We start from the raw sequence: 288,358 nt of genomic DNA on the forward strand, positions 1-288,358 counted from the left end.
ATGTGAAACTATATATACTATCGCGACGCGAAGACAAAACTCGATTAGCATAAATGGTATCCGTCATGAGTTACAGTTTGTTCATCCTGCTCATGTCATCCTTATCTTTAAAGCAAATTTGTTTGCCACCTCGTACGCTGTGTTTGGTCAGCTGTCCTTGACTTCATTTTCGCTCTTACATCCGCTTGCCGACAGATGGCAGTAGCGAAGATATAGAAATTTCGTGTTGAGCAATTCACAAGTTCTTTACAAAGATGTAACGAGGTAGAAATAATAGCAGAAATAATATTTCAAGAAAATGAGCTGCAAGGTAACCATGAAGGATTCCACTATAAGAAGTATTGCTCTGGAGGTTAGGAATGGTGCCTCAAAGAGTAAGGATTGCGTTTGTTTTTGTTTTGTTTAATTTCTTTTCTTTTTTTTAAAATCTGAATTCATTTTCCAAATTTTGTAATATTTTTAAAATTAATTTTTTTTTCGAGGCCACAGAAAATAAATTAAATAAAAAATTATTCGGAAAATACTTTAGTGAATATATATTTTTTCATTATTTAAATATTTTCTGTTCCCATGACAGAGCCTTGTTATAAAACTTCTTGTCTTTTTACCAACAATTGCTCAATGTTTATTCAATAGTTATTAGTATAATCAAAAAAATTAAATTTCACTTATTTGAGTACAAATTTTTAATAATTAAACAACAAAAAGAGTTGTAACTAATTTTGAAAAATGTATTTAATTTCTCCGTTTATGACTTAAGTTGCTAATTTTAAAAATATGCATAATCTAGTTTCTTAAAAAGCATCATTTTATGCTTATAAATGACGAATTTATTGATGATATTTAATTAAAATTTCCGGACGGATATTTAATTAAAAAACGGAATCCTTTAAGACGTATTGAAATTTGTTGATTTGATGATTAATTTTTATATGAAGAGCAGAAGGATCAAGTTGCACCAATTATTCTAATTTCAATAAATTCTAAAAGTAATTAATGAATGCTCTGTATTGAAACTCTCTTCACTTCACAGCATTCTAAAAATATCTACATATAAATCTTGCTAGCTGCGATTACATTGGGAAATTGTATTTTTGGAATTTTAATTTTTTGCAGACGATCATTTTTTAGTCCTTTTGCAGACGATTCTTTAATTTTTAAATGTTCTTATATCAGTTTTTAAAAATGCTTTTAATACTACATTATAATGTAAAAAAATTTAGGAAGTCAAAAAAACTGATAAAAAAATATACCTTTCATAAATATTTGTGGCTAGAGATATTGTAGCTTTATATATTTTTGTAAGTATTATTGTTGTGTATTTCGTATTTATATATTGAATAGTAAATGAAATTTAGCGTATAAATTTTTCTTGAAAACTATGTATTTCTTCAAGTATTGTAGCATTATTTCTAAAAAATTATTTGTAATTGAGAATTTCCATTCATATGAACGAAGAACTATGAAATTTATCTGTAAAAACCATATAATTTTCCAACTATTTAGTTATAAAATGAAATTTGAATTTCAATCTGCAATACACAACGCCGGTTTGCGACGTATACGGATCTGCATCATTGCACTACTGCTTGACCGATTTGCACATGTAATCGATTTGATTTCAAAAGCCTACATTGTGTATAAGGTCGTTTAGTAACGGATGGAATCTGGACCTGATCTTTACCTGAAAAAAAAATTAAGAGTTTTTAACGGGAAAGCGGATGTTGTTTCTATTCCTAGAACAAAAGCTGAAATTTTTACCTCGAATATATTATTACATGAAAATCGGAATGCACATTGCTTTACTTACGCTATCATTTTAAAGATATTAAGCCAATGATTACTGCCCTCCTTCAGAGAAGCTCTCGGAAAAAGATTTTCTGAAATGTTTCGTGTATTTAAGCATTTCATTTTAAAATAATTCATCTGAAAATTCATCATAAAAATCTGTGCTTCCACTAATTTTATTTGTAAATGAATTAAATACATGAAATAATTTCAATTTAGCTACACGTTAAAAATAATTATTTCTTAATCATTCGAGCTCTGGTTTCACTTGAATTTAACTAAAGCTATAAGGGCTATTATTTTCCCACAAAGCCAACACGCTGAGTCGGCAAATTCCTGTATAAAATTAAACACTTTCTCATGTTTTCTTTTTTCTGTTTTCTGCTTGCTTTCTAAATTCTCTGCATTGCGCTTGTCGTAGCTTTTAAAATGAAATCCTGTTAATTAATAAAAAATGGGAACTGTTTCATTAAATCATAAAAAATAAAAATTGTTAAAGAACTCTACGCCTTTTCTTCAAATTATTTCTTTTACAAAAACAAAATAATCTTAGAAGAAACAAGCATGGAATTCTTTACAAAATATTTTACATACATTTAATGCAAAAGTTGTTGTATATATATCATAAAATTAAGTAAATTATTTTTTTGAGCCACTGGCACAATAATGAATTCCAATTAGGAGGTAACTGAGTTCTGATCATCATCTTCTTCCTCTTAAATTAAATATTTTACACAAAATAAAACGCGTTCACCGTACGATCTTACCAACTGTAGGCGATTATTTTCTAGAAAGAGGTGCTTGTGTGTTGAAATCCGCCACAGTTAAAAAAAATATGGTGAATTGTATCTATTAAATCAAATCCTTTCCTTGAAAAGATTAAATCCACAGTGGAAAAACAAAAATGGCTTTACATTTACGGCTTTTGGTTACATTTTGGCTTTGGTTTGTCGAAATTGTTGGCTTTAAATCTGAAATCTGTTTTACTTCCTTAGAGTTTTGAAAACCCTTCCAAAGTTCGTGAAACACATTTTTGGAAAATATTTGTGACAAAGATAACTCGAACTATATGGATGAAATTTGGAATGTGATCTGTACACCAAATTTGTAAATTTATATCAAATTTTGAACTAAATCTATTCAGTGAAAGTCCCATTTCTGCAATTCAAAGGTAAGTTAACTATAACTGCGAACAAACAGAGCTAGATGGACAAAATGCGATACGCATATTTAGCATTAGACTTATTCTTAATAAGTCTAATGTTTAACTTGCCAAACTTTAAGCCAAATTCAATTAGGTCTTCAATGTCTGTCATTCTGTAATTTCAGAAACCTGTAAAGGACATCACTCAACGACGCAATGTCTTAAATATATCAAATGTGGTATGTGATTTTGTGATTGCAATTGTAGCATTGTGTCAAATGTTGCTTTCGATTGGTTGGGTAAAAACGCGTTTAAAACACAAATTCATCTTTATTAGAGAGTATAAGTTTTGTGGGGACCGCTGGTTTCCCCTTAGGCTGCGCGTACTACCATAAATTTCACGTTTTAGCTTCAAAAGTGCGCTAATAGTAGTTAGACACTTTAAAACGCTGCGCGCCTGCTGGCTTTTATGAAATTTTACATGAATAGCCTCACCAAGAATTATATTCCTCTCCCTTTTAAAAAAATTTATAAATTATTTCATTCTAGTAATTGCTAATTTACTTAGTAACAAATGGAAAATATATATTTTACAAAATAAGATATTGAATTAATCATATTGTTAATGAATAGTAAATGCCGTTAATAAATATATTAACCATGCTATTAGTTAATTAAAAATATTTCTTAATTGTTGCGTTTAACATTTTCAGCTACTTTTATTTAAAAAAAAAAAAAAAAAAAAAAGGGGGCAGCGTGTCTCATCTTTTTGTCTCATGGTCATTTTTGTCTTGATATCAATCACACTGAAACAGAATTATCTTCCTAATTCATAAATTTTCAAAGCGCGATAAAATATAAATTAACGCTAATGAAATAATGAAAACGCTTTGAGATTTAGAACAACAATGTAATCTATTGTTAAAAAGTAAACAAGAAAAAAATATTTTTTAAAAAAGTTCAAAATAACTTGAAAAATTTGCGCAGGCCAGTAGATCAAATAAGTATCATTAAAAATAATTATTATTTTACTTTAATTTTTTAAATTTTAATATGAGGTAAAAATCATTTTTATACTAAAATATTTTTGAACATTATAATGGATAAATGTCAGAATTTCTCTCACTGCTAATTGATTAAAATTATAAATAAATTATTTAAAAAATTGCTCTGAGGTTTACATTCCCTTCCTCCTAAGTGCAAGTTTGATAAAGTCAAACGTTAAGGCTTGTATAGAGCAAATGTCATCATCTTTATTATTAGAAATGATAGTTCTTCTTCTTTTTTTTATTATTAAAAGTGATAGGTCTTTTTCTTTTTTTTATTATTAGAAGTGATAGTTATTTTCCTTTTTTTCAGAATTAGTATTAACAGGGAGAACATCGAAGCGAAGCTTCTATGAACATTTCGCATTGATGAGTTTCATTTCTGACGTGCTAACATTTAATCAAACTTAAATAACTTATTCAACTCTTAAGAATGAAATGAAAAATGATTCTTAAAGCTCGAAGTAACAAAATGCATATTAAAAAGCGCCGAGTCCTGGATCAAAAAATAAAGAAGTATCAACAATAATGAAATGTCAAGTTAATGTAATCATGGTCTTAGCTACAGGAAATGGAAGAATACGAAAATCACGTGATATGTTGACACCTCTATCATCTGACGCGTGATTTAGGTGCAATTATACAGTTAACAAAAAAATTAAATGCGTGCTCCATGCAAAACAGCTGCACCTCAAGATAAACGCTTCATTATGTTATCTGTTATTTTCATTTCCATTCCCCTAGATAGTATCTCAGAGTATCGAGTTTCGTTTGCAGAATAAAGAAAAAATATTATGAAAGCATCACTGCGAAAAACAAATAGATTTCTTTATTCTTTTTCTATCAAAAAAATTCCCAATTTGTTGTCCAAAAATGATTGATTTTTTCTGACTCAATAATGTTGGATTATTTGTAAATTCCATTATGTGATATATATGAAGAAAAAACCGTTCTACAGGCCAGACCGTTGGATTTCTAGCTACAAAACGTTTCCAGATTTACTTCTTAGATAGTAAATGTTCTTTAAAAACAGAGTTTTCAAAATTTTGATTAAATTTTAACATAAAAAATCAAAATATTGGATTAGAAGGTTTTTGCTCAACAATTTCATATTGAAACATATTATTGCACAAAAAATATCTTTATATTTCTTTACAATTCGAAAAACCAGTATGTTGAGCAATGATTTTAATTTTTAAAATTATTTAATAATTCTTTTTATTTTTTTGAGTCAGTACTTATTATTTTAGTTATCTAATCACGTGTGCGTTAACCCATATTATAAAATAATCTTTTTTATGTTCACAGTATCGTTATTGTTTAATCAAAAGGAAATTTTAAAAATAGAGTTAAAATAGACGAAAAAAAAAACCTTAGCACTAGCATGCTACTACGAGTATATTTCTGATTAGAGTTTCAGAATTCTTTAATACGTTTTGATGCTAAAAAGATGTTATTTTAATTTCAATCAATGGCTTCAACTTGCAAAGTAGAAATTGCCCCGTCTTTAAGCCAGCAGCTCATCGGAATTGCCTGCCAAGCAAACGTTTCTGAATTTAAGGAAACGTGCTGTTATGGATAGTTGCAATATTAAACACAATAAAACCCATACTGTACTAATCTAATCTGTGGAGTGCAAAATATTGAGTATGTATTTCAGATCTCGTTACTATTGATTGGTTAGATCCAAAACTAGATGTTGATCACATTCCAAATTCCATTCATCCAGCTTGAGTTATCGTATCGGAAACACAAGAATAGACAATTCGAATTAATATTTGATGCGCTCCTACTATAAAGTCTTAATCCAAAATTTATCTATCCATTCTGGGGTGTTCATGTTATATTCTGTTCACGTCCCTGTCACATTTTGTCCAAAATGTGATAGTTATTTGTTAGTATAAAGAATGCTATTTTCTTCGGTCGTTTCGGTTTTGTATTCTCATGAGCACTGTTCGAAGAGAACATTGCACTCATGGAGATGTAATGTCTCTTCGTGTGAGGGAAATTCTCGTATACTCTCTAATAAAGGCGAATTTATGTTTAAGAGAGTTTTTTTCCCAAGCGATTCAAATCAAATTTTGGCAGAGAACTACAATTGCAATCACTAAATTACATCTTAAATTTGATATATTTAAAGTCATTGCATTTTTGAATTAATGTACTTCGGAAAGTATACACCGGTAGACGTTCAACACCTCATTGGATTTAGCTCAAAATTTGTTAGGTGTTTACACTGTAGATATTTAACATGTGCACTTAATTTTATCTATTTATCTCTCTTTATTTTGTAATTATGGTGATAACTTATATTCAAACAACCGGACTGTCAGACTTTCTCTGAATGGACTTTGCTGAAAATTTAATAAATATCTGCAAACTTCGGTTTAAAGAACGTATACTAAATTTTATTCACTTAGCTCAAAGTGTTTTTGAGTTATCTTTGTCACAACAGACCGACGGACAGAATTTTTTAAATTGTGTTTTTCGATTTCAGAGAGGCCTAAAACGCAGAGATTCGTCAAAATCTCGAATTGAAATATTTGGACAATGATAATGTTTTCTTTATATTTCTATACAATTCGATTTGATTGGGTGGAGTTCAGTGGCACACAAACCATTCTTGATTGTGCTGCGCCAAACGTATGGTATGAATTAAAATTTTGTTTTATAAACTTGTAGATAAAATTTTGTCAATTTTCATGACTTGTCAACATTTTTGGTATACGGTAAAAAGCTTTAAGGAAACTTTAAAATGGAATAAGCGTAATTTAATCAGATCAAATAGTAGAAACCAATAAGTTTTAAGAAAGTAAAAGGATGTGGGTTGATTAACATTGTGAAGAATGTCTTTTAAAATGATACAGGAAGACTGAAAGAAACGGATGCGTTGTGAAATAAATTGTAGGCAATCAATTAGAATATTTTGAAATGACATTGGGCACTTGTATATGAGAAAATAAAAAAGAAGCAAAAAACTTATTTCTTAATTTTCCTTAATAAAAGTCCCTCGGGGGGGGGGGCTCAAAATGAGGATGAGATGCTTCCGGCATGGTGGTTGGATCTCGAAACTCTGGAGAGTACGCAAATAGGTGGTGGATCTGACTCCTCCCATCGATGACGGGGAGGGTTGTACCGTGGCCGGTGATGGCTTTTAGGACTCAACCACAGTTCACGCCAGTGTTGCTGTTGCGGCGGTCCGGTCATTGAGCCTTATGGTTTAAATCTGTGTGCTTTCGTGGCGGATCGGAGAGTCAGTTGGTTGACTTTTCTTTATCAAATGTATTCCGTCATATTTAATAAAACTGCATCTCAAACAGGAATTATAAGAAAGGGGTTAATTTTTTTATACTAGTACTTTAATAGATAAAATCTTCACCTCAGTGCTTAGCTCTCGGGATGTATTAGATATTTAAAATTATCTGATGGTAAGTAGCCTCATCTCCTAATTGACAATACGCCAAAATTTAAGTTGGTACATGAAAAGTTAGAGCTTGTTTCTGCCAATTTCAGTTTACATATTCTGTGAATCATTAGTGTTATCGACATTATTCTTTTTGCTGTTGTTTTTAAACATCTTCCCAGCTATGCCTAAACACTTGGAAACAATAAAATCTTTTAGGATTATTTTAGTTAGTATATTTAGAGGAATACGGTTCTAGGCACCGTATTCCTCTGCATTTGGGTGGACAGACAAACTTCCGGAAAAGGAATTTCATTCAACCTTTTATAGAAATCTACAAACTTGGTTGCAGAGATCGCATATCAAATTTCATCCATCTTAATGAAAGTGTTTTTGAGTTGTCTCGTTCACAAGTAGACAGAACGACAGACAAAATTCCGAAAGTGTGATTTTCGGACTTAATGAAGTCTGATGCAAGGATATTAGCCAAAATTTGAAAATTTACAGTTACAACTCTTTTTCTTTGCATATGAGGAAACAATTACGGATATTCGAAGCGCAACAATATGATACTAGGTCCGCTGCTTTATACAACATATAGGGATAATATTGAGCAATCCTTGTAACGAAAATAATAAATGCAAAGGAGGTATGCAAAATAATTTATGCTAGAGAAGCATAATATCAGTGATTGACACTTTTATGACCGATACGGAAAAGTCACAACCTTTCAAAGATACCTAAGATTCTCTTTCCCAAGTCGATATGTGTCAACAAAATCCCCATTGGAATCTCGTAATAAAACCACTAAAGGAAAAAATTCTGTGACTTTGCTCTTGTATTGCGATGTGAACAGACGTCTTTTTATCATCGCTTCTTCCTTTTCAAATTAAACGTCCCGGGATTAAATAATCGAAGTTAAAATTTCAAAAATTTCTTATTTTCGGCCACGCATCTGCAAAATTACATTACATACATATAAACGCAGTATAATGTTTGAGAAGGTGTTCTGAAAAATTTAAGCCTTCCAATGGCGAATACATTACAAGCATTCTAAGCCATCACATACACGTGCAGTTACTTCAATTGCTCTTGCTAGGATATTCTTATAAATAGTTACGAAAGCCTCATACATTTTGAGAAATCCCCTCTAGTAGACCAGATGATGAATCTACCCCGTCCATCCAACATCTCCTAAAGTCAAGTGTACTTTAGAAGGTATTGGTCCATCACGTCTTCCTCGGAACAAATATTTCCTAGAAAAAAATGCGTCTGTTTAGAAATCTCTTTTGGTACAAATGGTAGTAAAGCATTTTAGTGTGTCTGGCCTGTTCTTTAAGCTTGTTGGAAAATATTTGAATCAACCTTTGTAGGGTCCCTCTTCGAACTAAAACTGTCTTAATCATTTTAATGAAGCTTCGATGATGAAAATAACTAATTACTTAATCAGTGAGATTGTTAAGAACTAAGCTTTTCTGTATTATTTCGAAACATGCACTATTGCTTTAGTATGGTGCTAATAAAGACTAAGTACTCTAAAAATATCTCAACAAGTTCTTGCAATAAAAAAGTAGATATTCTTGAGATCAATAAAAATTGCACAGCATTGTGGTAGCACGTATTGGAAAAATTGGAACTATTTACGAAGTTTTTTTCTTTTTTCCTTTTAATCGGACGTTGCAAAAATTAGCAATGAAAAACAACCCTTTCAAGGGTGCCATTCATTCAGCAGCGTAAAAGCCGGAAGAGAGTTGTCCGTTTATTAAGAATTAATCATTCATTAATAATAAGTGCTGACCATTGATTAAATGCCTGTTCATCGATATGAGTGGAGGTTGTATATAAATCAGATTTGACACTTATTTGCTTCTTATGACTTAGAAGTTCTTTCTTTTTAATACCGCCTAATTTTTTAACATCTGTGAGAATTTTAGCTGAATTCGTGTGTCTTTGATATATTTTTTTTCAGTATCTACTATAACTGTTATTTCAACAGAAATTGCTCTGTCTTAAAATTAAAAAAAGAAATTATGAGGGCCTTGATTTTTCCTTTTTAAATTTTAAAAGTTTTTAAATTTTATTTTATTTGTAGCAGGTTTTTTATTATAATTCAAATCAAGCAGTGCTCGTTATGATTTTTTTTTTATTTTCTCTTGTACGATGTGCACAAAGGACAAATATTGTCATCATCCACTCCAAGTTTTGACGACTCACCTAGTTTCAGATCTCCCTGAATACGAAGAACGCATTTTTGGCCTTATGTTTTTCTGTCTGTGAACACGATATTTCAAAAACACTTTGGGCTAGATGAATGAAATTTGCTACATGGAGTTTAGATCTGTATCAAATTCTGAACGAAACCCACTCAGAGGAAGTTAGTCTATGTAGTTTTCCGGGTACACGTGAATATTATTACAAAACTTAAAAAGTTAGATTGGTAAAAGTTAGTTCACAGGTTAAGTTCTAAAAGAGCGTTAGTACATGGGTTAAGCGTCTGTAGATTCTTTCCAGTTTTAAACTATACCCATTAAAGAGTTAAATGTCTATCGTTCTGTACTTTTAAAAGGATCTTGTGACGTCACTAGTGGTATCGTATTAAATGCTGCTTTCAGTCGGTTGGGAAAAAGACATCCAAAAAAAAAAAAAAAAAAAAAAAACAGATTCACAGGACAGATTTAGTAAAAAAATATAGTTGAAAAGTAATTGAAGATAGTTATTACGATTATTAATTATTAGTTATTAGTATATATGGAAATTTATTTTAATGTAAAAATTAAGTGTTATAGAATTTCAAAAAAAAAAAAAGATTGAACATAATTTTTCCCCATACCATACATTTCAAATAAATGTGCTAAAGCGTGTTTATCTGTTTGATGTGATAGGGTTGCCATGCCACTGGGAGAACCTGGAAAACCGGAAAAACACAGAAAATATAAAGATCAATAGAAAAAAAAAAAACGAAAAATGCAAAAATATTTAAAAAGTTTTTAAAAAATTGCAAAAATACATGGAATTTTAAATTTCTTGGTATATGCGTCCCCCCCATCTAAACAAATGCCGATCTTTAAAGTTTATTAGAACAAAAGATCGTAGTTCTAGTTCCCAAAAACGAAATAATGCCATTCAAAATTGTGTAATGCGGAAACTCGTCCCTTTTCTACTCTCTCCCCCCCTTTTTTTTCTGTGTAGATCAGTTCAATTTTGATTTGCTGGACTGTTGTTCTTTTTACACGAACTTCTCGAATTGCAGCTAATGAGTATGCGCGAGACTTCAATAACTGCGTGAAAGAATAGAATATATTTCTCTGGTGGGAACATTCAGTCTGCGAAGCAGCGAGGTGGTGTTTAGTCTACCATATTTGAGTTTATTGAGTGGTTTATTTATTACTTGAGAAACTGTGAGCTTATTCAAAGTAGATTAGAGAATTTTTTTTAAACAATGGGCTGCTCAAAATCCGTATTTAAAACGAATTGGATGGATAAAAACAATCGAAACTGATTTTGCTGAATGGGTTAGAGGAGTTCCGCAAAATCCATAACAATCTAATAAATAATATTGTGCCGGTTCAAAAGAATCATCACTGATGTTGAATTTAGTATCTAAAAGAAATACAGGAAAAGATAACATGTTAAATCTGAAAATGCCAACTTTAATGTTCAAAAATAAAACGGATTTCAAATTTTTAATCAAAGAATAATAATTTAAAGTTGAATTTTTATGGTTAAACCTTGTTGCTTCACATTCGTCTCGCAATGCATTCAATGATATATCGGTCGGAAATATTTTCACGTATGTTCATTGAAAGTGAAATAACTAAAAAAATGTACGTTAGTCTATGTCTTACCTTAATTGTCGTTAATGTACGTTAAATGCCGTACCTTATTTGTTAAGTATTAGCTTCCTGAAACTGACGGTTGAAAAATCTGCAGAAGTTGTAGGAATCGCGCAAATACGTGATTGGCAAAAATGAATAAATAAAAAGAGTAATTTGCTTTGTAATGCTTTTTTGTTAAGTAATCATTAAATGACTTGTATGATGATAACAAAAATGTTTCATGTTTTATTTAATCCGAGTCCTTCCTGACTTACAGTAAAAGAGCATAAGAGGCAATATATATTCCCCCCTAAATATATAAATTTTCTCTTGCTAACTTTTAGATAATAAATAAAGATTTTTTTTTTGTGTGTGTGTGTGTGTGTGTATGTAAATATAAACCTTGTTTTAATATGCTATTATTTCAAATAATGTTAATTATTTGAAATAATAATTAACATCCCTTGCTTTTCCGCTCCTTAAAATCCTATTACATTATAATTAGCACATGATAGTTATTCACGTATTTCCTCGTATCTTGAATATATGTTCAAGGAAAACAGAGGGAATTTTTTTTTCAGTTCTTAGTTTTAACACTGTTTGATATTTACCAAATTACTATCACTTGGCACTCAAGAAGGTTGGAAACAATTCCGATGAAATAATCAACATGATTAATTAGCTAATTTTTGCACGCCTTTTTAATACTCTTGCAACCGGAGAATAGGAAATAAAAATAGTTTCCGCTGATTTTACTTTAAAGTTGCAAAGTATACCTGCCAATAGGTAGAGTAGCATAAATTTTGTCATCCTTATCAGGTTAGCTATAAAGAAGGATAATGCCTAAAAAAGAAGAATACAACACACACACACACACACACACACACACACACACACACACACACACACACACACACACACACACACACACACACACACATATATATATATATATATATATATATATATATATATATATATATATATATATATATATATATACACACACACACTAAAAAAGACAAGCATAATGTAGAAAAATATACTACATACAAGAAATTTAAAACACAATTACTGAAAAAGTAATCTGAAAATGTGACTTAGAAACTACCTATCTATTAGAATGAATATAAAAATCTTGTTTCTAACTTTTGTTGCATCGGTTTAAATTGATTGGGCTGTCGCAATGAAGCCTTTACATATCAGTTTTCCAAGCAGATATCTTATGCATTATTTCTGTTGATAACATTCATTTTTCTCACTCAGTGCAAAGCTTACAGCGGTGAATCAGGAGATAGGAATTTTACTAAGTTTTAAGATAATATATTTTTAGATTAAAACGCGAAAGAGTAAAGTTACGAAAGAACCATAAAATACGAAACTAACGTAAGTATTGAGATGTCATGGATTCGTATCTCTTTCATGCTTTCTTAACTTTCTCGTATACAATGTACAGAGCAAGTATTATAATTGTCAAAGAAATCAAACTCTAGATTTTGACTCATTTCCATGATTTAGACCACCCTGAGTTCGAAAAACACATTTTTGGAAAATGTCTATCTGCTTGTGATAATGACAACTTTGAGCTAAATGGACAAAATTTGATATGCGGTTTTTACACCAAATTTATAAATTTCCATCAAATTTTGAGCAAAATCCACTTAGAAGTCTATCTGCCCGGCTGTTCGAATGTAATCTAACTGGAAAAAGAAGAGAACTAGATGGATAAAATTCGACACTCAGATTTGGCATCTATAGTGTAAACAACTGTCACATTTTGAGTGAAATCCAATATGGGATCGACGGTGTATAACAAATGATAACGGTTATGCACAAGTGATAACTCAAAAAACGCAATGATTTAAATATATGAAATTTGATTTGTGATTTCTGTTATTACAATTATAGTTTTGAATGAAATTTTTGTTTCATTCGGCTGGGAAAAATTCGTTGAAAATGTGAATTCAGTTTTCCTATACTATGAAACCCCCGGGGGGCACCTCGAAATGAGGATGAGAGGCTTCCGGCATGGTGGTTGGATCTCGCCACCCTAGAGGGTACACGATAAGGTGGGCGATCTGACTCCTCCCATCGATGACGGGACGTACTTCCTTCGGGAAGGGTTGTACCGTGGTCGGTGATGACCCTTAGGACTCAACCACAGTTCCCGCCAGTATTGCTGTTGCGGCGGTCCGGTCATTCAGTTTTATGGTTAAAATCCGTGTGTCTTCGTGTCAGGTCGGAGAGTCAGATGGCTGACTGACTTTCCGATACTATTAACTACAGACCAAAAATTAATCGCCCCCTTCCAAAAAAAAAAAAAAAAAAAAAACCACGCCAAGGATTATACGATAGATTCTGTAAAATTGCTAAAATCACGCCAAATGTAATATTGCTTAACTATTATATGCTTCTGCCACGCGCGGCCATCTCTGTTTTACCCAAGATTCATAATTTTTTGAGGTAGAAAACATCTTTATTAGAAAGATTCTGGTTCCTTCCCCTTTAGAAAATACTGTATTTTTTATGGATAATTCCATGTTGTCTTTTCAAGGGTCACAAGCTAAATCTGACATGATTGACTACTGGAGTTGAGAAATATAATATTGAAAAAGACTGTATTATGATATCAAATAATGAATACAAAGAACTATTTTAAAAATAGTCGCATCAATAGATAGGTTTTGGTGATTTGCGTTCCTCTTCGCTACTTACAGAACGAGAAGATTAACGCGAAAAATGACCTCCAAATAAGTCATTTTTTTCCTTTCTTGTGAAGTTGAATGCACAAGTTTTTGAGAAAGTATTCTTTTAGTCTGAATTGCCGGAGTTTCGAGGCTGGAGGGTTCCAAGTTTGGAACCCGATTCCTCCGATAAACAGAAGTGGGTCTGGTGATCATTAAATGAAACGGAGCACACCTTCCTTCCATTCATTGGCAGATTTAGGTATTTTTCGGTTCAAGATAGCTCAAATAACGTTGCCCTCTTTTAATAAACTCATCGATTTAGTTTCATATTTCAACACACATTTTTAACATTAATGGTTTCATTTTTATTTTATTAACTTGGTGAAAATACATTTGTTTTTATTTATCCATAATGACTCCAGATACCTCGACATCCACGTTTGTGCACAGTATTATTGAAGTAGATTTCCGAAGTTTATAAATATTTTAATTTAAAAAAAAGTGGATATAGGGAAACATATAGGAAACTGAACTTTTGCACTTAATAAAATGTTAATATTTTAGAATTCATAGTATTAATATGCATTTTATAAACCTATTTATTTGATAACAAAGAAAATCAAATCTTTTCATTGACCTGCTAGCGGCCTCTAGCCTGCTGCCTAGTCAGAAATCCACCACTGCTCCCGCTGTTTTAATGCGGAATTATGGACAGAGGAGGAATTTTTCAAGCAGCTTTATAAATAGTTGTTAATTTGTTTCAAAACATCTTCTAGCTTTGTCAAGATTCCATGATTTTGTTTGTAAGCAAAAATAACTATGAAAAAAATTTGTAGTATTTCTTAAAAAAATTTTCAATGACATTTCAAAATTTATTAATTATTATTCATTAATTTCCAATTTTCCTTACATTTATCTTGATATTGCATAACATATCGTTTCCCTCCAGTAGTCTAGCAGATGCCATATTAGCGAATTACTAAATTAACGAGATCGCTGAGCTAGTAAAAAATAATTTAAAAACGCAGTTTAGCATTTAAACATGTTTATTGTATAAAATGTGCAATATTATGTATAAAATGGTAATATATATAATGGATATTACAAAATATAAATCAAAATTTGCACTCTGGAAATATTATTGTTTATAGAGAGGCCATTACAATATTTTTTAATATAATCTTGTACTAACATATTCAAATACAAATTTAATGATTCAAGAAGTGAAATATATTTTTGAAATTAAATTAAGAAAGAAAATTTATACGAATATTTGATATGAATAAGAAGCAAAATTCTTCAACATAGTTTTAAACGCCAAACGAATACTAAAGAAGGGGGAAAAAAATAGTAAGATATTTCTTCTCTGCGCCAGATATTTCTTCATTCTAAATTGACACACGACTGCATATCTCTTTAGAGCATCCCATATTTTAATTAAACAAGCATTCCATCATTCGCAATATCTTAGCAGTGCATAAGTTTATTTATCTGCGGAAATATCTTAAGTGTTTATACTTTTCGAATGAAGCAAAACATAAAGAACTTTTGTCATTTATTTGCTTTTTGCCAATTGCCATTTTATTTTACAAATGTACCGATTCCGCTTCTTCGAAAAAGGAACATTACAGAGTAATGATGCATGAAATAAGTTTCTTTTCTACGAGATATTATGCTGCTAGTCGAGGAATTGCGCAAACTAGAAATTTCATGGCCACTCGTCGTTGTTTTAATTTTATGAATATTTATTACTTGTTTCATATAATTGCACTGTGAAAATAAAACAAGAAAACTGTGCTTTTTCAACTGGATTTTGATATAAAATCACTAATTTATTCAAGATAAATAGTCAGTCCCAACCTGTGAGGAAAGTCGATATATCAGCTGCATAAGAAATATGATGTAGGAAATAGTGTTAAGTTAACCTTGAATTAACCTTCAAGAATCTTCTCGAATCTTTAATACAAAATTTTTAGAAACTGAATTTGAAACTTTGAAATCAAATAATTTCTTTAGAGATAATTGGAAAGTCACTTACCGAATAGGAAAAATAAACAAAAATTGAAAAATAATTATTGTTATAAAAAAATGAATGTTTGTTTTCGCAAAATTATTAATGATCGTATTAGAATTGTGTTAATGATTAAATATTCCAATTTTCATTCTTTTTTATGTATGAAATCAGTAAAATTTTTAAATATGGATCGAAATGAAGCAGAGAAGAAGCATTATTTACTGAAACATGTCAATATATAATAAATGATTGATTTTTACATGAATTTTTCTATTTTAAAATTAACTTGATCTTTGACATTCCTGTGCTGTTCATTTTTCTTTTCGTTGTCGCTCGCAGAAAGTAACGAACTAGACAAGAAAAATTTGGTAGGTGATCTTTACTTTCAAATTTGCATAAAATTTTCAGTCAAATCCATCAGTGAGTTGACTGTCCATCTGTCAGCAAGTAAACACGATCATTCCAAAATACACTGAACTAAATGGATGATATTTATAATCATGAGATGATTCTGCTACCAAAATCGAAGATCTATATAAATTTTGAATCAAATCCACCTGTAAATTGACTGTTTTTTTCAAAATGTCTGCTTGTATTTACGCGAATACTAATAAAACTTAATAAGCTATCTAAATGAAATTTGATATACAGCCGGGTTTAGCGACCTGAAATCTTATGATAGCAGAAATTACTTTTTAGAAATAACGTGAAACCTTCATATCGATGCCATGACTTTGCGCTTATATGATTCGGGAAACATTCAAATAATGTAATTCAATTCAGAATGCACGCAGAAAATCATAAAAAGGTCAAAGGAATGTTCAAGTTTTTTTTTTTTTTAATTAAACGCCTGCCTGAATGTATATAAATTATTTAAAATAAGAAAAACATAATTTATTCTCAAGATTTACAATAAAGGTTTGATTTTTTACCCTTTTATGATAAATGTTTTAAGTTTTAAATTTATTTACATTTTCTATATTAAATAGTTGCGTAGTATTACTTAAAAAAATTATTTTTAAACGAATCTGCTTTGATAGTATTAACTTAGGGTTGTATGACAGATGCGTACAACCATTTGCGTACAGCTCATAAAAAAGCCAATAAATCACGCGTAGCTCTTTGAAAAAAGGGGGTAGGGAGTAATTAGTCTAGGTTTGCTAAAACATATGTTATCTGTTGGCAAGAGTATTTGGCGAGAAAATGTATTGGTATTTCAACTAAATTTTGATGCTTAAACACAGGGAAAAAACTTTTGTCTCTATGTGTATATGCTGGCTCTGTACACACCTTGCCGTCTGCCTATCAAATTTGGCAAATATATATTTTGGAGGGTAGGAAAGAGATTTTTTGAATTTTTAATTAGAATTTTAATTTATCAAAAAATAAGAGAATTATTTGATAACTTTCTAAAAATTTACAGTAAAAAATAGTTTTTACGTCCAAATCATATAAATTCTCTGCATTATTCATTCAAAATCAAAGTATGCTAAATATAGTTCTCATGAAATGAAAATCAATAAACTTTAAAAAAATCTGAAATAGAAATTCCATTCTAAAAAAAAAAAAAAATACACCTGAACTTAACTATTACCATCACAAACGATTCCCATTGTTTTAAAATAAGCGGATCATTTAAATGTGCATTTCAGCTAATTAATAGCACATAAATCAATAAGAGAATTTAACAGTGATAAATTTACTACTATTTAAAATTAAATCTGTTCAAAGCTTTTGAATTTCTGGAACTCAAATAAATAATTCAAATACACATGAAATAAATAATTTAAGAAGCCTGATATAATAAAAATACATCTTATCTTATATTTAAAAATCTAGTATTCTCTTTTATGTGAAAACTTTATCTTTTCGTACGTAAATATAAACGGAAGATCTTGACTATAAAGCATACATGCTATCTAAGATCTGTATTCTTTTTACAGAATAAAATTAAGCAAAGACTGATAAACCAATAAAATTAATGAATTTTTTAAAAATTATTTTAAGATAATTTACGTAAGACATAATATTTTTTGTATTAATATTTTTAAATGCACTGAATTGCATTTTTTTCTTCCAAATATACGTGTGTTAAATTTAGTATCTCTACGTCCAATGGTCGATATTTTAAATAGAATGATAGACGCATATATATACATTCACTTTCATTCTTGGAAGAAAATCTTATTTTGTTAATTAAAACTTTTAGATTAAAGTCTGAATATTCCACACTTTAATTTTTGAATAATTTTAAACGAAAAATTTGGAGATATCTGTGAAATTTAAAATACATGCTTCCGTGTTAAAAGCCAATCCCCCCCCATCCTTTGTGTGTGTGTGCGTATGTTATTAGGTAATTTTTTATTTAAGTTCCTAAAACAGTCCTTATTTTATTTTATGAATTAAAAATAAAACTCAGGATATTTTAATGGAACATTACAAATGGAAATGGAATAATAATACGTAAGAAAGCATTTTTCACAATTTTTAAACTTATCCCGCATTTACTATTTATTTGATTTTTATAATATTGCAGTGTATTGAATACTATGATCTAAGAAATCATTTAAATTATTTTTTTGTACATAGTAGCATTAAAGAATTAATGCTCTGTGAAATATTCCTTCAAATCCAATACAAACTCACCAAATTTTTAGCCTATATTGAGAAAAAAAATTATAACTGTTACATAAGCATTATAATGCAGTTTTTTTTTATTTAGTAATATACTAATAGGAAATTATTCATTTTATTTTAATTACAAGATTGCAAGTTTCTATAATGGAATACTGAAGATTTAATCAAAGTTTCATGTATTATGAATGAAAGTAAATTACAGAAATAGAAGTGAATGTTCACTTATATAGTTATGAAGAAATAAAACATCTCTTTAAAAACTTCTTTAATGTTACAGCAAGAGTTTCTTCTGCAATGCAGTAAAAGAAGTCTGACTTTATTTTTTTAAATAAAGAAACTAATGTTCTAAATTCATTTGCTCTTAAAATCTTATATGGATCTCGACTGGACTTCTGAAAACTATGGGCTCATTGTGAGATAACCAGACTTTTTCCACAGCAAAATATCTGCAAATTGTGCATTGTTTTCAAGAAAAAAAATCGCTTAAGAACGTCCGAATCAATGGTAAAATCGAAAGATGCCCTTGAAGCCATTTCTATTAAATATAATTAAATTCCCAAGAGATTTGAATCTACTATGCAGGAGCTGTTATGTCAACAGTCCAAAAAAATTATTTAAATAATTCTAATCTGGGGGGGGGGAGGGGACAAGATTTTTAAATAGGTAAAGTTGGCAATTGTCAAGGAACCCCTCAGCTCTTGATAATTTTTAATAGTTGTAGAAAGGTAAATAGTTTTATACTTTCATTTAATGACAGTGGGCCGTGCAGTCAAATTTATTCAAGTTATAATCAAAATTATAAATTAATTTTGAGACTTTACTCTAGTAATATTTCTAATTACCATTTACTCGTTATGCTATTTTATAATTCTAAAAAATTTGAAGCTTTACAGTTTAAAGAAATATATTCCCTCCTTTTACAATATTGTTTAGAGTGTTATAGAAAGTTTTCTTTTGTTTTCGATATTTTGCTTAAAATTAATTTTACGTCTTGTCAGTGCACTTTTTTTATTTGTACAATATTGAAATGGACTTTTTAGAAAGGGACTTGCAACTTCAGTTTTCAAAATTTACTACTTAAAATTGGTAAATAAAAATTAAATTAAAATCAATAAAAAATTTGGAGGGAAAAGGGGGCTTTGAGATTTGCATTATCTCAGAGTCCCAGGGAGGTTTAAAACGGCCATGAATTCTTTTGAAATTAGAAATAATTACATTGTTTAAAATATGGAAAAAAACGCATAGCTAATCAGTAAACATTTCAATAAAGGGGTAGATGTATATTGTTGAAGAGTATTTTACCAGAACTTCATTCAACACTATTTTTAATGACTTTTTTTACATATAAGAACGATCTTTAATGAAATTAAAGTTTCTGAAGAACATATACTACATATATTAATGTAAAAATCCTTTTTCTTAATTTTGTTTTATAATTAACAGTAGATTTCGATTATAGTTTAATGAATAGTGCAACTAGAAGAAAATTAAATTTGAATTCAGCTAATATTTCCTACAAATTTTCGCAGGTACAAATGATCAGTTAGCAAAATATTAATATACTTCTGATTTAGTAAGCTGCTTATTTTACGCACCTTATACTTAAAATATTTCATACATAAAGTGCAAAGTCGTATAATGAACAAATAATTTATCTTTATCAGAGTACAGATTTTTGAAAAAGATGTAACAACATTTAAATTAAATCTACGATGATAAACAGAAAAGTTTAAATTTGAATGGCGTTCTACTCTGGAAACTGATTTTTTAAAAACAAATACAAATCCCTCCTTACAAATCCTTCCAATTCCACTAACCTCATTTAATTGTACTTTAAATTTAAGAAATAATTTTTAATTGCCTATATTTAAATAACGAACTTATTGAATTAAATAAACGAATCAAGAATAAATAAATAAAAAATTAATGAAACGCAAACTCTTTCGTTTAATGCAAAACGTTATATTTATGTAAAGTAATGCATTTATATCTGAAATCTAGAAAAAATGATTATTATTTCGAAGTGGATACACTATTTATATGAGCAGAAATATCTTTCCCCAATGTTTTTATCTTACATTTTTAAATATATACATTGAAAAAGCAAGTAGAAATTACTCCTATAGTATTAAAACGCATGAAATTATATTAATGAACGTATCGTTAAGTATTCGAAATTGTGTCAAACATCAGGCTAACTCTCGCCAAATATGACACTTTTAGCTAACGTTTAAGATGTTGTAACCTCTTCTAGAACTGAACCTTCTCAGTAACTCAACCGCATTGTAAACGAGACAACTGATTGACAGTTTTATGATTCGTACGCAAATGGTTGTACGCATCTGTCCCACTACCTTAACTTAGTGATAATTAAAAGTGTTTATTCAGATTTGGATTATATGTCTTCTTATTTATACATCGCAATTTATTACTTTCTTGAAAAACGTACAAAAGGTGCTTTGCAATTATTTGATTTTCTTAACTGCTGAATAACCTTGAGTTTCTTTATAAACCTGTTTCAACCCGTGCACCTGAGTGAATAAGATATTTTAAAACTATAATAAATATTTTGCATTTTGGCAGTGTGTGTTTTTGTTAAAATAGAAATCACGCATTTATGTTTAATCCCAACTTGGTGTCCACTCTTAATATTGCAGCAGACTTATTATATACAATATTCTGCTTACTAACTTTTTTTTCTTTCGCCCAATCCAAATGCTGTACGGGCAGATTTTTTAAATCTTTATTTACAGGTTATTATTTATATTGTATGGCTAAACTATTAGAAGTTCATTGACCTAGCGACGCTTATCTATTATATCTCTAATAACTCTATTGATAATTTTACGCTCTTGTTATATTGCATCTCGACATGCGTGATGATAGATTTATTGCTGAAAAGAATAGGGTGGTCTAAATAAACCACGAATATTATCATGCAGTGGGGGGGGGAGGAGGAGGCAATTGCTGTTTTTCAACGAAATTCTTCATCTGAAGAAAGTATTTTGGATTTCAATGTTGAAAATAATTATCTGTGCTCTTTGTTTCGTTTTAAACCGTGTCGTATAAATAATTTCGTAAACTTAGAAAAATATTTTTTACATTTTTATTTTTGTTCGCATTATTGTGAAATTCATAGTCTGCATTATTCATACCAACGATTTCACAAAATATCCATTCATATTTTTATGATATCTACAAGATAATGTACTGCTTTTGGAATATTGAACATCATGGATATATATTGGAGCATCTTGTACGAATAGAATCTAGAAAAATCTTCCTTTTGAAAAAACACCTTTACATGAACAACATATTTTATAACCCTGTGCGTCATCGGTCGGTAACAAATCTCTAATAAAATGGAGTGACAAAGCTTATTTTTGCATGCGATTTATCAGATATCTCAGTACTCTGAGGAGTCATTATTGCTTATCTTTTGACTGTGTTTTGCGCCTTGACAATATCTGGAAGTATTTTTGGTTGTAATAACTGATATGTGCTTTTTTTTATAGCCAATCAAAAAAAATTTCGAAAATATTATCGAAGGTAAATTTTGATGATGCAAAAAAGAAAAAAAAATTGCATCATGCAAGTATTTTATCAGCCGTAAATGTAATAATAAAAAATATGTATATAATTTGGAAATAAATCTATGAGTACATATTGAAAATTTTATAGCTTTACAATGTCATTCAGTGTGAAAATCGATGGGATGGAATTTGTAAATGAAACGAAATAGTTTTCTCTTATGCATTGGACACTCGTATAACGCTCTCCCGATACCGTAAATTCGTGCAATGCGACAGAAAAATGGCGATTAGTTCTCATACATCGCAATAAAAAGTGATACATTATGCATCACGCTAAATTAACATTCTTGCTCTTCGCTAAGAGGTGGTAATAGAAAGATAGGCCGGGATAGCCTGGTTGGTAGGACGTTCGATTCTCATCCCTTGAGTTGCGAGTTCGAAACCCGCCGGCCGAAGACTCCCCGTGTATATGGTGGTTGGTGCACATATATGTCTGTGATGGCCACAAAGTCATCCAAGTTAGAAGGAATACCACTGAGGGTACTGAATCTGAAGTAATCGTTTTCTGATTCAGTACTAAATTACGATCTATAAATGAAATGTATGAAGTCCGTTCTGTAAAACGGGCTATGACGCACCAATAGATAAGACGTACTTTTGTTCCTAGATGGCGCTACTTAAACAAGCGACACTAAAACTCGGCTTAAAATCGCTGATTTCGTCAGCGGGCTTGTCTATGACAAGTGCCATAAGCAACAACAATGTAGAAAGATGAAAAGTTTTTACACCTCATTCCTTGAATAATCTGAATCCGTCTTTTTTGTTAGTTATAAATATCTCCTCTCATTTTTCCTCTCACTCGTTTTTTGATAAAAGAAACGCCTATTGACGCATGCTCAAAAACGCAGACGATCTCCGAATCCGAGAATGAGCAGTATACATGCAGTAATTCAGTGTGAAATTATAGATAAACTGAATATCGCATGGAGTTTATAGACTAAATGAAATAGTTTATAGTCCCATGCAGTGCGTTCTCTTATAACGCGCTCCCATATACCATAAATCCGTGAAACTCGAACGAAAAATTACGATTAGTTCTCATACTTCGCAATAAAAAGCGCTGCATTATGCATTAAATTGAATTAACATTCTTGCTTCTTTTTTCGTTAGTTTATTTAGTAAACGAATATGCGCGTTTAGCGGTTGTATGCACACGAACAGTGAAGTTGGCTGTTTAAAAAAAATAACATCTCATAGCAATAGGCGGCGCAGTTACAATTTAAGAATATTTTTGAGTTTACATAGATTCATCTGATGTATGTTCCGTATTGCGCTATTTACTTCCACGTGGAATGTATCTCCTTTTTGTATGAAGTTCTTTGTGCTTCCTGTTTTATTTAATTAGACAGATTTGATTTTGCTTATCGAGCAATAAATTAAAATTAAAAACGAAACGGTTTAAGCATATTTGCACTGGTTAACAATCTATGTTATTTTTGTTGTGTGTATAAATACGACTCCGTCTTTTTTTTAAAGTGAAAAAAAAAGATGTTATAAAAATTAAAGATCGATTTATTTAAAATAGTTTTTTCAGAAACTCCGATAGTGAACCAGTTATCAAGCCAATTTTTGATATTGCATGGATGTTTGAACATTTCTCTTGAAACAGCATTCTTATTGAAGCGAAACAAATAATAGTCTGAAGGAGCAACATCCAGTGAATACGTCAAGTTGAGCAACAAATCCCAATGAAATTTTTTTCAAGCTTGTTTCATTGATTGTCGATATGTGAGTGAACTTTATCATTTTGAAAAACAATCTTGTCATGTCTTTCATCATATTCTGGATGTTTCATTCCAATTGATCAACTGTTATTTGTATAGTTCACCATTGACGGTTTGATCGAATTACAACAGTCTTGTTACTTGTTTGCTCTTTGTTATTTGTGTTTAAAGCATCATTTTTATATTGCCGAAACCACTCTTTGTGAGTTCTATTCGATGGAATGTTTTTAATGTTCTAAAGTAACTGATGTGTTCCTACTATAGTTTTGAAATAATGTAACATAACTTCCCTTAAATGTCTTTTGTTTGACATAAAATTCTATCTATTTTTTGAGGAAAGAAAAAAGTATTTTTTTAAATATTAATCAAAAGATACAGACTAATTTTTAAAGGTTGTTGTCAAAGCCTTCAAATATAACTTGTTGATTTGTTTGAAAACAAGTAGTACTATTAAGGCTATCTATTAAAAATGGACGGAATCATATTTTTACACCCAATATTAAAAACAATATGCAAAAAAAATTAATTAATGCAATTTAATTAATCACTTTGGGATAATATGTACTTTTGTACTCAAAATGTACGAGAAATATATTTACCCAAGCAATAATTGTTGTCTTGTTTGGGCGACTCACTTGATGAGGAATTCAGTAAAAGTCAGCATTTCTTTTTAAATATATTAATGTTAAGAATTCAGTTAACCCCGTGGTCTTCCTGCGCGGAGCTAGCTGCCAATGATGTAAATATCACGTGGTCTCCCTGTTGATGTTAGTATTTTTTTTTTCCCCCCAGGAGAAGGGAACTTGACTCCTGTACTAGGGGGAGTGTGATCTCGGCTCTCTCTCTCTCCCGAGAAATTTTATGTTTAATTCTCTAAGCCTACTACACTATGGCGTAATCCTGTGCCTTTTGTTGTTGACGTTTCTAATAAACCCCATAAAAGGTAACCTGTGTCTTCAAGCAATTTCACCCAGACCACAATCTTCACTATCGAATAAATTATTGTGTAAGCAATAACTTACAATTAATACAGCTTTTGAATGCTGTTAAATTATAAAATAAACTAATATTTAGGAATACTGAACAGATTTTTGAGGGAAAAATGCCCATGAACTTTACTAAAATTTGTTTTTTAATGAAATTATTATATCTGGCTTTTCATTAGAAGCATTCCTCAATGAATCGCGGTTATCATTAAAATTCCGAAATTGACATAATAAAAGAATTCGTGTTATTCATATATTAGTGTGTTCTTTAGTTTACTTATTTAAATGTACGAGAATGATTTTTTTTTCGATTAACGTAATATCACCATAAAGATCAAATATCTCTCTCTTTTCGAGAAGCTTGATGACTGTTTTTATTTTCATTGCGCAGAGATGCAGTGTTTAGCTAGGTATAAATCGGATTGCATATTTTAATATCAATATACAAAGGACAACTTCAAAACGGGTAATGAAGAAACTTCGAAAGGATTCTAATTGTATTTAAATCTTCAATAAACACTATTAGAATAAAAACTAAATAATGGGGAACTAATTAATTAGCTTGTTTTTGGTTTAATTGCTTACGTTATAAATCAGTTTCCTCGAATCTTAACGCCAAATCCTGAAATATCTGTAAACCAATCAAGAATTCTCCAAAGTTAGCTTTTAAGGCAGCCAGCAGCATGAAAATGTGATGAATCAGAAAAGTTTGAAGCCTGAAGAATCGTTTCATTTGATATTCGGCTTCTTCTGGTAATTCGCAATGATAATCCCAGTCTTCGCAAACTAGCAACAATGTTTTGTTAAAATTTTTCATATCGTTATTCTTGCCTTGTTTTCGCACTGGAATAAAGTAAAGATCCTTAAGCATTGTTGATGCCCCTAAGTTTTATTTCTTTTCGGCATTTTCTCATGTACTTACAACCCAGCTAATTTATTTCTCTTGCTGAGCGTCTGGGGGGCTATCTTTAAAAATACAAATCTGAATTCTTTGAAAGAGCAAAAATAGTTTTCGAAAACTGTTCGATTATTTTTTGCTTGTTTTTCGAATATAATTCATATTTACGTTCATGTAAAACCATTCTTTTCCTTATTTGTTGTTCACAATCAAACTTCGCTTCAAGAGCTCTCCGCATAACGAACAAAACGGAAGATAAAAATAGTGGCTTGCTTATCCAGTAGTGTTTCGCAAATTGTGTAACGAGAAGACACCATTACATCACTTGCTGGATTAATCTGTGTCAGTATGTGTTCAGCGCTTGTTTGAAGAAAACCCTTATGTCTACATGTAAGAAGTTTAGCCAGATGGCATTGTCGAACGTAACTTTGAGGCTTTTGAGCAAGTACTTGTGATGCCTTAATCGATGATATTTTGTGTCTGGCTAAGATTATGTGACTAGAGGTGGATAATCTTAGAATCGATGAGCTAAGGGAAGAACATAGCCAGAACTACCGATGAGCTAATAGAATTGCACTGTGTCACAGCAAAATGTTGCGGAAGAGATGTGGTCAGGAGAAGAAGAAATAACAGACACAACAGTGCAGTGACCTACCAGTGGATGTGCTGAAAGCATGGGAAATTATTATATTACCATCATAAGGCAGGGGTTATGCGCGCTACCGATTCTTTTATCATAAATCCTGTGTCTCATTTTCACCAAATTTTGAAGCTTAGCCAAAAAAAAAAAAAATGTTTTTAAATAACTGTCAATAAAAGAAGCACATGAATTATAAAAAATTAATTAACATTATTAAAAATTTGAAGATTTTTTGGGGAGGGTATGCAGCGTATTACCCTATTTTACAGATTCTTATGGAAAGAAACTGTTTTCTTTAATGAGTGTTTCTCATTACGAATAAGATTCGAGGACAGATTATTCTCGTTAAGCGAGGAACCACTGCACTTTATTCGAAAATTTAAGCATAAAGATGCTGAAGGAAATGATGTATAAAAGACTATCCGATTTATTTGCTGAGGGCAATCTTTGGCTTGGTACGCTAAGATATCTTCTGTGTGGGAATATCTCGGTTCTGGCTTTACCTTATATGTTAAACATTTCCTGCTTTTCTTAATATCCGAATTTTCTTTCTTTCTTTTTTTTTTCTTTCATACTGACTTTTATATTTCTTAAGCTTTGGAACGAATTAAAATCTGAAGTGGTCATAAACATCATTTGGCGGTTCTTATCTTGCACTTGAAGAAAAAAAAAAGGTTTTGATTTGGAAGTGGTAATATGCCTTTGAAAAGTTGTCATCGTCCAAACGTGGGTAGAAACTAGTTGAAGCGAGTGGCTTCATAAAAGGGTATCAACACCCTTTGGTCAGATAAGGCTCATTTCCGATTTCACAAATGCTTGTTAAGAATTGCTTTAATAAATACTTATTTACGATAAAAGACTTTTTTTTTTTTTTTTGCTATTTTTAATGATGTCTTACAGATAATGATGAAACAGCGATGTTATCATTTGGGGGTCATGTGCCTCAGATTTTAAGGTTATCTTTCAGGTTTATGTTGGCCAATGCCAGTTAAATTTTTTTAATTATGTTTGTGTGAAAAGAATCCTTAAACAAACGATTTTTTAAATAAATCAGTGCAAATAGAACAATATCGTTTTCAAAAACTATCTTCAAAACAATATGAACCTTTGTGAGAATATTTTATTTTGATAAAAATAAAAATATTTTAATTTCAAAAAATATTAAATACTAGATAATAACAGTCGCATTCATTGCTGCCACAGCAGAAATAATTTTGAAAATATCGTTTGAAATTCGAAATAGTTGTCATGTTTAATTAAGAATGATAGAAAGAATGATATTTATTTTCTTGTCAATAGTGATGTTCATTGAAATTGAATGATATATAAAGAAGTACAAATAATATTCATTCTATTTTTTTACTTTATTATTCAAGCGCTTTAGGGTAGACAATATTTTTTTCTTTTTTCCTTCTTCAACAAAAACAAATAAATTTTTTGGCTGTCCGATTCGTAAGAATCCAGCATACAACCAGCCATGTGAAAAAAAAAAAAAAAAATGGATTTTCTAGGTTCAATCTTCACATTTGAAGTGATTGACCTTGCGCCTTGTTGAAAGTCATCGAGAATGCAAGTCAAATGGGGAACTGCAGTCGTTTGAAATCAAAAGGCATTTCGATGATAATAATAGTAATGCGTGGAATGAGCACATCTTCACTCGACTTTCCGTTAAGAATAGTTGCTTCTTGCCGCATGTTGGTCTTTTGATTCTGATGCGCGTGAAGAGGCATGATGTAAACGTTGTCTTTCGATTCTTGCTGTATGTTAATCTTGAGATTCTGAAGTACCTGAATTTGCAATTTGTAAACTATCTGCATTATTACTCGCTTGTTGAATTATTCCTCGCTTGTTTAAGAAGCTCGAATTGGCTTTTTTTTACATGCTGCACTGGTAAATCTATTAAGTGACGAAAGTTTCAGGATATATTTTTTGTCGAAGCAATCAACACGATATACGACAGTATAACAAAAATATCGTTCGTCGATTCACTGAATAAATAGAAAAATTACTGTTTGCACTGGGAAATTTCCATTTTATATAACTTAACTTGATCGGCATCGATATAATAATTCTGTGTTATATGTGTAAGATAAACTCTGAATAATATGTGCGGTTTGCAACAGATGAAATATTGTGCACGCTGAACGACAACATCTTGTGTCGATGACTATTCATTAATGAAAAGAAAAAATTAGCGCTTGCACTAAATATTTTTCGATTTCATTTCACTCACATTGATTGGCATCAATGATAGTAATTTTATTTTGATTGTTATATGTGCGATTCACTCCGAACGAGATATTCCGTTTACTGCTTGTCTTTGGTCAGTTGTCAAATTTAAAATATAACTTTCGCGCATATGCAGCGCTTGACGAAGAAACAAAAAATCATTTTTATATATTAGATATGACAACTAATAGATATGATAACTTTTATATATTACTATGCCTATAACTTTCGCAGAAGTGCAAGCGATAAGTTGACCAAGATTCATCGCAATCGGTTGAACTGTACGGCAGCGCATAAGGTACGAACAAACGAAAATTTATTTTTATAGTATATTAGATTGTAATATATTGTTTATTTCCTGTTATTATGAACTTGCAGATGATTTGATTATTTAAATCATTATTGTTTGAGATTGTTTAAATTCGCTTTCTTACACGCAGAAATATCGATCTAATGCTTATGTAATATCTATGCCTAAAAAATTTATATTTCTTACTTTTCATTATGTGGAAAATTCTTGCTCTTTTGAATATCAATCCATTTAACTTGAAGTGGAATTTTAATATGTTTCAGAAAAAGTGGAAAACATAAAAAAGTACACTTCATAATGAAAAGTAGTTGTATTTTTAGTAATTTCTATTTAAAAGTATGCTGAAAATGATTAATTTGATGCAGTGGACTGAAAATTGCCAAAAATGCAAGATTGCGTTGAAATCTAAAGTAATCAATCTCAACCGCTTTCTGTTTTTTAATATAATTTGAAGATATTTCTATGGTATCTTATTTTATCTCGCTGTTAAAATTGTCTGTAGTTTTTTTCTTCATTAATTTGAAGTTTAAATGGGTTTTAGTATTTTATGGTAAGAGTGAGAATATAGCCTTATAACTGATATGCTGGTGGACAAAAACACGCTATGTAAATGAATCGCTTTCATTTTTTATAAAATTCTCTGAGAATAGAGGCAGGAAAGGATTCTCTCAGCCAGATTTCGTTTCTATACATGAACTAAAGTTCATTTTCCTTATCCCTGTCAAAATCAAATGACCGACAGCGAAACTTAGAGTTTCTGTTAGTTTCTATGTCGAATAAGAAAATGGAAATAATACAGCACGTAAGACAACGTGTAGCTAGTTGCTAAATTAATCAAATAGTTATGATTTCCTACAAATATGAAATCATGTTACTTGACTCCAATAAAGAGGTTCATCCACAAAATTAAAAAAAAAAAAAAAAAAAAAACAGAAACAAGACCACTAAAATAATAAAATTTAAATATCTATTACAATTTGAATTTTAAACTTATTGTAATTGTCATGCATATCAATTTACATATAAGAGCATTCAGAATTCATTCTTTTAGAAAATTTTACATCCTTTCAAAGAATTAAACAAACGTAATTAAGTACTTAAGCAATTTTTAAAGCACCGTTGACATTAGATAACCTTGTCCTAGAAAAGTAAGGAAAACCACTCTAGAGTGAAAAACGTATTCTAGAACATCCTAAATAAAAAGAAAATTGTAATGTAAAAAAAAAAAAAAAAAATTAAGTGGTGCAGGGGGAGGGGGGAGTACTTTGAGATGGCATTGTGCACACTTTTCTTCTCAGCTTGGAATTCTAAAATGATTCCATTGCACTCGGAGATAATTCCATCTTGGCTGATAAGATTTTTACTTTCTGGAGTGTTAAGTTTGTTGAGAATGAATTTGAAGTATTCTCGAAAAAAGTGTGTTTGTTTATTAATGATAAAAAGTTCTCCGTCGGATACGATGCAAAGAAATGCTTTCGTCCTATCTTTTTTCGGTACAAGTTCGATTCAACGTCGCAATTTCACAGTAAATGTTGCTTCTTAACTGAATACATATCTCGGATGATATTTTAAACAACTGATAATTTTAGTTTTGAAGGTAGGAAAAGATTCATACAGAAATCAACGAGAGTGATCACCTTAAAAAATGTTCGCATATTTTGGGATAATAATGGTATTATCCCAAAGAAAACCCTACATGCACTGGCGTACAATAGTCACAAAATATTAACTTTTGCGGATAATTTGCATTTTTACTAAATCTATCTTTTGATTCTTGGCGAGTTTTTTGGTGATTAATCCCTCCCGTGCGGATAATAGTACCTGAAAATCGAATTTGTGTTTTTGGCCCGTTTTTTCCTTACCAATCAAAAGAAAAACTTCGACTCAGAACGACATTTGTAATCACAAAATCACATACCAATTTTTTTGTATTTGTATAATTTGTAGTCAGTGCAATCACTTTTAGTTATCGCGTATACGTGTTTCCGAAAATACTGTTCCACAGGCGATCAACCCCTTCTTGAATTTGTCTGAAAATTTTATAAGTGAATACTCTATAGATATTAAATCTTTGTACCGAATTTTATCTTTGTAACTCTCTTCATTTTGTAGTTATCGCATTAATTTACATTCGAACAACCCATGGCAGACAGAAATGATTTATAAGTGAATCTACATATAATTTTTGTAAAATATCACTTTTAATAGAAATAGTTGCAAGATTTGTCAATCTCTTCTGATTCATATTAATACAAGCAGGTATTTTTGAAATATTTTCAGTTTTAAAAATGATCTTTCTGTTGTATCTAAGCAAACTGGAATTGCTAATAGAAAGCCCAAGGCAACATAAAATTAAAGAAAGGAGTGAATGAAAATATTGACAACGATATATCTTAGAATTTCAATTGACGATGCTACAATGTCTCTCAAATTTTGCAAAAACTGTATTTCATGCATAAGTTTATATTATTTATATCGATTTGATTTTTATCTGTTAATGCGTCTTCCAGTTTTTGACAAAAATTGATTTGGTCTTATTCAGCCTGTTAACTGAAATCGGAAACATTCCACAAAAATTTAAGAACATCTGAATGAGAAGATAGAAGATCAAACTTTTCACTTAAAGACGATTTCGCAATATATAACATTAAAAAAAATTACCTGAAAGTTAATTTGTTCATTCTTTATAGACTGGCCTTCGCTTTTGAAAAAAATATTTTAAAGCATTAAAATACATTAAAAGATGGGTACAAAAGTGTCGCAGCATGGCACGTTTTGTACTTATGGTATAGTGAGGTGAATCTAGTACACATTTCGGACCACTTTTCTCAAATTTGCGATTCTAAATTTTCATAATTTTCATGTAAAGATAACATGTTAAATACCATTTATATACCTTATTACTATTTTAAGTTATTGTTACATGCCGACATACCAAATTACTATCCATTCTCTGATGAATTTATCCGAAATCCATCAAAGAATCCATCTGTTCGTGGCTTCTGATCTACAAATTAGATAGCAAAAGCACATGCTAAAGTTCATCCATCTATGTTGTTGCATTTTTGTGTTGCCTTGTTCTCATGACTTGAACAAATAGATCGATAGACACTATCAATAGGCGAATTTCATGCCAAATTTGACTGACATCTAGAGTTTTGGTGCAAGGAATTCATGCCAAATTCCGTGCGTCTAACTACAAGTATTTGTTTTGGGTTAACACAAGATTTACCAAAATCTGAAGAGCTATGATCTTGTGATGAAAGCTTATAAGCCAGTTAACAGCTACGCTACATGGGCAATTGCTTTTGTATTGTGGTCATGTTACTCGGCTGCCAACCACAAAGTCCCAGGTTCTATCCTCGCTCATAACAATACGCTACAATGGTGACTCGGACATGATTTGAATCCTGCCAATTCACTACAATCTGACGGCAGGCATGAATGTATATCAGAGGGAGGAGTCTCCGTAAAATTTTTACACAAACTTTCTAATTATCTCAGAAAACGTTGACGTGAAATAGTTACGAAACATTAACCTTTGGCGTGAATTTAGCATTTTTACAAGATATGTCGTGTGATCCTTGGTGAAATGTTTGCCAATTAATCGCCTGATGTGTGATTAATAGTATCCAGAAACTGAATTTTTATTTTAGCGTGTTTTTCGAAGCGATCAAAGCAAAAACTTGGCACGAATTACACTTGTAGTGAAAAAATATCATATCAAATTTGATATATTTAAGTCATTGCGTTTTTGAACTATCGCACTTAAATATTTCTGAAAGTACAAACCGATTCACTTCATGTTCGATTCAGCTAAAAATTTTGTTGGAGTCTGCACAACAAATGTTAAAACACTGCACCGAATTTTATCCATCTAGCTCTTTTCATTTTGTAATTATATCGTGTTAACTTATATTCGAATAGACGGACTTCCTCTGATTGGATTTTGCTGAAAATGGATAGAGATTTACAAATTTGGTGTAAAATTGGTGTACTGAATTTCATCAGTCTAATTAAAAGTGTTTTTTATATTTGTCACAGACAGACAAACGGTCAGACATTTTTCATAAATGTTCTTTGTTTTTCCAACTCAGAAAAGTCTGAAACATGAAGAATCGTCAAATTTTCGAGTTCGAATTTTTTGATGACTATAAAACTTTCTGTATACTTCGTATACGAGAAAATAAAGACAAACAGCATTTACGTATGAACACTCGCAGATATTAACAAATATTTACAATATTTCGAAATAATATTAAACTCTATTCTTTGTTTTATCGTATGAAATGCGACTGATATACAGATGAGGAGAAATTTCTGATATGAAAACTAATCCTGTTATGAAGGCTTTATTGATATGAAGGCTGATAACGTTAAAAAATATTCATTGTTTATTTTCGGTTTTTATAGATTTCTTTTTTACTTACTTTTGTAATGATTTGTTTTAGCGGATTAATTTAGAAATAAAATTAATTGGTAGTTAAATAGTGTAGTTTTGGTTTAAGAAATGGACTATGTTTATAATTATTAGCTGACTTACTAGAGATTAACTATTTTTACTGCAGATTTTTTTTTTTTTGTTCACTTTTGGCAACATTGAAAATGTTCTACTTTTGAAGATCTTTGTTTGATTTCATCTTTATAGTTTCTTGTAATAACTTCTAATTGTCAATAGATATGTAATGCCCGATATTGTCATTTTATTGTATCGAATCATTATTAACTTTTCACCAACTTTTAAAAGGCAGGAACAAAATAAAGCGTTTCCGTAAATCTGCTTGCAACTCTCAGTTTCCATATAATTCTGTGTAAACGATTTAAAAAAAAAAAAAAAAGTCCAGGAATGGCTTGTGGGTAAGGATTGTATAACTGCAGCTTCTCGAACTTTATTCAGTGTGACTTTAATCAATCATTTATATTTTATTTTGTGAATAACATTTTAAATCTTTAATAATTTAATGCAAAGACTTTATAGACGAAATACAGGAATAGAAAATATCAAAGTTACTTTAAGGTAAGACAAGAGAGAAGGCTTAGTTTTTACACTGGAATTTTCCTGCGGAATCTCGCTTTTCTTCTATTGATGCATACACGTTTGGAATGCATATAAACATTACTAAAAAAAAAAAAGAAAGAAAGAAAGAAACAGGGTAATACGTGGTAAACATTGTAAGTATGTTATATAAATAATAAAGAAAAAAATGGTGAAATAATATATAATAAATATTTTAACTGATTAAAAAAATATTACGGACAAATTTGAAAACACACACACAAACACACTTTTTTTTCCATTCAAAATAATTTTTTCGACACTTTTTACTTATACAAATTAAAAAGTCTAAAAGGAACTGCATTCGAAATTTCAGCAAATTCAGTATTATTCTGTGCGATCTTATTTATGAAAATAATCTGATCTAAAATAAAATGTGGTATGTAAATGTCCGAAAGTACATTTACATTGAAAAGTGAAAGTTCATAGATAGATACATACTATACATTAATAACTTTTGTTCTCTATTCAAAGCATATAAAGGAAAAATATTGTAATTGCCAAAATGTTTTGCTAGAGATTTTGAAATATTTCGATCAGCGTTTCTGTAGTTCCTCTAGCTTCCCCCTCCCCGCCCCCCCCCGTAAAAAAAAAAGAAAGACAGAAAGCAATTTGTTTCTCCATGTTTTTGATATGAAAATGTACTTGAAAAAGGCATCATTTTGAGAAGTAAAATGTCTTCATACCAAAATCGTAAATTTGTATCAAAGTTTGGTCAAAATCTATCTAAGAGAACGATCTCTACCTATCCTTCCATGTAAATTTTTATGCGATTCAATGATCAGATAATTAAATAAAATATCCAAGAATAAGTTATTATAATAAATCATGTTATCTATATCCCTCCCTGCACATTTTTTTTTTTTTTTTTTTTACATTTTATGAAAGCTTTGATTATTTAGCCATAACATTTTAAATTCTGAAAAACGAAGACAAATAATGCAGCAAAAAACTAATATTATGATATTTTAAAATTCCTTTAATTCTATATGAGCACTATAATTCAGAAGTCTAACCTGTTAGAAGAATAAAATTCTGTACAAGTTCCAAAATTGTGACACATCTGAGACGAAATCCATCAAAGAGAATTCTATTTATTTGTCTGCCTGTGTGGGTGTAATTTGATGACCATTCGAACGTTAAAGGAAAGGTTATTGATTATTTTGCTCGAAATAAAATCAGAGAGTTTATTTCAGATTAAGAATTTTTTTTTTATTATTATTAATGCTAATAAAATAATACTACTTATACTTTGCAGGACAGAGTTGTATAATACCAATAAAAATTTTTTATTCTTACCCAGTCACTTCGTATTTCACTATTTTGTACGATATTTTGAATATCGTAAAATATCTTGATTATATTGTTAGGTATTTTGTTCTATTTTAATTGACAATTTTCAATGATTTTTGTTTTTTTTAAAGCTCAATCGTAATTGCTGAAATCCTCATCAACAAGTATATAAAACTTAAAAGAAATCATGGAAAAATTTATTTTTAAAAATCCTAATTGATATTGATAAAAAAAAATTAAGATATTTCTTAAATGTTTTATTTAAATAATTTTTGATAAATCAACAGAGTAGTAATATTTTTTTATCAACTAATCATTAATTAAAATTGCTTAAAACTTAATTAAAAGTACTAAAAACGAAATTAATTTTAAAAAAGGGCATAATTTAAGTACTAGTTATATTACGCAGTTTAAAACTTCAAATGACAGTAATCCATTGTTGATTTAACATAAATCATAGCTGATCTTAAAAAAAAAAAAAAAACCCACTAAGATGGGGATGTCAGAACTTTTTACTTCCTTTCCTATCATTTCTATTTCATTTTTCATGCCAGAATTTCCTACTTCTATTTCCGAGGGGAAAATGTTCTGAAAAAAATTTAAAACAATAAGCACAAAGAAACTGTGCCCTGAAAGCAACGCATAGCTCAAGCATAGTAACTCAAAAGCGTCTCGTTCGAGACAAAAATTTTCTGAAAAAGTAAAAAACATCTATGTGCATGCGCAAAATGGCTCCTCCTACATGAAAATGATTGGCAGCTAATCTCACAATACTATGTTTATAAACAACAGCTGGAAAGAAATGACAGTGGCACAACTGTTACAGACAAGTCATAATAGTTTATCTTCCTCGTGTCATGAGGGGCGGGTTATTTTTCTATTAGTACTCTTATTGATAATTTCTGTAAAAATATGTATGAATGTCGCACGATCCTTTAAAGTATATCGTTGCATGTCAGAATACTAGAGACTGATAGCTTTAATATTTTCCTTCCTTTTCTTGGTTTGGAATTAAATGTAAGAACTTTCAAGTTTTATTTTTTATGAAGAGTACTTTTTATCAAATTCTTATCTACTTTACGTAATCAATGAAGATAAAAAAAAATTGTGTTTGCACAAATTTTAACAATAACTACAGAATGCAACGGCGAATTACTGATGTAAAATACTTCACGAATGACTAAGGTTAATATTGTCAGACATAATACTATTAATGTTATTAACCGATTGGGTGATATTTATACGATGTCAAGATCCTGGAATTCTTGTGAGTAAACTTATGAAACATACTGTATACATATAATATTTTCTGGAATTCCAATGGAAAATAAAAAGATTTTTTATACCGAACAGGTTGTAGAAAGAAAAAAAAGCGTTTTTTTTTTTTTTTTTTGTATTGAAATGAATTATTTCCTTATTTACATTTTAAAATTCTAATAAAAAAATAAACACTTTTCTAATCTGAATTATTGTATGAGGAAGATAATTTTTTTTTAATTGTTGCATTGCAATTACTTTTTTTCCTCTGTTGTATTTAAAATTCTTAGTAGTATAAAATTATTTGGGAGAGCATTTTAAATAATACATGGAACTTTCATGTACTAAATCTTTAATGCATTATTATGTTAAATCTTTAGTATTATCTGGTATGATAAATTTTTTGATATACTATCACTTTTTATAGGCAAGTATTATCAAATGTGGGTGATTTGTTTTTTGTTTTATTTATAGCTTTCTATTTTTTTAATACTTATTGTATTCTTTTATCATTTTATTGTCTATCTGCTCACTCTATTATATGTAAATTTTTTTATTAAAAGTATAAAATTATTTGTAACATTTTTTTTCTATGGGAATGCTTTTATTTCTCTAATTTATATAATACAGAAAGATCAAGATTTCTTTTTAATTAATGGTATGAAGTTTAATATATATATTTTATATTAAAAACATTTTTAAATGTGTATTAAAAATATGAATGATTACAGTCTTTAATATTTTTTGAAAAATTGAATTAATGAAATTCTGATTTTAAAAGGTTAATTATAATAAAAGTCTTTAAAGTTTAAAGTATTGCCCTTGACTTATTTATTGACTTAATAAGTCATAAAAAGATTTAAAAAACTATATTGTGTCAGTTATTTTTTAAATAAGTTTATTTTTAAATATCTTAAAATAACAAACTATGGTATTGGGACAGATATGATTGGGTTATACTTGGGGCAAGTGTATGACTTGATTGTACTAAATAGTGGAATTGTTCATTGCCCTTCTCTTTATTAAAAACATTAATGTATTAACTTTCAAAAATTAAGCTGTGGCTTTCAACTTTGCAAGCATATGGATAAATTAAAAAAAGCTGATAGTATAATGTGTATTTTGCATTGATTTTAAAAATGTAAGTCTTTTTTAACTGTTTGGCAAAAAATAAATAAATAAAAATCTAAAGTTCTATCTACATGAAAAACTCTTTCTTTCCCCACAATTTCAACTATATTTCTAAATAGGATAACAAGACAGATCAACAACACATTCATTAATAATAAGAAAAAAATCAAATACATAATTTTATATTGATTAATAGTAAATTTGAATAAAGTTATTTTTTATTACTTTCATGAAAATTCTGTAAAAAACATGCTACTGTTTACATAATGCAACATGTGGTTGGAATTTACAGTTTACTTGATTCAAAACATTTTATTAAAATTTACTTAATAATTCCTTCAAATAAGAATTGTGTTAATTTATCATGAATGGTTTTTATTAATTTAAGCTCATGCACATTTATAGCTGTGATTATAAAAAATTTTCCTGAAAGAAAAATTTATTGAATAAATTAATTTTTTCTTTTCAAAGCAAGGAAAAAAAAAATATTTAGGTAATTTACTATCAACGCAATGACATTAATATTATGAATGAACACTAGTTTAATATGAGCCTCATCTTGCAAAATAATTTGAAAAAAGTAATGGATTTAGTTGCAATGTTAAATTATGTGACTTCCAAATATTAATATTGATATTCTTACTTGCTAAATAATTTATCAAATTGCATATCATTATTTAGTTGTATTAATGCTACTAATTAGTTGTCTTGTTATGAAATTATTTATTTTTATGTTTCAACAATCTTCTAAATTATTTATACTCTTTTTTTTTTTTTTTTTTTTTTCTTTTTTCACATGAATATGTTTTCACTTATAATAATGTATCTGAGAAATGTTTCCATTGTATAGATCAACATGTTTTTCATTAATTTCTCCAATCTTCTTAAGGTATTTTTGAAATCACCTTAGCAAAGTTTTGTGGTAGCCTAACAGAACTATTATTTTGATCATTTGGAGGAGTAGGATGTTGTATGATGAACCTGAGACATCATTATTGATAAATGGTACACTTGTCAGATATATGTATAAATATCAGCTTTATTTTAATAATTCTTAAACTCATTTAACTTGTCGTATCTTGTTCATTTAGATTAAATTGAAATAAATATTTTTCTTTTATCTTGTTCATATGGTTTTGTTTTGAATATTTCTCAAGTCAACTTTAAAATTAATAAAATAAATAAATTTATTTTTCAAACCTCTGCTATTATCTTCAATTTAATGATACTACTTTGCATACTTTCCAATATTTCTGCAGTTTATATATTTTTATAATTGCTTATAAAACTTTTTCTCTTGCAAGTGCAATAGACTGAAGAAATATTTTTTTTTATTTGTGAAGTAAAATATATTATTAAATAAAAAACAAGAAGCATCAAATATTAAATATTACTTGGATCAGTAAACATTTTGTAGTATGCCTCTTCTTTTTTTTTTATCATATTTATTACATTCCTTTTATCTATTTAACTGTATCCTTTTTTTAAATGTATGCCTTGTATCATATTAAAATACTAATGCAATATTTTTAATACAAGTAAAAATTTGAAAGAATTTTTGGAATCATGAGGCTATTTAGAATATCCTGGTTTAAGGTTCAAATAAAACAACTATATTTTCCAATCTTCATCTCAGTATTTTAAATTGAAGCAATAAGTGAAGAACAAGGCTATGTGGTCACTGAACATAATGTTTCCATTGATACTAATGTTGGCAAAGACCTGCCATGAACCTATTCCTACCCTACCTGTCTATTCCTACCCTAAGGAATTCAATTTTATCAAAAAAAAAAAAAAAATGACAATGTGGAATTGCCATTATTCAAGAATATGTGATGACCTTATTCAGTTTATTATGAAATGAAGGAAGGAAAATTCTTCAACAATAAATTTTATGCCATTAAATCTAATAAATTTTTTGAGAAAATTATTATGAATTGTTTATTAGTGAGTAGGAATGGTAAATATGGGCAAAATATCTCTTTAATTACAATTTCTGGACTGAAGATCTGCTATAAATGTGGATGTGAGAAACATTAAAGTCTATTTTTGCATGGTCTGGACATTGGAAGAATATAATGCAGTTATGGGTATTGTTTTTGCCATTTGATTGCAGTTGAAAATTATTTTGTCCATCCATGCAACACTCATATTGCTTTGAAATTGTAGATTAATTTTAGAAAAACCTAGAATTCATGGGCAGGAAATAATAAATATTAAGTGATCCTTGTGCAACTTTTTGGAAGGAACAAAACTGTATTTATTTACATAAAACAACTGTATTACTTTATGAAACAATTATAAGTATCATCTGCTTTTACTGAATATTATTGATGGATAGCTTGTCTATATATGATTAATCTTACTTACAGAACCTCAAACTCACTGAGAAATTTTGCTACTCATCGTATCAACTGAAACAATATTAAAGATCTTGTTGGAAATATTGCATTTTAGAAATTAAAAATTGATCAGTGCATATTTTATTATTAGTAGTATGATGATTAAAATGCATCATACTACTAAAAGGAATTAAACAATTTTATTCTTACAAAAATAGTTTAATTATATTGAATTGAATAATAAAAAAAAAAATATTTTTTTTTTCTTTAGGTGACAGTAAAGATGCAAGTGAAACAAAACCTTTGCAGAGTTCTGTATCATCTTATACTCGAGCGGTAGGCTGGTGCTCCAGAAAATGTACATTAGATCTTTTAAAAAGAAGAGTACCTATCGTAGAGTGGTTGCCAAAATACAGTATAGAAGATCTGAAAGGTGATTTGATTGCTGGAATGACAGTTGCACTTACTGTCATTCCTCAAGGCTTAGCACTAGCATCATTAGCTAATTTACCACCACAGGTATTATATTTTTTTACAGCTTTTTGATTGACTTACTAATATGAACTTTTGGAAAAAAGAGTTTAAATATGTATTTGCATTTATTCTTTGTAATTCTATCAGTTATAATTAATATAATTATTAAGAGAATATTAATTATTTTTACAATATAATGTATACATCAATGCATATTTTGTGTTAGTAAGAAAAGTTATAAAAATATAATGATAATTTTAATGCATAATAAATAAATATCTTTAAAACTGTTAACATAATATTATAAATATGATCCAATCCAAAGATTTTAATTCTTGTTAGCATAAAAATTATATAATTGATGTATATGACAATTTCTTCTCTAAGGACTAATTCATTAGTCACAGCACCCAAATATTTAAATGCATGTAAAAGTATTAAATGATTGACCTTCAGTCTCTTAGAAATATTAAATGATACTTTAAATAAATTAACAATTAATAATTGCCATTCCTCTTTCAAATTAAGCATTGAACTGCCCATTCAAATTGTTTATACCATTTTCCCTACATTTATTGTATAACTAACAAAAGATTTAGTAATTAATCAATTTTTCTTAAGCTTCTTATTTTGCTAAAATGCAGCATCTTTAATGAATATATGTTCTTGTAAATTTAATGTTATCTCTTACTATAATAAAAATTTAGAATTCTTGAATTAATATTTCTATATTGAAACTATGTTGAAGAAGAAAAAAATTCTTCAATTCCTGTATTTCAATTTTTGTATATTTTTTCAAGACATGATATTAAAATTTTACTATAACACTTATCACTGGAGAAGGTAGTCTTGCAACTTTTCATATGTAGTCTCAATTTTCATATGGAAAAAGTCTAAACGAACCATATATGTGTCTTCTAAAAATTTCCTTCTTTTTTTTCTCTGTATCAGTTATTTCTTGTTTTTATATATATTCCAAATATGAATGAATCATATGTATTTTCAATCAAAATGGTACTTTAAAGCCAAATAAGGTGAATGAAATGAAAACAGAAAAAAAAAATTGTTAATGTTTCTCTATAACTATTACTTCATATTTTAAACATGTAGCAATAGTTTCCAGAAATTCTCCTCACTTCATATAAGAAATTTTTTTTTTCTGAAGCAATGTTTTTTAACCAATTTTGTTGTAAAAAAAAAGTTTTTTGCACAAAATAGATAAAAGTTAATTAAATATTCTTGTTACTACATTTGAATTAACACATAAAGAGCACAGTGTGGCAGCCATTTATTGACACTGATAACTCTTATTTACTGAAACAAATATCAATTGTGTGTAAAGTGAATCATGTATGTTTTCAGATACAAAATGAAGGAAAAAAATTTCAAATCCAAATCATCAATAAATTTGTAAAATAGAAATAATCAAGTATTGTTTATAGAATCAAATCTTCCTTCTGATCAACTTTTCTTTCTAATTTTTTTTTTCTTTCAAATATTAATATGCTAGAATATTATAAAATGATTAACTATGTGATATATACATTGTATATATGTATAATATTATTTTAGTATGGCTTGTATACTGCCTTTATGGGCTGTTTCATGTATACAATTTTTGGAAGCTGTAAAGATCTGACAATTGGACCAACTGCCATTATGTCTCTCATGACTGCAGAACATTCTGCATCTGGTGGAGTGGTATACGTTATTTTGCTCACATTCCTTTCTGGCTGTATTCAATTGTTAATGGGTGTTCTTAATTTAGGTAAGAATTTTGTAGCTTGTAATTTTGAATATTATATTTATCTTTTGTTCAATGAGGATGGTTCAATAAATAACCAATCAAAGGCTAAAAGACACTGAAGTATCATCCCTATTAATAAAAAAAAAATATAGTATAATCTGTCTCACTATTCTAAAAGCTTTACATTATTATGATTTTATCACAGCAGTGTTGTAGAGCAATTTGGATTAATGGTAGTTTAATTTTAAAGAACTGTGGAAAGATCAGATTGTGACAATAGAAAGATACTAGCCCAGGAATATCTTTTCTGAAATGAAACAATCTCCCTATTACATCATCCAAATGAGTTATATGCTTCTATAAAGTTTGAAATTGCGAGAAAGATCAAAATATGGAAGAAAGAAAAAGACAAAATGGCTATAGACAATTCAGATAAATAAGTTTGGAAAATTTCCATTGGAAGTTTTGCCTATAATGCCCAAGAACACATTAGAATTTAAATGTATGTGCTCAATCATCTCCCCTTATAATCTAAACCTTTTCCCAAATAATTTCATCTTATTTGGCAAAACAAAGAAAACTTCATGAAAATAATTCTTGTTGGATATTGACAGCTATTCTGGCTAAATATTAATTTATAAAAAAAATCCTTCAATTTTTTTACAAATAATACTGGCTGCATGATGTTTTATTGGAATAAATGTCGTAATAACTACAGTAAATGCTTTGGAGCTCCAATAAATAGTTCCCTTTTCCATTTTCATTATTTCTTGAATGGGCACTATAATTTTACTAAATATAATGCATGCTATACAAATTAGTTTTAATATCATAGTTCTTCAATAGTTTCTATTTATTTAATTAGTAGAGATTTAATATAAAAATTAATAATTTATATTTAGAATAAAACTTTTTTCAACTGTCTAAAAATTTTGATTTGAATGTAGTTATCTGTAATGTGCTAATTTATTCCGAACCTGGTGTATTTTTATAAACTCTTTTTCCAAATATTTCTTATTATGATCTTTTACTTATTTATTTTTCTGTTTTAGTGAGTTGTTTACGATAGAACAGTCCTAGAAAGGATGATTTTTTTTAAACAGTACATTTAAATATTTAATTTGAAATTGGATTGATTGTATTCTGATTAAAACATCTGGAAAAATTCTGTGCAATAAAAATCTGACATAATTTCAAATAATTAAAGATACATACAAATTTTCAAACAATTTTAAATAATTTTTAAGTTTCTTACCTACTTTTCAGAAGTGGAATGAAGTTTTAGTTTTAGTTTGTTTATATTTTTCTTTGCCAACAATTGAAATACTATTTTCAACAGCAAGACATATGCATATTGATAGCTTAATCTCTCTATATTAGATTAGTACCTGAAGTAGGCTTATTAAGTAAAAGAATTTCTTAGAAAACTGTTATTATTGTATTGCCTCTTGATATTATTCTTTTATTATTCTATTGCCTACTGATATGAGCTACAGAATGATTTGCCAACATATGGTATATCAGTTTTATGTATTCTATCAAAATACATATCTAAACCAATAAAATTAATTTCTGAATAATATATTTATTCTAGCACAAGTAAAGATTATCTGGAAATTCTTTAAAATAATCATTAATATCCAGTACATCCTGGTTACCTGATGTAAAAGCTGTATATATATATATTCTTTTTCAAATAAGTATATTTGGCAGTTTGTTTCAAGATCAGATTCTCAAAAATGTCAACAGGTTTCCTTATGTTTTCCATGTAAGAACGCATTTTCTGGGAAATCAAAGTCATTCATAATTTGATTATTTTCAGATAATTGCAAAGCCTCTTTTATAGGAGTAGTTTTGACAATATATTGAATACATATTGAAATTTTATGTTCATAACTTGGTCATAGAAGGCCACTAAGTTTATCTCCCTACATTTTCTATATCCTTTCCCTACCTTTTTCAATTTCTCATTCATTTATGGAATAATTTCATTATAAAAAGAAATTTAAATTTTTGATATAATTTTTCCATGTGTGCATATATGAAATGGAGACTATGACATTTAAATTTTATAAATTTCTGTGAAGGTGCACATTTAAATATTTTTTTTTCTACTTTTATCATTGTTTGAGTGCAATTCTTAATTTCTTTCAGGTTTCCTAGTCACATTCATATCATCATCAGTTGTGAGTGGATTTACATCTGCAGCAGCTATCACAATAGCTACTACACAAATTTCAGTATGTTAGTCTTTATTTTGATGAACTTATATTACTTATTTAATATATAAAACTTCAAAAAAATTATTGTAGATATTTATAAATCGCTAATTACAGTGTTTATGTGTGTTATACTAAATGTAATAAACTGGTGATTGTGTATAATTACTGCTGATTTTTCATAATTATTAATAAGATTAGTGGTGATAATGAATAATCACCAGTAATTATAATCTGGTATACTGATTAATCACTAGATTAATCAGATTTACCATTACATATTATTGAAAATATGCTGCAGTTTCTAATAAATTATCATCTATTGAACATTTAAAATATTCCTTTTATTTTAATTGGTAATTCTTACAATGACTAATTGACAGCATTTTCCGTTTTCAATGGAATCAAAATTACACTGCAAGCTATTTTTCTTATTCTCCTCTCTTTTATTCTTATTATATTTTGAAATGTATATGTTATTGTTTGCAAAATGAATATGTTGAACTACTGTTTTTTGTTTACAATAATATGCTGGTTTTTTATGAAAATGCATTTTAGTATTTTAGTTTGATTTCTTTGTTTTCAAACTAAGTCTCTTTACAAACTTATATTATTGGAGTGCCTGTGTATGTATGAAAAAATTCTTTAATGTTTTAAATTTGTTTTAGGGTATTTTTGGCATGAGTTCTAAATCTGATGGATTCATTGATGATGTTTATCATTTTTTTTCTGGAATAAGTCAAGGAAATATAAGGTAATCAAATTTCATTTATTTAACTTCATATATGTATTTTTACTGATAGTGGAAATTTCTGTCTATAACTTGTAGTTGTCTTTGAATTTTTTTCTTAAAATAAATATTTCAATTTATGTTTATTGCTATTGAAAAAATGGTGACACTATCTAATTATACACATTATATTGTATTGCTTAGATTTATTTATTTGTGAATGCATGTTTTGGAAGGAAAAAATCCTGTTATTTAATAGCAAATAAATAAATAAATAAAAATGATAGACACTCAGGAATGATTAAGAGATGGTTTAATGTTTTATAAAAGCTTTTTTAAATGGTTATTGAAATATATGATTTTTTATATACAACCATAATAAAGTTGACAGATTTATTAAACCTTTTCTTTGAAGTATCAAAATTAATACAATTATTTATTTTATATCATTATTGGATATGTTTCTCATTGTGAATAATGCTAATAGATATTTAATATCTACCAATCCCATATATTAAATGAATTTATTGTGTAAAAGAGATATATGGTAGTAATTATCATTGTATGTAAATGATTTGTTATATACATGTTTGAATTATTGATTTTCATTGTATTCAAGTGTATAATAAAATCTAATCAATTACTTTTAAGATATTATGATGTCATATAAAAAATATGCTCACTTTTGAAATTTATAAAAAATATTTATTGATAAAATTACTGTTTGTGTTTTGATTTTAATTTTATTGTTACCAAGTTAGATGTGGGAGGAACATTGATATATTTTATTTATTTCAATTTTTCAGCTTTGTTGCATATATATGAATTAATATATTTGTTTTTAAATTTATTTTAGATATTGGGATATGACAATGGGATTTTGCAGCATAGCTTTTCTTTTTATGTTAAAAGTGAGTATATAAAAATGCACAAAGAAAGAAAGACTTTTGAAAATGAACTGGGTGTTTTTTAAGTACTTATTGATATTTTCATTTATACAATTGTTATATTTTCTGTTGAATTCTTTATAAAGATAAGTGTATTAAATTAAATATAAATTACATAAGTAAATATGTCAATCATAAATATCTAAAAACTTATTTTAAGTTATTTTTTATTTATTTCTAAAGTAAACTATTTTATTTTCAAATCAGTTGTTTAACTTAAATAAAGTATTTCTATCATTTTCATCTTCATTATATATATTCTTCATTTTCTGAAATTCCTGGAAATAATGAATTATACTCTTGCTTAGAGACTTGAATATATTTTGTAGTATTGTACCTCTTTGAAACTTTCTTGCTGTGGTTCAAAAGCTCAAAGGATACTAGAAATTCTGCTGAAAACAATGAGCATTGGTAAATATATTTAAAAAATTTGACATTTTTTATGGGAATTTTTTTCATATTCTTTTTTTTTTCCCTCTGTTTACTTTTTCTTTTGTTTTCTTTTTTTACTCTTATCATTTGTTTTCTAATTAAAAAGTCTTTGCCTCATTATTTTCCTTATTTATTTTTGTATTTTAAAATGGTATTTTCTGTTGAAATAGGGCTTTCCTTTATATAATTCTGTCATTCAGATACTTATTTTCCTCTCTTTATTTTTTCTGTGCATTTTCAAAACAAAAACTATGAAAAACTAACTATACAGCAATTTTATTTTTGCAATTTAAGCAGTATTTAAAACCTATTTCAATATATTTTTACCTTACTGTTATTGTCAAATAAAAGTTGAAAGGGAATATTCCAATTTGTTTAAAAATTAAATTTATTATTATTACTATCATTAATTAGACCAAAATAGGGTAACAAGATAACCATGTTGCATGTTATCTGATTATCCAGAGATAGATGAACAACTGTCATTAGACAAGCAAAGAGCACAATTTCAAATACACAGGAAGATTATCATATATAAAGTAAAATATATTAAATTATGATTATATATTTCTTCTTATTATTGAATGTGCTTGTATAATAATTTCTAATTAATTTGAGATAAATTAACAACTGCATTCTAAAAATAAAATTTCTAATCACTCAAACTCCAGCTTCACTGTAGCTCTTATTTTCAGGCTATATTTTGCCTGCAGAACCAAAATACTGTGTATGCAAATTCTGTATAAATATCAATTTACTCTCTCTGTCTTCCTGTTCAGTATACTATACTATGCTCACCGTGACTTGAACAAAGAAATTTTAAGAAAAGATAAAAATATTACTGTTCTCTTGAATATTACAAAAATTATAAAGAATAACAAATGTTAATGAACTTAAAAATGTTTCATAAAAGCATGCTTTATATACATATAAGTATAATAAATTTATATATGAAATGTTTTTCTATAAAATATACAGAACTTTGATTAATTGTTAAATTTATTTTATCATCTTTTTTAGTAAATGATACATTTTTTACATATATTACGTAATTAATTTATTTCACTAGTTCAGTTGTCTTTTTATTTTGATTATGCAAATGATTTGTAAATTGTCATTAAACATTACCTGAAAAATAAATTATTGTATAATTTTACTGTTGTAAATTTTTAATGGATAAATAAATTAGCAGAAAAAAAACATTCAGGAACTTTTATTTATTAGAATTCATATCATGTATGCATTTTTAATTCAAATGTTGAACTTTAATTAGCTATTAAATGTTTAATCAGTATTTGTTACTTAATGCTAACAAAATTGTTATAAATTTATTAAAAATTTGTTATCAGTATGAATTATTTGATTAGTCTATTACAAATAGGTGAATCAATCAGTTATATCAAAATCTGGTTGTAATTTTATAATGAATGTTAATGGCAGTAATCACTCGATCACACAATAGTCTGCATCTTGCCTTTTAAGAATATTGTCATTATGCAAATGAATTGGAAGCTTTATTGCTACGAGCTCACCTTCTCATAAAATTAACTAGAGTTGTAGGTTGATTGTTTAAAGAACTGGTGAAATTTTCCTCATTTGCATCTTATCTTGTTTAGTTGCTATATTTCAATATTTATTTCTCTAACATTACTGCTAAATCACTGCTGTGATTTTATTCATTGCTAATTCAGCTATCTGAAGTGAAAATATGTAGGTATTGGTATCTGTTATGCAACAAGAATTCATCACTTTGTAAGACATTGTCATACACTAAATCTAGGGGTTTTTTAAGAAAAATCAAAACATAGGCTGTATTGATATTATTTCTTGTGACAGTTTGTTATTGAGCTTAAATTAGCTTAAAAATTAATTAGCTTAATTAAGCTTAGTTTATTAGCTTAAAAATAAAAGAATTTGAATTTAATATATAATAAATTTTGGGAAATGCAGAATAATTATTTTCAACTTCTAAATGGGCAAAATATAAATTTACCTTATTTGTTGTGATCTTTTTAAAAAGGCATTTCCATAATTATTTTTTTATTTGCAATACATATCTAAAACTCTATCTTGTGAATGGCTTTTATAGTTCTTTCTTAAATTTATTAGTTAATTTTTTATTGCGTTTTTTAAAAAAATTATGATGAAGCAAATAAATTTTTGGACATGTTAAATTTTTATGTGAATGCTTTTGCTTATACTATTGTTTCTTTAGCTAGGAATGCTCTACTTGTACTGTCATGTGCTGGTGTTGCTGCAATTCTTATATCATACAACATTGATAAGCTGACTCTTACTCATGAAGTCAAGGCTGGATTGCCACCATTTGAATTCCCAACATTTTCACTTCATTATTTTAATAATATCACAAATGAAACTATTGATAAAAGTTTTATTGACATTGTTCAGGTATTACCTTTTCTTTGATACAAAATTTCATTTTTTACTTTCAGCTCAGTTTAAAATAAAAACTTTTGCATTTTTATATTCTAATGTAATTTTGAAAATTGGCCCTGATGCAAAGTTTGCATTTTTGTTATTGTGCAGATCAGCCTGATTCAGTCTTTTAGAATGGAATTAATTTAATATAGGTATCTCATACAACTGATGAAAATAACATTTTATTTGATTTGCCCCACCTTTTTAAAATAGCATAATACTTATTTTTTATAAGAACTACCACAATAATGAGTCTATGTTGTTATTTATAAATTTGATGTTGTGACAAATTCTTAACTTCAGCGAATAAAGTATTTGAATTCAAAAAGAAAAAATCATCATTCTTATTCATTAATTTTCATTTTATAATTGTCTATAAATGTTCATTATTTTTTATAGCATGAAATATTGCAAAAAAAGGGCTTTGCTTATTTTTTTTCTTTCTGAAACTAATATAATTCTTATCTTGTTCATTGGCATTATATATATAGTTATTAAATGTTTATTTGTTTAAATATTTATTTATTTTTATACAAATATCCTTATCCATAATAGCTCACTACTTTTACTATAATTAATTTAATTTTAAAAAATATCATTTTCTTTTTAGGATATGGGTACAGGACTTATCATTATTCCTTTGTTGTGCTTATTGGAGGCAATAGCTATTGCAAAATCTTTCTGTGAGTTTATTTTACTACATATTTTGAAAATAAATTGAATTTGCACTCTTTTCTTTATTTTCTATTTCATTGAACTCTCAACTCATTACCTAAATTTAAATTTTATCTATTTTTTAAATAATTTATCTTTATTTCTTTTAAATTGGCTTGCAATATGTCTACTCTCATGTTAATGTGTTAGATTAAAAACAAGATATAATATAATGTAATTCAATGTAATAATTTTGCAAAATTAATTGTTTGTAATACCATTAAAATAAAATTATTTTAATGATATTACAGAATAAAATTAATTTTATTTTTAAATTTACATTTTAAATTTAATTAAATTAAAATAAAATTATTTTACTGTGAAGTGAAAAAAGTAAATCATCCTGTTTTAAAACTTTTGAGGAAACTTTTAATAATAATTACTATTTAATCTTAGAAAGCTCATGCCAATTTTTTTATGTAAATGAAAAAAAGTAAAGATTTAATAAAATGTTTCTCAAATAAAAATGATAAAATTTATTAAAATAGAACTTAAAATAATCTCTTTTTGTCTAGTTTGAAGACAGAGATGAGTTTCCGAGAGTTCAGTTCAATTTTATGAATATGGATTACACACTCCTCAAACAGAGATTTGTGGAAAAAGATTTGTATGCTTTGCCACAATGATTATTTCTATAAACGAAACAAATCAACATAGTTACAGGAAACTCAAATTAATTACAATACAAATTTTTAATGCTAATTGTAAATAGTTAAAAAACATTTTTTTTTTCATAATTTACATTTTTTTGGTGAAAAATAAGGGATTCTGCTTTAATATTCTGGTTAATTAATGTCTTTACTTCAGTAATTATTGAACATTATTTAAAAGTGTATTCATTATTTTATTTTATGAATAAAGTATCATCATTCGATAAAATTTCTGCAATTTTCATGAATTAAATTATTTTATTATATTTGAATTTTAAATAATTATTTGCTATTATTATTTTCAGAAATTATATATGAATAAAATAATGCTAAAGGTATTAACTAGCCATGAACATCGTCTATCAAAAATTAAGAATTAATGGTGGTATTATTAAAAATCTAATTTTGTTTGGAAATGGTTTCATTCCAAAATAAGCTGGCATTTTCTTTAATATTATTTTTATCTGAAATAATTCTATATATGACATTGTTAGTATAAAATAAAAATTCAAGTTACTAATTTTGATTTATTGGATAGCTTTTCATTTAAAAGTTGTCTAAGAGATATTTTTGGAAGATCTTGGTAATTTTGTGTGAGTACTATCTAAAATAATATACAAATGCAGAAATGTCTTGATTGCTAAATCAAATTGATTGCTAGAATAATTCATTAAAAAAATCAATTCAATTCAATAACAATCTTGTTAATTTTCATTATGTGAAATAATAAGAGAGTAATAAGGAGAGCAAGTCACTCAAATTGATTATTCTGTAAATTCAGTAGAATTATTTGTATGCTTGAATGTCTTTTAAAAAGATTAAACTATTCAGAAGAAAAAAATTAAACCGTATGTATTAAAAAAATCTCCTTAAACTTATACTGTTTTAATATTTTTCTTTGTCATTTTAAACAATGTATTTTCTGCCTTTTTATATGTTTTATAAAATGTTATTTTTTTTTTTCTTAGCAAAGGGTAAGAAGATAGATGCTACACAAGAAATGATTGCGTTTGGTAAGTTTACATTTACTAATATTTATTGGGTAAAATTCATGTTTTGTTACCTTAATTAATACAAATATAAATTTTATAGGTTTTTGTAACATCATGGGATCATTTGTTTCTTCATATCCTGCAACTGGTAGCTTTTCTAGGTAAGGAATTGTTTTATTGTTGTTGACAATTGTAAATAAAATTTTATATATAGAAGAAAATTTTTTATAGAGAAGATTAATAAGAATAATTTATGAGATTCTTAGAATACATCATTTTTAATGCTGATATTTTAATTTTTATTGTGATGATTAAAAGAACTATAAAAGTAAGTATCATGATGTATTATCTTATTAAATCTAGCAATTTACTTACTAAAAGCATCCTCAATAACAACAGTATTAATATTTATAACATCCTCCTAAAATATTATTAAAATTTATAGCTAAGTACTTTATTTTTCTTTTATGAATTGACTCAAATTTCATTAATCACATGTTGATGCATTTAAATATTTGACTTGTATAACCAGAAATAGTTTTTAGATAAGATATTTGTTTCTTCATTTTTCATTCTGAAGATTTGTTTATTGAATTGAATGGTTGAGTTTTATGAAATAAGAGGCATATGTTGAAATTTACAAAAAAAAGTTCTAGTGCAAATATAGCAGTTGTGTGAAAAATTTGTAAAATAAGCTTCAAAAAGTTCTCAGATACTGCATTGCCATAATCAAATTTCATAAAAAATAATATAATAATAATTCATTGAACTGCAAAGTTTTTAAAACAAAGCTTCGTAAGCATAAAGAAAAAGTTGCCTTCTAAAATAGAACACTATTTTGTTGTTGATTCATACAGTTTTAATCTAAATATTGTTTTTAAAGTATTACGTGAACTTTTTTCTTTCCTTTAGAGTACAACCTATGAAATATTTTGTTTTTATTCATTTTCAATTATTTAGTATTAATTTGATAGACAGCACATTCTATTTAAATAACTGCTGTTTATCAATTTTGTGATTAACTCAGAATAGAATATATGTTCACTCTAATAATTTATTTTCAGAATAGCTAATCTTCAGTATTTTTTAATATTTAATTTTTAGATATCACTCTTCTTATATTAAATATTTTCTTTTAATTTTACAGATTTAAGTATCAGTTGAAGTAGGCTAGAAATTAATCTAATTTATTTTTGTCAAAACTTAAATATGATTTAAAATAAAATCATTTATAAACTTTTATTGTATAGCAATATAGGAAAAACCTTCTATTGCATTTTTGCAGAACTGCCATAAATTATAGCAGTGGTGTTCGTACTACAGCTGGTGGTGTAGTTACAGGTATTTTTCTTTTTCATATAAAAATATTTGGCCCCTCTAAAATTTGTTTGAAGCTTTTGATAAATATGCATTTTATTTATAGGTAGTCTTGTGCTGTTAGCCTTAGGATTCATGTCTCCATATTTTAGATTCATCCCCAAAGCTTCATTGTCTGCTCTTATATTCATCTCTGTGCTCAATATGGTACATTATGAAGATGTTATCATTATGTGGAGGACAAATAGTAAGTTTTCTTATGCTCTTTGTACGCTATCAGTGATATTTCATAATGTCTTTGATATGGTTACGGGAAAAAGATTAAAAAGTGTAATTTAATTTTTCTCTTCAACCGCTGATTTGTTATCTGATTTTGCCTAAAGGTTTAAATAATAATAAATTATTTTTTTTAAATACTGAGCCTAAAGGTAATAAATATTTATTATTTCATTGCAAATAAGAAACTGGTTTTCAGATTTATAATATTTCTTTGCGTTTGGGATTATTTTGATTTTTCTAAAAAAAGAATAAATGATTGAATGTATTTTGGGGAAAAAAAATTTCTTTGTAAAATATATGTCTGTACAGTTATATGAATTTAATTCATTTAAAGTTATATCATCATTAAAAAAGAAATAAGAATTTATTTTGGATATATATCTTTGTTTTCAAAATATATGTGTCGCAATGTGTTAAAAAATATGCAATTATTATAAATGTAATTACTGAAAATACTGTACCTATTCTCAGCAATTAATACTGATTACTTAAAAAATTTATTAAATTATTATTAGTAATTGCACTTTATTTCAAAATTTATTTTTATCTCAGTTTAGTTTTATGATCTCTCATTTACATTTTATACTTATTACTTTTTTCACATAAGCTTGTGTGTAGCAACTTCCTCTTTTATAGTTTGATTGATACAGTATTATATATCTTGAAAAATTGTTGTTTATATCAATTTTTTATTTCTCTTTAAAATTATACAAAACTTTAAAAAATTCTTTTGCTTATTAGTTATTTGTCAAAATTTTGTTCAATGTTTCTTCCCAAACATTTTTATAGCTCTTGTCTTATTAGATGCAATGCATATATGTAGATTTACATTTTCTGCATTTATTAATAATATTTTGTGCTTTTTATTTACATATTTTCAAAAGCTGTTTTAGCTTCCCATACACGTTCTTTCTGTTTCATTAATTTTTGTCTATTGAATTTGAAACTGCACACAAATATATAAAAACTGGCATCTATGTTAGCAGCTATTGCTTAAATTTGATCAAAATTCTGTCATATGGTATAATCATTTCATTTATAACCATTTGCATTATTTTTAATCACAATTGTGATGCACCTTTTTTTGCTTGTTTTTTCTTTCTTTTTTTTTTATACACACATAGTAAGTGCCTAACATAAATACATATACACATAAATTAATTATTGGTTTTTTTTTCTTCTTGTCTCTTCCCAAAACAGAGCTGGACCTTTTACCATTTGGTGCTACCTTCATTTTATCATTCATTTTAGGATTAGAGGTATTTCAATTTATTTCTTTACGCAAAGAATTAAAAAAAAATCCATTATTTTATATTAGAAATGAAATCTTCCTTCATTCTACTTAAATTTTAATCTTGATAGCTAAGATGTTAGGATTCCATTATATTTAGTGCTGTTTTAAATTACAATTATCCTGATTAAGAGAATAAAATCTAGATTTCTAATTAATGGAAATAATTTTTTAATAAGGATAGAAGATATATAGTAAGTTATAAAACTCTTTGTAATGTACTGGCAAAAAAGTAATGTGTATTATTCAAACATAATACACATTATTCAAATATAAAATATAAACGCAAAAATTATTTACATATTATTTGTTAAATATCAAATATTGATAAAAAATTTTAATTTTAACAAATGAAATTGTTCTTATATTATCATCTCTCTGTGGTTAAGTTATTAGGCCGTTCATATAAAACTCTCTTAGAATTTCTTTTAGACTGATACAATATTACATAATTGGTTAAATTACATTATATAAATGGTCAAAAAATAAGTATATTTTACAATAACAAATATATTAATTTCTATTTTACAATAACAAATATATTAATTATTATTGTAGTAAAAGATTATTGTAAAAATGCATATATATTTTTAAAAATTTCAAACATGTTTATTATTTTTTTCAAATTGTAAATGAATAATTTACACCATTTGTATAGTATCAAAAAGCATTTTTTTTATTGTCTTTACTTTAGTCTGATGAATCCTCCCATTTATTATTGTAAAAATGCATATATATTTTTAAAAATTTCAAACATGTTTATTATTTTTTTCAAATTGTAAATGAATAATTTACACCATTTGTATAGTATCAAAAAGCATTTTTTTTATTGTCTTTACTTTAGTCTGATGAATCCTCCCATTTATTATTGTCTGTTATATTCAATACTAATTCTTTTAAAAAAATGTAAATATGTATTTAATTCTTATTATTTTCTTTTTAGTATGGTATTATGATTGGCATTGCAATTTCATTAGGATTGCTTTTATTGCAAGCATCCAAACCAAAGTTCCTCATTGAAGAACGACAGGTAAAGATTTGAATATAAAATTGTATTAATGAATTTTTATCTTAAAGATTGACTGATTCATTTTAAATTGCATTTTCAGAAAAATATTTGATAAATCAATATGTTTTCTGGGTAAAATTTTTTTGATAGGAATGTAAATACTTTTCAGGAAATATCATTAATCAAATGTCTTTTATATTATTATTTAAATTAATTTTCATAGTAGTAAAGTTGTTGTTATTATTAAAACTTTTACTATTAAGGTGACAATTTCCCAATTGAATATAAAATATTTTTTTTATGTTCAGTGTAGTTCTTAGTAATAATCAAATATTCTGTTTTGATCACTACCATTTATAATTTAATGAAAAATCATAAATTTAAAATATGATTTGGATTTCATAAGGTAGATTTTGTTTAGGTATTTATGGGATTTGAGTGTAAGTTGCTCTGATTTCTATATTGTAAGTATTGTTGATGAATCCATATTGATTAAATTACTATGATATTAAATATTGTTGCTTATCTTTTATCTATTGTTTTCCACAAATCATTGAACTTTGATGAAGAGTTAAGTAATAAAATGATCCAACCTTTTAACAATAAATGACAGAGGTAAGTTTTAAGAATAATCAAGTGAGGTCAGTCATATTAAAATGACAATCTTTATCAGTCATATTAAAATGACTGATAAAGATTGATTAAATCACCCTGCCTGGAAGTATATTGAACAGCAGGAGGAAACTTCAAGCATGGCTTAATGTTTTTAATTAATTATTTTAGTTCTTAGTTTAGTGTTCAGTGAGTTCATTTTAATGCTTATATATTTTTTTTATTTAAAAAAAGTCTAGAATATTATTTGTTATTATATAAATTTCTTTATGTTGTGAAATACAATGCATGAAGAGAGATATTATTTAATACAAATTTATATATAAAAAAAACTTTTTTTTAATCTGTTACCTTGCACCCATATCCTCCATAAGTATCACATACAAATGCCTTTTTTTTTATTTTGAATACTTTTATAGTTTATTATTATTTTGATGTTTCAGTTGCTGTCTTCTTTACATTCCTAAAAATTTCTTTATGCATTTTTTCATAAATATTGAATGTTGTTTCTAAAATGCTTAAATTTATTTTTATTCTGAAGATAATATTTTAAACTAGAGGAAATATTTACCTTTTAATTTAGATAGGTAAACTGCCATTAAATATTCTAATAATATTTTTTTTACAGTTTTTTTTTTTTTTCACTTTGAAAAATTCAGTACCTATTACACTGAACTGTCAAAAAGTTTTATAAATATGAACAAATATCAAGGCAGAAAAAACTTTTAATAAAAATTTATTCTTCCTATTTGCAGTTCATTATTTCTTTGTTGTTGAAGTTTAAAATTTTTCAGATTTTTAATTTCATTGAAAATGTGTACTTCTTTATATTTAATATTGATAATGTATCTCATTTAGACATATCTTGGTTGTCGTTATTTGTATGTAAAGCCTGACAGGACAGTTTTATTTCCATCAGCTGAAAAATTGCAAACAAGAATATTAAAATCTGTACCAGGTAATTTTTTTTACTTTTTAAAAATTTATGTAATTTTTTTGTATTTTTATGAAAATTCAGAGAATCTTAGAAAAATAAATCCTATAAATGTAAATTAGATGGTTTCTAATAATTTGATTGGCTGAATACTTTTGATAAATCAACTTCTATATTTTTAAAGTACACCTTCATAGATTTAACAAAATTTTGACTCATCCGGAGTATTTACTTTGTTTTTATGGCAGTGGTATTTGTCTAAGAAATCTATCAAAATCATCCACAAAAAATAAGTAAAAGAAATCAAAAAGTAAATTGCTATAAGAAAATGCTTGTGCTATCTGTTATTATATAATATTTTTCTATGTAATTATATAAAGAAATTGCTGGAAAAAAAATTGTTTTACTCAGTTGAAGATGCTGATATCTTAATTAGAAATATAGCTGTCACAATTGGATAATTATTATTTTATCTTTTCAAATAGATCAATCTGATAAGAGTGTTTGCTGTGTTTTAATTGATGGAGAACATGCTACAACTGCTGATTATACTATGTCTCTGGTAAATATGGATACTTTTCATATATAGATGTCTCATATTCCAAATGAAAGAAATGCATGAACTTTTCTTTTATTTTCAGAATATGAAAAGTTTGACAAATAGTTTGAAAAATGAAAATGTTAAAGTGATCTTTGTCCATCTAAAGGTAAATTTTGAATTTGAATAATTTAAAACATTTTTATTTCTTTAACTTTCAGATAATTTTTTGTCTCTGTGTTAACCTCTATATATGTTGAAAAAAGAACTAAACAATTTTATTTCAGAGTTTCAGTATACATTGATGTTGTCTTACACATATCTGCTTTAAAAATTTCTTAAATTGTTATTTGATGTGAAGAAACACGTGGAAGTTCTTTAAAATCCAATTTTAATTTAATTTAATTAAAATGCATTCAAATAATAATTTGTTAATTAACAATTACCGGTTTCTTCCGAATAAAAAAGCTAAAGGCAGGGGTGAAAAAAAAACTGTGAATATTTTTAATTTATATAGTTTTTGAAGGGATTTGCTAATACAGCATTTTGGTTTCAATGGATGTTTAATTCAGCATGAGAAAATGGGACACCACGCTGCTCAGAAGTTAAAGTCAGTAAAGTTATTTAACTATCAAATAGACATTAGTAGTCAAATAAATCTGTGTTTTAATTCTTTTGATATGTTTGAAATATGAATTACTTTGCTTTTGTTGATTAAATGTATAAAAATAAATGAAAAAAAAAAACTAGTAATGATTACAGTAGGCAGCTGATAGCTATAAAACAACTTTCATAAAATTTAAAAAAAAAAAAAAATCTGTTGTTCACAAAGTTAGCTTACATTAAAAAGAAATACTTATTTTATTTTTATAAGAATCAGAATGATTCAATCAGTAAAATCACTCATTGAAATTAAATTCCTCATTTAGACCCATTTGCATTATATTTATGAATTGCTCTTTAGACATTCTTGTCATTTATGTGCTCTTTTATGGAATCAATAAATAATATATTTTCATTTTAATAGCCTGATGTACAGAATTCTCTCAAAGGCAGTGGTCTAGCTGATTTTATGAGCTTTCTGACAAAAGAAGAAGCTGAAAATTATATTGATGGTAATAGAATTTGAAAACTTTTATTTTAGCAAAAGTTTAATTTAACTCTGTGAACCTGGTAGATGTAGGAATTCCAGTGCCACAAATCCTGAGCCGTTTTTTGTAGAAGAAAACAGAACGGAATCGTCTCTTCTTTCAGAGAAATTACAAATGGGGGGGGCACCTTCTGAGTTGAAGCATCTGTAATTGAAATGCATAGTCAGTTTTTTGCCCCCTGTGGTTTGAGAGAAGTTTGCTTTGTTTGTTGTTGCTGAATTTACACTCAGGAGTGTTTTGGTTATTTGAGTTCTTTTTTTTTATTTGCATCTTATTGTTGCTATAGAATTTAAATTAAATTTTAAAAATAATATTAGGATAAACTAATTAAACATAAGTCATTATTATCTTTGAATCACTTTTTGATATTTTTTTCAAAAGTGCATTTTCTTATTTATTAAGCATGAAAATATTTGACGATAAAAATTAAATTGGTGTTCGTTTTTTTAGAATTAGTGTCTTCTTTTTATTTTAAATCTTTATATAAAGAATGTGAAAATTATCATGAAATCTTCAATGAATGGGAAACTATTTTAGAAGCAAAAAACTTGAAAATGCAGGCTTGTTTTTAATTATTAAAGTAAAATTGGGCATGCTTTTATTTGCTTATTGAAACTTATCAATATTTTTATAAACTTTGTAGATATAGTTCTATTTTTAATAACGCATTTGCGGCTCGGAAAACTAAAGAACCAATGAAAAGGTTTTAAAAATGTATCATTAAAATTTAAAATATCTCTAATTTTCAAATATCAACAATAATACAGAATGCAATTTGCAAAAATATCTTCCTTTCTGCATTGTTTATTTAATCCCCTAAAAACTAATTCAGTAAAGATGATTGTGAAGACTATCTTAACACAATTCTTTTTTTTTTTTTTACTTCAATATATATATATATATAAATTCTAATTTCAATTTAATTAATTTCCAAGATTTTATCTTAATTTAGCCCATCGGAACTTCATTCTAAAATATCCTCTTATTTCGTGATCCAATTCCACTTTCGGTTTAATTAATCCCTTTGTAAAAATAATGCGCCATCAGTACTACATATCAAATGAGTGATACTTTTGCCCTAAACAGAGGTCAAAACATGGCCGGAAATCCTATGTTATATAAGGCTAGTGATAATTTGTTTCGCCCATTTTTGCTTCTTTCTGACTTCTGATTTTGTGGTGCTCTGCGTCTTGTAAAAAATCGTGCCTGCCACTCGGAATAGAATAAAACGAAATTAAAAATACCAAGTCTCTTCACTGCTTCGAACCTGCATTCTACTTAAACCAAAATATATTACATATTATTTAGTCGGCAGGATTCGAAATTCTTTGCATATATAATTTTTGAAACAGAGTTATGCCTGAAGACAGAAAAGATACTTTGAATTTTTAACTTCGTTTTATTTTCATCTCGAGGGGCATGATTTTTTGTACAAGCTGAAGTGATGAGCACATCACAGTACGACACAACACGAAATGAGGAAAAGCATATGAAAATTTATCCTGTGAATATATACTCCGAGATCTTAATAGGGATTACTTAACATGTCAACCATAGGCAAGGGAATCATAGGGATCTTTTAGAAGAATTTGTCTAGGTCAGCAATTTTATATCCCCTCACTTGGAGCGTAGGAACCGCTGATGAAAGCAGTTTTACAAAGCTTTCTGTTGCATTAAGTAAATTAGAAAAGTGGAATTTTGATCAGGAAATAATAGAATATTTTAGAATGAAGTTAATATGTGCTGAATTGAGCTAAAAATTAGGAAATTAATTACGTTTAAATTAGATTTTAAAATATCTTTACATATATATATAATATTGATCTTAATATTAGCAGTTAAGGTACATAATTAGGGGAAGATATAATAAATTTTATCCCAAACAGCAAGATTCTTGAATTTGTATAAAATTAGCAAGTTTTTCACAAATTATATAATAAGATTATCTATATTTTTTCACGCAGTTGTAGATATTTCTCAATCAGTTCATAATTTTTCAATTATGTTCACAGAATCTTAAAAATTGAAACTGTATTCATTAAATGTTATTTTATTTCTAAATTTTATACAGCAATTGATTTTATTTAGCAATCATCATATTTTTCTAAAATGTACTAGTTTTTAAAAGTTGAGAAAAGAAAAAGTAATTGTTGAAACTTTTTATTTAATATCTAATTAGTGGGGTTTTTTTTGTTTGTTTTTTGGTATAACAATAAATTTAGAAAATTCGATGTGTAAGTAAATAACGTATCAGAAAAGAAAACACAAGCAAAAAGATTTTTAAAAAAATGATAAATTTGAATAATCAGTCTTAATAAAAATAGAGGAAGGAAATAGATTTTTTTTAATTGATAAAAATATTTAAAATTTTAATATCTTAAAAAAAACTGAAGAACTTATGGCAATCGTAATAAAATACTGGGGAAAAAAAAACCAATAATTGAATTCAGGTTTTCTTTACGGATAAATAATGTTTCATCCCCTTAGTTACTATCTGATGTACCCTTTTCCTTTGCATGCATAGCATGACTTGAAAAACTGCTCATCAATCACTTTCAGGGGTAGTAGAACCCCTCATAGTGAAAACGTCCCAAAGAGCCCGAGTCCTGTCGAACAGGGCAATCTCAGGCTCATGAGGTTAAAATAATGTGGGTTTTAAAAAAATATTTTTTAATTGTGCCCTTTGTTTCTGTAACAATTAATTGTTCAAAGTTTGACTTGTTCATGGTGTGAATTTATATATTTATTTCAGAAATTTGTGTATATTCTATTGATTTCTATTTCAGCTATATCAGTATGCCAGAACTCATCAGTTTCTTATTGCATTGCTTTTCCAAGACATAGTCTGAGGAGTGATGATGTAAGCCTGCATGATTCATGATAAAAAGAAATGTATATCTATATATATATTTAATAATTTATTTGATACTTCTGTTGCTGGCACTCCAAGTTGAAGTATTTGCTCTGTGAAATGCTGGAGTACTGCTTAATTGCATGCAATTTTTGTTAGGAGGTATAACATTTTGTTGCAAACTGAACTGTATATATGTTGATAAAAGTGCAGATGCACTAAATGTTACAGAAGAAATATATATATTTAGTTTTTATTATTCAAGACATTTTATGACACTGTTGATTTTTCACATCAAGTTTATCTAAATACACAAGTTTTGAAATGAAACAATTTTGTAGAAATAATAAGTTATTTTAATTACAGTCTGTTGGAATATTTTTGTAATAAATATTTTTATTCATATTGTTTTTATAAATGTGTTTTCTCTATTTATTTTTGATAGATTTTTAGTCATAATGAATCAATATATGCATTCCTATTATTATAATATATATATGAAGAATTAAAGATAGAAAAAAATTAATTGTAGTACAATGGAATCTTTAATTACTAAGCAGTGATGTTATATTAAAAGAAACTGTGTTTATGCAACATTGTTAATTTAAAAACTCAAAAATATATGAGTATGTGAAATTAAATATTTTAAATATGATTTATAGAAATAGTTTCAGATGATTTAATTAATAACACATTTAAAATAAAATATTACTCATTTTATCATTGGAATTTTGTAATTAAATTTAAAACATTCATGATTATCTATTTCATTTTCTGCTTCATGACTTTTACGAATCTCTTAATGAAGTCAGATACTCAGCATATAGTCTGGTATAATGGGTTTTTAGAAATGTCACTAGTTCTGGCTATTGTTTTACAGAGAAAGTGAATTAACTATTTTATTGTAAGCAAATATAATTCCTATAAATAAGTTAAAATTTAAATTTTGGTATGCCAACACTGTATTCAAATTTTTCGTAAAGCAACTTTCCTACAAATAATTAATAAATAACAATTTTCAAATTAATGTTTGTTCAATGATATATTTAATATGTGGTTTTCCTATTGCGATGTCTGGTGAAAATTAAAAAATGCATGGGTAAAAAAAAAAGCATTTCTTAAAACTAAGGAACAATGTTGAATGTAATAAGAACTAAGGTTCAGCTGTAATAGCATATGAGAAAAGAAAGAATTAAAACCTGATACTAAAATGACTTATGTATTATTTTTCTAAAATCAAATAATAACATGAAATTTTAATGTCTAATTTAATAGCAAAGACACTTTATTTGAATATCATTCTTTAATCCTACAGTAGAAAAAAATTATGAAAAAAAAAAAAAAAAAAAAAAAATCAACTTTTTAAATGCTTTTTTATATATGTTGATTTCAAGATTGTATGAAATTAAATTCGAGTTAGAAAATCATCCTTGCATTTTCAATTTCTCATTTAATATTGTAGAAATAAAATGCTTTATTTAATAGCAGATCTCGGATGATATATTCTAAGCCTCAAATTTATTTGAAGTATATTTTATTTTGCTACTTATCTAATTTTGCAATTTTAATTCTTATATTGATTAAACAAACTCAGAAAAATGAAATATTATTCTCTTGTAAAAGAAGTGTGTTTGGTCAATATATACAAAATTATTTATTTAAAAATCGAAAATTTTAAAGTGTAAATTTCAGTGAATAAACTGAAGTCAAAATCCAGGTCTTAGGCTTACAATTTCTTAAAATACGGGTAGTATATTTCTGAAAAGAAAAAGGAATGTGGACTTTGACAATTTTTTTTTTTAGCTGTTTACTGTAGGTATGTCTCTGCAAGTAATTAAAAATTTCTTCTCCATTCTGGACAAATTTTGTGAAATATTTTAATCATCTAATATATAACTTTGTTCTGTTATATTTATTATCACATGTATAATGGGGAAAATGAGAATAATTAATCGAGATGGACATTTAACAAAAAATGCAAAACGATTTAAAAATGGTGAAAGCACTTTCTTGTTTTTCAAACAAAATTCCATTTTTAAGGGACCTTTACAATTTTTCTTATTCATAATATAAAGACTAATGTTGGAAAAGACATATTTTGTAGTTTATATTGAAGAATTATTCACTTAATACCAAGAGAAGTCTAAAGATAGTGTTGCTTATTTTTTGAAATTGCTTACTGGATTTCAAATAATAAAATTTTTATCTTCAGTAGTTAAAATATGACATATGCATAGATGAACTTTAACAAAATTTTTTGTCAAATTTACAAAAACGTTTTTGTAATTTTACAGCATTTCATTATGTATACATGAATAGTAAAAGTAAAGCATGTAATGAAATGAATAACTACACAAGCAAGAAATAAAATTTATTTAGCTAACTTCAACTTTTAAAAACAACAATGATCTATTTTCTAAAATAATTCATTAGGAAAATAAATAATAATAATTTAATTTCACTCAATAAAATCCATATTTAACAAATATTATACCCGTGAAAAAATATGTGAAAGGTAAACTGTCATACCTTGGATATAATATGGGTTGAATCGCTAAACCACGTATCTCTATGTATGCTGCTATTTGCAGCAAACAGTTATCTCAAAGAAATATTCAATAGTTTTCCATAGGATATTGTTTTTGTTTAATATTTTGGTACTGTTTCTGAGTATATCTCTAAAAAAATAAATTTCTATAAAATGGCAAAATTTTTGAAAAATTATATTTATTTACAGACTTTAAGAATTGTTTAAGGATTTCTTCAATATTCCAGTTTGAGTATAATTTTGGTAGTAAAGTTGCATGTTGTTCGTCTATTCAAACATTACCTATAAAGTTTATTAACTGTAAACACAGATCACAAACACATTCTATACTATGCATCCTACAGCCATGGTGCAGTATGTTAATTACTCTTGTTTTTTTCAAGTTATAATACCACACAGAGTAAGATGGGGGAGTTGACAAAAGTGGAAATATTTATCTGAAAACTATTTTAAAAAGTGCAATTAAAGCTGTGTGCAGAAAGATAAAAGAAAAATTCGAGTCACACAAAACAATTTAATGTTAAATTTGCAACATTAGTTTGGCATTTCTTAGCTTTTTAGTAATCTGGGAAAGTGAAATTAAAATAGGATCTGTATGATATTAGAAAAGTATTTTTAGTAATAGAAGAGGTCTATTGAGAATGTATATAAACAAGGTAGCAAAAATGACTATGAATTGCAAAACGTGAATTTGATATCTGGCTTGCAAAGACCAAAGATAAAATGTAACTTATTTAATTGAATGAAGGAAAAACAATTGGAAAAGAATGATTGAGACTATTTATGTCAAGGCATATTGTAAAATTATTTACTAGAAAGATAGAGAAGATGGTCAAAAGCTTTCAATTCTGTCGAAGTTCATACTTTTTTGACAATCTGAAATATGTACAATGAAATAAGTTTCTCTTCCTCCTCATCACATTTGTTTTTATGATTAACAATTGCATGTTTCAGGAGTTTTATGAATAAATTAGCATGCAATTATATATTTTTCTTTTAATTAATCACTCTAAATACATTTCAATACTGCAAATTTAAAAATCGATAAATTTTTTTAAAAGGAATATTTTTTTTTCTTTCTAAATGTGGGAGAAAAAATAACACGGCTTAACACAAATATGGGGATATCTTTATCATGTCAAATATTAAAGGTTGACATTTTAAGATACGAGAAATATTTTCCAATATCGTGTAAAAATATTCATTATATTCAGAATTTTAAAGTCAGCCATCTTGACATAATAAAACAAAAATCATAAGTTTATTTAATGGTTGGCATTTTCTTGCAATCTTCTTGAGAGTCAAATGATAATAATTTGGTAAATATCAAACAGGGTTAAAATGAAAAAAAAATTCTCTGTGTTTTCCTTGTACATATATTCAAGATACGAGGAAATGCATGAATGACAATCATGCACTAGTTATAATGTAATATGATTTTAAGGAGCGGAAAAGCAAGGAATGTTAATTATTATTACAAATAATTAACATTATTTGAAATAATAGCATATTAAAACAAGGTTTATATTTACACTCCCAAACTATTTTTACTCCCCAAAACTATTACACACACAAAATTCTCTTTATTTATTATTTAGATTTTAGCAAGACAAAATTCACATAATTAAAGGTGGTATATTACCTCTCGGAATATTTTTTGGATGTATGAGAAAAAAATAACTTAGAAGACATTATTGAAATATATTACTGAATTTGGCTAATCTATTTGATTCAGATGATCACATATCTGATGAAAACTACTGCTTAACATTACCTTTATAAAGATAGTTGGAGATGTTTTGGTGATAACACTTCAGTTTTGAAGAAAAATCCAAAGCAAGTCATCACAGGACTAATTATGATGTAGGAGTTTTTGTTTCACTTCTGAGAAAACATCTTTTCAGATTATTTTTCGAGGGGAGGAGGTGCAATCTTCTTTATAGAAAACTAAAGATTAATTAAACACACAAACGGATAAAAATTACTTAACTAAAATATCCAAATAATAAATCTGCAGATAGATTAATCATTTTTAATAAGATAAATGATCAACTAAAGCAGTCAAATGTAATTCATGTGACCTACTCCCCAAAACTATTATACTAAAATAATTCACTAATCCTTTCATATCGACCAAGAACTAAATGATATATAAATATATATCAATAATTTTCAATGAATAATTATTTTATTTAAGTATTTGTATTCATATGGGATTTAAGTAAAAAAGAATCATTAGAATTTCAAATATTATTTTCCATATTCATGAAATCATTTCATTTTTATTTATTCAGTGGCAATATAGATTAAAACCTATGGTAACAATAATGTTAAAAATTCATGAAGTTGCATATAAAAATTATGTTTTTTGAAATGATAAAATAGTTTATAATAAAAATTTAAAATCTAGAATTTGATGAAGTACTAAAAGATCTTCCACAAATAAAAAAAAATGGTATCATTTTCTTGTCACTGACTTACTTTTTTGCTTCATCAAGCCTTATTCATTTATCGATTCTTGAGATGGAACAACCTGCATTATTATAACCCATTCTAAAGCTCTGTGTTTCTCTAAAACAAAGTAGATATATATTTATCTTCTCTATTACGAAAAGCCACTTTTCATATGATAAGTACCAAAAACTTCAGAAAAGAGTAAATGTACAAAACTGATGGCACCTTTTAAATATTAAGAGAGTTACATAAGGTCATTGGATAAAATTTGTTAAAATAATACAGCTACAGTAAAAGCTTTCATATACAATCTCATAAGCAAGACCCCTTCCTTAGCCTTTTGAAGCGCAGAAAATTATTCTATTCATCAAGTTGCTATGTTATTAATATTATTTCCTATTCTATAAAAGCTTGAAAGAAGAGAGAGAATTCTGAAGCCATTTCTTAATAAGTTTTATAAGTAAGGAAAGTAATTTTTCTGAAAAAATGATAATGATGTTGCAATATTACAATTGTTCATAAAGCAACAAATGCTGAATAGAGCATAATTATGTTTTGTGGAGAGTGTTTGATTAATTTCCAATAGCAATTTAAAATACAAAACAGACCAACAACTTCATTGTTTGAAGACACATAATTTGAACAGAAGGTAAAGCACAACATAAGGATTTTTTAATATAATCTGAATAAATGAGACATCTTGTATATAGCTTTGAAAAAATGAATTACAGTTTAACAGTTAAATCTCACTGAATTATAATTTTCTTAAAACACAGGAAGATAAATAATGATACAACTACCTTAAAATATGAATGCAGAAATTTTTAATATCTGGGAGTGAGACATAAATAATATTCTTACAGTTATTCAGAAGGATACTAATATACTCAAATCTCTCTTAAGGAGGATAGAATTAAATATTTAATAAATGGTGATAGAAAAACAATAATATAGAAGGAATTTTTGATTAATTCTTTTTATTAATTTACACAAATTACTCATAATATGAAGAAGGGTCTTTAAGTTCACTGAATATTGTATAAAAGATGATGCATTCTTCTATAATTTCTTAGCTAATTTAATCAACCTTAAAATAAAATTCATTAACTAAGAAATTTTAGCAAATTAATTTATTTAGAAGTCAAGACCAAATTCAATTTCAGAAATAAACAAAAATATTTGAATTATAGAGTTTATATGATATAAACTTACTCTGAATTCATTTTAGAATACTGTATTCAATTAATCTAATAGACTCTTTTCACGGCTAAAAGCTAATGCTTTAACTTTAAATATTTATTGCCAACAAACCAATTTTTAGAAAGCTAAAAAAATGAAACTATATTAACATTTTTGACAGAATTATATTTGATTTTATTCATTTGAAATGTTCAAATCAATTTCAGGAAAACCAAAATTAGGTCTGAATTTTTCCTTTAAGTACACTACATTTTCTTTTGTAGTTAACAAAAAGGGGAAAAAAAAAAGCAAACATCGGTTAATTAAACAGCAAAATGTTAAAATACTAGCACGTAAAATGTATTTAAGTCTCTAAAATATATTTTTCTATGGCAATAAATTAGGTGTTAATTAAAAACTATGTTAATCCATAATATTGTCACTAGTTCCAGAATTACCATTTAAAAATATGATCTATATGAATCTTATCAGAGTAATGATACATTAAATATGTGTCTATAACCTCATGAGCACTTTTAAAAATAGAATATTATAAAATCAATAATTCTCTGAAGTACCATTGAGTTTAAGCTTTGAACTATAATCTGTTTATAAAGTAAAACCAAAAATAGCCCAAGCTATTCTCTACCCAGTTATATTTGGTCCATAATTTTACCTAAACAATTATTTATTTAATTATATTCTTTTGCATAGCATAAAGCTAATATATGACTGTTACCATATACATTATAAACATATACATGCATTGAAAATTAAGAATTATAAGGCATGTGAGTTGCAAAATTCAACAGCAACAAATTATTATAAAAACAAAAAATATATATTCTATATTTTAAACACACATACACACACACATATAAATATATAGATTGAATACAAATAATGTGTTATAACTAGCATACATTTGCATGACAGCACCAATGCTTTGACTACAGTTTCAATAGCACATGATTAATTAAATTACAACATTTTTTTAAAATACTTATGACAAAATATAGCAGCAAAGCTTCAAGACCATTAAGAGCGTAGATTTCATTTAAGTTTCTATTATACTCTATAATTAAAGACAAGGTTTGTCAATGACTTAAACATTGTGATATATTTGACAATGGAAACAGAATTACCATCTAATGTATAATTTTAACTATCTATTTAGAGATATTAATTAAAAAAATAAATAACTTCATAGGTATTTAAGAATTTAAATTTTCCTCATTTAACTAAAATTATGAAAATGAAAGTACACTGGAAGAACCTGTAATAAAATTTCTTAAAAAAAATACTAATCTAATAAATCTTTATACCAAAACATACTGGTTGAAGATGCATAACAATAAGAACATGTAGATTTAGAAATACACAGGATGTAGATTTTACACAATAAACACCCTGCCTACATTGAAAACTATTCATTAAAACAATTTTTCAGATTTTTTTTTTAAAAAATAAAAGTATATACATTCAAAGAAAGTGGAGAGTTACTTTACCTTGTTAAAAATTCTTCTAAAACCTAATGGTATAAACACATACACAAAAAAAATATTTTAAATCACCTAATAGTTTCACTGATATTTTTACAAGCCAAACTCATAATCTAATTAATGTATATTTGCATAATAAACTAAATATTCACAAATGAGATATTAAAAGATTTCGATCTTTTGGCTGCATATCACAAAGCACAATCTTTTCAAAGCCCATGTGTCAGAGCATTAATTTATTCAACCAAAATAACAGGTCATTTAGTAGGTAAACTATTACAATCTTTATAAAATAATCAACTCATTCAATTTTCAAATGACAAGATTATCTGATTTAATAAATATTGTTAGGGATGTCAGTAAGGATCTGTGAGAGTTAAAGATAAGAATGTATATTGCAAACAAATGTTTACATTTGCTCAGCTGCAACATTAAATTATGGTTTAAATAATCTCTGTTTTCATAAAGTTATAAAAATATATTCTTCCTATCAGCAGCATGATAGAAAACTCCACTATATATTTGAATAATGAATCATATTTTTCTTATAAAGATTCCTTGAAAAAAGAATCTTATCATTGTTATTTCAGGTATTTCAAAGATATACCTGTAATCAAATAGTATTTTATTTACATAAATATTATTGCTTTATCAATCAAAATTAGTAATCAAGAGTTAATCAAACAAATCTCAAATTAATTATTAACATGGATGAAGTAAAATTAACCTAATTTTCATATGAAATACCTAATTAATCTTTTACCTAATTCTATAAATACATAAAAAAAAAAGTTAAAGTAAATATTTTTAAAATAATCATGATTCTGTTAAATAGTTAAATTCCAAAAAAAAAAAAAAAAAAAAAAAAAAAAAATACATAACTAAATATTTTCTGAGTATAAATAGTAAATAAAAATTGTAACAAACTATATTCAAATTCAATATTCTATCTACTTAATACATACATACATACATAAGCCCCTATAAAATCAGACAACATCAATGTAAACTATTTTATAGTAATATCAGCAATATAATGCACTCATATTATGAATATGTAGAAGACTCTCAGTAATATGACAGATATCAGATCAGAGAATTATCTGATAAAAAAAAGAAGTTTAAAATATACAATTTAATAACTAATTCTGTCTTTACTATGCAATATATAAACTGCATCAAATCATGTAACATTTAAAATCAATTCTGAAATATAATATGGAATCTTAAAGCTTATATCATACCAAAATACTGAAACCTAAAGGCAGTAATTTGTTTTCTTTTCAACATTTCCCATTGGTCCTTTGAAAATAAAATACTATAAAAAGGGTTAGAGTAAGTAATAGCAGATTACTGAGAATCTATTATGACACTCATAAAAACTTTCCATGTAGAGATCAGCAATTAAAATGCTACAAAGCCAGTAGCTGATCTGTACATTAGTTTATTTATATTTTTAATATTCTTTTTATCAACTACATATGATATTTAATAAAAATATCTCCAAACTTAAAAAGTGAATAAAAATTAAGTACTGACCATAAAGACAGTAAAGCTACTCAGATTTTTCAACCTTTGTAATCATTTGCTCTGAAACTTCCCACAACTTTTTTGCTAAATTTTCCTCTTCAGCTACTTTAGCAAAGGCTTCTTTCTCGCAATTTCTATAATACAGACCACTTTCAGATTCAACTTCTTCTGATATGGCACAGTGCAAAATTGTTTGGGCACCTTGATAAGGAGTTCGGATGAACAGCCATGCAATAGGAGCCAAAGCAACAATCTTCCACCAGCTTACAGAAACATGTCTCCCCAAGTTGGTCCAAACCATACCTGGACTGACAGCATAAACGTTGACACCGGTTCCTTCTAGGCGCTTTGATAATTCACGACAGAAAAGCACATTTGCTAGTTTACTGTTCTTATAGGCCATACCTTTGTTGTAATGTTCTTTAGAATTCAGGGTGTTAAAATCTATAATCCCTTTTTTATATAAAGCCGAAGAAACTACAACAATTCGTGAAGGAGCAGACTGTTTCAATTTTTCAAGTAAAAGTTTTGTCAAAAGAAAATGTCCTAAATGATTAACTCCAAACTGCATCTCATAGCCTTCTTTTGTTGTCATGTAAGGGCATTGAAAAACACCAGCATTGTTTATAAGGACATCTAATCGTTCTTCACTTCGAGAAAATTCATTGGCAAACTTTCTGATGGATTCAAAAGAAGCTAAATCCAATTCCATAACCTTAAGGATACCACTTCGGGATTTAGATCGTATATCAATAAGAGCTTTTTGACCTTTTTCTTGATCTCTACAAGCAAGAATAATACGAGCTCCTCTCTTAGCCAATTCAAGAGCAGTAGCTTTTCCAAGACCAGAATTTGCACCCGTGATTATAAAAGTCTTATTTTTAACAGATCTCTTACTTTTACATTTTCCCCAAGTATATTCTCGATATTTTCTTATTATAAACACTCCAATAATAAGAGCAGTGGATGTCCCTAAAATCTTCAGCAACATTATTCAGATTATATCCTTTCAGAAAGCGAAGTCAAAAGTCAAAATTATCTCTTCAGATCAGTTTTGTTTATATTGATTGTGATTTATTATTTATGGTATTATGGAACTAACACACCACTCGAATTATGCAATAGAAGAGAAATAGTCATATTAGATTTTATTACACAATTTATAAAATGAAATAGAATTTTTTAATTTATTCTTTTCTTATTTATGGGTGACTCAATTCAATCTTTCAGATTGGTAAAGTATTTCAACAATTTTCCTGTCATGCTATTATAAACTGTAGCCGCAATAAGTGTGGAAACAACAACAAATCTTGTAGATTTTGCATGTTACAACTAATTCATGTTCTCTTCAGTTTACAGATGTGTTTTATCCCAGCTTAAATATGAGTACTCCGATATCTAAGGAAGAAATAAATTTCATTAGACTATTAACACGATGCGAAAATTTCGTACCTAAACGGGAGCCAAATGAATGGCGATTGGAACAAGTATTCATATTTTTATTTATCCTTGTTTATATTTCCGCTCGCTTCAATAAGCAACTGACTAAATTTTGATAATTATATTTCAGTATGTTAAAAATATTGAAGAAAGACTTGCAGAACTGAAGAAAATGAATACTTGGTAAGTAAATTTAAAATTCAAATACTTAATTCAATACTTTTAATATTTGTTGGATTTTATGTTTAAAATTCATATTTGGAAATGATTTTTTTTTTGTAAATTACCGAATATTCATTTTTTTGAGTAGTATATATTTTCTAGAACTGTACCTTTTTACGGGTACCGCCAAGTTTGGCGCCAAATTTTAAAGCTAAAGTTGCCAATATGGCAACCCCTATACGCTTTTAATGTATGGAAACCCTGTGAAGAGAGTGGGGTGATGTCGGTGATGTAATTATCAACTAATCAGGTATGAATTGACTTTGAATATCAACCAATTAGGTATAAGTGCAGCTTTTCGCAGGGAATTTCTAATTTCTACTGCTCCCCAAGTCTTGTAGCGTATTTTTTTCTTACTTTCTTCGATCTCTCTTGTGGTGGTAGCTTTTCGTGGGGAATTTTAAGATTTTCTCTACAAAAAGTGACGATTGTATTTTTTCGGATTTCTTCTGCTCCCCAAGTCTTGTAACGTATTTTTTTTCTTACTTTCTTCGATTTTTCTTGTGGTGTAAAATGGCTGGTATGAATGTGACAAATGAGGAATCCCTTAAATTGAGGTTTTTTTTCGATTTAGAACGTTTGGGAGCGAAAGCGTGTGTTGAATGGTGCATGAAAATGGGTTTAATTGCTGATGGACAGAAGTGTGGTGAATGCGGGCAGGATATGGTATTAACAGAAAGGAAAGATCGGGGGGATGGGGTTAATTGGGTTTGTAGAAGGGAAGGACATTATTGTAAATTAAGTATTCGGGCTAATTCATTGTTTGAAAATTCTCGGATGGATATGTCGAAGGTTTTATTGGCGACGGCCATGTGGGTGAAGGGTTGTACTCACTCATTTATAATGGAAGAGGCCGATATCGCCAGGCAAACCGCGACAGACTGGATGAGTTTTTGTAGGGAGTTATGTGTTTGCATGCTTGTGAATGAAAGTGTTGCACTTGGGGGGCCGGGTAAAATTGTTGAGATTGATGAATCAAAATTTGGGAAACGAAAATATAATAAGGGATAGAGGGTTCAGGGTGCATGGGTTTTTGGAGGTGTTGAAAGGAATTCGAACAAATGTTTTATGGCTGTGGTACCGGATCGAACAACCGAAACTTTGATTTCGGTGCTGAAAGAATGGGTTCTTCCTGGTTCCACAGTAATGTCTGACTGCTGGAAGGCGTACGATTGTCTTTCATCCGAGGCATTTGTGCACCTGACAGTTAATCATAGTCTCACATTCAAGGACCCGGATACAGGTGCCCACACGAATTCAATCGAGGGGACTTGGGGAGCATGTAAGCGATCTTTAAAAGGAACAAGAAAAGTTAAAGACGGTATGGACGGCTATTTAGCAGAATACATTTGGAGGCGGTGTCACCGCTCCGGGGATAAATCGATCACCCGGCAGTTTTTCGAATCCATCATAAAAGTGTACCCGCCTGACAAAGAAATCGAAAAAGAGTAGTAGCTGCCATACCGACGAAATTCACATCGTTAAATCGGGTGAGTTAAAAAAAATGTATTGTTATTTTTGTGCATTTTTTTAAATTTAACATTGTTTAAATTGTGCCCTTTTTAATTCCAGTTTTTGTTCCTTTTGTATACTTCATGCCAAATTTTTCTCCTGCCATAGCCCCATGGACGCTGTAATCTTCAGAAAAAAATCTCTTGAAAATAGTAATAATATTGAGAATTACAATTCTGAAGATTACATCGTCCGCGGGGCTTGGCGTGAAAAATTTGACAGGAAATCGCCAAATGGTACTCGTCTCTAGAACTGTACCTTTTTTTTTACCGAGTATATATATATATATATACAGTAGCTCAAACAATTAAGAGTACACTTTTCTTTTACTTGATAAATTCGACCTTCAATTTAAATAATTCATTACCGAAGAATGTAAACATGTTTTTATTTTTACACATAATAAATGTTTTAATTTAAAGTAAAATTAAAGAGCAATCAACGAAAAATTTCAGAAGCTTTTTAAATATACATATGCAGATTTTTACCTCAAAAAATTGAGAATACACGAATGAAATTTTTGTAATATCTTGCATAAAAAGAAATTGTCAATATTTAATTGCATGTCTTTTGGCTTTTATAACAGTCTCTAAATGTCGTAGTACCGATTTGGCCAATTTTTGGTGGTATCTGAAGGTATTTTATCCCATTCTTCTTGCAACACTTGTTTTAAATGGATTTTGTTTCTAATTTTATGTTTTTGGACTTCTATTTCGAGTATGGCCCATAGATTTTTAATGGCAGTGATGTCGGGGGACTGTGGTGGTGTATGTAACTGCTGTTTATAATGAAAAAGATACCATATTTTGACATTAGGTAGAGCATGTTTGTGATCGGTGCCCAGACTGAAAATGAAATTTCCATCTAAATCTAAATTTTTAGCATTTTCCTTTAGATTATGTTTTAGAAGCAAGTAATCCATATGCTGCAGAAATATCTTAAATCATAGAAGTTCTGAAACTGTGCAAAATGTAATTAGACAAGCTGGATACAAAAGTCAAGTTGTTAGAAAGAAGCTGTTCATCAGTTTGCAAAATTGGAAAAAGCTATTGGAGTTTTCAAAAACACATCAGTTGAAGATCAATTACTTTAGAAAGAAAGTTATATTTAGCGATGAAAAAATTCAAAATTTTTGCCAGTAACATCAGTTGCACTCTATGGAGAAAACCCAATGCTGCTTTGGATCCAAAAAATTTATGCCCTGCAGTTCAATATGGTGGTGACTCCGTCATGATTTGGGGTTGTATGACTTCATCCGGGGAAGGAGATACAGTTTTCATAGATAGCATTATGAACCATCTGATTTACTTAAATATACTTTGCAGCAATCAAAAAGAAGGTACTAAAAATTTGGGTTTAGATGGAAATTTCAAATTCCAGTATGACAATGACACCAAACACACTGCATGCAACGTCAAAATGTGGTATCTTTTTCATTGTAAGCAGCATTTACACATACCACTGCAGTCCCCCAACATCACTGCCACTGAAAATCTATGGGCCACACTCGAAACAGCAGTCTAAAAACACAAAATTAGAAACAAAACCTATTTAAAATAAGTGTTACAAGAAGAATGGGGTAAAATAGCTTTAGATACTACCAACAGTTGGGTGAATTGGCACCACGATGTTTAGAGGCCATTATTAAAAGCCAAAGGACATGCAACTAACTATTGACACTTTCATTACAAAAATTTCATTGGTGTATTCTCAATTTTTTTTTAGGCAAAAATCTGCATATGTTTATTTAAAATGCTTCTGAAACTTTTCAATTTAGAAGTTTTTCGTTGATTGTTTTTTATTTTTACTTTAAATTGAACTATTTGTTATGCGTAAGAATAAAAACATGTTTGCACTTCTTGGTAATGTGTTATTTAATGAAAGTCGGATTTATTAAGTAAAAGTAAAATGTACTCTCAATTGTTTGAGCCACTGTATATATATTGTAAATTACAGAGTTTATACATTTGGAATGGTGATGAATGAATTGCTAAAAATTTTTTTTAACTATAACTGTATTTTTCATCCTTTTGATAGTTAAACAATCCAAGAACATAATTTTTACTTTTTTGTGAAAATAAATATAAAATAAAACCTGGATAACAGCCATCGTCACTTTATCCCTCATTGTTAATGTTCCAAGTTCAAAATTAAACCTCAAAAAAGATTATAATAATGAGTCTAAAGTTAAAACTTTTTTAAACAGAAGATTTGTACATCAGATGAATTTTGGAACATGTTTTCATAGAGAAAATAACTTCTAATAGGAGTCGCAGAATGTGCTTTTAAACCACAACCACTTCTAACAACCTCAGAACATTAGTGTTTTTTTGGATATAAGAAGTGATAACCTAACCTAAAAGTTTTTTTAAAGGAATTTTTTTTTTTACTTCAAAAAATTTATTTTTATTATTTTTTTTCCCTTAAAATGTATACAAACCACCTTTTTATAGATAGGCATAATGTATTCTGATATGTCTTTTAATTTGAGTTTATCTGGAAAATTTGATCTCTCTCTCTCTCTCTCTCTCTCTCTGTCTCTGTCTGTCTGTCTGTCTGTCTGTTTATTGCTCTAAAAAGTAAATATATATAATTGTTTTAAGTCAAAATCTCCCATTTAATTAATTTGTATCTTCTTACTACTCTGCAGGTATTTTTTAGAATCAAAATTAAATACGCAGAATGATTCACCGTCTTGAGCGGTGAGTGCAAAGGGTTAATTTAATGTCAGACATACTAGTAGTCTAAAGAGTAAATCATCTGAAAAGTATTTTGCCAATAATTCTGAAGCATTGAAAACGAAGCCATGATATTTCTGTGTTCTTGAAGTAGTCAGTTCTTGATCAAAGCAACTTCAACATATTTTTCTTGGATTGAGTAGTGAAGTCTATCTTACTTACATTTATTGGTTGTAATATTTTTAATTTTTGAAGTTTTATTTACAGTATAGTTTTAGTTTAGTTTTCAAAAGTATTATCATTTTAAGTTAAAATTTTTAAAATATGAATTAATAAGTATTGCCAGCAAATTACAAGTTCATATAATCTTATTGTTTTAGTCATATTCTTTCTATATGCTATATTCTTTCTTCATGTAAGCATTCATATTAATTTTCATGGAAACCACTATGTATTATGCAACTGGAGATAAATGATTAATGGAAATCAAATTCCAAATTTGAATATTTCAATAATGAACTCATTATCATCCAAAAATCATATTTTGCTAAGTAATTTACAACAATAATCAGTCATATAATTAATTTAAATTCTGTACTTTTAGGAATTGTTCTTTATATTCTGACAAAAAAATATTTTGTGTATTACCAAATAGTATATTATACACTGTATCATAAAAAAAGAGTTTGAAAAATACTGTAAAATGACACCTCTCCCAGTTTAATTAAGAGTGCTCGTAGCACAATTAAAAAAATATCTATTCATAGTTTTTAGGTGAGATTTGAAAACTTGACATAAACCGAAATTCAAAAATTGGTTGATACACATAAATGAAATTTGTATTTTTCCGAATGTACATAAATAGTAGAATTGTTCAAAATTTCATGAAAATCTAAAATGAAGTTAATTTTGTTTTAAAATTATATTGATTTCATTTGGAATATTGTATAGTAATTTCTTCTTTCCATTTGGCTAATGGATATTTTAAATGTATTTGCAACCATCTCTCTTTTACATTTCTAGTCTTGCTCTATCAAGAAAATGCTTTTATAATATTCCTGACAATTGTTTTAATTCCTTACCCTGACTGATATGCTTCTAAATTGCCTTTAATTATTGTTTTCAGAATATTATCACTTAGATAGAAGATCTATTCAGTACGTTAACATGGGTTATTTTTGTTTCTAGATTAAATCTGATATCAAATTTATATTCCTAAATCAGGTTGTCCTATCTTTTGAAATTTATTTGTAATAAGATATATCTATATTGGCCATTAAAACTTGTCATAATCTATCTGAAGTTCCAATAATGTCCATTAATTTCAATTTGCTTAAATAATAATTTGCTTTTGTAGCTATTCACTCTTTACAGACATAGTATACTAAATAAAAATTTACCATCGTTGTTTTCTTGTGGCGACGTTTTTGAAATTTCTTCCAAATTAGCATTTGTGCGCACTTTAGTTTTAACATCAGACGTGTATAATACTAAAGTAGGATGAATTATCAGATTTCATTTAAGTTTGCTGAACAATTTCTGCTATGCCTTATTCCATTTTCTTTTTTCTGCATAAGCCTTGTTAATGATTCCTCTTTCAGAAATTGCATTTTATGAATTTTAATAATTTGTATACTACAGCTCCTAGCATTTACATATATTACAAATCTTGATTTTTTATGAGTTTATTTTATCCTTTTAAATTATGAAATTAAAATGTTTTCAAATTTCCCTGCTTATTTTATTTAAAGTATCTGTAAAATTGATTACAAGTTCTTGGTTGATGCTGTGTTTAACTGATATGAGTAAATTTTTAGCTTTAACATGTATGCAAACTATTAGTAATTTGTTGCCTCTCTTTCAAATAATATGTCTCTTCATTAATTACATGCTTGATTTTTTTTTACTTCTCTATTCTATTCATCTCCTCTTGTGTGAAAGGTAAATTGATTTTAAATGAGGAAAAAAATAGTAACTCTACATTGAGTAATTAATGGAGATTATAGACCATACCTTCTAATTCCAACAAAAGAGAGGAAATTACTATCCCATTTCTTTAACAATATCAAAAAAGAACTTGGAAAAAAAACTATCTTCCTAGTTTTTCCTACCAGTTTATAACTTTAAGATTTAAATTCAGTAGACATTTTCCTTGTATTAAAGCTCTAATATCATTATTTTACATAATATATTTAGTTTAAGTTTATAATATTAGTTTTTTTTTCTCTGGTATTTTATAAAGCATTATTAATTAGGGCTTTTTTTTTTACCTTTTCTGGAGAAAAAAAAATCATTAGCAGTATAATGGTTTCAATTTTTTTTTTTTTTTCAGTCAATCAAGTCAAGATACTTTGACTGAATACACAAGAAGAGTTGAATTTCTTAGAGGAGTTTTAGAAGCTGAAAAATTAGTAAGATACATTTTTCGATATTTATTTTATATAGAAAAAGAACTGGTTATTGATATAGTTTTCCTCATTCTTTTGCAACTAATATTTTTTGGAAATATAGATAAAGTAGCAGATTTTATAAGAAGGTTAAATTATTTTAATGATAGTAAAACAATGAAATTTAAGTAAAATGTTTTATAGGTGCATTTTTTTCTGTATTGCATTAATTTATAGAATAAGAAATATCATTAGAAATTTAGTTGATAAATCTAGTAAAATTTATAATAGCTGATAAATTTGTTTATATATTCATATCTGTTAAAAGTATTTATTATTTTTATTATTATTATGCCAAACTACTGATTTCTAACTTAAATATGTATTTTATATATGCTTATCTATTAGCATTGCTATGAAGGATGTAGGTAATTGAATAAAAGATTACCAGACTGAGTTACAAAAGTGCATTAAACTACAAAGAGAAAGTTGGATTTGAAAAATATTTACTGAGCATTTTTAGTCTTAAATTTTCTAATTTTTGATTGCTTGAATTTTATTTAACACATTTAAAGAAACCTTAACAATATTAAGATTTGTTTTCATTAAATAGATTGAACTAATAACTATTGTGCAATTAAGTAACCAAATTAATGAGGATTAAACAAAATTTCTTCTGCATTTAGAAATAACATCTTAGCATATTTTGGTATCAATTTGTCATAAAAAAAAATTTAAACAATGTTTTTCAAATATAAATTTTTATTTTATATTCACAATCTAAGTTTTGGTATCTTTTTCATATTGAAAAGAATGCTTAGTATTGTTAATATTTTATATTTTATTTCTTTTTTCAAAAGTAGTGCATTAAATATTTTTTATTTCAGCCAACAGTAACTGAAAAGGCCATGGCAAACCAGTTATTAGCTCCTGGATCATTTACTACTCCCAGTAATAAAATTCATCAACAAACTAAAGCTCAATATTTAAAAGAAATGAGAGAGGAATTATTAGGAAAGAGTGATGATAGTGGTAATCTTTATTCTGAATTCGCTTAATATTTGAACTTGTGTCAGGGTGTGTCAGAATATTTCAAATCTGATTTCAAAATATTATAATTGTTGATCACAAGTAAATAATATTCATATAATTGGAAAGATGAGATTGTCTTGTTGCTACTAGAAATCTTCCAAGCATGTTTGGAAGATATAGTGAGGTTTCTTTGTTGTCTAGATGACTCATCACCACCACCATTGTACAGTTTTCAAAAATGCCAGTTTGTAATTATTGTGTGATGTGATTTTTATCCAAGCTTATGATACTTTATCTATGCTTCTGTGTTTATAGCATTATAACAATCCTGTAAAATGATTGACAATTAGGGGATTAAATCATTTACCTTTCTTCTGTACAGATATTGATAAATTGGCACTCATCCTGTATCAAAAAGCTATAAGGATTTTACTACCTCTTATTAAATAGGTCTGTCTTTAGATTGCATACTGATCATTTTGCTTCTCTATTCTATTTAACACCATATGTGATGGTTAGAATGATTACTAATGTGAGGAAGTATGAATATTAACTCCAAGTCCCCCACCCCAACAAAATTTCCCTAGTAATTTTTTTTAATTATTATTATTTCATCCTGCCTTGTAATTTAAAAATTAAAAGTCACGATTTCTTGTTTCTTTGTCATTGGATCAATACACAAGTTAAATCAGCATCACATACCGAATCTGATTATTTGTAACTTTTTTTTATTGTTAAGATTGTGTTTGTGTAACACCTGAGCGTTTTACAACTTTATCTGCATTTCTGTGTTATTTTAAGTAGAATTTTGAAATCAGATTTTTAAAAAATTCTTATGTACCCTGTTCATTAAGCATGTAAAATAAGTTTTACTGACAGATTATAAACTTATATTTTTGCTTGTTTTTCATATTTACTAATGTGGGATTATGTTTCATTAACTTTAATTATTAGCTTTGAAATTATTTTTCCTATTGTGTTATTTAATTGAGTTCTGCATTCTTTGAGGGTATCAACTTATTAGCAACATCCTCAATAATTAAAAAAAAAAAGAAAAGAAAAGAACTAGAAGCAAGCTATTACTTTCTGAAAAAAAGTATTTTTTATATCTGGTTTACTTTTGATAGCTGAAGATATTCGGGGACATTCAGTTTGATCTCGTCATGATAAAAGGGGAACTTTAAAGTTAAATATATGCAATATTTCATTTTTTTAAAAAAATTTATTTTTACAAAATGGAAGCAAACTAATTTTTTTTCCAGATAATTTTTTTTTTTTTTTAATTAAGTTTATGTACTTGTCTTAAACTGTTTGTTACAAAGGAAAATATTATGACTAGTTTTGTAGACATTGGAAACTATTCAATTTAATCTTATTCTTTTGAAGTCTTAAGTATTTTAAATTTAGATATCTAATTTTTCTATACTTCAAATTATATCTCCATTGAAAATATATGCTTGAATGCAGTCCTCAGATAATCGCAACTTTCTTACTATTCGTAATGTCAAACAAAAGAAATGGCCTTGTCATATTTTTTTATTCCACAATATTTACTTTAATGTTTCTTCTGTTTAGAAATTCTTTCGGAAAAGTTTGAGATTAGATACATGTATTGCATATGTAATGGTTGCTACTGAATATAGCTATCTGAAGTATATTTATATACTTAAGATTATCATAATCAAATAATTAATTTTATATTGTAAAATTATTTGAAAATTTATGTGTTGGGCAGAATTCCATTGAAAAAGTCTCATTTTTATATATATTTAGATTGTCGCTACAATATTTATTTTATATGCAATTTAATACTTGATTTATTGCATACTCTTATAACATAGTTTCATTGTTTTTATATTGTTTACTTCTCTTGATTCTATTTATAAGCAACCTTATATTATAGCATGATTGATAACTATTTAGTATATTTGATTCATACTATATTTGGTAATAAATTTTATAATTTTGCAGGTAACTACTGATTTGATTTTTCATGAATATGTCATAAATTTGTGTTTTCTCTTTCATCAATTAGGGTTAACTATGCAATTTGAATATTTGAAAGTTAAAAGCAATAATATTTCAAAAGAATTAATGCCAAATTTTTAATATTGCTGTAAGCAGGATGAGTCAGAGTTAATAGGATTATTTAAGGGTAGGTTAAACATATTATAACTTTTTTTGTATATCTAAGAATGTGTAAATACAATGTGTGTGTTAAAGCACTGACATAAGATACTACTATAGTACATATACTGTATACATAGCTACTGTAAATATTAATGAATAATTCTGTAAATAAATGATTTGGTTCCTTCTCATGTGAATTTTGCTATATGTTTCATATATCATTGATGCTCTTATATTCTTTTACGCATATTGTTTTTACTCTGAAGACTTAAAAATTCATGTCATTTATTCTGAATTTCACCTCTTAAAGAATACTTAAAAATAAAATTTTAATAAAGAAAAAAGTTTTTACATTTTACTGAATGAAACAAATCATTGAAAGACAGATACAGACTTATGTAGTGGTATACATTTGAGATTTCATTTTTCCAAATTATCAAAATTCTTTAAAATAGTTGAATAAATGAATAAAATTACTTTTTGTAACTAGACTATATAAAGTGATTTTTTTTTTATTTGATGATAGGAAATGTGATTGCAAGTTCCAATTATCTTTTTATTGCAGGATTTGATGGAATGCGATTAAGAAAGACAAGTAGCAGTGTACCTCAAGATGATTTTGATGCTGTCATGCAGTATCATAATTCAATGCAAGAAAAAGTGGCCCAAGAAATGATGTCACTTGTTCAGAACTTGAAGCAGAATAGTTTGTTAGCTGGGCATATCATTAAAAAAGATACTGAGGTATATTTTCATTTTATTCCTATTTTTATGATTAACTATCAGATTTCAAATATCTAAAAACATTTTATAATAGAAATATGTACTTAATGTGGACAAATAACAAATGTTTCTGAAAGGAAATATATGTGATTAGATTGCACACTGATAATTCCAATGATTATGACTTTTTCTTTCGGCAGCAATGAAAATAAAAATGGCAGAATGTAGATATATTCAGAAATTTTTGAATAGAAAATGAAGCACTAGTGATTTTCATGAGGATGATAAAGAAGTTTTGAAACTTTTAGCAAATAGTATTAAATTATAGGGGAAGCATGGATAGTAGAAGATATTTAAGGTTTCTAGGGATTTACGATAGATAATGGCCCATTAAAGATGTTTAATGTGCAGTTCTTGCATATCAGTCTGTAGTGTATGTGCAGTCTTGCATATAGTTGATGTAACTGTTTTGTTTCATTCTTTTGTATTTTGTCAACATATGAGTTATTGTTTTATAAATTTTGTTGATCCATGTACTGCTGTACATTTATGAAAATATTATCATTTAGCCTATATTTTTTTTAGATTAAGCCATGAAAATGTCATTGCTCTAACCAACTAGAATCCTCTTTGTTTTTCTTCTAGGTGTTTGTCAGTTAGTATAAGCCACACCAATATTAGATGATATAATCCATATCAGCATTTCCACATACCTTAAAAAGGACCTAGATGTAAAATTTATTTTAGGGACCCTTAAAAGGTCATTTTCTATTTTATTCTAAGACCTTAATTTTTTCCTCACTTGAACTCCCTGCACGAAAATTTATACAAGTGATAACTGATTTATCTATGGTGTAAAACCGAAAATTCTGAGGCGAATTGTGATTTTATTAAAGTTTACAACAATTGCTGAATATGCAGAAAGTATTGAATCAGTTTAGTTTCTGCAACAATCCTTGCATGGGCATCAGTAATTTATTTAAGGAAATAGGAAATTTGATGTCCTAATTGGTCCATCTGAAAAAGAAGCAAAGGAAATATATGTATGAAGACATAATTAATAAGAAATGAAAACAAGAAAAGTAAGGAAGAGGTTAAAGGAGGGAAGGGGAAATCCAAAAAACAAAGGGAAAAAAAGGAAGTGAAGATTTTATAATCGGATGCATATTCTGAAACAGAAAAATTAGTTTTCCGTAGCAGTAGAGATGTATGTAGCAATTCTAATGAAGAATGGGTGCAGTGTTTAATTTGCAAAATGTGGGATAGGACACATTCTGTGATTTGTTTATGTTAAATTGCAATTTTGATGTCCGATTTTTAAGTTTGTTATTTAAATTTTATCTTTATTGTATTATAAGCCACTTGATATTACTTATATCACTATGCTGATTACAACAGTTACCGAATATCTTATGTACTTTAATTAATAGAATAATGGCAAGATGAAAATAATTTTAAATATTGCTTTTAATTTTACTTTTTGCTTTATATCCATTACTGCTTCTCTTATGTCCAGCGCATGTAACTGCTGACTAGTTTTGAAAAAACTTTTCTAATGCTAAAACAAGATTGTTAGATGTTTTTCTTGGTACATGCATTATAAATAGATAATTACACCGTAAAAAATGCAACTGTAATCAAAATAGATACATTTAAAAATATAAATATTTATGAAAAAAATGTTACAACTAACTTCTTGCTCCCTTAATCTGCAGGAAGAGAAGTGTTAACTTGCAACAGTGGTGCCCCCCCCCCCTTGAAAATCTTCTTGTATACTTTCTCATAAATGTGCATAATATTATTGGCTACATTCCTTTGGCAAAAAATAACTATTGAAGAATCCTGTTACCGTACAATCATTGACACTTTATCTTTAGGATGAAGTTACTACAAAAGCACCAAACAATAAACATGTATTTTGAACTCCTTTTTCCCAAGTGATGAAAATCAAAATTTGGTTATATGAAAAACTACAATTAATAATCACAAAATCACATTCCAAATCTCATGCATAGTTATTGTATTTACTTATCTTTAGAATGTTTTCAAAATTTAGTAGAAATCTATAAATTTGGTGCTAAGACTGTATATCAAATTTCGTCTGTCAAACTCATTTATTTTTTTTAATAATGTTTTTAGACGGATTGACATAATTACAAAAATATGTTTTTCGGACTTGGTGAGCTCTCAAACATGGAGATTTGTCCAAATTCCGAAATCAAATTTTTTTTGATAATTAGAATACTTTTCTCTGTGCATTCTTCATATGCAAGAATGTAATAAAAACTGTTGATCATTTATAAGTAAGAATATAAGTTTTATAAATATTTTCATTAAATAGCTCATAATATATAATGCTTATCTGATTTATATACATATTCATTATTTTTTGAAAGTCTGTTCAATTTTCTCATGTCATTTATTTGTGGCCAATAATTTAAATAATATTTCTATTTCTAAAGTGAGTGTAATCTCTTTAAAATTTTCTCATATACTCTCTAATAAAGGCCATAGACCCTCTGGCATAAAATTGTTGACCATGAGGAAAACTGCAAATACCGTAAATTTGGTTTAAAAAAAGTTATGAAATATAGTTCTTTGGCTTGAATCTAATATTTTAACTAATTCTATTGCACAGATATGTATTTTAGACACTATTTTTCTTATTGATTGAAATCAAAATTTTACTTGGAACTACAGTTGTAGTCAAAAGTTCACATACTGAATTTCATTGATTTACATCATTGCATTTATACCTTCTGCAAGTACAAAGCTTCAGTCGGTCACCCTCTCGATAGATTTTATTCCCAATTTGATAGGAATCTACCCTTTGGAAGTTAAATCTGTTATTTTAAACAACATTTTATGCATTTCACTTCATTTTGTAGTTTTCACATTCACGTTTATTTGGGCAGCTAAACAGATAACTTTCTTTGAATAGATTTCATTCAAAATGTGAGGGAAATATCTGAATTTGGTTTATACAAAATTTCATCTGTCTATTCCAGAACATTCTTATCATCTTCACGATCTGATAAACATAATGCCAAAAATACCTTTTTTGTATTTGGGGAAATCTGAAACTCGTCAAAATCTCTACGAATTTCCTTGATAATTACAATGTTTTCTTTATATATAAGAAGGTGAAAAGGGTTTGTTAATGGTGATTTCATCTGGTGTAATGCAACTTTATAATTTTTTTTCTATGCAGGCAGAAAAACTTCTTTTAGTATCATTCTTGTCAATGGTCTTGTAATGGTTAATTTACGAACAGATTAATTGTGCTTGCTGATAAACCGATACTTTTCAGTAATACTGAATGGAAACATTCTTTATTAACTGACTATTGTTTGAAATATATGGCATTGTTAGTAGTTCAGAAACTGGATAGAAATCAATTCTTAAACAAAAAGTATATTTTACATTTAAAGTAAAATTTCTCGTATTAATTTTTTTTTTTTTTTTTTTTTTTTTTTTTTTTTTAAGGCTCTTCAAAAATCAACTTCTTTGGCTGATGATCGACATTCGCAGCTTAAAACTGAAAGTGAGAAACTAGAAACTTTTGTGAAAAAATCTTGTAATTGGGGTGTATGGATAATGATTTTGATTGTATGTTTTACATTTATGTGGATGATTGTATTTATTCGTTTATTCCCTAAGCGGTGATATTTTGATAATGTATTTAGTCAAAAATTTTCATGTGTATATATGATTAAAGATATATATATTTTATGTGAATTCAGTGAATAATTATGCTTACTTCTTTATTTCTCATGCTCTTGTATTTTAAAATTATCTTTAAAATAAAAATTTCTATATAAAACTCAGGGCTGGCCATTTGGGGGGTGCGGTGAGTGCTATGGACCTTGGCCCCGCGACTAATGGGTGCCCCCACAGTGATTAAGAATTAAAATATTGTTCTGAATACTAATAGCGTTTACACATAATGAAAGTATATAAGTTTGTAACAAATCAATTTAATATAAGTAAGGAAACGGCACAACTCAAATTACTATTTCAAAGAATTAGAGATGTGATTCTATTTTTAGTGTGTAATAATCTTCCACTTTAAGGAACTCATGAAATAATAGGTAAATCTAATAATGGAGATTTTTTAAGTTTAATCGAATTATTAAGTAAATACGATCCTGTGCTATTGGATCATATAAACAAAACAATAAATTCTACAAATAGAATTGTGCATCATTTGGCACATAGGTCACAAGAACAAATTATTTCTGCGTTAGGAAATGGAAGTCCTTAACAAAATTCAACACGATATAAAAGTAGCCATGTGCTATTGTATCGAAATGGATTGTGCTCCTGATATTTCCAGTAAGGAACAAACTTCAATCGTTATTAGATATGAAAATTTTGAAGAGAAAAGGCTAACTATAAATGAGTCATTTATAGGGTTTATTGAAGTAACAGATCTGACTGGCGAAGGAAAAGCAAAAACTCTATTGGAAAGATTAAACGAACTTGATTTAGATATGAATTGTAGAGGGCAAGCATATGACAGCTGTTGCAAAATGAAAGGGAAATATAAAGGTGTACAGTCTAGAATACTTTATCTAAACCTGCTTGCAATTTATGTGCCTTGCCTATCACACTCCTTTAATTTATTAATTTGTGATGCCGCTTCCAGCAATATATATTGTAATTATTATTATTATTATTATTTGATATTTCAACTTTTATATTGCTTATTTTCTGCAGCTACAAAAATATGGGAAATTTTACAAAAACATTTAAATATTACTCTTAAAACAGTATATGACACTCGTTGCGAAGCCAAAATAGATTAAACAATTTCAAGCAAAAACAATTGTTCTTGATTGATTTAATTTAATTTGCTCTATAAAATTAAAACTGAAATCCAAAATTTAACACAGTTTTAGACGAAACAAAAGAGATAGCCCAGATTTGAATATTTCAGAACATTTTCTTAAAAAACGAATTCTAAAAAGATTATTCTGAAATAGATGAAGTTAGAGAAAACCTGGTAGAGAATAGATGTTATTTTTACGTACTTATTTTTTACTTTACTTTATTTTACGTTATTAGTTATGTACAGATAGAAAATAGATTTAAATTTATCTCAAATAAATAAATGATGGGGGGAAAAAAACACGCTTAAATGCACTTGCTATGCTAAGCATCGAAAAAGAAATTGCAATTTTTATTAATTTTCCCGTTGTAATTAATAACAAAAACAAAATAACGCATTAATAATATGTGTGTGTATTTTTTATTTTTTTTTACTTCACAAATAATTAGGGCCCCAAGTGGCTTCTTGCACCCGGGCCCCTTCATAGAGAAGGCCGGCTCTGATAAAACTATATAATAATTTACATTTCTCTTATATTAATTTTTGATTCATTTGAGCATTATATAGTTAGCGCGGTTCCGAAGTGAATGGTTGTATATTGATTGAAAAGTTGCTTCTCCGACATAAGATGCAATGATAATATTAAACAATTGACGGAAATTCAAAAACTGGAAAAATCAATGCTTAAACAAAAAGCATATTTTGAAAAAATGATGAATTTCTACATTCATTTGCATCAAAAATTCCCTTTGTTGTTGCAGTGTCTCCATATCCAGCTCTAGCCGGATGAAATCAATGAAACCATTCACCTGCACCAATATCGAGATTCTGTAAAACTCATATTTAGGGATTTCAAGCATCCAAAAATGCGTAATGGGGGTTTCTAGATCAGACAAGCAAGCAAGATAGCCTGCATAACCACAGTCAAAAATGGTTTCTCAATTGTCCTTTGACGAAGCAAAAGAGAAAAATCAGGACAAGTTTTATTTAAGAGCGGGAGATCTGTTAGGATTTATTGTGCAACTATACCAGAAATGTTCTAACTAAACATTCCACATCTACTTGTCAAACTCTTGCTAACAAAATGGAGATCTTTAATTACTGAGTAATGGGCAAGGGATCTCAATATCCTGTTTTCCAAATTATCGGTAATATCATGTTTTTAATGCATTTATATTGTGACGTCTCTTAAGAGCAAATAATAGTCAGCAACCTTTTAGTGTAATAAGTAATTAATTGCACATATCACACGCCCATTGTCTTACCACGTCACTCCATCACAGCTTCTATCGTTCTGGTCTTTTTTTTGAGTTAATAGATAGAGGGCGCTAGTCAGTACAATATAATTAGTCAACCAATTTTGGATAGCCATAAGAAATTACTTCGACTAGCCTAAAGCCATACAGATAAATCTGAATGATTAGTATAAACAGGAACTCAGGTTGAGTCCTAAAAATCATCCCCAACCAGGGTACAACCTCTCCAGTAGGAGGCACGTCCCATCATCGGTAAGGTTAGCTGACTCCACACCATTTCTGTAACCAATCATTATACTGGAAGTTTCTCATCCCACATCTGAAATACCCCCCTAAATTAAGCTTGAATAAAAATATTTCATTTTGTGATGTCTCGCAAAATTTAAGGAAATGGAGGACTAATGAAAATTCAAATAGTACAAACATTTTTAAAGTACAAAAATTATCAAAATCTCCACAGTACTTTTAACTGGAGGAGTCTGTCGCATTTCTCGTCACAGAAAATGTGTAAAATAATGTTTATAAAGGTTCTTTGAAAGAAAAAAAAAATTGTGCAGGCGAAAACCGTTGAAAGAACTAGAGGCCACGCAACGAGCTTTAATGTGAAATAAAAACTGACGAATTTGTACAGATAGTTAGGGAAAATTATATTTTAAATGTGTATCATTAGATCCACAAAAAGTGTAAACTATAACATTTATAAAAATAGTTTTTAGATATAACATATAAAAAAATTACAAAAAAAAAATCTACTTTAACCACACATGTTTTAAATATATATAGAGAGATTTTAGATTTGGCGCAAATACGAAGAGAAACGCTCTTGTAGGCCATTTAGCAATAAAAAGATGAATTTAATCTTTCTTTAGTTATAGAGGGAAATGTTTTATAAATAAAGTAGTTGGAATCTTCGAGAAAGATTTTTTATAAAAATGATCCTAGGGTGATGGTCTATTAATGGAGTTAATTCAGCTTTATGCTAGTTAATTCCAAAGTTTGGCTTTCTAGGTTTTTATTGACTGGTGAAATAAAAAGTACATATAATGTATACCATAAGTTTAATGGAATACAAATCATTGCTTCAATAGCAACATACAAAGCAGCGACTTCAGAAGGGAAACATTTACTTCAAAGGCTTCTTGTTAATATGATACTGCATGTAACTTTTAATGCTGTCATACATGCAGTTGTGATTTTGTATTTGAATACATCCCAAAGAAAATGAACTGAAATCTCAAAAGTAAATATAAGCCTAGAATACAAGGGAGAATATCCACTATGCGATTAGAGCATAAATTCATGTTATTTATGACTGGGAAAGCAAAGCAAAAATTCAATAGTAAATAATATTTCCTTTTATATGAAAACAACAAAATAAATGCATTATGGAGAAAAGCTAATGATCACTACTTATAATTGAAAAACGAAATACAACAACCTACTTAATGATTACTCTTTCATTCTTTTTCAAAAACATAACTGATATCTAATTAAAAAAATATATATTACAATTAATTGAGGAACCATATTTGCCGGCTGCACACAGCTAAATATGAAACATGGTACTCTAATAAATTAAAACAAGTAAAAGCTCACTGATATTTGAAAGGAAAGTGAAAACAGAGTCAGATTATATCAAAAAAGGTAAAAAAAAATACCATAAGGGAAAGGAACAGTCGACAATGCACTATCGAAATTAAACATTTTCAGACTCTGTGCAATTGTAGTGTAAGATTCCATTCTGTGAGATTAGAAATGAATGGGAACTGTTTTATGCAAAATTTGTAAATATTACTTATTGAATCCATTTTAGTCAATAGTAATATCTTTTGTTTATAGATTCTAATTTTCACTGCAAAACAAATGAAAAAGAATAGTAAAAAATGAATACTGATCTCGATTTGAAAATGTGCATTTTTGTTTAAGCCTTTCGACTAAATCATCCACTCAAAAGAGGATGTTATGAGTGAGATGATGAAAGATATGTACTCAAGATTAGCAACTTATAATAGCAGGGTAGTCAGCATTTCTACGTTTTTAAAGAAATTTCCCTGATATTTTTTGAATGTTTCTAATATCTTCAGAACGATCTCGCTTTATTTTATTCTCTTCAATTAATGCACAATATGTTCTTAACTTTATTTGAAAAATTATTTTACTCTTTTAAGTAAAATCAATGTAAAGTAAAATGCATAGAAAAAAAAAGACAAAATTTTCAGAAAAAAAGACAGAATTTCCGCTTAATTGAAGTTTATCTGAATTTCAATATATAAAACCCTTCCTTCTTTTTTCAAATTACATGTCCATCTAGACTGACTTTTAGCCAACAAGTCTTATCTCAAAACTATTTCTCAGATTTACTCACGAAAAATGCAGTACAAAAATAGAAAGCATTTGTGGAATGCTTATGAATGAAATGATTTGTTACCTTCCAATGGGATCTCCCCTATCCATATTGTTTACCAACATACCAATCAAAATTGAACAATAATTTTACTCGCAGGAAAAAAAAAAGTCATTTACAAATACATCAAAATAAGAAAAATTCTTCAATAAAATCAAAATTGCATTGACTTTAACCAACAAAAAAACCTTGCACCCGGAAAACAGATAAAAAACGTGGGAAATTGGCCCATATCAATTTTTTCGTATTGCATAAAAAAAAAAAAAAAAATGTTTTAGAGGTATAAATTTCAAAAAATATAATATGAATGAATTTTGTAAATTTTTGCAACAAACAGTTTCATATTTATTAAACTGTATAAGAAAAATGCTGCCCATCTCTTTAATAAACTTTTTTTGAAAAAATTACAAGAGGCATGTATACTTATAACATATTGAATAAATTAATTTCTCGTGTTTAGCATTATTTTTAAATTACAGAGGAGTTTGTTGAATGTATGGCGAATTTAAATGAACATTAGCAATACTGTCCAGTTCTTATCTCGTCCATAACATCCATTCATATGAAGAATTTAATAATTCGTCTTCATAATGTTTAAAAATAAACAAAACAAAACAAAATTTTACGAAAATAATAGTAATAACGTCCGATACTTCATAATTTAACAATAAGATCTCTGAGCAGACAGAAAAATAATTATTGTAAAATACTTATTTAATTAAAATAAACTATTTTGGTGTTATAATAATGGATCAATATTTTACAACCAGTTTTGAATATCAATGCCCAAAATTCGCACTTTCATAACAGGAGGAGGGGATTAGCTCTCTCTCTATATTTTTTTAAACAAAAGATACCCATTAAATCTTAGAATCATATCAGTAACAGAAGCAGGGCTTCAGTTAAGCTGTCGTTTCACATATTACGCAAAACCATTTTCGTTAATTATGTCAATAACTTGTTCTGGGAAAAAGAAAGTAACAAAAACTTGCGGCGAAAATATTATATATTTATATATACATATGCAATAAATTAGATATGATGGTTAATCTTTCTCTTCCCTAGTCTGTCAGTAAAAGTTTGATTTTCCTTAGTTGCTTCTAATTATGAAAAAATACCAGTGAATTATCATGTTCGATAAAAATTACCAATTTACAAAATTTTTTCCAGTTTTATAATAAATTTTCCTGACTTTTCTCGACTTCCCGGAATTCCCTGATGATTCCCAATTTTCCAGATCGGCTGGCCACCATGATCAGATCTAATAGTTTCACTAGAAATTCTACAATAGAACTAATGTGAATGCAAGATAAAAATATAGAGGTTTTATGTTTAACATTTTCTAGAATTAAACATATTCTAATACACATTATGCATTAAAAATGAATCCATAATTTTTTTTAAAAAATGTCAATAGTAAAAACATTTTCTAATTATGGAAAACAAAAATCGGCATTTAAAAGAGGCCATCAAAATATGTCGTTCAAAAGCACTTCAATAAACTCATTGCCAAACTAATTTTGAATTACTTTTATTTTGTGTAACACATAACTGAGCATCCAAAAACAAAACTATTGTTGGTGCAGTAACAGAGTTAGTGAACAATTTACTTTTACTCACTATGCAATTCACATCTATTTAACATGCACCCACAGAAGACAAAGGAATATCCATAACAACAGTTAACACAGATTGCAAACAAAGCAGAAATTTGGTGGAAAAAAAAAAAAAAGAATAACATCGTCCATAATCTGAATTGATGCATTTTGATTCATAAAATTTTGATAATCTTTCACATAAAATTTCAACATAAAAAAACCCTGAGTATTAACAACATTAATTTTGATTTTTAAATTTTAAATTAATATTAATATTTATATATATATCATAAGATTCCAAAGCAGTCAGTTTTTACAGCACAGACATAGATCAATATAGAACAATTTTCTAATACATGTGCATTGAGACCACTTAACAAGAATACATTTCACATAACAAGTGTGCAATTTTTTTTAAAACTTTATTTCACATGTAGTGGAGTATTTTTCTTTCACAATCAAACATCAACAGTTTAAGAGATAGATATATGATATATATATATGGCACTCAGCATAATAAACAATACATCACATGACAACTATACAAGCTAAAAACAAGAAAAACTGATTCACATTGCAGAAATTTCAAAACTTAACTGACACAACAATATATACCATTCACTTTTTAAGGATACATCAGGAACTAGGACTAAAAATATTTTTTGTTTATACTTAATGAAGATATGAGAGAAATGCATGACACTATTTCCCTTCGATTTTTGATGCTTTTGCATCAAATAAAATTATTCAACTTTATAATCTCTCCATTTGATATATCATTTGAAATAAAATCACTCTGTTTTAATATCAATAAACACTAATAATATACAAACATTGGTACTTATATAAAACTTTCTGATGAATTAAAATTATGATTTATACAGTGGTGAATTAACTAGAATATTGTAACCTTTGAAAGTAAACACAAAAAGTCATCAATGGCACAAGCAAGTAACAAAATACTTTATGACTTTATAAAACTACAGTTTCTTTGAGCAAACAGTCCATTTAAGTTCACAATACATTCTACTTTATTGGCCTAAATATGAACACATACACATATTTTACACACTTAATATAACATATGCAGTCAGCAAACAATAAATAAACAAATGGAAGGGGAAGTCAAAGCTGGTTGTTTATTTATTTATTTTTTACTTGATTTTAGTTCATTTGTAAGCCATTTGAACAGTGTATCACACAGCAAAAATATACCTAACATTTATAATACCTGCATACCACTGAAACAATTGTTTACAGATAGTTCCTGTAAACAGATCTCATGATTAACCAAACTTTATAATAAAATATGGATAGCATGTTAATTGCTTATGCTCTACACTGACTTAATAAAGCAGGAAAGCACTTTTACATATCATTTTAGCTTCATATTGATGAAACTATGATCATATCGACACATAGATAATATACCAGCAAAGCCATAATTTTAAATCAAATTACATGGCTCTTGACAGATTTTTGTAGATGATCCTGCTTAGAAATATTTCATCATGCAAAATTCACAGAAAATATTTAGTCAAGATCCATAACTTTTTATACTCCATAAAACATTAAAAAGTTTAATCTGGTAAAAGTACTCTTCACTGCTCTTATACACATTATATATATATATTTCAGCATGCAATTATACACTAAGTACATCATTTTATTGGTGGTAAATATCAACACGCAACCACCAAGTAGTAATCAAACATGTAAGTACTACCGTATCAACGGTTCCTTCTGTGCAAAGTAGTCTAAAGAAAATATATTTCTTTTTATGTGCCCAAGTAGTGTAAAAAACAGTCTCTGGCTAATCCTGCTTCACTAACTATTGTTTGGAAACAATACCATCTAAGGCATGGGTGTAAAAATGAATGCAAAATGCACTGCCATGAAACATGTAAACAATTGAGATCATATACAAGATTCTGTATCAATGTTTTTACAACTAAATTAATAGTTAAATGTGAGAAGAAAAACATAATTCAGTATTAAAATAATAATCAAGGAAAATTAGCTATTTTTTCATTAATTATATTTTTAGTAGGTTTGGAGCCAGTGAAGCTGAAGCAATATTTTAATGCTAACATCAAAAAATCATATTTTTACAAAATTATTACAATCAATGTATTGGCAATACTACTGCACATTATACAAAAGAAGTAAAACCAATATTAAAGAGTTATAGAAGTCTCTTTAAGCTTATGATATGTTATAAAAATTTTTTTTAAAAAAACATTTCAATATATATTAGACAGAGAAAAAAAACTATAAACACTTAATCAAGGATAAAGTTAATTGCTCAAATCTTCTCTGCAATAATAATTTTAATGCATATTTCAATTAATATTTTCATATTTATACTGGAAAGTTATGAAATCTAATAAAACTCATTTTATGAATTATAAAAACAGGGAATCAAAATACTTTCACTTTAATGGAATTTTCTCTCTTTTACAAAATCTTTTGTAGCATAAATACTTAGAAAATAGATTTGTATTTCTAATAAAAATAGTTTTTTTTTAGCTTTTAATTAAATGCTAAACTGCTCACCACTATTCCTAGAGTATTCACAGTGCTTAACAACTAGAAACTTTTATTAGAAAAGTTTAATTTTTCCATCAAATTTAAATCACATATTCTGTCTTTATAACTTATATAAGATAGAAAAAAATATATATATATATAAAGAACAATATTTCATTTACAAAGGAATGAAAAGAAAAATCCTTGTCAAAACTTTTATAAACATTTTTTCTTCAATAAAATCAATTACTCAAAAGATATTTAAAAAACATAAGAACAACCATCTGTATACTTTTCAAAACCAATTAATTCATTCCTTGAAATTGTCGAAAAAGGTAAACATTTAATATTTTCTTAATTAGATAGTTTTCAGTTTTAAAAAATTAGATAAAATTTGAATAATTACATAAACTGGAATTTTCGAAAAATTGCTACAGAATTAAGATACTTATCTTTTCATAACTGAAACTTCCCGCACATTCTCAATGTTCATAGATTATTAGTTTTAAAATTTTTCATTCAATTTTGCCACAAAAATGTGAAAACTTATATTGAAGCATATATTTAATAATCAAAAATTCCCAATAAAAATTTTAAAATATATAAAAAGTTCAGAATGGCAAATTATTTTCATAAAAGATATTCATTATTTAAAAAAGGAAATATTTTGAATTTTTTTTTTTTATTTCATAGCATTGAAATTAGATTAAAACAAGTGAATTATAAAAGGCCCAGCATAAAATATACAATTAAAAAGGAATTTTTTAAAAAAAGATGCAAAAAGATTACTCATTTTGATATAGTTTGATTTTAATTTCAAGAATGAACTAAAAGCAAATTTCTTTTAAAATAGAATCTTTAAAAGCTAATTCAAAATAATAAATTACAATTTACAAATGGTCATATATATAACAAAGGAAATTTGCAAACAAACATAAGTTCTTTGGGCTATTACAAATAAGTAATTTATAACATGTCTAACTGCATTAACTTTCCCTCCATATAACTAGCAGTAAAGTTATTCATAAAATATATTCTCATACTTTAAAGGAAAGATAATGTATATCATATTTAGTATACAATACAACAACAATTCCATAATGTTTATTATTATATTCTTAACATTATAACACCCATGCCAAAATGTTTTATATCTCCTTTTCTCTCAATCTATTTGGTGCTTTTATGGGCAGTCATAAAAAAGTCATGCCTCTTTAAGAATTAGGTGAATCACAGCAAGTCTTTTCTTCACATAGAAATGTGCTGTTAAACAAAAATGTATTTTCTGTTTCTAGAAGTACTGCAGCATTAGTATAAAAAAACTTAAAATAGAAAAACAATTAAATTTTTCATACAAAAAATTCAGTAGTATTCTATTATATTGTGGAATATATTAAATATGAATTACAACTTTATTTTTAAAAAATGGTTGTGTAACTATTTTTTTAAATAAAAAATAATAAAAAAATACCATAAAAATTAGCATAATTTAAATAGCATAAAAATAAGTCTTATTTTGACAATTTTCAATGAATTAGGAACTATATTAAACAATAGCATTCATTATGTAAATATATCATTTTCTCCAATATAAATCTAGATTACAAATTACAGAATTTTTCTCAATTGTTTCCTGTGATTTTATTCCCATTTTATTCGAAACAGAATTATATTCTTTGTAGGACAACAGATATTTTTTTATTATTATAGATAAACAATGGAAACCAGGTTAAGACAATATTAAGAAATAAATAATCTTTCTAATTGGAGCAAAAGTTTCAAAAATCAACAAATGCTATTTTGTTGCAATGGTACCTTTACTTTGGCTTCTTGACTAGTCAAAATGCAAAACAAAAGCAAATGAGAATAATTCATCAATGTCATCATCTGCATTTCTGATATGCAGATATTATTTGTGAAATATTTTGTAGAATTACTATCTTTACTTATTGAAAGAATCAACAAAAAGATAAGCACAAGAAAAACAATGAATAGTAATTTTTGACAGACTAAAAAAATGAGAATAAAATCAATATGTAGTAAGATTTGAATTCTGATTGTATTTACAAATGTTTAATATCAAATACATGCATCAAGTTATTGCTCCAAGTAGTTAATAATATAATTATTAAAAATACTATATTAATAATTATATATTAACTAAGATATTAATTATATAATTACCAACTTTGAAAATTGTCAAAATTAAAGCATAGTAGAAATCACAATTAATTAAATATACATAAAAAAAATCTTTAAAATAGAACACAGAACTAATTTCCATACAATTATGAAATAAAATTAGATTACAAAAACTGAGCCTACAAATAATAAAAAATAAAATTTAAAGTACTCCTAAATGAAGAAGACTTGTTATTTCAGGATGTAAGATATTTATAACTACATCCACAAAAAAAAAAAAAAAAAGTACATATATTTTTTAAAAATATATCTAATCACTAGATCAAACTAATCATTCATCGTTTGGAAGCTCAAACTGGAAAATAATTGAAGTTTAGCAGCATGATTGTCTATTTATCTTTCTTAAAAACCTTTCATTAAACAATAATTACAATTAACTTTGGAAGCAAAAAGATACAGCACTTCAAGAAACAGAAAAATAACCAATATTTGCCACAGTTTTTGGTCACACAATTTTACTCGCCCGTTTTATGTACACTCATATAACTAGACAAAAACTTACAGCCAGCACAAATTCAACAAATTTTCTGAATGCTATGTTCCCCAGCTATCGGTGCTGAGTTTCTGTCTCTTGGAGATGCTTCCCTCATAGTCCAGAGTAGGTGGGTCTGGGGAGGGGGATGCAGATTGAGTGAGAACATTACAAGGGGAAATGTTTCCATGCATAGGTGTTCTGCGTCCTGGAGATGGGCAAGGTTCACTTTTGATACGCATCGAGAGAGGAGACAGCTGGGAGTTGTTGGAGCTGAGAGTAAGATGAGGCATAGGACTTCCACCCATGTGAAGTGAATTTGAACTGAAAAAATAATAAATAAATAAAACATCAGACTACTATTCAGCAATTTTGTTTCAGTGTAGCTAAATAATAATAATAAAAAAAAAAAAATTTGAATTCACACCACCATTCAGATTTTCACTGAAAAATTCAGTTATGAATTGTTTTCTGATTGTTATACTAGAATTTTAACAAGTAACATACATTAAAATGTTCATGAGAACATTTATGGAACTATTTCAGAATGTGTAGATTAATTTTACTTTAAATAAATAAGCAATTTATAAGTACTTTTTAAGAAAAAATAAGAACTAACCATAAAAATCGCCTCACAAATAATTTTTTCCTACTTATTGCAATGATAGCTTTTTTGGGGTGGGTGGGGTGGGGGTGGTATCTGTTTATACAAAAATAGGCAATATTTTGAATGAGCTGAATGCTTCTGAAATTCTTAATTTGTATACACAGAATATTTTGGTCCGCCAATTGAACCCAAAATTGTAACAGAGCTACAATTTTAGAAACAAGATTGCTTATCAAATTTCATTAACTTAAGTTGTTGCATTTACCGATGGATTCTGCCAGACTGCTTTATGTGGTCATACACTATATGTTATGAAACATGATATTTTTCATTCAAATTTCTATCTTTAATATTTTTATTAATGCTGTATCTTCTTCTAACAAATGCTTGTTCATAAGAAAGAATAAAAATAACTACAATCTCATTTTCGTGATATTATTGTAATCGAATAAAGATGATTTGACCAAGAAATCTATAAACTCCATAAGAATAGCATGTTTTTATCTTTTCTGATGATGGTAACTACACATAATTTTTTTTTTCACATGTACTTGTTCTCTACCAAAATTACTTACCTATTCAAATTTTTTGGAGATTTATTCATTATGTATTCCAATGTTGTTGTTTTTAATAAGTAATGACACTCACGCTTGGAAAGGATATATCAAACAAATAAATGTAAGATTCTTATTTTCAGAGGTCCAGTACAGTAGACTCCCGATTATCCGCGGGCGGTTTATCTGCGCATGTCGCACTAAGTTTTTTTTTTTTTTTTTTTGCTTCCAAGCAAAGAGAAAATGCTTCCAAAGCAAGAAGCAAACACAAATGACTGATTTCTTCAAAAAGGTGCAGTTTTACAGTTATGCTTTTGTAATTACATAATACATTACAGTATTAAAACAGTACATATGTATTCATTTTTCTGTGTATCCTTGACGCCTCTCATAAGTCCAAAGCACTTTTCTGTTTTCATTAACAAAATGCATTTTAGGTTAGTTTTGAGTGATATACTAAAATATTAAGCGTTAGTGAAACATTTCCTGCTGTTTATTTTACGTTTTATTGTACATAAAACGATTTTTCAAAGTTGGAATGACTGTTTTCTCTTTTGCTATACCCGTTTTTAGCTTTATTCGGATTATCCGCGGCGGCCGCGCCACCCGATTCCGCGGATAATCGGGAGTGTACTGTATAGTAAAAATCTGCGAATATGCTAGAAAACTTTCGGTTAGCTAACTGAAACCAAAATTATACAGAGAGTTACAATTTTAGAAATAAGATCGCTAATTAGATTTCATTTATCTAAGTTGTTGCATTTTTTTATGAAAACTGTAAAAAATGCTTGTAGAATCAGAACATATGAAATTAAGAAATCAGTATTCTGCTGACACTACTAAACCGATTAATCTTAACAATCCATTTATATAGGTTTTTAAAAAAAATCCTAATGAAAACTATTGCAAGACAATTTATAAAATGTTAATAAGTTTAAAAACAGCTAGAATGATTTTTGGATATTTTAGATTTTTTTTTATCTATATTATCTTAATTTACCTACATACAGTTTGAAAACAATACATTTGCTTTTCATTACTTTAGCTCTTTTATAGATTTAATTATCCTTTGATAACATATGTTTACTAATTAAGAACTAAATTATGCAACTTTTAAATAATGTTAGCAAAACTTGTGCTGTGCCAGGGCAAATGGCTAAAAAGAGCACTGACTGAAGCTACAGACAATTAAGAAATGCCCTGATACTAGTTTTAAAAGCATAATCACAAATGGAGTTCAATTATTTTTTAAAAAATAAATTGAATTAGTTAGTAAAATTAAATTAAAAAATTAATGGAATCGGTATAACAAAAAGGTTATTTTTTAAATTTTTAAATGGTGTGAAAGCAATATTTGCGAGATAATTTTGGAAGTTGAAGTAGAAAATATAGAAGATCACTCAATTCTATTTTGCCCCTTTTAGGCAAGGTTTAGTAATTTTTTAATGGTGTAGACCGTTAATTCTTTTAGATGTGAATTCATTACAAACCATCAAGGGATATGAAACTCTACAAGGTTAGTGTGCACATGTGTGCGCACACGCACGCACACAAACACAGACAGAGAGAGAGATTACGTACCTGTTCATATGTGTAGAACCTGACCAGTTGTGAGTAAAACCTGATGAAGCGAAGCTGCTATTAAGACCTAATTCAGGACTTAAATGGAAGTCACCTATAAAGATTGTCAAAAATTTAAAAACAAATGAAATGTATGAAAAAATTATAAGTTGAATTATAACAAAATTCAGAATTAAGATAAAGATAATTTAAAATTATTTATTTCCAAGTTTTTTTGCTAACCCATTACTTTATAAAAAGCTGAACAAAATTGGAAATGTAGTGATAAATGGTGAAATTTAAATACCATGATCATAATTAAGAAATTATTTAAAAAAAAAAAGAATTAAAAAAACACCTTTCATATATATGAACTACAATTAACTATTATAGGAAAAGGCTTATGGCAATTAAGAATAAATATCTTACTTGAATTAAAAGAAGACAGATTGGACGGATAACTGGACACATTATTAGGTGTAGAAACAGAAACCATAGGTGCAGGTCCAAGAGAAGTCCGACAATTCTAAAAAAATATACCAAGATTTAAAAGAAAAATTTTAAAATCACAAGTAAGGGCAAGAATTATTTTTGTTTTCTATTCTTACTTTAACTACAGATAATTAAAATTTATTTATTATCCTTTTGGATGAATTATCACTGAATTAAAATATAAATTATAATAATAGTACTGAGAAGTCATACTGTGTCATTTTATAAAAAGCTAAGTAATTCAATATTAAAAAAAGATAAAAATAAGCAATAAATGTATTTCTTTTAGCTATTGCTCATACATTTGAAACACCAGATATGCATAATTTTGTGAAAGTACATCCATTAACTGAAATACTACTACTCACCATAGGTGGTGGGGAATGAGGAGCATTTGGTATGATGACATGGAAATTTGACCGTGATGGTGATGGATGTCTACTATGTCTACCATCAATACTTCCATCTGGTGAAACACTGCCAGGAAGAGAACATGGTGAACTACCCCTTTGGTACCCATTGCTTCCTCGGCTAACATCCAATAAATTGCCTGTTAAAAAATAAAATAAATGCAATTAAACAAAAACAAGTATTAAATAAGCTCACAACACATAAATACCTCTATATAGAACTAGCACAATGACAATATATGAAATTTAAAAATAATAAGTTATCAAATAAAAAAATCACATATTTTTGAATCATTAATTAATATTTTTTTTCTAAATTGGAAGTGTTTTTATAGTAATTTTGTTAATACAGATAATAATTTAAAATTACAGGTACAACTAGAGTACAATACTTTTATTAATATATAGCAAAAAGTTACACATTCATATTATTCCACCGTGATATGGGATGGATATGGTTGCGATTCATTTATTAATTTACTGAAACATTCCACTATTTAGAAATATAATAAAAATAGTTAGCAATGAAATAGAGTTTAATGGGAAGGTGGTAATTGAGTTAAATTAAACTAAGTTTTTTATTTCTTTTAGTTTGAATCTTTGCAAATATTTCTACAGAATGTTTACATATCTTTTAAAAAACCTACTTTTATTCACTGTTTTATAAGTAACATTTTCAATGATTTCTTGAATATTGACAATTCTTCAGCTAAAGTTATTTAATAAGTAAACCTTTAATATGAAAATTTTTAACATTTAATTTAATTTTAAAAGAGTTACAGAGAAAATTTCTACTATAAAAAACATCATAGAGAAGACTAAAATTAGTTTTATTTCTATAAAATTCATATAACCTAAAACCAATTAACATACAATACGAAATTAATAATTTTCATTTACTACTTAAATATATAAGTATTATTTGTATCACTAGTGAAATACAGAATTTTTAATATTCTGAAAACTGAAGCAATTTTGCATCACTTAATGTCAAACATAAATTATTTCAACATGAAGCTCTATAAACAATGAAATGAATGAACTTCAAGCAGCTGATTAAGTTACAATCAATAAATCAATAATTCTCACTACACACATATCTATACTTGAAACAATTTTTTTTATATTGCTGTAACAAATATATATATTTCCTTCTTACCACAAGAGGTGGGTTGTGGGCTCACAGATGAAGGACCATGGTCAAGAACATTTGGTTCAGGTGTATAGCTCACAGTTACTGGCAAAGGTGAAGGTGGTAGCTCCGAAGCAATGGATGATCCTTGTGGACACTATAAAGAAATTGCCAATTCTTAGATGATTTACTCCACAAAATTAGAAGGAAAAAGAAATTAAATAAACATTTAAAAATTTATTTGTTGCATTCCTGAAAGTGAAACTCTCTTATTTTCCTTCAACAAGTTGAGGAAAAATTTTTAAACAGGTACAAAGGTAAATTTACCATCACTGAATTGTTCAAAATGACTCACACATAATGCTAAAAACAATCAAGCTAAGCTTACAGGCTACAAAAATACTTTTCACAGGTTGGCAGCCCAATTAATATAAAAAATTTATATCAAAAGTTGCCCCTGCCCTTATACATACTAATTTTTAGGATTATATTAAATATTTATATACATATATACACACACACATACACACCAATAGAATTTCTAAACTATTAGCAATAGATACATAATTCCACTAGAAAAAATAGTTTAAATAGCAAAAAGAGATATATATTTTATGCCATTTGAGTAAGAAAATGCATTTCTGAAAGCTGTGAATTTTAAATTTCTATATGGTATTCAAATCTTATTAATAACATTTAATAATAATAATAAACTGAGTACACCCTAAGACACAATAAATAAACCCCATTGTTTTATGACACAAATTGCACAAAATGGGAATTATATAAACATTTTATTTTAAGGAATAATTTTTAAGTGAAATATGTTTGGATGAGATTAAAAATGTTATTGTAATTTCTTTATGGATTTATATATTCAAAAGAAAAGTGTTAAATTAATATTCAACCAGAACATAAATAAGAAAAAAAATTATAAATCAGCTTGCTTAATAAAAACATGGAGAAACGAAATAATTTCAACGAAATATAGAAATATTTAAAAACGTGATTATAACCAACAATTCTACAGACTTGAAATTTATGTCACTTTACTAATAATCTTTAAAAGTTACTTACATTCAAGCTAATTTTAAGTTCTGTTATTAATTCTTGGCCTAAATATACATAATAGTAGCAAAAGTGCAAACACATATATGCCTTTTTAATTAAAAAATAATAATTCTATTGAAAATTTAAGTATTTCCATATAAAGAAAAAATAAAAAAGAATAACATATAGCTACAAGTAGTTAAAATTTTGTATCATTAAAGAAGGATTTCCATTTCCATTTACCCTTGAAATAGTTTATGATCCATTATGACATATTTTGATTGATTGACAAGGATTTTGGAATTTTAGTTGCAAAAGCTGTCATCCCTGCAGACTAAAAATATTGCTAGTATTTATAATAAATATTCTCATTCTTTTTCTTTTTATTCCTTTAAGAATAGTGAATTTCCTTTAATCTCCTTATTAATATCAAATGTTTTACAATATCAAACATTTTTTTTTTTTTTTTTTTTTTTTTTTTTTTGCTATGTTGAGTAGAAAAAGTAATCATAGCCATACAAAAATACAAACTGAAGAAAAGATGATAAAAAAAATAATTAAATACTAAAAATATGCAGGCAGATAAGACATAATTTTAAATGGAAAAATGAGTTAGATAGGCATATAATTCTTCACGTAAAGTATTCGAAAATTAAATTAATTTATAAATGCCAAGTGTAGCAGTTTCATTACTCTATCGTATCTTTTAATAATAGATAGCGATACCTGATTATGTACACATCCCATAGTGTATTTCAATTGTAAATAAGGAGATGTTCTGTTAAGGTGTGCACGAATGAATGTCTTGTCTTCGTGTTTTGTGTGAAATATGATCATTAAAGAATTCCTGAAAATACAGGTCCTGTTACTTCCACTGTACAGATCATAATGATCCTCATTTCACCACACAAGTTAAATTATAAATGCGTAATTTCAATTTGTAATTTATCACCTTAACCTAGAGAGAAAAGTCCTAAACACATGCAAAATAAATGCTGCAATACAAGGAATGCTATCGAAATAAATCAATCCATGTATTAATTCATTTTACAATTCACATAAATATTATTCCTTGATGAACAATTAATATGTTGATCATCTTCCTTCATATTTTATTTTCATCTTTATTGGAACTGTATTGCAAATAAGATTAAAACTTTTGTAAACATTAATTAATGCTGAAAAGTGTGAATTAAATGCTTAAATTATGATATGGAGATATTAAAGGTTTATTCAATTTCATTCAGTGAAGCAGAAAAGTCTTAGTTTTCAATGTGTTAGTCAAATTTAGAAATATTCTTTTACAAAATAGTTTATGAATTTGTCTTTCAGCGAGAAATTTAAAATAATGGAACAAAGGTATCAAATAAAGGGGGGGGGGGGCTCATTTGTCATCAATTATTATTGTCTTTTTAAGCTTTTTTAGTTGATGTTAGTCTAAAACAGTGATGCCAAACTATGGCCTATATACTAGACAGTTCTAATTTAAGAGATTCTCTCTTGATATCAATGGAAATTTAAAAATATAGAAATTTTATGGATATTACAAATGCTTATTTATGGCAAAATATGTTGAAAATACTTTTGAGACTAGAGAGTTTTATAAATTGTATTGATCCATCTATTGAAATTCGTCTAACTCTGGTCTAAAGCAGTTATTTTTCTCAAATTTTATAACTGACTGTCTCCAGTAATAACTCAAGAGAAAGAAAAATATTTCATGCATGGTAATTTTTAGTATGCAAATTTAATGTTAGTTTTTGCCTGCTAGCCTCATCTGAAAGATTAAAGAATTTTTGAAAAATAAATGAGTAAATCTAGTTCCTTGATATCGGCAAAGAATGAAAAGTGAATATGACATATGATTATCAGAACTTAACCAGTCAGATTTGTTTAAAGCAGCATCAATGTTCTCCCCTCAATATTCTCATACACTTAGACAATCTAGTCTTTTCTTCTTTTACTCTTCTCTGCATCCTCTGAATATAGAGAGGGGGAGGAGAGTAGTGATGGAGGCAACTTTTGATGTTACAGCAACATGGGAATATCCCATGTGTAAGGAAGCAGTATGCCACATTTTATACTTCTTAATATAATGAAGCATACAATGTGCATAATATATTAGAATACAGTTTGAACACCTTCCTTCATTGGATTTGAATTTCATAGATTTCATACCAAATTTTAACTCTCTAAATCATTGTGTTTTTGAGTTACTGCATTCACATATATTAATTTACAAATCAATACATAGTCCCCTCCTAGGCAGATTAGGTTCTACATTTAATACACATTTATGAGGATAAATACAGTTCCCTCATTCATAACATAAATTACATCCATATGGCTCTTTCATTTTTGCCAGAGCATGTTCATATACATATCTATAAATGAATTTCCTTTTACCTTATTTCTTTCCAAATTTTGAGGAGAATGAAAAAAAAAAAAAAAAAAAAAAAAGTGGTATGTAACTAAGACAAAATATTAAATTTCACTATTCTAACTGAATACGTTTTTGAGTTATTGTATTCACAAACAGAAATAATAATTTCAAAAATGCCTTTTTCAGACTCAGGGTAGCCTGAAAAGTGGAAATTCATTGAAATCTTGAGTTGAATTTTGTAATGGTTATAATATTTTTTTGTACCTTTCATAGCTAAAAAAGAAGAAGAAAAAATGTAGTTCTTTTAAGCCTTCATTAACAGCAATAATAGCTTAAGCTATAGAGAATTGAACACAATGATTAATCCAAAATTCAGAGTCATAGTATTAAAAATTAATTTTTTTTTTAATCTCATAAAGAAAGATAAATTTATATCCTTGTTCAAATTACTATTTTCATTTGTATGATCATTAGATTGTAATAGATTTAACATATTAATTATAAGGATATAATAAATTTCCTTACTAATACTTACAATGAGGTATTTTAGAGAATTAATCTAATAAACTTAAAAATATATTTATCTCCCTTTAATAATTGTACATATTTACATACTCAACAAACATTCAAGCATTTTTATATTTACATACCCTAGAGTTTCCATTAACTTGAGTGTTTCTTTGCATCATCATTTCAAATTCTTCATTGATTTTTTGAAATTTAGGATCAGATCTACTGGAAATGGAATACTGTTCCATATCTGGTTCAGGGCTATCACAGCTATTGGAAGAGCCTTTGCTCTCTTTTTTATTTAAAACCTTAAAATATATTTAAAAAAATATTTTTTAAAAAGAAAAGTTTCAACAACAAATAAATGGAAACAGAAAGAAAAAAAAAAAAAAAAAACCATTCTTAGATTACCTAAGTTATAAACTAAAGAATATTATATATACTAATGGAGTACTTAAAGGTAGCAGAATATAACTATCATAAATATGAAAATAATATAATAAAACAACATATCACAATATGATTTTACCCAAAATATATATAATAAAAATTTTATTAGAAAACTCATCAACTAGATGAAAATTCATAGTATTGAAACACACACACACACACACAAAACAATCAATGCAAGTTTATAATCACTACAAAAAAATATTTACAAAAATAATGAATAACATTATTATAAACATTTTCAAGATAAATATTTATGAATATATAATATTTATATTTAGCCTATTTCAAAAAGTATTTGAATATACCTATTGAAATTTAGACTTATCAATAAGACAGTTTATCAACATATAGGTTCGCAGAAGAATTCAATATTGTTTTAATTATAATTGTATAACACCAAATGTATAAATTTAATTTCATAAAAAAAAATTATGTTTGTTTTCATTTCAAGATAAAAAAATTTTTTCCCCTTTTAAATTATGATACATATAATGAATTAATTCCAAGAAAAAAAATTCATCACAGAGAATTTTAGCCTTATATTTAAAATTAAATAATAATGATAATCTAATTTGTTGATTATTTTTACCTAAATTAATAGAAATAAACTGCAAACGAAAGATTCTAACATGTTATTTAAAATTTTTTGAAAGCAAAATACTTATATATTAATAGAAAAGTAAAGGCAATGTCTTTATAAAATGATATATAATTAATTTTGAAAATTTTTATGTAGCATTAGAAAATTAACCAGTTACAATCTTCTCTTTACTCATTATATTTTTCCGTCATTTTCTTCAGTAACAAATTTCAATAGCAAATTCACAATAATTAGGTAACAAATTCAAATTAGATTCAGTAACAAATTCTTTAAATACACATTCATTCATTAAATATATAACTCAATTTGCATACCTTTTAGCAAAAGGAATGCAAAATTTATGGACTATTATTTTGCTAGTATCTATGCCATCTTTTCTTTAAAAAAAAAAAAAAAAAAACTCTTCTAAATAAGCAATAATTTAGACATAAAATGCATAGAATTATTCATTAGAAGCATTAAAAATTTCATTTAAATAAATCCTTACACATTCTACATAAAGAAAAATAACAAATTATTTAATTATGTTATTATTATAAAAATAATAATTTGTATGAATGCAAACAAGTAATGTCATTATAAATTATATAAAATATCTTAAATTTAAATAATAATAATAAAATGGAATAAAGAAGTCATAGATTCAGCAACAGAACTGAACTTCTATAATTTTGTTCATCACTTAAATGTCTATTTTTTATAAAATTATTAGTTTTATAATCTTTTTTTTTTTTTAATGAAATACCCCTGGCATACCATTTAAGAAATATCACATGCATACAGTACTATCAATTGACAAAGTTTGTTTGCTTATAAGCTTTTATATTTGAAAAACCTTTTAGGTTAAACTCCTGTGCCTGTTTCGATAAATTTTTTTAAGAGGCTGAAAAGATTAAAACCTCCTATCATGATTTGGGCCTAAAAGGCAAACTTCAAGCAAGAGAGGTTATGATTACAATTACTTTTTCTGTGAATACATATAGTGGTTTAATGAAAAGGTTTCGGATCATGACAAACCATATTAGCTTTTCAAAGCTAAAGAAACTGAATACATAATCAAAATACAAAAAATAAAAAATTAGATTATTATTGTCACAATGAAGGTGAAATTATATTTAATTGTCTAATTATGCTACTGATATCATATTTTCATTTAGATAACAAATTAATAACTGCAAAAAATGTAATAAATGCATAAGAAACTTGTGATACAAGAAAAACAAAGCTAAAGACCAACAATTAAAAAAAAATTTTGCCTGCAAATATTACATACTTATGTAATGACTCAACATTGCTATAAAACAATGACATATGCTTATGTGAATTACTTTACATTATTATTATTGTAGTGGGGGGGGGGGGAGAAATAGAATGCAAGGGAGGGAATCAAGGAAATATGTTTAACTATATAATTTACTAAAATATCACAATAAGGTATTTCAGATTACTACATAGAAAAAAATTCTTCCCTAAGATATTTTCCTACATCACTTTGGTAGTACAAGGACACCAAAATTATGTTAATTATCATAGCTTTAAAACCTTAATTAATTCATAAATTTTTTATTACATTTAATTATAAGAAAATGATAGGCAATAGAAAGTAGAATAATAAAAATTTAAATGTAGAGAAAGTGTAAAATGAGTTGTTTTACGCCTGTTATATATATTTTTTGCTAATAATTTAATAATTCTTTTTAAAAAGATCAGGACTAACACTGAATTTTCTGGTAATTTATAAATTATGATAATCTATGTCAGCTTCCAAAATAGTGCAACACTTACCTCAACTATGTCACAGTTAGTTCTACTTTCATGAGGTTCATTATATTCTGTATACTTCAAAAGTACTTTGTCCATATCAGTACTTGCATACTGAAATAATTTATTTGTGCTATTAAATATGATAAGTGCTATTTCACAGTCACACAAGACACTAAGTTCATATGCCTTTTTCATCAATCCAAATTTCCTTTTTGTAAATGTAACCTGAAAAGAGAAAATATAATCAAGTAATTAATTTTCAATTAAATAAATTTAATAATACTGTATGTTTTATCATTACTTAAGTTATTCTTGTTGTAAAATGGCACTATGTTATGAGTTAATATTGAAATCACCAAAGTATGCTTAATCATGTAAGAATATGCTAAACTTACACAGTAAAGTTAATATAAAATCGCATGCCCTATGGCATAAGGTTGCCCTATTTAATATATATTTTAATTGTAAACAAATTAATAGAAAAATGCAATACATAAAAAATTAGAATGGTTCTACTTTTGTTAGAACATAATGAACGCATGTGCACACACACATGTGCGGATTTGATTAACATTACATCAAACTTATGAAAATATATAATAAACAACATGTTTAAATATTACTAAAAATTATGTTATTTAAATAAAAAGAAAATATCTGATTGTAAGCAAAGGTCATTTTTTTAATTCAAGACTAAAATTGATTAAATTATAGTTTGCTGCAAAATCCTAATTTTAGACAATTAAAAAATTTTGTAAGAATCACGAAAATTAGTTTTTAAAATATACATTTGTTTTTCATTCAATTACATAAATAATAAAAACATATTTGATGAATGTTTTCTACTTGTATGTAACAGCTATAATTTTGATTATCAAAAACTTATTTTTATTTTATAAGTATAGCAAAGAAAATTAAGAATATAAATATGCTTGGTAAAGCAAATGAAAAATTAAAAAGAAATAAAATACCTGTCTATTTCTTTCATCAGTGATTCTAGATATCTGTATCTTCTTTCTCCCCATGGCAACAGGTTTTATTAACTGTGTATTACAAAAGCCTTCCAGTTCAAGTATCACAATAAAATTGAATAAATCAAGGTCTGTTGCCTTTTAAATTTCAGGGCAACTAACCATTGATGTTAAAACCTAAAAAAAAACATAAAAATTATTAAATGCATAATGTTTTTTACCAAACTAATGAATTGTTGCAGTGATTTACAAAATTAAAACAATCAATAACTTTTATTATATTAGGCAGAATGCAAATATTCACAAATAGACAAAAATCAGATTAAACAACAACACTGAGCCAAAATGTTGATAAAAATTTAACCCTCTCATAGAGTTGTGAATATTTCATATTCCAACACCAGTATTTGCAATCATATAATATAGTACAATATATGCATATTGAGAAGTGTTGGTACCTTATTATATTAAGAACATAAGAAAAATAAACCATTCAGAGCTTTATTTTTTAAATAATGTACTTTCAAATTTAACAAATTAAAAAATTATATAGACCTCACTTCTGGCAAGCAAAAGATATCAACCAATCATGTTAATTTAGCATAATTTTTTTTATCAAAAAATTTACATAACATTTAAAAACTGTTCAGGCGTATTTCAAAAGGTGTAAGATGTCCTGTGCTAAGTCAAAATGCATATCTGCAAATAAATTAATACATTTTATATAATATTACCTTATATATATAGTAAGATAAATCTTCTTTTAAATAAAACTAAAACGGTCATGGAAAAAATAACAAAAAAATTACTACTCCAAAAACACACAGCATAATCATAATATATCTAAATGACTAGATGTTTTATGTGTAGATGACATTAACATATAATTCAGATAGCTTCCAGTTTTCTAATCCCCCTCTCCTCCAAATATCAGAAAAATGTTCGATTCAATTTAATATGCATCCTTCTTTCAAATCAGCAAAGTTGTGAATAATTTTACTTTTAAGTAACTGCTGCACTTTTTAATTATTCTACTAGAATTTTTACCATAACAAAAAGTCAAAAGACTATTATTTATGATAAAAATAATTATGTTGAATTATCAAACATTTAAAGATTACTTCATAAGAAAAAAATTAATATAAGCCGGTTCATAAATGAAATGAATTACATTAAACAAAATTATAAAATTTGTTCCAAAATATTCTTATCATATTTTAAAGAACAATGAAGAAATAAATTATATTTTCTGACAGAATTTCCATCACAAGTAATATTATAATATATAATCTACAAAGGGAAAATCAGAGAATATTAATGTTTTTATGCAATTTGTTTTATAATGAGAAAATATTTTAAAAAATAGTTAAAAATTCAAAATACATTCATAAAAAAAAGACTGTCCAAAACAATTCTAAAAACAATAAGTGAAAAGTATTAAAAAAACACTCTCCCTTTATTTAGTGATAAATAAAAGTATGTATCATATGTTTTCTATCACAACAGTATCAATTAACAACGAATATAAATCAATTAATTGAATTCCAAATAATTTCCCGTCCCAATAAAACTAAAAAAAGAAAGAACCACTTTTTTTTATTAAAATACATATAATATTAAACAAAAAAGTTATTTTGACATATAAGCCATGGAAGTAATCTTGATTATATATCAACACCGTATGGTGGTATTCGGAAGCATATTATGAGAGCGCTTTGATCACTCTTTACCACCAAATTCCTATTGCTCAATACAGTAGGAGACGAAATGAACATCTCAATCCGACATCGTTCAGAGCAGTATGTTTTTCCATAATCAGGTGAATCGTACCAAGACGGAAAATCAGAAAGTATTACCGGCACGCGGGAAGTGATAGGGAAATGTAAAAAAAGAGAAAAAACTAATAATAATAAAGGGACATGTGAAAACTCATAACCCAAAATAGTAACATACCTTACATCCCTTCAGCGTCTAAGGATCTAGAAGATCCTCCATCGGGCATGTGCTTCAGAGGGTTACCTTTCTCTTCGGTTGGCGGCAGGGAAGACTGCCAACATCACGCCAACAAACTACATTACAGGGAGAATGCACCTAGACAATTTTATGTTGTTTTTTCGCAGGTTTGTGATTTGAAGGACATTCTTTTGCATTCGGGATACGCAGTTAATACTGACTTTGCTTTTCCTCCCGGATGTTTCAAAAAAAAAAAAAAAAAAAAACCAAAACTTACAGATACACATATTAGTATTAACAAGTACGGAGGATTTATTTCACCTTTTCTCTCAATGCAATTGATTATTTCTAAAAATATTTGGTCAAATTAATTTTACTTGTTTTTTTTATATAGAAATAATTTCTAATGCGTGAATCGTTACTCCTACATAAATAAGTCAAATAAAATTCTAATTATACAAAAAAAAAAAAAAAAAAAAAAAAAAAATGTTGGACTTCAAAATTTTTATTTTATAATGATTAATTGCTAGTTTAATTCAAAAATGACTTGTCAACCAACATACCTTTACTTTATTTTATATATCGCACGGAATTCTTAAACAAAAACAAATATTTGTATAAGAGATCGATGGAAATTTGAATTAAAAATGACAAATTGAATTCGAATTAATACTCCAATTCTTGCTCCAAGCTAATCGAGAAATGAGAATTGCTTGGACAGCAACGCATGCACAAGATGATAATTACGTTAGCCGTTAGCGAATCATGAAATAATAAATTGGTTGAAAGAATGTCCATATATATAAATATGTTCAATTTCAAAATGATCGTTTTAAAGAATAATATTAGTTACTGATTCTTTGCTCAACATTCTGAATAAAAAAAATAAGTAAAGGAAGAAAAGCAAAAAGAGGGGAAGGATAGAAATGGAAGAATAACGAAGGCGATTTGAAATAACGGTCAATGAATTTTAGTAACATCCGGAATGAAGTATTTTAACAACCAGAAAGCCCAGATTTTATAAAATTCATTGACTACGGAAGAAAAAATCATAAAATTGTTAAATTACACGAAACAAAAGCAAGAAAGCGATGACGATTGAAGAAGAGAAGGACAAGGGTGGGTGCGGGCTAAAATTTCGTTTCGGAATGAGATTTAGTATGATTTTAGGATGCTTATTCATAAAATTATTAATAACTAGCAAATTCCAAGGAAATAAGTCATTGCCATGATTTATACACCAGCAAGTTGTCATTGTAGTCTTGCGCCGATCAGCGCTGTCGTTTAATATTGGTTTCGCATCCGAGGGGAAAGGGCTCGATCCTTGAAGCACATTTAAATTTTTTCTAAAATTATCTATATAAAGAAAACACTATCATACGTGGCACAGAAACTGCTCTTATTGCTCATCACACAATGGAAACAGTGAAATGTAAACAAATGATTATACGAACATTTCAGACTGCTTCACTAAAAGTTTCTATAACTACACTTTATTCAACGCTAAATAGAACTAATTAATAGAATTTCAAATTATTAGCAATGACCTGAAGAGAGTTCATCGCGTCCTCCCAAAACAGTTAAAGAAAATAAAATGTCAAAGAAATAAAGCTCAAACGCAAATTGGATCGTCGCCAGATGAATAATCGCACTGACTTAACTATGGATGTTGACGACCAGATCTCGCAAAAATTGTCTTCACATCATCCTTTTCTTTATTTTTATTGATTTTTTTAATGTAACACACTATTAGCAATAGCATTTTTAATATTATATATAATTTCAAACTCATCTATCAAAAACATTCAATTTCATGCTTGTGCCAATGTTACAATTAAGATTTTTTTTAAAAATCTGCTTTGGACATCAACTCTGTAACAGGAGTTTCATTTCCATTTTTATTTCGAAGTACACAATCTTTCATTTTCCATCCATAGTCATTTGCAGTAGATTGAATTCCAATTAAATTTGTGGTTTTTAATCATATCGAATAACAAGGCGGAATTTTACTGTTTGTAAATTGTTAACTCAAATTAATTAAATTTGAAAAAAAAAAACGCATCCATATTTATAATTATCTTTCTGTTTAAAAATTAAATTATAATTCAAGTACTAGGAAAATATTTATTTTCGCATAAAAATTAGCAATATGTTAATTATATACTCAATATAATTGTTCATTCATATTAGTAAATCGTTCATTAAATTTAAATAATTTTGAAAAAAAAAAAAAACCCAACAAAGATAGAATCCTCACGGATACGAAGCCAATTTCTACGCTGATGGGCTGCTCAACAACGGTGAGAATTTATTAATATATAAATCAATTCAAAAATTTGACGACTGTTTAGCGGAATTGGCTACTCTAAATATTTTCAAAGAAAATACTATTATACTAAATGTCATCCTAAACTCCTTTTTCTAACCCGTGTGCCCTCCCATTTTAAAAACTGCATAGTAAATCAAAGCAAGCACGTATTTTGATGCAGTTCTCAAGGAAAAATAACAATGTTATTTTCATCAAAAATTGCATTAACCAAACATAAACATTTTTTGAGACCACCGCAAATCATTTTTAAATTTCTCAAGCTTTTATCATGTTTCAGTTTTAAAGAAACCCAGCCCCAACTTATCTCTATTTTTCTCGTAACATTTTTCTTGTAAATTGTAAAGTGGAGAGGAAAATAATCAGGTTCGATTTAAGAATAAAACTGAATATCATTCTTCTGCGATTTGATTTGACTGCGATCAAAAGAAAAAGATTTAAAATGTATATCAATCACTTTCCTAAAACAAATACGTAAAAAAATCTTATTTAATGTACACACACTTATCTTAATAAAAAATTACATATTTTTGGAGGGGATGCTAGCATTTCTAAATTTCCAAAGCTATTTGTTAATGTTAAGTACCGTATTTATTAACTTTTTCGATAAAAAGCACTTACATTTTTATAAGAAAGAATACAAATTTACCACTTTGTATTTATGCCTTTCCTGATTATTTTTCATTTTAAAACATCCTCCTTCAAGTGACGCAATAACAAGGCATTTTCTTAATATTACAAACAAAATAACCAAATAGTTTCTGATTGAAATGAAATATTAATTATATCACCGAAAGCAACTCAACATAATGCACTTACAAATAAAAGGTTATAATATAGACAATCAAACTCTTATTAGCGGACATTACTCGTTGTTTTAAAATTAACTGGTTTTTATTTTAACAGAAAAAAATAATACATACCAATAAAATAGAAATGTGAAATGATACACAACATCAACATAAACAACGTATGCATATAAAGCGGATGTTATCTTACAGTCACAAAAATGCCAAATTGCGAGTTTATTACTCAGAAGCAAGAGAAATACTGCAGCAAGCCTGCAATTCAGTTTCAGATAAACATTTCGAAATGAGCTAAGCTGCATTAAATAATTGTGTAAGCTATTACAGAACTAATAATTTAGAAAAACGCCGATAATTTAGAAAAAAAAAAAGTTTCAAATAAAATCGAAGGACAATTGAATTATTAAAAAGAAAAAATTAAGTAATGCTATTCATTAAAAATAATTGTGATTTTTTCCGTTAAATATTAATTACTGAGTACATAGAGAAAAATCATGCAAATAAAAAATGAACGAAATTCAAGCTTAAATCACGGCCAGATTTGCCAATAATTGCCCACATTATGAAATATTTACTATCAAAATAATATAATGAGTATTTGCAGTGAATGAATTCAACTACTGTCATATTTATCAAAAGGAAGAAGAATTCTTATATTTCTTCTGTGCATGCCATATTAACTTAATTGGAGTAAAAATTTCTATTTGAACAGAGAGAAATAAAAATACGCCAAGGGAATTTTAAAAATATTTGAAAACAGAAAAGTAATGACTAAAAATCATTCTTTTTTTTAAAAATTCCATTGCCATTCTGATATGAAAAAAATACGCTGAATAATAATTGTTAAAAAAATAAATAATTAAAATACAATTGCATAAAAAATAGGGAAGTCAAAATGAATTCATAACATCAAAAGGTATAAAAATAAGTTTTTATATTTACAAAATAACAATGCTAAATATGTTGATATATGATGCAAAATTATTTCAAATAGAGAAAAAAAAAATCCTTACAGAAAATATAATATATTTTTATAGAAATGTTCATTGTTTTATTGCAACTAAATATACTGTTGTCCTTCAGACCTATTCTTATCGAATAATATGCTTGCTAAAGTTGATTTTAAATGAGAAAAAGACGAGAAATGCAAAGAAAAATTAATAAATTAAATTTAAATCGATACTTCCATCCAACTTAACATATACTGTCAAATATAGTTGTCCCTTTAATTTCACTTACAGTTTGATGAGTCAGGAAAAGTTAAATAAATCAGAGAAAATAGACAATAAACAGGTTTTTACGATAACTCATAAATTAAAACACATTCACAACATACAGATTTCTCTCACTCCCTTTTTTTTTCTCCCCTTATTCCGCGCTTATCAAATTCATCGGGACCTCTTGCGAGTCGTCAATTCTTTCAGAATTCTCACATGATTATATAACCAAGTTTATGAAATGAAAGCAATTACATTCTCTAATCCTACGGTTCTGATTCTTATTCAGTCTGAACTGTGAAACTGCATTTGTCTTTTCTTTCTTCCCTTTTATCATTTATATGTTAAAGTTACTGTAAAGTCGGAGCAAAGGTCACCAGCACCCAAGGAATAATTTTCACTACATCACATTTGGTTTTAAAGTGATATAAATGCTTTTATAAAAACATCTGATTTTAATAATGCGATTTCTTGTTTCTATGGCATCCTCTAAAGCCAGCCACTCCATTTTCACACTACTAAGTTGCAGGAATTTGGATTTCAGATCGATACTTTTAGTGGAATGAAAAATAAATAAATCAGGAAAGGAAATTTAATTTATTTTTAATTCATTAATATTAATTAATATTATAAATTAAATGATAATATTAATTAATATTATCATTTAATTTCATTTAATTTTATTCTGGGTATTCACAAAAGAACGATTAATTACACACACACACACACACACACACACACACACACACACACACTATATATATATATATATATATATCTTTTATTGCACATAGCAAAATTTCTCTAAATAGGTACATATAAGTAAGTAATGATAAGAAAAGTGAATTTACCGTTTTGTGAGGGAGTATCAATACGTAACATACATGATTCTGAAACAACAACAATAAATAAATATGATAATATGAGACGGAAATAAACGCATTGGCAGTTTACTAATTTTGTAATTTTCGACCTAACCGTTGTTAATATTGAGACATTTGTCTCATCACTGAATCAGTTTGAAAATACAGATCTCATAGAACTCCGTCACTGCGAATAGAGCCGTTGTCGCACGGTCCGTTTGGGGTCATCACTATTTTCAAGCTTATGACTGCCGATAAACTTTCTAATGCGTCCAAAATGATAAAGGTTTCTCGACAATCTGAATAGGCTAGAGCGTCTGAAGGCGCCAAGCTCGGACTGTATGGTGAGTGCTTCAAAACTTACAAATCGAATCTTTGCAGTTTCGCACGATCGGGGGAAAACTGTTTCCGTCACCTGCTCAAAAACATAACATAACGCCATGTTATGTTTTTCATGTTTATGTTCCTGTGCCTATAACACTGAGTTATCTGACCAGTACGATGAGCACAAGATGAAAGGGGGGAAAAAAGGAAAAAAAAAAAAAATGAAAGAAAATATAGAATAATAGTAGTTCGTCTGGGTCCTGTGTTTTGATTTCCTTCGTGAGAACTGCACTTTTGAATGAATAATTTAATTGATTCTGACTAGTGGCATTTTGGTCTCGGTTATTGTGTAGTCTTGAAAAGGTCTTGGTATTTATGAATATGATTTACTACGGAGTGGAACTTGCCGCGTGAAAGGTATTCGATGCAACTCTCCTGTATCATTCATTCTTCCTCGAGACTTGTTTCTGGCTTTCTCATGTGCCATGAGAGAGTCAGTAAGCATTCGGTGGCATAGTGAATTGGGGATTCTATTTCCTACAGCTACAGTAAGGAGAGTTGGTCAGAGGGAATCTGTGTAGGTGCGTCGGGAATGGGTCGTGTCCAGTGAAGAAAAGGGCATCCAAGTTCGTGCTGAAAAACAGCAAGAACTTGGAACCCTCTGGCTTTCATCTGTTTGGACTAATGAAGAGATTCCTCGATGGTCAAAAGCTTGCTTCTGTGGACAACCTCAAACAGGCCGCTCGACAACGGTTCTTCTTGCAGTCGTTTTATGAGATCTCTATTTTCAAACTGATTCAACGCTGGAATACATGCATCAACATGAAAGGCAGTTATGCCGAAAATTCGTACTTTCATTTCCGTTTCACACTCTCACTCACTGCATTTTTCATTATTACGTTCAAAACTACATAAGCTATTTATTGATAAACTCTAGTATAAAGCAGTGATTACCTAATTCCATTTTTTTAAACAAAAGTGACAATTATTATTGACAAATATCTTTGTTTAATTATATGTTTTCAAAAATGAAAATAACTTTTTAGGAAATGGATTCACTGTTTTAATACTTTTCATCAAGAGGTTGAAAGAGATTCAAACCTCCTTTCAAGATTCACGCCAACGCAGCGAAAATCTAAACTTCGAGCAAGAAAGAGTATGTTTACAATTACTTTTTCAGTGACCACATACAGCTTTTTGAGGAAATTGTCTGAGATCATGACAAACCACAATGGTTTTCCCAATCTAAAGGAAAAACAGTTTTTAATCGATGACTTATTCGAAATTCTTCCATGCATTAGTTTTGAAAGACAAGAAGCATTATCAAAAAAGAATCTCTAAATTCGTGCACAGTGACCACAAAATCTTATTTTAACAGTATATAATGAGGCGATTCCTTTTAGACATTATGTTATTTCATGAAAGGTCTATGTATTTAATATCAGTATAAAATGTAACGTGCATATTTTTATAATCTTACATTTTGATGCACAACAAATGTTATTGTTAGTAATAGTTAAAAAGAATTTGTTCAATATAGATATTATAAATGTTTTTGACATTTCTATTATTGGATATTTGACATTTTCTATTAAGGAGTTATTTCCACATTTCGATATTCTCGAGACGTCGGTAATAGTATTTCTTATTTTTGTGACACTTTAAAGCATCTAAACTTACGATCTACTAAAATTAATTGTAACTTCATACAAGACAAAATAATTAAAATTAAAATTTCTGGCAAAAGTTGATCCTTTTCCGCAAAAAAATATCCAAGAGCATTGAAGGTTTTCTTTAAGTTGTATCTAAACCTGATTCGCCATTAGCTGAAACATCAAACGGAAAGTTTTGTTCTATGAGCAGGGAAATCAAATTCAGCACATTTTTTTTATTGTTGTTATTGAGAGAGAAAAATACAGATTTTTATTCTTTTTGCATTTTATTGTGTTTTTGGATTTCCCTGAGAGAGAGAGAGAGCGAGAGCGAGAATGAAATAATAGAAACAACAATACGAACAGGTTGAGTTTCAGTTTGGCAAAGAAATATTTTATTATAAAATACGCTTAAAATATTTAAAAGAAATTTAATTACAAATAGAAAAAAAATTATATACCAAAAAATTAGGTTATCATTGAAAATACAATTTTTTGAATTTTAAGATGCTGTAAAAATTATTTTTATACTATAATAATTTTGGAAATTGCGGAAAAATGCCAACACTTTGTTTAATTTCTTTTAAAAAAAGTGTTTGAAGGTGCACATTTCCACCCTGAATAGCATTTCTGCTATTTTGATGGCTCAAGGTCAAACAGTCCGGCATGTAGAGCATCAGCGCACACACATGAACATACACCTTTATTATATGTAAAAATCACAGTATATATTATCCCTATCATTATTTATAAATAAACATGAAAATGATAAAATACATTATTTTACAAGTACATACACAAAGTAACGTATTTCATTCACTGCTAAATGTAAATCAGTTTTTATCCATGCTTTACCAGCAACTCTACAAATGCTTTACGGTTGCGAAAAATTTCGTTATATAATAGACAGGAATACAAGGTTACAGACATGGAACACAAACCGCAGTGCATCCTTCGTTTATTCTACGCATCTTTAATTTTCATCTAAAAGCTATTTTCATTCTAAATTTTTCATGAAATAAAAGCTATTATCACATATTTTTCTGCTTCAGATATGAATAGTAATAATTATAGGAATAATACATATGCATATAATTATGAAAAAAAAAATATTTCATAGGATAGTTTAAATATCTAGTTTAATAATCAAAAATTTTTATTAGAACTTTTTTTGATTAAAAACAACAAAATGTATTCAATTAAAGTAGCATTTATCAATCAATTATAGCAAATGGAGTAATAAAAGTCAGAAAAAAAAGTTACAGATCATAACGATACAGCCAAATGTAATTTATCAAAACTAACATAATTGCACTTAATAGTTCGATAATAGATATATGCTCAAATTTTGCATTCGTTCGAGAAAATTTAAAATTCTTTTTTAAAAGATAAGAACATTGCTTTAATGTGCTTAAACAGAATTATTTGACAATTCACGATTGTTCAGATAAATGAAGTGAAGCGAAAAAAAAAAGAACGCAAATATTTATTAAAAAAATTTACTTGTAATCTCTTGTCTTCTTTGTAAGCATAAAATTTTTAAAAAAATAAAAAATGAATTTCATTTAAAATGTTATGCGTTTTTTTTTAACAAAATATTTTTGCTTATCAAAAGAAATTCTTACAAAACTTTATTTTCCAAGAAATTTATTCATTTCGACATTCAAGTCAATCGAAATTTATTGTTTCAAAATTTTATTTAATTCACTTCAGTCGTACTCTCGCACGTACAGGAATAAACGTAAGATATATTTTGAATTCAAAAAATTAGTATTAAATGCTTTATCTAATAATGTTTTGATGCTTGAATTTTTTTATTCCATTTATAATTATATACAATGTTATAATAATTAAAATTATGACAGATTAATTTTATGAAATTTGAGATTTTTTGTAAGAAATATTGAGCACATAAATAAACATTAATAAATTCAAACAAGCACAAACGGTCCTTTTCTTGTCACAAAATATAGAATTCATTGTGCAATAATTATAAAGAAAAACAAATTGGTCAGCCCTTTTATAAAGTTAAACAGTGATAACCCTACAAAGTATTTATTTGGGAATAAAATTCCCATTTTTCACTAATTTTTTAAATTCTGTAAGTGACATTATATAAGCCGATAAATAAATGTTCTAACTGGTAACTATCCTTCACATTCAAAAGTAAAGACTATTAATAAATATTGTGGCAATGAAAGGTATTTATTATTATTCTTAATATTTACTTCTTTGATTCTTTGATGTTTTTTGTGGCTGAAGAAATTCTTTTTATACGTTTTAACATTGCAACAACGTTGAAAAAGATGTTTCCTTCAAGATATGTATGAATTGCCACATCAAATGCTGTCAACATTTTGGAATTAGTAAATACACTCCTAAATGCACCGGTTTAGAAGCGATAATGAGAACTTAATGTAACGGGAAAACAACTCGTAGGAATGAGTTGAAATTTTCCATGTCGTCATAAAATGACCTTGTCCTCCGATTTGTACCCAAATTGAAATGCATTTAAAAATTTCAAATTATAATTTTGTATTTTTTTCTAACAAAAATTACTTTTTAATGGTGAATACATATGCAATATGCATAGAATATCTTATATTTTCATAATAAAAGGAATTCAGATAAAATTATTATTTTTTGCAAAATATGAATAAAAGTTCGAAATTTTCAATTAGAATACCAAAATTTTGTCAGCTCATAATTTCCAAACGAACCGACCTAAATTAATGAAATTTGTTTCCCGGCAAGAACTTTTGATGTAATTTTGAAATTTCGATTTAAAAATATGTATTGCTATTTAAATATGTATTGAAATTTTGAAATTTGTTCTTTTACAATATATAGACGGCCATTTTTTTTCCACAAATCTTTAAGAATACGCTGATTTCTTTCGAATGATACTTTTTTTATGATTACACGATGAACGATAACAGAATAAAACTGGGTGGATTTTTTTTTTTTTTAAATCTGCGAATGTATATTAATTTCTTTTCATTCTCTGTTATAAGCAACTTTTCTTAAAAGTAAAGGTAATATTTTAAATTTTCTTTCAAAAAAAAATCTTTTCATACATTTCTACTAAGTTCCAGCATTATAAAAGTTGAAACAACAAAAATCCGTATAAACTCGATATGATGTTCTCACACCACCAAATTGACTGCTCAGTTCTTTTGTTTCTGCTGGAAACAATGCAAACAACTAGTTTACAATGCGCCCGGCTGATATATGATTTGGCCTTCAAAACAAGTTTATGGGTATTAATTCTTCGCAGTCACCTTTTAACACACAAGTGTTAAATTGGATTGACGACATATCCGGCACATAAAGTTCATTCGAATCCTAGCATTTTATTAGAATATTTACTTAGGCAGTACTCGTGCAAATGCAGTAAATTATAAAATCAGCGACAGCGTGTTTATGTTTTAATTGACATAAGAAGAAAACTCATAAAATCCTTGACGATCAAGGTTAACATTTAATACAATGTTTTACTTAATAACGCCTTAAGCAATAAATACATCTTAATTTTCTTTCATTTCAAGATAATTACACATCCAGTCAGCTTGCATTACAATTTAAGATTTTTCTCCCCTTATCATTTCATCTTAAAAAATGGGGATAGTTAACACTTCATTTTAAAAGAAAATTAAAACACAGCAATTCTTAAATAAATGTTAGCGTATAATGCGATCGCAAAGAGAATTCTTTTATGTATGCATTTAAATGAAGGGTCCTAAGAAAACAAAGCATATATAATATAATTTTTAATGACAAATATTTTTTTTAAATAGAAGACAGATCGACACTATAAAAATTAAGACAACATTGAAAGGATCACTAATTTAGTATCCATTCCACCATCACTCTACAATAAATGACATACAAGTTCAACACTACGATTCCTTTATTTAGTAAACTGAAGTGACCAAATGTCAAGAATCAGCAAGAACAATTCTAGTTTTTGATTCTGTGTTCTGATTTGAAAAGATAATTACACTAACTCGTTTTCAGCTCAAATAGTTATAAAATGTATGTTATAATAATAATTCGTATATATTTTTAATAATGAATCCTTCTCTGTTTTTATTATATTGAGAACGAGACAGTTCTTTTCCTACTATATTAAGAATAGATAGTTATTCTTGTATTATATTAAGAATTTATTTAGGTGAATCAAGACAGCCCAATATCGTAATTTTTTCCCAACAAGCAGTTTCTGTTCTGATGTTTAGTACGCTAAATAATAAATTTAAAAAAAAACCTTTTAGATATCACAAGTATAATCAATAATGTTTCCCAAGTCTAAATCAATCTTTTCATAAAAAATATACAACAAAATACTTCCACTTAATAGATCAAATAGAATTTCTGTAGAGACAATTTTTTTTAACAATTAACATTGAAAAACAAACAGAAAACACAATATAAATTATATAAAGCTAATTCATGCCAAATCGTTGCACTTTATAACGTTTGTTCATACGGATATACGAAACTGGTTCATTACTAAAAAGTGAGGTAGAAAATATATTCGGCGATATCTACCTATCTTTAGAGATAGGTAGAAATGAAGGTAGGGGTGAAAAGTTTATAAAAGATGAACGTAACTGGAAATTGTTTTCTGTAGCAGTTTAATTGGAAATTTTTCATTTTTAAATGCTATTTAGATTATTCCAGTGCTTATAAGTAAATATAATTCACAATATTTTCAATAAATATTAATATATTTTGGTAACAACGCTTTCTTACAGTTTGCAGTTTATAAAGATTATGAAAAATTCAATGTTTTTATGTTATACAATATCAATAATAAAAAGCAGTACTTTTTGTGAATAATATAATTATATTACACACATAAAAATTTGAAAATGCTAATATGATTTCAAAATAAGATTATTATTTAAAAAAAACTCCAACAATAGCATTTTCAGATATGATGCAGGCTTGGAAAGGGATGGGGTGGGGGGAGGCTACCGTAGTTCATATAATAACGAATTGGACGACACATAAATATCGGGAAGTAACATAACAATGATTAACAATAAAATGAGAATAAATTTCTTCAAAAAGTGCTTGAGGCATTAAAAATATAGTAGAATCATTACATAAAGAGAGAATTAATCTACTTCACAAATGATAAAAATCGATTCCGAAAACGCTGAAATCCGCGTTTCCGCGGAAATGTGTCATGTCTGCATTTTCTTTGAATGACCCACCGACCATGACAATAAGATAAGATATATGTTTTAATTCTTGATCACCTCAGGCAATAGTACTGAGGAAATTTGAACCTTCACATAAAATGCATAAGGTAAGAATTTTCCATATTAATTTTTATTCAAGTTCTACCATTTTAGTATTTTCTTTCTAAAAACATCTTCATGACTTTTACTTTTTCTGTGTTATAATAAATACATTTAAAACAATCGGGAAAATTTTAAAAAAACTAGATCCTCACCCAAAATTAACCACTGGTCTCATTTAATCTCTCTCGCTCACTTTATTTATTATTATTATTATTATTATTGTTATATGATTAGATATGTCCCCCCCATGGTCGCCTGCCTTCCTCCTTTTTACATTTTCAAGAAAATAAAAATTTTACTTCACTACATATTCTCTCGGGGGGGGGGTGACAAAGATCTCCAACCCCAACTGTTTTACCGATTTCGAAATTTTTTATTTCATTTGATATTTTATGATTCCCTAGACGCTTTTCTCTTTCGTTGTCTTTAAGTTTTGAGAGATAATGCTAAAATAAAAGTTTGGCGAAAGCCTCTAGAAAGCAGGAAAAAATTTCGGGAATTTGCAGGTATAGCTTACTAATTAGGAAGCTATATACTTATTTTCAAGTTTAATTTAAAATAATACTTTCTTTGGCTATTTATAAGATGTAGTTAATCTTAGTTGACATGTCTAGATTAATACTATTAATATAGTTGGCACACAGCAGATTGCAAGAAGATGGCTAATAAAGATATATTATTAATTTACATTATTATTTTTAAAATAATAATGCGAACAACTGATTAAAGAAATACAAAGCTCTTATATTTCCAAAGAATCGAAGTTTAAATTATTTTCTTATCATATCAGGTTTACAAGCCAATATTGGTGCACATTTGTATAAAATCTAAGTAATTGAATAATTCAGACAAATAATTTATGCTTTGTCAGCTAAGAAAAATGGGATTTAAAAAAAGGAAAATGTGATGTTGAATGAATGCAATATATAATTTTATAAACTTATCCCGTTCCTGTTTCATATTCTTATTTAACTTAAAAATATAATAAGTTAATTCACTCAAAAAGTCATAAATGCTGAAGGCACACGTGAGGCGCGAAACGTACATGTAGCAAAATTCAAAGCGTAACCTTCAATCTCGTTTTTACGACCTGAATAAATGAAAAGCCAGTCTATCGGAAAGGGAAGGCATAAAATTCCAACGACTCATCATCTTCTCATGCAAATAGCGAGAAAGCGAATTATTTATGTGCCGATTCCGAACACTTTCGATTTGAGCAGAATTTTCACTTCCTTCATGTTTCGTAGTAATCATTGACACCAGTCATACTACCGGTGACGAAGAGTCATTCTGATGCGATCACTTCCGAAATCGAACGTTCCAAATGAAATAATCAGAAAACCGAAAAAGTAATCTCATAGCACATAAACCTTCTTCTTCGTACGATTCCTCTTTTCCATCCAACTTGAAGCAGATAAGGAATTAACTTTTGTTTCTCCATGGAAGAAAGCATGCATAATTAATATTCCTGTGCTTTCCAGTCTGCATTTTAGCAAGACTGGTCAGTTAAAGGTCAGCCATAAACAATACAGGTAAAGACTGACCACTTATTCTAATGCTGGGCACGTTTTTGAAGTCTGGAAAAGCGTAAAAAAAAAAAAGCGAAATGCTTCTATTGTTCTAAAAACTACCGATTTTGCGCTCTTATTTTGTCGGTCACAGGGTTTTCTAGAGTATCGACCGGAATTAAATATTTAAAAGCCAGAACTCGCATACCAGGCGAGCCACGCGAGAATGGAATTAGTATACATGGCCACATTTTAATGATATCAAAATATATTATTATAACTTAAAAAAATGTTCTTAGCTTATCCAGTTATGAGTTATCGTGTTATAGAAAAATGAATAGCATAAAGAAAAATGGCCCTTTCATTCTCAGCTCATTCTTTTGTGACTGACAGAAAACTTAGGCATCATTCAACACAATTTCCAATCCATCACATATTTTACAGCAAGCACATTCTCACAAATCTAAATATGTACATGTAAGACAATCATTTCTGAACCGGGAAAAAAAAAGTCAAGAATTTCAAATTATTTTGATTTTATTTCCATTTTGCAATCTCTTTAATAAAGATATTTTTTAACATTATAATATTCCATCCCTATTAATAATAACGATAAATATGTATATTACCGTGTGTGTTGGCGCTTTGCAGGACAGACTATTTAACTTGGAACTACCTAATTTAGAACAGATATACTTGGAAGATGATAGACGGCAACATGACTTTTATTTGAAATTTTTGTTTAATTTTAATGAATTAAAAATTAAATGTCATTCTATCATTTTCCCGCAATAATTCTTGAAAATATTATCGTACAAATGTGGTTTTTATATAAATTAAAATTAAAAACAATGCCTTTTTAATGATACTAACTTAATGAAGCAAACTAATTTCTGAACATTCGTAATGCTATCAAAAAACATTTTTATACAATTTTTAATAATATAGTTCGTCGTTGAACTGAGAAGTTTTCATTACTCCATCCAATACTTAAAAGTGTTTTCTGATACTTAAAAAGTTTACATCAGAAAGCAAATGGCGAAATCATAATATTGCGAAAATTCGAAGATACGTCATCCCGAGAGCTAAGTTTTTAATGACACCATGATGGCATGGGGGCTTTACTCTATTAGGATGGTTTCCCATATACAATGAATAGAATACAAGTAAGATAATAAAAGTGTTCGCAGAAGAAGGGCGGATCATGAACATTAAATTACACATCAGACATTTCATTGGATCCAACTGGTCGCAAAAGAGGCTATTCCGAAAATATGAATTTCAAGATTCAGAAGTGAGCCAAGTTAGAACAAGAGGGGCCTGGGGTTCTATCAAGAATAGTGAAAAATGTGGGAATACATAATTGAGTTTAATGTGCCGATTTTAAATTTCAAAGGCATTCCCATAGATTATAAAGAAAAAAAAATCAAACGAATGTTTTTAATGAACCAAAACAAGTAAAGAAATCGAAGTGAATTAATTTAAAACTGAACGGATGCATAGGAATAGGGTTAAAGTGCAATTCTGTGGCATTTTTTTTTACATTACATACATTGCCTTTACATCCACTACAGTTCAAATATTTTACCATAATAAAGTCCACTCTATTTTAGTCAATTTATTCTTTTCTTTTTTATTGGTTACAAAGATATTAAAACGGATTGATATTTGTTATTTTGACATCTTCCAACTGCTACTCAATAGCGTAGTTTATCGTTAGCTCCATTGCGACACGTTTCTGCCATGTATACCCGATAAATTATTTCTTTCTTGTCCATGAAAGTGAACAAGAGTGAACCCGACTTCTATAATTTATTTAAATTCATCAATATATATTAAGTTACCACGCATCTTGAAAACATTTTCATTTTTTTTATTATTCACCAAGTTTCTAATGCCCTCAAAACAGCTCGCACTTTTTCTTTGGCTACACCAACTTTTCATTCCATATACAATGGTACATACAGTCACCAGAGCCCTGCAGTGAAATTGTATAACAGTATTTTTATATTGACAATACAGAAGTAAGTGGTCGCTGGATTAACTAATTATTAACGAGAACGTGATAGATTTGGATCCATTACTATCCCCAGATAATATACATATTTTGCAAAGGATATTGTTTCGCTATTTAGCTTGGAACGCGTGTTACATCTTTAAGAAATTTAAACACAGAATATTTATTTTTATCTACACTGAATTTTAAATTAAATTTATCTGTCCACTCCTCTATTCTTCGTAGGATACCTTTCATTAACTCTACAAAATGAAAAGATATATTAGCCCTCATTAAAATCACACAATCATTTGCGTAGGTTTATAGTACTATATCCTTTCTTATTAATTGGAGTTTTCAGAACTTTGTTCAGCAGCAGCCTATTTGATTAGCAGCAATACTGAAATTGCACTCGATCCCAATATCACACAGAGTGATCTTCCAATAATAATGATCTGTTTTCTAAAAAACTGTTAAATTAAATCAAATTTTGCCAGGAATTTTAAGCACAATTTATTTGATTTAATATTGACATACCTAACGATATCAAGCACATAAAAATGAAAACAAAATAAAAGACAGCGAGAAAAAAAAAAAAAAAAATGCAATCGATACATACATTTGCTCTCATCTGGGGATGAAATGAATGTGGACTGCAAAAGGAATCTGTTTTATATTTTATTTGCACACTTACTACAGTCTTTTGATTAATTTTCACAACATTCCTTGTAATATGGCTTTTTCCGCATTCGATTGGCATGCATTTTTTAAAAAAAATCCCCCCCCTCTACATACTAGACAATTTTTTTCTTTTTTCGGTTTACTTTTGGTTTTTCACTTTTTATTTTTATATGTTTACTTATATTTTGTCTCTTGTTTTCACAATATATATGTTATGCTAACTAATATTTTTGTTTAAATATAATTTCCTATTCATTCGAGCTCTGACTTCACTGCCACTTTTACTTCTGAACTGAGCGGATTATTAATTTTGCAGCGGTATCAAAAAGACGGTCAACAAATTCTTTTCTAAAATGACATAAAATTCAAATAAGTTCTCATGGTTTCTCCTGTTCGGCAACTCGGTTCTTGCCATGGCTAGGACAAAGACATCTTGCACAAAGTATATGATTTATAAAAAGTGTTAAAGGGCCCAACGACTGTTTCTTCCTAACACGTTCTACAAAAGAGCCGCCATGATTATCATTTCTGTGACGAAAGCACTTTTCAGCTACGTCCGCCAATCTTTTTCAATATGCTTTGATTTCTTCGTCTTTAACTGCATAAAATCAATTCGATGTTTTAATACGGTAAATCGTATCTATTTAGTCAAATCTAGTACAACCTCGCCTCATCTCACCTTTCCTGCCCTCCAGACGGTTCTACAAATAAAATGTCTAAAATGTGTCTACAAATAAGTTATTTCCCTCAACGTGTATTTGGTTTTAGATGTTTTCTATTTTGTGTGTGTGTATGTATGTATACCTATTTTTTAGACGATAGATGTTGATGTTGGTTGTGTCCAGATTTGATCATTAAAAAAAAATCTAAATATACTCATTTTTGTAAGCAATAATATCTCATTGTACTACTATTCTTCCTAAAGATAAAATGTTTCACAAATACCATGTTCGCCAATTTAACATTTTGTTTCACATTGGCATGTTGCCATACATCATTTAAAAATCATTTTTTTTATCAAAGGATAATCATTTTTACGTGACATTCTCCAAAAATATTGAGAAAAAAAATATAAGAATCATGCCTAATATATAATTAAAATTTCAAAATTATGCCGATTATGCCCTGTAAAATAACAGCAAACACTTACATATACGCACGCCTGCAGTAGCGTAACGAATAAGATAGACCGTATGATATTTTTTGGTATTTTTTTTAGCATGGTATTTGGGTAGACTGGTATTATTTTTCATTTAAAACTTTTAAAAAAAATTGGTAAACACATTAATGCTTAATATCTATGCCTCCCCTTTCTTCTGTTACACATATTTTACCGTACTTTTAATATTTATAGAGACTAAAAAGATTATCAATAGAACATGAGAATTGTTTTGCAATATTTAGTAGTTTGAAGAGTTGTAAAATAACTCTCGAGATAAGATTTCGAAATAATAAAACAAACAAAAAAAAAAGTATTAGCAATTTTAATAACACAACTGAAAAATATAATGAGCATAATGAATCATCAGTCGGTAATTGTTTTCTCACATGATAAGATAATATGAAATGCTATGTCCTATGTCTTAATTTTGAAATGAAGTAAGATTTCTTCAAGCAATTAAAATAAATCAACAAATCATCTCTTTCTTTTATATTGATTTCCTGATTCGAAACAGCAAAAAATAACAATTATGAGAAAGGAGTTTGTTGATCAGAATCGCGATTAAGAAATATCAAAGAATTATTAATAAAAAACTTTTAGCTAGGAGTGTGGCAAAATAAACAATGGTTCTAAAGACGCATTACTGCCGAATTCAAACAAAGCTTCCCAATATGTTTCTTTACGATTTCCCTCTATTTAATACTTGCAGCACATTTACGCATCAAGCATAGGCTTGGGCCCTGAATCACCAGTTCGTTACAAAAGCTTGGCGATCCAGCTCTTAAATTATTCAGAGATCAAAACATTTCGACTGGGAATCTGGACCTAATCATGAAATATATTTCCTGTCATGCAATGACTTCTGCTTACTTTGAGTTAGAACTTTTAGAATCGATTCGAATTGGTGCTTTTTATAGTCTCGGCAAAGAGAAAGTGTGAATTCACGGTTAAAAAGTTAATTGTGCAAAAACTAATATACGAATTATAATTTAAAAAAAATTAAAACGATAATATCGAAAAAAAATCTTATACGTTCATAGCAGTAATAAATATAATTGGTTTCAAAAGAAAATATTTATTTTTGATGTTCATTTTTTGCTTCCGACTTGCAATTGATAAATCGAATTACAACCTACAGACAGAAACAATAATAGAGAAGATAGGTGGCATATCAAAACGCTGAGTTAAATAGTACTTGATAATGATTCTATGATGTTTAAATGCAACCGGCGTACTTGAACAATTTTCAGTTTCCAAAACCAGACATAGGTTAAACTTTATACTTAAAATGGAAGTTTATTTAATTTCATGAAACTCTATTTTTATAATCCTAAGACGCATACCATTCAGGAGGCACATTATCATTCATAGTTTTGGAAATGTTTACAATCAAAACGTTGGAAGTGTTGCATAGAAAAACGCACTAATACTCATTATAATTATTACATTTTATTTCGTTTTGATTTGACGATGCTTATGTGTTTATGCTTATATACGATTGGTATATTTCATATAAATTAGCAAAGTATGTGTGTGTGTGTGTGTGTGTTTTCAATTTAAAGAAAGGGGGAATTGCGAAAGTCAAAATTCAATAATCTTATTTCAGGAATAAAAAAAAAGACTTTTTTAAAATCATCGTCAATCCCTGTAAAACTCTTTTTCCCGCACGCTTCAATATGAGCGGGAGCTGCCATTCACAAGGAGGTCAAGGCCACGAGTCGTTGCGATGGCCATCCTTCGGACAAACGATTATGAAGACAGGAGGGAAGGGAAGAGAGAAACAGACGAGACGGGAGCTCGGAGCATGGTTTAATCTCATTCCCTTTCCTCGTAAATGAAATCTTCGCCAGCATGAAAATTTTGTTCTTTATTACGACACGCTGGAGGTATGGAGTGAAGGATTCGCGCCAAAACAGATTGAAAGGAAGGTGTTTTCTCGGTCTCTGAACTGATAGCATTAAGAAGAAAATGATGCTCCAGTTATGATCAAGACAACCTATGTGATGGAACTGGGCCAAAAGGTGTAGTGAGAGCAACAAGGAAAAATGACGTTAAGAGGGAAATTTAAATTGTCGATAAGGTTTATAATAAACTGTTTCAAGTGCCCCCCCACACACTTTTCTCCCATCATGAAGTACATCGTCTCAAACTTTACGGAGTGAATCACGGCATTCATTTCAAATATTTGTAAAATATTTATTATCTTAAAAAATTTTTTTCTTCAATATGAGGAAATGATTAACACAACATAACTGACATTGATTTACAAAGCTGCAGAGAGAACATATACAAAGGGTATTAATATTCATCATACACAAACAAAAGAGTGACTTTTACCATCCTTTTTTTTTTTTCTCATGATGTTTCTTAAATTAACAAATACAACATTTTATGCTTTCAACAAAAAGAAGAAAGGGGGAAAAAAGCTTTTGCTTCTTCTCACTCAAAAGTCAGGATCACGATAAAGAGAAAAAGAAATATAAAAATTTTAGAGACATTTACGTTTCACAGAAAACAAAACAAAGTAATTTACTTTAAAAAATAAAATCTTAACAGCAAAAATCTATAAATGCCTTTATTTCAGAATCATAACAGTAAATATAACAGAGCTCTCAGAGTGAGCGGCTATTTAAAAAAAAAACAATTCAAGAAATGGTATAAATGAAAATGAGGAAACATCCATCCATCTCACGGTTGATCATTCATCCATTTTTGAATTATATTTATACGTTGTTGCCATTATGTTGAAGACATAACGCACGGGATAACAAATGCTTTATCTCTGATAACAATAAATGCGAATATGTCAGCAGGATGACTGATTCTACTTCAATCCTTATTTTTTTAATTTCTCATATATAAAAAAAAAGCGCATTGCAAATGTTAGAAAAATTCAAACGCATGATTCTGATGAATCTTCAAAAGTGCTTTAAACTAGAAGGATGAAATTTGGTGTAAGGTCTTTACATCAAATTTTGAAGGAAGAGTGTCTATCTGACTGTACGAGAACATGAGCATATAATAACTACAAAATGTAAAGAGCTATTTAGATAAAATATGGTACACAGATTTAGCATCGAAATGTCGATCCGTATTGAATTTTGAACCAAATCCGTCGTGGGGTTGACCGTATGTCGATCTATATTTAAACATTCCTTTACTAAAATATTAGTTCCGAATCAAATTTTGGTTTGATTCAGTAGAAAAGAGGCGACTAAAAAACAGATTCACTTACGAATTTACGAAGCACAAAACGTTCGTGTGTGGGACAAAAGAGGGGGGGGGGACAATAGAGGTATTTACGGTCTTGCCTAAAGCCCACAATTTTATGCAGGTATGAGTGAGTGGGCGGATGAACAGCTTTATTAGAGTATGCATGAATGAGCTATCATGTTGTTAGATTAACTCAATTTTCACCTTTTATGACTTACATCATTACAATTCAAATTTTGGGTGAGTTCTCATACCCGCATTTTGGCAACATGAACTGCACTAATAGAAATGGTATTGTTGTTCTAGAATAGGAGGCTTCTATGCCTATCCGTAATTGACATTCTAAAATAATTTGCTAGAGGAACCACTGTGACTACACTAAGCAAAAAGATGTAGGCTCTTCACACACGAATTTACTCAACTTCCTAGTTAGACGGTACATCCTGTTTGGGACATTTACATTCCAATATTTTAATTCCAATCATAATTTAAGGGATATTTGAGATATTTAAGCGTTTCTAAGTGATTCTTTGCATTTTAGAATATTGAATATCTTTCACTTAATTGCAGATTTAAAAATATAATTTCTCGAATTTGATACACGAATCAAATTTATTATTGTATACGAACGGGTTCATTGAAACTAAACACATGCACTATTTTCAGCAAACAGGTCATTAGCAAAAGGAGCCTAATACGAAATCAAAATAATAAAGTATAATCAATTATTCAATTAGAAGCGAATTTAATATTGAAGGGATAATTATGCATCACTATACCTAAAACTGTTAAATCAGTCTGAAGATGTATACATGCCAAAGTAAAAGAAAATCCCGTCATATTTATAAGTACGATAACGAGCTGGTATTATTTGGAGTAAATAACCAAAAACAAATGAGACTGAAATATGTACCTTGTTTTAACATAACAGGACCATAAAACTACACAAGGGTAAAACAGATATTAGACTATCTGAAAAGGTATTGCTCATAATAAGGAAGAAGTTAAAAGACAAACTGGTAGATCTAATTGTATGTTTAAAGTTAACTTAAAAAACAATTAATACTCAAAAATAATATACTAAATTACTGAATAAATACTTCTCAAAACAAAAGGTAATAATAGCCAATTTATGTCATTTCGGAAGACAATTCATTCAGTTATCAATGTCCTATAAATAAAAATATTAATGTAATAAAAATATTTTAGACTAGATTCGCTAATGACTAAGAAATCAATAATAGCCTTTTGTAATATGATATATCTTTAAGATTCAAAAGATTAAATCTACCTCAAGTTGAATCTATTTCTTTAACTAGTTGTTTGAAAACTAAGCAGAATAATAGTTTCACAATGAAATAAACTTCGTAAATAATTTTATATCGATCTCTATTATCTAAGCAGGTGTTGATAGTCGGGCTGAAAAATTTATCCACAGATGCATATTACCACGATAGGGACATGCATCCTTCGTGAGTTCATGATTCAAAAAATACTGACACTCAACCAGTGATAACACGAAAACTATGCATTTACCACTTTTATCCCAGACAAACATGCACAACAAATAGTAGCTACCTTAGACAAGGCGGAAAAATGAAAATTATCATTCTTACGGATAAACGCTACAGAATTTTGTTTTCTAAAATCTACTCGTTAATGGAGAAACCTCGCCAATAGTGGCAGTGTTCCAGCGCGATGATGAAAGAATGATGGCGCGTCCATCAACCAATGAGCGGGCCGCGTTAAACCGCAAATGTAGCGGCAGAAGCAAAGATGATTGCGTCACAGTGAACGAAGACCTCACGTCCGTCAGATCTAATATCAACGCAGGAAGGCGAAAAAGACGTTTCCCTGTAGCTAGCTAGCTACCCGGCTTCACCGCTGGGAAGCATGCACATGCGCTCTGTACGTTGCCCATTTTCCACGTGACCGATAGACTTGTCACGCGAGAGAAGGATCTTACGAAAAGATATCTGAACGCACTATTTCTCTGCTGGCACTGTGGAGACATCAGGACCTTGAGTAACGCCGTTTGACATTGAAAAACTCCTCGAGTGAGGCTAAGATATCGAAACAGGTGACAGGATTCTCCCATTTTCAAGAGGTATCATCAATGGCATGACACGAGCCTGCATTCTTACCTCCCACTCAATGGCCACCTGCGTCTTGCATTGGAGCTAGAGAGGGAGGGGGGGGTGCGGATTAATAGTTTTTTCTTTTTAATGTGGTTTACACTAATAACGATAATAAATCTAACATTTGAAGTAATAAAATATTCGGGGTTCATATTTTACAAATATAAATGAATAATAATTTTTTAAAATACAATCCACATAAAACTTACTTTGTTTTGATTAAATATTTAATTTTCTGAAAATCAAATTTCCTAAAAAACAACTTTTTTTTTCTTTTTGTTAATAACCAGAAATAAAAAAAATAAAAAACTTTGTTGATAAAGTGACTTACCTCTAAACTTATGTAGAAATTAATAATTTAAAATAATCCTAACTTAAAAATTATATTTTGATACAATTGTGTTCACACATATACACATTTCCTCGTATTATCTTCTCCGTTCAAATAATTTATATAACAAAGAAAACCGATGGAATAAGTCACAAATAAAATTAAAATAATGGTAATAAATCGGAAAAATTATAAAAATATTAATCATACGATTCACTGTCGAATCATTTCATTTATTCGTATGTACTTTTAAAACATTAAGATAAAAATTTAACTACTATATATCTAAAGCATAGGGTCCAGTTCGAAAAGCAACAATTAAAACTTTTCTAATACTGGCAGTTTACATCACTCATTTGCAATGAATATGATGTATAAACTAGTTTAGAGCTATTACTGATTTGCGCAAGACAAAACAATTTAACTTTTATAACAATTTTTTTTTCAAATTATTGTCTTTATGAACTGAACTTTGGATTATTATTCGAATTTCACGTTCTAGAACAATATTAATAATAATAACAAACCTAGAAATGGAAGTTAGGCTTCAATGTTCAAAAAAATTCTGCCATATCATATATATTTCTTTGAGTCAACACTAGAAATGTTTGTCATCCGGATTATGTTTTTTGTTTTAGTTTAATCCCTTCCTTATATTTGAGAATCATAGAATATTTATCTTTCAAAATAATATTAATCATATTTACGCAAGATGCTAACAAAATAAGAGAAATCAGACTTTAGAAAAAAATGTTCCTTTTATCTATGCAACCTTCAAGTAGTACGTTAACATCCCCCCCCCCGGAAAACAACCAGATAAAATAGTGAAAATCCTAGCCAATTAAATTCCCGCTCTTTAACTCCCCCCCCCCCTGCAAAGGGGAAAAAAAGAAGGTAGCAGCATTCATGATAGTAAATGTAAATCAAGAACAATGAGGACATTTCTAAAAAAGAACCCATATAATCAAATCATACTCTTCTAAGATTAACACTGTCGAGAGATAAAAGATTCTTAAAATAGAATCACTATTGCAATTTTAGTTTAAGAGGTACAGCATTTATCTCGTAACAGGAGCTATTCTCATACTCAAATCATTTCCGCAAGGGAAGTCAAAACTGTCACTTTCCCTGTCGAGGTAAAATTTTGGAAATGCAGTGTCTTACAAGAAAAAAATAGCAATTAACAAGTAATTAAATGTAAAACTAATAAAATGAAAAGATACTTTTGAAAAATATGTAAAATATTTGGAATAAACGTATGTTACATTCAAAATATTAAATCGCAAATTTAATGATAGCAATAATTAAATAAAAGAAAAATTCAACATTCTATTCATTTCATCCATCCATTCATATTAGAATCAATGGTTTTTCACGAAAATGAATATGAAAATAACTTTTATTTCATCTTTTAAACAGTTGCCGCAGGGCCGTTTTAAACAACCTAACAATTCTTATTAGTATATAAAAAAAATCTGAATTCTTTTTTTTAATCTTTAAATTTACTAAACACTGCCTGCGAATGGATGAAAGAAGAAGTAAAAATTTTATAGTTCTCGTATACGTATTTACAGTTCAAGAGTTTTCAGAAGTCACCTTCTTAAATAATAATACTGAATTAAACTTGTACTCTAGAGCACAGCAACATGAAATTGGCCAAGGAAGAAAAAATATAGAGTCTAAGTTGATACAGGGAATTTAAAGAGATTATCGTTCAGCTTTATTAAGGGTTACCGCGACAATAAAATGAACTGACTGAATATATTGACATCACTAATATTGAACGAAAGTTTACGTAGATTAATCATCAACTGATACTAAAATTCTGAATTACTATCGAAAAATACAATTCCAACACTTTAGCATACCAGGAAGAGAGCGAAAAAAATATCGATAACAAAATTCTATTTCTGCAAGACAAAATCAGTCAAATTATAATTATAAATATAATGCAGAAAAAAAACGCCTAATAGGACAAGATGTGCGATTCGTTAAATTATCGTGCATTATCTATTAAAAAAAGAATACAGTTTAAAAGGTAACATACTGAAATAACATTATTAACAATCATTTTATAGTAACGGACACTTACATATAAATGCAAAAATGACATTCCATCGAATAAATAAATAAAAAAACTTTTTTAATTTAACCCTTTTTAATTTAATACTAAAATAAATGTTCGGACTGAAATCCTTTAAGGGAAATAATAATAATAAATATTCAAAGAGGGTATTCCAGAACAAAGTGAAAAATACCAATTCTGTCAGTACTGCCCTAAGTAACGCACGAATTAAAAGTCAGCGCCCAACTAAAATCCACTCCTTTTAGTGTTGAAGTGAAGGCACATCGAATGCCGTTTTACAACCTCTTTCAGACCAGTTTGGATTTCAAAATACATTGTTAAGCCCTTGGGGAGATGAGGATTTCTCTTCGATACCTGCCAAAAGAAGGGCATGGGATGGATTAAGAAGTGAATCTTCTTACTAGAATGTGCTAAAAAAGAAAAGGAAGGGATGTATCACATATTGTTCTCATTTCAATTCGATTTTGGACATCAACCCTAAACTAGAAACAAAAACTGAAAATAATTTTTGATCATTCTTTTTACTTTCACCAATGAACAATACAATTAGAATGTTACATCAGATCCGGTATTTATAAATTTGTATAACTACCTTGAAGCAATCTTATTTTTCTGCCCTCATTGGTGCGTACATCGATACATATAAAAATACGACTAGTAGTTTAAAAGAAATTTAATTCACCACTGATCCAATATTTGCTGCTTTACACTTAATAAGAATTTAATCATAACTGATATTTAAAATATAATAATAAATCGTGGAAAAGAAAAATAACCGACAAATCAATTTTCCCCACTATTTATGACAAAATAAAAATAATACCCAACATCTGAAACAGCGACGAAACGTTTATATATTCACGTTACTTTAAACATTACAACAGTACTAAGGAAAGACAACATGATTTTCAAAAGAAATCGAGCGTTCGTGGAACATTCATCGTAAACCTGAAATTAATAACGGACAAAAAAATATTGATAATAAGATCATTCATAAACATTTTATTTCTACATTCATTACTATATTAATAACCCGTGCATTGACTACAAAAATGAAACAAAAACATTTTACTAAGCGACCCTCCTTCTTGCTAAAAGCAGGCACATTTTTAGAAAAGAATAGCATGAATACCTATGCAAATATTTCCCTTATGCGGCTCTCCAAAATTGCATTCTTTAGCAACATGATTTGAAATATGCTTCTAGCAATACGTCATTTCACTTTCCAATGAATGAGTGCGATTCGGTTTGAGGCTTCTTTCCGTTGAATTAAGAAGAAATAGTCTTGCTGTAAAAATGTTACGAAAGAAAATGATTCAACATACAAAGGAAACAATCGAGGAAAATTTTGATAGGCGCTCAATAGGAAGCGAAAATAAACTATTTCGAGATATTTGTAACATCATTGCGTTTTCAGAGAGATACTCCGAGCCTGAATACAGTCTTCATGAGATCATTCAGTATGAGGCTGACATGAGCTCATTTTTTAGAGAATTCGCTGAAAAAACAAATAACTAAAAATAAACTAATTAATTATTTATATAATTGGAAGCATTTTGTTTGTCGTAAAATTCAGTCATTATAATTCGTCTTATACTATAATAATTCTACGCAGCTTCATTTGACACAGTCCAGTATGTCTTTATAACAGCTTCATTTCATTTATTAAGATGAAAGCATCAAAAGGAGAGCAAGTCACATTTTTTGTTAATCCATAAAATTGCCTTTTTTAATGATAATTATGTTAAGACGGTATTCACAAATTCTTTTTAAAATATAAATAATTTGCTTGTAGAATTATTTTTATACATTTCAAACTAATATTTACGTTTTCATTTTTTGACTCGCATTTTCTGTTTCTGCTAGTTTCACTTGGTTATTGAATTTACCTTCCAAATACTTGCAAAACAAAATGAAAAGAAACCAATGCCTAGAAATCTTGTTTTTTATCGACTTTAATAAACTCAATTCAATTAAATTCAACTAAATATATATGCTTCATAACAATTACCATGTTAGTAAGCACACTCTCGAGCAAGGGATAGGGCTTCCTAGTGCCAATTTATTCATCTTAAATGAAAATGGTATTTAAAAATCATTTATAAGATAAGTCATAATAAGTTACTGCAAAATAAGTTTAAATACTGTTGAGAGTGTGAGATGAATTAATTTAACGAATAAGAATTATCAAATTCCTTCTTTAAAAGTGCATCCATTAAAACATGCGAACATGTCTCGTTTAAACATCTGATATGTGACATTATTAGGTGATGCATACTAATTGCTACGCATAGATCATTTAAGCCTTTCACAATAAGCACGTATGAAACGTTTATTTTGAAAACCTTTATTTTCCTTGTTAAGTTACATTTAAAATCTGCGTTAATCATTACATATCAATAGCATTCAACTATCTAATATATTTTCATAATATGTGAAACAAATACCTAGTACAATGCTTAATAAATAATAAACGCAGAATAAATCTTAAAAAATGAATATTGAAATTATACTTTTAAAAAATCAAAATTATGCTCTTTGAAAAATAAGTGAGCTGCACATATTCTGGAAAAGCTGTTTTGATTTGCTGATATAGAAAATATAATTGGATAATTTGAAATTATTTCGAGATTGCAACACAAATTACTATTTTCTTGCTCCACTTTCGCCAAGATTCCCAATAATTTAGGTTTAAAACGCAAAACAAATCTTTTGATTCAGACATATTAAATCGTATCGAAAATTAAGTAAACCATTTGTATCCGATAAAATTATAGAATATTGCTAAACATTATTCCAAAAGTCAAAGAATATCAAATCATTCAAAAATCCCCTAATTAAGTAGAAAAATAAATAATTTTCACATTTAACTCAATTTCATCCCCCATACCCCCAGTATTAAAAAAGATATAAAAAATGGATAACAAATACAAATAGATTTTTAGGATTTATTAAAAAATTTATTTTTCGACAGTCCAGCTTGTCGACAAAAGTTTTTGTTCTGAGAGAGCAATTATTCATGTGTTAAAATTCAGTGTGTACAAACAAAATGAAAGTAAGAGTTTAAAAAAATTCTTAATTTAAATGTTGTAAATAAAGACAAAAATAGACAAGAAAAATACAGAGTTTTGAAGGTATTATGTTCCGTAAAGCTTCAGGGCTGAAAATAAATAACAAGTGCATCTCTAACATTTGTAAGTACTTGTATATATTTGCGCATCTGCAGTAGCTCGGTTCACAGTGAACAATATTTATAGGGTGCTTGATACAAAGAAAGGAGAATTACACGCACACATAAAAATATCATACTTACTCCTGCTTGTCTAGTATAAGATATACCGGCACAAAATCATCAGCGATTCCCCACATAAAAACACCTGTCAGGTGAATCGATACCGTATCGATACAACTTCAACATTATACTCGCAAATGACTTACAGATGTAAAAAATGTACATTATTACATAACACTGCTGAATCCGATTTGTAGTAGTTGCGGTTGATGCTTTTTTTTACACGTATAACGCGTTGAAATAAATGTAACCATTTGTAAGTAATGTTGAATGCCTTCTACACCTAAAGGTCACACGCTTGAAGTTCCGCAGGAAAAAAAATGCATTATTCATAATCGAAAAGACATTATATAAATAAATGTAAAAATAAACTAATTAACAAAATGAATATTAAATGACATCATTAAAAGATACTCTTTTATGTGCACATTTATTAACCTTAAGTTGATGTTTTCCACTTTTAATCTCCAATTTAACTTAGACTCGGTTATCTTTTTCTTTGCCCCAGAATGGTGAGAAAATGTCATCCCCTTGGAATTAAATTTTAATGAAATTTCAAAAACTTTATATCATATTTATGATTAAAAAAATTTTTTTTTAATATGGATCAAATTTATGTTTTATTTTTTGGCTACATGACTCACACTTATCGTCTTTTACTATACCCACAAATTCTTTTTGAATATTTAAATTAGAAAACAAAAGAAAACCAATCTTTAAAATTTTATAATCAACTAAATTTGGGGGGGGGGACATCGTATGGATTTTTAGCACGGGAACACATAATGAAATTCCTTTTACTTTATGATAAACTGAGCTTAATGCCAGTTCAATAATTTTACATTCATTCAAAATAATATTGGATAAAAAAAAGGATCAATTTTAATTGACACGCATTTGGCTCGTTCGAAAGAAAGACTATTTACATTTTTAATTCCAACTGAAATAACTTTTCACAGATATTCCAGGTGTCGCTATGAAATATTGCGGGAGCGAATAAAAGGAAATTGTTTAATGTCATTTTCATTTTCTTTCATCATTTTTTCAATCGTCATGTTTAAACGACGATATTTTCTTAAATAATATTTGTGCTATACAAATGCAAAACGATAAACTATATCTAAAGAAGTGATCACCAACATTAAAAAAATAATAATAATAATTCATCAACGTTTCTAGAACAGTGTTAAAAAATCTGATAGGAAAATGTGGAAACTTTGATTTAAATCAAGAGGTTTTTTTTTTTTTTTTTTTTACTTGCTTTTTGTTTTAGATTGTACTGTTGTGTAACATTTGAAAGTTATCATTTTGAAAACATCTACCATTAAATTCCTTTTCCATGTTCTTTTCAATAATTAAAAAAAAAAAAAAAAATCGTAGTCCGTAAAAAATACAGCATGATTGAAAAATTATTTTTGTCTGAAGTTTCAGATTAATTAAAATTCATCTGTAGCTCAATTCAATGAAACATCACATCAATGTCACATGACAACAAATTTTTATGAACTACCAATCAAAAACATAGTATAATTTTTGAAATTGATAAAAACTCGTATTCGCGCAGACATATTTCCATTTTTCTTACAAAATGAAAAATATCAATAAGAGATACAATCTACACTCTTGATCCAACAGTAACTGCGTTAATCTTAATAGCGTTGGTAATCACAAGCAAGTGTAAAAAAATTTCGGATTAGTATTCAGAAAGAAAATATTGTTTAGTGGATATAATTAATTTTATAGCTATCCAGAAACATACTATTAAAAATGTGAACAATACAAATAAAGAAGATATACAAGTAAAACCATATGGAACACTGTAAAAAAAATTCCATTACATAAATGGACAGCATAATTTGATCATACATTAGATGTATTTCTGATGACATTTTTCAAGGTAATCGGCAAGTCTGTTTTTGACAGTTTGTCTGATATCTTCATTTAATCGGAATTCCTTTTCATTTCACATTCATAAACCAATAATACGATTTGAAACAAAATACCATCTTACTAAACGCATTAGAATAATTAAATTATTTTTGATTTCTCAATTATTATTATTGTAAATAACTGTTAATTTAGGACATACAAGTTAAAATTTACACAAGAACAGCCATTCTAATATTGTTTAAATGTTTATATGCTAAGGATCAATTGTTTCGAAATTTTAATTATTTCAAAAAGTAGAAAATTATTTCAAAGTCAATTTCAAGCAAAAAATTTGGTAAATTTTTTTCATTAAATATTATGACAAAATAATAATTTTCAAATTGAAAAAGTATGTTTATAATTACAAGAAGACAATTTAATTAGCCTCCAGTCTTTTTTAAATATAATTTTAACAAATTTTTAAAAATATTTTTATGCATAATTTGTAATACCTTTCACTCTTGCTAAGGAAATCATACTGTTTACATGATTTAAATAAAAATTTAATTGAGAGTTCTTTTCCATTCTTGAAACCTCAAAAATGAATTCTCTTATAATATATTTTAATAATGTTGGGTAATATCACATAGAATTTTTTTATCACTTTTGTATGAAATCTCTAGACAAAGCAATCTAAAAATTCACGTATGTTGTGAAATATATCCGGTACCCGAATGATTATCGTTCTTTAAATATATTTTAATCCAAGTTTTAATCCATTTCTTTCATATTATTGGACATAATATGAAAGAAAAATGTAAAATTATCAGTTCTCAAATACAGAAACACTCGCATTTCTGTGCAAGATGCATTCATTTCGCCAAAATAGGGGTGAGATGAAAGATAATACGTCTGACGAGACGAAAATCAAAGTAAAGGCTTAATTAAAAAAAATTGATATATTTAATTGCGTATCATTCCTTTTCGGAAATAAATCGCTCTACAGTGCCACTTTCGGGATCCTACAATAAAGAATAGATGGCGTGGACAGTTATGTCATATGACGTGATTCCAAAACGAATGTTTATGCGCAAAATGAACAGAGTAAAAACAAGGCAATTAAAATAATAGACTTTAAATGTTCATTACAGTTTCAAGTTTCAAAATATTTTGGCAAATGGTCAATGAATATCAAATTAAAAATAAAACACTCAAATGAGAATACATACATTCGATATTTCCGATGAACAAATTACTTATCATAGGCAGCTACTTTAATATACGCCAAGCAACAATAATAACAAACCATTACAATTATTAAACCAGAAAGCACTACATAAGGAATATTTTTAAATTCAACAAATAGAACAAGACACTGAATAATTATATCATCACATTAAAGATTTAATTCGTTTTTATATGAATTGTCCCCCTAACTCCAAATAATGCGAAAATCAACAACATATAAAGTCAATTTATATTTCTTAAATACCAGCCAATTAATCGAATAAAAAAAATGTTGCTGAAATATATTTACATATCAACAAGAAATTCCAGAAATGATAGAATATAATAGAAATCTATTGTATTTCTATATTTTTACATAATAAAAAAGAGTAAAAAGAAATTTGATATGATTTGACTCCGATTTACAAAATAATAGAGAAAAAAAATAGCAAGTTATTATGAAAGCAGAAAAAAAAGTGGATTATAAAAGCAAAAGCTTCATATTTTTTGAATTGGCACTTATTCCTAGATCACATTTCAATAGTACAATATCTTGGTCACTAAGCCAATACAGAATGCACATGATTACCTACCTCGGAATTTTCGTTCTGCAGATGCGTTGTGTTGAAAATCACGAGATCTAGTTATGCAAATAAGATCCGGAAATTACAAGCTCATGATAAAAATTACAGATAAAAATAAAATCATTAATACAACAAACGGATTACTATTTTTATCTTTCTTAAATTCCAAACAAGGGTAAAACAATTATTACGAAGAAAGAAAAAAAATAATATAAATTTATATTTTAATTTGTCAATTAATAAATGATAATCACGAGAATCTCTCATTAAAAAAATGTAAGATTTCATTGGATGTGTCTTAAATAATTTAACAGGATATTCTTATAAATGAAAGAAAACCATCTGTAACTTTATACAAACCCACATGAAAATAAATAAACAAAAAATATCCGCAACTAATGTGGGTTAGGTTCATAATTCTTAATTCTTGTATACTACTCTAGCATTTAAACAATACTTCATGCAAACTTAAAATCTGGCGAAATTTTAGAGTCAACCTTTACTGCTATAAATGTTAAGTATGTAAGCTTTGAAGATTATATTTGCAACTTAAATACTACGGAATACAACACGATTGCTTGACTAGACGCTGAATGAATATTTAGTACACCAGTCAAGGAACTTTTCTAACATTCATAATTTATAAGTGGAATAAGTATTTGTTACATCTAAAGCGTGAAGTCTGACTAAGTCAAGTCTTAACAGCCCAGTGTCTGGGTCGAGCAGGGCTCAGTAGGAATACATTCAAATTTTATTTCAAAAGAATTGATCAATATTATTTTAGACTACAGCCTTCTTGCAAGCTTTACCTTTGTGACTTGAAAAAAAATCTTTCTTAATTTATGGACGTAATAATATATAAATTTTACAATATTTACCGAAACCCTATATGACCTAAGTAGGAACACAACAATTTATAAAAAAAAATTAATCAGTTTTTGAAAAATTTTAATAAAATATCTGGAGTAAGTATGGCATTATTAATTCTTCTTGAATGCAGAGGAATCAGACGGAAAGATGTGATATAAGTTCAAGCATACTAGTCCAACTTGGGATCAGGAACCATAGTTTAAAAAAGTATTATTTCAGTCAATACAAGCCTCAAAGCAATGCTATTACTAATACCATCTAACAAAATGTTAAATATACATTACGCCACTTAAAAACGTTTCAAAAAACATCATTCTTGGAGTTATAGGTTTAGAGAGATGGAATTAGTCTTAAACCTATAACCCTAAGTCTATAACTCAAAGGATGAAGTTCAAGACAAGAACAAAGAAACATTAAAAGTAAAAAAAAAAAAAAAAAAAAAACATTTAATCTTTGCAAAAAGTTTTAAAATATTTATGTTGCGGTCAGTTTCTCAATGACTGAATACTATTCAATAAGACTGCAAACATGTGATTTTCATAAAAACTGAAACACTGTAAGCAAAATAATATTTTCCAAATGTTCTAAAAATTGCAGTTTATTTTAAAGTAATCTTTTATCACCGGGTCGAATTCATCTATAATCCACTAGCGCATATAATCCAAACCTAGCAGAACATCGATGAAATGGAATAGGTTGTGAAACGCACCACTTACACAAATAATCAATGCAAAAGAGAACGATCTCGTCGACAAGAGAGAACACACACAAGTCCTTGAGTCCAACAATCCTTTCTGTAATCGTATCATGAATGACTCTTTCCTAATCACTTTCAACTTTCAGATAAAAGCCTCCTTGATAAACACAACGAAAGAGATGTAATATCAGATCGCACTCAATCATTAACGGGTGAAAGAAGACAGAAGGGGAAAAAAAAAAAAAAAAAAAATTGCTACTGTGAAAGGAATCGAACAAAAAGTGTAGAAAGAACCATGGTTTGTTTAAAGTAAAGATGCCCTCACTATACGACCAAGTGGCAGTGTAAACTGTGAAGACCTAATTCGTTATTTATTTATTTTATAATTGGACAAAGATTTTTATTTATATACATAACAGATCTTTGGGGATTGTCATCCTGAACACACTTAAAAAAAAGGCACTCCCAGAATATTTATTAATAATATTTAAAAATGTCAGCGCTATATAGGCCGTCAAAAAAATGTTACGACTCTTTAACACACTCGAGGAGGAATATTTTCTTCGTAAAAAAAAAAAAAAAAAAATTGGCGAAAATAAACCAAAACAATTCATGCATAAACAGTTTTGGTAACAAGCACATGAAATTGCTTTGAATGAAAAATGTTTAGATGAACCTGTACGAACAACGCATTTACATCTGCCTTCAAAATGTAAATACTTTGATTATGTACACAGAACAGTGATAGTACTGTTAACCTAGTCAGAGTTGATAACATGCATGCGTGATTCTGCAATGGGAAGCTAACTAATGGAAATGATATAATAAAATAATTTCTAAGCTCATTCAGCTGTGATTCTTAAGCAGAATATTTTTCACTGTCTTCAAACTAGACTTCCTTAGGAAAATGCGAATAAAGTATGCACAGGGTGTCCCTGAATTCATCGGTCAAACTTAAGGGTAGGTAAAATATATATAAAGAAGCATTTTTGTGTGTGTGTGTGTGTGTAGCAATATGTGATCGCAAATCAGAAGTTTCGGCGGAATAAGTGAATGTTCCAACGCAGAAAAATGTTTGCGGCATTCCAATGGATTCAGATGACGGCTTCCTTGCAAAACTTACAATTACTTCTGCAATTGTTCATGAAAGATTAGGCATCTTCTAAAAAGTACGTCAATCATTTGCTAAGATACCAGATGTATATCGATGTTGATAGTGGTACATTAATGCACTTATTGTAATATTATGTAAGTAAAGAGCTTTCTTTTCATTTTTGATCTTCCGACCAAAACTTTGCATTTCCGATTTCACACTGATGTACAAAAAAAATTTATACGTTTTTTATCTACCTTTAAAGTTTATCCCAAGAATTCAAAGATACCCAGTATATTAAACTGATGAGGGCATCTTTTGGATTCATTCAGTCTTAACAATCACCTGTACTGAAACATTCAGCTGCACGGTTTGCAAGAATTGCTTCTAAAGACTGTTATTAATAAGCACCAAATATAAAATCTTCTTCCATTTTAAAATTATTTCACATTTAATAATTATCACTTATGGAAAAAAAATTTCGTATTAAAAGATATTTAGCGTTTGCTGAACATCTAAACATAGAGTTGAGAGCCTGAATGTGTCACCTGTAACGGCATTTTCATTAGGTTAATCAACACAGATTATCTCTAGAAATAAAGATTATGAGCCCTTTATCACTGAATCACGAAATGCATTATGTAACCCGCACCTCGCCGTAATCATTATCATCCACCTGACGGTGAGCTATCATTCCAACACGATATGGCACATCACTCACATTCGGATGTGTTCCTTGTGCTTTTCGATGTTCAGCTACAGCTGAACATAAAATATATATCTACTTTTATCAGAAAGAAGAATATTCTAGTCACTGCATATCAATCATTTATTTAATATGAGTCGCATTTGGCGACTAGCTTGTTCGCCCAGATAATTAACTTTCTGAGCTGGTAAATATTAATGTGGAATGCATATTTTTAAAATTTCAACTAGTTATTTAATAAGACAGAAAAAAAAAAAAAAAAACGTGAATTTAAAGGAACGAGTCAAAACAAACTATAATGCATGTAAATTAAAATATGAAATAAAAGCAGAAATGAAAATCTTACTTCGGAATGAATGTCCAAAAAGGGTATTTTTTTTAAAGCTTGTTTTCAACATTGGCAAAAACACACGACTGAATATTTTGATGAATGAATTTGAATTTCATAATACTAAAAATTGTTACAAATAGAGTAAGTATTACATTTAAAGAGTTCGTTAAAAATAAAGAAAACATTAGTACAAAAATAAAATGGATGTCATTAAAAAGTTAGTTTAAGTGACACAAAAAACCTTTTCCATTAAATAAGTCATAGCGATTACCCATCTGGAAATGGTGAAACCTATTTTCATCCCCTTTTACACTTTAACATTTAACTCTTGATTTCTTTTACATCTTCTCTCCTCTGTGTGAAAGAGGTTTTGGTGACCATTCATACATTCTAGTTTCATTCATTAGCGAAGCTGCAGTTGAATTTATAAAATACAACAAAAAGTAATGAAAACTAATTTTAAAAATGTAACTTCCTATGTAACTTCCATTATATATTTAATATTTTAAATTTCCACTAAAATATATGCTTTATATATTTCCACAATATGCATATATCAACCACAAAGTAAAAATATGGATGCATATATGTAAAATATGTGGCATAAAATGCTATATAAATATGAGATTAAACCAGATTCTACATACTGAAACTTTAATGATCTCTTTCGTCAGCTGAAGATCCGAAATAAAATGTAATACTTTATTTCTACAAATAATACTTTTTTTAAGAAAGAGTCTAATTTTGAGAGAGTTAAAAACATGAACAGTGCTGAAATGCTGTATTTAATTAAAACCCGCATTCAAGTCATTTCGGCCCCTTGATTTATAATGCAACCTTTTCGCTGCAAGAACTAAAAACACCATTATCAGTGGAATTAGGAAAATATTGCCCGACAACGCAACCCCAAAACAGTCAATCGTATCAACGCCGAGGAGTTAGATAAGTTTTTGAAGGACACGACAAAAAATGCGTCAATTTTCAAAACAATTTCACGACCACAAACAAAGCTCATATAGTAGCATAACTAAAGAGAAACAACGAAAGAAATTGCTTTCTATCAAAGCATTTCTTGGGGGCACAAATAAATAAATAAATATAAATAAAAAAATACTAAAATAAAAACTTTGTTGATGATATGATCTAAAATATTGAATGGAAGCTAAATTTGTTCACTTCCAAGTACAAAATTACTATTGCTGGCACTAACCAGCTGAAGATGAGATAGCTCTTTTCTATCTAATAGTTAATGTATAGTAAAAGGAGTCGAGTCATCAAATAGGATCAAAAATCTGAGACAGAGTTACAACCTTAATATTGCATTCAATTTAATTAGTTGGCTTGTTCGTTTTTGAATTACTGCGATCACACATACACATGCAGACAGAACTCAACAGTCTTCAACAGTCAAAACTTCAGCAGTCAGTCTTCGAACTTCATCAGTCTTCAACTACCTAGTCGCTTTTTGGAGACCAGTTTGTCCACCTAGATTTTTTTACACTAATAAATCATTACTAATGCATTCCTTTAAAAAAAAAATAATCTTGTTGTTTGATATGACTGAAAATCATGGATTCAATTGAATGAGTTTAGTGTAAAATAAAAAAATGAATAAATGCGAAATAAAAGTGGAAATGAAAGTCCTATTATGGAGTTAATGATTGAAAAAAGCAACGCGAATGAATGCTTTGTGAATGAGTTTAAATTCCATCATAATATTTCAAAACAGATTGCTTATCTAACTGAATTTTAAAAAAACATTAAAATTAAAGGGGGAAATTTACGAAAATAATATCATTGAAAAAGTAATTTTTTGAGCTTTAAGATAATACAAATCGGTTGTTTGGAAAGATATGAACATTTTCATAAGCAAGTCGTAGCGATTATTTATCTGTTGATGGTTAAGCCCATTTTTGCACTCGATTATATTTTCTGCTTGAAGCCTATTTCTTGGTTGCTTTCATATTTTATGTTCTCTGACTGAATGAGCTTTTGGTGACAGAGCGAATCTTCTACAGAACATTTCTAATATTTTGCACCTCAATTAATTAGTTAAAAGAAGCGAAATAAAAGCGAATTCCCATAAAGGGACATATATTCAACAAAATTCTTTGGGGACCGTAAAATATTTTTTTCACAGCTAAAAATAAAAAGAATCAGAATACAAATTAAATATTTTTAGAGAAAAATCAGCATTTATTTCAACATGCTAATTAATTGGATGACTTTTGTAGGACAGGCTGTATTCTTTTGCAATGACTGTAATGTGTAAAAGCATAATTAGAAACTTTCATCAATTGGTTGCTTTTAAAGCTGTCGAAGCCCAGAAAGAGGTAGCAGGCTTTCAGACATGCCTCCATTTTTTTCTCCTTCCGTATGGTCCCCACTCCCAGGAAAATAGAGTCAATTTTTAAGTGTGAAGGAAGTTTTAATATCCGGATTCAATTGGAAATATTTCCAGAAAATTCTTACTAGCACTCTTTTGGGGGGGGGGGGTTTGTGTCCGACTGTAATTGATGCTGAATAAAAAATAAAAGTTTTATTTATTTAAGCAATAATATTCTAACTAATTATCCCATTTCAATAATATATATATATATATATAATATATATATATATATTCCATTCATGTAAGAGAACATCTGCGAATGATAGGACTAGTAGACAGATTTCTGCTACTAATCCCATTATTGTAATAAGCGTTTTTATTGAAGCATAGTGTACAATCTAGCACAACAGCCCGGTTTACTTTGAATTTTTTTAAAATCTTAAGATATGTTTTTTTAAAAGAAATTAATCATCTTGTTGCTTTGCTTGAACAGTTTCTTCACTACTCGTATTTTACCCGCATTGAAGACAATGTCTCGCTATGAGAAATTCTATTTATCTATTTAGATTAAGCTGCAATGGATTCCTTACAGTTCCGAGCCATAAAATAATAAAATCGAATCAACAGGTATTAAACATGCAACTGATACTTGGAACTAAGGAGTAATATAATAAAAATATCGTTCGCCAAGAATTGTAACCGAGATTCAATCCAACATCTGCACATTTTATGTTTTGTATTAATAAGATGTTACACAACATACAAATATTTTAGTCTAGAGTACAGCAGTAATTTGACAGCTCATAGACTCAAGTACACTTAGACAGTAAAACTTTCAAAGAAAATAATTCACATTGAAAAGACGATGATTCACACAAAACAAAAGTATTGTTACGAACCTATAATATTGCTACCCGGCACGAATAGAGTCATCGTAAGAAAGACCGTTGTACGATCGGTCCTGTACGTGCTGAGATCAATGAACTTAGAGCTTGGCGACAGACTTGGCGAGCATTTGGCGACAAATTTGGCGAGTTTGGCGACTAAATGGATAATACCGGAAAGTTTGAGAACTTTCACGATCCATCTAGTAAGACCCGAGGTACAGCCAGATGCGCCCTGATTGGTCAGAAGATTCTAGCCCCGCCTCCCGGAACTATAAAAGACGGGCACTCAGAAGCTACGAAGTTGTTGTTGTGTGGATCGTCCGAGTCGTCGTGTGTATCGTCACAAGTGGTGTGAGAGGAGTCGGAGTCGCCGACACGTAGAGAAACTGGAGGATTAGACAGCAAGAAAGCTGCGGAACTATAGCAATTAAATGCGCTGAGTAATTACAATTGATTTGCGATATTTGTTGTAGAGAAAAAATTTTGTAACAGTATCTTAATACAATAATACAAAAAAAAAAAGTAACACGCCCTAGTTTGGTTGTATCTATGTAAAGCGGTAAATCAGAGACTAATTTAAAAGTCCCCCCCCAAAAAAAAAAGTAAGGCAAGGTAATTGGAAAAGAAAATTAATAGGATACGTAAGGAAGATTAATTGGAAATGAGGGATATAGTATGCACAAGTGAGATATCTTAGCAAACTGCGAAGCATGTGCTTTACATAAGATACTCTCAATATGTGGTATGTGAAATGGCATAAAGTGATACTCAGGTGAAAAAAAAATAATAAAAAAATACAATGATAGACATTGATATATAAATAAAATATAAGATTTTTTTTTTAATGCTGTTGTAACACCTCACTTTTCCAATTCAAATTATATTTCATTACGAAAAACCAAAATCACCAAATACGAAATAATTTTAATTTAAAAAGATATGAATGTTTTAAATTCATTTAAATATGTTTTCTTTTTATCGCCAGGATCGATAACTTTCGAGAGAGATAGGATCACCGGCCAATACTTGATAATAATAAGTATATTTCAAAATCCTTACACAAAGTGGGCAAGCAATTCAGCATTGTTTTCTGTAATCAAATTTAGCATAATATTAGCGTTATTAGTAGGGTTGGTTGTTACTGTCCACCTTTTTGTCTCAATGCTGCCAATCATACTATAAATACAGTATTCGTAAGAAAAACAAAACTTTTATACATTAAAAATTTCGTACACATACTACAATTTCATATTATCAATATACAAATTCTGAGTATTTGTAAATTATAATAATATAGACCCTATTCTAAAACATCATCATTAAATTATAATTCGAAAATCTACCCGTAACCGTATCTAACAATCAATAATCGAAGTGATGTACACTCCACAGTACGTGAGTTAAGGGGATTTCGCCGAACTGTCTCTAATTTTACCATCTTCCTGCGTTTGAGTAAGAGGATTCCCTGAACCTTCTCCGTCTCTATTTTTATCATCATTATATTGTTTTTAAACAGTTCTCCGATTCTCAAAGTGAGTAATACTATAGTCTTATAATTACCGTGACTTGTACTCTTTTAACATGGATCAATGATTAAAATTTGGTACTATTAAAGAAAGAAAAACAGCTGAATTATTAAAATGATCTTATTTCATCATTCAATACCAGTTCTTAAGAGTAGAAAACCTAAAGGAAAGTTGCTATATATTGCAGTTCCAATTTCGCAACTGGGAAAATATTGTAAAGAATATTTGTAGTACAGATTTTCATTCGTAATTATTAAGAACGCCCCTGAATCTGAATTTGTTATTTGCGAAGAAGTAACAGTAGTATAAATCCTCCATTACTTACTCGTCATTTCAAAGACAATAATGTAGCATTTTTTTAACGTTTGCTCAAAAATAAAAAATAAATACGATGTATTTACGTTAATGTTTGCTGATTGCAATAATAAAGATTTGTAGCCTCGTATCGCATTAGTTACCGTATCACCAGAAATGGTAAACACAACACGATTGGTGAATGATTTTGGCCACCATTAAAGTAGCAGTTTTTCTTCCCATGTTCGGTAATGAGTATGTTCACAAAATGAGTGCTATCCTTTTCTCCAATGACAAAGTCCCCCGTAGAATCAAAGAAATTTCTGATCATATGAAGGCGTAATCTATAACAACTGATATTTTTCTATTCATGTTGATGAGAATACTGGCGGTAGAGTAGTCTGCTATTTTAAAAATTACTGTAATGTACTTGAAGAGAAATGAATTTGTAGAAGGATTTTTACTTTGCAGTTTTCTTTCTGAATGTACGACAGATGTCGATATTTTTCATGCCATTAATTTCTATTTTACTAGAAGCAGAATAATGTGGATTAGGAACTGAAGATGGCATCTATGCCAAGTTTTCACTCTGAACTCGGATATGTTAAAACAGTAACCCCTGATTTGATGGACTGACTATTGTATCTAACGGCAAGCTCAATCCCCTTCTTCCTATAAGATACTTCCGACGATTCGGTAAAAGCGTTGGTCAATTTCAACAAATTTCGCTTCACCGATTCAAGGTTATTTCCATCATTATGTCAAGATATGGATAGAATTCACAAAACCCTATTCCGTCAGATTGAAGTTCGATGACATGAAAATCAGTTTGGGCGGATGGCCAGGTTGCCTGCTTATCCGGGGGCAAGGAGGCCCTTTAAAATAAGAAAATGTCAGCCCCTAGGAAGAGTACGTGAGAGGGAGAAAGGCAAGAAGCAAGCAAATTTCTTGTTCCTTTTTTGATCAAATAAACAGGATAAATATCTTGATGTTGCTACAAACAAAATCTTGCGTGCAAAGCCAGAAATGCCATGAGAACTAAGATCTCTACCAAATTTTTTTATGTATATAATTAAACCAAAATTTAAAAAATTGTTTCTTTAATACCAATTTAGACGTTGTGCAAATACTTTTCTTGAATTTTGGCATGTTTTTAATGCTTTTTTCTTTTAGCATAATTTCTATAATATATTTCATGGTTGCAAAGAAAATCAAACTACTTTCATTTCTTCACCCAGTTTTGATTTTCTTTTACCGTTGAAAGGAAAGAAAGAATCTGTTTACTATTTGCATGAATCAATTTTAAATTCCATAGCAAGCAACAAAAATTATTGAAAATATCAAACGACCGAAAGCAAATTTTTCTATAAGTTATTGATAATTTTTAAGCAATGATACTACATTTAACTAAGAAATGTAAATGGCATCTTGAAGCAAATAAAATGTTTTGAAACTTCTGCAATATTTTCATTAAACTGGAATCATTTAATCTGTCCATGTATGGAAATAAAGTGTTCAACAAATAAAAAATTAACGGTTTCTTTAACTGCCCCTAAACTTTCATTTAAAAAACGCACTTCCTTTTCCTCCTCAATGTTAGTAAGTAAAAGTAGAAGAAAATCCATTTATTAGCGCGCATTTCTAGTGTATAAAAACTAATAATGAGAGCCACTTTCATTTATAAAATTAAATTGAAGTACACATATAATAGTAAAAAAATAATAATGGAATCTTTGTTCCATCGCAGGTATTTTTTTCTTTGAAAATTTTATTCTTTATAAAAATTAAACGACAGCAAAATGGATTTGAGAGGGCCTGAATTGTCTCTTGGCAATCAATATTTTCAGGCCCAGATCACCACAGGATAAAATTCTAACACGTTTGTTTGAATTTAGATATGAATTCAAAGTGTCCTATGAGATATTTCGAAGTTAAATTTTATGATTATAAATGGCTTTAACGTCTTACATCTCCGATATCTTTTCGAAATTGAACTATCTAATTGTGCCCCTTTCGAGCAGAGCAGTAACTACATTCCAAATGCTGACCAAATAGTCTTTTGTTAAAAAATATTATATATTATATATATATATATATATATGTAATATTATTTGTTGCGAAGCATGATGCAGTTTGAAGACAATGAAGATACTTTTAATTTCGTGACGTCGTTTTATTTCATTTTAAAGAAGCAAGCATATGTACAAGCGACGAGCACACAGAAAAGAATGTGGGAAGAGCTCTTGGACATTTTATCCCTGGTCTTATATAACCTATGATTTTGATAGGGATTTTCGTTATACGGGTGGACAAGGTAGGGGAAACACAGGGAGATTTTAAAAACGAATTTGCTTGATCAGCGGTATGTTATCTCTTCACGCGTAGTGTGGGAAAGTTAGATTTTGGCTGATTCAACAATTTAACAAAGCTTCTCTTGAATTAATTAAGTAGAGACAGTGGAATTGGATCACGAAATAAGAGAATATTTTAGAATGAAGTTACTATGGGCTAAATTAAGATGAAGTTACTATGAAAATTAACTAAATTGAAATTAGAGTTAAAATATCATTACATATATATATATATATATATAAACTAATATTCCGGAAGTTATGCATTGAGAACAACCAACAGAAAGTTTTTGAAACATTGCACATCTTCCCTCTGACACGGACGCTCATGAATCACAAGACATTAAGAAACGAATTACGTCTGCATGAATTGAAGGTAGAAAATTCACCAAACGTGCAGTAATTACCACTGGATTGCATACTCTTTCAGTGAAACGTACTTCCAACTGTACATCTTCATTAATCCGAGAAAAAGTTAAAATAATGATTTGTAAATGGGTTCTTCATTTGAGGTAGAATTTAAAAAGAAATGCCTCGTCTCATTCTAACCAGTCTTGATAGAAAAATATTCTGAACTTCAAACAATACGTTCTGCTACTGTTTGTAAAAACAATATTAGTAGTGAGAGCTTTCCCGTCCTCTTATTAAAAAAATTAAGAACAATACTCCAATAATAAAAAAAAAAAAAGCTTAGGGGCAGATTTTCCATTTCCAATGTAAGTCGTATTTATCATCTCATAAGGATTTTAAATGACTCGGTGCTGCCAAAAAAGCTTCAAGATTCCTATTAACAGACATAATACAAAATTGAATTTAAAAAAAAACATAACCAAACTTTATTAAATAATGAATTGTGTCAAACATCAATGTCGAGAAGTAAAATAAGTATGTTTAACTGAATAATAAAATGAATAAATTATATCAAATATTAATCGCGTGGCTTTCAGCACTGTGTAAAGTTAAAGACGGATACTGTTTAATATGTATGCAGTTTACAATACAAATAAAAAGGTGAAATTCAAATACCGCGAAATTCAGAAGGTAAGATGAATCGGACCTGATAGCGCTGTATCATTCAACTGGTTTCTATTAGAAAAGATCATATATACTAAGATCAAACATATGTAAGATTATTAAAATAGCAAGGCGTTAATGTCTGATAATGAAGATAAAATCAAGAAATGAAGTTTTAACAAAACGATTTAACTAAAATTAAATATAACCAATATCATTGGCGAAACAGCTGTCGCCAAATGCGACTAGAATGTAATAATTATCAAAATGCCCAATTATTACCTTAATTTTTTAAAATTTTAATACATAAAAAATATACGGAGTATTTTCATTGTATTTAAGCAATAAAGTTTAATTCAAATGATATTACATTCTCTGGCGTTGAATATTATGAATATTAATTCACATTGAGTAAAATAAAAGAAAAATAATTTAACGCTTTGAAATATGAATAACCCAGATAAACAAACTTTCTATTTTTCGATCTCCTCGCGAAATATCCTAGCCAACATCTATAATGTCTACCAAACATACAGTAGTTATTGCCTAACCTCTCTAATTACTATCTTAGCAAATGTCCGATTAGATACTAATAAAACATAAATATCCCTGTACGCAAGAGTCACAATGCTTGTAACCGCTATGAGACAATTTGCCTTCTGCAAAACACAATCGCGTGTAATCCCCCCACCCTCTTAAAAGAAAATTATAGCTTCTTTGTATTCTTTAAATGGCAACGTGTTTTTTAACACTCAAAAGATTGTATTTTTAAATTAAAACACTTTTCTTTTATATTCCTTTTTTAATTTAGAATGAGTCATACAAAAAATACACTACTTTATATATATGTAATGATATTTTTAAATCTACTTTAAAACTTAATTAATTTCTAGTTTTTAGCTCAAATGAGCACATATTAACTTCATTCTAAAATACTCTATTTCCTGATCCCATTCCACTTTTTCAATTTAATTAATGCAGCAGAAAGCTCTGTAAAAATGCTTTCGTCAGCAGTTCCCACGCTCCGAGTGAAGGGATAAAAAATTGCTGACCTAAACAAATTCTTTTAATAGATCCTTATGATTCCCTTGCTTATCTCACAGTATATAAGTACTGTGAAAAATATTCTCTCTCCCTTGCCCCTTTTTCGCTGTCTTCTGCCGCGCTGTGAGCGGTTGTGTTTTGTCCGTGCTGCTTGTACATAAATCATGCCTTCCGGGATGAAATAAAACGAAGTTAAAAATTCTGTGTCTTCATAGTATTTATATTATATATATATATATATATATATATATATATATATATATATATATATATATATATATATATATATATATATATATAAAATACAAAAATATCAAATAAACGATGATAGTAAAAGGCAGATGTATAATATGGAATTATATCTCCCTAGCTAATGTAAGATGCGCCGGCAAATATCTTGAAAAAACAGCATATTAGCTAGCACACGCCGAACAGCACATTCTGAAGTGTTCCTGTAACTCTTGTTAATTTCGAACAATAATGAAAAGCACAGCAACGAGTTTCAAGAACACATGCGTATAAAAGAAACGAAAAGGAAGGGGGGGGGGGACCCATTGATCTCCAAACAAAAACTTCCTCCACATGCGAGCAGAAAACTTATTCTTTCACAAAAAAATGTTTCCTATACCACAGCTTCCGAGAAAGAGCGCGAAAAGAATGAACAAAGAACCCTTTTGTAAGATGCGTTCCAAGCATCCAAAGAAACACGTTGATATTCTTCTCAGCATTCGTCTTAACGGATTTCCTTCCTACGATTACAAGTCCTCTTCAAATGACGCTTCAAAAACTTATGAATCAGATGAGATCCTCGCCACAATCCAGCGGACATGTTTTTTCCTAGCGGTTACTTGTGGAAGAAACGAACGATGAAAAACTTTCTTGTTCTGCTGCCATTCACAAAGGACGAGCAGTTTTTCAATAATTTAGAATGGCGATTCCATCGCAGAACAAGAAAAAGTATAATAGGAAATAACGCATGAATTGTTATGCCCAGAAAAATAATAGATTGAAACAGAACAGAGACAAACTCTGAGGAACGTAAGTACAATTAATGAAATGACTATTATTGGTTTCTAAGTTCAAAAATTTACTAAAATATAATTTAATTTAAAAGTAGGCGAGCATTTTCAACTATACCTTTGGAAAATAACTCGCAAAAATAATTTTCAATTAAAAAAAAAGACCTTTTTAATTATACCAATCCCTACCGAACCCCCCCCCCCCGTCTCTCTCTCTAATTTACACAAATGCTTTTATATTTGGTTTGATAAAAAATTTGTAACAATGCTTCTATCGTTATGATGAAGAAATTCCTTTTGAATTTTATTTTTCAATTAGGCCATTCATTTGTAAGCTTTTGTTAAAATTAAAATGAAGGTTTAAAAAATCGTCTTCTTTGAATATTAATTCCGAAATTGGATTTTCACATCCGCTTTTATTTTTGTAGTACAGCAAGTACACTTTTAAATGTATGCATAGGAACAATTATCTGCTGCAATGTCCAGTCGGAGCAAAAGGTATCTTGAAGGAAAAATTTTCTTTGATAAGACATTTTTGAGTACTTCTCCCTGCTGGTAACATTTTTTTTTTCATTGCAGCAGATAATACGAGATTTACTATGCATGCATGGGTCGTTGGGACCTGCATGTAAGTAAGTATAAATATTTTTTGCAAGGAAAAGAGATACATCTGCACCAAAAACATGACAACTGCAACAGTCCTTTTCTCGAACTGATGACATACTTTACGAAATGAATAGATTTTTAAAAACGGCATGTATTCTACAAGCGAAAGAAGTTTCAGCATATTTCGAATCATTAAAAATTGTATACTTGCTATAGTGTTTCAGGATATGCTTCAAAGTTTCCCAATCTTTGGAGTGCATAATAGTAGAGCAAGAAAATTTTATTTGCGTCACAGAATAAAAAGAACTTGATTATATATATACACCCAAAAATTCAAATTCATATGCATTGATATCAGTATCAGTATACTAACATAACACACATTTATTTATATCATGGTCAATCATATATTCTTATAAAACATAACAAGTTTGTCCATTTTAAATATTCAAATTAAATGTCTTTTTCGCCTTTAAATGTATCACAATTCTTTCATATTCCAACATGTAAAACATTTGAGTTGAATATAGTGAGAAAAGTGTTAACATATTTTTTAAAAAAAGTTGTCGAGATTTACAAATCAAGAATGTTATTAACAATGAATTCAAAGATTTCTAATTTGACCGGCGATCCTATTTCTGTGTTTGGTTGCGTCTGAATTAGAATGAAAATAGTTCTAATTAAGGAAAGTGGATGATTGAAGCTAACTTTTTCAGTGGTGGGGGCAATTATTTCTTTGTAATGTGTATAATCAGACTAACAGGTTACACAGAAAAACAATTCCTGGAGGATTTCGACATTTTCGTGCTTCACTCATGCTTCGGATAATTCAACTAGCAGATAAATGAATATTTAGAGGAAGTTTGAGAGGATCATCATTACATCTCGCTCCTAGATGTCCCGCCGGACGAACTCTAATCCACTTCTATTTGTGACGGATTTGTAGTAGACTGATCCCATTCAATTCACAGTTTTCAGTTCTATCAAATAATGAAGCAAAACATAAAATAAATACATCCCTTATTGTAATTTAACAGCCATGAACACCAATACTCTGGGCAAACATACGGGTCGCCAAAGCAGCTCAATAAGGCATTTAAAAAACAAAAAGGTTAAAAAGTATTTGTCGGACAACCGAATTCATCTAGTGGATCGATAAATCTACGACGGAAAATCATTGTTTTGAATTATTTTGTAATAACCATATAGTGGTTTTCCTTCCTGGACTTTTTCTCAGTAAAGTGATGATTCGGTATTTCCTTTTAATCAAACATTTGACACAGAAAATAATTACAAAATTAGCAGAGACGTCCTTGACTTTTAAAAGTGGATACATTTAGTAATAATTGTTACTAGAAATATAAACATCCGTGCTTCAATGGAAAATGTTGCACTCATTTTTTATTGTATTTTCCTTTTCCCCCCATTCCACCTCTTAATATTATCAGAAGGTAACGATATTATTACGTATAGAGAAAGAGAGTGTAAATGTTATTTATATTAAAAATCTTTTTCAAGCATCCAAAAAATACTTAACATAAATAAAAGTTATTGAGTCTTTGTTTGTATATACAAAGATGTTCAACATCTCCTTCAAAACAAATACGCTAATTTCAAACAATCTTTGTAAAATCATTCTTTGAGACAAGAGAAAAATGGCCGTCAACTTTTCAAAGTACAACTGCTTTTCAAATATTTAAATAATTAGAAATGAATCAAAATTTGCTGTTTTTCAGCAATAACTTTAGCAAAAATAGTATCATAAGAAATATTTTAAACCCACCTAAAATTCAAAACTTTACCATAATGATAATTTTATTTTAGCACAATATTTTCCAATTGTTATTATTTTTTTTAATTAAAATTCATGTTCATTTTGAACTACTCCTACTACTTCTACTTTTTTAATTTATCTTATTTTAATACTTTTATCACCAAGTTTTTGTAATTTCAAAGAAGTGATTTAACAATCCTTAAAAGCAAGCATATGTCAATCGCTCAAATGGTGTCAAGAAGAGTCCTGCGAATAAGAGAAACAGTTGTACGACGGCTTCAGTCGCTTCATGCTATAAAAAATTGACCAATATTTTGTCTTTTTTTTTTTTTTTTTTTTTTTTCAATTTCTTCCTTCCCCATAGAAACTTCGGAAGAAATTATTCAGAAAAACTTTCTACATTTCCAATGCTACCAATTTCATTTTTGTGTAATTCTTTCTATCAACTGCTATTAACTTTTTGCTGGGCAACGTTAAGACTTTTTAATACTTTCCCACTATTCTCTTTTATTTTAGTACGTCATTTGACAATGCTTTTATTGGTTTTAAAGTAGTGATTGAACCCCACTTAAAACTAAGCTTACATCAAACGAAAATGCCCTTTCCTCAAGCTTAGAACTATGAGAAAGTAACCAAAATGTTACCTGTTTTCAATTGTCATACGGAGAAAGGTCTGCTAGAAAATTTATTTTCATATCATCTTAAAAAATAAAAACTTTTGCTTTTTCAATAATACCAATTTCATTTTTGTGCAATTTTTACATTTATTTGTATAAAAAATTAACGTATAGGATTCTAACATAAAAAAAAAAAATTATAAATACTTCTTTTCTAGGCAAGTTAAATAGTTGAACTACTCTATCATTATTTTTTTAAATTCCCTTTTTAAGTTAATACTTTTCTGGTGACTTTTTTTTTTTTTTTGTCATTGTTTCTTTCAAAGTAGTGATTTAAAGACAACTAAAAGAAAACATGTTGCTCAAATTCAAACAAAGACTAGGAAATAAAATCTTACGCGAGCAAATGAAATACTTTTTATTGTTGAGGAACAAGAATACGTACGAGTTATTGCCAGAGTATATGAGCAAACTCTTAAAAGATAACTTCAGAACCAGACAAGTAACAATCAATAAAAGGAAAACTTTTGATTTAGTTTATTTTCACGTTTTTTATTAATGAAAAATTAACCATTTAATTAATTGCCACTCAAAATTTTGGTTTAAAATTATCTTATACTGCAGCATTTGTGAACAAAATTTCCAGTACCAAAATAACAAATATTACTAATTTAGGGAGCAAATCAATTATAGGAGGTTCTGAAAATAGCGCGTTTCATCTGATATTCTGTTTTTAATTTAATAACATTCCAGACAATAAAAGAATTTTAAGTATTATTATATTTTATATAACAGTAGATTTTGTAATAAAAATTATTACACATGAAAGAATTTTAACTTTGAGTTGCTCCTATCAGCTAATTATAATAAATAAGGTACTCATGAGTTTGGAAATGCCCCGTTGTCGCAGAAACAAAATCTGGCTAAAAGCGCTAGGTGTTTATTTTTTGAAGAGGAGGGGGCGGGGTGTATTTTAACCCACTATTACTACAAATTTTAGATTAAAATTGAACTTATTTACGTTTATAACATGATTTAACAACAGAAATTAAGTTATCTTAAAATTAAGTAATAGTAATTCATGTCTTAAATAATTATAAAAAAAAATAACATTAATTACAATTACTTTATTTTAAGATAACTTATTGTTGTTGTTAGATCATATTATAAACCAAATTCAATTCAGACTTACAAATTGATTCAAATAATTTTTATATATTTCAATGTGGAGTTAAAAAAAGAAAGAGGAAGGGTTATGAAAAGTAACAAGAATAATTACGTGACGCAATTTGCAAGTCCATAATGCTCAAAGGAAATCAAAGAGAATCGAGACATACTCTCTACTCCAATTTGGCCTTGAAATATTTCCTTAGCGAGAAAATGCGAAAATTTAAGCAATTTATACTCATAATATTAAAAAAAAAGTGGACATAAAATAAAAAATGCAAAAATTCTTTCTGAAATAAGAGTGAAATTATGTTCTTGACGTCAAAGTGATTCGATTCTTCATACTGAAAAAAGCAAAAGCGTCAAAACTCATTGTAAAGAGATACAAGCCTATTTTCAAAGGTACGAATAAGAATTTCGACAGGCAAAATTATTGCCGATAATACTCAAAATAAATAAATAAAATAAAGTAATGTAAGAAACAAAAATTATTAGTTATGATCAAATGTTTGTTTTCACGAAATTATTTCAGATTATTATTGGCCCGTAAGTAAATAATTTCATAAACCTGGACTTAAGGTTATTCTTCCACTTGGACTGACAACTAATTGCAAATCCACGAAGATTTAGAATACAGAAAACAATAAACTAAATCTCACTTTATAAAAATTACTCCTTGGAAAGAAAATAAACTAGGAAATTTTATAAGTGAGCTAATATTGCAAAAAGAAATAATTTAAAGCTTTAACAAAAACCATCACATGTTAAAAAACAAAATCAGACTATCAAAGATCAATTAATATAAATTTTTATTTAAAAAAACAAAAAAGGTTTTATTATTTTTTTGTTGTTGTTCAGAAACTATTAATAGCTCGAAAATAACTATTAAATTTTCCAGAAACGTATCAAGCTGACAATTTTTAATTATATTCAAAAGAGCGGTACAACGTTTAACATAATTCTACCAAAAATACGGGGATAATTTGCAATTCCCCCCTCCCCCTTTTTCACTCACACATAGATTAAAACAACTACGACATTGTTCCAAACTTATCGCCAGAGTAAATCAATCAAACCGATTTACCGAATTCTCAGTAGTTTATTTTCCTCAGCAAAGGTGCACAGAGGCACGATTTACATTATTTGCAATTCCAATCGAAACAAATTTGGAAGGTTGGGATTCGGTAAAGTGCACTTAGTCTTCGAAGAATGTGTTAGAAAGCAAGTTATACTGGGAAAAGAACTTTCCAGCAACGAGCGACTTTCCTTAGCGAGCAACTTTATTCATATATAGAATATTCAATAACAAATAATTTTTTTAAAAAAAGGTATACAATATATGTGGATTAGTGCAACGAAACATATGGCACGACCGCACCTTTTAACAGAGAAAAACACCTTGCAACACAAAAACAACCAATTACAAAAGCTTCAGAGTTTAAAAAAAAATGCAGCGAAAAAAATAATACAGTCAATTGTAAAGCCTTCGAACATGAACCTGCAAGCTAGGAGAAAAGGTGCATAATTGAAAGGAAGGCCACTGCTGTAGAATTCGCTACTCAAGCATTTTTCTCTTCCACAGCTTATTTCTAAAGATGACGTCATTCCGTGGGCGGATGACGCCATAAAGAGGTCTAGGTCCGTAAGTCGAGGACCAATGAAAATCATGAGTTTGCTCCCGCGCTTCCGAAATGAAGAAAAACGCTGGCAAATCTGTGTAGTTAAAACGTTACGTACACAATGTGGAATCCAGCATTATTACATCACTTGACAAGCTGTTAAACTAGTGTCTCAAACCAATCCTCTCTTCAACAAGTCTTTAAACATGTCTATCAAAACCTTTTTTTAAAAACATTGATTAAATATCAGAAAATTATATATGAGATATAAAAATGATAGTAGCATATATTTTTATTCTACCAAATATAAAAATTATTTTCCTCTCATACAAACACACAACTGACGGGGAGGAAGGAATCATAAGTGTCCAGTTTATATTATAATCTGGAACACAAATAGTGAGATTTCAGCATTTTAAAGAATTAATAACAGATATGTTTTTGTAGATAACCATTGTTTCAATAATAATAGATATTAACAAGTTACTCATATCTAATAGAATATGATACGGTATATTAAATGAGAATTAATGCTGAAAAAAAAGAATGAGACTAAAAATATATCAATAACATTCGTTGCAAGAATCATATAGGCTCATATACCGAATTTAGACATAAAAAGAATATTTTTTTTATATCAACTTCTCTATATTGTATTATAACGAAGAAAAACAACTTCTTCTTCCATTTATCGATAATTTTTATTCGTTTTGATGGAGAACATTTCAGAGGATAATCATACAAGCCATTTTTGGGGAATGAAGATTACTGGAACACCAATCTAAAATTCATTTATGAATCTCACAGGACATATTGAAGGTACAATAATTTAATCACAAATGCCTTCCAATTCATATTACTGAAAAACAAAAGGAAAACTGTAGCATTTTAACGAGGTGATTTTTAAAAATAAAATTAAGGATTGCGTTTTTATAGAAAACAGGCGAGAATATTTGACAAGTCGAGATTTGGTAGGTTTTATGTTTTATGGCACATAAATCTGATTAAAATACAAATAAACGTTTATCCCTTTCTAAAATTAATTGGACGCTGCCTATGTCTTTCTATGTCTGGAATTATAGAAAATATTCCTTGTCCAACATTCTTCATTTTTAGTAAAGTAAAATATGATTCACACAATTTACCAAAATGATTCATTAGTTAAAGTAAACAATGAAAATTTCCTTCTCAATTATTATTATACACAGAATAGAATACAACTAACCTATTATAATTAAAAACTATCTGCCTTCGTTTAACATATTAACAAGTAATTAATTAAGTCATGTAAACCAACTTTGATGAGCTATATTTTATCACATTAGTAATATTTTTTTAAAAAGTACTATTTTAAATCATGCTTGCACCATAAATATAGAGCGCTATGAATAATTATCTAATGACATGAAAGGAAATTATCGAAATCGATTCAATGGTTGTGATTAGAGACTATCGTGGTTTTCAGCCATAAATGTAAAGGAAAGTTACGCTTTTAAAGCTTCTCTTGCAAATGAAGATTGAAGAAGGGCAGGCAACTATTGATGACAAAACCAGAGATCATCCAATTTCATCCGAGACAAAAATTGGCAAAATAAGACTGGTGGTTGGGGCTGGATCACTGGTGTATGGTTTGTCTTATTAATTTAAAACTCGGAATTGCACAGGATGCTCCAAAGAAAGTTGGACAAACGTTTATTTTCTTAACCACTGCAATTAGACTTAAACTATCAATTGCAAAATTTCATCAAATAATGAACACAAATGTAAGAAAATATTTTTTCTATGTCAGAGAGATGATAAAAAGTTCGAAAAATAAATTTTTATATCTCTCAAAAGCGAAAAAGTGTCAGTAAGAGTGATTTTCTTACACTCATGTATAAGGATACAAAATTTCGTGCTTCTACCTGTAAAATTTCCTGAGATATTAAAAAACAAATGAATCGAATGACATTATTTTTCCATACTTAAGACCGGAGTTTGAGGATAAAGTACATATCATGAAAAGGGTAGAAACAGAAAAAAATAATGCATTGATTCATTTTCATTAAATTTTAAAAAATAGTTAAATAATATATTAACATCTTCAACACCTATACACAATACCATTCTTTTAACAATAATTGTGCATATGCGACCGAGTTCATCATTTATGACTTAAAAGTAACTTTAATTCGTCGACAAAGATCTACAGCAAGTACTGCCAGAGCTAGTTCAGCCATAATGCCACTCAAAATTAACTGAAAATATTGATCACCATATAGAAAACTGCTATACAAAATGGAATCAACAAACCAATTTCAAAAAATGCCATACCACAAATTTATAGAAAATCACCACTCATAATGAGCCTCTTGTGCGAAAAATGAACAGTTCCAAAAATTTCAATTTTGAAGATTAATGTTTTTATCTCGATTAAAGGCTTGTCCAAATTGTATTTTTCAGGGGGGGGGATTTGATTTTACCTAAGGCAGGACCACACTTTTAAAATTCTAGATGTCAATCGCGCAGTTACCCGTATAATTCTTGTATCAATCCAAGGGAACAACAAGTGCAATATGAATGTCAATAATCAAGTTGAAATATTCTCTATACTGTCGTTTTGAGGATGAATTCTAGTCTGTTCTCATATACTAACTAGCATGAGAATAACTTAAAAAATAAACCAAAATATCGGGTTTTGTATCATTTGCATAACGTCAGATCCCCCTCGTTCCTTCGCAAAAAAGGAAGGAATTCTGTAGTTTCTAATCGCAAACCACTCTGCAAACACACTTTCTAAAAGGATGCCAGGAATTTGGAAAATGACGTTTGTATTTTTCTACAACTGGGCCGGCATTACAATTATATACAGCATAAATTGTCAGCATATTAAAATACTCCTTGTTATTGAAACATGGCATTCTTTTAAAAAGTACAAAAATGCGAGAAAGAATTTTATTTTCTTGCTCGCCTTTCCAATACTTCTCTGAGGTATCCTAAGTGATCAGCTTCTCCTCCTGTCTTTATAAAGTTTATGTTGCAACTGTCAACTAAACAAATCGAATAAAACCATGCGTGATTAGTAACTTTTTTGAAGTCAGGATTACTGAATGATGTACAACTAGACAAATATTTACATATGACAGTTTTTCTATATTAAATAAATTTGTACTTCTAAAATAATGTTTCATCTAGATTTTTATTAATCCTTCTAAATTTAAAAATAAGCATATCCCTTCCAATTTTTTAACAGAAATGTGAACCTTTGTGAATGCATAGATGAACGTAAGATAAGCATTTTACTAATAGACACTTTCGGGAAACAAAAATCTAATTTTTTTAAAAAAAAACTTTTTAATATCAATCACCGCAGAAGTTAGTGTTTTCACACAATTCTTATTTATCAATAGAAAAAAATCTACTTTATAATTACCACTATCTTCGCTTTCTAATTCAGGATGAAATTTTCTACGGTTATTTGTCTTTAGACAAATACTTTTTTAAAAAATTATCAAGTCAAAAATAAAAATGGAATAGATATGTTTAAGCTGGCTTACGCTTCTATTTTCTTTGTAACACGAAGCAATAACACAGGATGTTATTTTTTTTTTCCATTATTTTCATTACACATTGCATATATTTGAAAAATCAAGCACATTTTATCAATAAACAGTGCATTTTTCCTATTTTAAAACTAACCAAAGATTTTTTATTAGTTCATCGGACTAAATTAATTTTAAATTTGTTCTTAGAATCGAATCATTGTTCAGATATCGATTCACGAAAATAAAAGGATCTTGAGTTTTTATAATGTTATACTTATAAATTAACTTAGTTTAAAAAATAATTTTTAATCTAATCCCTCACCTCCACCTTTCTTGAAGGAAAATTAAACATTTATCATCTGCTTATTTAACTTGCATAAATATTAATTCCCAGGCTTAAAATGAAACACAAGTTATATTTTTTAAATTTATTTTTACGAATATGGGTTTAAGTGCGGGAAAACTTTTTACTGCCGATAACAAAACAAAATTTTACAAAAATCAATTACAATCGAACTAATTTCAAAATCCAATCTTACTTCTAATCATTAAACTAAATGGCTTTTTCTCGTGTTTTTGAGAAATGCGCGCGCACTCACATGCGTGCGTAAAGAATACTTTTTCGTACAGAAAGATACAAAATCGATTTTCCTCCCCCTTTTTCTGAAAATGTTCCAGTAAAATAAGAGAAATTCGAATTTTTTATAGACTTCTGAAATCCAATTAGTTCTTTGAAGAATTATCCAAATTATTCTGTATCGAGCAATGCATAAAAAATGAGAGTTATTCCAGCTTGTTATCTTAATATGGCAAGTGAAAAGTTAAGATTTGTATAAAATTTTCTTAATGTCGTTTCAAAAATTTGATGAATCAGAATAAAAAATAGGATTTTTTTTTTTTTAATTTTTTGAATCGGGTCTAAAAAGGTGCGTTGCTTTGTAAAATTTTGTACGAGGGAATCTCATCATGATATGATTAAGAGCAAAAATAATTAAAATAATGAACACTTGTTGTTTATAGTTTATTTATTTTGTATTTCAACACAGTTGGACTTAGATATATCAGTAGAAGGATTTTTAAAAAAATAATGAAGTTACTGTACGCGATTCCACGATTTTAAATCCCCTTTTTTTTTCTTCTGTCAATTAATTTTTACAACAAAAAATTACACTCGAATAATTACTTTCAAAAAGAATGGTAAATCTTCAAAAATGGTACATAAATAAAAGAATCATAAATAAATAAAAATCAAAAATTTCTCTCCAAAATCTTAAATGACTGTCTATTTTACCAGATTCTACTTAAAACAAGAATAGAAAAAAATAAATGTATAAAAGCAGCATTTCTCTATATGCAAGTTATAAGTTAACACTTCAATAAAATTGCTTTAAATCAGTCTATTATATTTGGTGTCAGGGAAGCAAGTTTAAAATCCACATTTTTTTTTTTTTAATTTCTTAATTGAGCTGTTTGATTAAGGCATCATTTTCAAGCTACATGAGAATTTTCCCATTTGCAAGAAAAAACTTCATAATTTTGAACTGAAATCAGATGACAAGAATATTGGAACTGGCTCTCTAACCATCCAACATCCATATCAAAATGAGGTTTTATATGATAACAGATCTAACGTGTTATCCTATATTCTGTCTTAATTTGATCTTGAAAGTGAAATTCCTCAGTTTTAAAGACAAAATACCACTGTAACAGAATTTAAATAGACATGCATGATGAATCTGCATAACTGTTAACCAGGACAATATATAATTTTGGTCCTAATTGTAATCAATAACTTTACATAAGTTTTATTTTGCCATTCCTTTATCAACATTGCCTTTAGAAAGGATGCAAAATATTATGGTTTTTGTTTACATAACACATGGAGAATTTTGTATTACATTTGTTTATATATCTATTACATAAATGCATAAGCAAATATAATACAAAATTACTAATCTGTATATTTTCCCAAAATTTGCAATACAGTTTTAAACACTGTTTCATAAGAGATAAGTACTATCAAACAAAGTATAACAAAAGTATTCCTCTTTGAATAGAAAATGTGTGAAAATGCAAATAATTAATTGATTCATTAATTGCTTTCAATATTGAAAATACACTCCAATAAAATCTCTCCTCCCTCTTCATTAAGTATGACTGATTGAATATCTAAACCACATGCTTTGTTTATAAGAGTTTTTGGTTCTGAAGAAAGATGAGCTGAACTCATTCTCTTGAACAATAGCCACCCACTGTATTAAGTCCTCTTTTATATACCAATCCCTTAAGAACTGTCATATGATTTTAAGAAGGGGGAGGGCAGGGATCGGAAGTTTGCTTTATCTCTAAAAGAGGAATTCATACAATAAACATCTGGATGTATGAATTCAACATTTGGAGCATTCAACATTTGGATATATTCTAAGGATGCTGAAGCTCTAAGAGATTGAAAGGTTTAAATCTTATTATACTTCAAATATTAACACCATTTCAAATTTATTTAAAATAGTTAAGTCACATTATCCTATTTTGGCAGAGGGAGAAAAAAAGGACAAATTCATGATAACTTCAATGCCGAGACTATAAACTGTGCATACACTTTCTAATGAATAGGTTTATAATAACATTTATCATTCATCCTTTAAACTTCATGACTCGGCTTTGACATTTTTTTTTACAATTGAAATACTTAAATATGTAAAAATAAAGCAAATGCTGATAATAAAGAATAATGTGTGTTGGTGTTTCAGTATTGGTACTTGCAGCAGAGATCACTTGACAAGAGTTATCCAAATTCAAACACTTTTTTTTTTTTTTTTTGATTGATTTGATTTGATTTTTCATTAAATTTAAAAGTTATCTGTTTAATAATGTCAGTTTAGTTAAACAAAATTGTTCAGGATTTTGCAGAATTTTCAATAAAATATTTCATTGTTACAATGAAATTCCAATTGTTTTCATTATTTCATCAAACAATTAATCACATGAATTCCTGCATTTTTGAAAGTTTAGTAGGAAGAATTTCCTTATTATCTGCCTTTGTTAAATAAGGAATCAGAAAGTAAAATTCTAGTACTGCGAAAGACAATGTGCGATTTGAATGAAATTACCCAAACACTTAATTTACTAGACATACAATAAACAGGACATGTTATTAAGCATTATTAAAATAATACAGATTTAATGACCATCACAATAATATTCTTCATGAACCAACAAGCTGACCAAAATAATAATTTAAACATAAAGTAGGATTCATATCAAGATATTAAATTTTTCTCATGATAACTAGATTTAATCTGGTAAAATGGCATTATCTAAAAAAGAAATTTTTGGTTGTAACAGTCTGTTATTCCTAACATCAAAAGCATTTCATCAAAACCGAATGGAGTATTATTTTATTATCATCAATAGGCTTCTCATTAATATAAATCATAAAAAAAGTGAGAAAGAATATTTCACAGTTTAAAAACTTTTTTCAGATTGTTGAACAAGGAAAAAAAAAATCTTTGTTTTGCAAAATTCTATATCTTAAATTGAGGGATAATTGCAAAAATATTAGAAGATAGTAATTTAGTAACAATTAATATGTATTCTACATATAACATAAAAATTAAATTAAGAGCACTAAGTATGATTTCAATAAATGTCAATACTTTAAATAAATTTGTTACTAGATGGACATGAAATCTAAATACCAGCCAGATAGGCCTGAATATAGAAACTAAAAACTAAGATTTGCATAAAACAAACTTATTAATTATTTTAAAAGAAAAACATAAAATTTTAAGTATAACATATACCTCAGCAAGTATTCTTACTTCTAGATCTTCACTTTGATGAAAATTAATTAATAGTAATAATATATGATAGAAATAAATACCTTAGAAAATTCATCATCAAATCTGAAAATGTAATACATTTTCTGCAAAATGAATAAATTATGATCAATATCATTAAGCATATCGATTTCTATGGATTTTACATTGGATCATTGCAAATATATATATATATATATATATATATATATATATATATATATATATATATATATATATATATATATATATATGCATTGTCATGGAACACTCAAAAATTTGATTTAAACTGAACTTAATTCTGAAGAGGAGATGCAAGAATTTTTAAATCAAGCAGTACTACACTGAAACTGTGTATGCTGCTAAGAGTACATTTTAATAAAAAATACTACTAGTATTTCATCTCATATGCAAATCTTGAGGCTACAATATCTTATAAACATTACATGGGCAATATACATTGACATATTAGTCTAAAAAATAAAATAAAAAAGAATATCCTTCATACTGTGAACTGTCACACACACTTAGATGTTAAATATCTTACAGTATAGGTGATATAATTATGAAATAAAAATGTAAAAGAGGCACAAAGAATGATTTTTAACCTTTTCTTATTAAAATACAAGAATAAACATTAATTTACTCTCTCATACCAACACATTTTTTTTAAATAGGTTATATCTAGAATTTTATAGAATGAAGTACATTTAATGAATTAAAAGTGTCACAAAGTTAAAAGTTAAACATTTGTCTAGTTACTTTGTCTACTTTTTAGTTTCAATTAGCCCACGATATAAAAATTGAGATAATGAAAAATCATCATATTAAAAAAAAATAATTTTAGATTTCCTCTAAATGTTAATAACAAAGAAGAATATATTAAGCCCCGTATAATAAACCAGAACTTGTCAAAAAGGATTTGTTTTTAATATCATTAGAATAAAAAAAAAGCTACAAATATCCATATAATTCTGAAAAAAATTGAAAATTTATAATTTTAAAAATCAGCATAATAATGAGAAATAAAGAAAAAAAATTTAAGAAATATATTTAAATTCCAAAAATATTATTTACACAGCATTGTTCTTGCACCTAATGCACTGTCTGTGGCATTATGTTAAAAAAAAAGGGCCAAGAGTTTGGCAATTTATTTTATAAAATTATTTAAAAAAAACCAGTTAAAGGAGAAATTAATGAAAATAACCATTGATAAATAATAAAAATGTATGTATCTGCAAGGAAAAATGTAGAAAAAAAATGTTTTTAGGAGAATAAAATATCCTAACTTAATGATTCCTGTGTCAAAATTTAAGGCATAAGGCTAAGCAATTATTTTAATTATGAAATAACACACATTGAAATAATTTTTTGAAAAATGAATAAATTTGTACTAAAATAAATAAAGAAAATATTTGTCATAAAAATAATTTTAATTAAAAATAATCAAAATCATAATTCCTTAATAATTAAAAGAGGAGAGAGCATTTGAAAGCAGAAAAAAACAAACTACATTTTTACAATAAACAACAATACAGCATAACATAATAAAAATAAGACATAAATTTATTATATTACTTTAAACAATAAAATGCTTGTACAGGATTAATTATTTACTTAAATGACAGACACACTTCAAATATTAAGAATAATAAATTACTCAGTTATAACACAGTTAAATTCTTAAATTTATTATATAACAATTCAGATTAATTTATTTAGCAATTCAGATAAATTTAGAAAGCAACAATTACAATTTATTAATAATGATGACAAAAATAAATTTATTGATAATATAAATTACCTTTGATTTAATTTTTTTAAATAACATTTACTTAAATCAAATTTAGCCGAAAAATTAATCATTCATATTATTTCAATACATATATTAATTATGAGAAATCACTAGATTTATTTGTGCTTACTTAATATTAAACAAAAATTTTGAAGAGCCATGAAAACTAAACGATATGTATTTTTATTCATGAGAAAAATATTATTAATGTTCGTATAAAAGATAAAATGGATATTTTCTGAAAGATTATATACCACAGATATAAGAAGTAGCTCCAAAAATTTAGTCAGCAGTAAGATTTTTAAAAACTGAGCAGCAGAAAGCCCCATAAGAAATCTAATCGTACAAAAACGAATTTCGCTTACCTTATAGATTTTGTAGCGATCGATCACAAAAACAACTGAAATCTGGGGAACTCAAACAGATGGAAGTCTACAGTAATAAATGAAACAAACATTTCGAATTCTTGTAATAAGAAACCTGAAAAATTTGTTCGGTAATATAATTTGTGATATACTAATAAATAAAACTTCAAGAAGTTATTTCCATCTTACATAAGCTGCGCACGCATAATTTTTCACATCATATGTTTGCGAAATATGAGGAAGAAATATGGCAATACATCTCTATCCCTATTTTGAAGTCTGTTCTTCTTTTTTTCAAAAATTATATTTTTGAAATGTTAACTATTTCAAAATAAATAATTTGAAAAAAATTAATGACGAATAAAATACTCTTTTTAAAGAAAATCTCTTTATCTTACTGCTCAAATATTAAACCATTATTAATTTCACAGAGTGCAACAAATATTTTTAAAGATGAAGCAAAGAAAAAGGAAAAACGAAAAGAAAAGTTAGTAAAATTAAAAATACTTTCAAAGTAAATGAAACTGCGAAAAAGTTATATGAATATAAAATTCTATCTTCAAATGATTAAACGTCTTGAACTATTCATTTGTATAAAAATGTGGTACTTTATGGTCATTAAATTTTTAAGTGTCAAAAATGCAAAACTAACATTCAGGTTATTTGTCATTTTCCTATTAAATAATAGCCTTGCAGAATAGTTCTTTAAAAGAAAGATGGGGGGGGGGGATTGAAAAAAAAAAGTTGCAAATCAACCTCAATAGCATAGTGAAAGAGACAATTTTAAAATCATCTGAAAAATCTGAGCTTCGAATGTTAGAAGTGTTTGAAATTCCAGCATTTTAATTTCACAAAAAAAGTAGCCTCAATTATTCTTTATCAAAATTTTTAATATGACTGAGCCATTAATAATTTTGAATAACAATTGATATTTTATTGTTCTAGTGTTACTGCATTAATGTTTGATTATAATTCATTTTTAATAGTACTTCTATAGAATTTTATCATTCTTTGTCCTAGAAATCGATTTAAATTTACTTAATGCTTACCATAGTTGGTGTTGCTTTTAAATTTAAAATATTAATTTAAAATTTAAATATACTAATCGATGAATACACCAAACATTCTCACTTCATCGTTTATTTCATTGCAATTTTATTGTGTTCCCTCCTTCTCCTGAAGGAGGTTTTGTTTACATCACCTGTGAACTGAGCGCGTGAAATTGAAAGTAAATGAATAATTTGATGCGATACTTAGTATGTTTCAGTGTTTGTAGTATTGTAGGTTTTTTTTCTTTTTCATTCATAAACAATGTTTTCGAACTGATTTTTTAAGAATTTATTTTTTTCAATATGTTTTTGTGTCATTTTTATCGTGTTTAATATTAAAAATTTATCTAATAATTTTTCACAGTTCGTTAATTTGCTTTTTTTCGCACAAGAAATCAATATGCATATAATAAAAGCTTTGCATTGATGCTTTTTACTATACATAACGGTTATCATTATAATAATTGTATTCCACTAGATGTACTAAAATTTTTTTGCTCGTCTATTTTTCATTTATTGCTGATCAAATTTTTCTCAGAAATGTAATCATATACATTCCCAAAATTGTTTCCTACCATCATTTAAAAGCATATGATTATCTTTTTATGTTCCATATGCATACATACATACACATATATATATATGTAATGATATTTTAAAATGTAATTTAAACTTAATTAATTTCTTAATTTTTAGCTCAATTTAGTCCATATTAACTTCATTTTAAAATATTCTCTTATTTCCTGATCCCATTCCACATTTCATATCTAATTAATTCAACAGAAGCTTAGTAAAATTGCTGAATTGGCTAAAGACTGACACGTTCCCACACTCCGAGTGAAGGGATAAAATGTTGCTGATATAAATGGTACTCTTCCGTTAGCCGGGTGCAAGCGAAAAATCGTCAAATAATGTAGAATTCCACCAAATTTGCATTTGGTTCACAATTGGCGACGTTTGCACCGAGATAACGGAAAAGTACCATAGAAACAAATTCCACTGTGTTTCCCTTGCTTGTGATTGACATGTGTTAGAAATCTGTATTAAAATCTCACATATATAAAATTTTCGTTAGCTTTTCCTCATTTGTTCTGCATTGTGTCTGTGCTCCTCTCTTCTGCTTGTACATAGTGTGTGCCTCCTCAGAATGAAATAAAACGACATCAAAAAAATCGAAAGTCTCTTCACCGTCTTTGAAACTGTCTTCTTATTCAAAAATTATATGTTTACGTTATATGTATATATGATAGAAGTTCATTCATTATTGAATTGTTTTAGGTTCAGAAGCATAATTAGTCATTTCTACATTAATTTATTTCAGATGTTATTATTTATTTATTTTTGTTATTGAATACTCTCTGCTCTGTCTGTTATATATTAAAAGAACAATTTTTATTGTTCTGTGTGAAGTATCTTGTATCAAATTAACAATGTTTGCCTATTTTGAAAAGGTGTTATATATGTAGTTAATATTTTTATACATTTTGTTACCTGTTTGTTTAATAAGAAAATGTGTTTTAATTTTTAGGCATAAAATGATGAAAGATTGGATCAAATTGAAGTTATTTACCGATAAATGTTATCATTCAGTTTATAGTTTGTAAATATGTCTTCATTGATATCGGCATTAAATTGGTATCATAAAAAAGTGAGTTATATTCTTGTTATGTAATAATTAATATTATTGGAAATGTGTATGAAATACTTTTTCTATACAATTATTATTATTATTATTCATAATGGCATAAATAGTAAAATATAGGAAGTTGTTAAACTTGAATAGATAATTGAAATCTTTATTAACTGAAATATGCCTTTTTTTTTACATAATGCTATGCAGACAGCTTTGCAGCTATAAATTTTAATTGCTGTTTAATATGATTATAAAAATATCATTTACTGAGTATTTAAGTTACAAAATTAAATTTAAATTGTAGAATTACATAGAATATAAAAGAAAAAAATAATGAAATATTAGATTTCTTTCTTTCATTTAGATTTTATTGCGTGCTAGCTGATATATGCAGCTTTGCCCGAGATTAATATTATTCAATGTGTAAATTTTTTTAATACACACAAACTGATCCTTTTTGAAAATGAGAATATTGACTTAAAATTAAAAATTATTAACACCATCATTTCTAAATTAGTGAAATAATACCAAATGCTAAGGGGTGACAATTAATATTTTACCAAATTAAAAATAGTAAATAACTTTTTAACAGTAACAGTGAAGGCTAATTGAAGATCAATTTGCATTACTAATTGTGTGAAAAATCATCACAATCAGTATTGGACAATAAGAAAATTTCAAGATTTTAAATAATTAAACATTAAGAAACTTCATAAAATGTAACATTTCCACTGGTAGTCAGGATGTAAATGACACACTGTGCATGTATGAAATTAGATTTTAATTTTCTTTATTCTTTTTTTAATTTAATTCAGAAGTACATTGGAATAAATTTGAAAAATCAGTCAATTTTTAGTGTTTAGTTTTCTTTGTATAAATTATATAAAAAATAAATACTTTACTTTGAAACAATAGGTGAAACACTTTTTAGCCTTGCCTCATTGGCATGGAGTAAAAAATCCAGTGCAGTTGGCAGGAAAAATAGTTTAACACACTGCACAAGCAAGAATAATTTTCCATGTCAACAAAGACCTTGCTTTATTGGCATGAGAAAAGAAACGACAGCCTTCTCTCATTGGCATAAGATGCAGAAAAGAAGTAGAAAGATTTGGGGAATGAAAAATTGTTTTTTATTAATAAAAGAATAACTATTTGATTAATTATCACAAAACTTTTCAGATTATATCTATATGCCTCTATATATCAGTATGTAACATTGGAATAAAACCTATCCAGTAGATTTTTAATCAAAAATGACAGATATTGCCTTTTATATATATAGATTGTAATTTTACTGAGCATATTCATTAACATACCAGTTGTCCACCATCTGTATGTTTAAAATAATTGGTAAAAAATTTTTTAAACCAGTTTGTCATCCACAATCAATATATTGATTTCACTAAATTACTAATGTTCAATTCAGTAATGTTTTGAGATTTATCTTTGCCATTCGTTTGCTTTATCTCCATTTTTCTTGACTCCTATTAAGAGATGTTGTGTTGAGAAGAAGCTTGACCAATATCATACAAAGAAGAAAATGACTCAAAACTAAACGAAACTAAAGTGACAAAAAGGAAAGAGATGAAACGAAAAGCCCAATTCATGAAAACTGTAACAATACAAGAACACACTGAGTAAAACTTGTCTGAGGAAGTTTTGGGATCAGAAAATTGCTGAAGAAATTTGATGGTGACATTTGTTTTCCTTGCTGCATCTTCTGTTAAATCAAAGTGCCAAGAGAAAGAAAATGGACTAATTTTGTTCATGAAAATATAGATATTTTTTACAATGAAATATAGTATATTCTATCTCCTCAATTTCATTACAAGTAGGATATTTGGTTGAAATAGTCAGACCAAGCCTGTAGAGCTTTTCGTGAGATGGAAAGGTTCCAGTTTGAAAACATGAGAGTAAGACATTTTATAAGAAAAAGACTGATTTTTATTTCATATGAAAATTGTAAATACCCTGATATATCAACTCTGATCTTTTACTTTAAATCACGGTCACGATTTATGACAGAAATCTGAAAAATACTATTTCTTCATACATATTTTAAGAAAAAACCCTGTCAGTGTTTCCTCTCCCAATCACTAAATTCATCAATTTTTAGGAAGATTCATTCTAGAAGACTACCAATTGTAATAGTTCTCATGACATGGCTTTGAGGAAATTTCTGTAAATATTCGGTGATCATGGTCTTTAGAACTTAAAACCATTCTCCTTATAACAATTTAGTAGGGAGGGGGGCACAAGTAGCATAATACTTTGGTCATTCTGTATTGTTAACATGACCGTAGAGTAATTTTATTTGGATTTTAACCAACCTGGGATGTAAGAATCACAAAATGAGTTTGTAGATGGGCCATCTAGCACAAAGGCGATAGAAATTTTCATTTTTCTGCAACTTATTTACAATTGAAGAAAGGAAAATGGAGTAAATTAAAGTGTCATCAAAATGAAATTAGGGGTTTGAATGTGATTTTCACCTTCAGTTATTTTTAACAGAATCTATATTGTAACATTTAAATAACTAAAAAGACTTCTACATTTATTTTCTTTCCTTACTTTGAAATTGCTTGAATTGTGTGGTCTAAAGTTTAATTTTTTGAAGAAAAATAATTGAAAAGTTAGGGAATGGAAATATTTGTTGGCAATTCCATGTAAAAACGATCAGCTTTAGAAAATTTCAGAATTGTATGCGAGTGCCTTCCGTTTGTCTTAAATTTATCTTTAAAAATTTTTTTTTTCAATAAAATCTTGGTTATGTTTCTTCTGACAGCACATTTATTACACATGTACAAACTTTCTTATATGTTTTTATATATAGGATATATGAATAAAAGAAGGTCAAAGCATCTTCAGTTCAGTATCATAAGCACACAGTTACCACCTCAAGAACTCGTGATTGAGAAGAGGGGAGGATAATCATATAGATATTTATTTGCTCTAAAATGTTGCAGAATAACTGTTTGCTCACTTCATCCCAGTACACCTCACCTGCGAGTCGTACATTTCTTAAACAATTTTAATACTAAATGCACAAAACAAATACATATAAGCATTTAAAAAATTAGAGAAATGTCTTCAATGGAATATTTTAACTTTTCATCTTTAGTATCCTTTGTAAAAGTTTGTCAATTTAAATATATTATAATTTAATTTTATTGTCCTCCAACAAATCATTTACAGAATGTAAGTGTAAATTCACATGCCTTAATTTATTTGAAAATTAAGCATTTAATCCTTTGAAGTTACTGCTTAACTATCAAAATTTAAGGTTGTAGCATCATTTATCTATTGTTTAAATAATATTTTCAGTAGAGTTTAAATTTCAGTTAATAAATTTACAATTAGAATAATGTCTTAACAAATTGTAGAAATTCATATAATTCTGTGTCATGTGTTGAAGGACTCTTTTGTTTGTTATTTCTAGGAAATTAATAAATTGCCTAATAATATTGCACCATTATAGAATAAATTACAATTTTCCACCTTCCTCCAACTAGTATTCAGAAAACCAAATTTGTTATTGCAAAACAATTTATCTTTTGTACTTATCTATTATCTTAATATTTTAGCGAAATTATAATGCTCTTTTTTTTTTTAATGATTAAACTGGGAAAGATAAATTGTTACTAATGATATATCAGGATATGTTCTATTAGTTAAATGTAAAAAGTTCTCTAATTCCCAATACATAACATTAATCTATTCATTTGTAGAAGAATTTCATCTTCTTTTACAACAGGAGTTTTTGACACTTTTACATTGTGTTAGATTACGTTTAACCATTAATGAATCAATATTTGCAAAATTGTGACAAACAGGTGCCATTTCCATATTTTACAATTTCTATACCTCAAAACTTATCAGTTTTATTTTCGTGCATTTCAGATATATTTTTAATCTTGGTTACAATTTCATGGCATAGTTCATTATTATTACAGAAAATAGCTAAATCATCTATATACATACATAAAATTAAGTAATTTTTATCTTCATTCTTAATGAAAACACAGTTGTTAGAAGCCAGTTATATTATTCCAAAATGTTTTAATTCACCATTTATAGTCATTTATCAGTTCATACTTGATTGTGTAAGCCATAAATACTCTTTTTCAATTTACAAATTTTTCTACTGCAAACAAGAAATGTGATTGCTGAATTTAATTCTTTGTTCCCTGAAATTATACGTTTTTAAATGAAATTGCATACACTTGGTAAATATAGTGGATCCTCTTACAGTAAAGGAAAGCAAAAAAGAATATATGAAAATGTAATAAAAAAAGAAATTTAAATCAAACGATTTAAATTCTTTTTGAAGATAATAACGTTTTTGAAGTTAATTTCTTAGAGAGAAAACTAATGGGTGTCATCTTCCTGAAACGTTCTTGCACATTTTTTGATAAAAATGTCATCCCTCTTGTCCTACATAAAATTTTCAACCTTAGACAAGGCCATGAATGTCAGAAGTGCTGATATTTTTATGGGCAGTGTCTTGTACATAAATTTTATGCTTCATAATATAGTATTACATAAAACTGCATATGCAATGTGGGCATTTTTTTGTGTCCGACGAAAACTAAAATTTGATAGAAAATAATGATTTTAATAACAAAATCACATGCCAAATTCCCCCTTTTTTTTTTTCTTTTTTTTTTTGTCATTATTGCATTTTTTAATTTTTCACGTTTACTTTAATTTTTACATATTATATACTCATGCATGCAAAAAGCTAGACCAATCAATGGTTATTCATAGATTTCATTCAACTTTGTTATGAATCAATAGTTTAAATGTTAAAATTCCATTTATTCCTATGTTCTTGCATATTTGAATTGTCATGTTTACTTGGATGGGAAAGTAGGGACCAACAAATAGTCACCCCTTTGACAGATTTGTTTAAATATTTAATATTGATTGATACTTAATTGCTAAATCTACGTACCAAATTTTAACTATCAAGGTGTTTATATTTTAAAGTTATTGTATTCACTTGTACACAAACACCTAACCTTCTTAAGAATGGATTATGCTCACAATTTGATAAAATTCTCTAAATTAGAGGCAAAAATCATATATCAAGTTTCATCTGTCTTGAAACATTTTTTAATTATCACATTCCATGATATAATAGTTTAATATGAAAACTGTACATTTTATTTACATTTTTTGAAAACTAAGCAATTTAATTATCATTTTCAACAATCAAGAAAGAAATTCTATCAAAAAGTATAAGCATGTTATCACATTTTGCTGTTTGTGCAGCATTACAGCCTGAATTCAGTTGCTGAGTGTTTTTAATACCATTAGCACAATAAACATTTCCTTGTTTTTTTTTAAAATCCCATCTCTTCTTTAATAATATTACCTTTATGCATAGCTCAATAAATTATTATCATTGTCATTATCAATTATTATTACTATTGCTAACAATTGCCATTTCTCTCTTTCTTCCAAAGGAATCTACTTTATGCTTCTATATTTAATAAGGGAGAACTTCAATCTTTTTCTCTATCTTGTTCAAAAGCAAAGTAATTGAAAAAAACTGAATTTAAACTTAGCACATTGTCCATATTATTAGCTGGAAACCAAGGTTTCATGATCGTGCTGCATGGTTTTGATTTTTGAGATGTCAGAGAACATTTGGAGATCATCGATTTTAAAATCTGCTAATAAAGATGGCCAGTACTGGAGAATAAACTGAATTGATGGCTCATTTTAAGATTAGATAGGGCCAGTTTTTAAGCATTTTTCTATTGCCAGATGATGAAAGATATCTAATGGATTTAAATTTTTGAAGAAAAAAAATAGAATTATGCATTTGCGAAAAAAATGGAGATGGTTGTTACATGACAAGTTTATACTTGCTTGTCTTTGAAAAGTTGTATCAAAGATATTCAAACTCTTCCTAGGCCTAGTTGTGAAACAACTAGGGCTAAAGTTCTTATATTTTTTTTAAATAAATGCCCTTGTTTTTTCAATTATAGACATTGTGCATTTACACCTTTGCTTTCTTTAATAATAGCTTTTTATATTTAGGCTGACCTAGAATGTCTTAGTGACCATTCTTCTCTCTGATAGTATTTTTCAAATTAATCTTCACAAATGTATCTCTAATGAATGTATATAAAAATCTAAATATGAAAATTATTTTCTTTTGGAATTTTTTTTTTATAGATTGGAGCTTATGATAAAGAATTATGGGAGAAATCAGTTGACCAGCGAATCTTAAGGGTAAATTGCTTTCTTATTATTTTTCTAAGCAATCAAAAATAATATAATGATAATCTTTTGAAAATTATTTGACTGATTGTTAAAGTTTATTTTACGTGAAGTTAATTATTCTGTCTATATAATATATAATACATATGATATAAACATGAGTCTGTATTGTTGTGGAAAATTTCTGTTTCTTTTATAAAACTTAGAAAATTATGATAAATGGCATTGCTTGTTATGTTAAAATATTTCTAGTTCTCATTAGTTTATAGTTTTAAATAAAAGAAAATTTTATAGAATGAGTATTTTAAAAGAAGTAAAAAGAATAGCACTTAGTTCACTAAGAATGTTGTTTTTGTATACCTTCAATCAAGTCACTCATGGCTCTTTCAAGAAAATATTTCCATGCTTCAAAATATGACAGACATAAAATCTGTGTTATTTTAATAGCATTACCATTGTTTGTTTGTTTTTAAATATAAAGCATGAATTAGTGTATTTTACTCCCATATATTCCCAACAGAACTTAACTTTGTATCATCATTTTAAATTTAAGTATACAAATAATCTGCCATATTGACTTTTACTATTTTTGTATATATAAATCATTCTAATAGAGTCAAAATTTATGACATCATTATCTTCTAACTTTTGCAATATTATGATTTCAGTTTCTTATTCCTCATAATAACTACTCAGTTATTAGACAGAAGTCTTCTTCCTCAGCTTTCAACAATGAAAAATCATGCAGTTATATATTTGATTAATTAATAACAATGTTTTGAATTTCACTGCAATAATAAAATATATTCTTGAAACGCATGCAAAAAAATATTTTTAAAAATTGCAAAAATTCAGAAAAAAATTGCATTACATTTTATTTGGTATTATAAAAAAAAAAAAAAATTAATTTTGAAAATGCAAAAATCATTTTATGTAATAACTTTTCCTCGAATTATTGTTAAAGTAATTAACAAATCATTGATTAATTTTTAATTAAAATTTGTATAAAACTGCTCCATGAGATGTATTCCCATCCTTCAAATTATATTCAAGTCCAGTAGTTTTAGCTGTAATGGTTTATAGAGCACCAAAATGTGTACAATCTATTGACTTAGATTTTAAATAAGTCAATGTTTTAGTAGCAGAATCGTTATTATATTCCACATTTGTATATTTCTTGCAATCATTTTGTATGGCAACAATTATTAATATTCTTAACTGTAATTCTTTCTTTATCTTATATCCTTACTAATTATATAAAGTATAATAGTTTGTATTTTTAATCCTTAAATATTATAATGTAGATATTCTTCTAAGTAATTTTCTATCTGCTTAATAAATGCCTCAAATATCAGTGTGTAGTATTAATAGGTTTTGCTTTTTTGAAGTTAGTTACTTAATTTAATCAAACGTGGATCATCTCTTTTAGAAGTTCAAACTAACTTGGACTTCTAAAAGAAGGAGTTCTTGGTGGTTTTAACTTTAATTGTTGCTCACTTGGTAGTTAACATCAATTTGTCTTTCAAAACATTTGGTAACATTTTATTAGTTATTTAAAATAAATTAACAGTTTTAATGGAATATTTTAATATTATATTTTCTAAGAAACTTATTTTCTTATTTGATAATTTTTTTTTTAAATTTTTTTATAGGGTGTTTGTGCCATCCCTAAAAGAACTACTAGAATTAAAACTGAACTCATTGATGTTGATCTTGTCCGTGGTAATTATTATATTTTTACGCATCTGTTATTTAATTAAAAAAAATATTCATATGTATTAATTTTTTAATTAAATCATTAAGTAGTAGTAACCATAAGAAAAAATGATAGATTTTTTTATTTTTATTCCCTTTTTCCTATTTTCTTTTTTATCAGGTTCAGCATTTGCCAAAGCAAAACCTCAGCACAGTTGGATTGCTGCTACAGTATCTGGTATTAAGCGTGTTTTCCTTTTACCATTTTTCTACTCATGGTAATTTTTTATATTTTTCCTTTCTTTTTGGCATTTTGTACAGCATTATTTTTAATTAATTACTATGTAATTCATGCCTGTGATTTTTTTTCTTATAGAAAAAGTATTTTTCTACTTTATAATTGAATTATGGCACTTTTCTATTTATAGGAAACAATATCAGAGAGAAAGAGTGTGCTTTAAGAATGAATGATATTTTTAATGAAGTTCTTAAAAATGTACTAAAAAATAATGTGTTTTATTCCTATATCTATTTTTAACAAACTATACAATCTAATGTGGAGTGATGCAATTTCATTAAAATATGTTATAAGATTTCTATATCTCACTAGAAATCATAAAATTCTATTTATTTGCAATCTGAAATTCAAATGTTTATTTACATTTATTTCTTCCCTTGTGCATTATTGAGTATTAGCTTAATAGTTGAAGTTTGTTAAAAAATAAAAGTTCCTGGAATATAAATTTATAGAAATACCAATCCTTTTGATTTTTTTATTAGTTTATCTTATAACAGGTTAATAATTAAGATTAGTATTAGCATTATGGTGTTTCCCATATTCCTCTCATTATGATCAGCAGTCATTAGGACCACTTATCCAACTGGGGAGAAAAAACGGCATGCTTTTTGCTATTCTTCAATATAATATATAATTGAAAATTTGTTTACTTGTTTGTTGGAAATTTAAATGCACCCTATTTACATACTGTGTCTTTTTTTTTTTTTGCAGGCATTTAGCTTGAAAGTATTGAAAAAAATTCTATTCTAAAACAAATAAGTAAATTTAAAGTATTTTGAAAATATATATAAATTAATATACCCAATACTCACACTGCATCTTACTCCATAAAAATTATTTACTTGTGAGTAATTGGAATTTTGTTATTTATTAAATTCTGTTTTAGTAAATTTATACTTTTGCTTTTTATACTTTATACATTTGTATAAAATCATCTAATAGATTGCAATTTCTGTTCATTCTTATATATTTTAATTACTTTGACAGAAATGGTAATTGTTTTTCAATTTTATTTACTTATTTAAATTATTATTTTTATTATGGGAAAATTAATCATTTACATCAAAGGATTTGTTATTACATAAATTTCCATTGTTAATATGCTTTATTACATGAAAATGGGAATGTTGCAACCACTTAAGTTTGCTATGCATTTACTTTTAACTTTTTAATCAATTCCAAATACTTCTGTCTCATTTCAAAGCATTGTAGTTTCATAATATGCCATAACCTTATTTATTCTGTTTTAGTTCTGTATTCTTTGAAATGAAATGCATAGTTATGGGTAATGGTTATTTTTAGAATCATCAGGATTCTTTATAATTTGCACATATTTTTCCTCTTAATTACTGGAATTCCAAAAATGACTGCTTTTATTTCAACATCATCACTATCATTCATGCTGATAGTTAAGAAATTTAACTAAATTGTTTTTTCACCTTAAAATGCATTTTTTCATCATTTATGAGAGGGATTCTGAATTGATGTGTTTATAAAATGTTCATGCAATATAATTAAATATGCTATTGAAAGTAAATCATAATGTTTTTTATTAAAAAACAATTGAGATATAAATGATAAAAATTGCTAACTTAAATCAGTTTATTTTAATCGATACTACTTTCAAACAGCAAAATAGTAATTCATATTTAATAAATATATTTATAAATAATTTTGAAAATGTAGTTGGTAAATAGTATAAAAAATAAATTGTGAAAAATCAACATGTTTATTTCAATAAAATTTAATATAATATTTTTATGATTAATAAAGGATTTGAAATTATTGGTACTGAGTATGTGTTTTAAGTAGATTTTAAATCAATATAAATAGCTAATAGTCTAATAACTAGAAATTCTTTGTCCTCTTTTTAATAAGTAAAACAATTTTTAAAAAAATTCATTTGAGATATTAGGTGTTCCCAAACCAATGGTTCAAATTTCAAAATTATACACAAATGGTGAAATAAATATATTTTTTCCCTAACAAAATTATCAAAATGTATGGAGGGACTGGCACTATATGGAGGTACTTTCTTCTTATATCTGGTTACTTTAATGATCAGCTGGTTTGGCTTAAAATATTGGCTGTGTTTACTTTCAGTTAAATCTCTTATGCATAATTTCATGTCGATGATTGTAATCTTCAAAAATAGTATCCATTGTACTATTGAGGCAGGGGTCAAAATCAATGCCAAAATATGTTTAAGTAACTTTTGTGTAACCTGAAAATGATTTTTTAAATTAATTATGAATTAAGATTTTAATATTTTGTACAATAATTCCTGGAAATATCACTCTAGAAATTTAATTTTCACGTTATTTTAAAATTTTGCTTTTAATGATATTAATTTAAATGCAATGTTAAATTTTTTTCTTAATTTTTTTAATTAAAAAATACTTAGTTTTCATTATGTTACAATAAATGTAATAAACTGGTGATTATGTATATTTACTGTTGATTAATCATAATAATCAGTAGCTTTAGTAATGATTATAAATAATCGCCAGTAATTATACATAATTGCTAGATTAATTACATTTACCATAACATTGAAATTTAAACAGTTTTTATATTTAATCTTCTAAGTTACTTTCTTAAGTTAATCTTTAGTTACATATTACATTACTTTTTTTAAGCTAATCTTTAGTTACATATTACATTACTTTTTTTAAGCTAATCTTTAGTTACATATTACATTACTTTTTTTAAGTTAACCTTTAGTTATATATTACATTATTTTTTTAAGTTAATCTTTAGTTACATATTACATTACTTTTTTAAGTTAATCTTTAGTTACATATTTGTTCTACTAAATATTTAATCACTTGATTTCCTTCCATTAGTGAAATCAAAGGAAAGAAGATTCTACTTATTATCTCCACAATTTAATGAAGAATAAGAAAATGCCATCAAAAACATAACTTGTAAAAAAAACCAAGTCTCGCAACTCAGTTCTTCTATTGTAAAAAGTTGTGAGATACATGTAATACAAAGTCGGTCAATTTATTCAGTCCCTACTTAAGGGTCCTTTTGTCTTATTACGTAATTAGCTAATCTAACAACACCTTATAGTGACCATATCAATATTAAAAATCTTTTATGGTTTAAATAAATAGATTGACTTGGCCATCGCATGAAAACACAATGTATCTTTACATTAAATTAAATTACATTAACATATTATATTAAATTAGATTGTTTAGTGCAATTGCCAAGTCAATCTATTTATTTAAACCATAAAAGATTTTTAATATTGATATGGTCACTATAAGATGTTGTTAGGTTAGCTAATTATGTAATAACTTAAGACAAAAGGACCCTTAAGTAGGGACTGAATAAATTGACCGACTTGGTATTACATGGTTCTCACAACTTTTTACAATAGAACTGAGTTGCGAGACTTGTTTTTTTTTTTTTTTTTTTTTTTTTACAAGTTATGTTTTTGATGGCATCTCATTTCTTTTTGTAGATAGTCATTTTCTAATTTTTGTATGTAGACTTTTTCTTTTTCGGTACTACTTCTTGAGCTTCAGCTACAGTTTTTCTCAAAGCCCACTCCCTGTCTTTATGGGTTTTTCTCGTAAGCTTTGATGTTACAATTTTTGACAAGTCTGGATGGTAAATGCTTCTAGGTCGACATTTATTCAATGTAAGCCGTCCAGACTTGTAACTCTCGAAAGTGCCACGTAAGCTTGACCGGATGTGAATACTGCAGAACCGATATCCATCAGTGCATTATTTATACTTAGGCCCTGACTTTTGTGTATAGTTATAGCATAGGCTATGCATATGGGAAACTGTTCGCGATGAACATAAGCTCTATTAATAATTTCAAATTTAGTTTTGACCGGACTAAGCTCGTAAACATGTTCTTTATTAAATGTAATCTATATTTTCCTTATCAACCTTTACTCTTTGCACTATACCGATAGAACCATTAACTAAACCAAGACTCATGTCAATATTTCGCCTTAACATGACTTTTGTTCCTATTTTTATAATTATGTCCTCTTCCAGGCCTGCAGTCATAGAAGCATTGTCTTCATATTTTTTTATGCATTCATGAGCTTTTTTTGTTAAGTATCTGGGGCAATCTATGCTATCTACAGCTGTAAGTTTTATTTCGGGATGTGGAAGAGATTTAAGCATTGCAATATTTAATTGTTGACACATGTTTTTGTAGGTAATAAGCAAACGATATCATCAGGAAGTTTCGAGAGATGTTCAATTATTTCAATTAATCTGTTTTCATTTGAATTGGATTTGAGAGTTATTAATCTAGCTGAGAGTAAGTCGCTGTCTTTTTGTGTAGTCTCACCTAATCTTACTCTATTTAGCATTTCAACAAAATCAGAATCATTGAGCTGTCGCATGTCAATTTTAGTTCATTGTATATAAACAGTTCAATCCACAGATTCGGTATACTGAAGGAATCTAACAACTTGTTAGTTTCAGCAGTTGATAGTTTTTCAAAAGGGGACTTTTCTCTTACCGGCGAAAGCTGTAAGAGATCTCCGAAAACTACAAAATGTTTTTTTTCCAAACCACCCATTCTGATCGTCGCTTATGTCGAATATTTCAGATAAGCGTAAATGAATATAAGTTAAAGTAACATTGGATATCATCGACACTTCGTCTATGATAAACAACACTACTTCTTTCAAATCTGATCTCAGAACTTGGAGCACTTCATCAGAAAGTGGCTTGTACTTCGGTGTTTGCTTGTGTTCTACAGGCAGCTGCAATAGTCTATGTCTAGTCAATCCATTCACATTGAATGCAGCTATTCCTGTTGGAGCACTAACTGCCACTTTTTTGTTTAAATACGTCTTAACCCAAACTTTCAGAGTTTTTATTAAAAAGCTCTTTCCAGTGCCACCAGTTCCACTCACAAAACAGCGTAAAACGTCAGCGTTATTATCAGTTGTGTCCATTTTATTTGTGATCATATTGAAGACTCTTTTTTTGATCCGCATTATGTTTTGCGATCATACTTTGAAGATCAGTTTGCTCTTCTTCTACCAGATTGATTCTCTGAAAGTCACCCATTGCATTTGCATCTTCCACAACTTCAAATTGAATTATTTCAAATTAGATATTGTTACAAAGCTGTAATTTTGCTTCCCAGCGTGAATAATGTCATCATAAGAAAGACCGTTTTACAGTAATCTGTATTGGATGCTGTCGGATGCTGAGCCAGTGACCCCAGAGCTTGGTGACAAACTTGGCGACTTGGCGAAGAATTTACCGACAAAAGGGATAAAGCTCGAAACTTCGAGAATTTTTTCGATCCCTCCATTATTACACGCATATTTTAGTTATTTCTTGATTTATACACTAAACACTAATTGTATTCTAAATTTGAAGCTTCTATGTCTGCTAGAAGTGCCTTAGAGTTTTGATGATCGGTCAGTCAGTCAGTGACAAAATTCACAAACTTTGACTAGTTATAATTCTTAAACTACTGGTTCAAATTTAATGAAATTTGAAATATACCGTGTTTATATAATGCCTGCTTGGTTACTGAAAATTCAGGTTTCTAGTTTTATCCACACCGAAATTATAGGAGGTCGAAAATGGCCTGAACTGCTTCGAGAAAAGGATGGTACGGCCGGGCCGCTTGTTTTTGCTCGACTTGGCGGAGGCACTGCCGTGCCCCAAATAAAATTACAATACTGAACACAATATCCAATTTGAGAATTGATCAGTTGAATTTTTAATATCACAGTGATGTGGTAGAACTTGATTCCATTAGATAGGATCATGTATATAATAAAATAATATTTGTAAGGCTATTAAAATATAAAATTTTAATGTCTGTTATAATTTGATGTTTAAATATACTTTTATTATGAGATTTATAAACAGGAAATTATATGTGAGAGCTTTAATTAGAATTAAACACATCCAATATTAATGGCTAATTGCCAAAGGTAGCTTGTATATTTATAATTTTTTTAATTTGTTTTTTGTTTCATTAATTTTTTTTAATTCTGTGTATTATTAATTATATGTTACAAAATGACACAAAATTGCTCCTTTTTTCATCCTAAGTAGTGTGATAGTAGTAAGAAGTATTTGTATCATAGTAAGTACTAAGAAGTATTTGTATCGGTGATTCTGATTCTAATACTGTACTTATTCTGTTATATTATTTAATTATCATTGCTGCAAAATTGAACATTCAAATTGTATCTCTCATATAACTTTTTTAAAAATAAAATTTTTCCTTTAAAAATTAAATACTTTTTATGTTAAACACCTCTTTAAAAAAAAGGTTGATAATCTGCCATATGTTTAAAATATATGGAATTATATTCATAATTTTCATTATTTTTCTTTTTTTAGGTGGAAACTTCAGACAAATGCTCTAGTCAGTTGTACACTTGTCATTTTATATTTTTTACAAATTCTTGCTATGTACCTATATTTCTCTGCTGATGAAAAAGACTTTGCAGTATGACACATTTTAGTTTTGTTTTATTATTATTGTATCAATTTTAAATATTACTTGTGCCAAATCACTTTATAAATAGTTTGTAAAAGTAGACTGTGAATTTTAAAATATTTTTAATTAAATTTTTATTTACTTGCTTTATCAAACTGCCAGTCATTTTATAATACTGCACATAATTTATATTTATTGTTTTATTATTATTGTGCTTATTGTTTGCTTGACTTGATCATTTGAATATAAGGAATATAGAGATTATTATGTAAATTTATAACAAAAAAAAACTGCATTATGAATTTATGAACCATATGATATGTGATAATATCTTGCTCTCTTTTTGTATCACATTGTTATAGTTATATAAATAAAACATGGATATACATTATGCTGTTAAAAATTTTACCAGGTATTTTCTAACATAATAAAGGAGTAATAACAAATTTCTGCAATAGATAGTAAGCGTTATCAGTAACAGTTAATTAGTAGTTTTTGATATAACGTTATTGGTAAAAAAAAAGTAAACCAATGACCAAGATAACTTGTTCAATAGCAGTTGTATTCTCATTTTAATTTCTGTTTATTGTTTTGCATTCAGACATAACATATATCCCAATTGGTACATATTTGTTGTGGTGAAAAAATACAACTTGATATTTGAATGATTCTTTATCGTCAACATTAATAGAACACATAAATATTTAAACCATTTTCATTGGCAGTTAAATATTAGTTAAGAGCTGCCAATATTTCCTTTTTCTGTGCTTTTCTTTAAGGAATAAGTATTAAATATTGTAAACTATAATTATTAAAAATTAATATTGAAGAATAGAATCACTATTTTTTTAAGGATGTTCCTGTGTCTGAAATATTTACACCAATAGCTATGACTTTTATACTTGGCATTGTGCATTCTCAAATTGTTGCTACATTTTCTACTAAAAAGACTAGAAAGCATGTTACGAGAGACAAAAGGTATGAACTTTTAATTTAACTTTTTTTCTTTTCTGCATTTTGACTTTTTTAATACCTTTATGTATTAAAAACACTATAGTTAATTTTTAATCTTATTATTATTAACAAAATCATGATTAAATGATAAACAAAATCAATAAAAATATCTTGATATTATGAATTGTGTTTAATTTTTTTTTAAGTTTAAAAAAATTATGGTTGAAAAACGGCAAAAATCACCAAATTTTTAATTAATATTCTTTAGTTCTGGAGTATGAAAATTTTTATTTTTTAACGAATTTATTTTGCTGATACTTTATTTATTTATTTACAGCTTACTATGACCATGTCAGAATATGCAATCATATCCCTACCTGAAATTTTATTTGCCTTATTATATAGATTTTATAAGATTCTTGGAAGTTATTATCAATAAAATTATGAATAAAACTTTTAATTTTATCTGATAAAAATGATTAATTGGTATAACAGTTACTTCGTGATAATTTCATCTTGAAACGTTGTAACTGGAGATTTCAGTAAAAAAGAATTTTTATGACAACAAATGAAATCAGGTATGATTTTTTGTGTATGTGTGTGTGCCACCATGTAGCTGATCAATCAATGCAAATAACAGAAAACAAAGTTGATTATTTTCTATTGTCAACATTATTATTCTTTTTTAAAATGCTTTGTAATTTTTTTACATTTTCAACAAGTATCATTATCACTAACAATTGCTAATAACAGTGCCATTATTTAAAATGACTCTCCCAGTTATTTTGTATCTTCAAAGTAAATTCTTAATACAATTTTTAAAAAAAACATAACTTAAAAAAATTTTGAAGATAAAGTATTTGTGCTTGGAAAATGTTTTTTTTTTTTTTTTTCTTTTCCTTAAAAATTAAAATAAAATGCTGTTAATTATTTTTTCCAGTTGATTTTTATTTTTATACATTTTAAGTTGATTGTGAGGTCTTTTTATGATAAATTATTTTTTTATAATCTATATTTTAATTCAAAAAATGTTTCTTTTCAAGACGAAGACCAAAATGCAAACGAACAAAAAAGCCAGTTCACTATGATCATGAATCTAAATCATCCCCAGACTCTGCTTCTGATGAGAGGCATGAAAATTCTGTCAATCACTTAAGGCAAACTGTTGGTAAAAGTGACAAAACTGGGATTCATCATGATGATGATCCTTGTGTTCAGTGCCAACCTTGTGATTGTAAAAGGCTTTTCAAAATGGGTGAGATGTTTTTTTCTTTCTTTGATTTGGGCATAACTAAAAATGTTTTAATTAGTTATTTTGTGGTATTTTCTTTAAGAAAGGTTTATAACATTCAAACATGCTTCAGCTTTATTTAGGTAGAATTTCTTCTAGCATATAAAGATTTTATTATGTAAAATTTATTCCATAAATTTGTATGGATTTGTATGACTTAATTTATAACTTTAAATAATCTTTGTTGATAATATGTTTTGAATTCAATGAATTAATTCATAAAATTTATATCTGTATTTCCTGAATATAAATATTTATACTAATTTGTTATTTAGTATAATAATTTTTTAATTACTCTTTATTGAAAGTGAAGTGAAATAAAAAAGAATTTAAAATCACATGAAATTCATACACATTGCTGTTGATAAGAATTATTATAACTATTTCTAAACTAATTATAAATAAAAAAAATTCAATAATTTTTGCCAAATCTTTTTTTTAATTCTTTAATTATTTTCATTTCATTATTGATATTTAATAGTTATTGTTCCATATAAAATATTATCAATTAATCATTCTTTTGATCTTGAACTTCTACAATAATTTTAAAATGGAAAATGATTTCTCTTCTGATGAGAAAAATAGAAAAAGTTCCAGAATTATCTCATTTCTAATAAATATTGATAACAGTCTGTTTTAATTATGTTACTGGATTTTTTATAAGTAAAAGAACTACTCTAATTCACTTTCAAATACTGTAAAATCTTCATCACTTTGAAATATAGATTTTTATTTTCTGTAACCACAGTTCTTTTTGTCCATAGATGTATTAAAATAATAACAAAAATATTTAAAAGTTTTCTTAATCATGTCTATATTGTTTGTTCCTTCTAGAAAATGTTGTGATTAATTTGTCACAAATAATGTTATAAATGAACTTTTCTGTAGACAAGAAAAACTTGGTGCTAAAGTGATAATTAGTTAGCTAAAACAAAATTTTATTCTTTACGATTTGTTTAGGAAACTGAATTTTAAATTTTTAAAATATGGGAAAGACAGATATATACATATTTTTTTTTTTTTTTTTTACATTATTGATTCCAAAAAAATGTCTAATGAAAAATTGTTTGGAGATTTCTTGTTATTTAACCATTTGTGGTCCATTGTCCAGTACTACTGAACATTGCTTTTTTGTTAAACAGATTCATTGTCTACTATCACTGCACATAAAATTTCTGATTTAGTTTTCCTAAAATCCATATTTTATTTTCTCAACTCACTCAAACTAACTTATTTCTATTAATTAACTTGGATTTGGCTACCAGCACTGTAATTAAATCAATGGATCATATTCAAAACTTAACTACTTTTAATGGGTGATGGAGATTTAACTTCAATCTCAGAGTAGCAGCTTTCTTTTTCCATTTTGGAAAGGTATATTTTCTTTTCCACTTGTGATGTTTAATTAATTTTTTTTTTGTCAAATTTCAAAAATTATTAATAGTAAAAAAATTAGTTTTCTGTGATTTTTAAAAATCATTCGAGATAATTTGTAATTTTTTGAGAAGTCCACGAATTTTGAATTTCTTTGATGACACAATTTTTCACATTTTAATTAAAAATAACATGCAAAATATAAAAATATTTTTGTTTTGATTCTGTTAATTTTAACTATGTTTTCATTTATTCTATCTTGCATTTCGACATTTACAGCATATTATTTTCAATAGCTGATTTAATGTGTGATAACTTTAATTCTTTCTATAAATATTTGTTAAAAGTATTTCAGATTTTATTTACAAATACTGAAATATAAGAAAGATTTTTAATGAAAGCTTTATGCCAAGTAATTAAATAATTAGTTTTTCATTAGAAACATGAAAAAAATTTCATACCAAGCAATATTGGGGAATATCAACTAAACCTATATAATAAGTATTAATACTGAAATTAAAATTTTGCTTGAAGTTTAAATGTTTATGCTGCATTTATAAAAAATATGAATATGATGCTAAATATGCTAATGAATGATGCTAAACTAGTTCCTGTCAAATATTTAGAATATTAGTCAAATATTTGATATTTTAATTAAAATTTACCTTATTGCTTTTATTCTTCAATAAATAAACTTTTTTGAAGAATTATGTAAAATCCGTCATGTTCTTTTGTGTAAATGTAGACCAGAATTCTGCTAAGGTTATTTCTTCTTCTTCCAACTGTACAAAAAGCTTTGAGTAAAATAGGGCCAGAAAACGTTTTAACTTCCAGTAAATAGAAAACTGCACACATTACTGCAGTCTAGAAGCATTTAGATATTTCCTCTGTTTAGACTTCCTGATTTTGATCATAAAACAGTCTTTTACAAAATTTATAGTACTTGCAAATGAGCCTTAAATGACTTTCAACAAAAATGTAAATGGAAAATAAACAAACATTGAGAATGAAGGATTTTTCAGTTCTGGAAGGAAACAAACTTTATCTGTTGAAATGATGTATTAACTATGAATGACTGTTGATATCTGTTAAAAAGAAGAATGAATAGTTTGCTCTAATCAACAAAACTACCACTTCGAATTTTTTCCTTCTAAATTGATTGAGTTTCTCTCCTGAATCTAAGCAATAGAATGCCTTGAATACTACCTGAATTAGGCTTTCATATTTGTATAGACCAGGTGGGCATATCTGATTTTAACCATGCAAATAATCAACATCAAAATATTGCAGAAATAATTAACAGCATAAATTATATTAACAGCTGTTGAGTACAATGACTTGTGATCCTGGGAAAGGTTTCTGTGTCAGTTTTGCTCAGTATTTTCTTCATGATACCAGAGCAGAAATCCACTTGCAAGTATAATTTGCAGTACACATGGATGGTCTGTATGCAATACACTATTGCTACCAAGATATTTCATGCCACTAATCACTACAACTGCTTTTGCATTGTACTTGTAAAATTGGATTTGCATTCAGGATCTTACTTAGAAAGAGATCTACTGAAGTGTATGTATTAACAGATTCATTTTGGGGGGATCCTTTTAGCCCAAAGTCCCTGGCATGTAACTTGCCTTTAATTCACATATGCTAGCTCGATAACTTATTGAAATTGAGAATGAGAATATTTGATTATTTACATTATGATCAAATAGTTTTACTCTAAATAGCTTTCTGAATCACGTGTTAAGGATGAAAGTGGTTTGTTTTGTTGGATAAAGTGACAATTTATAGAATATTTAATGGGATAATAATCTTTGTATATATTATTTAGTGTTGATTTTATGATATTAATGTTTCATTTAAAGAATTATTTAAGCGCAGAATTTACTGTTTAAGAATCTATTATGTCTTTTCAAAATCTTGAAATATAATTAATCAAAACATTATACTTGAAACATTATAATTCTGTAATGATTTTAATCAAATGCTTTTTTTTATTATTATTATTTGTGGTAAAAATTATTATAGTGCTTCCATTTTTATAGGCCAGCAGCTAAGATTTTCTTTTGATGACAACACCAAAGCAGTCTCTTCAAATGATGAAAGTGGTGTTGACGAATCAGATTTTGTGCAGCCCCCTGAAGACTGCAATGAAGCTGATAATTTTGAAGATTCAAAAGCATGCCTTTTACACTTGGATAGCATTTCACTGCCAGCTGAAAATAATCCTAAATTGTTAACTGAAAATTCATTTAATCTATGTTGTCATAAGTCTGATAATTCTATTATTGCTGGATTTGTAAAAAATAACTTTACTTCAGAAAAGTCTACTGAATGTTCTGAATCAAGTGTTACAAACATATCAACATATCTCCCAAGCAGCTCAAATGGACTGAGTGCCACTGCAGCATTTACTAATTCAAGGTGTCAAGGTTCTGTTGAAAGAGATGATGGCAACTTCAGTTCTGAAGAAGACTTTTTTGTTGCTAGAAAATCATCTTATCCCAGAGAAGAATGGACAAATTCTGCCATGGAAGAGAAAAACACCTGTGATGCTCCTAAACTTTGTTCAAAGAATCATTCATCAAAACAGTTACATTCAGTTTCCAGAAGATATTCAGATGGTGGTCTGACATATAAAAAACCCAAAGCTTTCCAAACTGTGTTTTTATCTTTACAAGACCATAGACACTCTGTGGATAATGTGTTGATGGATGGTGATAATCTTTTGGGTGGTAAAGTTTCTGGAGCCAATATTTTAAAAGATAATGAACAAGCATCACGGTCTTGTACTTCACCTACTAGGCTACACAATAGGAGAAATGGTGGCAGAGATAATATGGTTCATGCTATGAAATTACCAATTAATATAAAAAATTTCTCAAGCTCATGTGATTCCTGTACAGAAACTTCTCCCAATACACCTTCAAAGGTAATTTTAAAAATAATAAATATATTATTTTTACTCAATTTGTAAAAACCAGTACAATTAAAATAAATAAGCATTGTGATACTAATAGGATTTAACAATACAAGATCAAAGATAAAATTATGTCTTTAGCAAATGTGACAAAGATATAAAATTTTGTTTTTAATACATAGCTTCTCTGTCTTATGAAAGATGAGTAGTATTCTCAACAATTATAAGCAACTAGAAAGTTGAAATTTTTTTTTAAGAAATATGCTTGATGTTATAATGTTTTTGACTTATTGTTTTTCAGATTTTATTTTTTTCATCCATTATTTCTTTTATTCAGTCATATTTTCATCTATAATTGAAGTACCAGCATACTAACTAGCAATAATATCTTATTTATATCATCTTCATGAATTAATATCAAATATAATTTCAGACTTTTAGTGGTACTAAGCTGAAATGGATTTAGCAGTCTATGAGCTTTTTAAAATTAAAAATTGCCAATTATTCATTATTACAAGCTACATTGTTATAATTCAAATAGTATGAATTAAAAGCTATAATATGTTTTAAGGAATTGTTACCAAAAAAAGTTAACAATTTGTAAGCATTCGACTGAAATTAGATTTTATTGGAAAAAACACTGATTTTCCTGGGTTACAAAGGAAAAAAATCTTTGTTTTAAAAGAGTAGAAATAATATAAAATTTGCAAAATACTTCTCAAATCTTATTAATGCAGCACCTTAATTTACTTGTCATAAAAAGATGCTTTTGTATTTTTTAGAACTAATCATCACTTACCAAGATAAATTTTGATGTGTTAGAAACAGGAATGCTGCTACAGCAAAGCCTTGATATAACTGACTATTTGGAATTACAGGATATCTGAAAGGCCTGTTGAATCATGTATAAATAATATTTTAAATTTGAAGTTATTGTAGTTAAAAGTATGCTGCATAATGAAAATGTAAAATTTAATGCATATATCACCTTAGTAATGGAAAAAGGGCCCTTCTATATACACTACTGGTCAAAAGTATTGCAAGTTTGAGAAAATTTATGTTTTATCAAGAATAAGCCACCCAAAAGTAATATTTTTTCATTTATAGTGATATTTTTTATGGCAATAGATTAAATTAGTCTTAAGGTAAGATATAATTAAGTTATTGAACAAAAAAATTATTTAATTTCAAAAAGAATAAAACGTAAACAAAATGGACAGATTATCAGTATCGGAATCTATTTTGGTTTCCCGGACTAAAATGAAGTAAAAAAAAAAAAATGCCAAGTTCTTTTCATCAGAAAAAAATAATAAAAGTGTTCAAGTTAACTGAAAAGCATTTAATATTTAGTTTGGCCGACCACAATAGCCACTCTGTTAGGCATGGATTCCACAAAGTTTTGCAACACTTCTTTCGGGATTTCATGGTGCCAAACTTTAATTATTGTTTCCTGAAGTTCTCATTTTGTGCTGGGTGATTCTCAGTTATTTTCTTTCCCATTATACTCCATAAATTTTCTATGGGTGTTTAAATCTGGCAAGTTTTCTGGCTATGCGCGAACATTAATACCCTGTTTTGAAAACGCAGCCTTAACCTAAAATAAAGAATGTTTCGATATAGAGGTCAGAACTGAAATGAAATGAAATTTCAATTTAATTGTGATGTTTGTCATACCTTTTTCGATGTATGGCTGGATGCTAGATCTTGCTGAAATATCCATTTCTTTCTTGAGAACACGTTACGTGCACTACGAAGCAATTGATATTTCAGCGCACCAACATTCTTGTCACCGTTCATGGTTCCCTGTACAAAATGAAGACGTCCAATTGACTGATATGACATGCAACCACTCACCCCCACCATCCACCAGGCATTCTGGACTCGTGATCTTTCCTTTACGCCAAATGTGGCTAGGCTTGTCAGACATTAAAAATAAACATCTTTCGTCGCTGAATATAACTTATCTCCATTCCGAAATACTCAAATTTTTGTGCACCTTCACCCACTCCAATAGTTTTTTTTCCACATTTCTTTCTTCAATACTAGCATTTTTCTAGGTACTTGTGCCTTGTAACCAACTTCACAGTGCCTCCTGTGAACTATTCTGTGATGGGCAATGACAGACGTGGACTCATTTCATTCTCTTGCAAATCCATTTTTACGGCATAATCGTGTAAATGTAGCATCAGCGTATTTAGAAGATAACCTCAGACAATCACTTCTAGGCTTTTTATCTACGGTTCCATCGGTTTTGATTCTCTTAATGAGGTGTGAAACAGTCGACTCACCGCTGTCGCACCGATGAGCAATCCTAACATTTGAAATGCTTTCTTGATACATTAAAATAATAGCCTGGCGCTTCTCACGAGTTAATCCACACTTCTTAAAAATAAATAATCAGTTTAAATTGAAAAGCAATGCACAGCGAATGCACTTCGACAGCGTAACAAACGAAATGAAATCCTTCACAGTCGGAGCGATTTTATAATAAACTTCCGGGATGACACAATCGTCGCAGACGATTACTTCATAATGGATGGCACAATAGCTTGAAACTTTTCCACCACTTTTATACTAGAAAATATCACTTTAAATGAGAAAAAATATTACTTTTGGGAGGCTTATTAATGTAAAAACATGAAATTTCTCAAACTTTTGACCAGTAGTGTAGTTGCATATTACCAAAGTGAAAGAAGTACTTTGAATACTTCTTGCACTTTGAGTACTTTAATTTTCTTTCTTCCAATTATATTTGCTATACAGTTAGATATTATCTATATTTTTTGTGACTTCAAGAATCATTTTATGCCAAATATCTGAATTGAAATTCAGAAAGTTATTTTTAACATTTAATTTCTGTTTTTAAAATAAAAAATAAAAATTCTGAGTGATGAATTCTTTTATTGTTTTTCTGAAAGGAAAACAATGATGGTCTAATTATTTGAGATATCTAAATTTTGAATTACTGAATTTTTAAATGTTCTTTAGAAAATTTTATTAAAATTTTAATAATTGATAAAATCAAACTAATATCATAAAATCAATGATTAATCGCCAATAAAATTATTCTGATTAATTAAAATCTTACTTAGGAGAAGAAGAATTTCAACTAGAATGAATAATGCCTTTTCTTTGTAAAATTTTCTGATTTGAGACTTTTTTTATGCAAAAAATATGCTATTCTTAAATATTTCTAAACTGTGTGACTCTTTGTTTAAGCACCAAAGTTGATTTCAAAATAATTGATGAAACATTCACATTTATATTTCTTTAAATCCTTTTAAAACATTTAATCATTATAAGGAGCACCAAATGCAAATGAACTTTTCAACTATGCTTTAACATATTCTATCATTAGAAATAAATAAATGATCTTCAAAGCATTCACTTCAGATACTTTTAAAGCCATCTGTTGTCTTAAGTAAAAATATTTTAAATGATTGAATAGCCTTTGTCATCCATCAAACATGATATAAAGCTCCTGTGGTTTGATTTTTTTTATGCTAATCTTAATTCCTTCCAATAAAAAAAAAATGCATAATTCCTTATAATCATACTTGAATTTTTCATTTTTCTTTAAAATGGAAAGATAATTCGTATGATTTAGTATTTTTGTCTTGATAAATGTTTTAACTCAAATATATAACCATATCCACTTAATTTCTGAAATAATTCCATTTTTCTCTAATTTTTATAAAGAAAACCACATAAGAAGTTGTGACATATGAGGTAATTCTTGTTCGAAACCATTTTGAACTCTAATTCATACATATGGAAAACAGAAACACAGAACAGAAAATATTGAAATACTGACACAGAAAATATTTTGTCTCTTGATCTACATTTCTTTTTAAAATATTCCATTAATAGGACCTTGTTCTTTTAATAGTGCCTTTTCTTCATATTAAATTGACTTCATATCAATTTCTTCAATTTATCCCTTTTGCCCCATCTCTCCTTGACTCAGTAAAATTTTTTTTGTCTTTTACAGTTGTTATAATTTCCAAAACTTTAATTTCAGTAATGTCAAATTTTTAAAATCACATATATAATTTTCAGTCATGTTCTTTCTGTATGTGTGACCTATGGTAACATTTATTATTATTATTATTGCATGAATAAGAGTTTATCTTTATAATTCTTCTACATAATGAGGTATTACTCTAATAAGAATATTTGCCTTCTCTAAAATTGTGCACTATTAAATTGATTTTTTCACTTAGGGACAGTTTAATGTTTTGTAAATTATAGAATATAACAAATAGTAAAACTGACTTATTAGATGGAATTTTGCTTTCAATAATTTGGTGATAATTAATGACAATTAAATATTTAATTCAATCATTACTTCTGAAATTAGAAGTCATAATTATACTTCTAGTTGATTCAAACAACTGCTGAAGCAGAGCAATAGGTTGTTGGAGAGCAAAGTGCAACATGAATAAACAAGTCACTGCTTATACCCATAAGATTCCCTCTTGTTTTTTGATGAGGCATGGGTTTGATCCTCTGAGCAAATGAAGCTGTAACTATTCCTTGAAAAAAAACAAGGGTCGGGGGGGGGGGGGTGATTGGAATGAAGATTGAACTGAAATGGAACATAAAAAAATAAAGACCTTCCTGATATTGGCAGTTTTTGTAATAAATATTATTTTTCTGTCTTTAGCCACTGACATCTGATTTGGAATGGCCTTTAATAACTAACACGGATTGCAACAGTGATAGCACTGATTGCTCAACCCAATGCTCAGAAGGAAATGCTAGTGAATTATCGCCTTCAGAAAATCCTTTTGCTTGGGAAATTCAAGAGGTATTGTTTTATTTTCTGTATTTTTAAATATCTGGTTTTAATACTTTTTATTGTTTTTTAATTGTCTTGAATCACTTTAAGTATTTCTAGCTTCTCTTTCTTACTATTTTTCTTTCATGTTTGGTATTTTTTTTAAAAGAAAACTCATTTCATTTAGCCTTCTAAGAAACCTTCTAATATTGGACACACTGGCTCAGATAAAGGTAAAACATTTTTGTTTTGTAATAAGCATGGCACTGATTTATGAACTTTTTGTTTATTTCCTTAGTGAACTAATTTTTATTGTAAATCCCAGTCTTTCTTTCCATTTTCTTTCATTTTTTTCCCTTATACTTTGTTTTTAGGTTATCGTCCTAGAACAGGTAATTATTTTGTTCTGATCCCTTATTTATACCATGCTTTAAGTTTGCATTACTTCTTTTTCCCCAGTAATACCTATATGCTTTCTTTACTAATGCTTTCATTCTTTGATGAAAATTATAGCTAATTAATGCTGAAATATATGACTAATTAATGCTGAAATATAATAGTAAAAAAATTAATTTAATTAGCTGATTAAGAATTTTCATTGTTATTTTTCCTTTCTATAAGGTATTGAACTTATCTTTCTGCTTATGCTAAAGAAATATTTTTATTATGATAATATACTTTAAATTAATAATTATTAATTTAGTGTAGTTTTAACTATTGGCTTATATTTCTTACTGATAATCTTTTTTCAAGCATGTTAATTTATTTTTCATTTACTTCAGATAACTTAATTAGCAATACTTTTGTAATAAGTAACTTAGAATATAATTAGATTAGTAATTATATAAGTAACTTAGTAACTATTTATTTTGTTTTTAATTTTTTTAAGTAATTAAGGGCAATTTCAGAAAAAAAATGTAAACTTTTGCTTAGTTTTTTCTCTGTAAATTATAAAACAAGGTCTTGTTTTTTTCTATTTTTTAAATAATAGTTCTGCATACTCATTTAATCTTCTTTTTTATTTACTATTTTCAAATTTCAATTGCTGAATTTTTTTATTTACTATTTTCAAATTTCAATTGCTGAATTTTTTTATTTACTATTTTCAAATTTCAATTGCTGATTTTTTTTATTTAAGATAGTTTTATAAATCACAAAAATTTTTATAGAGGCATAAGTTCTGATTATTCAAAAATCTTTTAATGGAAGTTGTAATTAATAAAAATGTCTTATTTTCAAATAATAATGAATAATAAAATGAAAGCAACACTTTAAAATGCATATCAAAGCTTTTAATTAATTACTGCTAACATGTACATACATAGTAATTATATAAAATTAGCATTATTTAAAATCTGTAGTATTATTCTTATTGACATTCTAGCTCATAATAATATTATTGGAGAAAATTCATTGAATGGGAACATTAAATAAACATATATTTGGAAACATTAAAGTTCATGTATGTATTAAAAAAAAATTTTTAAATCTAATTTAGAGGAAAACAAAGCATAGCTTTCAACAACAATATTAATTTTAAAGGTCTTAGAATCAAAGAATAAATTCTGAGTAAAGAAATAAATGCCAAAATTGAGTTTTAATTACTTACTTTTATATTGTATTGAAAGAAGAAAATATGCAATTGTTTACTAAATTTCAGCCAAACTGATTTGAACAAAATTGTGTATAGGGCATATAAAACTAACAGGATAACGGGAAAAAGTACAATTTGTGTAAGTTCTTAAGAAGTTTAACTTTTGATATAACAGAAATGTGTTCTATATAGTAAAATTCCATATTGTTTGATTTCTTGAAGTTATATACTTTATGCTGCTAAAGGTCTAAAATTTATATAAATATACATAAATACCATTGATTTTGAAAGAATAAAACAGACTTTTATGCTTAAAAAAATATTTTTTGAACAGTAATGACCAGCTTGCTTAATGGAAAGTGCCCCATTCCATCAGGATGTATACGAGTTAAAGAAAAGGACTTGCTATTGCAAATGTCCTCTGCCTATTTGAAAATATATAAACAAAATAGCAAATACATTAACAAACATTGCAGCCTCTTTTGTACAAGGCTAGGCATTCAGAATTTTATTGCTCTTGCTAAAGAAATTATTCCTCTATGTGTAAAGTGTTTAGTCCTTGCATAAGGTGTCCCAACTTCCTTTTTTTTTTTTTTTTTTTTTTTTTGCTATTTGTCTTCTACTATTTCAAAAACGAATTCATAACAACCGAGCTTCTCTGTCTTTCATAATGGAGGCGGGGGGGGGGGGGGGGCTTTTTATATGACTAAAATTTTCACAAACAGGGCAAGAAAATTTGTGATTAATTTCAAAGGACATCTGTGAAAGGGGGACTTTGAATTCTCAACACAGATCATGGTATGAAACATATAGGATAAAGAGGCTCTAAATTTTATTAAATGTGTGGTTAATGTTTGCTTCTTTTCAATTGAAAAGGTGATGGTATTCCTGATTTGAGTCCAAAAAGAATAGACACAAAAAGATTTTTAAAAGTTAAATAAGCAAGTATTTAATAACATTTTTCTGCAATTATTATAAAAATGATTTTCACAAATTTTTTTTCAATTAATGCTTTTTTTTTTGATGCACCAATGTCAAACATATAATTTTTGTTTACCTGTAGTGCAGAAAAATGATACTGCAGTTTTCTGGTGGTAAGATCTCAGCTTTGGGACTGGACAACCCTAGTCTCAAAACTCAATTACATTAAAAATTAAAAAAAAAAAAAACCTACATGTCAAATTGATACAATTTAAATTCATCAGGGCTGAATTCTCCTTCCATTGGTATGGCATTGAAATTTAGAGAGAGGACTGATAGCTCAAGTGTCTTCCTTACCATCTGACTATGATTAAAAATATTCCGAGGCCCTTTCCAAATGTGTTGTGTTGCTTCTAATTCGGATATAATTTAAATAAGCATAAAAAAATGAAATATCTTAAAATCCTGGAGAGTTGATTGTTTTTTAAATTTTTAGTTAAGGTTCTAATATTTTCAATAACATGCATTTCTAGCATAGTAATTAATTTTGATATAAAATTAAGCACATAAGAATTTGTGTATAAAATTATCCTCATTCCTTAAAAATACATTTAGAATAAACATTTATGTTATAAGTAGTGTGTAATCCTTATGTATATATAATTTTGATATAATTATTAATATGTATTTTAGAATATTTATTATTTCTAAAGCTCAAAATAACCTTATTAAAAAAATCAAAATCATCTCTAATCATATACTTTCTACCATTTCTTTAAAATCTGTGTGCTTCACAATCCTTTCTTAAGTGAGCTGTACCATATGGGAACACAATGAGTGTAAGAAAGCAGATTTAACAGCCCTGGATATCAGCTCTGCAATTATTCAGAAAGTGGATTCATCTCAGCATAGTTCAGAATATCTCTATATTGGAGTTGCTTTCGCCACCATTCTGTCACTCTTACCTCTGCTGTTTCGTTTAAGAAATGGGATCTCAACTTATATCATACAAGATGTCACAACAGATATGCTAACATTGACTGTTCCAACTTCTGAAGAAGTTGCTAAAATTACTGATAATCTTTTGGATATCATGTTAGGATCTGCATGGAGGTAATATTTTCATTTATATTATTTATTTATTTTGTTTTCCACTTGGGATAATATTTTAGCACTGAGATAATAAATGTAAATGACATTTGAAACATATGATTCTGTTGCCCTCATCAATGCATATGGCTTTTAAAATCTGAATGAAAGCAAACATATATTGCTTTAATTGTTTCCTTGAACATTATATTAAATACAGATATAGCACATGTCCTCAAAAACTTGAATTTCAGTGTTTTTGGGATAAAATTTTATTATTCTTGAGATAGATTAATTTTCTTTTATGTTTTAATTCTATAATATTTTTAGGATCTCAAAACTTTTTGTATAAATTTATTCATTTATTGTTCTTGCATTGTATTTGTGTTCTTCTGTGTTTGTTTCTTGCTTACTTTGCTTCTCAATCTTTACATTGGCACAAATTATTCTTTTGAAGTTTAGCTTTTTTTTTAAAAATTTTTGTTCCAAGCCTCGTCATGTCTGTCTTGCTTCTACCAATATACTATTGTTTTAAAAAGTTTTTATATCATCAATTGTTGTAATCTTTTATATGATAATAAAATAACAATTTCAAATTCTGGTTTTTATATAAATTCATTGGAACAGCATTTATTAAATGTCACAAATATAGTTTATATTATTAGGCATTATTATTGTTATTTTGGCATTAGTTAAGGCAAAAATAACTCAGAATCACTGTCTCATTAGCTGTTTTTAACAATCTTTCAATTATTACTTCCTTTTTTGTAAAAGCATCATCATTATGATTATTACTATTTGAATATTTGTCATTTTGAATATTAATGAATTGCTACCATATTAAATGTCTGTGATGATTTGTTTTTTTTTTTTTACATAGGGAGACATTTTTCCATGAATTGCGATCAGATCATGGCACAAATAGATATTTCTTTATAGTTTCAAAATTTATATTTATCTTAGGATTATTTAAAAATTTAATTATCTGGATTTATACTACTCCTTTTAATTCATATGAATGAAACTACAGCATTGTAACATAAATTTTTTAAATTATTTCTTTGTTTTCCATTAAAAATTTAATATTAAGGGAGCTTTCTTTTAATGAGAATTTCAAATTATTTTATATAACTATAAGATATTGATAAATATTTACATTAAAAAATATATTTCCTTTTTTTAATTTTGTTTCCATAAATAATTTCAGAACAAAACTCGTTACTGTGATTGTCTTGATGGAGCGATTCATGTTAAGTCTTGCTTATTTCTTCTTACTTTCAGTTGCAGAAAAAACATTCAAGCAAGTTAGTAAATATTTTATTTCATTTTAATTGTACTCATCTTAGTGAATCCCTGTCTTCAGCTTACTGAATCCTAAAGTTATTTTTAAAATTATTTTCAGCGTTTCTTATATGCAAAACACTTCTGCTACCTGACATCCTCAAGACGAGCCAAACGTTCTGATTTGCCTCACTTCCGATTGAATAAAGTTCGAAATATAAAAATATGGCTGTCTATCCGCTCATATATGAAGGTACATTAATTTTGTTGTTTGAAAATTAATGTATGTAATTTATCTATAGTCTTACTAAAATATGGATTAGGAGAAGGTAATCCTTTAATTACAAAAAAAAAAAAGTTACTGCAGTTTTCATAAAAATATCACAAACAGAACATAAATTTCTAAAAAAAAAATTTAACAGTTCAATTCTGCAATTAAAACTTACTAAATAAATTAAAATTCATCAAGAAGTATTATATGAATCATTTTGATATGGAATACAACCTACATGAAAAAGTATTTGCTAGAAGATCAGTCATTATGTTTTTCATGGTGTATGCAAATGACAGATTTCTGATGTATTGCATCTGAGAGCATCCTATTTTGAAATAAATTTCTTTATTTAAAACAACAACTAAAAAAAATATTCTCTAAATTGAAAATACTTTTAATGGAGAATAAGTTATGATATTTCAGAATCAAACTTATGATTTCTATTATTCTTTTTTTTTTTTTAGGTTGTGGTTATCAATTTAAAAAAATTATTCATTTTTAAAAAATTAAACATCTAAATTTTTGTGGGAGGGGGGCATTCATATGTTAATGAAAAGTATTTTAGGTACAAAAGTATAAACAAAACTTCATGTGATAATTTTTATTAAAAGCATCATAAATTATTTTAATAATGTGAAATGTAGTTTAAATGGAAAATTCTGAACAAAATTTCATAGTTCATTATATGTTGTATTATTAATGGTTATTGGGACTAAAATTGCAAATTTTCAATTTTATAGGATTCTCAATTTTATAGAATATATTTTCACATCTGCAGAATCTGTAGAATTTTAGATGTTAAATTTCTAAAAATTATAAATTTTATAGGATTTATTTTAAATTTATTTGAAAACCTTATGTTAAATTGTATACCTACAAATGACAGTTTTATCTGATTAAATATAGTTACAACATTGTAACAGAAATCGAAGTAATCCAGCCTATATAGATGGATAAAAATGTAAAATGAGCTGATGCAATTATCAAACAAAAATAATAGATATTCATACTAATAGAAAAACTTGAGAAATTCTTATATGGCTGTTTTTTTTTATATATATTTTATTCATTCTTTCTTTATGTTGGTTAATCATGTTGGAAATTTAAAATAATTTTTAGTAGATATGAAATAATTGGAGAGTAAGGTCCAAATATTTGCTATTTTATTACATTACATCCCAAGTTATCCATCATATTTTTCCTGGTTTTATGAATTTTTTTTATTTATTAGTGTAGGGGTTTTATCATCTTCTACTTAAACTTTATCTTAATTTGGCTGTTTTTTTTTTTTTTTTTTTTTTTTTTGACTATTTTAAGCCAAATTTTTTGCAGTAGCTTCTCAGGGTAAAGACCCGTGAGCACCCAAGGGCAGAAGTCTGACTTCTAGCTCAAATGAAGATAGCACACACACACTTGCTTGCACAACCCCTTTTAACAGAGGGACTCATTCACGCACCTCACAGAGAGAACAACCATGCCCGAACCCAAAACGCCTAGATCATGGGGAAGATGCGCTACCCCTAGGCCAGGACACCGGCGCTAAAAATCTTTTGATTTTATGAATCAGAATCCATATCATAATGTTCAAAATTGCATCTATTTGTTTTTTAATGTAATGCAAAATAATAAAAAGAATGTGTAATGAAATATCTTTAAATTTCGTCTGGACCTTCTTTGGGTAAGATTAGTTCAAGGTTTTCATAGATTAGTGTTGTTGGAAATTCAATTGGGGAGATTCTGCTGTGTCTGTATTTTAAAATTAGCTTTAATATTTTTAATGCTAGGTTTTGTCTTTGTTTCTAAATTACGTAGAAAATAAACTTATATTTTTTTAGAAACTTGGTCCCCAAAGATCTGTCGATGTTATTGTTTCAATTGCATTCATTTTGGAAGTCTGTGTGGTATCTTTTCTTTGCATTCAAGTATGTATTTCATTGCTTTCATATTGATAAAAATATTCGACTGATTTAGAAATTAGTATGGCTTATATTTTTCTTATAAATCCTAAAAGCTTATTCTAATTTTTTTTTTGCAGCTATTGAAAGAAACAGGGCAATTTGCAGATAAATTGCATTGCTGGGAACTACTATTTTGGACATTATCTCTGGGGATTTTTCTTTTGCGCTTTATGGTAATTGGATCAAAAATTAATAAAAAGTATCGAAACTTGTCTGTCCTTATTACAGAACAGGTAACATTTTTTGCTACTAACATTACTTTAGCAATGAAAATGTGTCACAGAATTAAAAATTCAAATCTATTCCAGGAATGTGTCACAGAATTAAAAATTCAATCCAGGAATAAAATATAACTTGTTTAATACTTCTGTGGAAAATAAAAATACACTTCTTTTCTTTTTAACCTTTTCTTGGATTTTCATTTCTCTAAAAATTTCTCTTAAAATGAAGTTTATTAGACAAATTTTAAAATTTGATTTTAGTTTATTTTTTATAAATTTTTGCTAAAATTGTTACATTTTTAAAGTTAAAGTTAATCTAAATTTTCAGTAGAAAAATCTAAATTTTTCAATAGAAATCTTAAGATTTGTAAAGCACTTGCCAAAAGAAAATTTTATGGTGAGACAATTTTTATTTAATTCTTAATATCTGCAATTTAGCAAACAATCAAGAATATTATTATTTTTCCTCTGAGTATTTTTTAAAATTATCTATGCCATTCACAGTATTAGAATTCTTTTTAATTTTATTATTTAAATAATAAATTGTCTTATTTTGTCTTATTTAAATAATTAATTAATTGTCTTATTTAAATAATAAATTGTCTGATATTGTCTTTACTAATAATAAAAATGAATGTGTGCATATGTTACCCTCTCTCTCTGTTGGCACTCTACAGGTGACACTATGAACTACAGCTCAAATTTACATCTCAAAAGGATTTTGTTAATTTTAATTAATTACATTTAAGCTAAATTTATTCTGGTGGTTTATTTATTTTTATTATTATTATTTTTGGCAATAACTTCCAAAAATATTATTGCACAGAACAATTTCGCAACATTTTAAAAATTGTCTTTTAAATACTAATTTAATAATCATACAAATTTTTTTGCCTTTTTTAGGGCAAAAATAAATTGCATTGTTGCCCTGAAATTCAAACCATTTTCATTGTTTCATCAAATATTTAATTGTAAGATTTTATTCTATTGTTAAAAGCTAAAGAAGGATTCTGTTTAATATCTGTGAAGTTAAGAAGACAAACAAATGAGTGAAGTTACAGTATCACAAAATTTGGAAGATAGCTGAACCTGGTGCTTGCATTTTTAATATTACTATGATATTATGAAAAATTCAAGAGATAATCTGTTAGATAGATTTATGTACACAATAAATGAAACAAATAAAACAATTAAATGACATTATTTTAATATCAAACAATTTAGCAGAATCATGTCATCAAATAGTATAATTAATATTATTGGAGAATCAGCTGGTCGCCTGATGTATTTAGTCATAAAATAAAATTAAATAATTAATTTCAAATCGTTTGTATTTTAATATGATGTTTAATATTTGTTCTTCAGTTCATGAGTGTTTTGAAATCTGATTTTACATCTCATTACTTATGCAATTTGTTTTCTTAAGATGTAAGATGCTATATATATATATATATATATATATATATATATATATATATATATATATATATATATATATATATATATATATAATATCCTTAATGAATTTATCTTACAATGTTAAATGTATCCTCAATGGATTTTTTTTTTTTTTTTTTCCTCCACTAAGCAAAAACTGCTGTGGGGAAAAAGTAAAGGGACCATTTTAATGCATAATATCATTATTTAGAGGGGCTCCTGATCCATTTTCAAAAACTGATGAAATAAAGCTTCTGCATATATCCAGTTGTCAATTATGCTTATACTAATTATCTCTATTTGGCTTTTTTTAATGTGATATTTATAATTATGTGTGAATAATATCCAATTTATTCATTCATTAATCATTTAGATTAATCTGTATCTGCACATGGAACAAAAACCACATAAAAAGGAAGAGTTGATGTTAGCCAATAATGTTTTGAAATTAGCTGCAGATTTGCTTAAGGTAATTTTTTGCTTTGCTTTTTTTAGTACATAAAATATAATGAGTTAAAATGTTATATTTTTAGTATTTTTCTAAATCAATAAGAATCTGGTTCTATATTGAATATTATAAAAATATAACTATTAAAATTATGAATTTTATAATTATGTTATTAAAAAACTAGTAAACATTCTTGATGCTTATGCTTAAAATTTATAAAGCATTTTGTTTTATCCTTTTAATTTTCATTTTGACTTCATACTGTGTGTGTTAATATTATGAAATTTTTATTCTTAAATGAAAGACTGTTATCATATCTATATTTGGCTCTATATAAATTTCATTTATTTTGGAACTAAATAAATACATTTGTGCCTTTTAGGAGCTGGAAAGTCCTTTCAAAATATCTGGTTTATGTGCAAATTCATATCTATATAATATTACCAAAGTTGTCGTATTGTCAGCATTTTCTGCTGTACTAACTGATGTTTTAGGTTTCAAACTTAAGTTGTATAAGATCAAGATCAAGTAATGAACCAAATATTTTTTTATTAATTCCTATTACATGCCAAAGTATTCTGATCTCATTTTATGTTTACTTATATGAAAGTGAATTGAAACCTTAACAGCAAGGTAAAAAAAATTTTATTATTTGTGATCAATGGATTTGTGATATCTTTTATTCAGTTTCTGTAAATTTTTTTTGACATTTTTTGATTTTTGCTAAAAATATCTATATTAGAGTTTCTTTTTATGATATTAGGTAAATATTGTTTAATTTTACCAGTAAAATCTATTTATGTAAACAAATGAATATTATATTAGAAATTGTTCTACTTAAGCATAATCTTCTTATAGGAATATTTATTTATATATATTTAGATATACATCGACTAGTTACTATTTTGTATGTGTTAAATATAATAAATTTGAACTATATGCATTTATTTTTGGATGTAAAATTATTTTGATTGTGAACTATGTAAAAAAAATGCTTCTTAGTTTCTTTTCTTGGTGTTTTGTATAACTTATGCACTTTAACTAGTCAGGTATAAACTAAGCATCGTGTTTATCTGGTATTGATCAATATAGGGTTGTGCAATGCTTTTAAAATACCTCTTGCACTGATGCATATGCTCAACTAGATTACAGTCATATGAATAAATGCACAAATATAAATTTAGCATATCATTTATTGCTCAGTAAATGTTTCCATTTATACTATTTTTGCTAATTAATTTCTATTGATGTTTTAAAAGTGTAATAGCTTTCCATACTTTCTATCAAAAACATACATTTCAAGTTAACTAAAATTGTTTTGAGGGCAGCTGTTTTTTAGAAATCCATTTTTAAAATAGCATTTATTAATTTGAATAATTTTGTTTGACTGATTATTGCTGCATTATTTCTTATCATAACTACTAAGTCTATTTGAATTTAATAATGTATTTCTATTTAATTATAACTTAAAAACAGTTTATTGAGAAAAATGTAAGAACTTATACTTCAATTTATTATTCAAAATATATTTTCTGTAATTCATACATCTGAAATTAAGCTTATTACTTGACTCGCTTTTTATTTTCTTGTATTTCAACCTTTACACTGTCTTAGTTTCAACCTTTATTGCATGTCTTAAGTATTTTAGAATAAATTTTTGAATTGAGTATTATATCCTCAGGTGTTTTTCCTCCCTTGAGTTATGCAAGCCATTATCATTTCATTTCATACAAACATTACGTAAGTCATGATTTTAATCATGTGTTCTTATGTTTAATTTCGTAACTCCATATGTAAAAAATAGATTAAGGTGTTAAATATGAGGTTATTGTGTGTGTATCTGCATGTGTTTTTTAAAGATAAATAAGGTTTAGTTATATCAGTTTTTTCTTCTCGGTGGTAATAGTTTTTTGTTAGGGGCATTGCTACTTTTCTCAAATAATTGTTTAATTTTTGTGCAATTTATGTACTGACTCTTATTGCTAGGACTTTTTATATTGCAATGAATTATTATTGGTGGCTGTTATTTAAAAATATAAAATTCATGCAATAGAAGAAAAAAAATTTCAATAATCAATACTGCATTTTTGACAAAAAAAATATTTGGAAAAATTTTGTTGAAATTTTATGGAATGCTGTGGTTTTCATATAACTAGAGTACAACTTTTTGCATGATTTTTGTTTCTTATATGATGTTTCATCAAAATGAAGTTAACAAAATGTTAGACTGCACGATTGATGATTAGCAAAAGATTTTTTTTTTCAGTATTAAAAAAAAGCCACTTGTTGAGTATTTGCAATTGCTTACTACTTATCATTTATGTTTCATTGTCAATGTTATTTATTTATAGTTACTATGTATTAATAACATTTTATAATTCAGTAATGTATCTTTTGTATGTTGTGACAGAAATACTGCATGGTTATGTCTTATTTTTTGGAGTAAGGCTTATGATATAATATTCCAAAAAATCATTCTAGTTTTTTTATTATGGGGAATTTTAAGGTTAAATTATAGTTTTGGGAATGAATTTAGTAATCTGAAAGAGAACTTTTTATCATTAGTTTACAGAAGCAATAAAACATTAATTTTTAAAAATTCCTGTTATTAGATTGCATGATTTGCATATGTGCAGTTTCAAATAAAAAAAGAAAAAAGTCCTGCTTTTACAGATATGATGTTCTGCCACTACAGAACAAGCAGAATGATTGGAAATGGTGCCAAGAGAACTTGAAATTAAGTGCTAATAAGAAACATTTTTTAATAAAAAATTAACCTTTAACAGTCATCATTAATTAAATCAGATACAAGGGAAATCTCATAATTTTTTTAAAGAAAAGTTGAAATATGAGGCTTTTATCAGCATAAGAATCATGAAATTAGGAACAAGACAATGTATTTTTTTGTTTGAAATTGTGCCTTTGCAGGCCATTGCTCATTTTAACTAGATTCTTGAGTAAACCCTGAATTCTAAAATTTAAATTTGGGGGATTAGAGGCAGTGTTTAAATTATGAAAAAATGTTTTTTACTTGTTTCAAAACTTTGTATATTTTTGTGATCACAATAACAATATATTTTGATATTTTTAGAATTTTATTGCTCGTTTCTTTTACTTTAATACCGTATACATAATCCATTTTGGTGGCTTTTTTTTTTTTTTTTTTTTTTTTTTGAAATTACAATCAAATTAGTATTTTTAAAATTCCGACTGTAAAGCATTTATTTCATGAATATAAATAATATGCAGAAAATTATATTGGATATGAAAAATTTTGATAATGTCAACTTATTGATTTGAAATAAAAGAAACTTTAGTTTGGAATATTTTCAGAATATAATTCTTTTTCTGTAGATAGAAATAGTGGTATCTAAATTAGGAATATCAGACTATGCAGTTTTATTACTTTTGAAATCCACTAGCTGTAATATACTCATAAGTCACAGATGTTAATATATTGATCTAGTCTTCATTTTTTTTTAATCAATTCAAACACAAATGTGGTGTGGCTCTTATAAAAATTTCTAAAATATTTGTCAACTTCTTTAACGTTTAGAAGACTGCACATATTTTTAAATCATTTTATAGCATATATAACAGTTAATTAAGATTAAATAATTGAAACATATTTTAGGCAATTCCAATCTCAAAAAATCAAGTTAACATACCTCCAATTATAAGTAATTTAATATGTCATCCCCTCCCTTTCTTTTCAATTTTTCTGGAAACAAATGCAGAAAAATTATGATTTTATTTTTCTATACATTTTTTTAACAGTACCGAGATTTAAAGGATACATTAAAATCTCATTGTAAACAATTTCACAAGAATGTAACTTTTATATTAGGAACACTTGAATTTACTGTTTAAGGACATAATCTAATTCATTTCTCTGTTTATATATATCATAATTAAAAAAATAAGAATATATTTATATTGTGTAGTAATTTTTAAGACGATTTTGATGAAGAGAATGGCCTATTAGACTCTTCTATTATTCTCAAGCTTAATTAGAAATATCTGTTTCTTAAAAGACATTTAATCCTTTGTATTGAATATAAATTAAATTTGGTGTTTAAAGGTAAATTGTTAAGATTAGGGATTGCAATACCGGATCAAAATTTCAATACCGGTATTCGGTATTTTTTAGATCTTAATACCGGGATACCGGTTTTAATACCGGTATTAGAAATTTTAGAAAAAGAAAGAAAATAAGGTGTTTCTTTGTTTTATTTGCCAGTTTTATAAGAGAGTGTAATATCACAAAAAATAATATGGAACTTATAAATTATAACAGTATATAAAGAATCACAAAAAAGTAAAGGAATAACTTATTTATTTAAATCAAAAAAAAATTGTAAATATCAGTATTCAGTCTGTGGTACTAATACAAATTTTTGAAATGTGATCTTAAAAACCATAATGCATATCAGTTGTACTGTCATTAAAGCTGAAAAGTAATTTTGTGTAAAAATGACCAGCTGTCGAAAACGCTCTTACGGCATCTACGTCTACGTTCTTCAGATAGTGATTTGTGCTGTTCTTTCATGATTGCAACATGAAATTTATTGTTGCATTAGCTGTTAATAAATTAAAATCTCTCCGACATAATGCCTCTATAGTCAGTTTTATTGGAAGTAGAAGTGATATAGTTCTGGATATTAAGATGAATTCACTGTCTGAGAAAATTAATTTGCAGGTTTAAGTCGATTATTGCTTTTTGGATTGGATTTCTAAATTTCAAAAACCGTTCCATCATTAGGAGTAAACTGTTCCAACGTGTCTTAGAATATATTATTAACATATATTCTGTTTTATTTTCAGTTAGTATATATATTTTTAATATGAAATTTTTTGTAGGGGAAAGTTTAAATATCTTAACAATTTTTCGAACTTTATAAATTATAGGAAGCAATTCTTGATGGGTTAATATTTCATCCTCATTAGCAATATCTTCTTCCACAATTACATTGTCATTATCTTCATTGTCAATATCACTCTCACTCTTACTCTCTTCAATGTATCGGAATCCGAAGTTTCTATATCCACAATATTTGGATTCTTCTGTTCTTTATTTTTTTGGTATAATACATCTATTACTCCTAATTGAAATCCATGAGCATAGCACAATTGCTGATTTGCACCAATCAACTTTCCAAATTTTTTCATAACTGTTGCTCCATTAGTCGTTATAGATACAATATCTTCTTTCAGGGATAATCCATGTTTCGCTAATTTAGATTTAAGCAATTAATTAAGCCATTAATTAGCTAATTAATTTCGCCAGTTGGGGAGACATAAAAACAAAAACGTATACTATTTTGCTATGTTGGCGATCCCTGAACATATAGTGGAGACAATTTTAAAAGTTTCTAGTAAATACCGAAAAACCGGTATTTAAACTTGTGAATACCGGTATTACGAAATTGTAAAATGGCTCAAAATACCGGTATTCGGTATCCCGGTATTGCAATCCCTAGTTAAGATATACTAATTAATAAAATGAAGCAATTATAGTATCTCAGAATTCATTTGATATTTTTATGCATGTAAAGGAGAAAGAAAAAAAAATTTCTATCAACTAAGAAAGAGTTTAAATGAATATTTGGAATATTTTAAGTAAGCCTTAAGGTTATGGAGCAAAAATAACATCTGATAAAATTTCTTTGTATTATTCAGATATGAAGAAATTCAATACAAAGAATTTTTCCAATAGTTAAAGTAATTATTAAAATTTTAATTAGATTAAAAAGTGTTTATTATCTTTGAAAATGTGGCATAAGTATTATATATATTTTTAATGCTCAAACTAGCTAATTGATGTGTACTACTAAAACAGCTTTCACTGATGCAGTAAAGTATTACTGTATTCTTCTGTATGTGCAATGCATAATATTTTAAGTTGATTAATATGTATGTATATATCATATTAGATTTTCAAAGAAATCATGTATGTATTATATACATATGCAATCGGATATACTAATAGCAACAAATTTTTAATTAGGGCATTTTTTTTTCTCTTTATGATCACTTGATTAGATGTTATATTTTTATCATTTGTGATTTTATATTTACATTGTTTCTTCAGAAATAAAGATATATTTTTAACAACAATAAGACCGTAAAATCTTATCAAAAACAATTACGTAGTTGGCATGTAAAACTAATGCTATAAAATATTTTTATGTGTTGAATTATTAAAGAAATAATAGAATTTATATATTTGATTTTGCATTTCATTATATTTTAACAAAAACGTTTTTGGATTTGTCATTTCTCAGGAAATAAATATCGAATATTATATGGTTTGTTTACAAACTTGATTTTAATTTTGCTTTATATAAAATATAATGTTGGCAATAAATACATTATTAAAACTATACAAAATGTTTTATTTTCTTCCAAAATGGTATGATTATATTTACAAGACTAAATGTAAGGAGGCAGTTTAACTTCCTTCAATTTCTCCCAGATAAATTTGCTTGTCACTTGAACATGACATTACTGAAACAAAAATTAAATAGTTTTAAGAAAATATTTTTATGCATGCTAAATAAGTATCCAATTCAAATGTTTAAAAAATGAAGTATATATACACTTTATGTAAAATCACAGAATAAGAATATATTATAATAAAAAAAAAAAAAAAAAAAACAATTTTTATATTTTGTTAGACTTTGTTATTATACATATCCTACACTTTTTTTCTGTCTTCTAACTACTTAAACAGGGTATCCTATTTGACTACAAGTGTTACTACTTTCAGGCAGAATTACTATTGTATAAAATACAATTAATTTTGAACACTTTTTAAAAAAAAATCAAGTTTTATTTGATATTCTGAAATTTAATTTCAAAATATATCCATAAAATTTGCATTCTCCTTTGACTTGAATATAAGTGAGTATAAATATCCATAGTTAAATAGAAAGGAGGGAAAAAAAAGCCGTTCTGTGATGCATAAAGAAAACACGTTTATCAAATGAGTTTTTTCCAATTTTTTTCAATAAATTAAATACAAAAATATTTCTTATATTTCCATACAGAAAAAGGGATATCTAATTTAGAAATTAAAAAAATTAACTGAATATTAGAAATTAAGGAATTATTTTCTCTAATTTTGGATTAATACTACTTAAGGGGGGGTAGTGAAGAACATTAATTAAACATAAAACAAAGATAGAAAAATTATAGCACAGTTTAAATGAAGAACTATCGAAAAAATACATATGAAATGATCAATAGAAAACTACTTTTTACAGTGGCAGAAAACAAATGATATGATTCCATCTTTAAAATGTTCAAGAAAATTAGGCCATTTGAAAAGAAATGGCCTAACTACACAAATTCAACAAATAATATATTATATTACAAGACTTTATAAAAGCAAATGGAATTTGATACTCATCCCGGTAAAGATAGATTCATGCAATAGAAGCGACGAAAAGAAAAACAGACAAGTCTGTAATCACTGATTAGGATAAAACATCAATATTAAACCATTTTAGGCTGAGAAATAGGAAATTTTATCTATTAAATTATGAACCAAATTATAATATCTTTAAAATTCGCTCATGAAAAATATGAGAATTTCTTTTTTACATTTAAAGAATTAAAAATTACCTTATTTCATTTTATTTTAGAACAGTAAGATATAAATAAACCATCATATAAATGTCAAAGCTACATTGAATTCAACACTTCGCTTAGCTAATTAATGAGGTGTCAAAATATTTCAGAAAATGATTAATCTTGTAACCAAAAAATACATTAAGTCAGATCAAGAAATAAACTTCAATCAGAAAGTTTAATCGAATGAAAAAATAGGATTAATCATCCCCGGATAGTTGATCATATCTTCCAAAAATAGTCTTTGCATTATCTTAAGATAAAAAAAAAAAAATTATCTTCTTAATGATATCAATTTCATTTTTATGCATTTCCCCCCCCTTAATTTTAATAACATTTTCAATACACTATCTGTAATAATATCTTTAAATGCTACAATGGAATTCACACTCATCCATAAAGATTTCAATCTTTGCTTTTGCTGATCATCAACTTTCATAGTGGAATTTTCAAATCTGCTTTTATTTCAGAATGTATACACTTTTTAATTTCATCAATCCAACTAATTAAAAAAAAATTGATTCGACTGAATACAAGTTTTCCTGTTATGTATAACTAGGCAAAAAAAAATTTTTAAAAAATGAATTTCATATTAATTATTTAACAGTCTCTAAAAAGTCAATAATATATGTGAAGAAACTGGTCACCAAAGATAGCCAACAATTTAAAGAAAGATAAAGCTGTGGTCAATAAAACGTTGAAATATCATTGTTGATAAAACAATAAAGGATACTATTATTATTTATTAATTAAACTGCTAACAAAAAGAAAAAAATATTTGAATGCACAAGATGGTTTTAAAAAAATACAAAATGCCCATCGTGTTTCTGAAATTGTACAATAACACTATATTACACAAATTTGATCAATAATATTATAGCTCATTTGATTCAATATGTTAAACATAAAATATCACAAATCAATAAAACAGAATGAAAGTTATCAAGTTTAAATAAACATTCTAATAAAAGTCTTAATATAATTACTTTCATTGAGATTAAAAATACATTTATCTGAACTAGAATCCTTATGATAATAATAATTTTCATTACGATTATTTTCTAACTAAAACCTTTTCATAGCAGATTGAGTGATGTTACATCTTAAAATTAAAACAATTTCAAACCACTATAGCAAAACTTTTATGCAAACCGTTACCCATTATGTGCTGAATAATATTTCATAGGGCCTACATGTAGAAATAATCCAAAACCCTATACTAGGAATTGCTGCATCCTAAATTTAAATTCAGAATATTCCGCAATGGGAAAAAAAAGTTTGAGCTATATTCTAGATTTAAGAAATGTATGCTCTAACTTAATTTCTTTTATAAATTTTAGGTTTTAATTGTAACATTAACACAAAATATTTCATCTAGAGGTTATTGCAAGCAATACTAGTTTAAAAATATTAACTGAATGACTTCATGATATTTATCATATTTTAATATAAAGGTATTTTTCAGAAAGAAAAATTAAAAGTTCTAATGTTGCAAGCTTCTAAATTTAATTATTGCATAATAAACAATCGTGCATTAGATTATAGTTGGTTCTTTATGTAACTGATGTGTAACATACATATCAATTGCATTACAATAATGCATCTCAATTCAGAAAATAATATTTGGTTCCTGTTAGCAAACTGCATCCAATTAATGCTCAACTACTAATAAGCTTATTATTAAAAATGGTGATTAACCTATGTTACAATTTTGTGTGACCAAGATTCTGTACAATTTGAACAATAATAATCATTACTATTAATAGATTACAAATTTAATGTCAGAGTCTGTAAATTAATGATAGTATTTTAAAGAAATCAAAAAAGAACTTGATTATAAAACTATTTAGAAAACTTACCAATTGGTTCCTTTGGATGAAAATTTACTTCATTTACTGATCCATTATGACCAGGAAGTTTATACAGAATTCTTCTAGAAGCAGTATCCCAAATGTAAACAAAACGATCAGCTGATCCAGCAGTAATTTTACTACCATCTGGTGACCAACTACACTTCAAAAGATTCTATTCCAAGATAAAATAAATAAATTCAATACATGAAAAATTTATTTTTGCATGTTTTAGAATGCAAATTCTTCTAATTTTTTATCATTCAACTTTTTACGTCATTAATCAATAATTTCAAGTTTTGAGATATATTTCTTGTTTGATAAATACTAAATTTTTTTAATAATTTTATTTTTAATTATTAAATTATCAATCATTATCATTAATCAATAATATCAAATTTGGTTCCAACCCAAGCATATGTTTTTAAAAGGGTAACATAAAATATTCATCTAGATGGCCCAAATTCAAAGTTCTGTGTCAGCTCTGTTTTTTACTATAAATTAGAATCAAAACAATGTCATCTAAAAATAAAAAGTGTGTAAAAAAATATCAAAAAGCTTTTATAACCTATATCATTGAAAAAAATTATAGTATATGTTTTCTTTAAAATACTTTATAAAAAAATATTTTAATAAGTTGTGCATTGCTCTGTCAAATATACTATTTAGCATTTCACCTTTCTATATTTTTTTATATATTGCGAAAATCTATTAAATATGTTTGTATGTAAAAAAAAATATCTAATAAATAATTGTTACTCCAGTTGGATCAACTAATAGATCCTAAACTACCCTCTCCTTTCTCATACACATAGGAGATTGATTAAGTGATTGAACATGATCTAACTACAAATACAATGAAAATTTTGAGTTTAAGATCAAAACCTGGAAAAAGGTATGCATTGACAAAATTTAATCAAAATAATATTCAAAATGTAAAAGTAAACATACTTTTTCAAAATTGTGTTGATGTCCTTGAATTATTTTTACACATCTTTCTTGTGGAGCAAAAGGTCTTATATCCCAGATCCGAACTGAAAACAATTATAAGAACTTTTATTACGAACACTGAAAATGTTCATAGTAGAATTCAAATGATAAAAGTTTTTATTTATTATAAATAATCTTATACTAACAGTTTTATTCAGAAATATAGAATTATTAGACTTCAAAATAATTTATTTTTGAAATAGTCACATGTACCTTTCATTAAAATTTCTTCCAAAATTTGTCACTACATTTTAGAAATAGTTTTATCAAAAAGAAATGATAAACATCAACAAATCGACTATTTTCAAATTCATTGACATTTTCAGTATTAAAATTATACCTTCAAATTAAAAAAAACATATAATTAAAAAATACATAATTAAAAATATTACGTGTGTTATCCATGGAATTAGAAAGAATGTATGAACCATCAGGACTTAATGCTAAGCCAGTAATAGTATCAGAATGACCAATCATCTTGTAAAGAACACCAGTTTTTCGCATATCCCATACCTATAAATAAAAATAAATCAGCAGATCTAATATTATTAATTTCTTTATTTAATGCAAGATAACTGCATGAATTAAAAAAAAACAACGGTTATGCAAAAGAAAGCACATTACTAACATTTAAAAACATGACTCACTATATTTATTACTTTCAATTTTTTTAAAAATACAGTAATTATTCAAAGCTTTCGCTTCATTTCGAAACTTAGTTATCAAAAGAATATTTTTTCCTGTTCAATTAGATGTTGCAATGTAACAAAGTTCATACAGCCATAATGAGAAGCTGTATTAGTTGATAATGATAAAAATCAATTTAATGTAGCATTTTCTCAAAATCAATTATTGATTTGTACAGAGTATGTTGGAAATTGATGCAAAGAAAACGAAGGTTACAAAAAAAAAAAAAAAAAATGTTTATGCATGCATACGTAAAAACATATTTTTTTAGGTATAGGATGTGTTCTGTTTAATAATATCTATAGTTTGTTTGTTTTTTTGAAAAATTTTAAATACAAATATATTTTAATTTTGATATTGATTTCTGTATTTACCTAATATCTTCTATAGAAAAATGAAAAATATTTTTTTAACAAAACAATAATAATAATTTTTTTTATCTTGAAAATTAGCATTAAGTTAACTTTTATAAAATTAAGAATAAAAATCTATAACCTTTTTCAATATTTCTTAACAAGATGCAAGTCAAATTGAATGAATATGTTGACAAAAATGTAAAAACTTGGCAAGACCAAAAAATTTTAGAAAGAGATTTTAAAACATTATTTTATCTTGTTTAAGTCAAAATAGAACCAAAAATTAGGAGATACATTTGAAATTAAACTATTATTTTATCCTGTTTAAAATTTATGGTTCTAAATATAATTTATGTTTTTTCATTTTATTTATACTGATTTTTAAATCTCAATAAATACAGAGTACGAATATTAATGAATCCAAATCAATTAATTGCAGAAAAAAAAATTTTGATAAAAAAACATTATGTTTTAATTAAAATATTTTATATGATATGATGAATTCTAAAAATGCTTATAAATATCTTTAAAGATTCAATCAAACTTCAGCATTTATTGGGAATGCAAATATTATGTTTCAAAAGTAATTAATACAAGAATTTGAAAATATGACTTATAAAGTATTGATTAGAATCTCTCTCTTTTTATATATATATAAGTGGAGCAAGCTTGTATTTCCTTAAATATTTCCCAATTACAAACTTACAAAAGTTCAATTATGAAGGGAAATTGCATGAAAACTCTTATCTTCTGATAAGATTTATAATAGAGGCATGCTAATTTTTAAATTCAGAAGGATTAAATATACACTTAGATGAAAACATTTATTTCAGAAATGCACATATATTCAACAACAACAAAAAAAAAAAAAACCACCATATGCAAATTTTTATCTAGTGATGATAAATATTTGCATATATTAATGAGGATGATAATCAAATGTGCAAGAGGTTTCAATGCAAGTGTTTTTAAAGGATTAACTTTCAAATTCAATATTGTTACATTAAATTCATTCTGCAGTACTCTTTATTTTCTGTTGAACAAACCAATCTCCTTAGTCTTTTCCAACATAATATAAAAGGTTATACATAAATTTATCAGACATGGGGTATTCCAGTATAGTTGATTCACACAATTTAAATGCTACCATTGAGTCCATTTTCAGACATAATCAAACTATCCCTTTTAGATTACTACTGTAAAAATAATTAAATGATTAAAGTAACTTTAAACATTTAATCAAAAAATCATAGAGTATACAAATTTGCATACTTTATATGTCTAACTAATTCAGAACAGAGACTGCAACTTGCAAATTAATAAGCCAAATTGCTTGAATATAAAGACGATTTTGGAAATAACTGAAGAATGAAACTGTTTTATCAAAAAGTATACAAATTATTTTATACAAAATAGATCAAAAGTTAGTGTATATTATATATATGTATAAACGATATATCTTAGCCTAATTTAAGGTTGAATTAATTTCCTAATTTTTATCTTAATTTAGCCTACATTAGCTTCATATAAAAATATTCCCCAATTTCCTGATACACTTCCCAATTTTTATTTAATTCCTTTTAACACAAACTCTAGCAAACTGATGAATTCAGCAGGTTCTAATGCTCCAAGTGAAGGAATAAAAATCCTTAATACATATACTTTGAAAGATACCTAAATTTCCCTTTTTTAAGTCTACACATATCAAAGAAATCCCTATCACAATTTCATTGTAAAATCAGTGAAGGGAAAAAATTTGTGCTCTTGTGTTGCAATAATTGACTGATACATTGCTATTGCTAACTGCTTTGTACAAATTATGACTCCTGGGATGAAATAAATCAAAGTTATTAAAATTTTTTAAGTTTCTTCTATTCTAAAACATGTTTATATAAATAGCATCATTTTTGAAGCAAAAGGCAGTTTTGAAGACACTTTGCATTTTATGTTCATTTTAATCCATCCCGGAAAGGCATAATTTACTTACAAAATGGCGCGGACAAGATATGTTCGCTCACCGTGTGGCACAAGAGCATATTAGCATAAAGAGAGAGAAATTAATTATCCCTTATCTTATATATCATGAAATTTTGATGGGGAAAATATTTTTCACAGTGCTTATATATTATTAAGTTTCTGATAGGGATTTCTCGCACATGTTGGTTCTTATAAGGGAAACACAGGGATCTTTTAAAAGAATGTGCTTGCTGTACATTTTACTATTCCTTCATGCAGAACGTGTGAAAGTGCAAATGTAAGCATTTTTACAAAGCTTCTCTTGAATTAAACAGAAAAGGTGGAATGGAATCAGGAAATAAGAGAATATTTTAGAATGACTTTGATATGGGTTAAATTAAACTGAAAGTAAGGAAATTAATTGCGTTTAAATTAGATTTTAAAATATCATTTTATATATATATATATATATAAAGTAACATTTTAGTATTGAATATTTCAAAAAGTTTATATAAATTTAAATGTGAAGCAGAAAAAGTATGATGAAGTGAGTAGATGATTCAAATGAAAATGAAGCTCAGTAAAATATTAGCTGAAGCTCCAGTTTAACAACATTTAGTGAATGCTTAAAATACACCATTTATTCTATATTAAATAAAGATGATATATCTGAAAAATAAGTATGCAGAAGCTTTGTAAATTGCAAGACTTACTTTAATAATATTATCAATACCACTAGAAATTATCTGTTCAGCTGTGTCATTGAAGGTTACAGCAGTAACTTGGTAAGTATCTTGAAAAGAATGAAGAGCGCCTCGTTTGCGAGAATCCCAAACCTACACAGAAATAATTTAACTTACCATGTAAATCACAAAATACAAATTAAAACATACTGGATAGAACTGCTAAAATTAGAAAAATGAAAAAAATTTCAAATGCCTATATATTTTAGTACATTCAAAGCAAGCTTTGATTATAAATAAACTGAATAAAGTTGATATATATGACATAAAAAGATCATAAAGTTCAAATGACTTCTCTCAAATTATATATTAAATTAATAATAATTTTAAAAAGCATTGATTATAAATATAAATACTCTTAAATTTTGATTGATATTTGTAATTAGAAGACATATATATATGATTAAAAATATATATTTATTTGTTCATTTACTTATTAAATTTTTCCTTCCTATGCATCTCTTTGAAATCAACAAACAACACAGGGGAAAACTCCCACATATCAGTATCAAGATACAAAATCGAACTACTTATTCAAGCATTTACATTAATATTTCTTAGCAATAATCTAAAGATTATTTTTGTGTATTTTTCATGAAATTATTAAATTTGTAACATTAATACTCATTTCAATGGAAAGTTTCAGATGAGAGTGTCTTTGGAAATACTCTCAAGTCTTATATCTTCAATTGTGAGCTGAAAATGAATGGTTAATAACATGGCAAATTTAATGCACATAATATAAAAAATAATTAAAATTGGGAAGCATTTAAAGAGATACTAGTTATTAAACAGAGAGAAGCTACAAAATCAATTTAAAATACAGGTATACATAGTGAAGTACAAAAACACAACAACAATGCATTGACTCATTTAGCACTTTTATAAAGAATCAATCGTTCTGATTTAACAAAGTATAGAATCAAGGGCTGAAGAGAGATTTAAATACCTGTTTAGACCAGTTTTACCAACATATAGTGCTTTGCATAAAGTTTGTAACATTTCAAGACTGATGATTTACTTGATCATCCTGTATCAAGTACAATTCAACATTTTTTGTATAAGAAATTGTTCTAAATAAAATTATTTCATTCAGTAGTTTTATAAAGAAAGTTCCTATGCTCAGCAGACTTTTCATGACTTTATTAATAATATAAATTCTAGCATACTAGGGTTAAAATAAGTTAAATGAAACTTGATTTTCCAAATTTTTCAATAGCACCAAATAAAAACTATATTTCCATAACTTCATAGAATTTTTTTACCACAGATTTAAGGGACAGAATGTAATTCTCCAATTCTTAAATAAATCTAACCATTTTATAAACTATGTTTGTTGCACATAAATCAACATAATTTATTGACATTTTGTACTTTGAAATTTAAAAGGTTAATAAATAAAATATAGAAAAAAAAACAAACAAATAGAGCATACCTTTACAGTGCAGTCATCACTAGCACTGCAGATTAACTGAGGACCTCGCCTTGCTGGACAAACACTATTGATATAAGAAGAATGACCTTTCAGTTTCTTAATACGAACACCAACTTCAGTATCCCAAATGCTCAGGGTTTTATCAGTAGAGGCAGAGAACAAGTATCTGGAGAAAAAAATTATGATTCTAAACAACTAAATTTTCAATTTTTGACATCTAACATTTTCGATTCAATGTTTCTTGTACTTTAAAAATCCAGAAACACTAATATGCCATTATATATTCAAAACAATTAAATTCAATTGGGAGAAACAGAAAGCATTTGATTACAGAAATAAAAAATTAAATCAACAGGAATTTAAACAAAAGCAAAAAAAAAAAAAAAAAAGATTTGGAATACAAATATTACCCTCCATCGGTGGAAAATTTTAAATCCAACACAGCACCAGTATGGCCAGATAACACAGCAAAATTCTCACATTCCCCATAGACATTCCAGAAGACTAAAAATGAAGATCAATATCATTTAAAATAATTAATCATATATAAACATGTTTTGCTCAAATTTAAAAAAGATTCAACTTTACAAAATTTATATATTTCCTATATAACATTAAAACATGAACACAACAGAAATTTTTAGCTCAAAACTAGAGAAAAAAAAACCACATGAATTTCATTTTTTAACTGCATAATAATATGTTGAAAAAGTTTTCAATTTGTATATAAATATATAAAAGATTTTAAAATAAAAAATTCTTGTTTTAAAAATAAGAACTTGCATATATCTCTTTCAAATCCAGAAGATGCCAGGAAGTTTCCTTCAGGATGAAAATTTCCACAGAATATTTCCCCTTGATGACCTGATAAAAGCATAATTGGAGCCAAAAGGCTTGAAGTCCGAGGAGGGCCCTGAAAATGAATTGAACAAACAATTAATTCAAATATCTTTTTAGCTGCTTGTTATAACTATGGATAATGTTAATAGTTTGTGTTTTTCAGTCACACAATTTTTGTTGTAAAATAAAAAGATATCTTCATAATGTTCTAAATTGTTTATTTCTGCAAAGTAAAAATCATATTGAAAATTCATTATAATAATGTGCTACATGCAGAATTGAAACCTGAAAAAAAATAATAAGTGACAACATGCAAACATTCACTCTTATTAGAGATTTATGTTGAATTCACATCATTTGACTATAGCAAAATAATGCTTCTAAGATTGTCTATTTTGCAAAAGAGAGAAAACTGTAACTGCTTAATTTTTTAATAAACTGGATTTAACTACTAATTACATTTCAGCCAAGAAATTGGCATAGCATTATAATATATATATATATATATATATATATATATATATATATATATATATATATATAAAAAACCTAGCAAATTTATTGCTACAAAAAAGAGTGAATAAATAATAAACTAAACTTTTCTTAATTATTTAATAAAATTTGAGGTACCTACATATTAATCGCATGCCATTGTTGAACAATAGTTACAAAAGAGCTTATTAGTACATGACATTGGTGTTGTTGTTCTTTCAGTTAATTTTTTATAAGATTAATACACAAGTACATATTTTGAAACAAGGAATATAAAGTGAAATTATTCTAATTCTTGCCTAAAATTTCTATCAACAACTACTCAATGGGAGAAAGAATTCATGATTTTTCATTCATTATATTGATTAAGAGATCAATACAATGGAATGAAATGTTGAATGATGAGATGACCGGTCTGATTCATTTGTAACTTATTCTGCCAAATGTGTTGCAAGTTACAAACAGAATAGACGACAATTGAATAATCAGATGTTTGTCATTTTATCGAGTAAACCGTTATTCAGCAGATTTTAACACTGCATAATAACTGTAAGATTTAATTTAAATTACCAACATTCTTTGATACCTAGTTATCAACACTTCTTCTCCCTTCTCCCAAATGAAAGATTAAATGTATAAAAATTTTACCGGCATAGTTCTTAATTGCTCAATCAAACATTAACATTTAAAAAGTAAGCGATCCACATATGTGATTATTTCCGAAAAATACGCTATAGTTACCATTGGGTCTTCATGACTGTCAACCCCAGGAATCACCTCAGTCCTGGGTTTTTTAAAGGGTACAACTATGCCATCCGTAGCACTACGTTTCTCTGCAATAGGCATTTTTCAGCAATTAAAAGTTATATAGAGGAAAAATCAATGAAAAGAAGATGAACGCTTGTTTCGCGTCTGGAAGAAGAAGTTTTGTTTACATCTGAATGTTTAGTTGTTCTGAGCTTACTTTGCATTGCTAACAATACAAGAATTAAATTTTAATAGTTTAAATTAAAAAAAATACATTTGCAATGTAAAAATCTAAAATGACATTTTTATTTAAACAAATTTAATTAATTAGAATTTATAAAAACAATTAATTTATTTCTCAAACCAACCTTCTCCGGAAATATAAATAGGAATAAATATAATATGAAATCACCATGCAGTTTTATTTGACATTTACACGGCCGTATTCACCAAACCGGTTGCTAAACATCGGATCGTTCAACCCATGATCAACGATTAATCATCAACCAATGATCATTGGTATTCACGAACGGTAATTTCACGACTAAGCATCAAGGTTACGACAATCAGCTTTTTCTGCCTTTTTCAACCGGAAATGGATCTTCATTGGTCTATATATATCACATGATTATCAGCTGATGGGTGGCGCTGTTTCGTGTTTTTGTTGTTATTTTGTTTCTTTCCCAGATGTGTACAAGGATCAAACGAGAAAACGAAGGTGATATTGCCTAGTGATAATCTCACCGATTTGCTTACATGATATTATAGCTTTTCGTAGGATTGTTTCTCTGACTATACATTATTAACCAAGTATATTTTAAATTTCCACTCTATTATTATGTAATAAAACATTTGAGCATTTGCTCTCTTTTGAATTGAGAATATGCATATTAGCTGTGCTTTGAATAGTTTTCCAATGAATTAAACTTTTACAAAAGGTCTATCTGAATTAAATTTTTGAAAAAAATGCATATTAACCTTAAATTAGTTCATTTACTTATGGAAATATTTAAACATTTTTTATATAATTATAGAGTAGAGATAAACAATAGAAATAACAAACTGCTGCAAACTGATTTCGCAAGTGAGGAGTTCATTGAAGTTTCTTCTAAACAATGAATTTAACAAAAATTGTAGTATCCTGTATTTTTAATATAATAAAAGAGGAGAAAATGTAGTGTATAAAATCTTGCTTACAAGTATTATGACTTTCATATTAGTAAATAATTTTCATTTACACAAAATATTTCAATTTCCAAAGGTTATTTAAATTGCAATGATATCTCTGGCAATCCCATATAATTGTTTGCATGAAGTTTATAGCATATATTACAAACTTCTCTTTAAGATTGTTATTAGACTTTCAGCATTTATTTTTAAACAAATAGGTTTTAAACTTCCACAATATATTATATTTAAAAAAAAATACTAAGATTGTTTTTGGTGTCAATATTTAAATATGTATTAGCTGTCTACATATTCAGTAGTGTTTGAGATAATTTTTTTCCCTCAAAGCGGAATAAAAGTAAAAAATACTTATTCTGTGGTATGCTTTTATTTCCATCGAAAAGCAAATATGGAAAAATTTTCTTTTATTAACTATCAGAATATTAAATTTTTACATATATTTTGTTAAAAAAGATATAAATTTATTGTTATAAATGTCAGAATATATACATATAAGAAGAATATATACATTCAGAATATATGCTGCAAATCAGAAAATTCAAATTATAAACAAAAGTCAGTGAAAATTGTATATGAATATTGAAGAATTCTTATGAAAAACAAGAGCCTTTTTTGCCAAAATAAATATTCATGCAATAATTTTTTATAATATTTTATTATTGTGGAAGTGAATTAGCTCATTTGTATTTCATATCTAAAACTTTTTATAAACAATGAATTTAACAACTCTTTAAATTTGAATGAGTTAATTGTCAGTTTGACAACATGTACTTCACAATCTTGCCATTACAAATCTGCATAAAAATAATATAAATATTGATGACAACCATACTTATTTTAGAATTGCTATCCTTGAATAAAAGAAATGATTAATTTGCACATCATAAGCACTCACCACTCACTTTTGTACAAATAAATTGAGTGGAAAAACATCAACAACCAACAATAAATTTTTTAACACTTTCTGCTTGATGATTCAAACTTAATCAAAAAGCAACACAGTTTAACTTGATTAGCCTGTCAGAAACTAGTAATGATATTTTAATTCTTTCAAGTAAATGTGAAATTCCATTTGTTTCAACAAGTTTTTGCCTTTTTTTTTAATTTTTTTTATTCCCAGGATTTTGTACCAAAAAAGTTATTAATTTTTTGATATTTTAACATTTAGTTTCTACTCATACTTGAATAATATCTGTCACTTTATTATATTAATTTCCAACGATGTTTTTAATTATTCATATCTTCATGACAATCATTACTTCCTGAAATCATAAACCTATGAGCACAACATCTAACTAAATACTGTTAAGTCAGCATAATTTCCTTTGTTTAATTGTCAAATTTTTCAACTCAGGATCTTGTGTATTTAAACAAGGAATCTCTTTCTATATTTAAATTTGATGAAAGATGATCCAAATTGAAATGTTTCAAAAAAGTAAAAGAATTTTTCACAAAATTTTTTTTCTTGAAATCATCTTAAATATTATTCTAATAGGTTACATTAAACTGTCAGTTAAATTAAGTTGAATTTTTAAAATAAAAACCTCTTTTTTAAAATTTTATATTTGCATCATAATTTGTAGAAATTTGAATTAACTCGGATAAGTTATTATCTATACTTGTTTTTCAAATTCCAAAATTTTCAAATCACAATTAATCTATTTTCTTTGTTTTTCACACACTTCTCAGAATGTCTTAAAATATGCAAAATTAAAAAAGGACTTCTGTATACAAAAATCTATTTTATTCAAATTTGACTCGAAAAGTAACATATATGAATTACAAAAGAAAATTCTGACAGAGAAGTTACAGCTTCTACAAGCATTAAAACAAAGTTCCATTAAAGGTACTTTAAAATATAACATTCATGCTGATTATTAATTCAAAATTCTTCTACAAGAATTACAAGAAAGTGTCAATAGAGGTGCAACATTAATGCTGATTCTTAATACAAAATTCTTCTATATGTGTCTTTTTATTTCTCTAATACATATACATATTGTAATAAGATAATGAGCACATAAAACCACTAAAAAATAACTACACTGATATGAGTCATACATGCATGTCATTTTCTATAAATCATAAAAAGAACAACATCAAATTAAAAATACATTTGATTTTCAAAGATGGGAATAAGGAATTATTTAGTCATTTCTATACAGATAAATTCAAAAAATAATCAGGTAGAGAATACATTAGAAATAATGTTAAAATTTGTTATGTAATGAGAAGGAAAACATTAATAAAAATTGGTAATCATTTTCAGCAGATAACAAAGGTCAAAATTTGATTTCTTTAAAAAATGTTAATTTTATACACATTGTTGAAGATTAAAGCTGAAGTAAACTGATATTGTAAAAGAGATTAGCTATATTGAGTAACTAAGCACATTATTATATCACACAATTTATAAGTAACAAAAGTAATTTCTTTAAATTTCTAATTATTAATCATAATAAAAACTGCAATAATTCTTTTTTTATAAAATAAATAATAACATAAAAAATCAATTTACTAAAAAAAAAAAAAAAAAAAAAAAAAAAACTTATATACCAATGTGAAAACAGTGTACAATCATGGAAATGAGTCATACAGGAAAGTTTCAAAAATACAAAAAGCAATCCTGTATAATCATCACCAGACAGATGAAAAAGATTTTTTTGTTTGTTGCTTTTCTTTCTTTCTTTTTTTTTTTTTTTTTTTTTCAGGAGGAAAAGGCTGTTCCTTATTTCTTCCATATCTTTGCAAGTCTTTAATCTGAGAAATGTGAAATAAGAATTAATTATATTATAAATAACTAATGAAAAAAATTGCTAATTTAACAATAATACTTACATGACATACTTAAAAATTGATAGTATAAACACAAATATTATAATTTATTTGATTATAATATTAAATTTTTTAAATATTATAATATTTGATATAAGACAAAAATTCCATTTTTTGTAACTAAATTTAGAATTCATTTATACAGTACTTTTTAAAACTTTTTTATATATATAAAAAAAAGACATAAGATATTCTATTCTCAATCACTAGAAATGTGCATTCTAAAATATTTGTAAGTGATTGCAGATAACTTTGGAAAATATTCTACAGAAAGAATATTTTTTTTCCTAATCTTAAAATATTATTTGTTCAACGAAAACATATTTATTATTTAGGTGGTTGTTTCTCAAAAACCCTTCTTGCTTTATTCATACAAAAATCTGCCATAATCTTTGATATACAGTGGTATAATGGTAGGGGTAGAAGAATAAGATTTTTCAATATGGAATAAAGCATAATTAAAATGTTAAGTTTATATTGCAAATAATCTTTAATACTTGAATTCTTTATTATATTTTTACAGATTTACAAAATTGAAAAATAAAAGGAGCAAGGTTAAAATTGATTAACATGTACACTGTCTATGTAAAGAATGGGAAAATTTTCTTATAGCATAACAAATGCAAAAACTGTTACAGATGAATTCTAGTTATAAAAGTAATATTAAAAGTTAATTAAAAATGATTTGAAAAAATATTACATACATACATTATCAATTTTTAATAACTTATATCGCCATAATAACATAATTAAAAAAACTATAAGACTACACAAATGATATGAATATGTATAGATATGAAATAACTTATTTTATTAGCAAGTCATTAGATTAACCAGATAGAAAATATGCAATAAAATGTTTTTAATGGAAGTATTTTAAGGAACAAAAAACTGTAAAACAGTATTGACAAAAAACAGTATAATCGTACTAAACTTGATGAGTTTTCTAAAAGGTATTAATAAGTTTAGAAAATTCTTTTAATTATAATTCCTTTGCTTCAAAAATTTGAATGTTCACGGAATTATACAAATGACAGATTCTAATTTTAATTCCAGAAAATAATAATCAAAAATCAACTCGGATATAATAACAATAAAAAGGGATTCCCATATGAACGATGTAAAAGGGATAAATGTAAACATACCTCAAGTCGCTCAGATTCATTATTTGGTAGGTAAATGAATCTTGGCCTCATTTCAGCTATACATCTAGATACTTCATTTATAGCCCGGCAACATGATGACTGGATAGTTTGATTGAAATCACCAATTATTTGTTGATGACTTCCTGAAGCAAAAAAACGTAAGGCAATACACAATTTCTCTTCAGTAGTTACAGCACTGTTTCGTAAAATATTGATGCTTAATTTCTCCTTCTCAAAGATAAAATGCATTGGAAACAAAATCACATTCATCTAACAAATCCAAATCAGAAACTCTGTCAATGTAAATTATTCACCTCCTATCTAATATCAACTGCAATAGTTCCAATGTATCTAAATCCTCCATGTTTGTTTGAAAACTAAGGTAACAGTTGTAATTCTTGAGAACTGCGCATGCGGAAAACCGTTGATCAAATGTGATCATCGGAAGTCCATGAATCAAAAAATGGGGGAAAACAGGGGGAAATTGACAACGGGTTTGGTGTAGTGAATACCGATTTGACTGCTGAACAGCGTTTAATCATCAGCCGATGTTTAACAACGGTTGGTGAATACGGCCGACAATGTTTACCTTAAAACAATTGTTTTTAATTTGAATTCGAGAAAATGGAAATAAAGTAGCCGAAAGTAGAATAAATCTGAAAACACAACTGAACTGAACAGAATTACCGTATTTTTAAAACTCGCTTATAGTGCATTTCTGTTGCACATTTACTATATAAATATACATAATACAGAAACTCAAAAAAATAAGGAATAGTTAGATATAAGTAGGTATCAAGTTCGAATTAAATATAGCAATCACAATGAAATTTTTTAAGATACCTAAATTTCAAATCATAAATTTTTTTCGATGCTTTTCCGCAACATCATTAAAAATGGAAATTAAAAATTTTAGAAAGAATCCATTGAGCATTGAAGGCCATAATTCTATAATAATATCACAATCTTATGATATTTTTCAAAATCTAGCACTAGAAGACTGGTTGTATACAAGTTGCGATTTTTCTACTTCAAATATTTATGTCCTTTTAATGTGGTTTAATGAGCCATCTGTTGTAATTGGGCGACATCAGAATCCATAGCTCGTAGAAACAGTGGCGGAGGAACTGTATATCATGACTTGGGAAATTTGAATCTTTCGTTTCTAACATCTCGAAAAGATTATAATAGAAAAAGAAATTTAGAACTTGTCTGTAATTCTATAAACAAAAGATGGTGTATAAACTTAAATATTTCAAAGCGGCATGATATTTTATATAATGATCAGTACAAAGTATCCTTTTAATAAAAATATATTCACAGTATCAATATGCTTTTTAATAATATTTGCTTTGCATTAGATAATATTGATTTTTTTTTTTTTTTTTAGTACTGGATTACTTAAATTGTCAGCCACACAAATTGTATACAGTATAAACTTTCTGCTGCTAGAAAGAGACCATAAGGGAAATAAATTTTAAAAAGCTGTTATAAAGTATTATAACTTTTTATTCTCTAAAATCTCTAATTTTTTCTTTAAATATTTATAATTTTTCAATTTTTACACTAAAAGTTTTAATATTTTCCAAAGCATTTCTTCTATTTTTCTCTAAAATCTCTCCTATTTTTTCCTTAAATGTTCATAATTTTTCCAGTTTTACACTAAAATTTTCAATATTTCTCTCCAAAACTTCCTGTATGTTTTGGAACATTTCTCCCTATTTTCTCAATCATTTCTCCTAATAAATTCTCCTAATAATTTTCTCCTTCTAAAAGTAATATTAAAAGTAAATTAAAAATGATTTTAAAAAATATTACATACATACATTATCAATTTTTAATAACTTATATCGCCATAATAATATAATTAAAAAAACTATAAGACTACACAAATGATATGAATATGTATAGATATGAAACAACTTATTTTACTAGTAAGTCGTTAGATTAACCAGATAGAAAATATGCATTAAAATATTTTTAATGGAAGCATTTTAAGGAACAATCATTTGACAAAAAACAGTATAATCATACTAAACTTGATGAGTTTTCTAAAAGGTATTAATAAGTTTAGCAAATTCTTTTAATTATAATTCATTTGCTTCAAAAAATTGAACGTTCAAGGAATTATACAAATGACAGATTCTAGTTTTAATTCTAGAAAATAATAATCCAAAATCGACTCGGATATAATAATAATAAAAAGGGATTCCCATATGAAGGATATAAAAGAGATTAATGTAAACATACCTCATTTCAGCTATACATCTAGATACTTCATTTATAGCCCGGCAACATGATGACTGGCTAGTTTGATTGAAATCGCCAATTATTTGTTGATAACAAATAAGGCAATACACAATTTCTCTTCAGTAGTTACAGCACTGTTTCGTAAAATATTGGTGCTTAATTTCTCCTCCTCAAAGATGCATTCAGCAGAATTACGGGGAAATCTGTACTTCGAAACAAAATCATATTCATCTAACAAATCAAAATCAGATACTCTGTCAGTGTAAATTATTCACCTCCTATCTGATATCAACTGCAATAGTTCCAATGTATCTAAATCCTCCATGTTTGTTTGAAAACTAATGTAACAGTTGTTCCTTCTTGAGAACTGCGCATGCGGAAAACCGTTGATCAAATTTGACTATCAGAAGTCCGTGAATCAAAAAATGGGGCAAACCAGGGGAAAACTGACAATTAGTTTGGTGTGGTGAATACCGATTTGACTGCTGATCAGCGTTTAATCATCAGCTGAAGTTTAACAACGGTTGGTGAATACGGCCGTAAAAGTGTTAAATACGGTGTCAATCTGGTCAAAAAGCACAATGCTAAGAATATTAATGATATCTGCGCATGTGCATGAACTTGACTCGTAAAATTTCGATTAAATATAGAAATATTTTGAGATTAAATTTTATTTTTGAGACATATCATTTGGAATAATTCATAGTAACTGTAGGAATATTGGAGAAAAACAGCTAAAATAAATTAATAAAATAAAGTATATAAAACTATTTGCAAAGTTTCGGGAATCGAACTGAAGTCCTGCAAAAAGGAGTGTCACACCCTGCCGAGCTTGCCACCAAGCCGCGTACAGGGAGAGATCCGGGACAGACTAAGATTCTCATCATGGCTATCCACTAACGGCCGTATTCACCAAACCGGTTGCTAAACATCGGATCGTTCAACCCATGATCAACGACAAATCGTCAACCAATGATCATTGGTATTCACGAACGTTAATTTTTACGACTAAGCATCAAGGCAGCTTTTTCTGCCTTTTTCAACCGGAAATGGATTTTGATTGGTCCAGATATATCACATGATTTTCAGCTGATGGTTGGCTCTTTTTCATGTTTTTATTGTTATTTTGTTTCTTTCATAGATGTGTATGAGAAATCCGGCACAAGCTAAGAATCCGTTCAGGAGCATACGCCGGAAAACAAACCTCATTCCTTCCTTCCTTCCTTGTATGAGAAATGTGGGACGATCAAGCGAGAAAACAATGTGATGTTGTCTAGTGATAAACTCATCGATTTTCTTACATGATAGTATTAAGCTTTTCGTGGGATTGTTTCTCTGAATATACATTATTAAGCAAGCATATTTTAAATTTCCACTGTATTATGTAACTAAACATTTGAGCATTTGCTGTCTTTTGAATTGAGAATATGCATATTAGCTGCTTTTCGAATAGTTTTCCAATGAATTGAACTTTTACAAAAGGTCTATCTGAAAATTAAATTTCTAAAAGAAATGCAGATTAACCAAATTGAGTTCATTTACATATGGAAATATTTTATATATAATAATAGAATATATACATAAACAATACAATAACAAACTGCTGCAAACTGATTTTGAAAGTGAAGAATTCACTGTAGTTTCTTCTAAACAATGAATTTAACAAAATTTGAATTTCGAGTAAATTATCATTAACTGTAAATTATATTCTTAGAAATGTGACAAATTTGAACAAGTAAAAAAAAAAAAAAAAAGCATAACTTTTTTCATTTATTAATTATAAACTAGTTAAAAATTTGAAGCTTGGTAGATTTTTTTTCACACCTCAGCATTTTTTACAAAATATGGCATTTTTTTTTTTATTTGTTAACATCAAAATTTTATTAGTTGAATGGTATTACCAGCAAATCATAATATTGATCTTTGTTCTTTTTTATGATCTTTCCATGTTCTTTAATATATATTGTAATGAATTATAATCATACAAATTGTTAAAACACAGCAACTTCCTTGTCTTTGGCAAGGAATTCACAAAATGTTTATAACATTTTTGTTTAGAATGTTTATTTTGTTAGAATGCATTTTAATGAGCAATGGATTAGTATCCTGAATTTTTAATATAATAAAGAGGGGGGATGTAGTGTATAAATTCTTGCTTACAAAGTATTATGACTTTCATATTAGTAAATTATTTTCATTTACACAAAACATTTAAATTTCCAAAGGCTATTTTAATTGCAATTAAAAGCAGTGATATCTCTGACAATCCCATATAACTGTTTTTATGAAGTTTATAACGTATATTACAAATTTCTCTTTATTTGACTTTCAGCATTTATTTGTAAACAAATAAGTTTTAAACTTCCACAATATGTATAAGCTTCCAATATGTATTATTTTAGCAATATGTATTATATTTCCACAATATGCTATATTTGAAAAAAATAGTAATATTACTTTTGGTGTCAATATTTAAATATGTATTAGCTGTCTAAATCTTCAGTAGTTTTCAAAATAACATTTTTTTTTTGTTTGTTCTTTTCTCAAAGCAGAAAAAAAAATGCTTATTCTGTGCTATGCTTTTATTTCTGTAGAAAAGCAGATACGGAAAAATATGCTTATTAATTATCAAAATATTAAATTTTTACATATATAATTGTTAAAAAAATTTATAGATATAAATGTCAGAATATATACATATTAGAAGAATATATACATTCAGAATATATACTGCAAATCAGAAGATTCAAATTATAAACAAAAGTCAGTGAAAATTGTTTATGAATATTGAAGACCAACAGCTATTTCACCAAAATAAATATTCATGCAATAAATTTGTATAGTATATAGTTATTGTGGAAGTGAAGAAGCTCATTTATACCTCATATCTAAAACTTTTTGTAAACAATGAATTTAACAACTCTTTAAATTTCAATGGGATAATTGTTAGCTTGACAACATGTATTTGACTACCTTGACATTACAAATCAGTATAAAAATAATGTAAATATTGATGAAAACCATACTTATTTTAGAATTGATATCCCTGAATAAAATAAATGATTAATTTGCACATCATAAGCATTCACTTTTGTTCAAATAAATTGAGTGGCAAAACATCTAGAATTAACAGTAAATTTTTTAAACTCTTTTTGCTTGATGATTCAAACTTAATCAAAAAGCAACACAGGTTAACTTGATTAGCCTGTCAGAAACTAGTAATGATATTTTAATTCTTTCAAGTAAATGTGAAATTCCATTTGTTTTTTTTTTTTTTTTTTTATTCCCAGGATTTTGTGCCAAAAAAGTAATTAATTTTTTGATATTTTAACATTTAGTTTCTACTCATACTTGAATAATATCTGTCACTTTATTATATTAATTTCCAATGATGTTTTTAATTATTATATCTTCATGACAATCATTACTTCCTGAAATCATAAACCTATGAGCACAACATCTAACTAAATACTGTTAAGTCAGCATAATTTCCTTTGTTTAATTGTCAAATTTTTCAACTCAGGATCTTGTGTATTTAAACAAGGAATCTCTTCTTATATTTAAATTTGATGAAAGATGAAGATGATCCAAAATGAAATGTTTCAAAAAAGTAAAAGAATTTTTCACATTTTTTTTTTTTTGAAATCATCTTAAATATTATTCTAATAGGTTACATTAAACTGTCAGTTAAGTTAATGAATTTTTAAAATAAAAACCTCTTTTTTAAAATTTTATATTTGCATCATAATTTGTAGAAATTTGAATTAACTTGGATAAGTTATTATCTACATTTGTTTTTAAAATTCCAAAATTTTCAAATCCCAATTAATCTATTTTCTTTGTTTTTCACACACTTCTCAGAATGTCTTAAAATATGCGAAATTAAAAGGGATTTCTGTATACAAAAATCTTATTCAAATTTTACTCGAAAAGTAACATATTATATAAATTAAAAAAAGAAAATTTTGACGGAGAAGTCACAGCTTCTACAAGCATTAAAACAAAGTGCCATTAAAAGCACTTTAAAATGTAACATTGATGCTGATTATTAATACAAAATTCTTCTACAAGAATTACAAGGAAGTGTCAATAGAGGTAATTTAAAATGCAACATTAATGCTGATTCATAATACAAAATTCTTTTATATGTGTCTTTTTATTTCTCTAATACATATACATATTGTAATAAGATAATGAGCACATAAAACCACTAGGAAAGAACTACATTGATATGAGCCATACATGTATGTCATTTTATATAAATTATAAAAAAGAACAACATCAAATTAAAAATATATTTGATTTTCAAAGATGGGAATAAGAAATTATTTAGACATTTCTATACAGATAAATTATAAAATAATATCTTTCAAAAATAATTAGGTAGAGAATAAATGTTAAAATTTGTTGTGTAATGAGGGAAAAAAAAAACAATAAAAAATTGGGGATCATTTTCAGCAGATAACAAAGGTCATGATTTGATCTCTTTAAAAAATGTTAATTTTATACACATTGTTGAAGACTGAAGCAAACTGATATTGTAAAAGAGATTAGCTGTATTGAGTGACAAGCACATTATTATATCACACAATTTATAAGTAACAAAAGTAATTTCTTTAAATTTCTAATTATTAATCATAATGAAAACTGCAATAATTCTTTTTCTGTAAGATAAATAATAACATAAAAAATCAATTAACTAAAAAAAAATATATATATCCATGTGAAAACAGTGTACAGTCATGGAAATGAGTCATACAGGAAAGTTTCAAAAATACAAAAAGCAATCCTGTATAATCATCACCAGACAGATGAAAAAGATTTCTTTGTTTGTTGCTTTTCTTATTTTTTTTTTCAAAAGGAAAAGACTGTTCTTTATTTCTTCCATATCTTGGCAAGTCTTTGATCTGAGAAATGCGAAATAAGAATTAATCATAATATTATAAATAACTGTAATGAAAAAAATTGCAAATTTAACAATAATACTTACATGACATACTTAAAAATTGATAGTATAAACACAAATATTTGATATGTCAAAAATACAATTTTTTTGTATCTAAATTTAGAATAAATATTTAGAATTCATCCATACAGTACACCTATTATAAAAAAAAGACTTAAGATATTCTATTCTCAATCACTAGAAATGTGCATTCTAAAAAATTTGTAAGTGATTTCAGATAACTTTGGAAAATATTCTACAGAAAGAATATTTTTTTACCTAACCTTAAAATATTATCTGTTCAACGAAAACATATTTATTATTTAGGTGGTTATTTTTCAAAACCCCTTCTTGTTTTAAATATTCATACAAAAATCTGCCATAATCTTTGATATACAGCTGTATAACAGTAGGGGTGGAGGAATAAGAATTTTTTAATATGGAATAAAGCATAATGAAAATTTTAAGTTTATATTGCAAATAATCTTTAATACTTGAATTCTTTATTATATTTTTACAGATTTACAAAATTGAACAATAAAAGGAACAAGGTTAAAATTGATTAACATGTAACATTGTCTTAGTAAAGAATGGGAAAATTTTCTTATAGCATAACAAATGCAAAAAACTGTTACAGATGAATTCTAGTTATAAAAGTAATATTAAAAGTTAATTAAAAATGATTTGAAAAAATATTACATACATACATTATCAATTTTTAATAACTTATATCGCCATAATAACATAATTAAAAAAACTATAAGACTACACAAATGATATGAATATGTATAGATATGAAACAACTTATTTTACTAGTAAGTCGTTAGATTAACCAGATAGAAAATATGCAATATAATATTTTTAATGGAAGCATTTTAAAGAACAATCATTTGACAAAAAACAGTATAATCATACTAAACTTGATGAGTTTTCTAAAAGGTATTAATAAGTTTAGCAAATTCTTTTAATTATAATTCATTTGCTTCAAAAAATTGAACGTTCAAGGAATTATACAAATGACAGATTCTAGTTTTAATTCTAGAAAATAATAATCCAAAATCGGCTCGGATATAATAATAATAAAAAGGGATTCCCATATGAAGGATATAAAAGAGATTAATGTAAACATACCTCATTTCAGCTATACATCTAGATACTTCATTTATAGCCCGACAACATGATGACTGGCTAGTTTGATTAAAATTGCCAATTATTTGTTGATAACAAATAAGGCAATACACAATTTCTCTTCAGTAGTTACAGCACTGTTTCGTAAAATATTGGTGCTTAATTTCTCCTCCTCAAAGATTCGTTCAGCAGAATTACGGGGAAATCTGTACTTCGAAACAAAATCATATTCATCTAACAAATCAAAATCAGATACTCTGTCAGTGTAAATTATTCACCTCCTATCTGATATCAACTGCAATAGTTCCAATGTATCTAAATCCTCCATGTTTGTTTGAAAATTAATGTAACAGTTGTATTTCTTGAGAACTGCGCATGCGGAAAACCGTTGATCAAATTTGACTATCGGAAGTCCGTGAATCAAAAAATGGGGCAAAACAGAGGGAAACACAATCAGTTTGGTGTGGTGAATACCGATTTGACTGCTGATCAGCGTTTAATCATCAGCTGATGTTTAACAACGGTTGGTGAATACGGCCGTAAAAGTTTTAACAGGAAGTTTTGGAGAGAAATAGTTAAAATTTCAGTGTAAAACTATAAAAATTATAAAAATTTAAGGAAGAAATAGGGGAAATTTTAGAGAAAAATAGGAGAAATGCTTGGGAAAATAGGGAGAAATGTTCAGAAACATAGAGGAAGTTTTGTAGAAAAATAGTGAAAATTTCAGTGTAAAATAGGAAAAATTATAAAAATTTAAGGAAAAAAGGAGAGATTTTAGAGAAAAATAGGAGAAATGCTTGGAAAAATAGGGAGAAATGTTCAGAAACATAGAGGAAGTTTTGTAGAAAAATAGTGAAAATTTCAGTGTAAAATAGGAAAAATTATAAAAATTTAAGGAAAAAAGGACAGATTTTAGAGGAAAATAGGAGAAATGCTTGGAAAAATATGGAGAAATGTTCTAAAACATAGAGGAAGTATAGGAGAGAAATATTGAAAATTTTAGTGTAAAACTTGAAAAATTATGAACATATAGGAAAAAATAGCAGAGATTTTAGAAGAAATGCTTGGGAAAAGAGGGAGAAATGTTCAGAAACATACAGGAAGTTTTGGAGAGAAATAGTTAAAATTTCAGTGTAAAACTATAAAAATTATAAAAATTTAAGGAAGAAATAGGTGAGATTTTAGAGAAAAATAGGAGAAATGCTTGGGAAAATAGGGAGAAATGTTCCAAAACACAGAGGAAGTTTTGGAGAGAAATAGTGAAAATTTTAGTGTAAAACTGGAAAAATTATGAAAATTTAAGGTTAAAATAGGAAACATTTTAGAGAAAAATTGGAGAAATGCTTGAGAAAATAGGGAGAAATGTTCCAAAACATAGAGGAAGTATAGGAGAGAAAAATTGAAACTTTTAGTGTAAAACTGGAAAAATTATGAATATTTAAGGAAAAAATAGGAGATATTTTAGAGAAAACATAGAGGAACTTTTGGAGAGAAATACTGAAAATTTTTGTGTAAAACTGGAAAAATTGTGAAAATTCAAGAAAAAATAGGAGATATTTTAGAAATAAATAGGAGAAACTTTTGGCAAAATAGGGAGAAATGTTCCAAAACACAGAGGAAGTTTTATAGAGAAATAGTGAAAATTTTAGTGTAAAACTGGAAAATTTATAAAAATTTAAGGAAAAAAGGAGAGATTTTAGATAAAGATAGGAGAACTGCTTTGGAAAATAGGGAGAGATGTTCAGAAACATACAGGAAGTTTTAGAGAGAAATAGTGAAAATTTTCGTGTAAAACTCGAAAAATTATGAAAAGTTAAGGAAAAAATACTAGAGATTTTAAAGAAAAGTAGGAGAAATGCTTGGGAAAATAGGGAGAAATGTTCCAAAACATAGAGAAAGTATAGGAGAGAAATATTGAAAATTTTAGTGTAAAACTGGAAAAATTATGAAAATTATAGAAAAAAATAGGAGAGATTTTAGAGAAAAATACGAGAAATTCTTGGAAAAATAGGGAGAAATGTTTAGAAACATAGAGGAAGTTTTGTAGAGAAATAATGAAAATTTTAGTGTAAAACAGGATAAATTATAAAAATTTATGGAAAAAAGGAGAGATTTTAGAGAAAAAAAATAAATGCTTCGGAAAATAGGGAGAAATGTTCATAAACATACAGGAAGTTTTAGAGAGAAATAGTGAAATTTTTATAAAACAGGAAAATTTATGAAAACTTAAGGAAAAAAGGATAGATTTTAGAGAAAAATAAGAGAACTGCTTTGGAAAATAGAGAGAAATGTTCAGAAACATACAAGAAGTTTTAGAGAGAAATAATGAAAATTTTAGATTAAAACTAGAAAAATTATGATAATTTAAGGAAAAAATAGCAGATATTTTAGAGAAAAATAGGAGAAATGCTTGGGAAAATAGGGAGAAATGTTCCAAAACATAGAGGAAGTATAGGAGAGAAATATTTAAAATTTTAGTGTAAAACTGGAAGAATTATGTAAATTTAAGGAAAAAATAGGAGAGATTTTACAGAAAAATAGGAAAAATGCTTCGGAAAATTGGGAGAATTGTTCAGAAACATACAGGAAATTTTAGAGAGAAATAGTGACAATTTTAGATTAAAACTAGAAAAATTATGACAATTTAAGGAAAAAATAGGAGATTAGAAAAATATAGGAGAAATACTTGGGAAAATATGGAGAAATGTTCCAAAACAGAGAGGAAGTTTTGGAGAGAAATAATGAAAATTTTAGTGTAAAACTAGAAAAATTATAAACATTTAAGGAAAAAAAAGGAGACATTTTAGAGAAAAATAGAAGAAATAATTGGGAAAATAGGAAGAAATGTTTCAAAACACAGAGGAAGTTTTGGAGAGAAATAATGAAAATTTTAGTGTAAAACTAGAAAAATTATAAACATTTAAGGAAAAAAAAGGAGACATTTTAGAGAAAAATAGAAGAAATAATTGGGAAAATAGGAAGAAATGTTTCAAAACACAGAGGAAGTTTTTAGAGAAAAATAGTGAAAATTTTAGTGGAAAACTGGAAAAATTATGAAAATTTAAGGAAAAAATAGGAAAGATTTTAGAGAAAAATACGAGAAATGCTTGGAAAAATACGGAGAAATGTTCAGAAACATAGAGGAAGTTTTGTAGAGAAATAGTGAAAAGTTCAGTGTAAAACAGGATAAATTATAGAAATTTAAGAAAAAGGAGAGATTTTAAAGAAAAATAGAACTGCTTTAGAAAGTAGGGAGAAATGTTCAGAAACATACAGGAAGTTTTAAATAGTGAAAATTTTCGGGTAAAATTGGAAAAATTATGAAAAGTTAAGGAAAAAATAGGAGAGATTTTAGAGAAAAATAGGAGAAATACTTGGGAAAATAGGGAGAAATGTTCCAAAACACAGAGGAATTGTAGGAGAAAAATATTGAAAATTTGAGTGGAAAACTGGAAAAATTATGACAATTTAATAAAAAAATAGGAGATATTTTAGAGAAAACAAGGAGAAATGCTGGGAAAATAGGGAGAAAAAACGTAGAGGAAGTTTTAAAAATAGTAAAAATTTTAGATTAAAACTAGAAAAATAATGACAATTTAAGGAAAAAATAGGAGATGTTTTATAGAAAAATAGGAGAAATGCTTGGGAAAATATGGAGAAATGTTGAGAAACATACAGGACGTTTTGGAGAGAAATAGTGAAAATTTCAATGTAAAACTTGAAAAATTATAAATATTTAAGGAAAAAAGGAGAGATTTTAGAGAAAAATAGGAGAAATGCTTGCTAAAATAGGGAGAAATGTTCCAAAACATAGAGGAAGTATTGGAGAGAAATATATAAAATTTTAGTGTAAAATTGGAAAAATTATGAACATTTAAGGAAAAAATAGCAGATTTTAGAGAAAAATAGAAGAAATGCTTGGGAAAAGAGGGAGAAATGTTCCATAACACAGAGGAAGTTTCGGAGAAAAATAGTGAAAATTTTAGTGTGAAACTGAAAAAATTATGTAAATTTAAGGAAAAAATAGGAGAGATTTTACAGAAATATTGGAGAAATGCTTGGGAAAATATGGAGAAATGTTCAGAAACATACAGGAAGTTTTGGAGAGAAATAGTGAAAATTTCAGTGTGAAACTATAAAAATTATAAAAATTTATGGAAGAAATAGGGGAAATTTTAGAGAAAAATAGGAGAAATGCTTGGGAAAATAGGGAGAAATGTTTAGAAACATAGCGGAAGTTTTGTTGAGAAATAGTGAAAATTTCAGTATAAAACTGGAAAAACTACAAAAATTTAAGGAAAAAAGGCGAGATTTTAGAGAAAAATAGAACTGCTTTGGAAAGTAGAAAGAAATGTTCAGAAACATACAGGAAGTTTTAGAGAGAAATAGTGAAAATTTTAGTGTAACACTGGGAAAATTTAAAAAGTTAAGGAAAAAATAGGAGATTAGAGAAATATAGGAGAAATACTTGGGAAAATATGGAGAAATGTTCCAAAACGGAGAGGAAGTTTTGGAGAGAAATAATGAAAATTTTAGTGTAAAACTAGAAAAATTATGAACATTTAAGGAAAAAATAGGAGACATTTTAGAGAAAAATAGAAGAAATAATTGGGAAAATAGGGAGAAATGTTCCAAAACCGAGAGGAAGATTTGGAGAGAAATAGTGAATATTTAGATTAAAACTAGAAAAATTATGACAATTTAAGGAAAAAAATAAGAGATATTTTAGAGAAATATAGGAGAAATACTTGGGAAAATATGGAGAAATGTTCCAAAACAGAGAGGAAGTTTTGTAGACAAATAATGAAAATTTTAGAGTAAAACTAGAAAAATTATGAACATTTAAGGAAAAAATAGAAGACATTTTAGAGAAAAATAGAAGAAATAATTGGGAAAACAGGGGGAAATGTAGGTCAGGAAAAAAGGAAAAAAAGGCGAGTTTAGAGAAAAATAGGAGAACTGCTTTGGAAAGTAAGGAGAAATGTTCAGAAACATACAGGAAGTTTTAGAGAAATAGTGAACATTTTAATGTAAAATAGGAAAAATTATGAAAATTTAAGGAAAAAATAGGACATATTTCAGAGAAAAATAGGAGAAATGCTTGGGAAAATAGGGAGAAATGTTCCAAAACATAGAGGAAGTATAGGAGAGAAATATTTAAAATTTTAGTGTAAAACTAAAAAAATTATGACAATTTAAGGAAAAAATAGGAGATTAGAGAAATATACGAGAAATACTTGTGAAAATATGGAGAAATGTTCCAAAACAGATAGGAAGTTTTGGAGAGAAATAATGACAATTTTAGTGTAAAACTAGAAAAATTATGAACATTTAAGGAAAAAATAGGAGACATTTTAGAGAAAAATAGAAGAAATAATTGGGAAAATAGGGAGAAATGTTCAGAAACATACAGGAAGTTTTGGAGAGAAATAGTGAAAATTTCAGTGTAAAAATATAAAAATTATAAAAATTTAAGGAAGAAATAGGGGAAATTTTAGAGAAAAATAGGAGAAATGCTTGGGAAAATAGAGAGAAATGTTCAGAAACATAGAGAAGTTTTGTAGAGAAATAGTGAACATTTTAGTGTAAAATAGGAAAAATAAAAATTTAAGGAAAAAAGGAGAGATTTTAGAGAAAAATAGGAGAAATGCTTGGGAAAATAGGGAGAAATGTTCCAAAACATAGAGGAAGTATAGGAGAGAAATATTTAAAATTTTAGTGTAAAACTTGAAAAATTATGACAATTTAAGGAAAAAATAGGAGATTAGAGAAATATAGGAGAAATACTTGGGAAAATATGGAGAAATGTTCCAAAACGGAGAGGAAGTTTTGGAGAGAAATAATGAAAATTTTAGTGTAAAACTAGAAAAATTATGAAAATTTAAGGAAAAAATAGATTTTAGAGAAAAATAGGAGAAATGGTTGGGAAAATAGGGAGAAAAGTTCGGAAGCATAGTTTTGTAGAGAAATAGTGAACATTTTAGTGTAATATAGGATAAATTATAAAAATTGAAGAAAAAACTAGAAATTCGAGAGGAAAAAAGGAGAAATGCTTTGGAAAGTAGGGAGAAATGTTCAGAAACATACAGGAAGTTTGAGAGAGAAATAGTAAAAATTATGACAATTTAAGGAAAAAATACGAGATATTTTATAGAAAAATAGGAGAAATTCTTTTGAAAATATGGAGAAATGTTGAGAAACATACAGGACGTTTTGGAGAGAAATAGTGAAAATTTCAGTGTCAATTGTGAAAATTATAAATATTTAAGGAAAAAAGGAGAGATTTTAGAGAAAAATAGGAGAAATGCTTCGGAAAACAGGGAGAAATGTTCCAAAACGTAGAGGAAGTATAGGAGAGAAATATTGAAAATTTTAGTGTAAAACTTGAAAAATTATGAACATTTAAGGAAAAAATAGCAGAGATTTTAGAGAAAAATAGAAAAAATGCTTGGGAAAAAAGGGAGAAATGTTCAGAAACATACAGGAAGTTTTGGAGAGAAATAGTGAAAATTTCAGTGTAAAACAGGAAAAATTATGAAAAGTTAAGGAAAAAAAAGGAGAGATTTTTGAGAAAAATAGGAAAAATGCTTCGGAACATCGGGAAAATTGCTCAGAAACATACAGGAAATTTTAGAGAGAAATAGTGAAAATTTTAGATTAAAACTAGAAAAATTATGACAATTTAAGGAAAAAATAGGAGATTAGAGAAATATAGGAGAAATACTTGGGAAAATATGGAGAAATGTTCCAAAACAGAGAGGAAGTTTTGGAGAGAAATAATGAAAATTTTAGTGTAAAAACTAGAAAAATTATGAACATTTAAGGAAAAAATAGGAGACATTTTAGAGAAAAATAGAAATAATTGGGAAAATAGGGAGAAATGTTCTAAAACACAGAGGAAGTTTTGGAGAAAAATAGTGAAAATTTTAGAGTAAAACTGGAAAAATTATGAAAATTAAAGGAAAAAATGGATTTTAGAGAAAAATAGGAGAAATGCTTGGGAAAATAGGGAGAAATGTTCAGAAACATACAGGAAGTTTTGTAGAGAAATAGTGAAAATTTCAGTGTAAAAATATAAAAATTTAAGGAAGAAATAGGGGAAATTTTAGAGAAAAATAGGAGAAATGCTTGGAAAAATAGGGAGAAATGTGCAGAAACATAGAGGAATTTTTGTAAAGAAATAGTGAACATTTTAGTGTAAAATAGGAAAAATTATAAAAATTTAAGGAAAAAAGGAGAGATTTTAGAAAAAAATAGGAGAACTGCTTTGGAAAGTACGGAGAAATGTTCAGAAACATACAAAAAGTTTTAGAGAGAAATAGTGAAAATTATGACAATTTAAGGAAAAAATAGGAGATATTTTATAGAAAAATAGGAGAAATTCTTGGGAAAATATGAAATGTTGAGAAACATACAGGACGTTTTGGAGAGAAATAATGAAAATTTCAGTGTCAAACGTGAAAAATTATAAAAATTTAAGGAAGAAATAGGCGAAATTTTAGAGAAAAATAGAAGAAATGCTTGGAAAAATAGGGAGAAATGTGCAGAAACATAGAGGAAGTTTTGTAGAGAAATAGTGAACATTTTAGTGTAAAATAGGAAAAATTATAAAAATTTAAGGAAAAAAGGACAGATTTTAGAGAAAAATAGGAGAAATGCTTGGAAAAATATGGAGAAATGTTCCAAAACATAGGGAAGTATAGGAGAGAAATATTGAAAATTTTAGTGTAAAACTTAAAAAATTATGAACATTTAGGAAAAAATAGCAGAGATTTTAGAGAAAAATAGAAAAAATGCTTGGAAAAATATGGAGAAATGTTCAGAAACATACAGGAAGTTTTGGAGAGAAATAGTTAAAATTTCAGTGTAAAACTATAAAAATTATAAAAATTTAAGGAAGAAATAGGGGAAATTTTAGAGAAAAATAGGAGAAATGCTTGGAAAAATAGGGAGAAATGTTCAGAAACATAGAGGAAGTTTTGTAGAGAAATAGTGAAAATTTCAGTGTAAAATAGGAAAAATTATAAAAATTTAAGGAAAAAAAAAGAGATTTTAGAGGAAAAATAGGAGAAATGCTTGGAAAAATATGGAGAAATGTTCAGAAACATACAGGAAGTTTTGTAGAGAAATAGTGAAAATTTCAGTGTAAAAATATAAAAATTTAAGGAAGAAATAGGGGAAATTTTAGAGAAAAATAGGAGAAATGCTTGGAAAAATAGGGAGAAATGTGCAGAAACATAGAGGAATTTTTGTAAAGAAATAGTGAACATTTTAGTGTAAAATAGGAAAAATTATAAAAATTTAAGGAAAAAAGGAGAGATTTTAGAAAAAAATAGGAGAACTGCTTTGGAAAGTACGGAGAAATGTTCAGAAACATACAAAAAGTTTTAGAGAGAAATAGTGAAAATTATGACAATTTAAGGAAAAAATAGGAGATATTTTATAGAAAAATAGGAGAAATTCTTGGGAAAATATGGAGAAATGTTGAGAAACATACAGGACGTTTTGGAGAGAAATAATGAAAATTTCAGTGTCAAACGTGAAAAATTATAAAAATTTAAGGAAGAAATAGGCGAAATTTTAGAGAAAAATAGAAGAAATGCTTGGGAAAAGAGGGAGAAATGTTCCATAACACAGAGGAAGTTTCGGAGAAAAAGTGAAAATTTTAGTGTGAAACTTAAAAAATTATGTATATTTAAGGAAAAAATAGGAGAGATTTTACAGAAATATTGGAGAAATGCTTTGGAAAATATGGAGAAATGTTCAGAAACATACAGGAAGTTTTGGAGAGAAATAGTGAAAATTTCAGTGTATAAAGATAAAAATTATAAAAATTTAAGGAAGAAATAGGCGAAATTTTAGAGAAAAATAGAAGAAATGCTTGGAAAAATATGGAGAAATGTGCAGAAACATAGAGGAAGTTTTGTAGAGAAATAGTGAACATTTTAGTGTAAAATAGAAAAAATTAAAGAAATTTAAGGAAAAAAGGAGAGATTTTAGAGAAAAATAGGAGAACTGCTTTGGAAAGTAGGGAGAAATGTTCAGAAACATACAGGAAGTTTTAGAGAGAAGTAGTAAATATTATGACTAAGAAAAAATAGGAGATATTTTATAGAAAAATAGGAGAAATTCTTTTGAAATAATGGAGAAATGTTGAGAAACAGGACGTTTTGGAGAGAAATAGTGAAAATTTCAGTGTCAATCGTGAAAATTATAAATATTTAAAGAAAAAAGGAGAGATTTTAGAGAAAAATAGGAGAAATGCTTGGGAAAATAGGGAGAAATGTTCCAAAACATAGAGGAAGTATAGGAGAGAAATATTGAAAATTTTAGTGTAAAACTAGAATATTATGAACATTTAAGGAAAAAAGGAGAGATTTTAGAGAAAAATAGAAGAAATACTTCAGAAAACAGGAAATATTCAGAAACGTAGAAGTTTTGAGAGAAATAGTGAAAATTTTAATGTAATACAGGATAAATTATAAAAATTGAAGAAAAAACTAGAAATTTTAGAGGAAAAAAGGAGAAATGCTTGGGAAAATAGGGAGAAATGTTCCAAGACATAGAGGAAGTATAGGAGAGAAATATTGAAAATTTTAGTGTAAAACTGGAAAAATTATGAACATTTAAGGAAAAAATAGCAGAGATTTTAGAGAAAATTAAAGAAATGCTTGGGAAAATATGGAGAAATGTTCAGAAACATGCAGGAAGTTTTGGAGAGAAATAGTTAAAATTTCAGTGTAAAACTATAAAAATTATAAAAATTTAAGGAAGAAATAGGGGAAATTTTAGAGAAAAATAGGAGAAATGCTGGGGAAAATAGAGAGAAATGTTCAGAAACATAGAGGAAGTTTTGTAGAGAAATAGTGAACATTTTAGTGTAAAATAGAAAAAATTAAAGAAATTTAAGGAAAAAAGGAGAGATTTTAGAGAAAAATAGGAGAACTGCTTTGGAAAGTAGGGAGAAATGTTCAGAAACATACAGGAAGTTTTAGAGAGAAGTAGTAAATATTATGACAATTTAAGAAAAAATAGGAGATATTTTATAGAAAAATAGGAGAAATTCTTTTGAAATAATGGAGAAATGTTGAGAAACAGGACGTTTTGGAGAGAAATAGTAAAAATTTCAGTGTCAATCGTGAAAATTATAAATATTTAAAGAAAAAAGGAGAGATTTTAGAGAAAAATAGGAGAAATGCTTGGGAAAACAGGGAGAAATGTTCCAAAACATAGAGGAAGTATAGGAGAGAAATATTGAAAATTTTAGTGTAAAACTAGAAAAATTATGAACATTTAAGGAAAAAAGGAGAGATTTTAGAGAAAAATAGAAATACTTCAGAAAACAGGAAATATTCAGAAACGTAGAAGTTTTGAGAGAAATAGTGAAAATTTTAATGTAATACAGGATAAATTATAAAAATTGAAGAAAAAACTAGAAATTTTAGAGGAAAAAAGGAGAAATGCTTGGGAAAATAGGGAGAAATGTTCCAAGACATAGAGGAAGTAGAGGAGAGAAATATTGAAAATTTTAGTGTAAAACTGGAAAAATTATGAACATTTAAGGAAAAAATAGCAGAGATTTTAGAGAAAAATAGAAAAAATGCTTGGGAAAAAAGGGAGAAATGTTCAGAAACATACAGGAAGTATAGGAGAGAAATATTGAAAATTTCAGTGTAAAATAGGAAAAATTATAAAAATTTAAGGAAAAAAGGGGAGATTTTAGAGGTAAAATGGGAGAAATGCTTGGAAAAATATGGAGAAATGTTCAGAAACATACAGGAAGTTTTGGAGAGAAATAATGAAAATTTCAGTGTAAAAACATAAAAATTATAAAAATTTAAGGAAGAAATAGGCGAAATTTTAGAGAAAAATAGAAGAAATGCTTGGAAAAATAGGGAGAAATGTGCAGAAACATAGAGGAAGTTTTGTAGAGAAATAGTGAACATTTTAGTGTAAAATAGGAAAAATTATAAAAATTTAAGGAAAAAAGGACAGATTTTAGAGAAAAATAGGAGAAATGCTTGGAAAAATATGGAGAAATGTTCCAAAACATAGGGAAGTATAGGAGAGAAATATTGAAAATTTTAGTGTAAAACTTGATAAATTATGAACATTTAGGAAAAAATAGCAGAGATTTTAGAAGATAGAAGAAATGCTTGGGAAAAGAGGGAGAAATGTTTAGAAACATACAGGAAGTTTTGGAGAGAAATAGTTATAATTTCAGTGTAAAACTATAAAAATTATAAAAATTTAAGGAAAAAATAGGGGAAATTTTAGAGAAAAATAGGAGAAATGCTGGAGAAAATAGGGAGAAATGTTCAGAAACATAGAGGAAGTTTTGTAGAGAAATAGTGAACATTTTAGTGTAAAATAGAAAAAATTAAAAAAATTTAAGGAAAAAAGGAGAGATTTTAGAGAAAAATAGGAGAACTGCTTTGGAAAGTAGGGAGAAATGTTCAAAAACATACAGGAAGTTTTAGAGAGAAATAGTAAAAATTATGACAATTTAAGGAAAAAATAGGAGATATTTTATAGAAAAATAGGAGAAATTCTTTTGAAAATATGGAGAAATGTTGAGAAACATACAGGACGTTTTGGAGAGAAATAGTGAAAATTTCAGTGTCAATCAGGAAAATTATAAATATTTAAAGAAAAAAGGAGAGATTTTAGAGAAAAATAGGAGAAATGCTTGGGAAAATAGGGAGAAATGTTCCAAAACATAGAGGAAGTATAAGAGAGAAATATTGAAAATTTTAGTGTAAAACTAGAAAAATTATTAACATTTAAGGAAAAAATAAGAGATTTTAGAGAAAAATAGAAGAAATACTTCAGAAAACAGGAAATATTCAGAAACGTAGAAGTTTTGAGAGAAATAGTGAAAATTTTAATGTAATACAGGATAAATTATAAAAATTGCAGAAAAAACTAGAAATTTTAGAGGAAAAAAGGAGAAATGCTTGGGAAAATAGGGAGAAATGTTCAAAGACATAGAGGAAGTATAGGAGAGAAATATTGAAAATTTTAGTGTAAAACTGGAAAAATTATGAACATTTAAGGAAAAAATAGCAGAGATTTTAGAGAAAATTAAAGAAATGCTTGGGAAAATATGGAGAAATGTTCAGAAACATACAGGAAGTTTTGGAGAGAAATAGTGAAAATTTCAGTGTAAAAACATAAAAATTATAAAAATTTAAGGAAGAAATAGGCGAAATTTTAGAGACAAATAGAAGAAATGCTTGGAAAAATAGGGAGAAATGTGCAGAAACATACAGGAAGTTTTGAAGAGAAATAGTGAACATTTTAGTGTAAAATAGGAAAAATTATAAAAATTTAAGGAAAAAAGGACGGATTTAAGAGAAAAATAGGAGAAATGCTTGGAAAAATATGGAGAAATGTTCCAAAACATAGAGGAAGTATAGGAGAGAAATATTGAAAATTTTAGTGTAAAACTTGAAAAATTATGAACATTTAGGAAAAAATAGCAGAGATTTTAGAAGATAGAAGAACTGCTTTGGAAAGTAGGGAGAAATGTTCAGAAACATACAGGAAGTTTTGGAGAGAAATAGTGAAAATTTCAGTGTAAAAATATAAAAATTATGAAAATTTAAGGAAAAACTGGATTTTAGAGAAAAATAGGAGAAATGCTTGGGAAAATAGGGAGAAATGTTCAGAAACATAGAGGAAGTTTTGTAGAGAAATAGTGAACATTTTAGTAAAAAATAGGAAAAATTATAAAAATTTAAGGAAAAAAGGAGAGATTTTAGAGGAAAAATAGGAGAAATGCTTGGAAAAATAAGGAGAAATGTTCAGAAACATACAGGAAGTTTTGGAGAGAAATAGTGAAAATTTCAGTGTAAAAATATAAAAATTATAAATATAAGGAAGAAATAGGCGAAATTTTAGAGAAAAATAGGAAAAATGCTTGGAAAAATAAGGAGAAATGTGCAGAAACATAGAGGAAGTTTTGTAGAGAAATAGTGAACATTTTAGTGTAAAAGGAAAAATTATAAAAATTTAAGGAAAAAAGGAGAAATGCTTGGAAAAATATGGAGAAATGTTCCAAAACATAGAGGAAGTATAGGAGAGAAATATTGAAAATTTTAGTGTAAAACTTGATAAATTATGAACATTTAGGAAAAAATAGCAGAGATTTTAGAAGATAGAAGAAATGCTTGGGAAAAGAGGGAGAAATGTTCAGAAACATACAGGAAGTATAGGAGAGAAATAGTGAAAATTTCAGTGTAAAACAGGAAAAATTATGAAAAGTTAAGGAAAAAAAAGGAGAGATTTTTGAGAAAAATAGGAAAAATGCTTCGGAAAATCGGGAAAATTGCTCAGAAACATACAGGAAATTTTAGAGAGAAATAGTGAAAATTTTAGATTAAAACTAGAAAAATTATGACAATTTAAGGAAAAAATAGGAGATTAGAGAAATATAAGAGAAATACTTGGGAAAATATGGAGAAATGTTCCAAAACAGAGAGGAAGTTTTGGAGAGAAATAATGAAAATTTTAGTGTAAAAACTAGAAAAATTATGAACATTTAAGGAAAAAATAGGAGACATTTTAGAGAAAAATAGAAATAATTGGGAAAATAGGGAGAAATGTTCTAAAACACAGATAAAGTTTTGGAGAAAAATAGTGAAAATTTTAGAGTAAAACTGGAAAAATTATGAAAATTTAAGGAAAAAATGGATTTTAGAGAAAACGTTTTGGAGAGAACTAATGAAAATTTCAGTGTCAAACGTGAAAAATTATAAAAATTTAAGGAAGAAATAGGCGAAATTTCAGAGAAAAATAGAAGAAATGCTTGGAAAAATAGGGAGAAATGTGCAGAAACATAGAGGAAGTTTTGTAGAGAAATAGTGAAAATTTCAGTGTAAAATAGGAAAAATTATAAAAATTTAAGGAAAAAAAAAGAGATTTTAGAGGAAAAATAGGAGAAATGCTTGGAAAAATATGGAGAAATGTTCAGAAACATACAGGAAGTTTTGGAGAGAAATATTGAAAATTTCAGTGTAAAAATATAAAAATTATAAAAATTTAAGGAAGAAATAGGGGAAATTTTAAAGAAAAATAGGAGAAATGCTTGGGAAAATAGGGAGAAATGTTCAGAAACATAGAGGAAGTTTTGTAGAGAAATAGTGAACATTTTAGTGTAAAATAGGAAAAATAATAAAAATTTAAGGAAAAAAGGAGAGATTTTAGAGAAAAGTAGGAGAAATGCTTGGGAAAATAGGGAGAAAAGTTCGGAAGCATAGAGGAAGTTTTGGAGAGAAATAGTGAAAATTTTAGAGTAAAACTGGAAAAATTATAAAAATTTAAGGAAAAAATGGATTTTCAGAAAAATAAGAGAAATTCTTGGGAAAATAGGGAGAAATGTTCAGAAACATAGTTTTGTAGAGAAATAGTGAACATTTTAGTGTAATATAGGATAAATTATAAAAATTGAAGAAAAAACTAGAAATTCGAGAGGAAAAAAGGAGAAATGCTTTGGAAAGTAGGGAGAAATGTTCAGAAACATTCAGGAAGTTTGAGAGAGAAATAGTAAAAATTATGACAATTTAAGGAAAAAATACGAGATATTTTATAGAAAAATAGGAGAAATTCTTTTGAAAATATGGAGAAATGTTGAGAAACATACAGGACGTTTTGGAGAGAAATAGTGAAAATTTCAGTGTCAATTGTGAAAATTATAAATATTTAAGGAAAAAAGGAGAGATTTTAGAGAAAAATAGGAGAAATGCTTCGGAAAACAGGGAGAAATGTTCCAAAACGTAGAGGAAGTATAGGAGAGAAATATTGAAAATTTTAGTGTAAAACTTGAAAAATTATGAACATTTAAGGAAAAAATAGCAATTTTAGAGAAAAATAGAAAAAATGCTTGGGAAAAAAGGGAGAAATGTTCAGAAACATACAGGAAGTTTTGGAGAGAAATAGTGAAAATTTCAGTGTAAAACAGGAAAAATTATGAAAAGTTAAGGAAAAAAAAGGAGAGATTTTTGAGAAAAATAGGAAAAATGCTTCGGAACATCGGGAAAATTGCTCAGAAACATACAGGAAATTTTAGAGAAATAGTGAAAATTTTAGATTAAAACTAGAAAAATTATGACAATTTAAGGAAAAAATAGGAGATTAGAGAAATATAGGAGAAATACTTGGGAAAATATGGAGAAATGTTCCAAAACAGAGAGGAAGTTTTGGAGAGAAATAATGAAAATTTTAGTGTAAAAACTAGAAAAATTATGAACATTTAAGGAAAAAATAGGAGACATTTTAGAGAAAAATAGAAATAATTGGGAAAATAGGGAGAAATGTTCTAAAACACAGAGGAAGTTTTGGAGAAAAATAGTGAAAATTTTAGAGTAAAACTGGAAAAATTATGAAAATTAAAGGAAAAAATGGATTTTAGAGAAAAATAGGAGAAATGCTTGGAAAAATAGGGAGAAATGTTCAGAAACATAGAGGAAGTTTTGTAGAGAAATAGTGAAAATTTCAGTGTAAAAATATAAAAATTTAAGGAAGAAATAGGGGAAATTTTAGAGAAAAATAGGAGAAATGCTTGGAAAAATAGGGAGAAATGTGCAGAAACATAGAGGAATTTTTGTAAAGAAATAGTGAACATTTTAGTGTAAAATAGGAAAAATTATAAAAATTTAAGGAAAAAAGGAGAGATTTTAGAAAAAAATAGGAGAACTGCTTTGGAAAGTACGGAGAAATGTTCAGAAACATACAAAAAGTTTTAGAGAGAAATAGTGAAAATTATGACAATTTAAGGAAAAAATAGGAGATATTTTATAGAAAAATAGGAGAAATTCTTGGGAAAATATGGAGAAATGTTGAGAAACATACAGGACGTTTTGGAGAGAAATAATGAAAATTTCAGTGTCAAACGTGAAAAATTATAAAAATTTAAGGAAGAAATAGGCGAAATTTTAGAGAAAAATAGAAGAAATGCTTGGGAAAAGAGGGAGAAATGTTCCATAACACAGAGGAAGTTTCGGAGAAAAAGTGAAAATTTTAGTGTGAAACTTAAAAAATTATGTAAATTTAAGGAAAAAATAGGAGAGATTTTACAGAAATATTGGAGAAATGCTTTGGAAAATATGGAGAAATGTTCAGAAACATACAGGAAGTTTTGGAGAGAAATAGTGAAAATTTCAGTGTATAAAGATAAAAATTATAAAAATTTAAGGAAGAAATAGGCGAAATTTTAGAGAAAAATAGAAGAAATGCTTGGAAAAATATGGAGAAATGTGCAGAAACATAGAGGAAGTTTTGTAGAGAAATAGTGAACATTTTAGTGTAAAATAGAAAAAATTAAAGAAATTTAAGGAAAAAAGGAGAGATTTTAGAGAAAAATAGGAGAACTGCTTTGGAAAGTAGGGAGAAATGTTCAGAAACATACAGGAAGTTTTAGAGAGAAGTAGTAAATATTATGACAATTTAAGAAAAAATAGGAGATATTTTATAGAAAAATAGGAGAAATTCTTTTGAAATAATGGAGAAATGTTGAGAAACAGGACGTTTTGGAGAGAAATAGTGAAAATTTCAGTGTCAATCGTGAAAATTATAAATATTTAAAGAAAAAAGGAGAGATTTTAGAGAAAAATAGGAGAAATGCTTGGGAAAATAGGGAGAAATGTTCCAAAACATAGAGGAAGTATAGGAGAGAAATATTGAAAATTTTAGTGTAAAACTAGAATATTATGAACATTTAAGGAAAAAAGGAGAGATTTTAGAGAAAAATAGAAGAAATACTTCAGAAAACAGGAAATATTCAGAAACGTAGAAGTTTTGAGAGAAATAGTGAAAATTTTAATGTAATACAGGATAAATTATAAAAATTGAAGAAAAAACTAGAAATTTTAGAGGAAAAAAGGAGAAATGCTTGGGAAAATAGGGAGAAATGTTCCAAGACATAGAGGAAGTAGAGGAGAGAAATATTGAAAATTTTAGTGTAAAACTGGAAAAATTATGAACATTTAAGGAAAAAATAGCAGAGATTTTAGAGAAAAATAGAAAAAATGCTTGGGAAAAAAGGGAGAAATGTTCAGAAACATACAGGAAGTATAGGAGAGAAATATTGAAAATTTCAGTGTAAAATAGGAAAAATTATAAAAATTTAAGGAAAAAAGGGGAGATTTTAGAGGTAAAATGGGAGAAATGCTTGGAAAAATATGGAGAAATGTTCAGAAACATACAGGAAGTTTTGGAGAGAAATAATGAAAATTTCAGTGTAAAAACATAAAAATTATAAAAATTTAAGGAAGAAATAGGCGAAATTTTAGAGAAAAATAGAAGAAATGCTTGGAAAAATATGGAGAAATGTTCCAAAACATAGGGAAGTATAGGAGAGAAATATTGAAAATTTTAGTGTAAAACTTGATAAATTATGAACATTTAGGAAAAAATAGCAGAGATTTTAGAAGATAGAAGAAATGCTTGGGAAAAGAGGGAGAAATGTTCAGAAACATACAGGAAGTATAGGAGAGAAATAGTGAAAATTTCAGTGTAAAACAGGAAAAATTATGAAAAGTTAAGGAAAAAAAAGGAGAGATTTTTGAGAAAAATAGGAAAAATGCTTCGGAAAATCGGGAAAATTGCTCAGAAACATACAGGAAATTTTAGAGAGAAATAGTGAAAATTTTAGATTAAAACTAGAAAAATTATGACAATTTAAGGAAAAAATAGGAGATTAGAGAAATATAAGAGAAATACTTGGGAAAATATGGAGAAATGTTCCAAAACAGAGAGGAAGTTTTGGAGAAAAATAATGAAAATTTTAGTGTAAAAACTAGAAAAATTATGAACATTTAAGGAAAAAATAGGAGACATTTTAGAGAAAAATAGAAATAATTGGGAAAATAGGGAGAAATGTTCTAAAACACAGATAAAGTTTTGGAGAAAAATAGTGAAAATTTTAGAGTAAAACTGGAAAAATTATGAAAATTTAAGGAAAAAATGGATTTTAGAGAAAACGTTTTGGAGAGAACTAATGAAAATTTCAGTGTCAAACGTGAAAAATTATAAAAATTTACGGAAGAAATAGGCGAAATTTTAGAGAAAAATAGAAGAAATGCTTGGAAAAATAGGGAGAAATGTGCAGAAACATAGAGGAAGTTTTGTAGAGAAATAGTGAACATTTTAGTGTAAAATAGGAAAAATTATAAAAATTTAAGGAAAAAAGGACAGATTTTAGAGAAAAATAGGAGAAATGCTTGGAAAAATATGGAGAAATGTTCCAAAACATAGGGAAGTATAGGAGAGAAATATTGAAAATTTTAGTGTAAAACTTGAAAAATTATGAACATTTAGGAAAAAATAGCAGAGATTTTAGAAGATAGAAGAAATGCTTGGGAAAAGAGGGAGAAATGTTTAGAAACATACAGGAAGTTTTGGAGAGAAATAGTTATAATTTCAGTGTAAAACTATAAAAATTATAAAAATTTAAGGAAAAAATAGGGGAAATTTTAGAGAAAAATAGGAGAAATGCTGGAGAAAATAGGGAGAAATGTTCAGAAACATAGAGGAAGTTTTGTAGAGAAATAGTGAACATTTTAGTGTAAAATAGAAAAAATTAAAAAAATTTAAGGAAAAAAGGAGAGATTTTAGAGAAAAATAGGAGAACTGCTTTGGAAAGTAGGGAGAAATGTTCAAAAACATACAGGAAGTTTTAGAGAGAAATAGTAAAAATTATGACAATTTAAGGAAAAAATAGGAGATATTTTATAGAAAAATAGGAGAAATTCTTTTGAAAATATGGAGAAATGTTGAGAAACATACAGGACGTTTTGGAGAGAAATAGTGAAAATTTCAGTGTCAATCAGGAAAATTATAAATATTTAAAGAAAAAAGGAGAGATTTTAGAGAAAAATAGGAGAAATGCTTGGGAAAATAGGGAGAAATGTTCCAAAACATAGAGGAAGTATAAGAGAGAAATATTGAAAATTTTAGTGTAAAACTAGAAAAATTATTAACATTTAAGGAAAAAATTAGAGATTTTAGAGAAAAATAGAAGAAATACTTCAGAAAACAGGAAATATTCAGAAACGTAGAAGTTTTGAGAGAAATAGTGAAAATTTTAATGTAATACAGGATAAATTATAAAAATTGCAGAAAAAACTAGAAATTTTAGAGGAAAAAAGGAGAAATGCTTGGGAAAATAGGGAGAAATGTTCCAAGACATAGAGGAAGTATAGGAGAGAAATATTGAAAATTTTAGTGTAAAACTTGAAAAATTATGAACATTTAGGAAAAAATAGCAGAGATTTTAGAAGATAGAAGAACTGCTTTGGAAAGTAGGGAGAAATGTTCAGAAACATACAGGAAGTTTTGGAGAGAAATAGTGAAAATTTCAGTGTAAAAATATAAAAATTATGAAAATTTAAGGAAAAACTGGATTTTAGAGAAAAATAGGAGAAATGCTTGGGAAAATAGGGAGAAATGTTCAGAAACATAGAGGAAGTTTTGTAGAGAAATAGTGAACATTTTAGTAAAAAATAGGAAAAATTATAAAAATTTAAGGAAAAAAGGAGAGATTTTAGAGGAAAAATAGGAGAAATGCTTGGAAAAATAAGGAGAAATGTTCAGAAACATACAGGAAGTTTTGGAGAGAAATAGTGAATATTTCAGTGTAAAAATATAAAAATTATAAATATAAGGAAGAAATAGGCGAAATTTTAGAGAAAAATAGGAGAAATGCTTGGAAAAATAAGGAGAAATGTGCAGAAACATAGAGGAAGTTTTGTAGAGAAATAGTGATTTTAGTGTAAAATAGGAAAAATTATAAAAATTTAAGGAAAAAAGGAGAAATGCTTGGAAAAATATGGAGAAATGTTCCAAAACATAGAGGAAGTATAGGAGAGAAATATTGAAAATTTTAGTGTAGAAAAATTATGAACATTTAGGAAAAAATAGCAGAGATTTTAGAAGATAGAAGAAATGCTTGGAAAAATGAGAAATGTGCAGAAACATAGAGGAAGTTTTGTAGAGAAATAGTGAACATTTTAGTGAAAAATAGGAATATAAAAATTTAAGGAAGAAATAGGCGAAATTTTAGAGAAAAATAGAAGAAATGCTTGGAAAAATAGGGAGAAATGTGCAGAAACATAGAGGAAGTTTTGTAGAGAAATATTGAAAATATTAGTGTAAAACTTGATATGAACATTTAGGAAAAAATAGCAGAGATTTTAGAAGAAATGCTTGGGAAAAGAGGGAGAAATGTTCAGAAACATACAGGAAGTATAGGAGAGAAATAGTGAAAATTTCAGTGTAAAACAGGAAAAATTATGAAAAGTTAAGGAAAAAAAAGGAGAGATTTTTGAGAAAAATAGGAAAAATGCTTTGGAAAATCGGGAAAATTGCTCAGAAACATACAGGAAATTTTAGAGAGAAATAGTGAAAATTTTAGATTAAAACTAGAAAAATTATGACAATTTAAGGAAAAAATAGGAGATTAGAGAAATATAAGAGAAATACTTGGGAAAATATGGAGAAATGTTCCAAAACAGAGAGGAAGTTTTGGAGAGATATAATGAAAATTTTAGTGTAAAAACTAGAAAAATTATGAACATTTAAGGAAAAAATAGGAGACATTTTAGAGAAAAATAGAAATAATTGGGAAAATAGGGAGAAATGTTCTAAAACACAGAGGAAGTTTTGGAGAAAAATAGTGAAAATTTTAGAGTAAAACTGGAAAAATTATGAAAATTTAAGGAAAAAATGGATTTTAGAGAAAAATAGGAGAAATGCTTGGGAAAAAGGGAGAAATGTTAAGAAACATAGAGGAAGTTTTGTAGAGAAATAGTGAAAATTTCAGTGTAAAAATATAAAAATTTAAGGAAGAAATAGGGGAAATTTTAGAGAAAAATAGGAGAAATGCTTGAAAAAATAGGGAGAAATGTGCAGAAACATAGAGGAATTTTTGTAAAGAAATAGTGAACATTTTAGTGTAAAAAAGGAAAAATTATAAAAATTTAAGGAAAAAAGGAGAGATTTTAGAAAAAAATAGGAGAACTGCTTTGGAAAGTACGGAGAAATGTTCAGAAACATACGAAAAGTTTTAGAGAGAAATAGTGAAAATTATGACTAAGGAAAAAATAGGAGATATTTAATAGAAAAATAGGAGAAATTCTTGGGAAAATATGGAGAAATGTTGAGAAACATACAGGACGTTTTGGAGAGAAATAATGAAAATTTCAGTGTCAAACGTGAAAAATTATAAAAATTTAAGGAAGAAATAGGCGAAATTTTAGAGAAAAATAGAAGAAATGCTTGGAAAAATAGTGAGAAATGTGCAGAAACATAGAGGAAGTTTTGTAGAGAAATAGTGAACATTTTAGTGTAAAATAGGAAAAATTATAAAAATTTAAGGAAAAAAGGATAGATTTTAGAGAAAAATAGGAGAAATGCTTGGAAAAATATGGAGAAATGTTCCAAAACATAGAAGAAGTATAGGAGAGAAATATTGAAAATTTTAGTGTAAAACTTGAAAAATTATGAACATTTAGGAAAAAATAGCAGAGATTTTAGAAGATAGAAGAAATGCTTGGGAAAAGAGGTAGAAATGTTCAGAAACATACAGGAAGTTTTGGAGAGAAATAGTTAAAATTTCAGTGTAAAACTATAAAAATTATAAAAATTTAAGGAAGAAATAGGGGAAATTTTAGAGAAAAATAGGAGAAATGCTTGGGAAAATAGGGAGAAATGGTCAGAAACATAGAGGAAGTTTTGTAGAGAAATAGTGAACATTTTAGTGTAAAATAGAAAAAATTAAAAAAATTTAAGGAAAAAAGGAGAGATTTTAGAGGAAAAATAGGAGAAATGCTTGGAAAAATATGGAGAAATGTTCAGAAACATACAGGAAGTTTTGGAGAGAAATATTGAAAATTTCAGTGTAAAAACATAAAAATTATAAAAATTTAAGGAAGAAATACGCAAAATTTTAGAGAAAAATAGTAGAAATGCTTGGAAAAATAGGGAGAAATGTGCAGAAACATAGAGGAAGTTTTGTAGAGAAATAGTGAACATTTTAGTGTAAAATAGGAAAAATTATAAAAATTTAAGGAAAAAAGGATAGATTTTAGAGAAAAATAGGAGAACTGCTTTGGAAAGTAGGGAGAAATGTTCAGAAACATACAGGAAGTTTTAGAGAGAAATAGTAAAAATTATGACAATTTAATGACATTTTATGACAATTAAATGTTCAGAAACATACAGGAAGTATAGGAGAGAAATATTGAAAATTTCAGTGTAAAATAGGAAAAATTATAAAAATTTAAGGAAAAAAGGAGAGATTTTAGAGAAAAATAGGAGAAATGCTTGGAAAAATATGGAGAAATGTTCCAAAACATAGGGAGGTATAGGAGAGAAATATTGAAAATTTTAGTGTAAAACTTGAAAAATTATGAACATTTAGGAAAAAATAGCAGAGATTTTAGAAGATAGAAGAAATGCTTGGGAAAAGAGGGAGAAATGTTTAGAAACATACAGGAAGTTTTGGAGAGAAATAGTTAAAATTTCAGTGTAAAACTATAAAAATTATAAAAATTTAAGGAAGAAATAGGGGAAATTTTAGAGAAAAATAGGAGAAATGCTGGAGAAAATAGGGAGAAATGTTCAGAAACATAGAGGAAGTTTTGTAGAGAAATAGTGAACATTTTAGTGTAAAATAGAAAAAATTAAAAAAATTTAAGGAAAAAAGGAGAGATTTTAGAGAAAAATAGGAGAACTGCTTTGGAAAGTAGGGAGAAATGTTCAGAAACATTCAGGAAGTTTTAGAGAGAAATAGTAAAAATTATGACAATTTAAGGAAAAAATAGGAGATATTTTATAGAAAAATAGGAGAAATTCTTTTGAAAATATGGAGAAATGTTGAGAAACATACAGGACGTTTTGGAGAGAAATAGTTAAAATTTCAGTGTAAAAATATAAAAATTATAAAAATTTAAGGAAGAAATAGGGGAAATTTTAGAGAAAAATTGGAGAAATGCTTGGGAAAATAGGGAGAAATGGTCAGAAACATAGAGGAAGTTTTGTAGAGAAATAGTGAACATTTTAGTGTAAAATAGAAAAAATTAAAAAAATTTAAGGAAAAAAGGAGAGATTTTAGAGGAAAAATAGGAGAAATGCTTGGAAAAATATGGAGAAATGTTCAGAAACATACAGGAAGTTTTGGAGAGAAATATTGAAAATTTCAGTGTAAAAACATAAAAATTATAAAAATTTAAGGAAAAAAGGAGAGATTTTAGAGAAAAATAGGAGAAATGCTTGGAAAAATATGGAGAAATGTTCCAAAACATAGGGAAGTATAGGAGAGAAATATTGAAAATTTTAGTGTAAAACTTGAAAAATTATGAACATTTAGGAAAAAATAGCAGAGATTTTAGAAGATAGAAGAAATGCTTGGGAAAAGAGGGAGAAATGTTTAGAAACATACAGGAAGTTTTGGAGAGAAATAGTTAAAATTTCAGTGTAAAACTATAAAAATTATAAAAATTTAAGGAAGAAATAGGGGAAATTTTAGAGAAAAATAGGAGAAATGCTGGAGAAAATAGGGAGAAATGTTCAGAAACATAGAGGAAGTTTTGTAGAGAAATAGTGAACATTTTAGTGTAAAATAGAAAAAATTAAAAAAATTTAAGGAAAAAAGGAGAGATTTTAGAGAAAAATAGGAGAACTGCTTTGGAAAGTAGGGAGAAATGTTCAGAAACATTCAGGAAGTTTTAGAGAGAAATAGTAAAAATTATGACAATTTAAGGAAAAAATAGGAGATATTTTATAGAAAAATAGGAGAAATTCTTTTGAAAATATGGAGAAATGTTGAGAAACATACAGGACGTTTTGGAGAGAAATAGTTAAAATTTCAGTGTAAAACTATAAAAATTATAAAAATTTAAGGAAGAAATAGGGGAAATTTTAGAGAAAAATAGGAGAAATGCTTGGGAAAATAGGGAGAAATGGTCAGAAACATAGAGGAAGTTTTGTAGAGAAATAGTGAACATTTTAGTGTAAAATAGAAAAAATTAAAAAAATTTAAGGAAAAAAGGAGAGATTTTAGAGGAAAAATAGGAGAAATGCTTGGAAAAATATGGAGAAATGTTCAGAAACATACAGGAAGTTTTGGAGAGAAATATTGAAAATTTCAGTGTAAAAACATAAAAATTATAAAAATTTAAGGAAGAAATACGCAAAATTTTAGAGAAAAATAGTAGAAATGCTTGGAAAAATAGGGAGAAATGTGCAGAAACATAGAGGAAGTTTTGTAGAGAAATAGTGAACATTTTAGTGTAAAATAGGAAAAATTATAAAAATTTAAGGAAAAAAGGATAGATTTTAGAGAAAAATAGGAGAACTGCTTTGGAAAGTAGGGAGAAATGTTCAGAAACATACAGGAAGTTTTAGAGAGAAATAGTAAAAATTATGACAATTTAATGACATTTTATGACAATTAAATGTTCAGAAACATACAGGAAGTATAGGAGAGAAATATTGAAAATTTCAGTGTAAAATAGGAAAAATTATAAAAATTTAAGGAAAAAAGGAGAGATTTTAGAGAAAAATAGGAGAAATGCTTGGAAAAATATGGAGAAATGTTCCAAAACATAGGGAAGTATAGGAGAGAAATATTGAAAATTTTAGTGTAAAACTTGAAAAATTATGAACATTTAGGAAAAAAAAGCAGAGATTTTAGAAGATAGAAGAAATGCTTGGGAAAAGAGGGAGAAATGTTTAGAAACATACAGGAAGTTTTGGAGAGAAATAGTTAAAATTTCAGTGTAAAACTATAAAAATTATAAAAATTTAAGGAAGAAATAGGGGAAATTTTAGAGAAAAATAGGAGAAATGCTGGAGAAAATAGGGAGAAATGTTCAGAAACATAGAGGAAGTTTTGTAGAGAAATAGTGAACATTTTAGTGTAAAATAGAAAAAATTAAAAAAATTTAAGGAAAAAAGGAGAGATTTTAGAGAAAAATAGGAGAACTGCTTTGGAAAGTAGGGAGAAATGTTCAGAAACATTCAGGAAGTTTTAGAGAGAAATAGTAAAAATTATGACAATTTAAGGAAAAAATAGGAGATATTTTATAGAAAAATAGGAGAAATTCTTTTGAAAATATGGAGAAATGTTGAGAAACATACAGGACGTTTTGGAGAGAAATAGTGAAAATTTCAGTGTCAATCGGGAAAATTATAAATATTTAAAGAAAAAAGGAGAGATTTTAGAGAAAAATAGGAGAAATGCTTGGGAAAATAGGGAGAAATGTTCTAAAACATAGAGGAAGTATAAGAGAGAAATAATGAAAATTTTAGTGTAAAACTAGAAAAATTATGAACATTTAAGGAAAAAATTAGAGATTTTAGAGAAAAATAGAAGAAATACTTCAGAAAACAGGAAATATTCAGAAACGTAGAAGTTTTGAGAGAAATAGTGAAAATTTTAATGTAATACAGGATAAATTATAAAAATTGAAGAAAAAACTAGAAATTTTAGAGGAAAAAAGGAGAAATGCTTGGGAAAATAGGGAGAAATGTTCCAAGACATAGAGGAAGTATAGGAGAGAAATATTGAAAATTTTAGTGTAAAACTGGAAAAATTATGAACATTTAAGGAAAAAATAGCAGAGATTTTAGAGAAAATTAAAGAAATGCTTGGGAAAATATGGAGAAATGTTCAGAAACATGCAGGAAGTTTTGGAGAGAAATAGTGAAAATTTCAGTGTAAAACAGGAAAAATTATGAAAAGTTAAGGAAAAAAAAGGAGAGATTTTCAGAAAAATAGGAAAAATGCTTCGGAAAATCGGGAAAATTGCTCAGAAACATACAGGAAATTTTAGAGAGAAATAGTGAAAATTTTAGATTAAAACTAGAAAAATTATGACAATTTAAGGAAAAAATAGGAGATTAGAGAAATATAGGAGAAATACTTGGGAAAATATGGAGAAATGTTCCAAAACAGAGAGGAAGTTTTGGAGAGAAATAATGAAAATTTTACTGTAATAACTAGAAAAATTATGAACATTTAAGGAAAAAATAGGAGACATTTTAGAGAAAAATAGAAATAATTGGGAAAATAGGGAGAAATGTTCTAAAAAACAGAGGAAGTTTTGGAGAAAAATAGTGAAAATTTTAGAGTAAAACTGGAAAAATTATGAAAATTTAAGGAAAAAATGGATTTTAGAGAAAAATAGGAGAAATGCTTGGAAAAATAGGGAGAAATGTTCAGAAACATAGAGGAAGTTTTGTAGAGAAATAGTGAATATTTCAGTGTAAAAATATAAAAATTTAAGGAAGAAATAGGGGAAATTTTAGAGAAAAATAGGAGAAATGCTTGGAAAAATAGGGAGAAATGTGCAGAAACATAGAGGAATTTTTGTAAAGAAATAGTGAACATTTTAGTGTAAAATAGGAAAAATTATAAAAATTTAAGGAAAAAAGGAGAGATTTTAGAAAAAAATAGGAGAACTGCTTTGGAAAGTACGGAGAAATGTTCAGAAACATACAAAAAGTTTTAGAGATAAATAGTGAAAATTATGACAATTTAAGGAAAAAATAGGAGATATTTTATAGAAAAATAGGAGAAATTCTTGGGAAAATATGGAGAAATGTTGAGAAACATACAGGACGTATTGGAGAGAAATAATGAAAATTTCAGTGTCAAACGTGAAAAATTATAAATATTTAAGGAAAAAAGGAAAGATTTTAGAGAAAAATAGGAGAAATGCTTGGGAAAATAGGGAGAAATGTTCCAAAACATAGAGGAAGTATAGGAGAGAAATATTGAAAATTTTAGTGTAAAACTGGAAAAATTATGAACATTTAAGGAAAAAATAGCAGAGATTTTAGAGAAAATTAAAGAAATGCTTGGGAAAATATGGAGAAATGTTCAGAAACATACAGGAAGTTTTGGAGAGAAATAGTTAAAATTTCAGTGTAAAACTATAAAAATTATAAAAATTTAAGGAAGAAATAGGGGACATTTTACAGAAAAATAGGAGAAATGCTTGGGAAAATAGGGAGAAACATAAAGGAAATTTTGTAGAGAAATAGTGAACATTTTAGTGTAAAATAGAAAAAATTAAAAAAATTTAAGGAAAAAAGGAGAGATTTTAGAGAAAAATAGGAGAACTGCTTTGGAAAGTAGGGAGAAATGTTCAGAAACATACAGGAAGTTTTAGAGAGAAATAGTAAAAATTATGACAATTTAAGGAAAAAATAGGAGATATTTTATAGAAAAATAGGAGAAATTCTTTTGAAAATATGGAGAAATGTTGAGAAACATACAGGACGTTTTGGAGAGAAATAGTGAAAATTTCAGTGTCAATCGTGAAAAATTATAAATATTTAAAGAAAAAGGGAGAGATTTTAGAGAAAAATAGGAGAAATGCTTGGGAAAATAGGAAGAAATGTTCCAAAACATAGAGGAAGTATACGAGAGAAATATTGAAAATTTTAGTGTAAAACTAGAAAAATTATGAACATTTAAGGAAAAAAGGAGTGATTTTAGAGAAAAATAGAAGAAATACTTCAGAAAACAGGAAATATTCAGAAACGTAGAAGTTTTGAGAGAAATAGTGAAAATTTTAATGTAATACAGGATAAATTATAAAAATTGAAGAAAAAACTAGAAATTTTAGTGGAAAAAAGGAGAAATGCTTGGGAAAATAGGGAGAAATGTTCCAAGACATAGAGGAAGTATAGGAGAGAAATATTGAAAATTTTAGTGTAAAACTGGAAAAATTATGAACATTTAAGGAAAAAATAGCAGAGATTTTAGAGGAAAAATAGGGGAAATGCTTGGAAAAATATGGAGAAATGTTCAGAAACATACAGGAAGTTTTGGAGAGAAATAGTGAAAATTTCAGTGTAAAAACATAAAAATTATAAAAATTTAAGGAAGAAATAGGCGAAATTTTAGAGAAAAATAGAAGAAATGCTTGGAAAAATAGGGAGAAATGTGCAGAAACATAGAGGAAGTTTTGTAGAGAAATAGTGAACATTTAGTGTAAAATAGGAAAAATTATAAAAATTTAAGGAAACAAGGAGAGATTTTAGAGGAAAAATAGGAGAAATGCTTGGAAAAATATGGAGAAATGTTCAGAAACATACAGGAAGTTTTGGAGAGAAATAATGAAAATTTCAGTGTAAAAACATAAAAATTATAAAAATTTAAGGAAGAAATAGGCGAAATTTTAGAGAAAAATAGAAGAAATGCTTGGAAAAATAGGGAGAAATGTGCAGAAACGTAGAGGAAGTTTTGTAGAGAAATAGTGAACATTTTAGTGTAAAATAGGAAAAATTATAAAAATTTAAGGAAAAAAGGACAGATTTTAGAGAAAAATAGGAGAAATGCTTGGAAAAATATGGAGAAATGTTCCAAAACATAGAGGAAGTATAGGAAAATATTGAAAATTTTGGTGTAAAACTTGAAAAATTATGAACATTTAGGAAAAAATAGCAGAGATTTTAGAAAATAGAAGAACTGCTTTGGAAAGTAGGGAGAAATGTTCAGAAACATACAGGAAGTTTTAGAGAGAAAATTTTCGTGTAAAACTGGAAAAATTATGAAAAGTTAAGGAAAAAAGATTTTGGAGAAAAATAGAAGAAATGCTTCAGAAAACAAGAAATATTCAGAAACGTAGAAGAAGTTTTGAGAGAAATAGTGAAAATTTTAGTGTAATACAGGATAAATTATAAACATTTAAGAAAAAACTAGAAATTTTAGAGTAAAAAAGGAGAAATGCTTGGGAAAATAGGGAGAAATGTTCCAAGACATAGAGGAAGTATAGGAGAGAAATATTGAAAATTTTAGTGTAGAAAAATTATGAACATTTAGGAAAAAATAGCAGAGATTTTAGAAGATAGAAGAAATGCTTGGGAAAAGAGGGAGAAATGTTCAGAAACATACAGGAAGTTTTGGAGAGAAATAGTTAAAATTTCAGTGTAAAACTATAAAAAATAAAAATTTAAGGAAGAAATAGGGGAAATTTTAGAGAAAAATAGGAGAAATGCTGGGGAAAATAGGAAGAAATGTTCAGAAACATAGAGGAAGTTTTGTAGAGAAATAGTGAACATTTTAGTGTAAAATAGAAAAAATTAAAAAAATTTAAGGAAAAAAGGAGAGATTTTAGAGAAAAATAGGAGAACTGCTTTGGAAAGTAGGGAGAAATGTTCAGAAATATACAGGAAGTTTTAGAGAGAAATAGTAAAAATTATGACAATTTAAAGAAAAAATATTTTATAGAAAAATAGGAGAAATTCTTTTGAAAATATGGAGAAATGTTGAGAAACATACAGGACGTTTTGGAGAGAAAAAGTGAAAATGTCAGTGTCAATCGTGAAAATTATAAATATTTAAAGAAAAAAGGAGAGATTTTAGAGAAAAATAGAAGAAATGCTTGGGAAAATAGGGAGAAATGGTCAGAAACATAGAGGAAGTTTTGTAGAGAAATAGTGAACATTTTAGTGTAAAATAGAAAAAATTAAAAAAATTTAAGGAAAAAAGGAGAGATTTTAGAGGAAAAATAGGAGAAATGCTTGGAAAAATATGGAGAAATGTTCAGAAACATACAGGAAGTTTTGGAGAGAAATATTGAAAATTTCAGTGTAAAAACATAAAAATTATAAAAATTTAAGGAAGAAATACGCAAAATTTTAGAGAAAAATAGTAGAAATGCTTGGAAAAATAGGGAGAAATGTGCAGAAACATAGAGGAAGTTTTGTAGAGAAATAGTGAACATTTTAGTGTAAAATAGGAAAAATTATAAAAATTTAAGGAAAAAAGGATAGATTTTAGAGAAAAATAGGAGAACTGCTTTGGAAAGTAGGGAGAAATGTTCAGAAACATACAGGAAGTTTTAGAGAGAAATAGTAAAAATTATGACAATTTAATGACATTTTATGACAATTAAATGTTCAGAAACATACAGGAAGTATAGGAGAGAAATATTGAAAATTTCAGTGTAAAATAGGAAAAATTATAAAAATTTAAGGAAAAAAGGAGAGATTTTAGAGAAAAATAGGAGAAATGCTTGGAAAAATAAGGAGAAATGTGCAGAAACATAGAGGAAGTTTTGTAGACAAATAGTGAACATTTTAGTGTAAAATAGGAAAAATTATAAAAATTTAAGGAAAAAAGGAGAGATTTTAGAGAAAAATAGAACTGCTTTGGAAAGTAGGGAGAAATGTACAGAAATATACAGGAAGTTTTAGAGAGAAATATTAAAAATTATGACAATTTAAAGAAAAAATAGGAGATATTTTATAGAAAAATAGGAGAAATTCTTTTGAAAATATGGAGAAATGTTGAGAAACATACAGGACGTTTTGGAGAGAAAAAGTGAAAATGTAAGTGTCAATCGTGAAAATTATAAATATTTAAAGAAAAAAGGAGAGATTTTAGAGAAAAATAGAAGAAATGCTTGGGAAAAGAGGGAGAAATGTTCCAAAACATAGAGGAAGTATAGGAGAGAAATATTGAAAATTTTAGTGTAAAACAAGAAAAATTATGAACATTTAAGGAAAAAAGGAGAGATTTTAGAGAAAAATAGAAGAAATACTTCAGAAAACAGGAAATATTCAGAAATGTAGAAGTTTTGAGAGAAATAGTGAAAATTTTAATGTAATACAGGATAAATTATAAAAATTGAAGAAAAAACTAGAAATTTTAGAGGAAAAAAGGAGAAATGCTTGGGAAAATAGGGAGAAATGTTCCAAGACATAGAGGAAGTATAGGAGAGAAATATTGAAAATTTTAGTGTAAAACTGGAAAAATTATGAACATTTAAGGAAAAAATAGCAGAGATTTTAGAGAAAATTAAAGAAATGCTTGGGAAAATATGGAGAAATGTTCAGAAACATACAGGAAGTTTTGGAGAGAAATAGTGAAAATTTCAGTGTAAAAATATAAAAATTTTAAAAATTTAAGGAAGAAATAGGCGAAATTTTAGAGAAAAATAGGAGAAATGCTTGGAAAAATAAGGAGAAATGTGCAGAAACATAGAGGAAGTTTTGTAGACAAATAGTGAACATTTTAGTGTAAAATAGGAAAAATTATAAAAATTTAAGGAAAAAAGGAGAAATGCTTGGAAAAATATGGAGAAATGTTCCAAAACATAGAGGAAGTATAGGAGAGAAATATTGAAAATTTTAGTGTAGAAAAATTATGAACATTTAGGAAAAAATAGCAGAGATTTTAGAAGATAGAAGAAATGCTTGGAAAAATGAAAAATGTGCAGAAACATAGAGGAAGTTTTGTAGAGAAATAGTGAACATTTTAGTGTAAAATAGGAAAAATTATAAAAATTTAAGGAAAAAAGGAGAGATTTTAGAGAAAAATAGAACTGCTTTGGAAAGTAGGGAGAAATGTTCAGAAACATACATGAAGTTTTAGAGAGAAATAGTAAAAATTATGACAATTTAAGGAAAAAATAGGAGATATTTTAAAGAAAAATAGGAGAAATTCTTTTGAAAATATGGAGAAATGTTGAGAAGCATACAGGACGTTTTGGAGAGAAATATTGAAAATTTTAGTGTAAAACTTGAAAAATTATGAACATTTAATAAAAAAATAGCAGAGATTTTAGAGAAAAATAGAAAAAATGCTTGGGAAAAGAGGGAGAAATGTTCAGAAACATACAGGAAGTTTTGGAGAGAAATAGTGAAAATTTCAGTGTAAATCAGGAAAAACTACAAAAATTTAAGGAAAAAAGGCGAGATTTTAGAGCAAATAGGAGAACTGCTTTGGAAAGTTGGGAGAAATGTTCCAAAACACAGTTAAAGTTTTGGAGAGAAATAATGAAAATTTCAGTGTGAAACTAGAAAAATTATGAACATTTAAGGAAAAAAGGAGAGATTTTAAAGAAAAATAGAAGAAATGCTTCAGAAAACAAGAAATATTCAGAAACGTAGAAGAAGTTTTGAGAGAAATAGTGAAAATTTTAGTGTAATACAGGATTATAAAAATTTAAGAAAAATCTAGAAATTTTAGAGGAAAAAAGGAGAAATGCTTGGGAAAATAGGGAGAAATGTTCCAAGACATAGAGCAAGTATAGGAGAGAAATATTGAAAATTTTAGTGTAAAACTGGAACAATTATGAACATTTAAGTAAAAAATAGCAGAGATTTTAGAGAAAATTAAAGAAATGCTCGGGAAAATATGGAGAAATGTTCAGAAACATACAGGAAGTTTTGGAGAGAAATAGTTAAAATTTCAGTGTAAAACTATAAAAATTATAAAAATTTTAAGAAGAAATAGGGGAAATTTTAGAGAAAAATAGGAGAAATGCTTGGGAAAATAGGGAGAAATGTTCAGAAACATAGAGGAAGTTTTGTAGAGAAATAGTGAAAATTTCAGTGTCAAACGTGAAAAATTATAAATATTTAAGGAAAAAAGGAGAGATTTTAGAGAAAAATAGGAGAAATTCTTCGGAAAACAGGGAGAAATGTTCAAAAACATACAGGAAGTTTTGGAGAGAAATAGTGAAAATTTCAGTGTAAAACAGGAAAAATTATGAAAAGTTAAGGAAAAAAAAGGAGAGATTTTCAGAAAAATAGGAAAAATGCTTCGGAAAATCGGGAAAATTGCTCAGAAACATACAGGAAATTTTAGAGAGAAATAGTGAAAATTTTAGATTAAAACTAGAAAAATTATGACAATTTAAGGAAAAAATAGGAGATTAGAGAAATATAGGAGAAATACTTGGGAAAATATGGAGAAATGTTCCAAAACAGAGAGGAAGTTTTGGAGAGAAATAATGAAAATTTTACTGTAAAAACTAGAAAAATTATGAACATTTAAGGAAAAAATAGGAGACATTTTAGAGAAAAATAGAAATAATTGGGAAAATAGGGAGAAATGTTCTAAAAAACAGAGGAAGTTTTGGAGAAAAATAGTGAAAATTTTAGAGTAAAACTGGAAAAATTATGAAAATTTAAGGAAAAAATGGATTTTAGAGAAAAATAGGAGAAATGCTTGGAAAAATTGGGAGAAATGTTCAGAAACATAGAGGAAGTTTTGTAGAGAAATAGTGAATATTTCAGTGTAAAAATATAAAAATTTAAGGAAGAAATAGGGGAAATTTTAGAGAAAAATAGGAGAAATGCTTGGAAAAATAGGGAGAAATGTGCAGAAACATAGAGGAATTTTTGTAAAGAAATAGTGAACATTTTAGTGTAAAATAGGAAAAATTATAAAAATTTAAGGAAAAAAGGAGAGATTTTAGAAAAAAATAGGAGAACTGCTTTGGAAAGTACGGAGAAATGTTCAGAAACATACAAAAAGTTTTAGAGATAAATAGTGAAAATTATGACAATTTAAGGAAAAAATAGGAGATATTTTATAGAAAAATAGGAGAAATTCTTGGGAAAATATGGAGAAATGTTGAGAAACATACAGGACGTATTGGAGAGAAATAATGAAAATTTCAGTGTCAAACGTGAAAAATTATAAATATTTAATCAAAAAAGGAAAGATTTTAGAGAAAAATAGGAGAAATGCTTGGGAAAATAGGGAGAAATGTTCCAAAACATAGAGGAAGTATAGGAGAGAAATATTGAAAATTTTAGTGTAAAACTAGAAAAATTATGAACATTTAAAGAAAAAAGGAGAGATTTTAGAGAAAAATAGAAGAAATGCTTCAGAAAACAGGAAATATTCAGAAACGTAGAAGAAGTTTTGAGAGAAATAGTGAAAATTTTAATGTAATACAGGATAAATTATAAAAATTGAAGAAAAAACTAGAAATTTTAGAGGAAAAAAGGAGAAATGCTTGGGAAAATAGGGAGAAATGTTCCAAAACAGAGAGGAAGTTTTGGAGAGAAATAATGAAAATTTTAGTATAAAACTAGAAAAATTATGAACATTTAAGGAAAAAATAGGAGACATTTTAGAGAAAAATAGAAGAAATAATTGGGAGGGAGAAATGTTCTATAACACAGAGGAAGATTTGGAGAAAAATAGTGAAAATTTTAGAGTAAAACTGGAAAAATTATGAAAATTTAAGGAAAAAATGGATTTTAGAGAAAAATAGGAGAAATGCTTGGAAAAATAGGGAGAAATGTTCAGAAACATAGAGGAAGTTTTGTAGAGAAATAGTGAACATTTTAGTGTAAAATAGGAAAAATTATGAACATTTAGGAAAAAATAGCAGAGATTTTAGAAGATAGAAGAAATGCTTGGAAAAATAACGAGAAATGTGCAGAAACATAGAGGAAGTTTTGTAGAGAAATAGTGAACATTTTAGTGTAAAATAGGAAAAATTATAAAAATTTAAGGAAAAAAGATTTCAGAGAAAAATAGGAGAAATGCTTGGAAAAATATGGAGAAATGTTCCAAAACATAGAGGAAGTATAGGAGAGAAATATTGAAAATTTTAGTGTAAAACGAAAAATTATGAACATTTAAGGAAAAAATAGCAGAGATTTTAGAAGATAGAAGAAATGTTTGGAAAAAGAGGGAGAAATGTTCATAAACATACAGGAAGTTTTAGAGAGAAACAGTGAAAATTTTCGTGTAAAACTGGAAAAATTATGAAAAGTTAAGGGAAAAAGGAGAGATTTTAGAGAAAAATAGAAGAAATGTTTTAGAAAACCGGAAATATTCAGAAACGTAGAAGTTTTGAGAGAAATAGTGAAAATAGTGTAATACAGGATAAATTATAAAAATTGAATAAAAAACTAGAAATTTTAGAGGAAAAAAGGAGAAATGCTTGGGAAAATAGGGAGAAATGTTCCGACATTGAGGAAGTATAGGTGAGAAATATTGAAAATTTTAGTGTAAAACTGGAAAAATTATGAACATTTAAGGAAGAAATAGCAGAGATATTAGACATACAGGAAGTTTTGGAGAGAAATAGTGAAAATTTCAGTGTAAAAATATAAAAATTATAAAAATTTAAGTAAGATATAGGCGAAATTTTAGAGAAAAATAGGAGAACTAAAAACTAGTGTAAAACTTGAAAAATTATGAACATTTAGGAAAAAATAGCAGAGATTTTAGAAGAAATGCTTGGAAAAATAAGGAGAAATGTGCAGAAACATAGAGGAAGTTTTGTAGAGAAATAGTGAAGATTTTAGTGTAAAATAGGAAAAATTATAAAAATTGAAGGAAAAAAGGAGAGATTTTAGAGAAAAATAGGAGAACTGCTTTGGAAAGTAGGGAGAAATGTTCAGAAACATAGAGGAAGTTTTAGAGAGAAATAGTAAAAATTATGACAATTTAAGGAAAAAATAGGAGATATTTTATAGAAAAATAGGAGAAATTCTTTTGAAAATATGGAGAAATGTTGAGAAACATACATGACGTTTTGGAGAGAAATAGTGAAAATTTCAGTGTCAATCGTGAAAAATTATAAATATTTAAGGAAAAAAGGAGAGATTTTAGAGAAAAATAGGAGAAATGCTTGGGAAAATAGGGAGAAATGTTCCAAAACATAGAGGAAGTATAGGAGAGAAATATTGAAAATTTTAGTGTAAAACTAGAAAAATTATGAACATTTAAAGAAAAAAGGAGAGATATTAGAGAAAAATAGAAGAAATGCTTCAGAAAACAGGAAATATTCAGAAACGTAGAAGAAGTTTTGAGAGAAATAGTGAAAATTTTAATGTAATACAGGATAAATTATAAAAATTGAAGAAAAAACTAGAAATTTTAGAGGAAAAAAGGAGAAATGCTTGGGAAAATAGGGAGAAATGTTCCAAGACATAGAGGAAGTGAAGTTTTGGAGAGAAATAGTGAAAATTTCAGTGTAAAACAGGAAAAACTACAAAAATTTAAATAAAAAAGGCGAGATTTTAGAGAAAAATAGGAGAACTGCTTTGGAAAGTAGGGAGAAATGTTCAGAAACATACAGGAAGTTTTAGAAAGAAACAGTGAAAATTTTCGTGTAAAACTGGAAAAATTATGAAAAGTTAAGGAAAAAAGGAGAGATTTTAGAGAAAAATAGAAGAAATGCTTCAGAAAACAGAAAATATTCAGAAACGTAGAAGTTTTGAGAGAAATAGTGAAAATTTTAGTGTAATACAGGATAAATTATAAAAATTGATGAAAAAACTAGAAATTTTAGAGGAAAAAAGGAGAAATGCTTGGGAAAATAAGGAGAAATGTTCCAAGACATTGAGGAAGTATAGGAGAGAAATATTGAAAATTTTAGTGTAAAACTGGAAAAATTATGAACATTTAAGGAAGAAATAGCAGAGATATTAGAGAAAATTAAAGAAATGCTTGGGAAAATATGGAGAAATGTTCAGAAACATACAGGAAGTTTTTGAGAGAAGTAGTTAAAATTTCAGTGTAAAACTATAAAAATTATAAAAATATAATTAAGAAATAGGTGAAATTTTAGAAAAAAATAGGAGAACTGCTTGGGAAAATAGGGAGAAATGTTCAGAAACATAGAGGAAGTTTTGTAGAGAAATAGTGATTTTAGTGTAAAATAGGAAAAATTATAAAAATTTAAGGAAAAAAGGAGAGATTTTAGAGAAAAGTAGGAGAAGTGCTTGGGAAAATAGGGAGAAATGTTCCAAAACATAGAGGAAGTATAGGAGAGAAATATTTAAAATTTTAGTGTAAAACTTGAAAAATTATGACAATTTAAGGAAAAAATATGAGATTAGAGAAATATAGGAGAAATGCTTGGGAAAATAGGGAGAAATGTTCAGAAACATACAGGAAGTTTTGGAGAGAAATAGTGACAATTTCAGTGTAAAAATATAAAAATTATAAAAATTTAAGGAAGAAATAGGCGAAATTTTAGAGAAAAATAGGAGAAATGCTTGGAAAAAGAAGGAGAAATGTGCAGAAACATAGAGGAAGTTTTGTAGAGAAATAGTGAACATTTTAGTGTAAAATAGGAAAAATTATAAAAATTTAAGGAAAAAAGGAGAGATTTTAGAGAAAAATAGGAAAACTGCTTTGGAAAGTAGGGAGAAATGTTCAGAAACATACAGGAAGTTTTAGAGAGAAATAGTAAAAATTATGACAATTTAAGGAAAAAATAGGAGATATTTTATAGAAAAATAGGAGAAATTTTTTGAAAATATGGAGAAATGTTGAGAAACATACAGGACGTTTTGGAGAGAAATAGTGAAAATTTCAGTGTCAATCGTGAAAAATTATAAATATTTAAGGAAAAAAGGAGAGATTTTAGAGAAAAATAGGAGAAATACTTGGGAAAATAGGGAGAAATGTTCCAAAACATAGAGGAAGTATAGGAGAGAAATATTGAAAATTTTAGTGTAAAACTAGAAAAATTATGAACATTTAAAGAAAAAAGGAGAAATTTTAGAGAAAAATAGAAGAAATGCTTCAGAAAAAAGGAAATATTCAGAAATGTAGAAGAAGTTTTGAGAGAAATAGTGAAAATTTTAATGTAATACAGGATAAATTATAAAAATTGAATAAAAAACTAGAAATTTTAGAGGAAAAAAGGAGAAGTGCTTGGGAAAATAGGGAGAAATGTTCCAAGACATAGAGGAAGTATAGGAGAGAAATATTGAAAATTTTAGTGTAAAACTGGAAAAATTATGAACATTTAAGGAAAAAATAGCAGAGATTTTAGAGAAAATTAAAGAAATGCTTGGGAAAACATGGAGAAATGTTCAGAAACATACAGGAAGTTTTGGAGAGAAATAGTTAAAATTTCAGTGTAAAACTATAAAAATTATAAAAATTTAAGGAAAAAATAGGAGATTAGAGAAATATAGGAGAAATACTTGGAAAAATATGGAGAAATGTTCCAAAACAGAGAGGAAGTTTTGGAGAAAAATAGTGAAAATTTTAGAGTAAAACTGGAAAAATTGTGAAAATTTAAGGAAAAAATGGATTTTAGAGAAAAATAGGAGAAATGCTTGGGAAAATAGGGAGAAATGTTCAGAAACATAGAGGAAGTTTTGTAGAGAAATAGTGAAAATTTCAATGTAAAAACATAAAAATTATAAAAATTTAAAGAAGAAATAGTGGAAATTTTAGAGAAAAATAGAAATGCTTGGAAAAATAGGGAGAAATGTGCTGAAACATAGAGGAATTTTTGTAAAGAAATAGTGAACATTTTAGTGTAAAATAGGAAAAATTATAAAAATTTAAGGAAAAAAGGAGAGATTTTAGAAAAAAATAGGAGAACTGCTTTGGAAAGTACGGTGAAATGTTCAGAAACATACAGGAAGTTTTAGAGAAAAATAGTGAAAATTATGACAATTTAAGGAAAGAATAGGAGATATTTTATAGAAAAATAGGAGAAATGCTTGGGAAAATATGGAGAAATGTTAAGAAACATACAGGACGTTTTGGAGAGAAATAATGAAAATTTCAGTGTCAAACGTGAAAAATTATAAATATTTAAGGAAAAAAGGATAGATTTTAGTGAAAAATAGAAGAAATGCTTTTGAAAACAGGAAATATTCAGAAACGTAGAAGAAGTTTTGTAGAGAAATAGTTAAAATTTTAGTGTAATATAGGATAAATTATAAAAATTTAAGAAAAAAACTAGAAATTTTAGAGGATTTTTCCTCTAAAAGAAATAGTGAACATTTTAGTGTAAAATAGGAAAAATTATAAAAATTTAAGGAAAAAAGGAGAGATTTTGGAAAAAAATAGAACTGCTTTGGGAAGTAGGGAGAAATGTTCAGAAACATACAGGAAGGTTTAGAGAGAAATAATGAAAATTATGACAATTTAAGGAAAAAGTAGGAGAAATTTTATATTAAGGAGTATATTTTAGAGAAAAATAGGAGAAATGCTTGGGAATATAGGGAGAAATGTTCAGAAACATAGAGGAAGTTTTGTAGAGAAATAGTGAAAATTTCAGTGTGAAATAGGAAAAATTATAAAAATTTAAGGAAAAACGGAGAAATTTTAGAGAAAAATAAAAGAAATGCTAGGGAAAATATGGAGAAATGTTCAGAAACATACAGGAAGGTTTAGAGAGAAATAATGAAAATTATGACAATTTAAGGAAAAAGTAGGAGAAATTTTATATTAAGGAGTATATTTTAGAGAAAAATAGGAGAAACGCTTGGGAATATAGGGAGAAATGTTCAGAAACATAGAGGAAGTTTTGTAGAGAAATAGTGAAAATTTCAGTGTGAAATAGGAAAAATTATAAAAATTTAAGGAAAAACGGAGAAATTTTAGAGAAAAATAAAAGAAATGCTAGGGAAAATATGGAGAAATGTTCAGAAACATACAGGAAGTTTTGGAGAGAAAATTTCAGTGTAAAACTATTAAAATTTAAGGAAGAAATAGGGGAAATTTTAGAGAAAAATAGAAATGCTTGGGAAAATAGGGAGAAATGTTCAGAAACATAGAGGAAGTTTTGTAGAGAAATAGTGAAAATTTTAGTGTAATACAGGATAAATTATAAAAATTTAAAAAAAAAATGAGAAATGCTTCGGAAAATAGGGAGAAATGTTCAGAAACATAGAGGAAGTTTTAGACAAAAATAGTGAAAACTTTAGTGTAAAACAGGAAAATTGATGAAAATTTAAATAAAAAAGGAGAGACTTTAGAGAAAAATAGGAGAAATACTTGGGAAAATAGGGAGAAATGTTCCAAAACACAGAGGAAGTTTTGGAGAAAAATAATGAAAAAGTGTAATACAGGATAAATTATAAAAATTTAAGAAAAAAGAGTTAAACTGGAAAAATATGAGAATTTAAGGAAAAAATAGGAGATTTTACAGAAAAATAGGAAAAATACTTGGGAGAAATGTTCAGAAAGGAAGTTTTGTAGAGAAATAGTGAAAATTTAAGTGTAAAACTGGAAAAATTATGAACATTTAAGGAAAAAAGGAGAGATTTTAGAGAAAAATAGGAGAAATGTTTGGGAAATATTCCAAAACATAGAGGAATTATAGGAGAAAATTTTAGTTTAAAACTGGAAAAATTATGAAAATTTAAGGAAAAAATATAAGAGATTTTAGAGAAAAATACGAGAAATGCTTGGAAAAATAGGGAGAAATGTTCAGAAACATACAGGAACTTTTAAGACAGAAATAGTGAAAATTTTAGATTAAAACTAGAAAAAGTATAACAATTTTAGGAAAAAAAAGGAGATATTTTAGAGAAAAATAGGAGAAATGCTTGGGAAAGTATGGAGAAATGTTCAGAAACATACAGGACGTTTTGGAGAGAAATAGTGAAAATTTCATTGTAAAACTTGAAAAATTATAAATATTTAAGGAAAAAAGATTTTAGAGAAAAATAAAAGAAATGCTTCAGAAAACAGAAAATGTTTAGAAACATAGAGGAAGACTAGGCGAGAAAGTGGGAAAATTTTAGTGACAAACTGGAAAAAATTATGAAAAGTTAAGGAGGAGAGATAAAAAAGAGAGGATAAAAAATAGGAGAGATTTTAGAGAAAAATAGGAGAAATGCTTGATAAAATATGGAGAAATGTTCAGAAACATACAGGAAGTTTTGGAGAGAAATAGTGAAAATTTCAGTGTAAAACTTGAAAAATTATAAATATTTAAGAAAAAAAGAGAGATTTTATAGAAAAAAAGGAGAATTGCTTTGGAAAATAGGGAGAAATGTTCAGAACCATACAGGAAATTTCAGAGAGAAATAGTGAAAATTTTAGTGTAAAACTGGAAAAATTATTAAAATTTAAGAAAAAAGTAGGAGATATTTTAGAGAAAAATAGGAGAAATGCTTGGGAAAATAGGGAGATATATTCCAAAACATAGAGGAAGACTAGGCGAGAAAGTGGGAAAATTTTCGTGTAAAACTGGAAAAAATTATGAAAAGTTAAAGAAAAAATAGGAGAGATTTTAGAGAAAAATAGGAGAAATGCTTGGAAAAATAGGAAGAAATGTTCAGAAACATAGAGGAAGTTTTGTAGAGAAATAGTGAAAATTTTAGTGTAAAACAGGATAAGTTATAAAAATTTAAGGAAAAAAGGAGAGATTTTAGAGAAAAATAGGAGAAATGCTTGGGAAAAAGGGGGAAATGTTCCAAAACACAGAGGAAGATTTGGAAAGAAATAGTGAAACTTTTAGTTTAAAACTGGAAAAAATACTAAAATTTAAGAAAAAAATAGGAGAGATTTCAGAGAAAAATAGAAGAAATGCTTGGGAAAATATGGAGAAATGTTCAGAAACATACAGAAAGTTTTGGAGAGAAATAGTGAAAATTTCAGTGTAAAACTTGAAAAATTATAAATATTTAAGGAAAAAGTAGGAGATATTTTAGAGAAAAATAGGAGAAATGCTTGGGAAAATAGGGAGAAATGTTCCAAAACGCAGAGAAAGTTTTGGAGAGAAATAGTGAAAATTTTAGTGTAAAACATTAAAATTTATAAAAATTTAAGGAAAAGAGGAGAGATTTTAGAGAAAAATAGGAGAATTGCTTTGGAGAAGAAGGAGAAATGTTCAGAAACATACAGGAAGTTTCAGAGAGAATTAGTGAAAATTTTAGATTAAAACTTGAAAAATTATAAATATTTAGGGAAAAAAGGAGTGAATTCTCATCACGGCTATCCACTAAAAGTTTTGAATACGGTGTCAATCTGGTCAAAAAGCACAATGCTAAGAATATTAATCATATCTGCGCATGTGCGTGAACTCGACTCGTAAAATTTCGATTAAATATAGAAATATTTTGAGATTAAATTTTATTTTTAAGACATATGATTTGGAATAATTCATAGTAACTGTAGGAATAATGGAGAAAAATAGCTAAAATAAAATTAAAAAATAAAGTATATAAAACTATTTTCAAAGTTTCGGGAATCGAACTGAAGTCGTAACAAAAACTAATGTCACACACTGCAGACAGATCTTGCCACCAAGCCTCGTACTCTGAGAGCACCTGAAAAGCCTAAGATTCTCATCACGACTATCCACTAAAAGTTTTAAATACGGTGTCAATCTGGTCAAAAAGCAATATGCTAAGAATATTAATGATATCTGCGCATGTGCGTGAATCGTAAAATTTCGATTAAATATAGAAATATTTTGAGATTAAATTTTATTTTTAAGACATATGATTTGGAATAATTCATAGTAACTGTAGGAATAATGGAGAAAAATAGCTAAAATAAAATTAAAAAATAAATTATATAAAACTATTTGCAAAGTTTCGGGGATCGAACTGAAGTCGTAACAAAAACTAATGTCACACACTGCCGATCTTGCCACCAAGCCTCGTACCCTGAGAGCGCCGGAACGGCCTAAGATTCTCATCACGTCTATCCACTAAAAGTTTTAAATACTGTGTCAATCTGGTCAAAAAGCACAATGCTAAAAATATTAATGATATCTGCGCATGTGCGTGAATCGTAAAATTTCGATTAAATATAGAAATATTTTGAGATTAAATTTTATTTTTAAGACATATGATTTGGAATAATTCATAGTAACTGTAGGAATAATGGAGAAAAATAGCTAAAATAAAATTAAAAAATAAAGTATATAAAACTATTTTCAAAGTTTCCGGAATCGAACTGAAGTCCTGCAAAAAGGAGTGTCACACCTTGCCGATCTCTCCATCAAGCCTCGTACCCTGAGAGCGCCGGAACGGCCTAAGATTCTCATCACGGCTATCCACTAAAAGTTTTAAATACGGTGTCAATCTGGTCAAAAAGCAGAATGCTAAGAATATTAATGATATCTCCGCATGTGCGTGAACTCGACTCGTAAAATTTCGATTAAATATAGAAATATTTTGAGATTAAATTGTATTTTTCAGACATATGATTTGGAATAATTCATAGTAACTGCAGGAATATTGGAGAAATATAGCTAAAATAAAGTATATAAAACTATTTGCAAAGTTTCGGGAATAGAACTGAAGTCCTACAAAAACTAATGTCACACACTGCAGATCTTGCCACCAAGCCTCGTACTCTGAGAGCACCTGAAAAGCCTAAGATTCTCATCACGGCTATCCACTAAAAGTTTTAAATACGGTGTCAATCTGGTCAAAACGAGCAATTCTAAGAATATTAATGATATATGCGCATGTGCGTGAACTTGACTCGTGAAATTTCAATTAAATATAGAAATATTTTGAGATAAAATTTTATTTTTGAGACATATCATTTGGAATAATTCATAGTAACTGTAGGAATATTGGAGAAAAATAGCTAAAATAAATTTAAAAAATAAAGTACAGTACACTCCCGATTATCCGCGGAATTGGTGGCGCGACAGCCGCGGATAACAAAAATCGCGGATAATCCGAAAAAAAGCTAAAAAAGGGTATATCAAAAGAGAAAATAATCATTCCAACTTTGAAAAATCATTTTATGTACATTAAAACGTAAAATAAACGGCAGGAAATGTTTAACTAGCGCTTAATAGTTTAGTATATCACTCAAAACTAATCTAAAATGCATTTTTTTAATGAAAACAGAAAAGTGCTTTGTACTTACGAGAGACGTCAAGGATACACAGAAAAATTAATACATATGTACTGTTTTAATACTGTAAAGTATTATGTAATTACAAAAGCATAACTGTAAAACTACACCTTTTTGAAGCAATCAGTCATTTGTGTTTGCTTCTTGCTTTGGAAGCATTTTCTCTTTGCTTGAAAGCAAAAAAAAAAAGAAAAAAAACTTAGTGTGGCAGGCGCGGATAACCCGCCCGCGGATAATCTGGAGTCTACTGTATATAAAACTATTTGCAAAGTTTCGGAAATCGAACTGAAGTCCTGCAAAAACTAATGTGAAACCCTGCAGATCTTGCACCAAGCCTCGTACCGTGAAAGCGCCGGAACGGCCTAAGATTCTCATTACGGATATACACTGAAAGTTTTGAATACGGTGTCAATCTGGTCAGAAAGCACAATGCTAAGAATATTAATGATATCTGCGCATGTGCGGGAATCGTAAAAATTCGATTAAATATAGAAATATTTTGAGATTAAATTTTATTTTTAAGACATATGATTTAGAATAATTCATAGTAACTGTAGGAATAATGGAGAAAAATAGCTAAAATAAAATTAAAAAAAAAGTATATAAAACTATTTTCAAAGTTTCGGGAATCGAACTGAAGTCCTGCAAAAAGGAGTGTCACACCTTGCCGATCTTGCCACCAAGCCTCGTACCCTGCGAGCGCCGGAACGGCCTAAGATTCTCATCACGGCTATCCACTAAAGGTTTTAAATACGGTGTCAATCTGGTCAAAATGCACCATGCTAAGAATATTAATGATATCTGCGCATGTGCGTGAACTTGACTCGTAAAATTTCAATTAAATATAGAAATATTTTGAGATAAAATTTTATTTTTGAGACATATGATTTGGAATAACTTATAGTAACTGTAGGAATAATGGAGAAAAATAGCTAAAATGAAATTAAAAAATAAAGTATATAAAACTATTTGCAAAGTTTCTGGAATCGAACTGAAGTCCTGCAAAAACTAATGTCACACCCTGCCGATCTTGCCACCAAGCCTCGCATCCTGCGAGCGCCGGAACGGCCTAAGATTCTCATCACGGCTATCCACTAAAAGTTTTAAATACGGTGTCAATCTGGTCAAAAAGCACAATGCTAAGAATATTAATGATATCTGCGCATGTGCGTGAATCGTAAAATTTCGATTAAATATAGAAATATTTTGAGATTAAATTTTATTTTTTAGACATATGATTTGGAATAATTCATAGTAACTGTAGGAATAATGGAGAAAAATAGCTAAAATAAAATTAAAAAATAAAGTATATAAAACTATTTGCAAAGTTTCTGGAATCGAACTGAAGTCCTGCAAAAATATTTTGAGATTAAATTTTATTTTTAAGACATATGATTTGGAATAATTCATAGTAACTGTAGGAATGATGGAGAAAAATAGCTAAAATAAAATTAAAAAATAA

General features: G+C 27.4%; 6 protein-coding genes across 15 annotated transcripts; 3 read left to right on the forward strand and 3 right to left on the reverse strand.

Annotated features, from left to right (window-relative positions):
• Nucleotides 1-225: 225 nt before the first annotated feature.
• LOC129980951 (sodium-independent sulfate anion transporter-like) lies at nt 226-61,729 on the forward strand. Of its 5 annotated transcripts, none has more exons than XM_056091467.1 (21): nt 241-374; nt 38,541-38,656; nt 40,265-40,512; nt 42,040-42,235; nt 44,369-44,454; nt 45,102-45,187; nt 46,020-46,074; nt 46,440-46,521; nt 48,758-48,951; nt 49,592-49,664; nt 51,314-51,358; nt 51,438-51,498; nt 52,623-52,678; nt 52,761-52,901; nt 54,134-54,192; nt 55,168-55,254; nt 56,704-56,803; nt 57,265-57,341; nt 57,421-57,486; nt 58,345-58,432; nt 61,255-61,729. In XM_056091467.1, exons 2-21 carry the CDS (start codon nt 38,617-38,619, stop codon nt 61,347-61,349), a joined length of 1,935 nt encoding a protein of 644 aa, XP_055947442.1. In that variant the 5' UTR covers nt 241-374; nt 38,541-38,616; the 3' UTR covers nt 61,350-61,729. The 5 variants fall into 5 exon arrangements, with proteins under 5 accessions (XP_055947439.1, XP_055947442.1, XP_055947441.1 ...); XM_056091466.1 differs by lacking the exon at nt 241-374 and adding an exon at nt 36,013-36,280; XM_056091465.1 differs by lacking the exon at nt 241-374 and adding an exon at nt 36,306-36,530.
• An 8,171-nt stretch (nt 61,730-69,900) lies between these two features.
• Nucleotides 69,901-71,640, reverse strand: LOC129981020 (retinol dehydrogenase 14-like). The gene has a single exon (XM_056091616.1). It carries the CDS (start codon nt 71,521-71,523, stop codon nt 70,558-70,560), a length of 966 nt encoding a protein of 321 aa, XP_055947591.1. The 5' UTR covers nt 71,524-71,640; the 3' UTR covers nt 69,901-70,557.
• Nucleotides 71,641-71,809: 169 nt separating this feature from the next.
• LOC129981021 (vesicle transport protein USE1-like) lies at nt 71,810-86,388 on the forward strand. The gene is made up of 6 exons (XM_056091618.1): nt 71,810-72,019; nt 72,103-72,155; nt 78,717-78,795; nt 79,659-79,803; nt 82,499-82,677; nt 86,143-86,388. Exons 1-6 carry the CDS (start codon nt 71,915-71,917, stop codon nt 86,320-86,322), a joined length of 741 nt encoding a protein of 246 aa, XP_055947593.1. The 5' UTR covers nt 71,810-71,914; the 3' UTR covers nt 86,323-86,388.
• A 6,274-nt stretch (nt 86,389-92,662) lies between these two features.
• Nucleotides 92,663-174,643, reverse strand: LOC129981095 (myocyte-specific enhancer factor 2C-like). 2 transcript variants are annotated; one of them, XM_056091756.1, is made up of 9 exons: nt 174,422-174,643; nt 110,436-110,612; nt 109,486-109,689; nt 106,787-106,954; nt 102,731-102,860; nt 101,530-101,711; nt 101,099-101,195; nt 100,691-100,784; nt 92,663-98,272 (listed from the first exon to the last, which is right to left on the reverse strand). In XM_056091756.1, the coding sequence occupies exons 2-9, from the start codon at nt 110,487-110,489 to the stop codon at nt 98,011-98,013; spliced, it is 1,191 nt and encodes a 396-aa protein (XP_055947731.1). In that variant the 5' UTR covers nt 110,490-110,612; nt 174,422-174,643; the 3' UTR covers nt 92,663-98,010. The 2 variants fall into 2 exon arrangements, with proteins under 2 accessions (XP_055947731.1, XP_055947732.1); XM_056091757.1 differs by lacking the exon at nt 174,422-174,643 and adding an exon at nt 112,389-112,448.
• Nucleotides 174,644-175,591: 948 nt separating this feature from the next.
• LOC129980948 (protein PHTF2-like) lies at nt 175,592-218,513 on the forward strand. 5 transcript variants are annotated; one of them, XM_056091457.1, is made up of 19 exons: nt 175,592-175,677; nt 176,999-177,118; nt 183,290-183,346; nt 184,987-185,056; nt 185,211-185,307; nt 191,679-191,787; nt 192,632-192,756; nt 193,776-193,987; nt 197,446-198,332; nt 202,987-203,130; nt 203,288-203,333; nt 203,475-203,492; nt 206,425-206,728; nt 207,912-208,008; nt 208,107-208,238; nt 210,095-210,181; nt 210,295-210,450; nt 212,249-212,344; nt 212,706-218,513. In XM_056091457.1, the coding sequence occupies exons 2-19, from the start codon at nt 177,077-177,079 to the stop codon at nt 212,853-212,855; spliced, it is 2,829 nt and encodes a 942-aa protein (XP_055947432.1). In that variant the 5' UTR covers nt 175,592-175,677; nt 176,999-177,076; the 3' UTR covers nt 212,856-218,513. The 5 variants fall into 5 exon arrangements, with proteins under 5 accessions (XP_055947432.1, XP_055947431.1, XP_055947435.1 ...); XM_056091456.1 differs by having other exon boundaries at nt 175,592-175,649; XM_056091460.1 differs by having other exon boundaries at nt 175,592-175,649; nt 210,295-210,390.
• Nucleotides 218,514-218,673: 160 nt separating this feature from the next.
• On the reverse strand, nt 218,674-230,239 carry LOC129981832 (U5 small nuclear ribonucleoprotein 40 kDa protein-like). Its single transcript, XM_056092855.1, has 9 exons — nt 230,046-230,239; nt 228,756-228,885; nt 228,383-228,476; nt 227,973-228,138; nt 226,508-226,630; nt 223,188-223,308; nt 222,757-222,839; nt 221,815-221,980; nt 218,674-218,830 (listed from the first exon to the last, which is right to left on the reverse strand). The coding sequence occupies exons 1-9, from the start codon at nt 230,148-230,150 to the stop codon at nt 218,775-218,777; spliced, it is 1,044 nt and encodes a 347-aa protein (XP_055948830.1). The 5' UTR covers nt 230,151-230,239; the 3' UTR covers nt 218,674-218,774.
• Nucleotides 230,240-288,358: the final 58,119 nt, after the last annotated feature.

Source organism: Argiope bruennichi, chromosome 8 (genome assembly GCF_947563725.1).
Source record: "Argiope bruennichi chromosome 8, qqArgBrue1.1, whole genome shotgun sequence".
Classification (NCBI taxonomy): Eukaryota; Metazoa; Arthropoda; class Arachnida; order Araneae; family Araneidae; genus Argiope; species Argiope bruennichi.

Bases quoted from the DNA above. Each gene is read 5' to 3' on its own strand.
- LOC129980951 (XM_056091463.1), top strand. From the start codon at position 36,440: ATGACTAAGGTTAATATTGTCAGACATAATACTATTAATGTTATTAAC. The intron at 44,455-45,101 runs GTATGTTAGTCT...AATTTGTTTTAG, and splicing joins TAGCTACTACACAAATTTCA to GGTATTTTTGGCATGAGTTC. The intron at 46,522-48,757 runs GTAAATATATTT...TTGTTTCTTTAG, and splicing joins GCTGAAAACAATGAGCATTG to CTAGGAATGCTCTACTTGTA.
- LOC129981832 (XM_056092855.1), bottom strand. From the start codon at position 230,150: ATGCCTATTGCAGAGAAACGTAGTGCTACGGATGGCATAGTTGTACCC. The intron at 226,631-227,972 runs GTATGCTCTATT...ATTTCTGTGTAG, and splicing joins GTGATGACTGCACTGTAAAG to GTTTGGGATTCTCGCAAACG. The intron at 218,831-221,814 runs GTAAGTTTTCTA...TTTTTGTTTCAG, and splicing joins TCATCCAAAGGAACCAATTG to TAATGTCATGTTCAAGTGAC.
- LOC129980948 (XM_056091457.1), top strand. From the start codon at position 177,077: ATGTCTTCATTGATATCGGCATTAAATTGGTATCATAAAAAA. The intron at 198,333-202,986 runs GTAATTTTAAAA...TTCTGTCTTTAG, and splicing joins CTCCCAATACACCTTCAAAG to CCACTGACATCTGATTTGGA. The intron at 210,451-212,248 runs GTAACATTTTTT...TTAATCATTTAG, and splicing joins CTGTCCTTATTACAGAACAG to ATTAATCTGTATCTGCACAT.
- LOC129981095 (XM_056091756.1), bottom strand. From the start codon at position 110,489: ATGGGGAGAAAGAAGATACAGATATCTAGAATCACTGATGAAAGAAAT. The intron at 101,196-101,529 runs GTGAGTAGTAGT...ATATTTTTTTAG, and splicing joins CTCATTCCCCACCACCTATG to AATTGTCGGACTTCTCTTGG. The intron at 100,785-101,098 runs GTAAGATATTTA...CAATCTTTATAG, and splicing joins TCTGTCTTCTTTTAATTCAA to GTGACTTCCATTTAAGTCCT.
- LOC129981020 (XM_056091616.1), bottom strand. From the start codon at position 71,523: ATGTTGCTGAAGATTTTAGGGACATCCACTGCTCTTATTATTGGAGTG.
- LOC129981021 (XM_056091618.1), top strand. From the start codon at position 71,915: ATGAGTACTCCGATATCTAAGGAAGAAATAAATTTCATTAGACTATTA. The intron at 72,020-72,102 runs GTATTCATATTT...ATTATATTTCAG, and splicing joins ATGAATGGCGATTGGAACAA to TATGTTAAAAATATTGAAGA. The intron at 72,156-78,716 runs GTAAGTAAATTT...TTTTTTTTTCAG, and splicing joins CTGAAGAAAATGAATACTTG to TCAATCAAGTCAAGATACTT.